At 45.3% G+C, this 261,910-nt stretch overlaps 2 protein-coding genes across 6 annotated transcripts; one reads left to right on the top strand and one right to left on the bottom strand.

Annotated features, from left to right (window-relative positions):
• Nucleotides 1-39,532: 39,532 nt before the first annotated feature.
• Nucleotides 39,533-232,070, bottom strand: LOC147619643 (alpha,alpha-trehalose-phosphate synthase [UDP-forming] 1-like). Of its 5 annotated transcripts, XM_086773323.1 has the most exons (18): nt 231,203-232,070; nt 203,424-203,521; nt 182,528-182,916; nt 179,365-179,485; nt 137,286-137,387; nt 136,932-137,082; nt 135,788-135,876; nt 124,705-124,753; nt 116,732-116,832; nt 116,370-116,557; nt 108,622-108,739; nt 108,351-108,530; nt 73,712-73,834; nt 49,817-49,904; nt 49,588-49,718; nt 40,436-40,534; nt 39,897-40,227; nt 39,533-39,725 (listed from the first exon to the last, which is right to left on the bottom strand). In XM_086773323.1, exons 1-18 carry the CDS (start codon nt 231,747-231,749, stop codon nt 39,664-39,666), a joined length of 2,967 nt encoding a protein of 988 aa, XP_086629449.1. In that variant the 5' UTR covers nt 231,750-232,070; the 3' UTR covers nt 39,533-39,663. The 5 variants fall into 5 exon arrangements, with proteins under 5 accessions (XP_086629449.1, XP_086629447.1, XP_086629446.1 ...); XM_086773321.1 differs by lacking the exon at nt 124,705-124,753 and adding an exon at nt 124,810-124,834 and having other exon boundaries at nt 39,533-40,227; XM_086773320.1 differs by having other exon boundaries at nt 39,533-40,227.
• On the top strand, nt 66,364-68,358 carry LOC147619644 (uncharacterized). The gene is made up of 2 exons (XM_086773326.1): nt 66,364-66,777; nt 67,950-68,358. The coding sequence occupies exons 1-2, from the start codon at nt 66,463-66,465 to the stop codon at nt 68,214-68,216; spliced, it is 582 nt and encodes a 193-aa protein (XP_086629452.1). The 5' UTR covers nt 66,364-66,462; the 3' UTR covers nt 68,217-68,358.
• Nucleotides 232,071-261,910: the final 29,840 nt, after the last annotated feature.

The raw sequence follows: 261,910 nt of genomic DNA, 5'->3' as shown, positions 1-261,910 counted from the left end.
CTTCTCCTTCCTCCGCCTCCTTGGGTGCTATTGCCGTTACTTTTCGTGTCCTAATAAGGCCCAGCTGTGCACTGCCTCCCAAATTTTGGTAGAGTTTTGGTTGTGGGACTATCCCCTTTTAGGAAGAAACAGTGCCCTACACAACACCTAGAGCTAAGTGGCACAATCTCCAACCATGCTATGAACGTGGGAGCTATGCCAATGGTTGGTTGTAACCTTGCTATTTGTGGGAGCTATGCCAATGGTTGTAACCATGCTATTCATGGGAGCTATATGCCAACGGTTGTAACCTTATAAAGTGGAGAGTTACCTCTTGAAGCGATTTGAAATCACAGCAATGCGGATCCGAGATTTTAGACGATCTACGATTCCAGAAATGACGATCTGGAAACTGGACGATTCCAAAAATGACGCAATCTGAGGTTTAAGATCGGTGATAAGAAGTTATGACATTTTCAAATGAGGTCGGTGATCCCACTTATCTGAAACGATGATCTAAATACTTGGGATCAGTAAATCAGAGTGATAAAAGTTTGGGATAGGTGATCGGAATAGTTGGCGATCTAAAAAAGCGACAATCTGAAAATCAGATGATCTGAAAATTGAAATTACCCAAATTTAGCATCTGGCGATCTGGAAGTTGGGATCGGTGATTTTGAGATCGATGAATGGAAGTTGATGACGATCCAAAATTTGGGATCGGTGATATGAATTCGGATCGGCGATCCGAAACATAATAGTACTTTTTTTTTTGGCATTTCTTCAGCCTTGACTAGGAGAGTGTCGGTGCAAGGTAACAACATTTTCAAGGTGCCTAATGCAAGTGTCTATGTAATTATAGGCAAATCTAGGGATGCATTTGCATGCATAAAATATGCAATGCAAGAACACTTAGTGAGAGTTAGTGAGGGTCTAGGTTTTTACCTTGGAAACTGTGTTACGGTGGAAGAAAGGATTTGATCAAGGAATTCTCAAGTGATGGGTCATACACTAGGCCAAGCAGAGAAATGTTTCCCTTCCATCCTCTCGCTAGTGTTCCCCAATCTAGGAATGCACCTGAGCGGCTCTTGGAGTAAAGGTTTTACTTAAGGTTTTTTGAGATTAGCACGTGAGTGGGACATACATCTTCACTCCGTCAATCCTTACTTGGAGTTGGCCTTTATGCCTATCACATCCCGCATAGGTGAATTGACCTAATAATTATGCTTGCCTCTCTAGCACAAGAGACTTGACTTTTAAAGATATTGTGAATGACATATCGTGATGTGCTTAGGATTCACACTTGAGTGCTTTTTAGCATTTCACAGCCTGACTCTTAAGTCTTATGCCCTTAGTAGGTTTTGGCCCCATCGATGGTGACGTTTCACAATGGGTTATCCATCAGTCTTTTGTTTCTAATTTGTGTCGCTATTGGGTAAGCAACAACTACTTATGTCTTGTGATTTGACATATTGTCGACACCATTCACTTTACCGCATGAGGTTTCTGCCCATGTAAGAATCCAAGACTTAAGGGACTTGGGGCTACTCAAAGATGAGGTTTACTTGTCAACCGACAATTTTGTCGGGATTGGAGGGATCTTCTTCAAGCTAGAAGTTGAAGGAAGGTCTCGAATTTATCTTTGGAGTTGCTTTCTCCCTTGATCTATAGTTCCTCTACCTTGGCCTTGCCTTTGTTGTTTCGTTTAGGTATCCATACTTGCTTTGGCACATGATGTTGGTGTATTTGCTTTGAGCATGATATGATTTTCGATGTACACTAGTTTCTGTGCTTTGTTGTTTTGTTTAGGTATCCATACTTGCTTTGGCATGGGATGTTGGTGTATTTGCTTTGAGCATAATGATGATTTTTAATGTACACTAGTTCCTGTGCTTTGTTGTTGGTGGTAATTTTGTGTTGCCTTCATCTTTGACACCCAAATTAAGCTTTGTTCTTGGTAGTATCCTTGGGCTTTTAAGGAGCCTTCATAGTTATCCACCCTTGTGTGGCTAGATCATTCTTCAGTTTGGTGTTTCTCCATCACTTTGGGATATGTACCAGCTTATCGCATGCCATTTGCTTGGTATACTGGATTTTGGGATGCACACCTATTTTGGTCTTTTAACCTCGGTTTTAGTAGACGTATATGGTTTTATAATTGGAATGAGTGAGACTTTTGGTATCCATACTGGTATTTACCTTTGGGGATTGGTGGGGAAGTGGAGGTAGAAGAGATTGGAGTGTCCTTGATTGTTTTATTGTTTCTTCATGGTTCCTTCTTGGTTTGTTTTGGCTTGGGCATTACCTCCTTAGGTTTGACTTTTAGCTTGTGGCCCTGCTCTAGATAACGTTGGGAAGAGTTGTTGGGTTGGAGAGCTTGTGAATATTTGAGCTTATTAGCTCGATTAGACTTGTTTGTAATAAGGTGAGTAGTTTGTGGATCTCTAAGGAGACTTATCATGTTTCTTCTTTTGCAAGAAGAATATTTATGGTTTTTTTGTTCAAATGTGATGGTCACGGTCCTTGTCCTCTAGTTAATACTGCAATCATGTTTGGCAATCCACCCTCTTGCAAGGATGATTTCTTCAGGCATAGTCCTTGTAGTCATGACAAAAGAGACTACCTTCCATGGGGTAAGAGTTTTTATGGAGATTAAGCTCTCCTTTACATTCATTATACAGTTTTGAAACAATTTACACTAATGCCTTTGTAGGCTCAAGGATCAGTTTACCTAATGAGATCCAAGTCTCATAGGACATTAAGTTCCTACTTACTCTTATATCTAACAAAGCAAGTTTGGCTATACTTTTTGCACTTGTTGTGAAGTCCAAGAAAACCTTGTATGCTTCTTCTTCTCTATCATCATTGTTTATTATAGCCATGTGGATGGGTAGGATGCCCTTCTGGCTATTTAGCTTTTTCCTCGCAAGCATTGGCTTCTTGTCGAGCTTGTTTCTTCTTTTTTATTTCCTTCAACTAGGTGGATGGCTTTGAGTTGCTAATACGAGAGGGGTCCATAGAACTTTCTTAGTTTCCTCAGCTAGGTGGATGGCTTCGAGTTGCTCATAGGAGAGAGATCCATAGAACTTTCTAAGTTTACTCCCATTGAGGAATCCTTTCATTTGGACTCTGTCCCATGTTTCTTAGCATAGTGCTCCTCCTCCCATTAGTCATTTCATATATCCCAAAAGGACCCATTCCTCTTAGTTTGAGATTTTTTTTTCTTGAGGTTATAGATCAAGACCAAGTCCCCTACCTTAAACCTCTTGGTTATTGAGAAAGACCAAGTCCCCTACCTTAAACCTCTTGGTTATTGAGAAAGACCGAGTCCCCTACCTTAAACCTCTTGGTTTTTATATTCTAATTGAACCATATTTTCCTTCTCTTCTTTTCAGCGTGCATGCCTAAACCAAAGAGTGTAACCTAGCTTCATCTAGTTTTTCGAGTTCAATGAGTCGTTCATTACAACTTAGGCCAGTCTATTCCATTTGTTTGGCTACACTCAGGGTTAGGATCATGAATTTCACAGGGATAATTGCACCCAATCCGAAGACCAAATTATAAGGTGTAGTCCTTTTGAAGGTAGTTTGGTATGACCATAGTGTTGATGAAAGATTATGTTCCTCCTCTGTTATGGAAGCTTCAGCTGTTTTCAAGAGCACTGCACATAAGACTTTGTTCGTGCTCTCTGTTTTTCAATTTGTTTGCAGATAGTATGGGAAAAACTTTTGGTGAGAACAACTATAAGTTCTTACAAACATTTATGAAATTAATCCCTCGATCACTTATGAGTTGAAAGAGACATCCAAACCTCGTGTGATGACGTTCTCATAAAGAGTATTTTGGCAATCATATTGGCATTAGCCTTGACTCTGGCCTTAGAATCAGCCCATTTGGTTACATAATTTGTTAGCCAACGATGATATATCATGCTTATGTGCTTTTAGGCACAGGGCTAAGGGCCCAACAAAATCCATTCCCCATTTATAAAAATCAGTCTAATGGACATGATTATTTGTAAGGGTATTATGAAGCATTGGCACTCATCACATCTTTTGACATATTTCATGGCATCTCCAAAGAGTGTCGGCCCACCACAACCCATAATAGAGGAATTTTAAGAGTTTTTGTGAGCAGTGATTTCACTTTGAAAGTGTTCTCTAGTAACTCTTACATATGCAGTGATTTCACTTTCAAAGTGTTCTCTAGTGAGACTGTTACATGAGCTTATTCAATAATATGAATGTACTCATCCTCACACACAAATTCTGAAGATATCATTCTTTTCCTTTTTATAATATGCCTTGAGATGAGTGTGTAAGGGGTTATTTCTTTCTCACAAGTTGTCTTTTTACTTTTAAGGACACTGTTCCTCCAAAATCCGTGGCTCAAGAATTGAGTGATTTCATAGCTCCATCTTGGTACTATTGATTTGGAATAAAGGAAGATCCACTCAAGATTCTTGAAAAATGGTCGGCTCTTACATGTGTGACTCTTTTTTCATTGAGATGGTAAAATCAAATGCAAGAATAAGTAATAGCCACCTTGTGATCCACCTCGTGGTATGCGGTTGTGTTCACTAGACAAAGCAAGGCTTGATAGTCAACGTAAAACACAAACTTCTTCATTGAAAGATAATGGAAAAAAATCTCCACAAAATAAACCATTGATAATCCTTCTCTATGTGTGGTCATATAGTTCTCTGGCTTGTTTGGATATCTACTAACGTAGAAAACTGGAAAGTCCATGTTCTTTTTTCTTAGTTGAGTTAATATGTATCCTATAGCCGAAGACGATGCATCAATGTGCATGTGGGAGACAATATTCCATCTTGGCACTCTCAAAATTGGAGCAAAGATTAGTGATTTATTTAGCTTGTGGAATGCTTCCTTGCATTCTTTTGTCCGTGTGAAACATACCAACAGGGTATATAGAGGTCTAGCCATTTGTATATACATGAATCTGAATCTTCTATACTATTCTATGTGTCCCCTAAACCTTTGGACTATCTTTTGGTTTTTAGGTCTCTCAAGTTCTAAAATAACTCGGATCTTTCCTTTGTTTTTTCCATTTTTGGACACCATATATCCTAAAATTCTACCATGCGTAGCCATGAATTTACACTTTTTTGGGTTCAAGCATAGGCTATAGTATCGGCATCTCTTGAGCACTTGCCCATCGATTTGGGATGTATGCTCTCTTCTCAACTTTGAGTTTACACAGAGGTCATCCATGTAAGAAATCATTGTAATAATAAGCAGTGAACATAAATCATTGAAACATAGGTGGTATGTTTGTGCGTCCAAACGATATAACTTTTTATGTGAATATCCCATCCTCTATAGAGCGAATGTGGTTTTATATTGGTCTTTGGGATCTATGGATACTTGGTTATATCTTGAAAATCCATCTAAGAAGCTATAAGCCTCTTTCCTTGTTGCTACCCTTTCAAGAACATGCTTAGTGTAAGGAAACGGGTAATGATATCTCATCATGGGGCCATATTAACTTTTTTTCACACACATATACGGATCTTACCATTATTTTTTGGTTATATGACCACTGGTGATACCCAATTAGTGTGCTTGATTTCATACGTGAAACCTACTAAAATAAGTATGTCAATTGAAAAGATGCAGGGGAGAAGAGAGCTTGAGCTCTTGCAAACACACACACACACACACACTCACACAAACCCTAGAAGAGAACACACACACACACACACACTCACACAAACCCTAGAAGAGAACACACAAGGTGAGAGGCTGAAAATTCTTCTTCTTCTTCTTCTTCTTCACACAACAAAAAGGTCTACAAGGAAGATAAAGCGACTAACTCACATAATAGAGTATATACAAGTGGTCCATAATGTGAACACACTAAGAGGAGTGGGTAGATGTGGACTAGTGGGTGTAGTCTAGCTGTAGAATCTCTGGCAAAGATATGTCGGTGCCAGCTACTAAACCCACCAGTGATGTAAATGTCGAACGGTCACGCAAGCGCCTTGTGAGTGTCAGCTCATGTTGAGCTTGACATCTCAACACTCCCCCTCAAGCTCAACTCCAAGCATATCTTGAAATCTGCGGAGCTTCTTAGCTCCCAAGGGCTTCGTGAAGATGTCAACGACCTGATCCTGTGTGCTGACGTAGGCCAAGTCGATGTCGCTTGCCAAGACTCTCTCCTTGATGAAGTGGTAATGTACGTTCGCGTATGAAAAACTAGGTTCCTGGCCAACTGTATACTGCTAATATTGTCACAATATATGACAACCTTTCTCTCCACATGCAACCCCAAATCAGCAAGTAGCTTGCGTAGCCAAGCTACCTCACATGGTGCCATCACAGCTCCTCTGTACTTGACAAGGCAATTGTGGGCTGCTTCTTGCTACTCCATGTCACAGTAGCACTCCCCAATGAAAACACAAATCCAATGGTAGATCTCCTATCTGAGATGCTACCTGCCCAATCTGTATCTGTGTACCCATATAGCTCCAATGGTACATCTGCTACATAAAACAATGCATAATCAACAGTGGCCCTCAAATACCAAAGCGTGCATCGCACACTATCAAGTTGTGGTTTGCGCGGAACCTACATAAACTGGCTCTCTAAGCCAACAATGTAACTAAAATCTGGCCTGCTCATCGTGAAATAGATCAAACTTGCCACAATCTTCTTGTACATAGTAGGATCTTCCAACACATAACCTGCATCTGCACTAAGCTTGCCATTTTGATCTAATGGCACCGAGATTGGCTTACAATCAGCCATCCCATACTTGGACAACATGTCCAGTACATACTCTCTGTTGACAGCCAAATACCCTCAGGTGTACGAATGACCTCGACTCCCAAAAAGTAGTGTAGATCTCCCAAATCCTTCATCTTAAACTTCCTTTTGAGAAGACTTTTCACATGCTCAATCTCATCCAAGTTGTCACCCCCAACACAATAAGATCATCTACATATATGGTGATGATCATCTACATATATGGTGATGATCATAATACCCTTATCACTCTTGCACACATACAAAGAGTGATCTGCATCTGCCATATGAAAACCAATAGTGACAAGATACTCAGCAATCTTGTCATGCCATGCTTGTGGAGTTTGCTTCAGTCCATACAAAGCATTACGAAGCTTACATACATACTCTAGGTGACTTGTATCCTCAAAACCTGGTGGCTGATCCATATACACCTCTTCTTGCAAGTCACCATGCAAAAACACATTTTTTACATCCATTTGATGTAAAAACCAGCCTTTATCTGCTGACCACAATCACAACTCTCACAATTGCTGTCTTTGCCAACACAACGAGGGCAAATGTCTCCCAATGCGTTTGCGCATATCCTTTGGCTACCAATCTAGCCTTGTATCTGCTTATGCTACTATCATTGTTATATGTTTCACCTTATACACCCACTTACAACTAATAGATTTCTTGCCTTTAGGCAATGGCACCAAATCCCAAGTCTCATTTCCATACAATGCATCCATCTCCTCATTCATAGCTTTCTCTCAACACACATTTCCAATAGCATCATCAAAACATGTGGGTTCTACAACAACCTGCACAACTTTTGACATATAAGCATAGTGATGTGCCACATAACCATCGTAAGTCAACCTCTGCACAGGGTTTTTGACTCTTCTAGAACTTTGTAACTTTGCATTCATGGCTTCCATAGCCTTCTTCACACTAGGTGTCCTCATTGCTGGAATCCCAAGCTCCTCATTTTAAGGCTCATCTTCGAACCACTAGAATCTCCATCAACAAGAGAATGCCTTGCAGAAATATCAAACATACCAAGGGGCTCAACCACTTTCTCTTTGCCTTTATGTAATGTACCAACTACATTTTCAGGACTGGTATTATGACGCAGCTTGCCACTCCATGGTTTATCAACAGAACCGTTGGATGAGGACTCTCCCGGTCCACTCAATGTGACTGTGATTACTGACTTGCATTCTGTGTAACCACATTTTCACTTACATCATCAGGCCCAATAGCATCTTTTTCAGCAGCATACCAGCTACTCATCTCATCAAATACAACATCCCTACTTACCCTCAATTCACGTGTACTAGGATTATAACATCTACATCCCTTTTGCTCAAGGGAATACCTAATAAACGCACATTTTTCTGCTTTTCGATCCAGCTTAATATGCAACTCATCTGGCACATGCACATATGCAATACATCCAAAAACTTTCAAGTGAGACAAATCAAGTTTCTTGCCCAGTAAACTTCTTCTCTGGCATTACATCATGTGTGGCTGCAGTAGGAGTCCTGTTCATGATATAAACTATTGTAGACACAGCCTCATCCCAATAGCTATGCGGCATATTCTTCTCTACCATCAATGCTCGTGCTACCTCTGCAATGTGCTTATTTTTTCGCTCAGTAACTCCATTTTGCTTGCAGAGTGTATCTACATGTAAATTGTCTCTAAATGCTATTCTTTCGCAAAAGAATTCAGAGAATTCATTGGAGAAGTATTCTCCCCCTCCATCTGACCTTAGACACTTCACATGCTTTCTTGTCTGTTTTTTTTAATAGTGAAGATGTATTTATATTAATAATATGAAAAGAGTACATATAAACTGTGGGTTGGTCTTCTCAAACAATCAAGAGAAGAACTGCCCACAGAAACTGCTCAATCTAATATCCTCTTAGTGAGTAGTTTCATTGGATCTGACTCCCATCTATTTACACTCACCAGACTAGCAATGTTAGCTTTCACTAAACAGATAACCTTCTTAGGATCTACACTTTGCATGCCATCATTAACAAAGACCAGAGTGTTCCTCGTAGACCAAATCTCCCACAGGCATGTAAATCTTGCAAATCCAAAAAGACTATTACTCTCGTCTGCTAGACCAATCTTTTTACCCAAAACCCAATGGGACAATGTACATTGCAGCCCAAAAATGTCCCCCCCCATTTAGAGAGCTATGTCCAAAAGGATCTTAATGTCGGGCAATCCCAAAAGGCATGCTTGAAATCCTCGATGGTTGGCTGCTTTTCATCTTGGGCATATCCCTGAGGCCATATTTCTGATCATCAGCTTACAGCCTAACGGAAGAGCCCCAACCATGATTCTCCACAAAAAAGTCTGAGCATGTGTTGGTAGTTTGGATCCCCAATTTCTTCTACATCTGGACTCCTAGCATTTGTCCGGCCAAGCTACTTTCCATATTGTATTGAAATGTTTAAAATCTCTCTTCTCTTGCATTAACATCTGATAAAACTTGGCAATTGATTCCCGACCAAGGGGAAGTCCATCTGTCCACCCCCAATCTTTGATCCACCTTTTCGTGAGCTGAGAAGTATTGATAATTAGCGTCTTGAGCTTACCATTAATTACCTGTAGATGATTCTTATCAAATCTTGAGAGACCATACATGACAGATAGCTGTTCATCATCTCTCCACCCCAGAAGAGGACCATCCCAGAAATCCTCAAATCTGCTTAACCCTCTATTGTTGAGTCTTTTGCTCACTTTGGGCTCAATGAGGGCTAACGGAGGGAAAAAAACTAGGGACCACCAAACATTAGACATGCATAGTGAATTTCCCGTGATTCTAGGAGATCCTTGCCATTGAATGAGGGAAATGAACCTCTTCCATTTCTTAATCAAAAATTCAGCAAAGGGCATATTTTTAAGGACAAGTGGAGCATGGGAAAAAATCTTATCAATCCAAGAGAGTCCCCTCCATTTGCCTTGCCAACTCACAGTCATATACAGAGAAAGCTCTTTAAGCATCCTAGTCCAAGGTTGACTCTATTGTAGAAAGGGAGTCAACAATTTTGGCATTCTTGCCATTGCATGTGTTTCCATGTCTAGGATGCCAATTCCCCCATCCTTCTTGGGTTTACACACCTTCTGCCATGCCAGGAAGGAACGTGGTCTCTTGCCCTGCTTATTCTTCCATAGAAAAGCTTTAGCATATCTTAGAGCTCTCTTCTAGAGGCAAGCTATAAAATCTATACAAGGAGTAAAGAAGTGAAAGCATGCCAACAACACCATGTTTACTATTACTACCCTTGAATGAAAGGGAAGATATATGTTATCCTAAGCTCTAAATTTGGCTATGAATTCGTCCATAAGCCAGTCCGCTATGAATTTGTCCATAAGCCAGTCCACTATGTCTTTACCTGAGACATCCACTCCCATGGGGCATCCCAAATGTCTAAAGATCTGGCCTTTGTTCACAACTTGGCAACCCCATCTGGTTACATCAAAGGATTCATCCTCGGTTAAACTGATTAACCTTGACTTGTGAATGTTACATTTGGAGCCAGATGCATTTGCAAAGACTTGTACAATTGCCAAAGCCTTTCTAACATTTTCATTGGATGCATCCAAGAAGAGAAGTGAGTCAACAGGAAAGCAATGAATCACCATCTGTAGTTCATCATTTACTTGTAGACCTTTTATTTGATTTTCAGTAGCAGCTGCTAACTCAAGAGCTAGAATGAAAGGATGAGAAATTATAGCAAATAACAATGGAGCAAGTGGGCAGCCCTGTCTGATCGATCTTTTAAGGTTGAATGAGCCAACCACAAAGCCATCGAACATAAGACTTGACTTAGCACCAAAGCTGAGCACATAAATAATGTTTGAGATTAAGGGTCCAAAACCCAACTTGGAAAGCACTCTGCTAAGAAATGACCAATGGACTCTGTCATAGGCTTTCTCTAGGTCAAGTTTAGCAACATGATGCATTTTTGCTTCTTCTGCTCTGCCAGCTCTTTCCCTAATAGGGCTGCATATATGTTGTCCATTATGGATCTCCCCTTAATAAAGCCATGTTGTCTGGGGGAAATCACCTTTTGCAATAAAGGAGTCATTCTCATTGCCACAAATTTAGCTATGATTTTATACAAGACTGTAAGCATGGTGATTGGTCTCCAATGTGAAAAACATTCGCAGGCCACCTATTTAGGAATTAGTTTTTGATTAGCTCTTCCTTCACACTTTTCTCCAATTGTTGATACTCGAAGGCCTTATTCACTATGTAGGTGACTGGAACCTTGAGATATGACCAAAACGCGAGGAAAAACTCCACAATAAGGCCATCCCAGCCAGGGGATTTATCATTTCCCATTACTTTCAAAGCATCCAAGCATTCATCTTCTTGGATATTCCTCTCAATCCATTTGGCTTGGTCCATCTCCACTGTCCAGAAGCAAAATCTTAGCAAAGAATCTTTCGGTGGACTCATCCTCCTTCAGGCTTAGAGTGTCCCCAAGGAATGTGGTCCAGGCGGTAGCCAATTCCTTGGGGTCTGAGATCATTTTACGATTGCTATCCCCCTGGCCTTGGATATGTATTCTCTATCCCTCTTATCTTTGCGAGCTTTGAAGAAGAATTTCGAGGGGGTTCGAGCTTGACCAAAGTACAACTTTCTTGACAATAATCTCCCTTTTTGAGCTCTCCTCTCCCACATATTTTTACATTTGATAAAATCTCTCAACTCGGCTTGTGAAAAGGGTCTGGACTGTCTAATCAAAATCAAAGCATCCCATTCCTTCTGCAGTGCCTCTTGTTCTTTTCTCCTCATTGCTGCCATGTCCTTTCCCACTTTTCTGATTAAGCATTGCATCTCTCCCACAAATTTATCCCATGCCTGGGCATTGTGATAAGCCCTTAAGTTCAACCTTGTAATTGCAGCTCTAGTTCCATCCACAAAGGCATCTTCCCTGATGAGAGAATTATTAACAATGAGTTTCCTCTTATAAAAAGGCAATCTTTCCTTAGCCCAACAATTATTGCTCTCCCAAACCCACCTCAGGGGAAAGTGATCTGAAGAGGTGGTTGCGTGGTCTACCCATGCCTTAAAGGTGTGAGGGATCCATTCTGCATCCTTGTTGGAATAAACTCTGTCAATCCTGGAAGAGCTAGGTATATACTGCAAGCTCAAATATGTATGTCTCTCGGTGAAGAACTCTAGTCCCCAATGTCCCAGGCATCCACCAGCCTCTTTTGCATAATATGCTCTTCCCATTTGTGGTTTTCTTCGAACCCATAACTACATTGTTGGAACCTAACCGATCCCTCTATCTGATCACCATGTTAAAGTCCCTAGCCATGATCCATACTTTCTGATTGTCAAGACCACAAATCCATTCCCACATCTCCTTTCTTTCTTTAGATGAGTGTGCTCCGTACACATTAATCAGCTAGAATTGTTCTTCTCCCTTGGACACTTCAATAACCAAGATTCTGCTCGAGGGATGGTTAGCTATCATTGTGGGGTTCCATGAGTTATGTACTATTGTCATCACCCCACTGTAACCATGCTCCAACCCCTCGTAAAAAATCTTCATTCTCTTGAATCTCTGCTTCCTCTTAGCTTTCTTACCATAGAGTTTATGCTCCTGCAACATACAAGCATCCAACCCCCATTCATTTATGTGATCCCAAAATGCATCCCGCTTATGTCTAGCATTCAATCCTTTAACATTCCAAGAGCATCCTGATAGTTCCATGCACTTTATTGTGGTTGAGAGTCCAATACTCTCTCATCTTCCTCTTCAGAATCTCTCAGGACCTCCGTGCTATGAAGTACCTTTCCTGACATCTGTACATCACGTTTTGAGGGCGTGTCTTGCATATCAACCTCCTCCTGACCAAGGATTTCAAATGCATTCCTCACATAGATAGGGGGGCTAAAATGGTTCTGTTTTTTATAATTCCTCTGTTGAAGATCTCATGCCATCTATCTTCTTGACTCTCCTGGACCATTTTCTCTAAGTGGGGCTGAGAATTATCCAACATCTTTGCTTTGCCTTTCCGTTCTCCTATCTTGCCAATATCCCTGCTGGATGATGGAACCTCAGAATTAAGCAAAGAGGTCTTTTTTCTCCGGTGCCAAAAAAAACCAAATTCTTTGTAATGTTCGGATCATGAAGTACATCTGCAAGGTGCTTCACCTTACCATCTAGCATGGACAATGGCACATCCCCAACATGGGAAATCGGATGAGCAGCGTCATCCTATGTTTCAACAAAACCTGGTCTTTCAAGACTCTTCATTTTCTTGAACCACTCACCATGACTTGTCATGTGGTTCGAAGCACCTACATCAACATACCATACATCCTTACATGCTGCTACATCATTTCTAGACACAACATTAACTACATGTTGCATAACAAACAACCTCTCATTATTTCTGCTAGAGGATGCATAGTTGTTTTGTTGCACTTTTCCATTTCGCATGTCACTATGCTTCTTATAGCAATCTGCCTGCACATGTCGAGGCTTACCATAGTAAAAACACCCTCCTGTATCATTATGCTGCCTTTGCCAACAATTACCACCATGACCTCTTTGACTCCCCCTACCTCTAAACTGGCCAATTCCACTTGTGTGTTGTTGTGAATCCTGGGACTGTTGCTGCTGCTGCTGACCAGAATTTTGATTACTTGTTTGTCCACCACCTTGGCCACGTCCACGACCTCTACCTCGTCCCTCTACCTGCACTTGTGTAGAAGGCCTGCTGCTCTGAATTGTTTTTGTTTTGTAGTGAAGACTGTTGTTCTTCACCCAATTTCTTGTCTTCAATGATCAGCATTGACACCAAATCTGTGAAGTTGGGAATGTTCTCCCGAGTCTGAATAGACATCTTGAATACCTTTTATTGTGGCCTAAGACCACGTAGACACACTTCCACCTTATTATCATCATCAACAGAAACACCAATTGATGCCAAGGGATTCCACAATGCCCTTGATCTTCAAGGCATAATCATTCAGAGACATATTCTTCTTCTTGATATAGTATGAAGCTCATTCTTCAACTGAATCTTGCGTGCCTTGGTGTTAGTTTCATATAGCTTCACCAAGGTGTCCCATGCCTTCTTAGGTGACTTGGCATTTTGTATATGCCCAATCATGGTGTCCTGTATACTAATAGAAAGCCAATACATAACTTCCTTGCTTTTTGATTCCAATCCTTTAACTCTTTTACATCTACAACAGTTGGATTAATCTCTGGTATCTCCAGTGCCTCCTCAATGTAGTTCCAGTGCCTCCTGAACTGTTGCAACACAAGGTGAGAGGTTGAAAATTCTTCCTCTGCTTCAAACAACAAAAAGGTCTACAAGGAAGATAAAGTGACTAACACACATAATAAAGTATATACAAGCAGTCCATAATGTGAACACGCTAAGAGGAGTGGGTAGATGTGGACTAGTTAGTGTAGTCCAGCTATGTAGAATCTCTGGCAAAGATATGTCAGTGCCAGCTACCAAATCTGCCAATGATGTAAATGTCAAACTGTCATGTAAAAGCCTCGTGAGTGTCAGCTTATGTTGAGCTTGACATCTCAACATCAACTTCTTCTAATAAATTTCATTGCAAGTATATAGCTTTTGTTTAATTTGACCACTGGTGATACCCAATTAGTGTTCTTGATTTCATTTATGAAACCTACTAAAATAAGTATGTCAACTTCTTTTAATAAGTTTCATTGCAGGTATGTAGCTTTTTTTAAATTGACCTTGCACCATCCACAAGTGAAATCATGTGCTGGTAGACTTTCGGAGGAAGTATCTTAAGATCTAAGTAACTTCAAACGAACACATCTCAATACTCCTTGAGTAACTCTGTTAATTTGGTCTTCTCCTAGAGATCAAGTCTACAGAGATCCATAACTTTTTAGGCTCTTTGTGCTAGATCAAAATTTCTAGCATCCTCAAGTCCATAATAGGACACCCCTGGTTCTTTTGGTCTCTTTTGTTTTGGTATCAGTGTGCACACACCTTGTTTTTTATCTTATAGCTCCTAAAATATGATGGGACTTATCTCCAGTCCTTTTCTCCGCCCCATAGTCATTATCTTTAGAACTAACCTCTTGGTGTTCTTCCTTGACTTGTCCCTCATGTAAAGCTTTGTTTTATCTTCTTCTTCTTGACTTAGATGTCTCCAATCCTCTTCTCACAATCAGTATCTTTAGAAGAGGACTTGTCTCCAGTCCTCTTCTCATGGAACTAACCTCTTGGGATTCTTCCTCGACTTATCTTTAACGCATAGCTTTGTTTCATCTTCTCCTTCTAGACTTGGAAGTCTTTTTAGAGTTGTGTGAGGTTAAATCCATGGGATTACCATCTACTAAGGTTTTAGTAATTTCAAGATCTATTTTCAAGACATCAAAGGATTGGCTTCTTTATTAGATCCTTCCAATTATAACATAACTCCTTGGTAGCTCTCAAGGCCTCAACATAATGCAAATAGTGCGTGTATTGGCTTTTTAGCTTTTTTAAGAAGCTTCTCTGCTTTCGAGGAGTCCTTGGTGTTCTTTTGACACCTCCTCACCCTCTTCATCTTTGTCTACTAGCCTCAAGACATAGCACATCTTGAAGCTTACACTAAAGCCTCTAGGTGGGATGACTAAAGATTCTCTTCTTTCAAGGAACTATGTGAGGAGTGCCTAGTGTTCTTTCGACACATCCTTATTCTCCTCATCTTTTTGTACTAGCCTCGAGAAATAACACGGCTCAAAGCTTACACTAAAGCCTCTAGGTGGTATGACTGTATTTCTTAGGATTTATACGATTTATTTCTTTTTCCTTTTATCCTATCATCACTCTCCGATTTTCTCCTTAGGAGTTATTTCTCCTTCCTTTTGTCCTATCATCACTCATTGGTGCAACCCCATTTGGTTATGAGAGTACAAAAGATATGGTTCTAATAGGGACAATGTTATTCCCTTATTCATCATAGACTTGAGTTATTGTGGTTCTAGGACATGTGCCCATTGTAGACAACCAATTTTTCACCATGTTAGGGTCCAACAATGAAAAGCAATGGAAGTTTCTTCATCATGCTTGTACCATTTACAACCATGCTCGTTCACATGACATAAATTTAAGCGCTCTAAACATGTCGTCGTATTTGACCCTAACTCATTGATAGGTAATGTAGTCACATCTTTGTACGAATCGTTCTTTAGATCACCTTGACTATCATCCTATTGAGGTAGATGTCATCCATTTCTCCCAATCATGGATTAACATCATGTGAACACCTTTTGGGATTTTCCCCTAAGTTCTTATGATCTATCCATGAGGATTTGTATATTAAAGTTTTCTACTCCTCATTCTTCTAAGGTAATTATAATGGATGAATCTAGAACATCCTCAATGTCAAAATAACCTAGTAGGTCCCTTGAGTCTTTCTTTTTGGTCTCATTCTCACCATGTTAGGAATTTGGGAAGTCCTTGGTCTACGTGGTTCTATTGTAGAATCATTTTTAGCAAATGATGTTTCCTTATCCTTGTTATTGTCTCTGTGCTTTCTTTTTTATTTTTTTCTCTTAGGGGGGGTATCAAAGCAGAAGATGTCGTACAGGGCTGCCTAATCTTGTAATTTCTTGGCTTGGGCCCTCGTCTCAACAACGATCTTCAATGGAGCTTCCTTTTTGTCATTGATTACACTGATAATCCCTAATGGTGTGGTGGAAGATGATTTTTCATGAGGGGATTTAGATTTGTTGGCTTAAGAGGACAGTCTCATTGATCAAATGATTGATGCCACACTTTGTACAATGGCAGTGTTATTGCTTTTGGGTTAGCTCTCATTAGGCAATTGGCTACTCTATGCTCAGGGCCTTGACATCTGAGGGATCTTACCTTGGTGCATTGATGTCCCTTGGTCAGTAAGATCATAATGCAATTTTCATTAATGTGGTCAGTTGGTGCATGTCTAATATCAAATGATCAGTAATTGCTTATGGGTTAGCTCTCATTAGGTAATTGGCTACTCTATACTCAATGGGGGCCTTGACATCTCAGGGATCTCGCCTTGGTGCATTGATGTCCCTTGATCAATAAGATCCTGATGCTATTTGCATTAATGTGGTCAGTTGGTGTGTGTCTAGCATCAAATGTCTTGGTTGGACCATATGGTGGGCTTCCAAAGAGTCATAGTATTCAACATAGAAATTAGGTGTGTTAGGAGGTTCATCAATAACTAGATCAATCTTAACTAGCCTTGTAGGAGTGGTTCCTGGTGGGGCTAATTGAGGTGATAACACTAGAGGTGGAATCTTTGTGCTCCTATAAGGATTCCTAATAATAATTGGGTTCTTGGAGGTGGAATCTCTATGTTCCTATAAGGATTTCTAATAATAATTGGGTTCCTGTTGGTGTAAGCCGCATCTGCACCATTGAGAGGTGGCACTAAAAAAGCTAATGGTTGAGGGGGAATTGGCAAAGCTGACACTCTAGTCATTCTCATCATTCTTTGGACATGTTAGCAGTTGGTTGATTCGTGATTTCCATATCTCCTACAATACCCACACCATTGATTTTATCTATCTCTTAGAACTAGGCATCATGAGCTTTCTACAAATGGTATACCATGCCATTTCACGTCATGTCTAGGAGCTAAATGAGGATGGACGGTCTCCCTTGGAGCAGCTTTGAATACTCCTTCTAGTAACATTTTCTTTGTCTTTAGCACTGTTAGGTGCTTCGGTGTGAGAATCCTACCCTTCTATCTATGGTAGTGGAATCACACTAAGGGTAGAGCAACTCATTGAGGGCCTCATATCACCGTGCCCTAATGCTTAGCTATTCCATCTTCCTCTTAGTTTGACTAGAATAACCCTTATGTAGGAAAGGTGAATGATTCCTCTAGGTGCATTCTCTTCATAACTCTCATAAGTAGGTCACATCGAGGGGCTCCTCTGAGCTCAACAAGATTTCCTAGCTCCTCGATTATGAAGGCAATACGTCTATCATTGTTTATGATTTTCCAGCCAAACTATACATCCCATATTGTTCTCGCTAAAAGACTCATATTTTTTTCATTTTGGAGAGTACCCGCTTCTCAAGTCCACCCGTCTATCCACTTTTCAATGTTTAATCCTTTTTCTACTTTGACTAGTTCTATAGGCCTAGCTTAGCCCCGTCCAATCTCCATCCAATCCCATGGGTCTAGCCTTTCACCCTCCTTGGCCTATAGAGTGAACTCACACACCCATAATTGAAATTTGCTGCTTTACTCACACACACCACTTAAAAACATGAGTGTACACACACTCTTATGTAAAATAACCCATACATCACACTATTCTTTTTAAACCATGCGTATATCATATATCTGCATAAAATAACAAATATCCAAGTAATACATTAGTGCCACCACACCTCATCAACATAAATCTTCTCGCACACCATGCTTGTGATCCTTAGACGAGGATAAAATACACCAATCAGCCCGAACACTACTGGACCTCTGTGATGATTAGAGACACCCTATAATGTCTTACATCCACCTTAACACAAGTGCTAAATAATCCTAAGAGTCACTTCTATCGATCATGGGCATATCCCGGAAGTAGGAACACTCTAGGTACTAGCATCAAGAGCCACGAATGTCTAGTACCAGCACGTATACTTAGCCACTAGGCACTACCTTGCTTGTTTCACTTCGGAGTCATTCCCTATCCTCACACCATAATTGTGCTAGGAGTACACCCATATTCGATTTGAGAAAGGTCAACGTCTCGAATGACTACCATCATGTGATGCACCATAATTGTGCTAGGAGTACACCCACATTCGACCGAGAAAGGTCAAGGTCTCGAACGACTGCCTTTATGTGATGCATCCTGTTGGATGACACCCATGCGATAACCTATAAGGTCAATGTCTCGGATGACTACCATCATGTGATGCACCATAATTGTGCTAGGAGTACACCCACATTCGACCGAGAAAGGTCAAGGTCTCGAACGACTGCCTTAATGTGATGCATCCTGTTGGATGACACCCATTCGACCGAGAAAGGTCAAGGTCTCGAACGATTGCCTTTATGTGATGCATCCTGTTGGATGACACCCATGCGATAACCTATAAACATATGTGGCACCTTCACAAGCTACACATAAATAACATATGCAACACATGAATACAATATTCTAACAAATAAGCAATATTTCAATCAAAATACACCATAATCACATCGAAGCAGTCTAAACGATAAGACATTGTAATTTTTTAAGTTGAAACTCCAAACAAGTAGAATTCCTCCAACCATAACATATCTTGATGAGGTTTTCTTAAGAATCTTCCCTTCTTGGGATTATTTTCAAGTCCAATTCAACCAACCTTGATGAAGGTCCTTCATATCTCCAAGGATGGTCTTTCTAACTCTTGGATTTAAGCTTCCAAAGTCAGTGGTCTAGCTCTTGAATTTACACTTTATTTTACATCGAGAATCTTCTTAGTCAATACTTGAGGGTCCTACAATTATCTTTCCTTGAGGGTCCCTTAATTTAAAATTCAACCTTGGTTTTTAAAGTCCCACCATTATCATACTTCTACTTTCTTAAGAGGTCATTTATCTTTATCTCTCTAGATTTTATTATTCTCTCTCTATAATTTTTCTTGTAGAATTCTTATCTCTCTAGAATTCTTTGAATTAATATTCGAAAAGAATTTTAAGCATTCCTCTAAATAATCTTAAATTAATCTAGGACCTTATTTTTCACGTATATCCATTTTCTCTCACTAAAACCCTAATCCCCATTTTATCTCTTTAGACCTAGGGTTTTTCCTAAAAAATAAATTTTATTCAAAAATCTTGATTTTCACTTGATTTATATACTCCTAAACTAATTTTTCTATGAAGGTAAATGTAATGTACCTCTTAATTCAACCCTAAATAATTTCTTGAAAAAATCATGTCATTTATCCCTATCCTACCTAAGACGCAACCTATAATTCTTGGATACTCAATCTTTTCAAATTTAGAGCTTTACCCTTTCATCTAGATCTTAAATTAAGATTAAACTAATAAATTAAAACTAGTACAGTTTCTATGGTCAATTAATATTCTATTTCTAAGGGTATGGACAGAGAATATTCCTTTCTCATAAATGAGTTTTATCATTCATCTATATCAATTTTGAGCCTTACAACTAATACAATGCACATCTTATTGAATTAATTGACCCTATGCGTGCATTCATGTGAAAAACTATAGTTTAGGATAAAATTCTAAGGTTTTTGGATAATCATTTATGTAGACAATACTTTATTCACAATAATTTACTTTAGACCAATCAAAAGCAAGATAAATTCTAGAAAAGGTCAAATTTGAACTATAAATATAAAAAGTGCACCTTTTTGGTCTTATTTAAATGCAAACTGTGATGAGAGAGACTTGCACATCTCCCTAGAATGCCACAAATTTTCATGCACCCTCCTGGTTAGCTATTGTAGTACTTAATTTATAAAGGTCTAGGTACTTTTGAAGGGTTAAAGTGCTAGAAAGTGATTGTACTAGCTTAGGATATGTACTAGGCATTGAAAACTATGAAATGGACTATTCAATTCTCTATAATGTACTAGAAAGTGATTGTACTAGCTTAGGATGTGAACTAGATACTATGAAATGAAGTTCTCAATTCTCTAGAAAAAACTTATTGATTTCTCATGAAGGGGAGTGTGTATTCATATTTAAAAATGGTGGCTGGAAGGAGCGTCCACATACACCTAGTCCACTTGAGTTAATGTTAAGTCATATCCATCCACATACACCTAGTCCACTTGAGTTAATGTTAAGCCATATCCACCATGCAATCCATGCACATGCCATAGAAATAGGAGGTTAAACTAAACCATAGACTAACAGAAATACACTTCATCTAAAGTTTATTTATTTATTTTTATTTTGGGCATAAACCACGTACCATAAACTATCAATAAAATACCATGAGCAGATAAACCATCACCTACTAACCCAATCCATCTTGTTTTTGACTAAACCATGGTTTTTTAAACCTTAGGAGAATTACCCTTAGTCCAACTAATTAAATCAATGTGCACAACATATACATGGGTGTGTATACTAATATAATTTTTCTAAGAGAAAATATTACAATAAAATACCCTAATATTTTAAATTAAATACTAGCATTTGATTTGATTATTTATTTTCTTTTTTCTAATGATCTTTTATCATTTACCATATTTACCTAAATTAATTGCAAATGTGCACACTAATATGCACATGTGCACCCAAGGGTCTTCCCTTTTATTTTTACACTTAGAACTTGATTTTAAATAAAATATATTTATTTACATATTTTTCTCAAAATAATTGAACATAAATATTTTTCATAATCAATCAAAATTTACTGTTTAGTAAGACGGACCTTGCATTTTCCTCCACTTGAAAATCCGAGATGTCCTTATCTCATGAACTAGGGATAATCTCTTGTTATATCCTCTTCCTTTTTCCAACTAGCATCTTCAACTGGATAAGAACTTCCATTTGATCTCAGATACTCTTTTAAGATTGTATTTATGAGGGGATTTTCTTTGATTCTCCACACCCCATTAGTGATGGAGCTCTATAATGTGACAACAGAGATGCAGTACAAACATAGAGCTAGCACACCCACAAGTGGGTAGCGGCTCTTAGGAGAAGTCCTTTATGACATTGTATATTAACAACATAAGACACTAGACTGAAAATATAGGGTGACGTTGTTGGGGATTAACCTTAGGTCTTAGATCTGAGTTTTTGCCAATCCTAAGCTATTAGGCATATTTCCCAATGCTATTAGAGTCTTGGATGTTTGTGTTTATTTCATCCAATGCTATTAGAGTCTTGGATGTTTGTGTTTATTTCATCCATGTTTTCTTAGGAAAGGTTTATTTCAATTGGAGAATAAAAACCCCAAGTTACATGCTTATTTACATGAGTTTTCTCACATTATGTTGGGGATTAGCAAGATTACTATGATTACGACTTCTAAGTGCTCAAAAAACACGAGTTATTTCTATAGGTTTTGCATTTTGCATTACATCAAAGTAGAAATGAAAAAACCCACAAAAATCAACATAAATTGAAACCATCAAGCATCTTTCTTTTAATCCACTCTTTTAGCAAGATTAGGTAGCTTAGATAAACCCTAAAAGTGTAAAAAGACTAGGAAAACCCTAAAAACAACCCAATTGCAAAAAGGCAAATTTTTCTCTTTAGAAAAAGTGATTTAAAAAAAACCTCCGAGTCATAAGGAGGTTCTTCATTCCTTCATTCTATGGAAAATTGTTTCTTAAAAACCTCTGAGTCTTAAGGAGTTTCACATAACTATGAGCTAAGGACTTTCACATAGAAATCTTTTGTCATGTGTTCACATTCAAGTAGCCCAAAAATAAGAATTCGTGTCCTAACTTTGACAATGCCTAACATGCCAAAGACCTTATTGCTATGCAACTCCGAAGTGAACATCCCTCATCTAATCTTTGAAAGATTCCCATGTAGTGATGGCATATCCATTCGAAACATGTTTTGGGCATATGACTTAAGATGAAGAGTAGCAAAGTAGACCTTGGCTTTATCACTCCTTGGGTTGCGTTCAAAGTACTTATCCATCTTGTCTACCCATTCCTTAAACTCTTCATTTGAATTGCCTTCACCTTTGAACTTGGTAGTACTACCTTATCCTTGACTCCCTTAAACTCATCTCGATCTTCATGGCTATGATGGAACCTTGGGAAGGTATCATCCTTGTTCCATGTGTCCTTGGTATATGCGGGAAGTCAAATGCCTACCATCACCCTTTGATGGTTGGCCATGCGTACCACCATGAGAGAAAAATGACGGGAAATTCTCTGTGTCTCCCAAATCCTCATTATCGAAATCATGCATCACCCATGAACTTTTTATCCTTTGTTGCTTACCTTTGCATGCGTCCACCTTTGGCATAGAAGCATGTGCACTGATCTTGGACATAAAGGCATCTGATTCCACATTAGCATCATGGGAATGAACTACTATGCATATGATGTTGCTTGCCTTTGTATGCATCAACCTTTGGCATAGAATCATGTGCATTGATCTTGGACATAAAGGCATTCGATTCCACATTAGCATGGACATGATGCATTAATGCAAGAAGACAAGCTTTTCTCCAATTGAGTGGAGTTCACCTTTGATCTCATGTACCAATTCTCTTTGATCATTTCTAAACTCTTGCACTAAGCCTTCCGTCATGTCCTGCACCATCATTACCATTGTTTGAATCTCATTATTAAGTTGTGTTTCTTGTATTCCCTTGAGCACTAGTATTGACACTATTTCCATGCATATGGTAATTTAAGATAACTTCTTTCTTATGCATGGTACCTTGGTCTTCAAGACCCAATTGCTCACTATTAAGATCCTCTAGTTCCCTTTGTTGCATTTATGCCTTCCTTGGACTACCACACTTATCCATGATAGTGATTTGCAAGTTGGCGAGGCTACCAAACTCTGAATGGAGCAGTCTTTAGCTCATTAGGAAGGTATTGGAGTATAGTATCCACACATAAGATCATTTTTGTCAATTTAAAAACCATTCTGAAAAGTTTGATTCAAGTATTTGTGAAGTAGTTAATTCTTCTTTGAAAAATTTATTAGCAGAACTTAAAGATGTTTTTCCAAAAACATTGCTAAAAGGTTTACCTCCAGATAGAGGGATAAATCATCCCATAGAAGTTTTAAAGGATTCAAAGCCAATTAGTAAGCCGCCTTATAGAGTAAGTTTGACTGAAAGACAAGAAGTTAAAAAACAATTGGCTTAATATTTAGAATAAGGCTTTATTAGGCCAAGTAAGTCTCCCTTGTCTTCACCAATATTATTGGTGAAGAAAAAAGATGGATCTATGTGCTTGTGTATAGATTATCGTGGATTGAATGCAATCACAATAAAAAATAACTTTCCTATTCCCAGGATAGATGAGTTATTTGATTACCTCAAAGGTGCTAAATATTTTCATAAGATAGATTTAAGCTATGGATTTCATCAAGGTAAGAATTAGAATTGATGATGTGCCAAAACTGGCATTTATAACATCTTTTGGGCACTATGAGTTTTTAATTATGCCTTTTGGTTTAACTAATGTTCCCACTACTTTTATGACCATGATGAACAATATACTTCATCCTTATTTAGGAAATTTATGGCGGTTTTTATTGATGATATACTAGTCTTTAGTCAAAATGAACAAGAACATAGTAAGCACCTTAGAAAAGTATTTCAATTATTGAGGAAAAAAAATTATTTGCTAAAAAGTTTAAATGTGATTTCTTCAAAAAAGAAGTGCTTTGAAGCTATATTGAGATGGAAGGCTCCATCTAATATAGATAAGTTATAAACCTTTTTAGGACTTGTAGGGTTCTATGAAAAGTGTATAAGGAATTATGCAAAGATAGCTATTCCAATGACAAATTAGCTTAAAGGAAAAGAAAAATAATTTAGTTGGACTTATGATCAATAAGCTAGTTTTAAAAAATTAAAAGTAGCAATAGCTATTGCTTCTATTTTGCAAATAGGGGATCCAAATAAACCACTTGTATTGGAAATGGATGCTAGTAATTTTGTTGTAGGAGCAGTATTATTGCAAAAGGGAAGGCCAGTTGCATTTAAAAGTAAAAAGTTAGAAAAGCTCAAAGTAACTATTCAACTTATGAAAAAGAATCATTTGCAATCATGCATGCTCTTAAAAAGTGGCGTCATTATCTGTATGGTGCCAATTTTGATGTATTGTTTGACCATGAAAGTCTTAAATGGTTAAGTACTCAAAGAACTTAAAAGGTAGGCAGGCTAAATGGGCTAAAATCCTACAAGAGTTTGATTTTCAAATCAGATATAGAAAAGAAAAATTTAATGTCAGCAGATGCTTTAATTCAAGCACCCATGATAAATGAGTTACGTTTTACTCAACTAGAAAGTGAGTTGTTGGCTCACTTTAAAGGAAAATGTGTTGATGACCCTACTTGATCAAAAAAGATAACTCTCAAATAGAGAGTAAAGAAAATGCAGAAGGGTAATACTTAAAAAAGATAGTGGTTCAAAGGAATCACTTAAAGAAGGGTCAATAAGTGAAAAAGATTGTTGGAAAATTTTTTCCATCGATAATGGGTATTTGTTATATAAAGATCGCATTCATGAGAATATTTTACTAGAATGTCATGTGCGGGGCACCCGGGAATTTCTAAGAACTATGCACTTATTAAAAGATAGTTTTATTGGGTAGCTTAAAGAAGGACGTCCATAATTATGTTATAAAATTTCCTAAATGTAATAAAGTTGAGCTCCTAAACGTAGGCAGAATATTATAACCACTATAAATACCTGAGGGGGTAAGTGAAAAACTATTTCTATGGATTTCATAGTAGGACTACCTCGAACAAGTAGAGGGCATGATTCAGTGGGGGTAGTAGTGGATAGGTTAACCAAGTTGGTACAATTTATACAAACTAAAAAAGAGACTAAAGAAAATGCAGAAGGGTGTCACTTAAAAAAGATAGTGGTTCAAAGGAATCACTTAAAGAAGGGTCAATAAGTGAAAAAGATCGTTGGAATTTTTTTTCCATCGATAATGGGTATTTGTCATAACCTCTTCAAGGTCCCCCACTCTAGACGCTTCTTTATGGGAGACCCTAGGTCAAGTTCTACTCCCTATATTGGTGGAGTTACGTTGAATAAAGGCAAGATCTAGTACTATAGTAGGTACTGCATCTAGGTAATCCCCATCTATCTACCCCAATTGAACCCCTGACTAACATAGGTTTATAAGCTCTTGGCCTTGTAGGCAAGGGACATTCACCTATAGAATCAAAGCAACCTTTTAAATTTTAACCTAGCTGGTGCAACCTAACCGTGAAGGGTATTTAAATTTTAACCCAGGTGGTGAAAATTTCAATGCATAGCCTCAATCATATGTCTTAAGAATATGCCAAAAGACATGTTAAGGATGGCAAGAGAAAGGGAAATTGGCCAAGTAAATAGCTCTCATGCATGTAGCCCAAGATCATGGACAAAAAATTCTAGTCCACATCTCAAAGCTAATGAGAATATTCCAAAACACATGTAAAGGATGGCAAGGGAAAGGGAAAGGGAGGTTAGCTAGATAAATAGCACTCATGCATGTAGCCCAAGATCATGGGGATGAACAATTCTACTCCACATCTCAAAGCTAATGACCGAATTCAACAAAAATGGTGGTCCTCTTCAATATGTGGACAAATTTGGTTAAGTTTGTGAAGCTTTTGGGAGAGTAGATAACCTTACAAAGGTCAATGCGTTTTGCTCAAATGGATAGTTGTAAGGGAAAAACCCCAAATTTTTGTCAATGTAGTGGTTTCAATTTGATGCATGAGGCTTAATTCTAAGGAAAAATATGAGGGTGTTGGATCTTTAATTGGAAGAAATTCTCCATACTTGAGAAAAATGCCAAATTACAAGTTCCAGAAGCTTCAAATTTTCAACCTCTGTAGAATCCCCAAATATTTGTGAAATTGTGATGAACGAAAAACATGTAATTAGTCAATTTTCACCTTGTGTGTTAAAGGACTCATTTCAATGGTGATGAGAGGCAGAAGTCATGGTTATAGGTGTAAGCAAAGCATGGCTCGTAGACTAGAGCTAGCTCTAGACTATCATGGGCTGAATCGGACCTCTGGTTTTTGGCCTCAATCTAGCTGCCCCTAAGGCTATGTTTGCTACCCCTATGTACTACCCTGATCTGCTCCTCTAGGTGTGTTTTAGCAGATATGGCTACCTTTGTTGTGTGTTACTGTGCTGGATGACCTGGAGCTGAGCGTTTTTCTCCATGAAGGCTGCCTACTAAAGATGATGACAGAGTTGCTGAGGTTAAGCTCTCTTTGATCACCCTTGCTTGGAAGTACTACTCCCTTGGCTGAGAACTTGATTGCTCTACTAGATGCTATGGTCAACTGAGAAGAACACATAGCTCATGAGAAAAACAAATCAAATATGATGGTGGAAACCTAAAAAATTTAGAGAGATCATGAGAAAAAAAAAATGTTTGATTTGAAAAAAACACAAGTAGGGGCAGTAGAGAACGCAAGTGTGATGGTCGGTTCACCCATGCTTTGATAACATGTTAGAATCCATAGGATTAGAGATCATGCTATGGTGGGTGAAAGATATCCATGATGTGAATGTGGAGTAGATCCTATGCAAAGAGAGAGATGTGAATGTAGGTGTTAGCTTAGGAAATAACCCATATCCTTAGGTTAGGGGTAGTTTAGGAACAGGATTCCAACAATCATATGTCCTTCTATTTCTTAAAAGCTGATAACTATATACCTACTCGTCGCAAAGTGCTAATTGTAATCATGAATCATCAAGAAGGAGAAGAGCATCGAGAAATACACAGTCTATTTTTCGTCTTCCTCTATTGTTTTGTGCAATGTCAATTGCAGTATGTATTAATCAATTATCTGTTGTTTAATTCTATCATCATATTTAATGTTAAATATTTCTTTAATATGTCAGTTTATCTGCCAACACTTTTGGCGATCCTATTGTGATCGATTCGCTACCCATGCTCTGGTTTTATGATCTAAGCATTATGCCATTACTGCATGCAGTTGGCATGGGCGGATTCTCTACCCTCGTCGATTAAGTGGCAGATCGTTTGTTGTTTCCGTCCGTGTTTATTCTCATTTAGATCAAGATAGAGATCATCGTTCAGTTCTACACGTTGATGTGTTTTCTTTGTGTGAAGAGGTTTCACCTAGTCTGCACACCGCTATTGTGTTAACTTGTTTGTGGCATTTGGTTGATCGCGTGGAAGCAACCACATTTTGTGGATCTTCAGCCTTAGGTCTTTTAGAATGTATTCCAATTTTCAAATTTAAGCATGTTTTAGCACTCCTCGATGTTTATCTGGTAGTATTTCCAATCCATGCTCAATCGGATGTGGAAAATCTTCTTTTGCTGGAATCTGAGCGTGGTAATGACTTTTATTAGTCACTTGCCAACTACCAGATCATCGGTTGATGAGACGGATTGGGAATGGTGTTATGATGAGGAAGAGTTGACTTGTTGGACCGACCACTATGTGTGCAAGACTCAATTGGCTGAAAGGAGTGAAAGATGATGAGGAAGAGAAAACTTTAAAGGAAAATCTGGGCTTAGTTTCCTTGTTTGAGGTGGATGTTGACCAGATAGTGTCACAATATGACCTGAAAGTTATGGCAATGTAACCAATCCTAGGGACAACCATGGAGGAAGTGATCCTGGCCAATTCAGAGCAAAAAATATAAGAAGTCTATCCAAAAGTAGAAAAGGATAAGGTTCTTAAAGAAATTAAGGCATTCATATCTGCCAAAGAAGTCAACGAGAGGAACATGCAGAAGAGTAGTCGGGTACAATAAGATGACTGAACTTAGGAGACGATCTGAACCCTCAAATGGTCCGGGTAAGTGCCGAACTTACATAGGAATGGAGACAATAATTGTAGGAACTGCTGCTGTCAGGATATAAAGATGTGTGTTCTTGGAGTTATATGGATATGCAGGGCATTGATACCAACTTTTATTAGCATAAAATTAATCTCAAGGAAGATGTAGTTCCTATCTGGCACAGTAGAAGGTACCGGATGAATCTGAATTATGCCCAGTAAGTAAAAGACGAAATTGACAAATTTCTCAAAGTAAGTTTCATTTATCCAATTGATAGAGCTAATTGGGTGTCTCCAATTGTCATTTTTCCTAAGAAGAATAGCAAGTTGAGGGTATGTGTAGATTATAGAAAGTTGAATGTGGCCATAGTCCCACAGATCCTTTTCCACTCTCATTTATAGACTCGCTATTAGATGCAGTTGATGGGCCATGAGATGTATTCATTCTTGGATGAATTTAGCAGGTACAATACAATAAGGATGGCACCAGAGGATAAAGAAAAGACAACCTTTATCATAGAGTGGGGAGAGTTCACCTCCAATGTAATGACTATTGAGCTGAAGAATGCATCGGCCACATTTCAAAGGATGGTCTAGGAAATCTTTTATGAGTACCTCACAACATTCATGAGGGTCTTCGTGGATGACTTTAGTATATTTGGGAGACATTTGCAGCATCTCCAACACTTGACATTGTGTCTGTAGAGGTGCTATGAAACTAGACTGAGCCTCAATCCAGCAAAACGTGCTTTTGCATTAACTAGTGGAGCTTTGCTTGGACACATTGTTTAAGAAGATGGGTTAGTAGGTGGATCCTTGAAAGGTGATCATTATCATTTGATTGCAAGCTCTGCGTCATACTTATGACATATTAAATGGCATAAAAGGTTTCTCCGGTATTTGGCACATGTGGCATGTTCTCTATACCTGCTTATAAAGAAAAATGTTCAATATATCTATAATGAGAAATGTGAACAAGAGTTCTGGCACTTGAAGATGATATTTGTAGCACCGATTGTGCAACCTCCAGATTGGGAGAGGTTGTTTCATGTCTTTGTGGATGCATCAGATGTTGTCATCGGTAGAATCTTAATGCCACAAACCAAAGGCCAAATAGTTTTGTTTGATTTACTATGCTAGTTGGATGCTGTCAATAGATGAGAAGAATTACTCCACGATAGAGAGAGAACCTCTGGGTATGGTTCATTCTGTCAACAAGTTTAGGCATTATCTTTTGGGTAATTGATTTGTTTTTCATGTCAATCACCATGTACTAATTTATTTGGTGAGAGCAAGCTTAATCTTATAAACAAATTAGCAAGATGGGAGTTTACCATTCATAGATCCGAAAATGAGCATGTAGTTGTTTGCTGATTTTTTTTTGTCCTGGATAGAATTCAAAGAATCGAGAATGGTGTTCCAGACCAGTTTCCAAATGCAGACTTGTTTATTCTAGATATTCCATCAAATACATGGTACGATGAGATGCTGTTGTTCTTGATAAATGGATCAATTCTAGAAGATACGAGTAGAGATCATAAAAAGAGGTTGGCACTACCAAGCATGACATTTGTAGTTGTGGCAGTACAGTTATACAAGATGGGAGTGGATCTAATCTTAAGGCTGTGCATTCCACACCACGAGAAGATAGTAGTAATCACAAAATCCCATCAAGGCATCAGTGGAGGGCACTTCTCCAGAGAAATCACAGGCTATAAAATATTCTAGGCTAGATTATGGTGGCCAACAATGTTGAAAGATGCATGGAAATTCACGAGAAGATAGTAGTAATCACAAAAGCCCATCAAGGCATCAGTGGAGGGAACTTCTATGGAGAAATCACAGGCTGAAAAATATTTTAGGTTGGATTATGGTAGCCAACAATGTTGAAAGATGCATGGAAATTCGCTAAAGCTTGCAATTTATGCCAGAGATTAGGGCAACCACATGTAGTAGATAAGATGCTGCACAACCAAGTGTTACCTTTGGAACCATTTTAAAAGTGGGGATTTGATTTTGTCGGTCCATTCTAACCACCTGATCAAGAGTTTGAAAGTCATTACCTTGGTCCACAACACTAAATGTGTATAAAGATACATATTGTTTACTCACTAAATGTGTATAAAGATACATATTGTTTACCCACTCCCATTGGTTGTGTTAACATTTATGTCTCACTTGCATGGATACTTTCAGTTTCATTTTTTTCTAGTAGCTTATCATTTGTAGCCACCAATGACATTGTTTTGCCTTCGTATGGCACATTAAGTTCTAGAGGTTGAGTCTTAGTTGAAAAATTTGGCTCATTTTGAAAGGAAATTTATAACCCTTGGGTTCGTCTTGTTTCTATTGCTTGAATATTTGTTTTTTCTAGATATTTTCTCTTTGGCAGAAGATGGGGCTAAAATTTTTTGAATAGCTAGTATTTTATAAGGTGGGATAAAGCTGAGTGGGGCATAGGAAATGGAGGTCCTTTGTTGTCGATAGCATGATAGAGGACTTTTATGAGCATGTGGCACACTGTACCTTGGTGCCAGATTCTTGCACACGAGCCTTGGAGTTAGAAGCTTGGCTAGAATGCCCTGTTGTGTTAGTCCATATCCTTTTGATGAGTGAGGAGAGTGAGCGTCCATTGGAGTTCAGGCCTTCTTTAGTGACTACATGCCAACGAAATTCGACCATGGCTCCTTTCTCACCGTGGAATTTAGTTGAGACGGAACATGAAGTGGAAGTTCTTTGTTGATGGCATGACATAACTTTTGTGTGCATGTGGGCATAGTGTATCTTGCTTGCCAGATTCTTGCATAAAGGCATCGACTCAATTTGCCACAATTGGCTTGTAAGTAGTTTGGCTAGAATGGTGTGCAATGCTCAATTGTGCCAATCTCTAGTCTCTTGGTAAGTGAGGAAAGTGAGCCAAGGGCACCAATTATGGGATAATAATGTCTTCAAACTTGCCCCCATTGGACTTGAGGCCTTCTTTGGTGAACAGATGTCAAACTTCAACCGTGGGTCCTTTCCCACTGTGGAATTTAGTTGAGAGATGACTTGGAGGTGTAGGGCTCTTTTCATAAAATGGATTAAGACGATCCAAAGGCCACTTTTTGGGTTCCCAACAAAGTGGGGATGAGGTGGAAGTGGCACTGTCAACTATGATTCTTGCTCTTGAGGTTCCTTGTGCAAGGATTCTGTTCTTAGTCTAGGTATATGCAATGTGCATAGGTGGCTTATAACAAAGTGCAATGTGGGGAGATAGACATAGGGAAAAAAAAGCCTCAATGAATAAGAGGGGGGCTATATCAGAAGAAGGAAATGCATACGAAGGGGTGGGTTATGCATATTCTTTAGTGTAGGATTTTTTCGACTAGATGCATTTGGACTTTTCGGGTGTATGTCCTTAGACTTTTTGGGTTACCTACAAGAAAACCCATCTATACCTACTTTATCCACTGAGTGGAAGCTAAACAGAGGGCCGAGAAAGTTATCTCATAAATTTATTTATCAAAATGAGGTTTAAATACCAACATTGCTTCCAAATATGGGGAGGGGATTTGGTGTTGGAGGTAGAGTTACACTTGCCGATGGTGTGAGTGTTAGCACTTTCATCCCCAGTTTCTGCTCTTTTATGGTGCCCATTTGGTCCCCTTCTATATGGCCCTTGCTTGTGGGCTGGCCACCCCTTTTTTACTAATTTTCTGGGATTTTTCCCAGCCATTCTGGCATTTTTCCAATCGGCCATGTCCAACACCTCCAGTCGGCCTGTTTATGAGCTCCAGTCAGCCAGCACTTCCCCACTATAAATAGTGGGTGCTGGCCTCTCTTTTTTCATTCAGTCTTGTACATATTTTGCTCCCTCACTTATGAGACTAACAGTGTCTCTTGCTTGGGACTGTTTTGGTTCAGTATATTCAGCATAGTTTGCTCCATATCTCTCTCTCTCTTGCACTCTCTGTTCAGCACATTCTAGTGCCACTCTGCTTCCGCTCTGTGCACTCTTTCATGGCATCATCGCTCCCGGTTTAGCAACCTTTCTGCTGCCCCAGATTCAGCCCTGTTTTCAGCACCTACTCCTCTGCGTTTTCTTCCAGATTCATAGCTTTTGCTGCTGCGTTTTCTGGACAGCACCCTGCTGGTCGCTTTTCCTTCAGATTGGCTTCACCAATTCAGCCATCTGGCTCTTGTTGATCAGCGTTTCATTGCCCACTCGGAGATTGGACTGCAGGCGGCCTGTTTTCTACAGGACAGCACCTTTTCACTGCTGCGTTTTCCTCTCTAGTGGCCCTTTCCCTTTGCAGAGGGGGCTTGTGGTGTTGCAGGCTTTGGTGGCACTCTTGGTACCTATGGAGGACACCTTTTCTTCAGAGTTTGTGCATTTCTTGAGATTGAGCCCAAGCTTTTGTGATGGCTGCTCCCAGCTCTCTTCATATGTTTGCTGAGTTTGCCAAGTTGGATGGTTCCAACTACACCCTATGGAAGGTGAAGGTGAAATCGGCCTTGCGTGGCGTGGATCTCTGGGATTGGCTTGTTACACCGGCTAATGCCACCCCTCCCACCCTTGCTTCCGGTGGTGTGACTCAGGCACAGATTGATATTTGGCAGTCGAATGATCGACGTGTTTTCTCCTTCTTGATGTTGAACTGTCAGGATGCTGTTCTCTCTCATGTGCGTACAGCAGATGCTGCACATGAACTTTTGCAGATCTCTATGAGATTAGTCTCCGGGTCGGATTTTGGCATTGGAAAAGCAACTTATGAACTTATCAGTTTCTGCGTTTCCATCTTTATCTGCTTTCATCTCGAAGATGAAAGATCTCCGGGACGAGCTTGCTATTTGTGGCAAGGATATCTCCACAGAGGATATGGCTATTCGGCTGCCCTCCAAACTTCCAGAGAGGTTTGATGCATACTTTTAGTCTCTGGTTTCTTCTCCTCGTCCTGTTCCAATTACTTGGGAGGAAGTTCTCCCCTCCTTTATGCAGATTGAGTCTCGCTTTGAGGAGCGGACCGGCACCTCTGGTGGCCCTGATGGAGCTTTGGTAGCACGAGATAAAGGGAAGACTCAACAAAAGAAAGGAAAAGGGGGTTCTGACAAGAACTCCAAGGATTCCGATAAGGATAAAGACAACAAATCTTCAAAGAATAAGGACATTGAATGTCATTATTGTGGCAAGAAGGGTCACAAGTCACCCCAATGTCACAAGAAGAAGCGTGATGAAGCAGCAAAGAACTCTTCCTCAATGGCGGTGTCTCAACCCAAGAAGGATGATGGCATTCTTCTCTTAGCAGGTACTCGGCGTATACTTGCTCTTGTGACTTCTCAGTGATGGTCTTGGATTGTTGATAGCGGTGCTACTACTCATATGACACCCCATCGAGACTGGTTCGAGGACTTCACTGCCAGATCAGGCGAGATCACTCTGGGTGATTCTTCTTCTGTGCCAGTGCATGGTCAGGGCACTATCCCCATCTTCCGTTCTGACTAGGACAAGAGGTACTTCTCTGACGTTCTGTATATTCCAGATTTGTCTTTTAACCTTTTTGTCAATGAGTGCTCTTACAGCTCAGGGTGTGGAGGTGATCTTTTCTCGTTATGAGATTACCATTCGTGATAAGGCGACTGGTAGCATCTTGGCTCAGGGAGTCCAAGATAGTGGCCTCTACAAATTGACCGCTCTGCTTTCTTCTGGTGCTTCTTCTGCTCTTTGGCATGCTCGGTTTGGCCATTTGAGCTATCAGCTTCTGCAACGAGCTTCGAAGGATGGGTTGGTTGATGGATTACCGACCATCAAGGCTCCGTCTTCTGCTTGTTCCTCTTGTTTACAGGGGAAGCAACACCGAGCCGCCTTTCCGAAGGAGGCGACACAGATCTTCGACATCACTTGCTCTCATTCATGCAGACTTATGTGGTCCTATGAGTACCGCGTCTTTGAGTAAGGCGTTGTACATGCTCGTGATGGTGGATGATTTTACCAGATATACTTGGGTTTTCTTTCTGAAGACCAAGGATGAGACTTTTCATCACTTCTGTGATTGGAAAGCCAAGGTGGAAAAAGAGACCGGTCACTCGGTCAAGGCTCTCAGGACCGATGGAGGGGGTGAGTTCACATCCCAGGAGTTTCAGCAATATTGCAAGACGCATGGCATTCGGAGACAGCTTACTACAGCATATACTCCATCACAGAATGGAGTTGCCGACGAGAGGAAGAATAGGACCATTATGGAGATGGCCCGTGCTATGCTTGAGCATTCTTCATTACCTCGACGTTTCTGGGTTGAGGCGGCTTCCACTGCTGTCTACATTCAGAATAGGTCTCTGACTGCTGCTCTTCCCGACAAAACTCCATATGAGGCTTTCCATGGTGAGAAGCCCTCCGTTGTTCATTTCCGGATATTTGGATGTATGGCGTATGCTCATGTGCCTAAGGAGCACCGCTCCAAGTTGGACTCGAAGTCTCAGCGCATGACTTTTCTCGGATACAGCACTGTGTCCAAGGCATATCGTCTTTATGATCCTCAGGCCGGTAAAGTTGTTGTGAGCTGTGATGTGGTGTTCGACGAGACTCCTACATCTTCAGAGGGGGGTGGTGAGCTTCTTCTTCCTGCACCTCCTCCTCCTCCTCCTCCTCCTCCTCCTCCTCCTGCTCCTGCTCCCGCTGTTACTGTTACACCTCCAGCTGAGGATTCTCAGTCAGATGATGATGACCCTGCTCCTCCTTTGGCGAGTTCAAGCAGATCTGTACCTGGTTGGTATTATCAGACAGTTCGTGACCCTGGGTTGCGTGAGCTCCCTTCTGCTCCTCCGCCTGGTTCTCTTCGGCGTTCTTCCAGAGTTACAGGGAAACAAATTAATGAGGGCAACATGTTTGTTAATTATGCTCTTATGTCTACAATCATTAATGGTCCTTCTGATCCCACTTCTGTAGACGAGGCTCTTTCACATGAGTCTTGGCGTCATGCTATGCAAACAGAGCTGGATGCTATCGAATGGAATGGCACTTGGATTTTGGTGCCTCGGCCTCTGCAGCGTAAGGTGATTGGTGTGCGTTGGATTTTCAAATCAAAGTTCCGAGCTGATGGCACCTTGGACAAGCACAAGGCGAGGTTGGTTGCCAAGGGTTATGCTCAGCACCCTGGTGTCGACTTCGATGAGACCTTCGCTTCGACGGCCCAGATGACTACCATTCGTCAAGTCGGCTTTCCTGAATGGAGAGCTTACACAGGAGGTTTATATTGATCAGCCACTAGGATTTGTTGTTCCGGGCAAACAGGATCATGTGTATCGGCTGAAGAAGGCTTTATATGGTCTAAAGCAGGCTTCGCGGGCTTGGTACCAGTGGATTGATGAGTTCTTTCAGAAGCTCGGCCTGCGCCGTTCTCATGCAGATTCGAACCTTTATATCCTCCTTGAGAGGGGGTTGATTGTTATCATTGTGGTCTATGTTGATGACCTCATCTTTACAGGTTCTTATTCTGTGCGGATCCGTTCTGTTATGGATGCTTTGGAGACAGAGTTTGAGATGACGGATCTTGGCCTCTTGCATTATTTTCTTGGCTTTGAGATTTGGCAGACCTCAAAGGGCATTTTCTTCTCTTAGCAGAAGTACACTCGGGAGATTCTCGACAGATTTCAGATGACTGGGTGCAAACCAGTATCTTCTCCTATGGATATTGGTGAGAAGCTATCTCCACTTGATGCTTTTCTAGGGACTGATCAGGGACAGTATCGGGTTCTCGTCGGTTGTTTGGTATGGTTGGCCTACTCCCGATTGGACATATGCTTCGCAGTTAGTTTATTGAGTTCCTTCTCATCCAACCCCCGTCAGCAGCATTGGTAGTGTGCTCTCAGAGTTCTTCGGTACTTGCGTGGCACTCTGGATTTTGGCATCTTTTATGGCCAAGGACGCACTCTTGGATGGTCTGACTCAGACTGGGTTGGAGATCCAGATACACGGCGTTCGACCACTGGTTGTGTTTTTTCACTTGGGTCTGGAGCCATTTCTTGGAGCAGTAAAAAGCAGCCTACTGTGGCGCTTTTCTCTACTGAGGTGGAGTACCGTGCACTTTGTTATGCTGCATGTGAGGCGATATGGTTGTGGAGATTATTGGAGGAGCTCGGCTGTCCTCCTACCGGATCTACTCTTCTTTGGTGTGACAATCAGAGTTGCATCGCCATCGCCAAGAACCTTGTGTTTCATGCTCGTACGAAACACATTGAGATTCAGTATCACTATGTTCGTGAATGGGTTCTTGCTGGAGATTTGCATTTGGAGTATTGTCCTTCCGTGGAGAATGCTGCAGATTTGTTCACCAAGCCGGTTTCTCACGCTTCCTTGGCTCCTCATCTTCGGATTCTCGAGGTTTGTTCAGCATCTGGTGCTGAGAGGGGGTGTTAGCACTTTCATCCCCAGTTTCTGCTCTTTTATGGTGCTGAGAGGGGGTGTTAGCACTTTCATCCCCAGTTTTTGCTCTTTTATGGTGCCCATTTGGTCCCCTTTTGTATGGCCCTTGCTTGTGGGCTGGCCACCCCTTTTTAACTATTTTTCTGGGATTTTTCGTAGCCATTCTGGCATTTTTCCAGTCGGCCATGTCCAACAGCTTCAGTCGGCCTGTTTATGAGCTCCAGTCAGCTAGCACTTCCCCACTATAAATAGTGGGTGCTGGCCTTTCTTTTTTCATTCAGTCTTGTACATATTTTGCTCCCTCACTTATGAGACTAACAGTGTCTCTTGCTTGGGACTGTTTTGGTTCAGTATATTTAGCATAGTTTGCTCCATATCTCTCTCTCTCTTGCACTCTCTGTTCAGCACATTCTAGTGCCACTCTGCTTTCGCTTTGTGCACTCTTTCAGTGAGGACCCTCCCCCTCTACATCTATTCAGAATATGGCTATAGCAAAGGACTCATTTGTAGAGGGGGGAGAGTATCGCCGGGGGGCTTCATACAACAATGGCAAAGCTTTCGATTATCTAGCAAGACGCTTTATGTAGTTGCATTAGAAACCCCTCACACTAGGAAAAGTGCATGACTCCTCTTGATGCATGTCTCCCTCATAATTCTCACAAGTAAGAGGTGATTAGTGGCTTCCTTGGGCTCACCCACGTCTTACTCTTGGATTATGAAGGTGACAACCTTGACACATTCTGGCTAACTTTTCTACATCCTAACAATCTAGTTTTCTAAATTTTCCCAAGTTTCTTAAGTTAAAACAACTTTGTCTTGTTCGGAAACCCACATGCTTGGGTCCACCCTGCCACCCGTTTTCCAATATTTTTTTTTATTTTTTGACTTTAACCAGATCCATAGGCTTAGCCTAGACCCCATCCAATCCTAATAGGCCTAGCTTGCTACACTACCTCTGGGTTTAAGGAGTAAGTGCGAGCTCACACACTCATAATTGACATTTCGTATTCATTACTCACACCCAACTGAAAGCAGTAAAAATAGTTCACACACACACTCCACGACATACTTTTCTTTTAAAAACCAAACATTTAATTAAACTTCTAATTATTTGCTATATCAAAATGCACTGAAAAACATGCATACTGAAACCATCTAGATAAAACAATATCACATGTGTCCATATATCTCCTAGCACCATGACTATTATCCTTAGACCATGAAGGTATGTACTATTGAGCCTGAACACTCTGGGACCACTATGCTATCCAACGTGACAAGGAGCCCACAAGTCTCACACTTGGATCTTGTAATCATGAAAAATCACACAGGGCTCATTAGCCACACCACTCCCAAGCCATGAATGCTCTGGCCAATGCCTAGGAGCTTACTACCTGACACACGATCCAAGTCGCCAGACACTCACTGCACCCAGTATAATGAGAGCCACCTCTTATCCATCACACCAATTGTGTCAAGAGCACACCTAGTATGATGAGAGCCATCTCTCATCCAAAACACCAATCGTGTTAAGAGCAGACCCATGTGTGAAAGGTTCTTAGATGAGCAATCAATAGCTCCAAAAGCATCACAATGCTATTTAAACACTTGTGTGAGAACTCATATGGATCTGTTGAACCATCAAATTTATTCATATATTTGGATATTTCACAAGCAACATGTTTACGGACATCCCTCGAGCTATGTACAACTCCTTCTTGGCTTAGGACATCTTTCAATCCATGTGCGACTCCCCTTTCTAAACTGTTCATAACATGGAAAGAGTTTGTTCACTAAAGGATAAAGGGAATTGAGAAGTGATTGGGTTGAAATTAGTGTTATACAAGGAACTAAAGATCGAAAAAATTAGGGTTACTATAGGTTTGGTGAAACACAGTGGAACATTCATGTGCATAGTGTTGGTCCAATGTGGGTATGAAGTCCCTAAGGAGTATGATGTGACATGGGTTTCAATGTGTAGCATAGGTCTCAATGGTGGTGTGGCCGCCTAAAGCTGGCTTCAAGGTCTAAATTAGACATATGTAGGGGTAATCATTGACTTTCTAGACTAGTCATTCTTTCCTCTTTTGATCTTGTTCTTATAAGTCTCTTGACTAAGGAGCTTTTCTTTCTCTTAGGTTTTTAGCATATGAGACCTCTCAACTTGTTTTCCTCATATTCAAAAACTACCTCAAAAAGGCCTTGCTCCTAAGGGTTTTGGTGACAATCACAAATGGCCATGGCTGTGTAGAGTCATGGCTAGAACAAACATCTTTAGCCTTAGCAAATAAGTTTTTAGTGTTTCTTCTAGTTATGTATTTAGATCTTTGGAATGTCCATACAATGTTTAATGATGGTATTGATGCTGTTATTAAAGGAGGTGGCAAGAAACCACATGGACTCACACCACCTTCAAGTTTGTGGTCTCACTATCATCTTTCTTGTTACATAACAGAGGATTAAAAGTGCCATCACCAATTCAATCCACACCACAGCTTGAATTTATTTTAAGCTCGGTGTTTTTGCTCTCCTTGCTTTTAGATCCTCCACTCCTCCCTCAACTGTTTCACGTTTCACTCCTCGCAAAATAAAACTAAAAGTGGAGCAGTAACTTCAATGTACACCATAGATTACAAATATTCAGGGTTTGTAGTGAGGCCTGCCACTTTCTCACTTTTCAATTCTCCTCAGTTCCCCTTTCTAATCCTCACAAATTCTTACTATATATAATACACGAATAAGAGAGTGACTAATAATTCAATCTAAAACCTAGATTTAAAGTGCAGAGTGAGGATTAAAGCTTGCTATTTATTTATTTATTTAAATTATTTGATTTGGGTTACAATGTGGTAACACAAAGAAAGGTGTGACTGCTCAGAACTTCCTTCCTTTCAAGGTATTGCTGATACAGAATCACACCATTAGATTGAGAGAATCACACCATTAGATTAGAGAGTTACATACTAGTTACTGACGGATGACCCTTTCCTGCCTTCCGAATTCATCTCATGAATCATGTGTGATATATATGTGTACAGCTGTTGTGAGAGTTTCATACTAATTACTGACACAACACTCTTGAGTTAGGGCTGGTTTTGACAGAAAGTGATTCCATTCATCTGATAACATGCATTATACCACAGTTTTGGGTAGTGCACGATCCTTGGACAAGGACGAAATGCAACTCTCAGCAATAGCTTTTAGAAAGGACACAACATCCTCAGAAGATGGTAGTGAATAGCGAGCATTTGAACGCTTACACCCAACAGCACAAGAGAAGTAATTATCACCTTTCAGATCTAGTACAGATGACCCTTCCTGCCTTCCGAATTCATCATGTAATGATCTATCTTTCTTGTTGGTACTTCTAGCTTGGCTCCCATTATCAATAGGTGCCGCTGAAGGGACACTCTTTGAACGGCCTCCACTCATTTTCCCTGTGCTTGTTGCCTTGCTTGTACCACCACTCGACTTACCTGAACCTTTGGTTGCAACCCTTTCCCCACCCTTTTGTCCCGTCCTCCGGTCAGCCGAGACCTTCCCTTCCAGCAGCTTGCCATTGCTGTTATATTCCCTCTCGAAGGGGAGCTCTGGTTCAAAAAATGTGTATATGTCTTCATCCTGCAGAACAAGAGATGCTTTTATTATTTGTGTAAATCTTGGGATGTAGTAGCTGCTGCTAATAACAACAAGAGAGATCAATTTTTTTACTATATGATTACATCTTAAACACTATCTGATAAGGCTGTTTGGAAAACACGAAACATGGTCTGTGAAATTGAGATCATGGAAACAGGATTCACTTCAAACTGCCAAGGAAGAGACATACTTTGCTCAAGAAGTGGCCAACACACAAAACATAATCAATGGGTGTAGTTATTCGTTTTCTGTGTACAATCTCTCCTAGAATGCGGTCAATTGCAGCACCCTGCACCACAAAGGAATTAACAGGTTAAATACAAGCCTATTTAATACTTGATATGAAATAATGTATGACCTACAAAAAGCCACAATCAAAGGGTACGTCATTTGATACAAACAAAGATTCTCCAACCAAATATTGCTGGACACTGTCAAGAAGGCTTCTGGACATGAGGGGAAGGAAGGAAACTTTAAGGAGCAAACTGGTTCTCCGGCCCAAACTTGTAGTGTATGCCATGGACGGATCAAGACTTGAAAAGTAGGAGCATCATTTATCTGAGAATTTTGATGTATAGGGGCCACTTGAGGTCTCGATGTTTTCTTTTAAGCTCATATAAAGTTAGGGATGACAATTAATTTCCTTTTTTGTAAATGCTATTAGTATCAAGGAGAACTGCAGAAGTGGGGTTGAACTTGCTCTGTGTGTCTCTGGATGAGAGAGAGAGAGAGAGAGAGAGAGAGAGATTATTAACGTCTGCCAAAGACCCAAAGGATCTATGAGACCAAAAAGATATTACATGTAATCCATGTGTAGACTGGATGTCAAGAAAACAAGAAAAGAGAAAAGCAAGGCCTATGTACTACCTAGGTCCTTGTGTATACAATGTGGTAAGCAGAAACAAAAAACCTCATGCCTCTTGGATGGAGTATAGGACTATGATATCCACCTCCTGTGGTGGTGCCTCCTTGTGGCATTGAAGATCTAAAACTGATGGGTGCAGGGCTTGGATCTGAGGGTGAGGGCGCATGGCTCTCTGGAGGGAGGCAGCCTGTTATCTGATAACTCCACGTGTGCGAGTGGCTAGTATGTCTCGGGATCGATTGGGTACTGGCGGCTGTCTGCTGGGGGCTAAAGAAATCTAGCAAGTACATCCCCAAGCATGTCTGATCACTGTAGTGCATCACTCGAGCAGGAGAGCCAAATCCATCTCTGAAGAGGCAATGAAACCTCCCCCATATCTCCTAGTATACTGGGCATCTGAACAAGTAGTGCTCCTTTGAGTCTCTCTCTACAGTTGAGTATGGTCTGCATATTTGAGCCTCTCCTGTGGGATACCCTCAGATCGTCCTAATGTTGGCATGAAGATAGCTTGATATGGCCAATAGCAATCCTCATGGCATGTGACATGTCTATGAAGGTATCGAGGCTTAATGAAGCTATCCTCGCATAGCTCAAATGCAAGGACAAATTTTGGGTTGCTAAGAAACTAGTGCACAAATTGTATAAGCAAGATGAATGGAGCCCACAACAATGAAATTTCCCCCACCCTATGTCTGGAAACCTGCTCCAACAAAAAAGAGAACTGCTAAAAATAGTAAATCTCAGAGTTCTCATGGAAGAGCAAAAAAGAAGAAGAAAAAAGCAACCCATTGGTGGGTGCCTTCAGATAAGTGTTTTCACATGGAAATAAAATGCCAAAATCAAGCTCAACCGGATGTGGGCCTGGAAACACTCCCTCTCTAACCAGGCCAGGGCTGCATATCCATGCCTCTGCCGACGGGCATAGGGTGAAAATAGGCTTTGTGAAGGTGGCTCCCAAGTATACATAAGAGATGACAATCTCAACTGCCTTGCCTCTGAATGAAAATGCATGTCTGCAGGCTGCCTGATGTGAGGTGTTAAAGAGCATGATCTGGCCTTCTTGCCGAGATTCAATGTGAGATCCTTTCCTCACAAATGTGCATCCATCTGCCTCTGTAACCTGTGGGCTGAATTTGATATGAGCACAATATCATCTGCATACAAGAGGATGGGTATCACTGCTTCAGAGAGCTGTGACCCCAAGCCTCCTGGCCAATCCATAAAATCTGAAATCTCATTGATATAAAACCCAAATAGATTGTGAAAGAGTGGGCAGCCCTGTTTGACCCGAATAGTGCTACATATCATGCCCTCTGAGTGCTCACATCCCCTGCACACACATGAGAGGGATGTCCTTTATAAGTTGGGCCCCGGGCAATTAAAAAATTTGGGCACCAAGCACTCTTATAAATTGGGCCTCTTGGTTTTAATGAAGTGTGAACTTATAAACTCATAAAACCTTATAATAAAATAAAACAAGAGTTTACGCAATACTTACCACTTGTTCACCTTCAAACCATGTCAAACGATGGGGCACATGCACGGTTCATGGATGGGCGTCCCCTTCCATGAACTGGACACGTATAGCAGGCAGCCACACGAAAACAGTTCACGTGAAAACAAATTCAAGCACGCAAACACGTGTGCACGTGCAATTTTGCCATGGAAACCTCCCTTTCATGGAACTTGTAAAGCATAGCCATTTTTGGGCACTAGCCTGGCCCATTGGAAAGCACAGGTCAAGGATCCCAAGCACTCTGGTCCACGCATTGGCCTCAATATGGGCGGCATGAGGATGCTTGGCCTCCTGTAAAGCAAAACGAGACTAGGGAGGAGCACTTGGGTGACCAAATGGTGACGTCCCCCCTCCCGCCTCCCGCCTCCCCCCCCCCCCAAAAAAAAAAAAAAGCTTCTAAACAATTGACCTCAAACTAAAAAGCCTCGCAATATGCCTGAAGAAGCTGCGAGCAGTTGGTAAAGTAATCCTCGTCAACCCACTTCACATCATCGATAGGTAGATATTTTTGAACTTCACAAGGTATCTAATCGAAAGCCTAGCTTTCTCTCCTTGTGAAAAACAATATGCTCACGTTGGAAAATCTCCTCTATCTCATCAACTTCTAGTGGATCTTCCGTACAGGCTTTGCCGGTTCTGGCCCTACGTACTTGAACAATAGATTCACAATAGGTTCTGGCCCTACGTACTTGAACAATAGATTCACATGAAAAGCATTGTGAATCTGCCACTGATTAGGTAATGCCAACCTCAAAGCAACCTCGATCACCTTAAATAGCCCATAGCACCTGGTAGAAAACTTACAACACCCTCCCTCCTTCCCTAGCCTCTTGCGGAGTCTTGCTTTCTCAAATTTCAGTAAAACCTAATCATTCTCCTTGATGTCCAGTTTCCTTCTATGCTTGTCGGCAACCTGTTTTATGCTTATATTGCGAATGTGCAATGGCTGTCCACACTTGTACCAAGGCAGCATCAAGGTCTCGAACATACCCATTGGCTACAGATATCTAATCGTTAGTGCTGAGGATGAGTGGCAAGATCACTTTGACATAAACAATCTCAAACAAGGCCTTTTCCAGGGATGCATGCACTGTGTTGTTGTGGGTGAACTCTACAAGCAGTAGATACTTCTCCCATACAATCTTTTGATCTACAACATAGCACTTGAGAAGATTCAACACGGCTGAATTTGTAGCCTCACTTTGGGCACCATTAGTTTGCAGGTGATAAGCTAATGAGAAATCCAATTTTGTGCCATATTTTTTTTTCTTCCAAAAAAGAGATCCTTCTATTAGTTAAAAACAGCAGCCATTGGCGAAGTGTAACTTTGATCTCATTAACTCCAAGTTATTTTCTAGCTCTTTGATTTTGCCTTGTCCCGTACTTGTGCTTCCAACACTTCTTGTAACATCTTCTAACGCTCTAGGATCAAGGCCTTTTCATGTTCTCGACGAAGGTATTGATTGTGATCCAATATGTAGTTGTTAAACATATGGCAATGTGCAATATCCTCTTCCATATCTTCATCCTCCATCTTTGGATTGATTGCAATCCAAAATGTAGTTGTTAAACATATGGCAATGTGCAATATCCTCTTCCATCACCTCTGGATTCTTGGCATAATGTTTTGTGTTCATGGAGCAATTGGAGAGGATATCTTCAAGGCATGACCTACAGCCAAGATCTCTTTCTCATAAATGTCTAGAGAAAGCTCAACATTATGTAATTCTTAGCTCTCAAAAGCCACAACATGTCCCTCTCGATTTAGCACCGCCCCTATGCAATTTCTACATGCATCACACTCCACACTGAAGGGATTTTGCAAGTCCGGTATGACCAACACCAGACCACTTATGATTGCATTCTTGAGATGATAAAAGGCATCTGTTTCTTCAGATATCCACTTAAACACTACCTTCTTCTAGGTTAACTCAAGTAATGGTGAGGAAATTCATGCAAAATGCCTTATGAACCGCCGATAATATTAGCATATAATCCAAGGAAGCTATGGACCTCATGCAGAGATGTCAACTTGGGCTAATTCCGGATTACATCTACCTTTGTTGGGCCCATCCGCACACTGTCCTTTGATACAACGTGCCCCTCGGAGAGGAAGAACTCACTCTTTTTGGCATTGATGTAGATCTTGTGCTTACAAAGCTCTTCAAAATATATGGTCAAATGCGCTCTATGTTCCTCTAAAATACCAGTATGTCGTCAAAGAAAACACCCATGAGTTTCCAATGCTCATGGAATATGCGATCCATCATATGATTAAAGGTAGCAAAGGAATTTGTGAGATTGAATGGCATCACTAAGTACTCATGGAGTCCAGAGGCCGTTTGGAATGCCGTCTTGAGTACACTCTAGGGAACCACACATACATGGTGATACCTACTCTTCATATCAATGTGGTTAAAGCAAGTCGACACATCCAATTTATGGAGGATGTCATCTATGCGCGGGATTGGAAACTCATTTTTGATTGTTAGCTTGTTTAAAGCCCGGTAATCCACTAGAACCACTAGAAATGAAATGATATATTAACGTCTCTAAGAGGCCTTAATGGCCTATGAGACCAAAACTGAGAGTACATCTGAAGTTGGTGTCTCATCAAAGAGAACAACTAAATGAGACTAAAAAGTACAATAAACTGATAGTCTTACAGTTACAAGAACAGAACTGTAAGACTCCAAAATGATACTGAGTAGAAAATAATGGAAAATGTATATGAGGTAGATCCATGTATTGCTGATCAGTGTTGCCCTCTCCTTAGATCAAATATCTCCGCCATGGGGCTGTCTAGAATGGAGAGGTCGTAGAAGCGAGGTAGGCACCTCCGATGCCGAGTAATAATGGCTCTGATCTGGCGATGGTGAGGATGCCATGGTCGGGATCCTGGTGGGTGTGGCTGATGAGCACGGCATAAGATGACTGCTCTCTCAGTGGGTGACACCCTCAAAGCATGGTTGGTGCCCTGATGGCCCAATGGAGGAGGTATCAAGAGAGGTGTGGGCTGGGTTGCTGGTGTTGGTGCCAAAGAAATCTGTTAGGGTCCTCTGTCTAGGTACATCATGGCTCGGTCTCCTATCTGCCAAGAGGGTCTCTCTGTGCCTCCTGAGCTCAAGTAGGAACAATCCCAGGCATCTCTGATCCTCAAAATCCATGACCCTACGTAACGGCCCAAAACCCTCTCGAAAGAGGCAGTGATATCTCCCTTGGATCTCATAATAGATTGTACATTGGCAAATGTAGCGTTCCTCTGTCTCTGCCTCCTGGTAGCATAGCTGACAAATGCAGTCATCCAAGATGTGATGCACATATCGCCCTGTCTCAATCCGTAGCTGGTGTGATGAGGTCCGGATCTGTCCAATGGCACAACGTATCCCATGTGATAGGTGTACATTCATGTACACAGGGCGGGTGATAAAATCATTTGGTGAGAGAGGTAGAAAATGGCTCTTGTAATGAGCCATTTTCGTGCCTAAGGGCTCAAGGGGACTGGTCCATGTCCACTCTGTGTCCACTCTGATGATATCCATCCTGATCACGCGGTTTTGCTCTGAGCGGGTGAGATCCAAAAATGGACAATCCAGACTGTACTGAAAGGGTGGTAGTGCCTCTATCTGCAAACCATGTAGGTCAAACCATGATCTTAAAAAATAAAAATAAAAAAATCTGAGCGTACCAGCAATGAGTATCTCCATCCTCTGCCAATTGTATGGATGAGGTCAATGCCAATCGGGAGTACCTCTGCTGAGGGAGCTCCCATAGCCGCTGTAAAAAGGTAACTGCTTGGAATAGGGCCTTGGTCACTACTGGTGCGGCACCCAACTCAGCCTGAACAATCTCATGTGGTACTGATGATTTGCTCTGAATCATGCGGGCATCATCATAATCACTGGTCTCTCCATTTGCCTCCATCCCTCATCCATCTCTCTCTGAGATCTGTGATGTATGCTGGGCCCCCAAATTGGAGCTCCGTACAGGAGGGTCGCTGTGACAAGCGTATCAAATAGCCACAATTTGGTGCGCGGCTCTTGAAACTGTATGTGTGCACACTGCCTCTCAAGTGCCCCCAAGGCTGCATGCCCTTGAGCTAATCTAGCTGCTGCTGCCTCCTTCAGGAAGAAACGTGGTCCTGTGAAAGTAACTCCCAAGTAGACATATGACCTGATGTACTCAACCGGCTCCCCTTGGAAAGTAAACTGAGGCTCTGATCTCGTCACCCATGCCTGTGTGGTGTTAAACACCATAACCTTGGTGTTCCCAAGGTTCACTGTCAGATCTCTGCCCGCAGCACAGAAAGCCTGTAATGCATCCATCCAGGTGTCCCTGTAATCCCTCCGGAGAGTCTGAGATTAGAACAATATCATTAGCATATAACAAGATGGGTATCAACACCCCTGCCAGGCATGCCCCTAGGCCTCCCAATCTGTCTACATAATCGGAGACCACATCAATCTAAAGTCCAAAGAGGGTGGGCGATAGCGGGCATCCCTACTTCACCCCTATCGTGCTGGTCACCATATCGGATAGTCCGCCTAGAGCTCGGACTCTGCGTGTCACAGACTCATTTATACAAAGCATATATCCCCCACTGCATATCCTTGGGTACCTCAATGTCATGCAATATGTGCATAAGCCTAGCACGTGGTACGGTATCGAAGGCTTTGCGGAAGTCCACAAAGCAGCAGTATATCCTTCTCTTATGTGTCCTGCCCTCTTCAATAAGTGCCCGAAGTGTCATTATGTGATCCAAGGTAGTAAATCCTCTCCTGAACTTGTCCATGTGCTCAATGACCATGCCTCTCTGCCCAAGCGGCTCAGCTCCGACTCCAATATAGAGCCATATAGTTTGGCCAAGTAATGACCAATCATGATCGTCCTGTAATTGCCTGGTACCATGGGGTCCCCACTCTTAAAGAGTGGTACAATGATATGCTCTGTCTAGCTTGCCAGGAAACCCTCACAAATGGCACGATTAAACACATGTACGATGAGCGGAGCGAAAGTGTCGCACGCATATGAGAAGTGCTCTCCAACTTGCCCACCATGATCCTGTGCCTTTCCATTCTGTAACCTATCTATCGCATCTAGCACCATCCGCATAGTAAAAAAGGTGCTGCTAGCCGGTCTAGCTCCCCTTGGAGGGGGGGTGGGGAGCTGTCCTGGTGCATCATATAGCTCTCCAGCATAAGTATGCCATGTCAAGTGCAGTAATCGGAGTACCAGGCTGTCTTTCCTGAAACATCTTCCATGCCCTCTTGGGTCCTTCCCCAGGAAGAGTTGGTAGATCTCCTCCTCTAGCTTAGCTAGGTAAGCTCGTTTCTTCCTCTGCACAAGGCACCGAAAGATCATCTTGGCATGTCTATGCGTGAGTCCCAATGGCAATCTCACGCTATAGCTGTGCTCGTGTCTCACGACACTCATAATCATACCAACCGTTCTGTGGGGCAGTGCTGTCGGGTGGTGGTGGAAGGGATCATAGTGCAGGGGAACGCATATGAGGCGGATGCATGTAGTACACCTGCCAATCCTCTCGTGATCTTGTCCAGAGGGCTATGCGGGTCTAAAGCAAACAAGCCATCAGATATTGCATCTCGGTAAACCCCAACTGTCTCACGTGTAAACTGATATCTCGTGTAATTCCAACCCTGATTGGTACACTGGATGTAGCTCAGATCCAAAATTTATCTTCTTCTCTTTGTCACTAATATGCATGAAAGGTGAGATCTCCAAGACAACCTTCCAAAACTGTGACATAGCATGCACAGTCTCATGTTCCTTTTACTCTATCTTGTCTCACTTCTTAAGATGATCTTCAAGACATTTGGAGGCAAGAATTCTGCATAGAACTGTTCTTTGAACTCATCCCAAGTGGCAACATGATGCTTTGAAAAATTTTCTGAAATCCACCAATGGGCAACCGTGCCCTTCAAGAACATACTCGCAAGCCGGGTTGTACACATGCTACAAGGACCAAACAAGTCGCACATAAACTCCATAGGGTTGGTCGACTTTCTGTATTGATTCTCTTTTGGCTGGCTGTACTGAATTACAGCAAATCTCAGCCATGCAGGGCACTATGGCACTTATGGGGTTTTCCCAAAACTGGATCCGAGGGGTGTCCTACCTATACAGGGAGGCTCATAGCACTGTCTTAGCTTGTGGGGGGCGTGGCGAGCATTTTCAGATTTCCCGTTTGGTGAGGCAGGGCTGTCCCCTCGCCCCTTTACTGTACCTCATTGTAGCTGAGGCTATGAGCAGGTTTCTTTGGGCTGCCCTTGGTGTTGTGGGTCTCAGGCTGCCTTTATGCACGGAGGAAGAGTTTTTGGACTCTGAGTTAGCAGATGATACGGCATTGTTCCGCATTGAACTGGAAACCCTTTTCTCATCTTTTAAGTGCATTTGAGATACAAAAATTCTTGCATCCTTGTGAACGTTTTTTTCCCATCAACCGTTTAGTTCTGTGGCTTTGTTAACTTGGTTTGTAATCCAAGTAAGCATTTACATTTTCCTAGGAACACCTGTTACAAGACATGCTTTTAGGGGCTTGTATGCAGTTTCATAGTTTTTCAAAGCACAAAGCTTCATGTGGTACATATGTTGATAGTGAAGAGGTTCAATGTTACTTTTGAATTGGTGCTGTAGCTCAGTGGAAAATTGTCCACCCTTGCAGCTCCTTTTTAACCCTCAAAGAAAAGATAAGGACGACTTATAAAATGGCAATGAAGAACATGCTTCATTCAAACCATGAATTTAGGTGGACAGAAAGCACAAAAAAAGGCTTAAGAAAAGGACACAGGTCAACGGCAGTGAATCTGAAGAAATAGCATGTGATGATGGAGAGCAAGTTCACATACTGAAAATTGGTCGAGGCAAGAGCTCCATAACAGGTGAAAAATAAGAATATGACTCTGTCCCTACCATTGCAAGTGTTTCAAGCAGGATGGCATACCTTTGAAACACCAACAGGTCGAACTTCTACAGATCTTCCACCTTGAACAACATCAACAGCAGCATTAGAGATGGGGCCAGTCCATAAATGTTGCAGCATGTCCCTGGCTTGTACTCTACCAAACTCTACATCTGTGCAAATCCAAGATCGTATATCCTTAGAACCAAGAGAATCATCATAAAGGTCACATTACAGAACTTTGCTAACAACTATGTTTAAAGACACATACCTGCATATTTGTAGTTCCAAACCAAAGATGTATCTCGAACTTCAACATAGGAACGCGGCGTCCTTTCACGAAAATAGTCAAAAACAAGCTGCACGAAAAAATCATGAATAGAACCAAAAGCTAGCCCAACAAAAAAAAAACAGACTACTTGATTTCTATTGCCATGGCTTTAATTCTTTACACACTGTATTTACTTAAATGATCAATATATGACTGAACAAAAGTATAAATTTCCCATGCCTTCTCAATCTCAATCTGATTCCAAACTTTCAATTTACCCGAAGTGTGTTGCCATTAAAAGACCAAAAAGAAAAAAAAATTTAAAAAAAACTAAAAAAAATCATACTGTTAAAATACTTTTTTCCGAGCTGAGAGAGTGTGCTTGCGCTGCTGATTCTGCCACCTTCTTCTCTGCACTCACCCTCTGCTGCCTGCACTCTTCTCTGCCCGTCTTCTTCAGCTGCCCCCACCTTCTGCTGCCTCTTCCCCCTCCTCTGTCTTTGCCCTGCCCCGCCCTTGCTTCCCCTGTCTCAGCCCCCCTTCTGCTCCTGCATCTGCTGCTCCCGCCTCTGCCCCTTCTGCTCCCGCCCTTGCTCCTCCCACCTCTTCCCCTTCTGCGCCCGCTGCTCCCCCCATCTGCTCCCACCCTTGCTGCCCCCTGCCTCCTTCTTTGCCCTCCACTTGTGCATTTGCCTCTGCTGCACCCGCCTTGTCCCCTGCCTCCATCCCCGCCTCCTCACCTGCCCCGTCACTTCCACTTCCTTGCTCTCACCCGCCCCTTTCCTTCAGCAGCATTCTTTCATTTGGAATTGAGTCGGCCGCCCATTGTCGATTAGCTCTATGGCTTCTGCCACAACCAATCTTTCTTTACCCCCACAAGCCGGGAGAATCATCAATTTTTTCGCAAGATGAGCTCACCTCTCTTCAGCACGACATTGACATTGAGGTCTAGACCACCCTTGTTGCGAGGGTTTATGGCTCCCACACCTCTCGTTCGCAAGCCCATGAATGGCTTCTAGCAGCTCTCCCTTCGGAGCTGATTGTGCACTTCCAGGATACTCGCTTGCTTGGTCGAGGCTTCTTCTAGGTGGACTTTCATTCTCTAGAAGCCACTTCTCAGGTTTTGGCTGGCAGCCCCTTCCCTCTTGTCCCTAGGAAGATTTTCTTCTTTCAATACCAGGTGGGCGTTGATCCAGTGGCGGAGGATCAATGCCTTACCTTGGTCTCAGGACGGTTCCCTGCTCTTCCTCGTTCTTATTGGAAGCTCTTAGCTTCCATAGGGGCATCCTTTGACCAGGTTTTAGAGGTACTGGCCCTTTTGGGCTCTCCCGCCTCAGCTTTTGTGGACTGTTACCGCCACCTTTTTTTTGTTTTTTTTCTCAACTGGTCCTTGGCCCAAGATTCTCCCATAGTGACCAAATTTCACCACCCGTAGGTGCTTATTTATCCACCCGTGATGCCGCCGAGGAAGCACCAAGGGGGATCTTAAACCCAAGACCTCTTGGTCCTAGGCAAACACCTTCACCACTTGAGCTATCACCTCATTGGCTATTATCACCACTTCTGATGGTGTACCCCGGGTCTTTGTGCTTGTTCTTGATCCATCGATGACCATATCATGCTTCAGGGACCTGACGGCTCTCATTTCTGCTAGAGGATGGAGATTGCAGGCAGACCTGACAAGTGTCGGATTTGTCGTCGACAGGGCCACATTGCTAGAGATTGTCCCAGATTGAGATGCCATGCTAGGAGGCGGCGTGGTCCTACCCATCAGATGCCTTCTGAAATTGCCAGACTATAGTTTCCCCTATGCCATTACAGTTATAGGATGATTGCACCCTCGAGGATGATGTTGCGCAGTCGCACTGTCATAGTACCTCTCCAATTTCTAGGACCAACCCTGGCTTTTGCCTGGTGTGGGAATGAGAGGTAAGGTTTTCATCATCAGATTTTTCCTCCCTCACATATGCGAGACGTACCTCCGTCTCTAAAGGGGATCCTTCGTCAACCACGAGATCTCGTCATTCCCACTCAAGTACTATGGATTGTCTCATGGAACATTTAGGGTCTTGGGGGCTTTTCTTCGCGTTGGCGGAAACAAATTGTCAAAAATCAGCTTCATTGTTGTGCAGTTATAGGTGGACCTATGGATGTATTGCTGTTGCAAGAGCATAAACTGGATGCTAGCCAGTGTAAGAGATCAGGAAAGCTTCTCTTGGCACACATGCAACTGCTCCCCATGGGAGCCAACCACAATTGGAAAACAAGTGCACAAGCTCAGATAACATAACCTTGACAATTAATGCACTGCATAATCATCCACAAATCTGAAAATAACAAAACACAACTTGACACCACCACTGGGGCTGGAAAGGGCAGACCCCCCCCCCCTCAATACAAGTATTTCTTGGAGTATTTGATGATTACAAGTTTCACGGAGATTCCTCCATACATGGAGTGAATACAACTGAATCGAATACCATAGATGTTGTTGGTGACAAAACCATTTGTTGATGAAGATCGTGTCAGAGGCAGTCTCCCACCTTCACTGGGGTAAGCACCTCCACTTTCGGGACCGTGCACCAGCAAGCACACCTGTACTAACACCTAGCAGGGTGATTCACCGCTGAGGGAGGAAAACCTAGTACTCCAAATGAAAGCTTGGCTCCCAAATTCCTAGGCCCACTGACCTTCGCTCGCTCTCAAAACTTGAGAGCACGGTCAGGGCAAGCACAAGAACATAGGATCTCACGGAATCCCATAGAGAGAGAGAGAAGAAACATTTGCAAAAGAAGCTCTGCAAAACATAGTGGAGAGATTTAATTTGCACCAAAAATCTTGCTAGAAAAGAGTAGAAAAACCTGTTTCTACGGTGTGAACTGTTGCCATCCCATGTGGAGTAGTACGGTGTAGCCTACAGGCTGGTACAAAACAAGTACTGTCAGATTCGGGGAGGTACATGTTGTACGGTGCAGTAAGCCTGTTGCACAAGGGTTGAGAGAGAGAAATGAAATGATATATTAACGTCTCTAAGAGGCCATAGTGGCCTATGAGACGAAAACTGAGAATACATCTGAAGTTGGTGTCTCATCAAAGAGAACAACTAAATGAGACTAAAAAGTACAATAAACTGATTGTCCTACAGTTATAAGAACAGAACTGTAAGACTCCGAGATGATACTGAGTAGAAAATACTGAAAAATGTATATCAGGTAGATCCATGTATGGTGATCAGTTGAAGTGTTGCCCTCTCCTTAGATCAAGTATCTCGGCCATGGGGCTGTCTAGAATGGAGAGGTCGTAGAAGCGAGGTAGGCGCCTTCGATGCCGAGCAATAATGGCTCTGATCTGGCGATGGTGAGGATGCCGTGGTCGGGATCTTGGTGGGCGTGGCCGATGAGCACGACATAAGATAACTGCTCTATCAGTGGTGACTCCCTGGGAGCGTAGTCGGTGACTTGATCGCCCAATGGAGGAGGTATCAGGAGGTGTGTGGGCTAGGTTACCGGTGCTGGTGCCGAAGAAATCTGTCAGGGTCCTCTGTCTAGGTACATCATGGCTCGGCCTCCTGTCTGCCAAGAGGGTCTCTCTGTGTCTCCTGAGCTCAAGTAGAAACAATCCCAGGCATCTCTGATCCTCAAACTCCATGACCCTGCGTAACGGCCCAAAACCCTCTCAAAAGAGGCAGTGATATCTCCCTCGGATCTCATAATAGACTGTACATCGGCAAATGTAGTGTTCCTCTGTCTCTACCTCCTGGTAGCATAGCTAACAAATGCGGTCATCCAAGTCTGATGCACATATCGCACATATCGCCCTGTCTCAATCCGCAGCTGATGTGATGAGGTCCGGATCTGTCCAATGGCACAACGTATCCCATGTGATAGGTGTACATCCATGTACGCTGCGGTTTTCCCAAGGTTCACTGTGAGCCCCCTCTGTGTGTAGAAGTCGTCGAAAGCATGGAGACGGTACTGTAGTCCCATCCGCGACTCAGAGACCAAAATAATATCATCTGCAGATAGCATAATGTGAACTGTGGTACCTGAGATGTCTACCCCCTCCCCACAACCGTGACCAATGAAGTCAACCACCTCATCGATGTATAGCCCAAATAGTGTAGGAGAGAGTGGGCATCCATTGGATGAAGAGGGAATTGGGTACCTTCCTTCAGTCGGCTGGAAGGAATCGGGTGCTTCAGTCCACCTTCCTTTAGCCGGCAGGAAGAGAGAGATAGTGTACGGGTTTTGTTTTAGCACGCCGACCACGAGGGAGAGCGTCGGGCTTTACTTCGGCATGTCGATAGTAGAGGGAGAGCATCGGGCTGGCCAAGGCTCTTGCCTCCACGTCTTCACCTTCCGCGGCCCCCATCCAACCTAATATGTGTGTGTTCTTTATGGCACATACACGACTTTCTTCAAATGGGTTTTGGGCACCCACATTTATTATTGCCCATGAATTTTAATGAATGTGAATACATAGCCTTATAAATACAAAGGTTAGAATTACACATTAAAATAAATGAATACACTATACTTACCACCTGTTCACATGCAACAAAACATGTCAGAAGACAGGGCAAGTTTCTCAGCTCATTGGCAAGCGTCCCCGCTCAGTAAGTGGCACATCATAGCAAGCAAATAAACAAATACAAGTCACATGAAAACATGTAATGGATAAAATATCCCTTTAATGAAACTTGTATAAAACATTCTAGTCGGGCACGAATCTGGCACGAAAGAATGTGAAAACATTGGCCTTCCTATGGAGTGACAATCCCATAGACAAGACGCGGTACAAACACAGGTCCTTCCATGGAGTGACAATCCCATGGATAGGATATCGTCCTGGTCATACACGGGTGGCACAATAGAGGCTCTAAACAATTGACCTCAACTGAAAAGCCTCAAGATAAGTCTTCAAAAGTTGTAGGTAATCAACAAAGTAATCCTCATCTACCCACTTTGCATCAATGGGTAAATAATTCTTAAACTTCACAAGGTATCTCCTGGAAAGCTTTCCATTTGGTAGCTTTCTCTCCTTGTGAGACACAATCTACTCTGGCTAGAGGATCTCCTCAAGCTGATCAACAACCTCTGGCGGATCTTCTGTGACAGGCTCGTCAGGATTTGGCCCCACATACTTCCACAAAAGACTCATGTGAAAGGCAGTGTGAATCTTTCAATAACTGGATAAAGCCAACCTGTAAGCCACTTCATTGATCTTCTCAATCACCTGGAAGGGTCCATAATAACGAGTAGAAAGCTTAGGGTATGATCCCTCGCGTCCTGGCCTATTCCGAAGCCCAGCTTTCTCAAATTTCAGCAATACCCAATCACCTTCCTTGACTTGCATGTCCCTTCTATGCTTGTCGGCAGCCCTCTTATGCTTGTCTTGAGACCGTGCAATGGCTGTCCGTACCTGAGTAAAGGCTACATCCAAATCACGCACATACTCATTAGCTGCAAAAATCTCATCCTGTGCAAAGGATGGGTGGCAAGATGACTCTGAAATAATCTCAAACAGGGCTTTTCTTGTGGAGGTATGTACCATGTTATTGTAGGCAAACTCTACAAGTGGAAGATACTTCTCCCATGCACTCTTTTGATCTGCCACATCACACTAACACAAATCCAAGACAGGTGAATTTGCAGCCTCACTCTGACCATCCGTTTGGGGGTGATAGGATGAGGAGAATTCAAGCTTAGTGCCCATTTGCCATTCTCATTTGTTTCTCCGAGAGTTTTGTTTGAGATAAAAAGTACTTCAAACTTTTGTCATCGGTTTTGACTAAAAATTCAATCCCAAGAAGATAATGCTTCCATATTTTCAAGGCATGAATTACAACCAAGAGCTCTTTTTCATAAATGTCCATATGGGTCTATGCATCATGCAATCTACGGCTTTCATAGGGGACTACATGACCCTCTTGATTTAGGACAGCCCCTATGCAATTCCCACAAGCATCACATTCCACCGTGAATGGTTTTTGCAAGTCCGAAATGATCAATACAGGCCCACATATGATAGCATCCTTGAGTTGGTAGAAGGCATCCTGCTCGTCATGGGTCCATTTGAAAGTGGCTTTCTTCTTTGTAAGCTCATGTAATGGCGAGGAAATCTTGGCAAAATGCCTTATGAACCTCTTGTCATATGAGCATAATCCAAGAAAGTTACGGATCTCATGCACAGTATGTAACTCTGGCCAATTCCGAATGGTTTCAACCTTAGCAAGATCCATTCTCACACCCTCTTTGGATACAACGTGTCCCAAATAGTGTATTTTTGAGAGAAAGAACTCACTTTTCTTGGCATTTATGAAGAGTTTAAGCTTTCGCAACTCTTTAAACACTGTGGCCAAGTGAATCCTATGCTCTTGCTCGTTCTTGGAGAAAACCAAGATGTCATCAAAGAATACACTTGTGAATTTATGATGGGCTTGAAAGATCCTGTCCATCATGCGGTTAAATGTTGCCGGGGCATTGATAAGGCCAAAAGGAATCACCAAAAACTCATACAATCCAAAAGCTGTCCTAAATGCGGTCTTATGGCCATCCTGGGGCACCACACGAATTTGGTGATAACCACTTTCAAATCGATGCAGCTAAAACACGCCGAACCATCAAGTTTAACCAAGATGTCATCTATACAGGATGGTGAGCTTGTTTAGAGCTTCGTAATCCACGCACATACGGAATGATCCATCTTTCTTTTGCACAAGAAGCACGGGAGAGCAAAAAGGTGAGGAGCTTGGCTGAACCAAACCCTTCTCCAAAATCTCATCAACCTACTTCATGATTTCCTCGTCGTGCAACACTCACACGGTATGTAGGTTTGTTAGGTGGGGAGCTTCCTGGCACAAGATCTATGTGATGATCCTCGGGCCTCTCAAGAGATAGTTCTCTTGCCAATGCATTGGCAAAACAATAACAATCTCTATATGCAGTAACAAAATTCAGCCTATCTTGAGTCAATACATCCACATTCACATTACTTTGTTCAATCTTATCACGAACAAAAACCAAGTATATGGAAAGACTCTTTTTCATTGCCTTATTAATTTGGATGTGTGATACAACTGGGATGGAATCCCCTTCTTTGCCAGCATCAATGACATGCATGCAGCCTTTATGCATAAAAGTGATCCTGTTTGTTTTGTACTCTTTTCGAGACTCAAGCCTATGATGCCAAGGCTTACAAGGGCAATACATCACATCCATTCAGAGGAGCAATCAAGAAGTGCTCATGATCCAGATAACCATGTATGTGTATGCGCAACTTCCTAATAAGAGGGGTACCCTGCAATTCTTTGCCCACAAAAGCGGCCTGTGCCTCAATCTGGGGTCCCATGTCCCCAATCTCTATGCCCAAGGTAGCCTCCATATGTATAGAGATGAAGTTATCCGTCGCACAATCATCAAACATAAACAAGGCGGGATGATCCTTGATGCCCCCAAGCTTTGTATGCAACCCTCTCTTTGCCATTAAGCTCAGTGCTACCTTGCACATCGAGAACGGCATGCACATTAACCTTAGGTTGCTTGTCCTCTTGCTTTTGCTTGCGGTTTGGGCATTGCCTAAATATATGCTCTTTACTACCACAAGAAAAGCATTTCCCGTCTTTTGCTCGAGAGTCAAGACAAACTTGTTCTTCTTTGGCCCATTGTTCTTAGATGAGGTATTTTTTGCTTTATCTCCCTTTCGGGCTTCTCGAAAGTTCTTTTTAGGTGGCTGTCCACCTTTTTGCAGGTTTGGGATAGCGCTCTCTTTGCTCTTAGAACCCCCATTATCTTGCTTAATTTTAAGCACCAATTGCTCTGTAGCAAGAGCAGATGCTATGAGCTACTGAAGGGTGTGTTCAGGTGCAATTTGATACCCGAACGGTAGGCTGGTCACAACCCGGAGCGAAACTTCCTTTTCTTCTCATCTTCGGAGAGATGCATAAAGGGAGTAATCTCAAGCAAGACCTTCCAGAACTTGTTCACATATTGTTGCACACTCTCATTGTCTTTCTGCTCGAGTCTATCCCACTTCTGTGTGAGAGTCTACTCTGCATTTGGAGTCAAAAACTAGGCATAAAACCTGTCCTTGAACTCTTTCCAAGTACAAATGGGATCTTTGGTGGTCTTTTTGGTGATCCACCAACGTGTGGCTGTCCCCTTCAAGAATATGCTTGCATGGCGGACTTTAGACTTGTCAGTGAAGTCCTTGTCAATGCCAAATTGTGCCACAAATGCTAGCACATTAGATGCATCATATTCTCCATAAAAGGCATCAAACTTGACAGACTTATCACCTGCCTTAAGCTCCTCGAGCTTTTTGGCATGTGACTCGTTTTCTTCCCTCTTCCTCTTTCCTTTATCCAACGGGACAGCCCTCTCTGCATGAGCTTCATAAGCAACCAAAGGTGTTTCACGAGACACGGTGGCATGTGCTCTATGAATTTGTGGCCCAGATGCATGTCACCTCCATGAATGATGTAATGTCTCACCACCACGAGACAACTCAATGGGCAAAATTTTTCGGCTTGCATGCTGACCACTCTCACCATGAAATACATGCTTTGAATCCACTTGACCATCATGTCTTACGGTGGCACCAACATGCACATACCTGTTTCCTCCTGTCCCATGCGGAGTAGATGCATGGCAAGAAGCGACTGACACCTCTTCCTTGTGCGCATAAGATCTCAACCGTTGAGATGCTGGGTCACCAGGCTTCAAACGAGGTGGATTCTTGAACATTAACTCCCCATCCTCTCTCTCTTTGAGATCACCCTTTCGCATGAGATAGGAGAGTGCCAATTCCCTTGGCTTCTTGCCCATTTCACAAACCACCATCGCATCAGCTTTCTTTGCTTCAATGACACTGCACATGAGGATCTTCATGCAAAAATTTCAGGTCTCACTCCTTTGCCTGCAAAAGCTTCTTCATATGTTCCAATTCAGTCCTCAATGCATCGGGCTCATCCTCATACATAAACTCTTTTCCACGGGATGGCTGTCCCACACTGTCATAAACCCTCTCAAGGGACTTGTGCCTTCCCTGCAATGCATCAAAATCTCGAGAGGCACTTGATTGACCCCTTGAATTTGGCACTTCCGGAGGATTGCCTTGGCTGTCTATTGAGTCAAGTGTCTATGTGATTGCTTCCGATTTCAAAACACCGTGTCCACGCTTGAAAAAGAGAGACAACCGGGCTTTGATACCAATGCAACTGCTCCCCATGGGAGACCAACCACAATCGGAAAACAAGTGCACAAGCTCAGATAACTTAACCTTGACAATTAATGTACAACCTAATCATCCACAAATCTGAAAATAACAAAACACAACTTGACACCACCATTGGGGCCGCAAAGGGCCGACCCCCTTCTAAATAGTAGTTGTATTTTTGGAGTATTCGATGATTACAAGTTTCATAGGCTTATGAGCCAGATTCCTCCATACATGGAGTGAATACAAATGAATCGAATACCATAGATGTTGTCGGTGACGAAACCATTTCTTGATAAAGATTGTGTCACAGGCAATCTCCCACCTTCACTCGGCTAAGCACCCGCACTAAACTGGTCTTCCGGGACTGTGCATCAACAGGCTCGCCCGTACTAACACTTGGCATGGTGATCACCGCCGAGGGAGGAAAACCTGGTACTCCAAATGAAAGTTTTGCTTCCAAATTCCTAGGCCCACTGACCTTCACTTGCTCTAAAAACTTGAGAGCACGGCCAGGGCAAGCACAGGGACATAGGATCTCATGGAATCCCACAGAAATGAAATGAAATGATATATTAACGTCTCTAAGAGGCCATAATGGCCTATGAGACCAAAACTGAGAGTACATTTAAAGTTTGTGTCTCATCAAAGAGAACAACTAAATGAGATTAAAAAGTACAATAAATTGATTGTCTTACAGTTATAAGAACAGAATTGTAAGACTCTGAGATGATGCTGAGTAGAAAATACAGGAAAATACTGAAAAATGTATATCAAGTAGATCCATGTATGTTGATTAGTTGAAGTGTTGCCCTCTCCTTAGATCAAATATCTCCGCCATGGGGCTCTCTAGAATGGAGAGGTCGTAGAAGCGAGGTAGGCGCCTCCGATGCCGAGTAATAATGGCTCTGATCTGGCGATGGTGAGGATGCCGTGGTCGCGATCCTGGTGGGTGTGGCCGACGAGCACGACATAAGATGACTTCTCTATTAGTGGTGACTCCCTGGGAGCATGGTTGATGCCCTGATGGCCCAATGGAGGAGGTATCAGGAGGTGTGTGGGCTGGGTTGCTGGTGTTGGTGCCGAAGAAATTTGTCAGGGTCCTCTGTCTAGGTACATCATGGCTCGGTCTCCTGTCTGCCAAGAGGGTCTCTTTGTGTCTCCTGAGCTCAAGTAGGAACAATCCCAGGCATCTATGATCCTCAAACTCCACGACCCTGCGTAACGGCCCAAAACCCTCTCAGAAGAGGCAGTGATATCTCCCTCGGATCTCATAATAGACTGTACATCGGTAAATGTAGTGCTCCTCTGTCTCTGCCTCCTGGTAGCATAGCTGACAAATGCGGTCATCCAAGATCTGATGCACATATCGCCCTGTCTCAATCCGCAGCTGGTGTGATGAGGTCCGGATTTGTCCAATGGCACAACGTATCCCATATGATAGGTATACATCCATGTACGCCAGGCTGGGGATAAAATCATCTAGTGAGAGGTGTAGAAAATGGCTCTTGTAATGAGCCATTTTCGTGCCTAAGGGCTCAAGGGGACTAGTCCATGTCCTCTTCGTGTCCACTCTGATGATATCCATCCTGATCACGCGGTTTTGCTTTGAGTGGGTGAGATCCAAAAATGGACAATCTAGACTGTACTGAAAGGGTGGTAGTGCCTCTATTCGCAAACCATGTAGGTCAAACCATGATCTCATCTGAGCGTACCAGCAATGAGTATCTCCATCCTCTACCAACTGTATGGATGAGGTCAATGCCAATCAGGAGTACCTCTGCTGAGGGACATGCTCCAGTAATGGGTACATTAGTGGCTCCAATTTTTGTTGCAAGAGCTTTTGCATCCTCTTGGGGATTTCCCTTATCTTCCCACCCAACTACGCGTACATGTAAGGCACGTGCCCGTCTCTTGGCTTCCTCTTCCAATGTAGCATTCATCACCCCTACTTTATTGACTGGTGTATCCTTGGGTTGACTTCCTCAATTTGTTTCTTTGTGGCACTGGCAATTTCAGCCCATGAATGCATTTCCTTCTCACCTGCAGCCACTTTTGCCTTACATGATTCCAAAGTGTTTTGCATTTCTTTGATGTCGTTTTTGCGGTCACCTTTACATGTCTTCAAAGTGCCTTCGTATGATGCAACTGTCGTGCCAATCTCCCGGAGCATGTCATCCTTCCATTTTTGCATCTCTTTTTTCATTTCCGTGTGCATCAAGGCTTGGGCTAATTCCATCTCAACCCGTACTTGGGCTTGCATTTCTCCCTTCAATTGGGCATATATCTCTTCCTTTAGCGGTTCGTATATCACTTTCCTTTGGGCATGCATCTGCTCGGTCCATTCCTTTTCAAGCTCCTGTCGCATGGTGTTCATCTCTCTCCTATGTGCAGCTGTATCTCCTCATAAAGGGCCTGATCTCGTCGGGCCATCTTTGCAAGCCTTCGTGAGCTAGGGGACATGATTGCTTCCCTCAGTCTTTTAGCGGTTCGTATATCACTTTCCTTTGGGCATGCATCTGCTCGGCCCATTCCTTTTCAAGCTCCTGTCGCATGGTGTTCATCTCTCTCCTATGTGCAGCTGTATCTCCTCATAAAGGGCCTGATCTCGTCGGGCCATCTTTGCAAGCCTTCGTGAGCTAGGGGACATGATCGCTTCCCTCAGTCTTTTGCGGTAAGCCGCTTCCCCTCTTTCTGCAGTCTGCAGGCTGCAGTGCTCGTGTGTGTGTTCGAGTCGAATTCCTACTGGAATGGGTGTCGATTAGTCCTCCTGGAGAGAAGACTATAGCTTGTTCTTGTAGAAATGGCAAGTTAGATCATGCCAAAAACCTCTTTTGGATAAGGGTTGCTCATCTAAAGATTTTTTCAAAAGCTTGCATGTTTCGAGACAAAAGCAATGTATATCTAGAGTGATGAAAGAGGATGGCAATTGGACATAGGACATTCACCACCTAGAGTATGAATGTGTCATGCATTTTCAACATGTTTTTGCAACACTGCCCCAGATGACTCCGGATATTCGTAGGGCTCAGCAAGAGCTTCTTTCTCATGTTTCTAGCATTGTAGATATGGATGAAGCCGTTGATTCGGAGTCCATGTTTTCAGCTATGGAATTGAACAGGGCAATAAAGGCACTGGGTAAATGGAAGACTCCAGAATGGGATGGATTGATTGACTGAGTGGAGCTATTTTTGCAGCTTTGGCCTATGCTTGAAGAGTGACTTTTGCTTATGATCTTGGAATTCGGGCATCATGCCTTCTGCTCGGTAGGAGGGACTGATAAGACCGGTGCCAAAAAAAGGAATTGTGTCAAAAACCTTCTGATTGGTGTCCTATTACCTTGATGCCAATGATTTATAAATGGATCACTAATCGCCTCAAGAAGATCTTGAATAGGGGTTTGCATCCAACACAATATGGTTTTGTGCCTCGTAGACAAATAATAGATAACATTGCGAATATCTACGTTGGCATAGAGTATGCAAAATATACCAAGCAGTGCCGAAAAATAAGCGGTGCTGAAAACCTGCGAGCTCCCCGAACCTCCGCCTCTGTTGTCTGTGTCGCCCCCCTTCCTTCCTCCACATGTGCAAGCTAGGTGTGACACCTAAATGTTTGAAATTAATGTTTCGAGAAGAATGCAGTGCAAGCAAATTTATGAGAGGAGGGCCTCAGGCTTTTGATGGTGAGGTACACTAAAAGTGTTTTATTGCACCTTTTCTGTATTTTAAGGACTTAGCTCTACGTGTCACTCCACTTCCTCCGCCTCCTCCTTCCTGTGCAGACTTGCTACGCTGACCTTCCCTAGCCCTTCCTCACTTGCCGCCCCCCCTCCTTCCTCTGCCTCCTCCATTCTGCGCAGCCTTTGCTGCGATGCCCTTCCCCCGCCCTTCTTCGCCCGGTTTTTTTTCTTTTTTCTTCTTTTTTCTTCTTTTTCTTTTCGCTTTTTTCTTTTCTTTTTCTTTTTCTTTCTTCTTTTCTTTTCTTCTTCTTCTTTTTCTTGTTTTTTCTTTTCTTTTCTTTTTCTTCTTTCTTCTTTTCTTCTTTTTTCTTCTTTTCTTTTCTTTTCTTTTTTCTTTTTTCTCCTCTCTCTCACATCGTGTCCACTTAGGAGAGCCTGCGAGATCTGGGACTATGCCCCAGTGGTATGATGACGAGTGCAGAGCCCTATACTCACGGCTCCGCATACAGAGAGCCTTGGGAGCCATCGCAGAGCATGAGTCGAGGAGAGAGATGAGGAGACTTACTCGCCGCAAAAAGCGGGCCTTTGCAGAGATACAGGAGCTAGAGATCTTTCATTTCTTCATGAGTAGAGAAAGCCTTATCTCATGGCAGCACTTCAGAGAGCCCCGGACACCGACACCCATTGCAGACCCACAGACATGGCACACATATGCAAAGGGCCTATACCACGCCCCACAGCAGCAGCCACCTATACCTCAGCCACAGGAGCCTCGACCTACCACAGCTAGCTTCTTTACCCACTCGATGGTAAAGGAAGCTATCCGCCGCCTATAGCATGGACGGGCCGCCGACCATATGGGCCTACAAGGTGAGCGTCTCATATATGCAGTAGATTCTTTGGCTCCTTCTCTTGCACACCTGTTTAACAGGGCACTAGCAGAGGGTTTGCCTGCGGAGTAGACACACCATTGTGCTGATCCACAAAATAGGGGATATGCTCGATCCGAGCAACTACAGGACAGTTATGGTTGGCCACGTGTTGGCCAAACTCTATGGTGCAGTGCTGGAGCAAGAGCTTAACTTATATGCTGAGCGAGCAGGTTTACGCGGCAGGCAGGCTTCAAGAGAGCTTTCTCTACCACTGATCATGTATTCACTTTGAGATGTACGATTGATCAGGCCAGAGTGAGGAAGAGAAAGCTCTATTGCTGCTTTGTGGATTTTCGCAAGGCATTTGACACAGTACCACGAGAGAGGCTCTTTCAGCGCCTGCAGTCTCTTGGCATACCAGCAGCAGATATGACATGGTGCATCTATGCATTATATGAGCAGGTTTTTGGGCGAGTCAGATGTCCAGGAGGTATGTTCGAGACTATTGCTAGCACCATTGGTGTGAAGCAAGGATGCCCACTTTCCCCCACGCTATTTGGGTTATACATTGATGAGGTGGCTGACTTCATTACACGGGGAGGCGGAGATGGAGTTGATTTAGCAGGTACCTCAGTACATCTTATGCTTTATGATGATGATATTGTATTAGTGTCTGAGTCTCCGGGTGGTCTACAGCAGCATCTACATGCACTCCATGATTTCTGCACACAGAGGGGTCTTACTGTGAACCTTGGGAAAACCAAGGTTATGGTCTTTCATACATCGAGACAGGGTAGGAGTCAGCTGACATTCACTCTCGCAGGATGCCAGGTGGAGGTGGTGACATCATACGTGTACCTAGGGGTTACCTTCTCTGCACAGCAGCCACACGCTTCACCATGGGTTTAGCAACCAGAGCTAGATTGACACGGGGATATGCAGAATTGGCTATGCTAGAGAGAGAGTGCCACCAGGCACATTTTCAGGAGCCCCGGACGAAGGGGTGGCTATTTGACACATTAGTCACACCGGCATTGATGTATGGAGCAGCGGTATGGGCGCCAGGCCTTGCTACCCATTGGTGGACACAGATAGAGAGACCACAGGCCCTCATGATGGCACGCATGATACGCAGCAGTAAACCGTCAGTACCTCATGACATTATCCGAGCAGAGTTTGCTGCGCCTCCTATGATGGTAGAGGCCATATTTCAGACTATATGCCTGCTAGACAGATTCAGAGAGATGCCACAGGACAGATTGTCATACAAAGCTTTTGAGGCATCGAGACAGCTGGCTGAGGCAGGAGACAGAGGATCATGGTATGCACAGGTCACACATTGGTTCTCACAGCATGGCCTAGACATGGATCATCTACCACCATTCCAGTATGACAGGGATGCACCACATATCCGTCTCTCTCATAGTGAGAGGAACAGAGTATTGAGATAGGACCTATGGCAGCTCTATACACGAGAGACATGGATATCGCCTACACAACGTCTTCCATCACTTCATGAGTATCACTGATGATGGATTTATAGAGAGGCCTAGATACATGGAGGGCTTTTTACCACACGGCTCCCGAGTGGCTATTGGTCAGCTTAGAGTTTCATCACACCGATTGGAGATTGAGACTGGCAGAGCAGCACGGGTCCCCCGAGAGGAGAGGGTATGCAGATTGTGCAGAGAGGAGGTGGAGAGTGAGGAGCATTATGTATGCAGATGCAGAGCATATACAGCCATCAGAGAGAGATATCCCATTTTATTCAGAGAGCCACATTCCCTACGCCAGATCTTTGAGGCAACAGACCAGCGCATACTGGGGAGATTAATTCTAGACATACAGCGCCACAGAGAGACATCATTACAGGCTCAAACAGCTCCAGAGGGGGACGACAGACACAGATTACGACATTTTTTCAGAGATCCATCCCACTCACAGCCCCTACACGGCAGGGAATTACTCTCCAGAGAGCAGAGACACTCAGAGCCCGCCGCAGGAGACAGAGGACACCTGGCTTTCGGACACCACGCCTATACCAAAGAGAGAGAGATGACAGAGATCAGAGCTCAGTCTCACAGAGGACACCTGGCTAGCTCCATCCTGTACCATACTGGGGGTAGCCAGGTGTCCTCTTCTTTTTTCTTCCTTTTATTTTATTTTCTTTCTTTTTGCCCTTTTCCACCCTCTCTTCCTTTCCTCCGCTTTCTTGCCTGCCTCTTCCCCTTGGTTCGGATTGCTCCTCATCCGGGTTCAAGTCAAGCTTTTTCTTCAATTAGCATCATGGCTAATCATTCTCCCTCTGCCGGGCGAACCATTGTTTTTTCCAAAGCCGAGCTTGCGGTCCTCTACGCCGAAATAGAGAAAGACTCCAAAACGACCCTCATTGCCAGAATCTTTGGATCTCACCCATCCCGTCTCCAGGCTCCGGAATGGGTCCTGGCGCCTCTGCCCTCCGACCTCGCTCCACACTTTCGAGATGTCAGGTTGCTTGGAAGAGGTTTCTTCCAAGTGGATTTTGCTTTTGAGGACGCAGCCTCAGAGGTTTTGAAGGTCAACCCTTTGCCATTGGGCCCAAGGAAGATATTCTTTCTTCCTTACTCCAGCTATTTTGACCCTCTTGAGGAAGACCGGAACCGTTTCCCAATTACTCTCAAATTCCCAGGTCTTCCTCGCGCATATTGGCCTATGTTAGAGGGCATCGGGTCTGCCTTTGGGCTGGCTCTTCAAGTGCCCCCCCTCCACGCCTTGCCGACATCTTCTCCCTAGCATCGGAGGATGCTGTCCCTGGGGTCAGGTTTTTTGCCCGTGACATTGAGCTCTTTGAGGACTATGTTTTGCTTCCGGTCCCTTGTGGCCCTTTGAAGCAACGTATGGAGATTCTAGGTAAACCCGATCAGTGCCGGGTTTGTCACCAACACGGTCACTTTGCTCGAGATTGCCCTCGGGCTCGAGGTCGCAGGAGGCCTCGTAAGCGTGCTTCTCAGGCGCCACCTCCCTTGGTTCCTTCCCGTCCTTCAGTCTGCCAGGTGTGGCGAGCTGTCTCTCACGCCCGCTCCCCTGGTGCGATTGATGGGAAGGCCTCCTCGGATCATGTACAGATAGATAATGTTTCTGGTCAGAGGGATGTGTCAGTTGATGCATCTTTGCAGAGAGATGATATCTCAGATCAGGATGATTTTGTTGATGTTGGAAATAAGTGCACACTAGGTGTACTATTTCTCTAGTCTAGTTTCAGTTCAGTCTTTGTGTCTTGAGTCTAGTGCCATGTGGCACCTCTACATTTATCCCATAAGTGAGTCTACTCAATCTTGTACTTCTCACCTATAAATTGTAGGTGTCACATCAATGAATGTATCAATCTTGTGTCTTGTCTACACTCATCTCAAGGTAACTCTTTGTCTTTCATTTGTTCTTGTTTCATTTCTAGTTTTGCTCTTGCTTTCATATTTTCTACATGGTATCAGAGCAGGCTGCTCCTGCCCTGTATTGCCCGCCATAGCTTCAGGCCACCATCTCCCTAGCTGCAGCATCTACATCAGCAGATCTTGCTGTTCATTCCTCACATGATGAGGAATGGGCTTTCTGATTACTTCACCTTTCTTGTCTACCACTTTGACCACCGATGATGTAGGTCAAGGGGTTCTAGTGTCTTACTCATTATGCTTTTTGACCTCTCTCTTGTCCCTACCCAAGAGGCAGAGATTGCCCTTGAGGAGGGGATGTCTTCAAGGTCCATCTGTTTGTCTACAGTCAGTCTTCTGTCTATCTAGTCTTGTCTGTCTGTCTATCTGTTGTTTGTCTATCTGTCTATCAATCTGACTGTGTCTTGTTTTAGATCCATCTTGTCCCTATCCTTGTGGACCCATATGAGGATATCACTTGAGGAGGGGTGTCTCAAGATCTTTTGTCTCTCATGTCTTGTCTCTCAGTCTATCAGTCTTTATGTCTGTCTTCTAGTCTTGTCCATCTTGTCTTCTAGCTTGTCTCTCAATCCTTGTCTAGTCTCTCTGTCTTGGTCTTATCTTTAGTCATGTTATAGTCTTGTCTTTTGTCTTCCTCCTAGTGTCCACTTAAGGAGGGTGTTGGAAATAAGTGCACACTAGGTGTACTATTTCTCTAGTCTAGTTTCAGTTCAGTCTTTGTGTCTTGAGTCTAGTGCCATGTGGCACCTCTACATTTATCCCATAAGTGAGTCTACTCAATCTTGTACTTCTCACCTATAAATTGTAGGTGTCACATCAATGAATGTATCAATCTTGTGTCTTGTCTACACTCATCTCAAGGTAACTCTTTGTCTTTCATTTGTTCTTGTTTCATTTCTAGTTTTGCTCTTGCTTTCATATTTTCTACAGTTGAGTCCTCTCTACTTGGAGGGGCCGATATGCAGGATGTTCAGCACAGTGGGGATCATGAATTGCAGGATTTTCAGCGCAATGCCATTGCCCTTGATGCCCCGCAGGGCGACCTTTCTTGTACATATGCAGGTACTGTGCAGGCCCTCGGACAAGGGCATGTCAGTGGACTTTGCCCCGTGGATTTTCCCGTCCTCCAGCATTATGAGAGTCGTCCTCAGGCTGCCCATCGTCTTCTTAGATCAGGGGTCAAACCCTCTTCTCTTCCATGAGAATCGTCTCATGGAATGTTCAGGGCCTTGGAGGGCTTCCCACCCGTGGTAGGAAGCGCCTTCTGAAGGACTAGCTTCACCCTGCTGTTACAGGAGGGTCTATGGATGTGCTTTTGTTGCAGGAACACAAATTGGATAGATCTCAGTGTGGCAAAACTGGTAAGATGCTTTCTGGCCACACCTTTTGGTCCTTGGCAGTTGAGACTAGAAAAGGTGTTTGTATTTCAGTGGCAGCATCGCTTATACCTCATGTTATTGGGCACGGTGTTATCATCCCTGCTAGAGTGCAGTGGACCTTGATCATGCATAAGGGTCAGAAATTGGGAATCGTGAATATCTATGCACCTAACGTGAGAGGTGAAAGGGTGGCCTTTTGGGACACCATTACAAATGTCATTCCCCAGGTTGATCATTGGATAGTAGGAGGAGATTTTAATATGGTTGAGCAACCTTCTGACAAGAAGGGTGGACGCGAAGGGGGTTTACACCCTTTGGAGCAAACCTCACGGGAGAGGTTCACGCTTTCCTTTTTTGACAGGGACTCCTGCACTGAGGATGACTTCTAGAGAAGGCCAAATTCCTTATCTTTCTCTTGGCATAACCGCAAGAGTGGGGATGAGACCATCTTTGCACGTCTAGACAGGTTTTATGTGGATGATTGGTCCTTGGACAGAGGAAGCACCATTGCTATTATGCCTGGCACCACCAAATCCGATCATTGCCCCGTCGTTTTGTGTCTCAGGGAGCATGGGGCTAGCTCGGCCTCTCCCGTGTCCGTATCCCTGACTCTCTTTATCTAGATGCTAACATCTCCCTTGAGATCATAGAGAGATGGAGATCTTGTGATGGTCCTGATCCTCCTCATAATATTGCGCTAGCTCTTGAGAGGACCAGCCATCATTATCATAGCACTGCCTTGTCCAAGAAGAAGGAGGCTTTGGACAAGGAGAGAGCTATTAGGCGTAGGATTGCTGCTCTTCAAAGGGAACATGAAAAGCATCCACATGCGTCTTGGATTACAAACCTCTCGACCACAGTTAGAGCAGAGCTGCAGTTGGCCATGGATAGGAGGGCTGAGTTCGCCTTTCATGCGAATGAGGCTTTTTGGACTCAGATGGGTGGCAGATGCAACAAAGAGTTTTTTTCAGCACACAGGCCTTCCCATAGCAGGGATTCTGTGAGGTACTTGCAGGATTCATAGGGTGAGGTTTAGATTGAGCCTGAGGGGTATTGCTTCAGATTTTTATCGGTCTTTGTTGACTGCAAAGGTGCCCTCTCCTCAGAGAGATGTGGCACGGCAGAAAGTTTGGGAGTGCATGCCCAGGCTCATTACAGATGCTATGCGTTCTTCCCTGGATGCCCCTTTCTTGAAGGATGAATTCCTTCACGCACTGCATACTCTTTCTAGTGGTTCATGCCGAGGGGATGATGGTCTTTCCCCCGCCTTCTTTATTCTTTTTTGGGATCATATTGGAGATGCTATCACTGTTGCCCTTCAGGAAATGTGGTTGTCGGGTATGATGCCTCCATACCTCACGGCGGGCTGATTCACCTTATCCCCAAGGGTCGGGACAAGACTGACATCAAGAAATGGAGGCACATTACCCTCCTTGGATCTTCATATAAAATCTTAGCTAAAGCCTTGAGTATAAGGTTGCAGCCAATTCTCCAAAACACCATTCATGATACCCAGAATGGGTTCCTCCAAGAAAGGAGTATATTTGATAACATCTTTTCTTTCTGGGAAGCTGTCGAGTGGGCAAAGTCTACTCAGTAGCCTCTTGCCATTCTTTTACTTGATTTTGAAAAAGCTTATGACAAAGTGGATTGGGATTTTTTGGAGGGCACTATGGCACACATGGGGTTTTCCCAAAACTAGATCAAAGGGGTGTCTTGCCTGTACAGGGAGGCTCATAGCATTGTTTTAGCCTGCGGGGGGCGCGGTGAGCATTTTCAGATTTCCCGTTCAGTGAGGCAGGGTTGTCCCCTCGCCCCTTTACTGTACGTCATTGTAGCTGAGGCTATGAGTAGGTTTCTTCGGGCTGCCCCTGGTGTTGTGGGTCTCAGGCTGCCTTTACGCATGGAGGAAGAGTTTTTGGACTCTGAGTTAGCAGATGATACGGCGTTGTTCCTTGAGGCTTCACATGCTTGTTTATGTGCTTTCCGGACAGCCTTGGAGGCCTTTTGTTTGGCAGCAGGAGCTACCATCAATTGGCATAAGTCAGTTGGTTTATGATTGAGATCTCCACCTTGCTTGGTGTGAAATTTCCATTTTGTAAAATTTTTTCATACTTAATAGAAGTCTCCTTTCTGAAAAAAAAAAAAAAAAACAAGCATCTTCTTGTAGGTTGATATTGCTAAGGCTTTAGATACAGTCCAATGGGACTAGATTGTGAAAATCATGGCGAAGTTAGGCTTCGGTTCAAAAATATAGCACATAATTTATTGGCTGTATCGAGATAGAACTCCGAGATGCACAAGGCTTACCTCTCTATGGGTTTTGGGTAGATCTGTTTGACAAGGCTACCTTCTCAATGCCTTGCTCTATGCTATTGCTACTCATCCCTTATTGGCATATATGGATAAGCTCATTGAGGCTGGTAGATTACATGGGCTTCGTTTGCTTGATGGCTAGCATTTGGTTGCTCAGGAGTCACGCATATGCTTCTTTCTTGAGAATACGCAATCAGATCTGCAATGTCTCATGAACACCTTGCATATGTTTGGAATGGTAGCATGTCTTTTTATCAATTTTAAAAAGTCAAAATTGTTGCCTCTTAGCGAAGTTCATTGGAATTGCATTCTATGTCTAGGGCAAATTATATCGTCTACACAACATGTCAAACATTTGGGATATCCTCTGGGATGGAATCTTTCACTTCGTGATGCTACAGATTGGGTGCTACAAAAACTTATTATGAAGTTGGAATATTGGAAATTCTCTAATTGGCCACTTCATGTCAAATTGAGAATAGTTTAATCAATTTTGATGGCTTACATTCAGTTTTTTCTCCCTATTCTGGCATGGTCTAAAAACCAAATCTCTTATTTTATGACAAAAAGCATTGAAATCTTTTGGTAAAATTCTCATTTTAAGGCGGCCTTGCATCTCGTTAAGTATGAGTTCATATGCTCGCCTCCGAAAATGCATGAAGGACTTAACATTTTGAATATTCATTATCATGTTCTGGTGCGCAAAGCTCCTCTGCTTCCAACTTTACTTGCACAAGAACAGCCCTGGACGCTTATGATTGCAGTTCTTTTCTTTAGTGTGAACACAGATGCATTTGCAAATGACAACTAACTCATCGTGAACTTTTATTGACACCGCATAGAGGCCAGAATGGGCGACCCCCCCCCCCCCCCCCCCCCCCTTGGAGTATTTTATTACCCAAGGAGAATAATATCAGGGACAAGCTTTGAGGGCCTTACTCTCCCCACGGGAGATGCTCGATTATCCATATACAAATGCCATAGCACAGCCCAACAAGAGGCAACCAAGCCGGAACATAGGCTGTAGAAATGCCGAGCCAACAACATAATCCATATACCTCCGTGTGGATACTGATTCTTTCCCAAAAACCACGGGTCTTCATGCAACAGAGCTGGTACAGCAAGTACAACTCTCCATTCAACTGCTACAGCAGGTACAATGGCTGGTACAACCGGTATAGTGGCTGTGGTACAGCAAGTACGGTGGCTGGTACAACCGGTACGGTGGTTGGTACAGTAGGTACAACAAGTACAAATGCTGGTGCAGCATGTACAGTGACTAGTACAGCAGGTACAGTGGCTGGTACAGCAAGTACAGAAGCTGCTACAATCGGTGCAATTGGTGGTACAGCAAGTACAACAAGTACAAGGACTGGAATAGCCCGTACAATGGCTGGTACAACAGGTACAGAGGCTGGTACAACAGGTACAATGGCTAGAAATCATAATAAATGATTAAATACCCTTGCCTTCAGTATTTCTTCGCGATGGAAGCCTCCAAAACAGTCCCCAACAGCCAATATTCTTCATGGGCAGCCTTCAAGAGAGAGAGAAAGAGAGTAGCCATCATTAGGGCAGCCTGTAACGGTGGTAGAGGCTAGTGTGCAGCAAGAGAGCCTTTTTTTATGAAGAGAGAGGGCTCCAATTTATAGATTTGGGCTTCCCATGAACTAAAATGGCAAGAGAAGGCTACAATGACAAGTGGAGAGCCACACAATAGCTAAAGTGACAACTGTGAGGCCACTTGTCTCACTTTGATCCACTTTCTAACAAGTGTCAGGCCACTTGTCTCACTTTGGTCCACTTTCTTGTCACATGTCCCAATCTAAGAGATGGGTCCTTCCATAAACTTTATCTCTAAAAATATCCCAACTGGTAGACATTCTGTCATAGGCACTTTGCCAACTCTTGGTATTTGCTCAATTCCAGATATAATGACGCGAACGGAATTTCCATCGGAGTCGGGCCAAAAATAGCAACTCTCCTAAATTTTAGGAGTGTGGTCCTTTGTATTCTAGGATAATCCCCCATTCCCAAAGCTTGTACTTTCCAAATATTTAGACATCCTAGAGTCCACCAGACCCCTTTCATACTGGGAAATGTCCAGGCTAGTGACACTTTCTCTTACGTTTCGGCTGCTTTGATCTACAGTTTGTCGATCGAGTTAATAAGATTTGGCTCCTCGCTAAGACAACTCGTTGGTGGGGGAAACAAAACCTGAATCTGGCATAGTAAATTGCCACTCAAATCTAGATTATTTTTATGGTGATGCTTGTTGGGAGTTCTTCCAGTTGGAAAATTTCTTGAAAAAAGACACATAGCTACTGTGAAATGCCCTTCTTGTGGTTGCTTAAAGGAAACAATGATGCATCTTCTTTGGTCTTGTCTAGAGACCAAAAGTTTCCTTTGGCAAATTTCACATTTTCTTAAACTCAAATTCCTAGAGTATGCCTTCTCTAGATTTTTTTGGCTTTTTGGCAGGTGGCCTTCTAGATTGGATCATGCATGTCCCTTTCTAATGTGGACTAGATATTGGGCTTTGTGGACAATATGGCATGCAAGAAATCAATTTGTTTCTCATTCCATAAAGGATTGCACGCTATCACTACTTTCGTCAATCCTTGCGTTAGTCTTTGTTTGACAACATTGCATCATCATATCAATGATGGCCAATTAGCTTTTGTTTTTCCACTTTTTTAAACTTGTGTGTGTGTTCTTCAAGAAGTTTGCCTCACTTTTGAAGGCTTCTTTTCTTTGTGCAGTGAAGCAATAGAACATAGCTTTTTACCCAGAAAAATAAGTGTGTACATATACATGAACACACACACACACGCATGTATATATATGTGTGTGTGACACACACACACACATATATATATGGGCCTAGGTGGTAGCCGCCATCCCCACCTTGAAATTTCACATTACATCCAATACTGTCTGCTGATGTGAAAAAAACATTTCCTAGAAGATAAGTTTGACAAGAAAGAAAGAAAGATCCAAACCTGGACACTTTCCATCCAATCCATGTTCAAATGTTCAGGCATGGTGGTTTTCCAATCTCCCCGAGTATGCTTAAGAAACATACCGTTCTCAGCAGCTAACCACAAATCAAAACTCCCGAAGGCCTGCCAAAATACAAAAAATTTGAAATGTGAAAATCTGATCATACCAGATTTTCAATAAAGAAGTGAATAAGAAGTTCAGAATTAGTAACAACACTGAAAATTTCCTTTGTTCTTACTTTTTTTGGTCAATTTCCATGCTTACAGAAAAGTACTCTTTGAGGCACTTACGCAATCTGCTCAGCTAGAGATCCTTCTATTGGTGAAGAAAAGGTACGTGTGATCTGTGGCATGTAAGAGAGCTGCTAAGTGATTAAACTCTTGAGTTGAGGATCTCGGGTTCAATCCCTAGTTGCCGCAGCCAATGGACACCAGGTCATATTTTAAGGATAATGTTCACTTATTAACACCTAGGACATTCTTAATTAGTTAAGATGTTGCATTGAATGGTTGATAGACAAATGTTCATTTATAAGGACTATGCAATGAGAAGGGATATGAAGAGGTGTGAGTGTTTTTTGTGGGTAGCCCAAGTGGTAAAACCTTTCACATAATGAGGATTATTTAAGCAAGCGGAAAAATGTTCTTCTCTATATTTGTGATGCAAGCTTGTGATTCAATGTTGTTATGTCATTTGTTCAATTTTTTATTATATTTTTCCTCGCTGGCCTTAGGCCTAGGATCCTTCCATAGTTACCGTTTTTCACCACCCGTAGGCGTTTTTTTATCCGCCCCTAGATGATGCTGCCGAGGAAGCACCGTGTGGGGTTTTGAACCCAGGGCCTTGTGGTCCTAGACAAACACCTTTACCACTTGAGCTATCACCGCATTGGAGCTATTTGTTCAATTAATAGCTTAATTTTTGAATTTATTCCACGAAATTGGTATCCGAGCAATTCAATTTTTGAAGTGAGTGGGAGAAAGAAAGAAAGTAATATGCAACTAACACATGATGAACCATCCAATTTATCTAAGATATCACAATCCTTGGTATGGGAAACCGATTCTTGATGGTTATCTTATTTAGTGTCCTGTAATCCACACACATACGAAATGAACCATCCTTCTTCTGCATGAGAACGGGTGAGTGAAATGGCAAAGAGCTTGGTTGCACTAAACCCTTCTTGAGGAGTTCACCAACCTGTTTCATAATCTCCTCTTGTTGGCAAGCACTAACACTATGCCGGCCTACTAGGAGGCGAACTACCTGGCACCAAATCAATGCGGTGATCCTGTGGCAGAGAAACGGGCATTTCATTTGGCAATGTATCTACAAAGCAATCTCTATACTCACTTAGAAAATTCAGCCTATCATGAGTGAGAGAATCAACATGCACATTGCTATGTTCCACATCATCACATACAAAAACCAAGTACGAAGAAACACTCTTTTTCATTGCTTTCTTGATTTGTACGTGAGATACAATGGGGATAGTATCACCCGATATGCCTGCATCTATATGATGCTCTCGGCCTTTGTAAGAAATCTTGTTTGTCGGGTTATCTGCCCCCTGCGAGCTCCGTCTCATCCCCCTCCCGTCTACCTTCCCCCTGCAGCTTCTCGCCGCCGCGCGCCCCCCTCTCCCCCCCCCCGCCTGTCCCCCGCCTTCTCCTCCGCCTCTCTCCCCTGCCTCCTTCCTCGTTTCCTCCCCCACCATCTCTCCCCCCCCCGCCTTCTCCTCCCCCGCCTCCTTCTTCGCTTCCTCCCCCGCCTCCTTCTTCGCTTCCTCCCCCGCCTTCTCTTCCCCGCCATCTCTCCCCCCCCGCCTTCTCCTCCGCTTCGCGGCTCTTCCCCCCGCCTTCTCCCTCACCTCCCCCTCCGTCTCGCCCCTCCTCCCACCGCTAGCTCCCCCGCCTCAGCTCCCCCCCCCCGCCCCCGCTATCCTCTCTCCTTCCGCCTCTCCGTTTCCTCGTAGGGCTGTGCCCCTCCCGTTGGTGACCCCGGTCTCTGGCCTTTTCCCTCTGGAGGACTCCATGGAAGCCGCTCCGACTACCCCTGCCGATTCCGGTCTCCGTCTGGAGTTCACAGATGCAGATCATCAGTTGTTTGTTTCCACAGTATCCGCTCTTGAGGCCTCCTCCTTGGTCTGCAAGATAGTGGGTAGCCGTCCGATGCGGAGAGAGCTTCGCGACCTTCTGCAAGGCAGCCTCGTTGGCGTGCCTGCCAAGATCGTCAGCGTCGATTTTTTTGGGACGTGGCTACTACCAGGTGGATTTCGAGTCCCCCCCAGGCAGCTCAGACGGTGCTGGCTCGGAGCCCCATTGCCCTCCGCTCATCCCGGGCATTCCTGGCGCAATGGACTCACGGTTTCGACCCCGTTTCTGACCCGCTAGCAGGCGCGACAGGTTTCCCCATCACTATCTGCTTTCCAGGACTCCGCAGGGAGTACTTGCCCCTCTTGTCATCCATTGGCAAGGCGTTTGGGCAGGTGGTGGAGACGCCTCAGACAGCGGCTTCAGTGATAGCTCGGGCAGCAGGACTCCCGGCCATTCGCGTTGTGGTTCTATCGCCGGAGTCCCTCCCGAAGACGATCCCTCCTCCCTTGTCTTTTTGGAGGACATCTGATACAGCGCGTGGAGTATTCGGGCCTCCCCAGCCAGTGCTACATCTGTCGGGAGATGGGCCACCTCGCACGCGCCTGTCCCCGCAAGGGGGTTCATCCTTCACGCTCTGCCGCCTCTGGACCCCCTTCAGGAGGCCCGAGGGGTGGCCATCCACCTCAGAGACCGGATATCCCTGGCTCGTCTCAGCAGGCGCCATCATCTGACGAGCAGGCCCCGGCGGAGGATGTCGCGCAGACGCCAGCAGGCAGCACAGGCTGGCGGATAGGCGACTCCGGCTGGCGTCCAGGCACCTACCCGCACTTATGCTCCAGTCAGGGATAGGCGGCCAGCAGGTCCCACCCCGATGGATGAGGATTCAGTCTCAGTGCCCGTTGAGGCCGCCGGTGGAGCCCCCCACGTGGAGACCCCGCTCCCGCCTCCCCCCGCGGGGGGCCCCGCCCCCTCCATGGAGCAGATTCCTGAGGATCCCGGGCTGCACTCTGCGACCCCTGGCCCCTCCTCCCCTCACTCAAAGAGCACTCCTTCCACCCCCCCCTCTCCCCCCCCAGCCCCCCCCCTCCCGCGTCCCCCAGCGGCCCCCCCTGACACCTCTCCTCGGGCAGATGCCTCTCCATCCTCTCCTCGCTCTCCCCCCTCCTCTCCGCGAGCTACCATCCCTCCCTCGGCCTCTCCAGGATACTCCTCCAGACCACCCACTGCCCCGGGGCAGTGCAGCTGGGTAGGCCAGAGTTCAGTTCAGCGGCTGTTCCACCGCCACTTCGGGCCGGTGGAGATGGCGATCCTAGCTTCGCCTCACAGAGTTCTCTCCACCCAGCCTCCCCTGGGGGGCCCCCGCGAGTGATGGGGCTCCCAGTGGGTTACGGCTTTTTCAAGTGTCTCCAGCTGGATGTTGGCCCGTTCGAGACACTGGTCGCGCCCCTGCGAGTTTGCGTGGTGTGCCATCCCTCTCGTTCTCCTTCAGTGGTGAGCAGCATGGTGGCCTTCTCCTTTCCTCTCAGTGTTGCCCCAGGCACAGCATGGGATTGCAACTCTGTAGAGGAAGTTTTGCGTGATCAGATACTGGAGTTCTCTCACCACTTCAGCGACTTGGGGCTCACGGACCTATTGCAGACCAGATTACACTCAGCCCGCATGAGCTTGTTTGGTATAGGAGATTGGCGGGCGGATCCGGTCCACACCTCAGTTGAGGCGGTGCTACTGATTCTCCTCCACGCCGCCCCAAGGATGCAGCCTACCTTTAGATACATATATGCCGAGGATTGGTCTCACGCCTATGCCCTGGACAGGGCGAAGGTGGAGTGGGGCTGGACACAGAGACAGGTCACCCTCTTTTTGGAGAGACTCCGCACCCGGATAGACAGCGACTATTCTCCCTCCAAGCCGGCGCCCAAGACTCATAGAGTGGAGGGCAGCTCATCCGGGCCGGCTGAGAGGGGTGAGCCAGTGGCGGCTGCTTCACTTGCCATCGCTCATGCATGAGGATCCTCTCATGGAACATCCAGGGTCTTGGTGGACCTCGCTGCTACATTGGTCGGGGCAGACTTCGCCAGGAGATCCAGAGGGCTCTCGTTGGAGGACCCATAGATATCCTTTTCATCCAGGAGCACCACCTTTTTTGCCGGGCGTACCCGCACCTGCGGGAAGATCTTGCCAGGCAGGAGTCACACTTTTTGGTCACCGGCATATGGCTCCCAGGGGAACCAGGGTGGAGTATGCATCTCAGTCAGCGAGCAGCTTCTATCCGAGGTTGTGGATTCTGGCACTCTGGTCCAGGGTCGAGCGCAGTGGATCATCCTTCGGGTTGGGGAAGACCGCATTGGCTTCCTCAACTTCTACGCCCCTAATGGGGCGACCGGGAGAGCTGAGTTCTGGAGCACCATTAGGCATTCCCTCCCCATGGCAGACCATTGGTGCCTAGGGGGGGATTGCAACATGCTGGAGGATGCAGCGGACAGGATGGGGGGGAGCCAGGAGACCATTCATGGGCCGGAGCTCGCTGCCTGGGAGGAACTAGTGCTGCAGGTGAGAGGCCAGGATCCGTGGACTCTCTCGGAGTTTGGCAGGTTGCAGGGGAGTTTATCTTTCTCGCGCTCGGATAGACGGGCCACAGGAGTTAACCTTTCCCGCATCGACAGGTTTTACATTGATGAGTGGGCTTGCGATAGAGGTGGCACTGTGGGTATACTTGCAGGCTCCTCGTTTTCAGACCACTTTCCAGTGCTTCTCTAGATCGAGGACCCTACGAGAGGAGAGGGAGGCCAGAGCGTCCGGATTCCAGATTGTCTCATAGAGGAGCCCGAGATTGCGACCAGAGTTGAGCAGGTCTGGCAGGAGCTTCAGTTCAGGAGAGGATCGGCAGCCAGCGATCTTGACAGGGGTTTGTAGGAGATCAGTAGGATGCTCAGACAGGCTGCCCTGGACCGTCTGGAGGCTTTCAGAGAGTAGGAGAGGAGCCTGCGGAGGAGTCTAGCCTCCCTCCAGAGACTTCACGAGAGGGATCCTACGAGCCCTTGGATTACAGAGCAGATGGAGTCGGCTCGCACAGAGATCAGATCCATCGAGGAGAGGAGGGTGGAGTTCCGATTCCATGCTCGGGCTTCTTTTTGGACACAGGCTGGAGACCGAGTGACTCGAGATTTCTTTGAGGCGACAGGGCCTCGCTTCAGACGAGAGGGTCTCAGGCGTCTTCGGCAGGCTGATGGCCAGGTAGTGGTGGATCCCCCCAGGGTTCGGGCGATCGCCACAGATTTTTACAGGGATCTGCTCTCTGCTGAGCCAGCAGATGACAGGGTGAGAGAGGCTCGGGAGGCAGTCTGGAGCTTCACGAGACCGGTTGTGCCGGCCTATTTGCAGCACTCCCTTCTCTCCCCCTTCTCGGATACGGAACTGGAGGAGGCTCTTCAGGCACTCCCTCGGGGCAAATGCCCAGGAGAGGACGGTCTCTCAGTGGCTTTCTTCCAGAGGTACTGGGGTCTCTTGCATAGGGGTTTCAGATTGGCATTCCAGGAGATCATGGAGTCGGGAGACATGCCGGACAGCATGGCAGAGGGGTTGATCCACTTGATCCCCAAAGAGGGAGGAGACAGGCTGGAGATTAGACAGTGGAGACCGATCACCTTGCTAGGCACGGCCTACAAGGTCCTAGCTAAGGCGATCAGCAGGCGGCTTCAGCCTCACCTTCCGGACATCATCCACTCCACGCAGACAGGCTTCATCCAGGATAGGAGCATCCTGGATAACATCTTCTCTTTCTGGGAGGCTACGGCTTTGGCTAGATTTCGGCAGGAGGATCTGGCAGTGCTACTCGACTTCGAGAAGGCATATGATCGGGTGGACTGGGCCTTCTTGGAAGGCACTATGGAGAGGATGGGCTTCCCCCCTCAGTGGATCCGTGGGGTCTCTGCACTCTGTACACATCGGCTCATAGCCAGGTGCTGATACAGGGTGTGCGCGGAGAGAGGTTCCAGCTCTCGCGCTCGGTGCGGCAGGGGTGCCCCTTGGCGCCCTTTCTTTTTCTTTTTGTGGCGGAGGCCATGAGCACTTTCTTGACGGCACAGGATACACGTTTGCGGGGCCTCCAGCTCCCCATCCGCACCTCGGAGGAGCTCCTAGACTCGGAGTTTGCGGCAATGGACAGGTTTTGCAGAGCCTCGGGCGCTTTGATCAACTGGCACAAGTCGTGTGGGTTGTGGGTCAGTTCTGTGCCCCCCCCGACTTGGAGGCCAGTTGATGGGTTTCAGTGGCCGCCCCCCGGCACTACAGTGCGCTATTTGGGATGCTATGTGGGCATCGACATATCTCCGGAGCAGCAGATAGCCCCCCTTCTTCTGAGCATTCGGAAGAAGCTTCAGTACTGGAGTACCGCTTGTTTATCTCTGGCTGGCCGAGTAGTTGTGCCAACCAGGTTTTGCTTGCTACCATGTGGTACATCACTTCTTGCTGGGCCTTGTCTCAGGCGTGCATTGGCCAGGTGCAGAGGCTCATCAGGAACTTTCTTTGGTCCGGTGGCGACGGGCGGCCCGCCAGGGCCAAGGTGGCATGGGCTGTGATCACTCAGCCGAGGGAGAGAGGCGGCGTGGGCATAGTTGATCCTATTTGTCAGAGCCGGGCTTTGCTTGGCAAGTTGGTGGTTCGTGGCCTCCTACCAGGCGCTGAGCCGTGGAAGGAGTTTCTTGTTTCCAGGATTCTCAGCCGCACTCCTTCTCTTAGCGGCCCCTGGACCCCCAGCATCAGGTGGATCTTTACAGAGCAGCGATCCAGAGGAGTGGGCATTGGCTTCGAGGAGCGTTTTGCAGCTAGCCTTCTGAGGGCCTGGGAGCATCTGAGGCCGTCACTCTTCCAGACTCCCCCGGGCACCGATGAGGAGCGCCTGAGGCAGCCATTGATCTGGAACCCCTTGATCCGACTTCCCAGTGGTCATATGGTTGGATCATGATCCCACGTGTCGTGGGGCCTGTTGAGTTCCGGCCCAACCCAGTCCCTAGACGACTGGATATGTTTTCAGCAGCTGTCTCTAGAGGTTCAGGAGAGGAGACTCAGCGGGATGAGGGGCAGAGAGCTGATGAGGCAGGACATTGAGGCGACCATCCCCCGGGAGTGGCGGACTCCAGTACAAGACCCTCCACCTCCACAGTGGATGGGTGTCTTTACTCGGCATGAGATCCTTCTAGCGGTCTGCAGCTCAGCAGAGAGAGTCGCCCCACTCACCTTCGAGGTGGGAGAGGGAGGCTAGCTTCAGAGGACCCGACTAGATTTGGATGAGTTCCAGGGTTGTATCTTTCAGAGGGTGCGGGTGGTCGGCTTTCATCAGAGACAGTGGCATGTAGACCCCTCACCGGCCTCGATAGGGGAGGACTATTCTTGGAGATTATGGGCTTGGGACAGCAGGCCTCTTATTCGCCTTCAGTGGGATCCAGGCGAGTGGCTTTGGCGAGATCCCTACTCGGCCCCCACCAGCCCAGGCACCCCCTTTTTTCAGTACACAGCGAGGCTGGGGCGGCGGATCCAGAGGCACAGGATAGCGGCCACCCCGGCGGCAGCCGAACATTGGCGGCGACAGGGGCTCTCCCCTGCCTTCCTTAGGGACTTCTGGCAGCGCCTTTGGGCCAGCTTCCGGCCCCGGAAGGTGACGCTCTTTCTCTGGCTTACAGCGCATAGAGGACTGGCTGTGGGGGCTTGGCTAGCTTTTGGCAGACACCCAACGTCCTGCCCCCGATGCGGCCGTGCACAGGAGTCGCAGCGGCACTGCTTATGGGATTGCCCACCACAGGCACAGCAGGTCTGGCAGCGCGCTCTCGGGATGGTTTTTGTAGGCTCGCCAGGTGAGATGATGGTGACGTGGGGCGCGGTGGCTTGGGCCACGGACAGCGGCCCGGCCCTTGGATACAAGGACGTCCCTGGCAGTGTGACCATCCAGGTCTCTGACAGGGTGATGGCGGTGGTTCCGACGCCAGACTTCTCTTCGGCAGTCTCCGAGGAGGGGGACGGGCACAGATGGGAGATGATCAGCAGCATGACGGCTTGGCACATATGGAGAGCCCGATGCAGGGAGGCCATAGACCGCTAGGCGACTCCACCGGCGGAGGTCATACAGGCCCTCTTGGTGGACATCATTCACACCTTGAGAGGACACTGGGGGAAACTTCAGGGCGACTCGGATCGCATGAGAGATCGCCGCAAGGCGTTCCTCCGCACTTGGCAGCCTGGCCCTTTCCTCATCGCGAGGGGTGAGGATGTCACTTGGCACTACAGGCCTCCAGTTTGGCTCTTCTCACCTCCCGCATGTATTACTAGGTAGCCCCCCCCAGAGAGCGGCCAGCCACGGGGGTGGAGCTCCGGTGTTCACTGTGTTTATTATCCCTCCTTGTGAGGTGAGCTTTGTAGCCTTATGGTGTTTTCTCATTAACTAATAGAAGGATCGTTCTTCCCAAAAAAAAAAAGAAAAAAAAGAAGAAGAAGAAATCTTGTTTGTCTTGTAGTTCTTGCTGCGGGGCTCTAGGCGAGCATGCCACAGTTTGCCAAGCAATATATCACATCCATTGAGAGGCACAATAAGAAAGTTCTCGTGGTTGAGGTAGACTTGGATGTGAATTGGCAATTTTCCAATGAGTGGAGTGACCTTCCCATCCTTCTCAACAAAAGCTGAAGCTGCATGTATTTCGGGTCCCATGTTTCCCACTTCAATCCCTATGGCAATAGCCATTTGAGTGGAGATGCAGATGTCAGCAAAGCAATCATCAAATATAAATAGGGTGGGCTGATCTTTGAGTTTCCTCCACACTTTACATACCACTCTATTCTTATTTGCACGACCCTTATTACCCTACACATCAGGTACCATATTAACATGCACTTTGGGTGGTGCTTCTTTCTTGTCTGTGTTAGTACATTGAGGAGATATGTGGTCGTTGCTACCACACTTAAACCATTTAGCTTCTCTTATGTACTGCGCTCGTTGTTGTTGACACAACCCATATGTGCTCCTCTTGTTTCATGGCTTCTTCTCTTGTACATTTTCAGCTTTCGGAGAACCTTTGGCATCTTTGAAGTCCCTTTTAGGTGGCCGTCCACCCTTATGCATATTAAAACCAGCTTTGTTCTTGCCTTTTCCCATGCTAATATCAATTTTGGATTACACCCATTCGATATTGAATTGCGGCCAAAGCTGAATTTATTAGCTGCTACTGCAAAGTTTGATTCGGATAGATTTCTGCCAATGTTGAGAGTGCAAGCTCCTTCCTTCCAGCTGCTGTTGTTGACAGCTAGCCTCATCATCGCATCCAATGGCTCCGGTGATTACAAAAGAGTAAAGGATGCCCTTGTAGTGATCGCTTTGTAATCTACATCAAAGCCTGCATCTATAACAAAGGTCCTCTAAACATCAGCAAATCTCTTGTCAACCACACTGATGGGACAACGGATCAATAGACGCCTCAAGGTTAAAGGCCTGACTCAAACTTTCTTTTCTTCTTCTCTTCATCTATCTTTATAAAGGGGATTACCTCCAATAGCAATTTCCAAAAGTGATTGATTCCCCCTCTTTTGATCCAGCCAATCCCACTTTTTGCACATGTAAGTTGGAAGGCAAAAACTGTGCATAAAACTTACTCTTAAATTCAGCCCATGCAGCAAAGGTGTTGCCGCATATCTTCTCGGCCAACCATCGATGTGCTAGTACTCTTCATAAACATTTCCACATGCCTGAGTTTTGACTTTTCAAAAAACTCCCTCATGAAATGCGATCTCAAACAGGGAGATAAAGGCCAAAGCCTTGCTGATTCAAAATCTCCGTGATAGTTCTCAAACTTCACGGATTTGTCTCTTGTTGTAAATCTTTAGGCTTCTTTTTTTTTCTGGGAAAAAGATGATCCTTCTATTAGTTAATGAAAAACATCCACGATGGGCTAAACACAACAACAAAGGGCGAGATACAACCTTGCCTCATGTACATGGCAGAGATAAAATAATCAAAAGGTGAAGAAAGATGCACTTCTCCTCTACCTGGCCGCTCTATGAGGAGAAGGCTATATCATACAAGGGGAGGGGGGGGGGATAACCACACAGGTGGTCTGTAATGCCAACTGGGATCACCACCTCTATCAGTGAGAAAAGGGCCAGGCATCCAAAGCCTCAAGAAAGCTACCTGCCGCTTCCACGTGCGATCAAAGCCACCCTGCAACTCCCCCCACCACTCACCGTGGAGGGTATGGATGATGTCAAGCGAAATGCTCTTGATGGACTCCGCATGTGGAGTGTGGGTACCCTTGATGGCTTTGTTGCATCTAGCTCGCCATATGTGCCAGGCTGCAATGATACTACAAATCTCCCATCTCCGACATGAGCTTGGTCTCCAGTGGTTAGTAGATGGGGCTATGACTGGTACTGCCGAAATGCAGATGTGAGAAACCTGAAGGGCTAGTCCCCTACCATCCTCCTCATAGGCCTTGACAACCTTAGCCTTTGTGGCCCTAGCGACCGTACAGCATGAAATGATCCGGGTCTAGGTCCTGTCCATTGTGAAGATGCGGAAAATCCGCTACCAAACCCGTTGAGCCTTCCGGAAATCCCAAAGACAATGTTTCTGAGACTCTTGAGGGTGGCCACACCTCGTGCAAGCTGTTGGTCGACCTCCAATGGCCAACCACGTGCCAACCGCCAAGCTCATGTGTGCTGTCAGCCAAAGAAAGAGGGTGATCTTTCAAGGCCGAAACTGCCCTAGAGCCTCTTCCAAAAATAAACACTGGGAGAGGCCCTGTGACCGCCAATGTACTACTGCTACCGAGGTGCCATCGATCTTTGGCAGTTGAATCCTGTCGTCGCAGTTAACCCCGAGTGTTTAAGAGCGAGGCTTGGCAGGGATTTGGGGTAGAGCAGGCGCAGCATGAACATCGACTCTGCTATTCCTCAGGAGTGGCTGACACCTCTCCTAGACCCGACCCCCACACTGTGACTAGGCGTGTTTACTAGGCACGATATTCTTTCGGCAATCCATGGAGCGGATGAGGGCAGTGGTTTGCTCACTTTTTCTATTGGTCCCCATGGTAGATTAGAGAGATTCGAGCCCCCTTGGAGAATTTCAATGGTTGCACCTTACAGCGGGTGAGGGTGATTGGGTTTCAATCATGTGAGTGGCACATAGACCCCCCGCTGGCTAGGGAAAGATTATGGTGGCTATGGACATGGGAGAGCCAACCTCTCAAGTTCTTCCAATGGAACTCGGGAGAGTGGACTTGCCATGATCCCCCCCCCTCGTGCCATGCCCTTGCACCCTGCAGCCCCCTCTCCCCCCCTCGTGCCGTGCTGTCACACCCCTCAGCCCCCCGCTTTCTAGCTCTTCAAATACATTTGTGCGCACCAGAAGGGCACAAGACTAGGGTGCAGCTTCCGCTTTTCTTTCTATTTTGCTGAGAGTGATGGAGGTACCACATCAAGAAGCTAGCCATGGCGGGAGGAAGCCCATGGCCATCCGGCGCATCGAGAACCCCGCCGACGACTGGCAGGTGACCTTCTACAAGCGTCGTGCCGGCCTCCTCAAGAAGGCTTACGAGCTTTCGGCACTATGTGACGTCCAGTTGGCGGCAATAGTCTTTTCCCCTACCGGCCGGCTCTCCTCTGCTAGCTCCTCTGCAGTGAAGGGAGTCAATAAGGACCAAAGAGCGGGGGGGGGGGGGGGGGGGGGGGGGGGGGGTTGGGGGAACCACCTCTCTCATGTGCTACCAGACCCTCTCCCGCGCATCCATCACCTATGGAGATAATGGGGCACCCGTGAGGAGAGACCGGATAAAATCAATGGCGATAGCTCTCACATGAGGGGGATCAGAAACCACATCTCCATCCTTGCCACCCAACCTGCGAATATCATCTCGTCTCCTATGGGGGCCGACTATCTCAAAGAAGTCCCCCGTGACTCTATCGCCGGCCTAGGTCCAAAAGGAAGCTTTGGCATGGTACCTGTACTTCACCCTCCTCTCCTCGATGGATTTGATCTCCGTGCGGGTAGCAACAAGCTGACTCTCAATCCAAGGGCTATCGGGGAACTCTCCTGAAACCACTGAAGAGAAGCAAGACCCCTCCTCAGACTCCTCTCCTGCTCACGGAATTATATATACACATATATGTATGTGTATGTATACACCTCCCATGGAGAGTACCCTGCTTCTCAATGGCTCCACCCAATGGCACCACCTATCACCGAGAGAAGAGGAAGGCATTCCTTCTTGAGGCCTGGGAAGCAAACTATCAATGGGAAGTCCGACACGCCAGCCAGAGGGTCGGACGTGGGGTCGAAGCTGTGCAGCCACCGTGCAAAGAAGCCCTGGGGTGTACGCAGTGCAATGGGGCTTAGCTACATGACTCGATCTGATGCCGCTGGCGAGTCGAACTCAACCTAATAGTAGCTACGCCGTAGAGGATGAATGTCTATGATCTTTGCACACCCACCAATGAGGCTTGTCTGCAAAAGATCTCTAAGTTGACCGCGGCTAGCGACAATCTTGCAAACCAGAGTGGAGGGCTCTAATGATACCACAGTCGTAGCGAGGAGCTGAAGGTCTGCTTCCAAGAAGGCACGTAGGCCGGGGGGGCAAAGAGGACGGTAAGGAGGAGACGGTAGGGCACTAAGAGAGAACGCAAGCAGAGGCGGGAAGGGGGGGTGGGGGGGGGGGGGTTTGCGAAGCTGAAGGCGAAGGGAAGGGAGGGAGCATAGTACACGGACACGACTCATAGCTCTAGGCGACGATTAGTCCTCAATGCAAGTAGATATTTAGGCTTCTTCACCTATTTCAACCCTTCTCTTTCCTTTATCTGGACGCAGAACATAGCGCTCCAGTTCCATTCTCGTAGATGCCAAAACATAAGAAAAAGCACGAGAAACATCCTCATGCGCAATGGGTTGCAGATTCTTTATGTGCTGTTAGAGCAGAACTTCATCACTCTCTTGAGTAGCGCGCGGAGTACCGTTTCCATGCCCAGGAATCCTTTTAGACATAGATGGGTGGCAGATGCAACAAACATTTCTTTGCTTCTCACGGCCCATCTCATGCCAGAGATAGTGTCAGGCAGTTGTAGGATTCACATGGCACTCTTCACTCAGATCCTCTTATGGTTAGACAGATTGCCACCGATTTCTATTGCCAGCTTCTTAGTGCTGAGCTGCATTCTGATTTGAGACACATGGCACAGAGGAAGGTTTGGAATGCATTGCCACATTTGATCATCACTGAGGAGACGTGTGACGCTCTGGATGCCCCTTTTTCTATGCAAAAGTTCAGTCATGCTCTTCATGCCTTACCTCATGGTAAGTGTCCAAGGGAGAATGGCCTCTCCCCTGTTTTTTTCATTACTTTTTGGGATGAGATTGGGGCTGAGATCACATCGGCTTTGCAGGAGATGTGGGACACATGTTCTATGCCTTCTTCTCTCACTGAGGGGCTTATTTATCTTATTCCTAAGAGCGAGGATAAGACATTGATTGGCCAGTGGAGACCTATCACCTTACTTGGGACTGCCTATAAGATTCTTGCTAAGGCAGTGAGCATCAGGTTGCAGCCAATTTTGCAGGATGTTATTCATGATACCCAGAATGGATTCTTACACGGCAGGAGCATCTTTGATAACATTTTCTCATTTTGGGAGGCCGTCGAATGGGCTAAAGCGAGCAATCAGCCCTTAGCCATTCTGCTCTTGGATTTTGAGAAGGCCTATGATAGAGTGGATTGGGACTTCCTTGAGGGTACTCTTAGTCATATGGGCTTCTCTCTAAGATGGATCAAGGGAGTTTCATGCATGTATCGTGATGCCCACAATAGAGTTCTTGCTTGCGGTGATAGAGGAGAGCGGTTTCAGATTTCTCGCTCGGTACAACACGGCTGCCCATTAGCCCCTTTATTATATATCCTAGTTTTGCAGAGGCCATGAGCATCTTTCTACGCTCCACTGCTGGTATTTCAAGATTGAGGTTGCCTCTTCGTGGTCATGAGCAGTTGGTTGACATTGAGTTAGCTGATGACACAGCCCTGTTTTTAGAGGCTTCACATATATGCTTATGTTCCTTCTAGGTAGCACTAGAGGAGTTCTATTTTTATTTTTTTTTCAGAAAGGAGACTTCTATTAAGTATGAAATTCTTTTACAAAATGGAGATTTCACACCAAGTAAGGTGGAGATCTCAACCAATTAGGAGCCCTGTGCTGCCAATAGGGTCCTGAATGAGAGGATGTGAAAAAAATAACAATGTCCCACTCTCTCATAAACTGGCCGCGCTTCCTCTCCGCACCCCTCGAAGATCCCTGGATTCTGGCCCAGGTAGCCATGATGGGGTAAATAATATCACTCCAAATCCTGCAAAGACACTGAGAAACAAGAACGGGAGTACCCTCAATGGCCTCGGTGCATCTAGCCTTCCAGATATTCCAAGCTGAGATGCTAGCAATAATCTCCCAAGAGCTGTCTAACCTCTGTGCCGGAGGGACAAAGTGTGAAAGTGGCAAATCGTGAAGACAACACTGCCGAGCAACTCCTTGCCTAACCATAATGGCCAAGCTCCTGTCAGTCCCCTCGAATCTCAGCTGAGGCCCAGACTGTGTAAACCAAATGATAGAACCAAAAGAAATGATAGCATCCCTTTTAATCCTACCAAAGAGGTGTGCAATTGCAGACCAAACCCTCTGTGCTTCCCTGCATTCCCATAAACAATGGTAAACTGACTCCGGAACTCCTGCACATCTAGGGCATGCTGGGCAAGCACCAGTAATAGACCTCCATTGATTGGTGGACAGACCACCATGAAGAGAAACCCAGATTAAGGAGGAAATCTGTGGCTTCCTATAAGAATGCCACAATCTCTGCCAAAAAACCCTTTGAATGTCAGTCGATATGCCGTAAGATTCCCAATGGGGTCTAAGAGTAGGGACACTCTGAATGTGTCCCAAGATAAGATGTCTGGCATTCCGCAACCTGTACAGAAAAAAAGACCGGTACATCATCCTCCCTAGGCAAGGGGAGACCCATAACCTGAAGAGGTCCCATAAAAAATCCCAAACCAAGAATGATGACGGCCTTTTAAGAAAGATCGAGTAATCCAGTGGTTGGGAATGGCTGCATCAATCTGTGCAATCCTCTAGCTAGAGCCTCTCAAATGCTGCGTCAAATCCAATCTCTGTACCTCGGTGAGGCTTTGACACCTCTTCCAAGCCAGCACTGTGGGGCATAGGGTCTCCCAGCTAGCCCAAAGAATATGCATAGTTGCCCCAAGAGGCCTACCATGCACATCTAAGATCAAATCATTCAACAGAATGGGCTGCCGGTTAGCTTCCTCGGGGGGGTGTGTACCAAAAAACTCCTCAGGCAGTCCCAGGCCCGTAGGAGGGACCTAACTAGGGGGGATGAAGGGGAGCAGTGAACTGCATCCAAAAAAATAAAGCATGACCTGAGAGTCCAGTCACCTCCGCGAACAGGGACACACTTCGTGATCTGCTGCATGAGAAAGTCCTTCCACGGCTCAGTGCCCGGAAGACAGTCCCTAACAACCAGCTTACAAAGCAGAGCCTTACATTGCACCTCAGGGTCAATGATATTCAATCCCCCTTCCTGCTTAGGCCTGATAATGGTTTCCCAAGCAACTCTAGCCCTGGTGTGTGCATTTCCATCAAGCCCTGACCAAAGAAAGTTCCAAATAAGGCGACGAAGCTGGCCAATGCAGCCCTTATGAAAAATCCAGCATGAAGTGATAAACCAAGTCGTGGCTAGCAAAACTTGGTTAACCACCAAAGCTCTAGAGGCCAAGTCGAGCTTCCTCCTACTCCAGTGATGAAGTTTGCTTTTAATGCTTAAGAGCATTGGAGCAAACTGTTGTGCAGGGGAGATGTCAACGCCCACCTGCCAACCAAGATATCTGGCAGAGCATCCTCCCTCAATCCAAGTAAAACCAACATCTGTATCCCAATCTGCAAGAGGAGAATCACTGATCCAAAAACCAACTAACTTATGCCAATTGATAGTAGCTCTTGCTGCCAAACAAAAGGCCTCCAAGGCTGTCCGGAAAGAACATAAACAAGTATGTGAAGCCTCAAGGAACAACGCTGTATCATCTGCTAACTCAGAGTCCGAAAACTCTTCCTCCGTGCATAAAGGCAGCCTGAGACCCACAACACCAGGGGCAGCCTGAAGAAACCTGCTCATAGCCTCAGCTACAATGAGGTATAGTAAGGGGGCGAGGGGACAGCCCTGCCTCACTGAACAGGAAATCTGAAAACGCTCACTGTGCCTCCCACAGGCTAAAACAGTGCTATGAACCTCCCTGTATAGGCAAGACAAGGTAGGGGCGAATGGCGATGGAGGAAGGATGGGAGGCGGAGTGTGGATGGGGGCGAAGCAGGCACAGAGGCGGAGGGGCGCAGCGATGGAGGAAGGATGGGAGGCGGAGGAAGGAGGGTAGAGGCAAGGGCGAATGGTGATGGAGGAAGGAAGGGAGGCGGAGGGAGGGGGCGAAGTTGCCACAGAGGCGGAGGGGCGCAGCGATGGAGGTTCGGGGAGCTAGGTGGTCCGCTACATGGTCTGTAGTGTGCACTTTGGATAGAGGAGTTCTATTTGGTAGCAGGGGCACTCATTAATTGGCACAAATCTGTTGGTTTTTGGGTTAGTGATTCACCGAGAGTTGATTGGGGTGCAGAGCTTGGTTTTACTTGGATCAGCAGAGGATGCACTGCTAGATATTTGGGATGCCAAGTTGGGATTGATATTTCTCCTACACAGCAGTTTGCTCCGGTACTTATGAGTAGCCGGTAGAAGCTCCTCCATTGGAGCTCCAGGAGATTAGATTTAGCCTCCAGAGCTTTGGTGGCTAATCAGGTTTTTCTTGCCTCAGCTTGGTTTATTGCCTCTTGTTGGTGCTTCGCTCGTGCGTGCATTGGCCAATTACGGAGATTGATTCGCAATTTTCTATGGTCAGGCTTGGATGGCACCGCAGACACTCGTGCTAGGGTAGCTTGGCTCACAATTATTCAGCCCAAACGAGAGGGGGGCTTGAATATTATCGATCCGGGTGTTCAGTGTAGGGCGTTGCTTTGCAAACTTGTGGTCACAGGTCCCTACTAGGCACTGAGCCTTGGAAGGATTTTTTCTTGTCTCAGATTTCGAGATGTACACCCAAGGTCGGGAGAGACTGGATGCCCAGCACACGTTTTTTGTTCACAGAGGCTGATATTAGGGCACCATCTTCCCCTCTTATTGCAGCCATTGTTAGAGCATGGAGAAGCATGATATATTTTTTGCGACAAATGCTTCCTAGGTCTTTGGACGAGGTTGACCGACAACCTATTATGTGGAACGAGTTCATTAGGGATGAGGCTGGTCATCCACTTGGTGCATCTCATTATATGCAATGGTCAGGATGGGATAGATGCACATACACAGTACTTGCTTGGAAGGCCTTTAAGAGTCTTCTAGAGGATCGGAGAGTTGCATCCACTCAGCATCTTAGGGGCTCTTGCATTCGTATTGATCAGATTGATGCAGCTATTCCGCATGAGTGGCTTTCTGGGACCTTTCACGGAGACTATCATCCGAGTTGGCTGGGAGTTTTTTTGAGGATAGGCATACCTCTGCAGGTCATTGCTCTCCCGGGCCAGGAGGATACAGATTGCCTCATTTATTCTATCATGCCTGGTGGGAGATTGAGGAGATGTAGTATGGAGGAGATCATCCCAAATACTAGGGTTAGTCCAGTGAGGATTGTTGGTCACTCCGGGAAGCACTGGTTCATTGACCCTTCTCCTCAGATAGTGACTCATGGCTCTTGGTGTTTGTGGCTATATGGTGGTTGTCCTATCAGATATCTGCAGTGGGATCCAGGAGAGTGGGAGTGGATTGATGTCGTCGATCCTTTGAAAAGCCTTCCTTTTCACTGTTCGGAATGCCAGGCTTCTCCTCACTCGACATATGCATAGGATCCCTACTCTTAGGCCTCATTGGGAGAGCTATGATATTTCTCCAGTGATACAACACAAATTTTGGCATAGACTTTGGCACTCATACAGGAGGAGCCAGATCTCTCATTTCTTTTGGTTATTCTTACATGGTGGTCTCCCCACCAATCAGTGGAGATCAGTTTTCGGTGTAGCACCTTCCTGTCCTAGATGTGCGGCAGATTCCGAGTCCGTACAACATTGTCTATGGGGATGCAGCATTGCATAACAGATTTGGGGTCCTGTAGCCCAACTTATGGGCAAATTGAGTGGCCGAGCTATGCATGTGACTTGGGGAGCAGTTAATTGGCTCTCCCAGTCCGATCCGCAGCGTTTTTATGAGGGCAGTGGTACAGATTTTGCTTTTTTCATTCGTAGAGGTATTGCCCAGCATGGTTTATTGCAGGATGTTCCTCACTCTAATTATACACCCCCTAGACAGAGGATTGACACCAGTTGGGAGATTACTGCCAGTATTACAGCATGGTAGATCTGGAGAGCTAGATGCACAGAGGCTATTGAGGGTGTCCAGATTTTTGGGTCTTAGTGCATTAGTACTATATGGGGTGATATCATCCACGCTCTTATGGCTACTTGGGCTCGCATTCAGGGGCCCTCTCGTTCTGCGCAGGCGAAGCGTGTGTGATATTTATGCGGGAATGGGACCATGGCATCTTCTTTTCCTCTAGTACCACAGGTCTTACATGGCATCATGATGCTCCTCAGTGGTTGAAATCACCTTACATATTGGGGTGATTCTATTCTTTTCCGCTTATAGCTGTGATTAGTGTATGTTTTTCTCATACTTAATAGAAGTCTCTTTCTGAAAAAAAAACTTTAAAAAAAATGGCTCTCTGTGATGTGCACTTGGAAGTGAAGAAGCATACATATAAGATGGTGTACCATATATGGAAGAGGCATGGCAAAAACTAGCTGACACCTCATCTCTTTCTTGGTGTACAAGAGTTCTGCTACATCTATGTGTCTCTTGAGATTCTAAATTTCAGCATGCATTCTCTCTTGCTCATTAGTGTCATGCACTCTCTTTTCCGCGGGGCTGCTGTCCCTCATGTACATAGACACCATAGTCTTGTCCTTTACCACGGGATGGCTGTCCCTCTTGTGCATAACCACCAGGGAGTACATGGATTACATAAAAAAATTTCCCGGGAAAGAGATCCTTCTATTAGTTACCAAGAAAAATAGCCATAATGGCCAAGTACAAACTCAGCTCAACACAGGGGAGTGAGGGTCAAGAAACAAAAAAAAGAGGAAGGATGCTCTTCTCCTCCGACTGGCCGATTTGGGAGGAGGAGGCTATCAATTACAATGGGGGCAGGGGAAAACAACCACACAAGTGGTCTATAGTGCCAAGTGGGCACACCATTACCATTAGTGAGGGTATGAATGATATCAGGCCGGATGCTCTGGATGGACTCCGTTGGTGGGGTGAGGTGCCCTCAATGGCCTCGCTACATCGAGCTCTCCAAATGTGCCATGCAACAATACTCTTGCAAATCTCCCATCTTTGGCTAGAACCTAGAGTCCAATGATTAGTGAATGGAGCTGGGACTCGCATTGCAGAAATATAGAGATGAGAGACTTAAAGGGCAAGTCTCCCACCCTCCTCATATGTCATGACGGTCTCGGCCTCAATGACCCAAGCAATTGTGCCCCAAGTAACTGTGCCAGAGGGGGCACACCGATCCAAAAATGCAGAGAATCTGTTGCCAAACTTGCTGAGCCTTCGGGCAATCCCAAAGACAATGACGCTAGGCCTCCTAGAGATGAAGACTTTTGGCCTACCTCCTATGGCCAGCCAAGTACCAACCGCCAGGCCCCGTTGTGCTAGCTGTCATAGAGAGAGAGAGTGATCGTTTGTGGCCGAAAACTGTCCCACAACCTCCTCTAGAAATCTGAGAGAAACTGAGGAAGGCCTTGAGACCGCTAGCGCCCTGTAGTTGCTTGGAGTGCCCTCGATCTCCGGCATCTGAATCGTGCAGCCCAACCGTGTGGTGTAAGCAACGAAGGGGGTGCCACGAGCCTCCTCATTGTCATCATAGGGATCATGCCATGTCCACTCTCCCAGGTCCCATTGGAGTCATGTGAGAGGACGACCCTCCCAAATCCACAAACACCAGAATCTCTCTTTGGCCAACCTCCACCTTGGCCGGTGGAGGGTCTATATGCCACTCATGCGCATGGAAACCCCTTACCCTTAGAACCAAGATTACAAACCTCTCCTAGAGCCTGACAACTCTGCGGATTGGGTCCATGGCTTCGCAACCATGGACACTCTTCCACAAAATCCTGGAACAAGATTTGCACAATTGGACGAGACGGAAATCACCTCCTTGTTCATGCTTAGTGCAACATCCCTCTTGCGAGCCAACAACGAGTTCGAGCCAGGAGTAGCTAGTGATTCATCTAGCGAGACTCCTTCACAAAAGGATTAGTTTCTGTGCAAAAACCACATAGAAAGCCTAAGAAGTATCTTCTCCCATGGAGATGGATCTTCACTGGCTTCGCTATCTTGAGGTCATGGATTCACATGAAACCTACACTTGACATTGGAAAATCGGAAATCCTCTAAAGGGACTCCTCTCTCTCAAGTATACCATGTGGTCTGATAGAGAAGGTGAGTAAGGTGGAGCTCTTATCAGCGCCATGGACGGCCAAAGGTATGTCATGCTTGGTGAACACTCCCAACCACTGCTGGAGGGGAGGTTCCGGGATCAGGGCCAACCACTCCGGGGGGGATGGAAGTCTATCCCTACCATGTATCCCAATGAGGCTCCTCTCCTCGACCTTCTGGGGTAGCTGTCTGAAAATAAGCCACTCTTTGAGTAATCGAGTGGGACCCATCCTAGCGGCAAACTTTGAATCAAGAAACTCCTCTTGTGTGTGGATGTGAAGACACATCCCCTTAAACCTTCTCTCTTAAATGGAGAGAAAACTACTCATGGCCTCCACAACAAATAAAAATAGTAAGGTGCCAGTGGACAGTCCTGTCAAACCGAGCAAGAAAGCGAGAATCTGTCACCTCTAGCTCCCTGAATGAGAATTTGGCTGTGTGAAGCTGAACCCAAAAACACCTCGCACCCACTCCTTGGGAAATCCCATCCGGCACATATTTCCCATCCGGCACATATTTCCCATCCGGCACATTGTTCCCTCCAGAAAATCCTAGTCTACTGTGTCAAATGCTTTCTCAAAATCCATAAGGAGAACAATAAGATCCTGCTGCCTCAACCTTGTTAAAGCGGTCACCTTCCAAGAAGTGAAGATGTTGTCCAGAATACTCCGATCCTGGATGAAACCCGTCTGTGTGCCATGAATCAAATCAAGAGGAAAGGCTACAGCCGCCGACGACGGCCTTGGCTAGAATTTTATAGGCACTCCCTAGGAGGGTGATGGGCCTTCACTACCGAATCTCCAATTTCTTACCACCCTCCTTGGGAATCAAATGGATCAACCCCTCTGATAGCCTCTCCAGCATGGATCCCGTGGTCATAATCTCATAGAAGGCAGCTTTGAAGCCGTCTTCCATGAGATCCCAATGCCAAAGAAATAAGGAAACTGGAAGCCTATCTTCTCAAGGCATTTGTCCACCCTAGGGAGTGCTGTCAGAGCCTCTGCAAGCTCCTCTATAGGAAAGGGTGTCAATAGGAAAGTGCAGAGAGCGTGAGGGACCACTTCTCTCGTGTAACGCACGTCTAGGACCTAAGACGATAGGGGAGCACCCGTGAGGAGAGCGAAAGAAATCTGTCGCAACGGCTCGCACCGGGGGCGGGGGGGGGGGGGGGGGGGGGGGGGGTCATGAGTCCATCCTAGCCTCGCAACCTGCAGATACCATTCCTCCGCCTGTGTAGGCCCGAAATCTCAAATAAAACTCTAGTGATCCTGTCTCCCGGCTAGGTCCAAAAGGAGGCTCTAGCATGGTATCTATTCTCCACCCTCTGCTCCTTGATGGAACTAAGCTCTGTACAAGCTGCAGCCAACTAAGCCTCAATCCACATGATCTCTAGGGTAGGCTAGACTCTGACGGATGCTCGTCTCTTGCTCTCCAAAGCCAGCCAATCTACTTTGTGCGGCCTCCTATAATAAATTGTTGATCTCTCCAAGGCTTGCGTCCAAAGCTCCCATGGCTAAACCAGAGTGAAACTGTAACCATGCCACCTTTGAGTCTATCCTCTGCCGACTGTAGCATGTTGAAATCACCACCCATGCAGGGAATGACGAATCGTACTCCAGAAAGTGGCTCTGCGTATGAGGGTGGGGTATGCATTTCTGTTAGCATGTAGCTCTTACTTGCAGTGGGTCAACTCAGGCACCATTGTCACAGGGAGAGCTCAATGGGTGATCATCAGGATTGGAAAAGATAGAGTGGTCTTTCTGAACATATACGTGCTGAACGCCATAATAGGCCAAAAGCATGGGACCAAAACGTGTGACTCCTTCCCTGAAGAATCTTCGCATAGCGTTGGGTACTACACTCAAAAAGATGATGCTCTTGGAGGAAAAGAATGTCAATAAGCCTGCCAACTACAGCTCTGTAAAGCTCCTCTCTGAGGACTGGGTGCCTCTGCAAGCACTACGATCATCCCAAACCCAAAATGTTCCATGAGAAAATCCGCATAACTAAAAGTGATGGGAGGCGGAACTGTCAGAATTGCCCTCCACTCGAAGAGTCTTGGGCGTGGGTTGGGACAGAGAGTAATCACTATCTATCTTGGTGCGAAGTCACACCTGATGGGCACGAATCCTGCCCTCCATGTGAAGCCATTCTGTCCGGGCCTTGGAATATGCATACTCTAGGCTCCATTTGTCACAATGAAGGTTTGTAGAAGGGAGGAAGAGGTACTGCCACCACTGAAACATGAAGAAACACAAATAGGAGCACCTCGAGACTAGAGGACACCAGCTCCCCTCCCACGTTCCTGTGGCCAAAACCACCGACCTCCATCCGTGCCAATGGCCAGAAGTGAGTGAGCACGTTGGTGATATGTAGATGCACAGATGATGTTAGAGCTCCATGGTTAGCTCATGGATAGCGGCACACCGACTCCGTGCTCCAATCCGTTCCTGGCATTGCACTCAAAGCGAAGGAGAAGATCATCACGCCACTCTCTAGGGTGGAAGGCCTGGAGCGATGCAAAACCACAAAGATACGAATGCGGCCACCGTCTCCTCAAAAATACCGGCTCCCTCAACGGGGAGGCATCGGAAGAAGCTGTATGAATTGGTTGCCCTAGAACCCGGAGGGGCCACTAGGCGATTCTAGAGGGAGGGCACGCACCGGAGAGGCAGCAATGGTCTTCACTACCGGATCCATGAAACGGTAGATCAATACTCATAATGGTTCTCTGACAAAACCGTATCCTCATGTGGCTTGCCACATTGGCGCGCTTGGCGGTGCCGGAAGTTCGACGGCGGTGGTTCCGCCTCGGGCCAGCGGGTTGCGACTCTCCTGTACCAGGATCCTCAGAGGCCGAACGTTGGTGCGGGGCCGGGACCCCCCTTCCCCCCTGACGAGGATCTGAGCTGGGACAAGGGAGGGGACTGCTCGAGGTGTCCTCCTGGACTGATGGGGGGGACAAGCTCTAGCGAGGGGTCCCATCTGCCGGCAAATGAAGCATTGGCCGGGGAGGTTTGAGTACTCAACTCTCTGCAAAACAGAAGCTCCCCAGAGGCAAGAAAGCGGCTATGCAGATACAAAAAGATGGAATCCCAACCGTCTAATCTAGAACCCAAGCAACAGGTGGGGGCGGGGGGGATTCTAGCACTCTCCCGAGATAACACCACCTACCGTCTAATCTAGAACTGAAGCAACAGGTGGGGCAGGGGGGATTCTAGCACTCTCCCCAGATAACACCACCTATCACCGGGAGGAGGGGAAGGTATTCCTTCCTGAGAGCAAGAAAGCAAACTATCACGGGAAAGCTTGAGAGGCCAGCTAGAGAGTCGGACGCTGGGTTGAAACCCTGCTGCCACCTTGCAAAGAAGACCTGGGCCGTACGCAATGCAATGGGGCTTGGTTGCATGACTCTGTCCAGCGCTGCAGGTGAATCACAATCGACCTGGTAGTATCCATGCCGCAGAGGATAAATATCAGTGATCTTTCCAGGCTCGTCTATAAGGCTTTCCTGCAAAAGATCCTTGAGCGGTCACGGCGTGGCTCCTTCAAGAAGGCCAGATGCTTAGAGGCCTTCCACGGTATTCACGTTTATAACACCCATTATATTTGCAGTGATAGCAATCCGACACTAACCGAGCTTGCGAGCCTGCCCCTCTCCCCTGCTGCTGCTTGCGCCCGCAACCCCCTCGCCCCCCCCCCCCCCCCCCCGCCCCCCGCCCCCCCCGCGGGGGTGTTAGAGCATTTTTGGCCCACTCCTCCGTCTTCTCCGCTCTCCTGCGACGGTTTGCTTCTCGTAGGAGAAGAGGCAGTTTGTTGCTTCATTCGTCAGCTTTCTTTGCAGGGTTCTTCTCAGACTTTTGGTGTGACTCTGGACCTTCCCTCAAGAGGACTACATGGAAGCCGCTTCACCATCCCCGTCCGTCTCCTCCATTCGCCTTTGCTTATCTGATGAGGAGAGACAGGTTCTCGCGAGTTCAGTTGCTGTTTTGGAGGCCTCTTCCCTGGTCTGCAAGATAGTGGGTAGTCGACCAATGTGTGGCACTCTTCGGGATCACCTCCAAGGCAACCTCATTGGCGAGACCAGGAAGATCACCGACATCCAGCCACTCAGTCACAGTTCTTACCAGTTGGAGTTCGACTCCCCTGAGGTGGCCTAGCACGTCCTGGCCCGTAGCACCCCTGGCCTTACGCTCAACTCAGGTGTTTCTGGTGAGGTGGACTCATGGCTTCGACCCGGCATCGGATCCTCTTGCTGGAGCCAATGGATTCCCGGTCACTATCTGCTTTCCTAGCCTTCGTCGAGAGTTTCGAGCCATCCTTGCGCTCGGGTGGCTCATTGGGTAGGTGGTAGAGACTCCACCCTCAACAGCTTCCGTGGTGGCATGTGCAGTCGGCCTCCCCTCGCTCTGAGTGATTGTTACTTCGTCGGACGCCCTCCCACCCCAAATCGAGCTCCCTTTACTCAGTGGTGGCTCCGTCTTCCAGAGGGTGGAGTCCTCTCGCCTCCCAGGCCAGTAGTTCATTTGTCGGGCGATGGGACATCTTGCGCGTGCATGCCCCAAAAGGTGTGCCCATCCGGAGCAGCCTCGCACTCCGCCGGATTCTTAGAATACTAGTAGCGGCAGGTGTCATTGCTCCCATGCGTTGGTGCCTCTTCGCCCACCTCCCCAGGGGATGGATTGCCTGACGAGCCCTCGTGTCAACAGCATGCCCCCGGCTCCAGGGAATGGCAAGAGGTACGACAACGCAGATGGCCATCGGCCGCCGTCGTATGGCGGTGATGCCAGGTAGCACAGGCCCTCCGCGTGGGCCCCAAGGATCCCGTTTCTAGCCGTTTCGTCTCCACTGGACAGTAGGCAGCCAGCGGGGCCCACATCGATGGACGAGGACCCCCCCACAGTAGCTGCTTCGCAGCTTGGTTCTTGCAGGACCCTCCGTCTCTGCTTTGCCCTCGACTCAGCTTCAGACTCTGATGGAGGCCCCTCCCGCCTCACCTCAGAGGGACTCTTCCGCAGCCCCCTCGCTCGCCCCTGAGGATACCCCCATCAGGCTTTCTCTTTCGCCAGAAGAGGAAGCGAGCCTCGCCGCAGAGGTGGAACGCCTTCAGGTACATTCCACCATCTGCCGTATAGTTGGCACCCACCCCAGCAGAGGGGAGATCCGGGATCTTCTCCAGGCCCGCCTTCTTGCACATGTGGGCAAAATCCTGGACGTTTAGTTACTGGGCCGCGGACACTACCAGATTGAGTTCGAGACAGCCCAGAGCGTGGCCCAGGTCCTAGCCATGAGTCCCCATGACATGAGGGGCGCTCGGGCCTTCTTTAGACATTGGCAGCATGGTTTTGACCCAGCACAGCGGCCGAGCAGGGAGAGCGCCTATTCCATGTCACAGTTTGCTTTCCTGGATTTCGCCCCGCGAGTACCTTCCACTCCTTTCCAGGATAGGATCATTGGTGGGCTCGGTGCTTGAGACTGGCCCCACAGCAGTTTCAGTGGTGGCTAGAGCAGTTGGCCTTCCTTCGGTCAAAGTTTTGGTTCCTGACATCTCCTTCCTTTCGAAGGTAATTCAGTTACCTAGGATAGGGGGGGGATGGATCGATCAGAGAGTGAAGTTTTTGGGGCTCCTGAACCAGTGTTTTATATGCAGGCAGGTCGGCCAAGGCCTGCCCTCGCAAGAGACCCCGACCTTCACCGCAACAGCAGACCTTCGATGGCCCGTCCACAGATGCGGCTCGGCAGGCAGCCTCCGGGACACCTGCTCAGCCCACAGAGACCTCTGATTGGCAGCCTGGACAGGGGCGCCGTAGAGGGAGAAAGCCACAACAGCATGCCTAGAGACCGACGCAACAGCAGACACAGCCTCAACATCATTGGGTTCCAGTGAGGAACAGCTTTGCTCCCCTCCAGGAGGAAACCCCAACGCAGACTGAGGATCAGGAGATGCCAGCGCCCCCCCCCCTTCACCTTCACCTCCACCCCCCTCTCCCCCGTCCCCCACTCCCGCCTCGCTTCCACCCTTGCCTCCTCCCGTTCCCGCTCCCACTTTTTCAGCGTCTCCTTCCCCACCCCCTTCTCTCCCCCCTCCTCCCCCTCCGCTTGTCTCAGCTCCCCGGGAGGCACTGGCAGTGCCCTGGCGCTCACCTGCAGTCCGGCGGGCACTGAGCACCGACCTTACTCGTGTACCGCAGAGGAGACCTACCATGCCGATTTGTGCTTCACGGATATCCTCTATCCGCAGTCGGCTGAGTAGTCTCGCGCTCGGAGGCTTTCGACTACCCCTTTACATGCCTATTTGGAGCGGAGGGCCCCCATAGCCAGCACCTATTAGAGTTCATGTGGTGATACTTCCGGCCCGATGGGAGGAGGCACTTGATTCAGCGGTGGCCTTCTCCTTCCCTCTTTGCGGCACTCGCGACCAGGAGTGGACTCTGGATCTTGCTCTTAGTATTTTGCAGACACACGCAGTTGAGTTTTCTCACCATGTGAGCGACTTGGAGATTACAGACAGGGTAGGCCGCCTCTGGGAGTTGGCACATTTCTTTGACACCGGGAGTGCGGATGCCTCCGGGAATCGACACTTGGTGGTTCGCATAGTGGCAGACCTAGCGCGAGACCCTGGCTATGTATGCATACATGAGGATTCTTTCTCCGAGCGGGAGGCAGTCGCTATGGGACAACCACTGGCGCCTGGTCCGAGACACTTGTAGCACACCGGGTGGGCAGATTCGTAGTCGCTCGGATGGGGATTACTCTCCATCCAAGCCGCTTGCGAAGGCCCGCCGTATGGCTGAGACAGCCTCCACCTTAGCAGGTCATCCATGAGGATCATCTCATGGAATGTACAGGGCCTTGGCGGTGCACACTATGTACGTTATCGTGGTTGCTTGAGACAGGAGCTTCAGAGATGCCTGGTTGGGGGCAGTATTGATATTCTGATGATGCAAGAGCACCATTTGAGTGAGAGCAAGATTCGGAGATATGGTTTGGTGATGCCTGGTAGATGGGACACTTTTTGGTCTGTAGGTTTTGGCCCCTTGGGTGGGCAGGGAGGAGTATGTATGGTCATTGCGGATGCATGGCGGTAGGCCATTGTGGATCGCGGGGTCACTGTGCCTGGTAGAGCGCAGTATGTTATTCTGAGGATGCACGATGAGCACATTGGTGTGCTCAATGTCTATGCGCCCAATCATGCTAGTGCCAAAGCAGAGTTTTGGACCCTTGTTACAGATGCATTGCCCGAGGCCGCACATTGGTGTGTTGGGAGAGACTTCAACATGCTTGAGGACCCGGCCGATAGGGTGGGAGGCAGTCATGTTACAGTGCACGGCACGGAGCTTGCAGCTTGGGAGCGATTTTGTATGACACTGCAGATCACTGATGCATGGCAGCATGAGGCTTTCTCCCATTCTTAGGACAGTCTTAGTTTTTCTCGATCGGATCGCCGGTAGGGAGGGACTAATCTATCACGGATTGATCGCTTCTATGTGGGCGACAGGTTTGGGGAGCATGGTGGCTCCGTTGGCATTCTCGCTGGCACCTCTTTCTCAGACCATGCGCCAGTTATTTTGACTCTTGAGGAGAGGACACGGGAGACCAGCTTGCAGTTGAGGATCTCAGAGAGGATACTTACAGAACCCAGTCTTTTTGAGGACATTGAGAGGATATGGCAGGATAGCCAGAGCTCTGACCTGGATGCAGCGGGCCAGTGTGCCCAGGGGCTCATCGAGCTCAGCTCTTTTTTGCACGCTACAGCCTTGACACGACTGGGAGAGACACGAGAGCGGGAGCGTCGCTTGAGACGTAGCCTTGCTTCGCTCCAGCGCCTTCAGGAGCAGCAGTCTACATGTGAGTGGGTGGCGTCCCAACTGAGCCAGGCACGCCAGGAGGTTAGAGAGGCAGAGGAGCAGAGACACGAGTTTTACTATCATCGCCAAGCCTCTCAGTGGACTCAGCTTGGTGATAGAGTGACTGGGGGGTTTTTTGAGATCACCGGACCCCGCCATGCTCGAGCAGGAGTACGCCAGCTCAGGAGGCAGGACGGATCGTTAGCCAACCACTGAGCCCGAGGAGATTAGAGCTATTGCCACTGAGTTCTACAGAGACCTGCTTTCAGCGGAGCCAGCCACGGAGGCACGTGATGCTTGCAGACAGACTGTGTGGACCCATGTGCAGAGGAGGGTCACAGATCGTATGCGCACAGCTTTGGGTGAGTCCCTTTCAGAGGATGAGCTGGGTGAGGCTTTGAGGGCCCTCCCGCGTCATAGTTGCCCTGGGGAGGATGGATTGACGCCTGCCTTTTTAATGTGCTATTGGGAACTTTTGGGGCTAGGCCTCCGCAGGGGTTTTCAGCATGTTTTGGACACTGGGGTGATGCCACAGAGTTTTTCAGAGGGCCTCTGGGCTAGCAGACAGGCACGCAGGATTTCAGCTTTCCAGTGGGCTGGTTGCCCACAGGGGCTCTGCAGTTGGCACCTGGCTTGTCAACAGTGGCCTTCCGCCGGCCTGCGTCCGATGCGGCCACCCATTGGAGACACAGCGACATTGCCTATGGGACTGTCCAGCAGATTTGGCTGAGGATTTTGCGCATTTTGGCCCCCCTCTCCGGAGGGAATGTATACGTGGGGAGCCGCTGCTTGGTCGACTTCGTCAGGGCTAGCTCTGGGATACGAGACGGAGCAGGCCCGCCAGGCCATCAGATTCATTGGGGGCCAGCCTCGCCTTGTTCCTTCACCGGATTTCTCGACAACCGGCTGGACACAGGAGAGGGATTTACGATGGGAGCTCCTCAGTAGCCTCACCATATGGTTCACCTGGAGAGCCCGTTGTTTCAGGGCCTTTGAGGGGAGACTGGAGCCACCAGCAGAGACTGTTCGGGCTATCTGGCAGGAGTTGATTCACACCCTGCGAGGCCAGTATGACCGCATCCGGGGCGACTCGGATTGAGCGATCTTGCGACGCCAGGCCTTCCACACCACTTGGCGCAGCGGCCCTTTCTATACTCTACACACAGGTACCCCCCGCTGGCACTTCATGCCACCTGTTTGGATTTCCCCCCCTCCTATTTTATGATAGTCTTTCAGTTATTTGTACTTCTCTGCACCTAGGGAGAGTCTCCCTAGCTGCCTTGATTGGATCTCTGCTTTGCCTTCTTATGAGCAGGAGAGGGTTTGTAGCCCATTGGGCTTTTTTCTTTTTATAACTAATGAAAGGATCTTTTCATGGAAAAAAATAAAAAAATAAATAAAAATCTCTCTAGTATGCCATGGGATCCAATAGAAAAAGTGAGCAGACCACTGTCCTCATCTACTCTGTGGACCGCCTCTAGGATATTGTGTCTGATACACATGCCTAGCCACATTGGGGGGGTTGCGTCTAGGGGAGTCAGCCACTCCTGAGAGATAGCTGAGTCAATGTCGATGCTGAGCCTATCTCTACCCCGGATACCTGTCAGGCCTCACTCTTGCACCTCCGCGGGTAACTGCCTATGGACGATCCGATCTCCAAGAGCCCTGATTGGTCTCATGCTCAAGGCGACAGATTGCCCCTCTCCCTCGGTTAGACAAGGTTGTCCTTTGGCACCTTACCTCTTCCTAGTCGCCGAGGCCGCGAGTAGTTTTCTCTCTACCCAAGAGACCGGGCTTTAGGGATTGCATCTTCCCCTCCGCACGCAGGAGGAGTAGCTGGACTTAGAGTTTGCAGACGACACAACAGCTTTCCTTGGAGGAGATGTGGGGAATCTCCAGAGATTTGCAGAGGCGATCGAGATTTTCTGCCATGCATCAAGAGCACAGATCAACTGCCACAAGTTGTGTGGTTTTTGGGTAGGCTTAGCACCCACCCCGACTTGGCAATCAGTTGAGGCTTTCCAGTGGATCCCAAAGGGCACCCCAGTTGCTAATCTCGGTTGCCAAGATGGCATTGATCTCTCTCCCGAGCAGCAGCTTGCCTTGCTTCTTCTGAGTATTCGGAAGAAGCTTCTATATTGGAGCTCAGCGAGCCCCTCTCTACAGGCAGAGTGGTGGTGGAGAACAGGTACTTCTTGCCACCATGCAGTACATCACTTCGTGCTGGGCCTTTTCTCGGGCATGTCTTGCCAGAGCCGTGCTCAGTTGGGCAAGTTGATTGTTAGAGGCCTCCTTCTTGGTGCGTTGATCCCTGGAAGGATTTCCTATTGGCCCGGATTTAAGCCTGCACTTCGAGTCTTGGGGGGCCCTTGGCCGCATAGTACCAGATGGATCTTCATAGAGATGCGAGCTTGTGGCTTTAGCCCGGCTTTTGAGGACAGATTCTCAGCCAGTTTACTTCGTGCTTGGGATCATCTTTGGCCAGCCTCAAATAAATAGCTCCAGTTGCCTCAGAAAAGCGGCTTAGGTAACCTTTGGTCTAGAACCCCCTAATCCATTTACCTAGTGGCCACATGTTAGAGGCCCGATCGCATGTATCTTGGGGTGCCTTGAGATGGGACCTGCCAGTCCTCTTGGAGATTGGATCGCCTAAGGCAGTTACCCCCGGAGGTGCAAGAGAGAGGCCTGGCAAGGATCCGGGGTAGAGATAGGATCAGCATCAACATCGACTCCGCTATCCCTCAAGAGTGGCTGACTCCTCCAAACCTAAAACATCCCCCCCCCCCCCCCCCCCCAGTGTGGCTAGGCGTGTTTACGAGACACGATATCCTTGTGGCGGTCCATGGAGTAGATGAGGACAGTGGTCTGCTCACTTTTTCTATTGGACCCCATGGCAGACTAGAGAGATCTGAGCTTCCTTTGGAGGCTTTCAGTGGCAGCACCTTGCAAAGGGTGAGGGTGATTGGTTCTTGAGCACGGGAATGGCACATTGATCCAGCACCGGCCAAGGTAGAGGACAGTGGTCTGCTCACTTTTTCTATTGGACCCCATGTGGCAGACTAGAGAGATCTGAGCTTCCTTTGGAGGCTTTCAGTGGCGGCACCTTGCAAAGGGTGAGGGTGATTGGTTCTTGAGCACGGGAATGGCACATTGATCCAGCACCGGCCAAGGTAGCCAGTTAGAGACTATGGCGGCTATGGATATGGGAGTGCCAACCTCTCACGCGCCTTCAGTGGGACCTAGGAGAGTGGACTTGGCATGATCCACCGGATCGGGAGGAGACTTTGGATGCCCCTTGTTTGCGTTTACTGCGCCGCTAGACCGCAAGATCCAGATGCCTGAGAGATAGATGGCACACCAACAGCAGGAGCACATTGGCAATCTCAGGGCCTCTCACAGCGTTTCCTTTCAGATTTCTGGAGAGACTGTGGGACAGCTTTCGGCCTAGAAAGATCACCCTCTTTCTTTGGTTGATAGCACAATGGAGTTTGCCAGTCGGTACTTGGCTGGCAGTTGGAGGTCGACCAGCAGCTTGCCTGCGGTGTGGCCACCCCCAAGAGTCTCAGAGACATTGCCTTTGGGATTTCCCAAAGGCTCAACAGATTTGGTAATGGATTCTCCGCAACTGCGCTATGGATAGCGCACTGTCGCTTGGGCCACTGGTCAAGGCTTATGAGGAGGATGGGGAGGGCTAGGCCTTTAGGTCTCTCACCATCATATTGCAGCAGTACCAGTCACAACCCCACCCCACAGGCGATTGGCAGCTAGGCTCATGCCAAAGATGGGAGGTTTGTAGTAGCATAGCAACCTGGCACATTTGGCCTGCTAGATGTAGCAAGGACATCGAGGGTACCCACTTTGCCGGTTGAGACCATCACGAGCATATGGCTTGATATCATTCACACCCTCCGCGGTCACTGGGGAAGTTACAGGGAGGGTCTGACCACATGCGGAAGCGGCAGAAAGCTAGGCGGTGACCCCATTTGGCATTACAGACCACATATGTTGTTGTTACCCCCCTCCTCCCCCTGTATGAGATAGCCTTCTCCTCACAAAGCGGCCAACCGGAGGAGAAGCGTCTCTTCCCCTTAAGGCTTATGATCATTTGATTCCCACCCTTAAATGAGGCGAGTTTGTATTTAGCCCTTCGTGGTTATATCTAGCCCTTTGTGGCTGTTTTTCTTTAACCAGTTGAAGGATCGTTTCTTGGAAAAAAAAAAATTTCTCTGCCATTGTCAGACCATGGAGAAGCATGACACCTTTCTTGCAACACACGCTTCCTAGGTCTTTGGATGAATCTTTTCTAGGATAGGCCTACCTTTGCAGGTCATTGCTCTCCCGAGCCAGGAGGCTATAAACTGCATCATCTATTCTAACATGCTTGGATGAAGATTGAGGAGATGTAGCATGGAGGAGATCATCCCAGACACCAGGCTTAGTCCAATGAGAATCGTTGGTCGTTCAGGGAAGCACTAGTTCATTGGTCCTTCTCCTCAGATAGTGACTCATGGCTCTTGGTGTTTGTGGCTGTATGGATAAATTTAGTGGCATGGAGGTGAGTGGGAGTGGATTGATTAAGCCTGGAATGCCAGGCTTCTCATCACTCAACAGATGCATAGGATCACTATTCTCGGCCCTCATTGGGAGAGTTATGACATCACTCCGGTGATACAACGTAGATATTGGCATAGGCTTTGGCATTCATACAGAAGGAGCCAGATCTCTCATTTCTTTTGGTTATTTTTACATGGTGGTCTCCCCGCCAATCAATGGAGATCGGTTTTTGGTGTAGCACCTACCTGCCCGAGATGTGCAGCAAAGTCTGAGACTGTACAACATTGTTTATGGGGATGCAACACTATACAACATATTTGAGGTTCTATAGCCCAACTTATGGGAAAACTGAGTGGCTGCACCATGTATGTTACTTGGGGAGCAATTGCTTAGCCTTCCCAGTCTGGTCCGTAGCTTTCCTACGAGGGCAATGATACCTGACATTGTTCTTTTCATTCGTAGAGGTATTTCCCAGCATGGTTTGTTGCAGGATGTCCCTCACTCACATTATACAACCTCTAGACAGAGGATTGACACCAGTTGGAGATTGTTGCCAGTATTATAGCATGGCAGATTTGGAGAGCTAGATGCATGGAGGCAATTGAGGGTGTCCAGATTTTTGTGTCTCAGTGCATCAGCACTATATGGGGTGATATCATCCATACTCTCATGGCTACTTGGGTTCGTGTTCAGGGGTCCTCTCGTTCTGCATAGGCAAAGCGTGTTGTATTTATGTGGGAGTGGGACCATGGCATTTTCTTTTCCTCTAGTCCCACAGGTCTTTCATGGCACCATGATGCTCCTCACTGGCTGAGATCACCTTACATATTGGGGTGCTTCTATTCTATTCCAGCTTATAGCCGTGATACTTAATAGAAGTCTCTTCTTTGAAAAAAAAGAGTCTTGTCCATACTGCAACCCTTGTGCCACTCTCCCTTGACACCCCAATGTTTTGTAGTAGATTCAGCTTTGGACATCATTGTCTGTTTCACGGCACACAGATTAAGAGAGCTAGATTTATAGAGACCATAAAAGGAATCTATGTTCAGTCACTCTCTATTGTTTGGCTTCATGCTCACAATAACCTACTAAAGCTCACAGGATTTAACGTAATATCGGCTCAAAAGAGCTCACAGTCCCTTTCTTTCATTTCCCCTGCTAGAATTACAAGGCATTATGAGCTTTGACTGAATTTGCCAGCAGTACACCCCCCCCCCTCTTCCCGCCACCCCCTCCCCTCTTCCGCCCCCCCCTGCCCATAGGCCCTTTTTATCTGCCCGTAGGCAATACCACCGAGGAAGCACCATGTGGGGTTTTGAACCCAAGACCTCCTGGTGCTAGACAAACACCTCTACCACTTAAACTATCACCTCACTGGTAGGAAACCCTTTTATCGATGAATCCATAGGATGATTTTGGAACCTAAAAGTATCTTTTAAAAGATGGATACATCATTTAATTGGCAAGCACAAACTTCAAAAATACTGCACAAATCAATAAAAACAAGCTCTCAAACCACCTCATCGAGAACATTTCTTTCACTGCCACTAAGAATGACTATTGTGGTGTTGAGATCCTTGCAAAGTTCTGTAAACACATCCTGCAGGTGAGGGTGCAATCGTAGTTTCATTTCTCGTATTTGATCTGGACCTCTCCTACCAGGTCCTTCCACTCGTGCAGTCATGGCTGAATTGAATCCCTAAATCATACAAACAGTAACACACAAATAATGCCATGAGTGATAGGTTAACACATAATCTTCTAGTTTTATAGAGCTTGGAGGTACCAACCAGAATCAACAATCGATTTCTAGCTTGATGATATTTTGTGACAGCTTCTTCAATAGGAAGATGAGGAGGTACGCGCATAATCCGCAACTGTGCCTCGACAATTGTATCATTCAACTCACTGCCAATCAAAACTTAACATTTTGAATTTTAATGACTGGCTAGAGAACACAGAATAATTGTGTAGTACAAAGCAGCTTTTTAGTGCGCGAGTTTGAATGCTTCTCTCAGGCATTGACATTTCACTTTTGACAAGCTCAAAAAGAAAGACCTACTTTGCAAGAGCATAACCATCAACATTGGTTTGGATTGAAAGCCTCCTAATGCCTCCGTGGAATAACAAAGCATTGTTTAGTAGTACACATCTTACTTGTATCCAGAACCACAACTAAAAATGGCTATAAATCTATAAAACATTATCCCTTGATTTCATGCATTATCCACTTGTGGTTTTTGGAATGAGAAAGAGGCAATACTTTCACATACATAATAGGGGTACCTCGATGGTAAAAATTATTGGTGCCTCTGTTACGTGCCTAATGTGAACCGCACGGTTAGTTGGCCCAATCTTGGGTTAGGAGACCCTAAGGATTAATGCAGCAGGCTGATTACATGGGCTAGGGTGTTGTGTTATCCCATAAGTTACAACTATTTATAGGTCTATGGTAGCTATAAGCCTAGTGAGTGGACTATTGTATTCTATTGTGATGTCGATGGCTTGTGCCTAGGCTTGGAACATGGTCCACTCCGAGCCCTAGCCCTTGTGCTCCAGGGAGGTCTGCCAATGCAGACCTACGGTTGGGAGGTGAGCTAGCCTGCACGGTCCCTAATTGGGATACTAATCTTGTTTGTCATGTGTTTAGGAGATCTATGAGCGTAACATTTGGTATCAGAGCCTAAACCACAAGAGGACAATGTTGGCCTGTTTGTCCAATGTTTAGGAGATCCATGGGTGTAACAACTAGTACTATAAGAACCATGAAGATTTCTATATGCAAAACGAAATGTACCTTTTATGGGTTCCATTAAAAAAAAAACTACGTATACCTCTACACCTATGTTGTTTTTTGATTCATACTCTGATTTGAAGGTATTCGTACGTGCTTTTTTCTTTTATGCAAGTGGACTTGAGGAGAAGAGTAGGTTCATCAATGTAGAGGAAGGAAGAAGAGTGTTTGATGAAGCATGTTTTTGAGAAAGACGCATGAGTGTATGCTGAATTCTGTATGTACAGAAGGGAGGAGTGTACCCATGAGTGTAAGCTGAATAATGCACGTACAGAAGGGACGAGGAGAGAAAGAGACAGATGTATACTATGGAAGCATTAGCATGCTTTTTTTGATGCAGTGATTTCTGTGCTCTCTCATGAAGCCATTGAAGGGCCTGGATACCTACTGCTTGTACAGCCTACGAAGGCCGTACAGTAGACACAGCCACCTACTGGGCTATAGGCCATACAGAGGGGGGCCGTTAGTGCGTGTAGGGAGCAAGCGTAGCCTGTAGGGATTTCTCTACACAGCTGTACAAGAGCTGTATAACTCGGGACTGCTGCGCATGGGTGCTAGGGGCAGTACAGAAGGATGTGCTGGCCTGAAAGGGCCATCATACACACACCGTACAAACTACAGCGCTGACACGTGGCAGTCTAGGGTTGGTATAGAATCCATCAGATGAGAGGCATGGAGATGGTGCAGGTTGGCTGAGAGAAAAAAAAAGTGCATGATTGTCAGAAAGGCCTAGTGCTTTTTCGAGGGGCGCTTGAAATAAAGCAAGGCACTGTACAAGCTACAGCACTGACACGTGGCAGCCTAGAGTCAGTATAGAACAGACGGGCAGCCATCAGATGAGAGGCATGGAGATGGTGCAGGTTGGCTGAGAGAACACAAAACACGTGATTGTCAAAAAGACCTAGCGCTGGAAGGCTATAGAGGGCCCATTTGGAAGGCTAGATGCACTGAGGCCATAGAGCGCACTATTGTCTTGGACACAGTGCCTCTACAAGATTCGGAGTGATATTATCCATACTCTTATGACAACCTCGGCCAGAATCCAGGGAATTTCGAGGGCCGCAGAGAGAAAGCGTGGCCAGTTTATGAGAGTGGGATCACGGTCTATTCTTCATTTCCACTCATATAGGACCTTGTTGGCAACACAAGGCACCCAATTGGTTGAGATCTCCACCTAGTTTGGTTCGAAATCTCCCTTTTGTATATTTTCTCATACTTAATAGAAGTCTCTTCTCTGGGAAAAAAAAAAGACCTAGTGCTTTTTCGAGGGGTGCTTGAAATAAGGGAAGACAATGTGATTTTTCATAAGGCACTTATGTCAAGAAAAGCATGCATTTGATTTTTAAAAATCTCTCTTTTCTAAAAAATCTATCCGGAATGCATGAGAAAAGAAAGATTTAAAAAAGCATGCTTTTAGGCGGGTTTTTTTAATCTTCACCAAGAGTAGCTGCGAGGTACACATATGATGGGACAATCTCCACCGGGGCCTGAAGCTCAATCTAGATGCGAAGGGGCGAGAGGGGTTGAAAACCATGACCTTGATTTTACCAAGATTATTAGTGAAATCTCACTGTATGCAGAAAACCTGTAGAGCATCCAGGTGTCTCTAAAGCCCCTCAGCTGAATCTGATATGAGAGAGAGAAGAAGAAGAAGAAGAAGAATATATATTAACGTCTTGCAAAAGACCCTACGGGTCTATGAGAAAAAAACTGTACAATGTGTCCATGGAATCTCATCATGGAAAAAAAGACAACGTAACCAAAAAAAAAAAAAAACTGACAGTAATCCCTAGGTAGATGTAGATATGTATGGATCATCATCGTCTACTAAAGACCCAATGGGCCTGTGAGACCAAAGTGATACAATAATGTCCATGGAATATCTCTATCATGGAATGGAAAATAAAATAAAAACAAAACAAAGCTATCTCACTAGGGTGATACAAAACTGTCCATGGAATCCCATCATGGAATACCAGAACATGGAACATGAGAGGAGCATCAGCCCCCAATAGATGGTATACCACTCTCCAAAATATCAAGCATGGGGCTAATGAGTATGACCGAGAGGTCTCCCTCAACTACGTCACATGGAAAGGTAGCTCGACGGCGGTGGAGCATGTCCTGGATCTGAGGCTGATGAGGGGATTGTGGCCGACGTCCGGGGGGACGGGGGCATCTGGCATGCTGGAATGCGGAGGACCGGTCCAAGGTAACTCCTCTTGGGTGAGGTCCACAGCCACTACCCCTCCTTCCTCGCTAGCTGACCGACCATCACTCGTTTCTTCCGGGCTGCATTGAACTCTGGATCACACCTTCGGGGCTCCCAACGAGGTAGGTGAGTGTCCGAAAAAGTGTCTACCACCATCAGGGCTGCATTGAACTCTGTCTGAATGATCGCATGTGGGACCGATGGTTTGCTGTTGCGAATCATGCAGGAGAACATCATGACCTAGGGCCTCTCCACACACTGCTAATCCCAGTCTAAAAGATCTGGTCCCAAGAAAGGTGCTCCATACATCGAGGCTGGTGTGATGAGGGTGTCCAAGAGCCAACCCTTCATCGTGGGCTCCTAGAAATGGGCCCGGAAGCACTTTTGCTTAAGTAGGGCCAAAGCTGCATATCCCTGTGTCACTCTAGTGCGTGGTGCTGTTGCCATGGTAAAGCGAGGGCCACTAAAAGTAACTCTGACGTACACATGATGGGGCAATTTTCACTGGGGCTCCCAATCTGGATGTGTAGGGGCGGGAGGAGTTGAAAACCATGACCTTGGTTTTACCAGGGTTATTAGAGAGATCTCGCTGTGTACAGAGAACTTGTAGAGCATCCAGTGTCTTTGAAGCCCCTCGGCTGAATTTGATACAAGCACAATGTCATCTGCATAGAGTAGGAAGGGAATCAGTATGCCTGCAAGTGGGAGTGCTTGGCCTGCCTAATCTGTCAATGAAGCTACAGATCTCATCAATGTAAAGGCCAAAGACTGGGTGATAAAGGGCAGCCCTGTTTCACCCCAATGGTACAAGAGATCTCATGTGACATCCCTGCTGGGGCTCTCACCCGTCCTGTGATTGACTCAAAGAGGGACGATGCTCCAAATCATGTCAGATGGATCCCGAATCTCCTGTAGGTGCTAGAGTTGTCAGTCCTAAGGAATAGTATCAAAAGCTTTGCGGAAGTTCACGAAGCAGCAATAGATCCTCTAATGGCGTGCTTTGCCCTCCTTGATGATGGTTCAAAGGGTGAAGATGTGGTCAAGGGTAGAGTAGCTCCTCCCGAAGCCCTCCTGTCTTGGGGCCCTACATTTGTGTCTCTTGTTGGGTTGTAGGCCTTTGAAATGCTTGCTTTGCAAGTGGCTAGCACGCCTGCACACACATAGGTAGAGCAGAACTTGACGATACACAAACAAGGAGAGTTGGCCATTGAAACCTCACATCAGTGCAAAAAGTGAGGAGTTATTTTACTAGCTAAAGTAAAAGCCCCTAAATCAAAGGCCCAAAGGGGTCCAAACATAATGTGCCAAGTGTCCGTATAAAAGTATAAGTGACTCTAAGGTTTAAAAAACCATTCAAACTAAATGCTATAAGGCCTTGCTGGCAATACAAAGCACCAGATTGGTTGAGAATTCCCCCTTGCTTGGTCCGTAATCTTCTTGTAAATTTTTTTCATATTTTTCCGGGGAAAAAAATGCTGTAAGGCCTAGTGTGTCTAACACTAATGCCTCCTAACTCCTACATACAATTCCACTACAAATGTGCATCTCCCCTTGGGCAATCATAAGCCAAGTGCTAAAAGTGGTCACTGACAGGTGTCGTTGGAGTCGGTGAAAGACACCAAGCACAAGTGGGTGAGCACCGCTTCCAAGTGGTCAAGTGGTTAGCCAATGTGGTCCCTAAGTTTGGGGAGTGGAACAACCACAGATTCCCTCCTTGCGTGAGTGGCGGTCACCCTTTGGGGTGCCCACACTTGAGGTTCACGAACTTGGGGGTGCCCGGACCTAGGGCAGTGAGGGTGGCTACAAGGATCTTTTTCGCATTAAAAAAAAACTATTGGTGGCTGAAATGCCTATAAACTATGTGTAGAGGAAATGTTTATGAAGCACTAGGATATCTATGGTTGTGAGCGATTCTTAACTTATCCCACCTCTCCTCCAAGGTGTGCGGTCACAGTACCAACACAAAGTGCAAGTGGTAAGAGTGGACATGATGCTGGTTTGTAGGGGACGTATGTCTGTGCCAAGGGTCATGTGGACTGACACCTCGTTAATAGGGAACTTATGTTTATGCCAAGGGTCATATGGACTAACACCTTGTTGGCAGGGGACTATGTCTACGCCAAGTGTCAGTAGAGTGGAATTTGGAATTTGGTATCCTTGGGACTTGATGTCTGCACTCAGATCCAGTGGGCGTTCTACATCCACGTGCACGGTCATCTATTTCTCCTGGTGTTCACATGTGTAAGCATGGAAGCCAACACCTTTATGGGCTTATCATTCAGCTGGGTTCCTGAACAGGTTTATGGGCTTATGATTCAGCCATATGGGTACATGGACAGGTTTATGGGCATATGATTTAGCCATATGGGTTTATGGACAGCTATGTGGGCTATTGAACAAGCAATATTGGCTTGGTATCCACACGGAATATACATATTCCTGGAATTTTCATGACAGCCCGCGTATATGAATTATTCATGGTTGTATAAGGGTAAATCTAGAGCGTGTGCTCCCCCAAAGCTTGTACATTAAATTTTTTTCTCCTTGAGTAATAAAATACTGGGTGTCGGCCCATTCCGGCCTCCATGTGGTGTCAGGTGGCATGTTTAAGGTTGTGGATAATTTAAGTGTTTAATTGCAATGAAACGCAAAGTGTGATCCACTAACGTACTGTCCGAGTTCATCTTGATGACTATGCTCAAGGAAAAGAGAAGAAAGACACTCCAACATCTGCGGGGGTCAGGCTGGCGTGGTGGAGGACAACATTGACTTGGTGAAGCGCATCCACTGCCACAAGGGAACTAAAGTCAAAGAGGAGGCAGCAGCAGAAGGAAAAATCCAATGGGTGGTGGGGTGGAGCGTTCCCTAGCTCATGGGCAAGAATGGAAACAGCAGAGAAACAAACGATGGTCTAAACCAGCTCTCAGTACTGTTGCCAACTCTGATACCGGGTGTGTGAGGTGTCCGATGCCGTGGGTGGACAATCCCCACTCGTGGTTTTTTTTTTTTGGGGGGGGGGGGGGGGGGGGGGCTGCCGGGGCAGAGCGAACTGAAGGAGGGGGGTGCGGGCGCCGGGGGTCACCAGAGGAGTGGCAGTGAGGTCCACCAATGGAGAGCCTCATGAGGGGCCCATAAATCTGCTGGCAAAACTGGCTCAGTGATCTGTTGGTGGCGAGCCAGATGGCCAGGGACCCTTCACCCATGCTCCCAGGGCACCTCCTATTGCTGGTGCAAATGGCGCTCTCCAAGGTGGCTACCAAAGGAGCAACAAGGAGACCAATAGGCGGCCGGGGGGGTGATCTACGAGTTGGCATTGCTGGGGGCGCACAGGGGGGTCCCTCACCAGTGCAGCAGCGAGGGAAAACTCTCACAAAGTGACCCATCTATTGGTGGATTAAGCACTGGCTTGGCAAGCTCAAAAACTCGCGCCTCTGAAGAAGGATGTTGCCATCTAGCTGGGAAATTGCCAAGTGACAGAGAAGGTTCTCCCGTGAGGCAAGTAACACAGAATGGAGGGAATCCCAGCGACGCTCGCTGCCGTGGCAGCACTGAGACAGTCCAGGACCTTTCCCAAAGAGCGCTCTAACGTCAGAATGAGCACATGGTAGTCTTCAGGAAGCCCTGGAAAGCATACTGTGGTAGGGAAGCCGGTAGTGCGTGCCAGTGGGTCCGAATCCAGGGAGAACCCATGTTTCCACAGTGCAAAGTAGACCTCGGAACTCCGCACTGAAAGCGAGCTCATCGACAATGTTTTCTTCAAGATGGTGGGGCAGTTGAACTCCACCTGATGTACCCATGGCCTTGGAACTGCATGTCTGTGATGCCACTAGGCTCTCCAACGAGAGCCATATTACCTTGGAACTGGATGTCCATGATGCCACTAGGCTCTCCCATGAGAACCATCTGGAGATCACAGATCTGGATTCGAGCTGGACAGCTTCCCATGAACTTGCACACCAAGGTGCATACTTCCAGTAAAGCAATTGAAGAAGCCAACAGCTGAAGTTCCACATCTGAGAGAGGACAGTTGAGGGTGGCCTCAGACGGGGATGACAAAGCAGCTGCCATAGAGTCCTGAAGGGTGGAGCCAAAGAGGACCCGCAATTGTAAACAACACAACCTGTGGCGATGCAGCGGGAGTGGAACTGAGCAGATTAACGGGCAAGGTGCAAAGGTGAGGGAAAACAGGAGCGAGGACAGGACGGAAAGGGGCAAAGAATGGGCACTGAGAAGCCAATGGGAGCAGGCAGGGAGGATGTGAAGGGAAAAGAACAATCCTTTCAGACAAAAAAAAAACTGAAGTTGTTTTTTATATAAAGAAGATATAATTCTGAGTACAAAACCTTGTTCTAATTCATTGGATACTTCTTTTCCTATCAGCAGCAACAGCAATGATTGTCTGTTTTACGCCGGAGGTGTCATGAAAGTTATTTGATACTGAAAAATTAAGAGAAAACTTACACTCACTAAAGGCATACTTCAAATTGTTTACCTTAAACATGATTTTCATTGATCCCTTTATTGTTTCTTACCTGACAAAAGTATCAGCCCAAACTTGGGCAGTGTGTGTGGTCACATGTTCAAAGTTGTGACAATGGCATTCCTTTCTATCAGTTTCTCGCATATTCAATGCATCCTTTATTGCAACAGCAACATCACTTATGTTCCAGGGATTGACTAATATAGCACCAGCACCTAGTGATTGAGCTGCACCAGCTAGCTGTCACACAAAATAATGCCAAAGGCCTGCAGTAACTTAGTACCCACATATGTCTGCATCCTATCTTTTGCCATCATCTGAAATTTTTCTTGTTACACATGTGAAAATAGATGCTGTTAGAACAAGCCAGCATCTGGAAGTTTCAATCTACTATATTATCTGTTATACATTTACCTCACTCAGAATGAGAACACCCTTTTTCGTGTTTTGGCACGCAACGAATTCATAGCTTACAAGATTCATTCCATCTCGCAAAGAGGTAACAAGTGCCACATCTGTAAAACCACCACATACAATTTTGGGAAACTATGTATGGTTCGACTTCTAATACCTGTAATAGCATGTGATTCGAATACGGATCAACAAATACTTAGAATTATTAGGATATCACATCAATAAATGTAAAGTCTCCAGTAAGAAAATACTTAGACAACTAGACAAAAACCTGAAAATGCATATGTTTCTAAAACGACAAAAAAAAAACGGGTAGAAAAGTTTATAATCTCATACTTTCGTAAATAAAATCATTAATTAGCTTTCTCAGCTAGAACTTCCAGGTATCCTGCTTTAATAACTTATTCATATGAAGAGCAGATAAAGTTTTCTACCACTGCCTCCTATAGAAAGAAAATGAAACTGTGAAACCCTATAACTCGAGAGGGAGACAAAAAAGCATAGCCTCATATAGCTAGTATGACCACGGTCATGAGAATCCTTCTATAAGTAAACAAAACTATGTACAATCACATAAATGCAGATACCAACTACCAACCCTCTAGAGAGAAGAGAAAACGCATGAAAAGGAGGAGATCTCACTCCATGGCTGACCATTCTCCAAGGAAGACTACAGTGGAGGTGGGGGAACAATGGCGGCTTGTTCTGCCATCAGCACTAAGAGAGAGAGTCCCAGGATTGAGAGTGAAGAAAAGATATGCGTCGCCCCTACATGACCTTTGAGACTTGATGAAGGCATCTCCAGTGGCCACGGAGAGTATGTCAGAGGTCTGTCCATAAGAATCAGATGGTCTCCACCTGGGGCTGGCTGTGCCCTCTCTGGCCCTGCTCCTCCAGGCAAGCCGAATGTGCCATATGCCAATGCTGCTGATAAGCTCCCACCTCTGGTCAGTTTAGGTCATAGGAGTGCACGCTAGATGCTTGAGTGTGACTGTAGGGTTTCTCTGATTCAACGTCCTAGGTCCCACTGCAAATGGACGCAGAGGCAATTCTCTACAGCCAAAGTCATCAAACATCCTCAACAACTTTGACACAAGAGGCTGTTAGGATCACATACCTCCAAACCCTATTAAGGTTAGAAAAACCCGCATCAAATCTGAAGTCGATGTCTGCGATAAAATTTGACTAGTGAATTTACTCCTTACCATACGCCCCGTTCTCGAGCCACCCTGGAGCTGAAGTACCTATTGTTGTGAGGCAACAAGGCTTGGGGAAAACACACTCTAGCATCCCATGCAACAAGACTGCCTACCCACCTACAACTACCCTTGGCCGCCATAAGGTCTTTTGCCTTGATAGACCTCTCCGTTGCCAGATTTCCTCTTAATAATTATCAGTGAGTCTAAGACACGGATATAATCATAACCAAGCTATTATTGGAATTTTACTTTCATTATTAAGCTTTTAGCCATTATTAGCCTCTAGTTAGCTTTTGATTGACCCAAGGCCAATCTAGACCTCATCCTTGCTAGCTCTTAGTCTCCAACATAGTTGTTACGAGGCGCGTCTCTAACCGTTAGAAGCGTTCGAGGTGTAGGAGTCTTCCGAGGCGTTCGAGATTCGTTCAAGGCGTCTGAGCATAGTTGATGTTTTTTTACCGTTTCTGGATTCTGCCCATTTCTGACCATTTGGGATTTTCCCATTTCTGCCCGTTTGAATCCGTTTGAGTCTCTAGACGGGGGGCTATAAGGGCCCCTGTAAGCTCTAAAGACTCACACACATGCTCTCTCGAGTCTCTCCTTCTCTCATACACACTCTCTCCCCCTTGCTTAAAGCTTAAACCTTGCTCAAGGCAGCTCCTCTCACACACACTCTCACTCTCTCTCACACACACTCTGCATCAAGTGACACCCTCTCTCTCTCTAGAACAAACTAGAGAGAGGATGTACTCGCAAGTTCAGTTTCAGGAACCTTGAACAACAAAGCTCTGGCTCTTTGACACTTTGGTCACTTCAGCCATGAAGTATGGAGCGGAGATATGGGGACCCTCAGTGGATCACCACAGCCGAGCTGGTAGTATTGATGGATGGAGATGTATGGAGAGGCCCTTGGTTTCTATGATTTCCCGGATGATTAGGGCCAAGGCCTCCGTACCACATGATATTATCCGTGCAGAGATGGCTGCCCCCCCATTGGTAGTAGAGGCACTCACTCGATCAGTCTCCTTTATACATAGCACTTGGGCTCTCCCTAGAGACAGATATGCTCGCTTAGCCCTGGAGTCTTCACGACAGTTGGCATCACAGGGAGACCGATCATGTTGGTATGCACAGATGACAACTTGGTTCCAGCTGCGTGGCTTTAGTATGGACATGCTACCTCCATTTCAGTACTCCCTGGATGCACCCTCCCTCACTCTCACACGGGCAAAGATTACCAGACTTATCAGGCAGGACTTGACTCAGCTGGACACTAGGAGGACATGGATGCAGCCGACACACGAGCTTGGTACGAAGATGGCTTTCTATAGAGATCATCTTCTCCAGCTCACGGAGGATGGGTTTGTGATTAGACCCAGCTACATGGATACTCATCTTTCTCATGGGGTACGGTGTGCTATTGGTCAGATGCGCACATCCTCACACCAGCTAGAGATTGAGACTGGCAGATTCAGAGGAGTACCAGTAGTTGAGGCCACGATTTGTCACTTGTGCTAGGTGGAGCCAGAGACAGAGTTACATTACATATGTCACTGTCCAGTATATTATGAGATACGAGGCCGTTTTTACTGCCTGTTCAGAGAGGGTTTCGGACCACTTTCCAGAGTCATGAGATACCAAGATCAGAGATGCCTCGGATTATACTTGCTGGAGCTGCGTAGACATAGAGAGGGTCTCTTGAGAGGGAGGGGATCAGAGAGGGAGAGACACCTACAGAGGCAGATTACAGACTTCTTTCGACCAGAGATTGAGAAGTCAGGCCAGCAGGCATTGCAGCTAGCCCCAGAGTATAGCCACACCAGAGGTACACTGATTGATCGGGCTATAGAGCTGGGGCGGTCCAGGCGCCCCAAGATGAGAGGCCCATCTTGACACCGGCGGAGATTACAACAGAGGATCAGGACCATACTAGCACAGCATGGGAGACGTCCAGTCAGAGTACTCACCATGGAGGACATTGAGGATATCCGCCATCGACCGATGAGAGACATCTTTGGATAGTGATGTATATGATGCTTACCTTTGTTGCTGGAGTTTTCCTTCCCAAATGCTATCCATTAGGAGCTCCTAGTACTTTACTTTTCCTCATAGTTGTTGTTTCAGTTTCAGTTAGTCGTTTAGTTGTTTTAGCTTTTCTTACACAGACATTGTATCAAATCCACCAATTGTTGTAACCTTTTTGGTCCCATAGGTCATTTTGGCCTTTTCAGGACTTAATATATCATTTCATTTCTCTCTCTCTCTCTCTCTTTTTTTTTTCGTGAAATGGTGTTTTATATTATATGTAAAAAATGTACATCAGCCACATGGCTCACACAGAACCTATGGCCCCAAAAACCCCCACAAAAGATCCTCTAAAGGATCATGACCATGCAAACCTGTACACTGATAAGAAAGCCTCCTAGCCAAATAAGCATCCAAAATAAAAGCATCAAAGATGAGCCAGCCAAGCCGCCGTAGACCATAACGAAATAACATCTGCATCCCGTAGTTGGGCTGAGAGAAGAGAAGAAAACTGCCAAAGCAGCAAACCGCGGATACGTAATTTATGCAACATGAGGACAGATATTCAGTTTGGGGTCTCTCAAGTTGAGCAGGTTTATGCATAGTCCAAGCTTCAAGCATTGACAGGCCGTAAAGCGGGTTTTCCGCTACTTACACAGGGCACTGAGTACCTTGGATTGTTCTATCCCGAGGAAGGTGATTCACAGCTACATGCCTTTACAGATTCAGATTGGGCTGGATGGTACAACGCTACGGTGTCCACTAGTGTCTTTTGCTTCTGTCTTGGTGATTCATGTATATCATGGCTGAACAAGCAGCAGCCAACAATGGCCACTTCAAGCTATCAAGCTCGTATAGGGCAGCTTTTACAGCAATATAAAAGTGTGTTTGGCTCGGATGCCTTATAGCTGATTTGGGTGTTTAACAATCGTCCTCCACTACCATTTTTCTTGATAGTCAAAGTAGTGCACCATCAGTTGCGAGGAACCCAAGGGAGATCATCTTGGCATATGTGCCTACACATGATAACCTGGCAAATTTGTTCACGAAGGCACTTCCTCACCTCAAAGTTCAAACCTTTTCGCAAAGCTTTGGGCTTACTGCCTTTTGGAGATTGATCCACCATCTCCCTGTACATGTTCACATCATCACTCCACAAGGGTTTGTAGACATGTAGGTCAGGTCAGCGTTGACATCTCCCCTGCACAACAGTTTGCTCCAGTGCTCTTAAGCATTAAAAAAGAAAACTTCATCACTGGAGTAGGAAGAAGCTCGACTTGGCCTCTAGAGCTTTGGTGGTTAACCAAGTTTTGCTAGCCACGGCTTGGTTTATGGCTTCGTGCTGGATTTTTCATAAGCGCTGCATTGGCCAGCTTCGTCGCCTTATTCGGAACTTTCTTTGGTCAGGGCTTGATGGAAATGCACACACCAGGGCTAGAGTTGCTTGGGAAACCATTATCACGCCTAAGCCTAAGCAGGAAGGGGGATTGAATTTCATCAACCCTGAGGTGCAATGTAAGGCTTTGCTCTGTAAGCTTGTTGTTAGGGGCTTTCTTCCAGGCACTGAGCCCTGGAAGGACTTTCTCATGCAGCTGATCACGAAGTGTGTCCTTGTTCGCGGAGGTGACTGGACTCTCAGCTCACACTTTATTTTTTCGAATGCAATTCACCGCTCCCCTTCGTCCCCCCTAGTTAGGTCCCTCCTATAGGCCTGAGACGGCCTGAGGAGTTTTTTGGTACACATCCCCCCGTGTTCAACGGAGGAAGCTAACCGGCAGCCCATTCTGTGGAATGATTTGATCTTAGATGTGCATGGTAGGCCTCTTGGCGCAGCTATGCATATTCTTTGGGCTGGCTGGGAGACCCTATGCCCTACAGTGCTGGCTTGGAAGACGCTTCAGAGCCTCACCGAGGTCCAGAGATTGGATCTTACGCAGCATTTGAGAGGCTCTAGTCAGAGGATTGCACAGATTGATGCAGCCATTCCCAACCATTGGATACTGGATCTTTCTTGGAAGCCCGTCATCATTCTTGGTTTGGGGTTCTAATAGAAAACTAGACATGTTCTGAAAGGGCTCCTATCTCCATCCGGCTGCAGTAGTACGATGGATTCAAAAGCATGACGTGATCCCTTAACTGGGAAGAATCCCAAAGAACAGTACAGTATTTCTCTCAGCCACAAACACTGACCATGGTACATCCGAAATATGCAGGGTCTCCCATCACCCCTCCATGAGCCACTGGTGGTAGGGGCATGAAATATAACAGTTGTGATCCCGAAGAGGAAACAAGGATCTAAAAGGTAAATTTATCTTCTGTTTCAGAACGTAATCATGATGGCATGGAGAAAGCCCATCTTCATCCCCTGCACAGAGGGCTGCAAGAGGCTTACAACCAGTAGACTCAAGATTCTTGATATAATAGTCTTTGTTAGAAGATAATAGGCAGTAAGGTTTTTGAGTTCTTTGATTTTAAAAATAAAAATACAGATGAGCTACAGCTCTGTCCTATCTTCTTAAAATGCAGGTCAAACATGTTCCCTACACAAAATCTGCACCAAAAATTCAAAAAATTAATCTGCAGTCAATAAATGCAGAGAATTAATGTTGGGGTGAGTCCTCAGATTGCATATTTCCTCCATGTAATGTTTCTGAGTATTTTATGTGGCATTGTCATCCTATGATTCTCCTCTTGCAGATTGGGGTACAGATGTTGGTTTTACTTGGATTGAGAGAGGATGCTCTGCCAGATAACTTGGTTGTCAGGTGGGCGTTGACATCTCCCCTGCACAACAGTTTGCTCCAGTGCTCTTAAGCATTAAAAGCAAACTTCATCATTGGAGTAGGAAGAAGCTCGACTTGCCCTCTAGAGCTTTGGTGGTTAACCAAGTTTTGCTAGCCACGGCTTGGTTTATCGCTTCATGCTGGATTTTTCATAAGGGCTGCATTGACCAGCTTCGTCGCCTTATTCGGAACTTTCTTTGGTCAGGGCTTGATGGAAATGCACACACCAGGGCTAGAGTTGCTTGGGAAACCATTATCAGGCATAAACAGGAAGGGGGATTGAATATCATCGACCCTGAGGTGCAATGTAAGGCTTTGCTGTGTAAGCTGGTTAGGGGCATTCTTCCAGGCACTGAGCCGTGGAAGGACTTTCTCATGCAGCAGATCACGAAGTGTGTCCCTGTTCGCGGAGGTGACTAGACTCTCAGCTCACGCTTTATTTTTTCAGATGCAGTTCACCGCTCCCCTTCGTCCCCCCTAGTTAGGTCCCTCCTACGGGCCTAGGATTGCCTGAGGAGTTTTCTGGTACACGTCCCCCCGTGTTCAGCGGAGGAAGTTAAGCGGCGGCCCATTCTATGGGATGATTTGATCTTAGATATGCATGGTAGGCCTCTTGGGGCAGCTATGCATATTCTTTGGGTTGTCTGGAAGACCCTTTGCCCTACAGTGTTGGCTTGGAAGAGGTTTCAAAGCGTCACCGAGGTACAGAGATTGGATCTCACGCAGCATTTGAGAGGCTCTAGTCGGAGGATTGCACAGATTGATGCAGCCATTCCCAACCACTGGGTTACTAGATCTTTCTTGGAAGCCCGTCATCATTCTTGGTTTGGGGTTTTTTCTGGGACAGGTGTTCATCTTCAGGTTATGGGTCTCCCTTTGCCTAGGGAGAATCATGTACCGGTCTTTTTTTCCGTACAGGATGGATGGCAGTTGGAGAGATGTCCTTATTGAGGGTCCCCCAGTTTCGTCCAATCAGAGTTGTTGGCAGGTTAGGGACGCACGTCTTTGTTGACCCCCCCTCCCCCAGGGATCATCACAGAGAGTGTTAGCCTTTGGTTGTATGGTGGCTGCCCTATCAGACATTTGCATTGGGACCTCGGTGAGTGGGTGTGGAAGGATGCTTGTAACCCCTTGAAAAGCATGCCTTTTTTCAGTTATACGGTGCGGAATGCCAGACATCTTATCTTGGGACACATTCAAAGTGTCCCTACTCTTAGACCCCATTGGAAATCCTACGGCATTTCGACTGACATTCAGAGGGTATTTTGGCAGAGATTGTGGCGTTCTTATAGGAAGCCACAAATTTCCTCCTTTATCTGGGTTTCCCTCATGGTGGTCTAGCCACCAATCAGTGGAGGTCAGTTACTAGTGCTTGCCCAGCATACCCTAGATGTGCAGGAGTTTCGGAGTCAGTTTACCATTGTTTATGGGAATGCAGGGAAGCACGAAGGGTTTGGTCTGCGATTGCACACCTCTTTGGTAGGATTAAGAGGGATGCTATCATTTCTTTTTGTTCTATCATTGCTCGGCAGTGTTGTCTTCAAGATTTGCCACTTTCACACTTTGTCTCTCCGGCACAGAGGTTAGACAGTTCTTGGGAGATTATTGCTAGCATCTCAGTCTGGAATATCTGGAAGGCTACATACACTGAGGCCATTGAGGGTACTCCCGTTCTTGTTTCTCAATGTCTTTGCAGGATTTGGAGTGATATTATTCACACCATCATGGCTACCTGGGCCAGAATCGAGGGATCTTTGAGGGCTGCGGAGAGGAAGCACGGCCAGTTTATGAGAGAGTGGAACATTGGTATCTTTTTCACGTCCTCTCATTCGGGACCCAATTGGCAGCACAGGGCTCCTGATTGGTTGAGATCTCCACCTTTCTTGGTGTGAAATCTCCATTTTGTAAAATTTTTTCATACTTAATGTAAGTCTCCTTTCTGAAAAAAAATTAAGTAGAGAGGTACCTGTGATAGCATAAAGTGCACAAAGTCTATGAAAGTCAAGTGAACGATCCTGCATCCCCACATGCAACATTGATTAGATAAGGACCTTTTGAAAAAAGCTGATACCTGATAATGAATCCATGTTCGCCATCTGTTACATCAAGCATTTCTAAAGTTATCATGAATACTTTTTTGCAAAGCACTAAGAAACGTTATTAAACAAGAATATAAGATTTTTCACGCTTGCGTTTTACTCTGCATGATGACTATGTACATCGAAGTTACCACATCCACATGATAATTGTGTACTTCAAAGTTGCTACATGCACATTCATTTTGGGTGTATAATCATTCTGTTCTTTTTCTATTACCACTTTTAGAAGAATAGAGCTTCAGGCTTTTGAGCAAAGACTTCAAGGCAAAAAACTCGTGTTCATGTTTAGCATATGTAAATGCTGCAAAAATATTGGAAGATTCTGCTCTTCATAAATGCAGCTAACACTGCTGGCATGGTAAAGGCACCACTACGTGTATAGAAAAGGTGAAAAAATAGGCAAAGTGGACTATCTAACCTAAAAATCAGCCCAGACCTGCTCAGACAAACATGAGTCTCCCTCATTCTTCTTGTGCAAACACCTGAGAGTGTGTTTGGCCTCAAGTTCCTTTAAAGGTAATCGGGAGCTCAGATAGAGACACAGCGTTACTTTCTGTTAAGACTGAGGAGACAGGACTTACAGAAGCCCATAATTGATGGAGAGCTCTTACCAGGATCCATAGAGCCTGCTCCCCATATAATGACTGGTTTGCATTGAACACTTTAACTATTTGATGGCTGCACTCTTAGAGCTTCTCAGTGGAACCCAGGAGAGCAGATCGATAGGTGCTCATAGGACCTCCCGTATTTTTCCTTTTTTTCCATACAGTTGGTAGAGGATGGAGATACTCATTGTTGGTACGCTCAGATGAGATCATGGTTTGACCTACATGGTTTGCGGATAGAGGCACTACCACCCTTTCAGTACAGTCTGGATTGTCCATTTTTGGATCTCACCCGCTCAGAACAAAACCGCGTGATCAGGATGGATATCATCAGAGTGGACACAGAAAGGACATGGACTAGCCCCCTTCAGCCCTTGGGCACGAAAATGACTCATTACAAGAGCCATTTTCTACACCTCTCACCGGATGATTTTATCACCCGCCCGGCGTACATGGATGTACACCTATCACATGGGATACGTTGTGACATTGGACAGATCCGAACCTCATCACACCATCTGCGGATTTGAGACAGGGCAATATGTGCATCAGATCGTGGATGACCACATTTGTCAGCTATGCTATAACATTTCATTTCATTTCCTCCAAATGGATTTTGATTCTGAGGACACAGCCTTACATGTTTTGAAGGGCAGCCCTTTGCCATTGGGCCCAAGGAAGATATTCTTTCTTCGCTACTCTAGCTATTTTGACCCTGTTGAGGAAGACCGGAACCATTGCCCAATTACTCTCAGATTCCCAGGTCTTCCTCGCGCATATTGGTCTATGTTAGAGGCCATCAGGTCCGCCTTTGGGCTGGTTCTTCAAGTGCCCCCCCCCCCCCCCCCCCCCCCCCCCCTCCACGCTTTGCCAACATCTTGTGCCCAAGTGGTCACTACCTCGGCGGATGCTGTCCCCAGGGTCATGGTTCTTGCTATTGACATTGAGCTCTTTGAGGACTATGTTTTGCTTCCGGGCCCTTGTCGCCCTTCGAAGCAACGTATGGAGATTGCACGTAAACCCGAGCAGTGTCGGGTTTGTCACCAACAGGGTCACTTTGCTCGAGATTGCCCTCGGGCTTGGGGTCGCAGGAGGCCTCGCAAGCGTGCTTCTGAAGCGTCACCTCCCTTAGTTCCTTCCCGTTCTTCAGTCCGCAAGGTGTCGTGAGCTGTCTCCCACGCCCGCTCCCCTGGTGCGATGATGGGAAGGCCTCCTCGGATCACGTACAGATAGATGATGTTTCTAGTCAGAGGGATGTGTCAGCCGATGCATCTTTGCAGAGAGATGATATCTCAGATCAAGATGATCTTGTTGAGTCGTATCTACTTGGAGGGGGCGATATGCAGGATGTTCAACACAGTGGGGATCATGTATTGCAGGATTTTCAGCATGATGCCATTGCTCTTGATGCCCCGCAGGGAGAACAGGTTTCTCCTACATATGCAAGTACTGTGCAGGGCCTTAGACAAGGGCTTGTCAGTGGACTTTGTCCCGTGGATTATCCCATGCTCCAGCATTATGAGAGGCGTCCTCAAGCTGCCCATCGTCTTCTTACATCGGGGGTCAAACCCTCTTCTCTCCTTGTTCGCCTCCCCTACTCTCTCCACATCCCCTCCTCTCTCCACATCCCTGCCTGCTCTCCTTGTTTGCCTCCCCTCCTCTCTCCACATCCCACCCTGCTCTCCTTTGTTCGCCTCCCCTCCTCTCTCCACATCCCCTCCTTCCACCGCCTCCTCCATTCTGCTGCGTTGCCATTCCCCTGCCCTTCTTCGCCTGTGTGTCTCTTCCTTTTTTTTTTGGCCCTTTTCCACCTCCCTTCCTTTCCTCTGCCTCCTTGCCTGCCTCTTCCCCTTGGTTCGGATTGCTCCTCATCCAGGTTCAAGTCAGCCTTTTTCTTCAATTAGCATCATGGCTAATCAATCTCCCTCGGCCGGATGAACCATTGTTTTTCCAAAGCCAAGCTCGCGGTCCTCTACGCTAAAATCGAGAAAGACTCCAAAACGACTCTCATTGCCAGAATCTTTGGATCTTACCCTTCCCGTCTCCAAGCTCGAGATTGTTTCTTGGCAGCTCTGCCCTCCGACCTCGCCTCACACTTTCGAGATGTCAAGTTGCTTGGAAGAAGTTTCTTCCAAGTGGATTTTGATTATGAGGACGCAGCCTCTGAGGTTTTGAAAGGCAGCCCTTTGCCATTGGGCCCGAGGAAGATATTCTTTCTTCCCTACTCTAGCTATTTTGACCCTGTTGAGGAAGACCGGAACCGTTTCCTGATTACTCTCAGATTCCCAGGTCTTCCTCGCGCATATTGGCCTATGTTGGAGGCCATCGGGTCCACCTTTGGGCTGGTTCTTCAAGTGCCCCCCCTCCATGCCTTGCTGACATCTTCTGCCCAGGTGGTCACTGCCTCGCCAGACGCAGTGGGGATCATGTATTGCAGGATTCTCAGGATGATGCCATTGCCCTTGATGCCCGGCAGGGCAAACAGGTTTCTCGTACATATGCAGGTACTGTGCAGGGCCTCGGACAAGGGCATGTCAGTGGACTTTGTCCCGTGGATTAACCCGTGCTCCAGCATTATGAGAGGCGTCCTCAGGCTGCCCATCGTCTTCTTAGATCGGGGGTCAAACTCTCTTATCTTCCATGAGAATCGTCTCATGGAATGTTCAGGGCCTTGGAGGGCTTCCCACCCGTGGTAGGAAGCGCCTTCTGAAGGACCAGCGTCACCTTGCTATTACAGGAGGGTCTATGGATGTACTTTTGTTGCAGGAACACAAATTGGATAGATCTCAGTGTGGCAAAACTGGTAAGATGCTTTCTGGCCACACCTCGTCCTCGGCAATTGGGACTAGAGGGGGTGTTTGCATTTAAGTGGGCAGCATCTGTTATGCCTCATGTTATTGGGCACGGTGTTATCATCCCTTCTAGAGCGCAGTGGATCTTGATCATGCATGAGGGTCAGAAATTGGAAATCTTGAATATCTATGCACCTAAAGTGAGGTGTGAAAGGGCGGCCTTCTGGGACACCATTACAAATGTCATTCCCCACGTTGATCATTGGATAGTGGGAGGAGATTTTAATATGGTTGAGCAACCTTCTGACAAGAAGGGTGGACGCGAAGGGGGTTTCTACCCTTTGGAGTGAACCTCATGGGCGTTGACATCTCCCCTACACAATAGTTTGCTCTAGTGCTCTTAAGCATTAAAAGCAAACTTCATCATTGGGCTAGGAGGAAGCTCGACTTGGCCTCTAGAGCTTTGGTGGTTAACCAAGTTTTGCTAGCCACGGCTTGGTTTATCGCTTCATGCTGGGTTTTTCATAAGGGCTGCATTGGCCAGCTTCGCCGCCTTATTCGGAACTTTCTTTGGTCAAGGCTTGATGGAAATGCACACACCAAGGCAAGAGTTGCTTGGGAAACCATTATCAGGCCTAAGCAGGAAGGGGGATTGAATATCATTGACCCTGAGGTGCAATGTAAGGCTTTGCTTTGTAAGCTTGTTGTTAGGGGCATTCTTCCGGGCACTGAGCCGTGGAAGGACTTTCTCATGCAACAAATCACGAAATGTGTCCCTCTTCGCGGAGGTGACTGGGCTCTCAGCTCACGCTTTATTTTTTCGGATGCAGTTCACCGTTCTCCTTTATCCCCCCTGGTTAGGTCCCTCCTACGGGCCTGGGACTTCCTGAGGAGTTTTTTGGAACACATCCCCCCGCGTTCAGTGGAGGAAGCTAACCGGCAGCCCATTCTGTGGAATTATTTGATCTTAGATGTGCATGGTAGACCTCTTGGGGTAGCTATGCATATTCTTTGGGCTGGTTGGGAGACCCTATGTCCCATAGTGTTGGCTTGGAAGAGGTTTCAGAGCCTCACCGAGGTGCAAAGATTGGATTTCACGCAGCATTTGAGAGGCTCTAGCCGGAGGATTGCACAGATTGATGCAGCCATTCCCAACCACTCGATTACTGGATCTTTCTTGGATGGCCATCATCATTCTTGGTTTGGGGTTTTTTCTAGGACAGGTGTTCCTCTTCAGGTTATGGGTGTCTCCTTGCCTAGGGAGGATGATGTACCGGTCTTTTTTTCTATACAGGATGGATGGCAGCTGGAGAGATGTGACGTGGAGGACCTTATTGAGGCCCCCCACCCCCCCCCCCAAGGGATGATCACAAAGACTGTTAGCCTTTGGTTGTATGGTGGCCGCCCTATCAGACATTTGCATTGGGACCCCGGTGAGTGGGAGTGGAAGGATGCTTGTAACCCTTTGAAAAGCATGCCTTTTTTCAGTTATACGATGTGGAATGGCAGACATCTTATCTTGGGACACATTCAGAGTGTCCCTACCCTTAGACCCCATTGGGAATCCTACGACATTTTGGCTGACATTCAAAGGGTATTTTGGCGGAGATTGTGGCATTCTTATAGGAAGCTACAGATTTCCTCCTTTATTTGGGTTTCTCTTCATGGTGGTCTATCCACCAATCAACGGAGGTCTATTACTGGTGCTTGCCCAGCATGCCCTAGATGTGCAGGAGTTTCGGAGTCAGTCTACCATTGTTTATGGGAATGCAGGGAAGCACAAAGGGTTTGGTCTACGATTGCACACCTCTTTGGTAGGATTAAGAGGGATATTATCATTTCTTTTGGTTCTATCATTTGGTTGACACACTTTGGGCCTCTTTGGTAGGATTAAGAGGAATATTATCATTTCTTTTGGTTCTATCATTTGGTTGACACACTCTGGGCCTCAGCTGAGGTTCGAGGGGACTGACAGGAGCTTGGCCATCATGGTTACGCAAGGAGTTTGTCTTCAGGATTTGCCACTTTCACACTTTGTCCCTCCGGCTCAGAGGTTAGACAGCTCTTGGGAGATTATTGCTAGCATCTCATCCTGGAATATCTAGAAGGCTAGATGCACTAAGGCCATTGAGGGTACTCCCGTTCTTGTTTCTCAATGTCTTTGCCGGATTTGGAGTGATATTATTCACACCATTATGGCTACCTGGGCCAGAATCCAGGGATCTTCGAGGGCTGCGGAGAGGAAGCGCGGTCAGTTTATGAGAGAGTGGGACATTGGTATCTTTTTCACATCCTCTCATTCGGAACCCTATTGGCAGCACAGGGCTCCTGATTGGTTGAGATCTCCACCTTGGTTGGTGTGAAATCTCCATTTTGTAAATTTTTTCATACTTAATATAGGTCTCCTTTTCATTAAAAAAAAAATCAGAATATGTATGCTGGTTGACAGCAGAGAAAGGAGAGACTCCATATGCACCATTATTTGCAGACATTGTAGAGTTCTCCCAACAAGGAGAGGCACTCCTATTAGGGGACTTTAATGCACGGACAAAAGGGGAACAAGTGCAGACATATGACTTCTAGGAAGATGCCATTATGTTGTCAAAAATTGACTTGGCTGAGATGGGCCTCCAGAGGGCCAACCAGGATATGGGGAATGCAACACCATATGATAGACACTTCTTGGAGATGGGGGCAATGCATGAGCTGGTTATATATAATGGGCTCTCCGGATGCCCGCAGTCGGACAGCCTTATATCTTTTCCGCATGGGGGAGGCACTAGTACGGTGGATTACCTCATGGGGTCTCCTGCTCTTACTGCATAATGGGAGAGCAAAAGATCACGAGGATCTACGTGCGGAACATTTTGCCCATGGGCACCACGTATTGGCTCCCATTCTTGCCAGTATTTTTAACAGAGCACTCTGTAAAGGCTTCCCACCCTCCTGGACTACCAACACCACTGTCCCCATCTAGAGAGTAGGAGACCCCACGGACCCAAACTACAGGACTATCATGATTGGTCACACAATGGCCAAAATCTATGGGCCAATACTAGAGGACATGATGAGCTCTATGCAAGAGAGGATGGGAAACAGAGCATCAGGCTAGGCACGCTCCAAGAGAAACTTCTTCATGCTGGACCATATCTTTACATTATGGGCTATCATAGAGGAGGCAAGGTCTTCAAAGAAACATGTGTAATGCTGCTTTGTGGATTTCCGCAAAGCCTTTGACTCTGTCCCTCGATCCCGTCTCGTAGGACGCTTGCAAGAGCTCTAGTTCTCACATGAGATGATATGGGGTGTGATGGCACTATATGAGGCAGTATTTGTCTGAGTACGTGCACCCAGTGGGACCTCAGGAGATATATGTAGCACTATCGGGGTTAAGCAAGGCTGCCCACTCTCACCTACACTCTTTGGCCTATACATTCATGAGATTGCAGTATTTGTGGATAGTTTCGGAGGAAGAGGTTCAACATTGGCTTAGACAGTAGTGCCCATATTGCTATATGCTGACGACATTGTCTTGATCTCAGATTCAACCACGGGTTTACAGAAACACTTAAATGCATTGGACAGATTTTGCAAGGAGAGAGACCTTACAGTCAATTTGGGCAAAACCAAGGTTATGGTCTTCAACACATCTTATGCAGTCGCCTCCTGATTTTCTTTCATATATAGAGATGCCCCAGTGGAGATTGTGCAGAAGTATGTGTACCTAGGAGTCACTTTTACACGCCCTTTGTTTTGTATGGCCACAGCTGCCACTGACCAACTTGCGAGGGGGCATGCCTCCCTAGCCCGTATGGAGAGAGAGTGTTTCCAGGCACATTTCCAAGAACCTCGCACTAAGTGCTGGCTCTTCGATACTCGTAGTACGACCAGCGGCCATGTATGGTGCAGCCTTTTCGGGGCCAGGCCTAGGGAAGGATCACTGGGGAGGAGCATAGAGAGGCTACAAGTGATGATGTTGTCACGCATGATCAGGAGTAAGCCATCTGTACCACATGACATTGTACATGTAGAGTGTGGGGTGGCCCCACTAGTTATAGATGCCCTTTTTTAGATTGTCACTTATACTCAGCATGTATACACGCTTGACAAAGATCGCCTCCCATGACTACCACTAGAGTCCTGTATCCAATTATTCTGCGAGAGGGAGAGGGAGCGATTGAGACGAACTGGACTGCCCTCCTCATTTCTTGAGACTCTCCAAGGATGGATTCTTTGAGATACCGGGATACATACAGATACACATGTCACATGCTATGCGTATCACGATCGGCCAGCTCAGGGTATCCTCCCACTGCCTCAAAGTAGAGATTGGCATAGCTGAGGATATCCCACATGAGGAGAGGACATGCACAGTATGCATCACAGGAGCAGTAGAGGATGAGGCCCATTATATGTTCAGTTGCCCGGCTTACTATGAGATACGGGGGAGATTCCACTGCCTCTTCCGAGAGGGATTCAGACCACTCACAGAGGTGATACATTTTGAGGATCAGAGGTGCTTGGGCATGTACTTGATGGAGCTCAGACAACACAGGGATGTAGTGTTGAGGCAGCATGCTGAGAGACAGTCCCGGCTCTGACAGGACACCTCACAGAGAGCCATCCCACATTTCTTTGTGGTACACACATCCACATGGGAATCCACTGCCCACAACAGCTCTCTACTACGACATCAAAGCCCACGACCCGTACCCACGCTCCAGCTCCACGCCCCAGAGGAGTTCTTAGCAAGAGAGCTCAATCCATTCTGCGAGCCAGACGTCCCCGACCCAGAGCATCAAGACCCTCCACCACAAAGAGAGAGATTCGTGAGGTTCTCCGCCGCCGACATGACACGCTCCATCACAGAGGTCTGACATTCACTCCACCATCAGATTGGTTCTGGCCGAAGCGGGTATCGTTATTAGCTGATCACAACATACCTTGCTCTACACAGGATCATCTGTTGATCACATGTACTGTCAACTGATTTCATTTTACTTTTTCTTTCAGTTTTCCATGGCTTACTATATCCATGGTACCATCGTATTACTTTTGGTCTCATAGGCCCTTGGAGTCTTCCGTAGATGTTAATATAACTTTCTTTCTTTCTTTCTCTCTCTCCCCCCATCAGTGTCATAGTCATGACGATTGTAGCATAGAAGCCTCCATAGCCGCTAATCCAATATTGGTATCAGAGCCTCGCTCTATTATTACCTCTAACTGCTCTTTGTGGCTTCATCTCCCATTTTCTAATGCATCTGTTGCTTCTTTTGTGCAACACCTGACATGTGCTATGTGTCACATCCCTGGTGGAAGTAGCTGCCCTGCTGCACTTCTACAGCTCTGCCCAATAATTCGTCGTTGAGTGGCAGCTTGTCAACATCGCTGTTGTTCGCCTGCCGAGGATCAGTCCTGAGTTAACACTGCCTGTTGAGCCTTCACCACGTCATCGCCTCATTAAGGTTTAATAAATTTTATTAAAAAAGGCCACGTCAGCTTAGCGCCTTTTGTCTCACTGTTGTTCGTGTTGCCACATGCACTTCCCATCATCGACTACCAGCTGCTTCTCCACCTATACATACTATTGCTACGCAGCCTGCACCATCATCTCCTCTTCAACACTGACTGCACCCAATGCTTCTTCAACTGCTCATACATCATTTTGGGGCTTTCCTAATTTTTCTCCAAAATTGTCGAATTAGATGCTCCAACTGTCATAATATTTGGGGGTTTGTGAGAACTTGTATCATTAACCCCTAATTAAGGGCCGTGCAATTACCTAATTTGGGGGTTTTCAAAATTGAAGCCAAAATTGGCTAATTAAGGGTACCTACATACTCTCACATTTGGGGCTTTCTGACAAATTGAGGTATTGGCACTCAATTGAAGCCACTGCAGTTGACAGATTTTAGGGCTTCTTTAATCTAACGCCTCTTTTATCAATTGAAGCCTCCACGGACACATTGAGAGTCCCTCGGGTGCTCTGCCCTAGCCCTCAAGCCAAAAATAACGAGCCAAGCGTCCACTGCATGGCATCGCCACAGGAAGAGGATCTACACTGGCAAACATCATGCATAGGAAGTCCCTCCAACTTCCACATTTGTATGTTTTAGCTGTGCGTGTTTGAGTCGATAAGGGTCCTATGCCTAGGTCCTCCCCAAAAAGGGGTATTTTTTCTTTATTTTGTATGTTCCAAACTCTGAGATTTCATAAACCCTAGCCAAGAGTAAGGGATGGTGATAAAGATTAGTTGCTTTACTCTGCCTAGGTTTACTTGAGATTCTCTTACCACAAGACGGGAGGTGTTGAGTGGTGAATCAGTCGAGGGGGGACTGGAAAGCAGAGTAGGTAATGAAACTTTTTTGCGTAAGGGTCTCACCACTCCTTCACTCTTGTTGGGAAATTGGAGTTAAGTGTGGGAATAGTCTCTTAGCCTAGGAATCTTCCCTTGAGGTAAGCTGTGACGTCACACCTCATTTAATAAGGTCAAAGAAGAGGTGGTACTTTCAGCCCATAAAAGGGGGACCAATGTACTCACAAATCAATTAATCAGGAGTGTACTTTGTGCCCAATCATAGTCGTGTATACTCTCTTCTCACTCACTCACTCTCTCTCTCTCTCTTGCGAAACATGCGGGACACCCAGTCAGGGTGCTAACCACACACAGAGGATATTGAGGAGATCCGCCAGCGTCCGATGCGGCACATATTATGAGATGGAGGCACCTCCATAGTGTACCCCCCCGTCCCACATGATATTGTATCCCCTCACTGTACTCCACTCACCTCCATAGCGTACCCCCCCCCCCCCCCCCCCCCCTTCACTATATTCACACCCTATAAGGGTTTCTATTTACCTTCCAGTTCCAGTTTCATTTTCTAGGTGCCAATAGTATCATCTTTATTTTTCATTTTCTGGTTTTTTTATCCAGACATTGTATCAGATCCACCATGATGTAACTTTTTGGTCTCATAGGTCATTATGGCCTTTTGAAGACGTTAATATAACATTTCATTTCTCTCCATATCTCCATTAGTGTCATACTCATGATGACTGTAGCTGATCCAACATTTTATACTCAATAAAAGTTTCGTCTTTGCAAAAAGAGAAGAGAGAGTGCATTTATATGCATGCATATGTATCAACTTGTGTATTCTGTATGTAATTCAGGCTTCAGCACATGCCCTCCCACCCACCCGTGCACACGTGCACCCACAAAAAATTTCATAAAAGCGTACACAAAATGTTACTATATCAACTCATGTATATAGGTTCATGAATATATCTATATGTAAGTGACAAATAAAATTAAAAAGCATGCAATTTCCTCTGTTTGTACATAGCATGTGATTGAATCTGTATGTACCTACCAGGCAAGTGCATTTGTATGTACATAGCGTGCAAGTGCGTGCAAGTGTGGTTGTGCCTACACAGGCATGTGAATGTGAAATTGAGACCACCACCAGATGCTAAAATACTAAATATGAAGAAACCATGAAAGTGTTGACAGAAACTGATAAAGTGAAACACCAAAGGCATGTAGCATTTACAAGATGATGTATGGGAACCGTTGTCAGGGTTCCAAAACGACCATTGATTCGACCCACGATCTCATGGACCTGACTTGTAAGTCGTTGATCTGTGTCCACAAAGAAAGCGAAGCAAGAATCTGTCAGTTAGAACTTCATAAAAAATTACCTTCTGTTTTTTTTGAAAAGAGACCATGCCCACATGGGCAGTGCAAAGAAAAAGAAACAAGACACCAGATCTTGTTGGTGGCCAGAAAGAGAGTTGGTGGCCGAAAAGGAAACAAAACACCACATTTTGTTCTTCTTAGTAAACAAGAAATCAGCTTCATCAGAGCACGGCAAGTAACAAGCCCTTGAACAACATTTTCTTTAGTTGAACAGTCCTTTGTCCAAAGACACAGACTACACAAATGAGGGACTCCCACAGTACCAATGAAGTAAAGCATGGCTTCCCACTCTCCTCTTCGGGACTTAGATGAGCTAGCTCATATAAATAGCCACTTTTCAGGGCAGGATATAAAACTGGAGAGATGGGGATCTAGATGCTTGTCTATGCCGATATGCAATCAGTTTCTGTAACACTCTTTGAATATCAACTTCGGAGGTGTGATACATCGCATCCCCAAGGACATTGTGCCCTAGCATGCCAGGTAATAGAGGAAATCTGACAGCAACGTGGGAAATTGTGCAGCCCTGAATCCCACTTTAACGGTCTATCATCATCTATCCAAAGCCTCCAAACGTTTTTAATAGAAGCATGAGAAAGACCCATGACCTACCATGCTGTCCCAAAACTCTGACAGCATTTAACTCATGAACACCTGCTGAGGTAGTCATTGTCGGCATATGCCTCTTTCTGTTAATAATTTATTTAAATTAAGATATCCATAGGAAAACTGGAATGATATCTTCGCAGTAACACTATTTACTAATCCATCCCCTAAGACTTATTCATAATGCAAAATCTCAACACTTGATTGTGGAGAAAAACTTACATATTTTGTCTTTTCATCAGTTTTTGATAGAGAAACTGCACTTTTTTATAGTGTTGGAAAGGAAAGTGTATTTAAAAATTTCATTATACATCATGTTGTTTCCCTTGAGGTTATTTGCAAGAAATGAATGATTTAGGAAAAGGTTAAGAACAAGGGATGTACAAGCATACAATCATGGACATCTGTCCGGGTTGGTACTGCTATTTGCACCAACAGCACCTTATCTCTCCATTCAGCATTCTCATCAAGAAACTTCTCAAAAGCAAGAAGCTTTTGGGGAATCCCTTTGATCATATCCAGACGATCCACACCGAGCATTACCTGCATGGGAAAACCCTGGCATATTGACTTTTATGCTAGCTTTATGATTCCTATTTGTGTGGAGAAGTGATAATTTTGTAATGAAAATCTTACATAATCGGGTAGACTCTTAAAATCTCAAAACTCATCTCTGATTAGCTAGATCTCGTCAGAAATGGATTGCATCAAGTAGACAAGCCTCTATCTCTTAACAAGAGTAATACCTTTCGACCAGCAAACTTGTCTTGTAGTTCCTGGATATACATTTGCACTTCAGGTGTGTCAAGAGCCTTGATGAACCTTTGAGGGTCAATGCCAATTGGGAACTGTAAACAGAAATATAATTCATGAGTACTTACTTAAAATGTGTGTTTTGACGAATCCATAAAATTTTACTGCATTATGCTGGCTGGGGCATCTTGTTTTTATCCAGTCAATTGCATTGAAAACACCTGCAAGTGTTTTCAACACTGGAGAGGAGAGTTAACTAGTATATTAAACCTTGCCAATGATGCATTAAACACAGGAACACTAGTAGAACGCTCGTAAAGTGGTCGTATCATGGGTTCAATAAGTAGCAACCAAAGTGTTCATCAGGAATTGCCTCATAGTTGTTGGGTGGAGTGGACAACAGAAGCAACAGGAGAGGAAGACAAGAAGCAAAGCGTGCAGCTGTAGATGTATTGCTGAAGAGATAAAAAGTACAAAAGATACACCTAATATGATGAACCCCTAACTGGGTGTCATACATGTACTAGGTGTCCCAATCGGAACTAGTACTAACTGTACCATAGGTCCTAACTGATAATATCTAGGCCTACAAGGCACATACCAAGGAATGAGTGACACCTATGGATAGCCCATAGAGTGGCCTACAAACCCCCCTCAACGGTATGGGCTGAAGTATCCTGGAAACGTCTCAAGATACCTGAAGACTAAAGGTTATGGTTGCACAAATTCGTCCAATATGGATATAGCAACCTATGACTGTACAGAGTAGCAGATCAAGTAACAAATGGTACCAAGTGTAAAGCTTCTCGAAAAGCCTCAAACTTTGGTCGCAGGAGAGCCTTCGTGAAGAGATCTGCCAAGTTGTCTTCAGTGGGAATGTAAGACAACTGAATGTCACCATCTGACCATCGCTCTCTGACATAGTGGTAATGAACCTCAATGTGTTTCGTGCGAGCATGAAACACAGGAATTCGTGCAATAGCCAAAGCACTCAGACTGTCAGTATGAATGACTGTAGGAGTAGTCTGACCAACTAGAAGATCTACAAGTAGTTTCCGTAGCCAAACACACTCTACTGTAGCTGTGAAAGCAGCCCTGTACTCAGCCTCACAACTAGATGTGGCAACTGTCGCTTGCTTCTTGCTGAACCAAGAGATGCATGAAGAGCCAAGCATGAAACAATTGCCACTATGGGATCGGTGTGTATCATAGCAACCAGCCCAATCACTATCAGTGAACCCATGAATGATAAGTGAAGAATTAGCCTTGTAAAAAAGGCCCAAGTGTTGTGTGCTTTTGATATATCTAAAGACACGTTTCACTGCATGCCAATGGTGATCAGTGGGACTGTGCATAAACCTGCTCAACTGGGAGACCACGTACTGCAAGTCTGGCCGAGTATGACACAAGTAAAGTAAACAACCAACTGCCTACTGATAAGAGGTAGCATCACAAGGTTCGCTGGTATCTTCAACAAAGAAACAAAAACCAGTCTCTAATGGGGTGGAGACGGGTTTGCAGTCCTCAAACTGAAATCTCTGTAAGAGCTGTCCAATGTACTTGGATTGTGACATAATAATTCCCCCCTCAGTCCGAGCAAATTGTATGCCCAAATAATACTACAACTGGCCAAGATCAGTAAGAGCAAATGATTGCTGTAATTCCCGTTTTAAATCTGCAAAATCTGCAATTTTCTTGGGATGTGGCCCAGTGAGAATCATGTCATCCACATAGAGGATCAAAATCAGCAAATCTGCCCCCCTCTTGCGGATATATAAAGTCACCTCTGTGGGACTATTCTGAAAACCAAGGCTGAGCAAATGAGTGTGAATCCTATCATACCAAGCCCGAGGTGCCTGCTTCAATCCATACAAGGCTTTCTTAAGCCGGCATACCTTGTTTTCAGAACCTACAACCTCAAAGCCAGGAGATTGTGTAACATAGACTTCCTCTGCCAATACACCATTGAGAAATACTGTCTTGATATCCAACTGATGCACTTCCCAATTATTGTGGGCAGCCACGGCAATAACACATCTAATGGTGGTGATACGTGAAGTGGGAGCAAAGGTTTCTTCATAATCAATGCCCTCTTTCTGAGCATAGCCTTAGGCCACAAGACGGGCTTTGTACCTGTCAACTGAACCATCAGCTTTCCTCTTCACTTTATAAACCCACTTAGTCCCCACGGCATGTTTACCTGCAGGCAAGTCACATAACTCCCATGTTTGATTGGCATGAATGGAGTTCAATTCATCTTGCATGGCTTGCATCCACAACTTATTTGAAAAGGCATCTCTGTGACAAAAAGGCTCCTCATCACATGCTGTAGCAATCAAAGCATGAGCAACCGAGTTTGCCAAATCTCTTTTGGCTACAGCTCTCGTACGGGCTGGCAAAGGAGCATCTAACTTGTTGTCCTTCAAAGTGTCAAAGAACCAACGAGGAGCTCTTTTAGGCTGTCTTATGTCAGCCAATTCCTGCTCTACTGCCTCTTTCACAACATCCTCAAGAGCATGTGGCATCTGTGTCACAACAGGTGGCTGTCCGGACTGCGTGATAGGCTGTAAATGAGCAATATGTGGAGGAGTGTGATCCTGTGGTGCATCATCGGAGGCATCGAAACCAAGCAATGGCACAAGACTGTCAAAAATGTCCGAGACACCAAGTGTGGACTGCATTTTGCAATCCCGCAAAGGCATAGAGGATGTCTCATCAAAGATAACATCACTACTGACAACCACCCTACGTGATGAGGGCTCATAAAGTCTATAACCTTTGCTCTCTGCACTGTATCCCAAAAATATGCATTTGATAGCCTTATCATCCAACTTTGTCCGTCTCTGTGAAGGCACATGTGCGTAGGCCAAACACCCGAAAGTACGCATATGGGAAATGGATGGCTTGAGACCTTTCCAAGCCTGATAGGGTGTGACTGTTCTCAATGCTTTAGTTGGGCATCTGTTCAAGACATAATTTCCACACATCACTGCATCCAACCAAAACATATTAGGCAAATTCTTGCCCTTAAGCATACACCTAGCCATCTCCATAATGGTCCTGTTTTTCCGCTCAGCCACTCCATTCTGTTGAGGAGTGTAAGGCACTGTGCACTCATGATGAATACCACGGGCTGCCAAGTAATCATTGAATTCTTTAGACATGTATTCCCCCCCTCTATCAAATTTCATATTAGCAATCTTCAAGCCTGCATCATTTTCAGCCAAGGCAATGAAGTGCTTGAAGCATGTGAACACCTCCGACTTGGACTTCAATGCAAATATCCAAGTGTACCTGGTAAAGTCATCAACGAAGGTGACAAAGTAGTAGAAGCCACCAATAGATGCGGTCTTCATGGGACCACACACATCACTGTGAACAAGAAATAGCTTGCGAGATGCCCAAACTCTGCCATCTTTGGGGAGAGCAAAGCGGTGCATCTTGCCAAGTAAGCAAGCTTCACATATATGTTTCTTAGTAGGCATGCGCATATGTGGCATATCTTCAACTATTTGTGGCAACCGTACCAAGGCATTAAGATTGAGGTGACCAAACCTCTCATGCCATAAATATGTGGTAGGGAGTACATCTGCATCCACAGCATGGGCATCATGGGCTCAACTGTCACTGCATCTATCATATGCATCCAGGCTATACAAGCCCCCCTGAAGAGTACCAATCAAAACAATAGCATCGGCATGACTCAAGTCATAGAATGCACACCTATGCCCATCAAAAACAATCTTATGTCCACATGTAGCAAAAGCTGAAATGGAAATAAGATTTCTGCGTATGCCTGGCACATATAAAACATTCTCCAAAGTGACAACATTGCCTGCAGCTGAAGTGACTGCAACCTGCCCAACACCCTTAACCATATAGGATGCATTGTTGGCACACGTCACAGAACCCCCCTTTGGGGCATCAGCAAGGGAAGTGAACAATGTCCTGCAGGAAGTGATGTGCTTAGAAGCACCACTATCAAAGAACCACGTGGAAGCTGAAACTGACATGCAAGCATCACCTACATCATGTACAGAAGGATCATAATGGCATTGGACTATGAAACTCCAAGACTGTCCCGTGGCAAAATGAGCATGCTCATTAGGAGTGGCATCATTGCCAGAGGCAGTGGAGACCACAAGTCCCTTTTCTTTCTTCTTCTTTTCAGAAGCAATTCTTTTCCTGCATTCAGCTATATCATGGCTTGCAACCCTACAGTAATTACACCTCTTCTTCTTCTTTTGATCACCCTGGGATGATGAAGAAGAAGACTGATTTGCTGTATTTTTAGGGGCAGATTTCTGAAATTTTCCCTTATTCCTATCATTAGCTGCAAATATCAGAACGCATACTGCCATTTCTGTTAGAGCGACTCTGCTCCTCCTGCAATAAAAGTGCAACCAACCGATCAAAGGAATAGTAGTTGGCATTGCCCATGGCAACCAACCTCAAGGTAGTAGCAAAACCTTGGTAAGAGTCAGGCAATCCATCCAATGTGCCGGATACAAGCTGAGAATCAGGAATATCCTCATCAATGTTGGCCAATTGCTCTTTCAAATCTTTGATAGCTGTCAAATAGGCATCCATGCTATCACCCTCATTCATATGTTGATCCTTTAACTGCTTGCGGAGATAGGCAACACGGGCCTCGTTGCGCACCTAATACAAAGAGGCAAGCTTATCCCAAGACTCTCTAGCAGTAACGCATGATTTGATATGAGGTACAATACTCTTCTTAACAAAAAGAGCAATCAATGCCTGTGCCTTAGCATCACGGCCATCCCACTGAATCATCTCCTGAGTAGGAGGTACAAAAGCAGCACGGGAAGAACCACTGGATGTGACATCACTAGTGGAAGATGTAGCTTGCCTGACAGGCCTAGGCTCATTGCCATTCACAATATTCCACAAATTCTTGGCCACCAAGACATGCTTCATCATAAATGACCACATAGGATAATTCACCCCATCAAGCTTGTTGTTAGCACCACCGAAAGCCCCAAAAAGATCATCCTTGCCACTGGCCATTAAGCAGACAAATGCACAAATCCAAATGTGACAAAGGCAAGATTAGGAGCCTCAAGCTCTCAACTGCAAATAAAGTGATCAAATGAGCCTCAAGGCTTTCAACTGCAAATATGGTGCTTGTTGTCCACAAAATGACTGCAATGTGCAACTGTCACAAAGTATAGACCTGCAATAAAAAAAAATTCCCAACGCAGCACAAGACCTTCCCAAGGCAGCACGGGGCCTTATCCAATGCCAAAGAAGCTGCAAATGAAAGGAAGAAATTTGCAGAAATGAAATACCTCACTAAACGAGCTTCTTGAACTGTTGAAAATGCTCGAGGGAGCTTCTAACAGCAAGAGGAAGTGAAGGACAGCAAATGCCCTCAAAAGCCCTTTGATTTGCCAACTTCCAAATGCTCCAAAGCAGCAGTAAAAACTTTCCGAAAATGTGTCCTCAAACTGGTCGCCCTACTAAGAAATCAAGAAGCGACTAATTTTGAGGTGTATGTGCCACGTGGCTGGATCTGACTGGAGGCAAGCTGAAAGTGCCACGAAATGACACAAATCTGCTTCGAAATGGCTGGAAACGGTCGCGACAGCATGCTGCAGATGACTATGGAGAGGTCACGGGAGCTGGGCGCCTGGATCTGAGTCTGGCTGAGGTTGTAGGAGCTGGGCGCCTAGATCTGCAGTACAAAAAGTGGCGACAGATGACCACAGGTGCTGTAGAAGACCTCAAAAATGCTGTAGCAGGGCCTAGAAGCAGTCGCCTCAACGCTGGAAGCAGCAACAATAAGCAAGTTATCAGCGATGGAATTCCTCTGAACAGCTGTAGGAGCTCACACGTGTGGATTCGGGCAGTAGAGACCAGTCGACCAGCAAGAAATCAGCGCCAATGAGCAAGGGGGAGGCTCGGGAAGGCTGAAACTGGCGAGGACTGAAGGGCAAGACCTGCTCTGATACTACTGTTGGGTGGAGTGGACAACAGAAGCATTAGGAGAGGAAGACAAGAAGCAAAGCATGCAGCTGTAGATGTATTGCTGAAGAGATAAAAAGTACAAAAGATACACCTAATACGATGAACCCCTAACTGGGTGTCATACATGTACTAGGTGTCCCAATCGGAACTAGTACTAACTGTACCATAGGTCCTAACTGATAATATCTAGGCCTACAAGGCACATACCAAGGAATGAGTGACACCTATGGATAGCCCATAGAGTGGCCTAAAATAGTTTCCATAAGACAGTGAAATGCCTTGGCCTGGACTCAAAGCTTGAGGAGGGCCCCCCCTCCACCCACCTCCCCTCTCACCTTGCGCATTCCTGCACCAGCCCCATCCTCTGCCCCTTAGCCCAACCTTTGCACCCCCGCCTCTGTCTGTCCCTTTCCTGTACAGCCACCCTGCTTCCTTCACCAGCCCCCTTCAGTGCCCACCTCCCTCCTGATCTTATCCCGCTTCAGCCCTTGCCTGCCTGTCGGACCTCCAGCTCCTAGCCTCAACAGTAGCCGCCCTCGAGGCCTCTACTTTGGTTTGCAAGATTGTGGGTAGCCAGCTACGTTACTTGCTCCAGGCCAGCCTCCTTGACGAGCCAGGCAAAATCATTGACATCCATAGCCTCGGGCAAAGCTACTACTAGGTGGAGTTCGACACTGCAACAGCTTCAGACCACGGGCTTCAACTGAGCCCCGTCGCGTTACGCACGGCTCAGGCGTTCTTCGCATGTCAACAACACGGTTTTGATCCCGCCTCCGACCCTCTTGCTGGAGTATCAGCATTCGTCACAGTCTGTTTTCCCAGGCCTCGTGAAGGAGTACCTTCCACTTCTCCTTGTCATTGCGAGAATGATAGGGCAAGTGTTGGAATCCCCAGTCGCCACGTTATCGACGCGGGTGGCTGGGATTCCCTCTCCACATCAAGATTTCCTCTCCAGAGATAGTGGCACACGTCATCGCTCTTTGATGCTTCCACGGGGGTCTCATTCTTCAACGGGCTGAGATACAGAGGGCTCCCAGGCCAATGCCTTCATTTGCCGATAGTTGAGTCACCTCTGCAGAGCCTGCCCTTGTCCGCCAGGATAGGCGAGCTCCACATGCCCGCCCCCAACCCCCCCCCCACCCCCAACAATCATCAGACAACCGATGGACTCAGCCAGTGGACTACAGGTTCCTCAAATGTCTTTTAGTGGATGCCAATGCTCTTGTTGATACTTTGGTCCTCTCCGAGTCTCTGTCATTTTTCACCGATCCAAACCACCCACTCCGAATAGTAGCGCAGTGATCCCCCCCCCCCCCCCCCCCCCCCCCCCCCCGAGTGTTGCGGCAAAGCGAGAGTGGAGTGTGGAGACTGTCTCCTTAGGTGATTAGAGCTCTCTCACCACCTGGGAGATCCACACCTCACATACATTGTTTCCCACTTTTGGCCCTTGGCCTGAATGGAGCTCGACAGATCAAGCCATGGCAACCACGATGGCGAGCTCGTGAGGTCGAGCTTGGAGGTGATCCTCTTCATTTACTTACATGTATCATTGGCCGTACCCCTCCCCCCCTCCTATAGATACCTAGGATCAGGGAACACCTTGCACTAGGACAGACTGTGACTACTCGCCATCTGAACCCCTTCCCTAAAAGCTTCTATGTGAATAAAGAAGTTCCTACGGGGGGCCGGCTGTTTCTGGCTCAATGCGGTGTTATTGTATTATTTATGGTTCTTCCGCTATGTTATCATGATATGTCTAGTATTTGAAGTGTTGGTCTATTCTATCACTTCCGGGTCCCCTTGTAGTTGCAGTGGTATCAAAGCAAAGGCTTTCTCAGATGCAAGAGGCTTTCTTCCAACAATGAGAAAGAGAAAAGATCAAAGTGGGGACTACACTAATCCCGACAGTTTTGCTATTGCGCTTGTGGAAGCAGTCATGAGCAGTAGACAGCTTGGTATAAGGATTTATGGATTCACAGATTTGATCCTCGGGATATGGAGTGGCTTTATGTACCCATGTTCAACACTTTTTCCATATGGATTATTGTGGATTATAAATTCAAGCTTATGACCAAGCTATATGGAGCTATATCTCAAGATATCTTATTAGGAGATATTCTTTTTGGTTTCATGATGAACCTAGCAGGAAAAGCTATGTATACTTTGAGTTTTGCAAAGTTGCTGCTTTTTGAAATTTATATTGCAAGTGTTTTTGGACACTTCACCTTGGTATGCCCGTACAAGCAGAATTATGTGTTATTTGTTTGCCTTGAATTGTTTCAGGTAAACATTATGGTTGAAAAGCCTAGTTTGTATGGTTTTTTGTTATGGATATGTCCAAGAACTATGGACTAAGTTTTTGGCACCTTTTGCTTGGATGGAGTATGTTTTTGGCTCCCTTTATGTCATGGATCGAGGATTTTTCTATGGACTTCTTTAATCGGCCGAAATGCTTGTAAAATTATATGCATTAGAAAATGTTTTATGGAGAACCAAGATATTTATGCCTGTGACTCCTCCTCATCTATGTTCTACACTTGAGCCCAACGCTCCCTCTAGGTCTTTCATCAAAATACCACCATGGAGTACACGTGGTAGACTGAACTTGACCCACCTCTCTCCAAGGTGTGTGGTCGGAGTACCAACACGGAGTGCATGTGGTGGAGTGAACTTGAGCCCATCTCACCGCGAGCTCCCCGAACCCTGAAACCATCCCCTCTACCTCTGATCCTTCCTCCGCCCCTTTGTTCCTCTGCCATTCCTTCCTCTCCTCCATCGCTGCACCCCTCCTTCCTCCTTCGCTGCCTGAATCACTCCCTCCGCCTCTGATCCTTCCTCCGCCTCTGTTCCTCTGCTTTCGCTTCCATCCTCCATCGTTGCGCCCCTCCTTCCTCCTTCGGTGCGCCCATCCACCTCTCTTCCTGCTTCGCCTCCCATTCTCCTCCGCCTCCCCTCCTTGCCTCTACCCGCCCTAATTAGCCTCTTCCTTCCCCTCTGTTCGCCCCTACCCCTGCCCGCCCCTTCTTCGCCCTCCTATTGATCATTTCGCCTCCCCTCCTCTAAACGCCTCCCCTCCTTCCTTCGCCTCTTCCTCTGCGCAGCCCTGTTGTGCTGCCCTTCCCCCGCCCCTCTTCACATGTCCCCCTTGCCTCCCTTCCTTTTTGCTTTTCCCTTTTCCACCCTCCTTTCCTTTCCTCCGCCTCAACGCCTTCCTCTTCCCCTTGGATCGGATTGCTCCTCATCCAGGTTCAGACGGCCTTTTTCTTCGATTAGCATCATGGCTAATCATTCTCCCTCGGCCGGGCGAACCATTGTATTTTCCAAAGCCGAGCTCGCGGTCCTCTACGCCGAAATCGAGAAAGACTCCAAAACGACCCTCATTGCCAGAATCTTTGGATCTCACCCGTCCCGTCTCCAAGCTCGGGATTGGGTCTGGCGGCTTCTGCCCTCCGACCTTGCTCTACACTTTTGAGATGTCAGGTTGCTTGGAAGAGGTTTCTTCCAAGTGGATTTTGAGTTCTGAGGACGCAACCTCAGAGGTTTGAAGGGCAGCCCTTTGCCATTGGGCCCGAGGAAGATAGTCTTTCTTCCCTACTCCAGCTATTTTGACCCTATTTAGGAAGACCGAAACCGTTTCCCGATTACTCTCAGATTCCCAGGTCTTCCTCGCGCATATTGGCCTATGTTAGAGGCCATCGGGTCTGCCTTTGGGCTGGTTCTTCAAGTGCCCCCCTTCCGCCTTGCCGACATCTTCTGCCCAGGTGGTCACTACCTCGGCAGATGCTGTCCACAGGGTCATGGTCCTTGCCCGTGACATTGAGCACTTTGAGGACTATGTTTTGCTTCCGGGCCCTTGTGGCCCTTTGAAGCAATGTAGGGAGATTGCACGTAAACCCGATCAGTGCCGGATTTGTCACCCAACAGGGTCACTTTGCTCGCGATTGTCCTCGGGCTCGAGGTCACAGGATGCCTCGTAAGCGTGCCTCTCAGGCGCCACCTCCCTTGGTTCCTTCCCGTCCTTCAGTCCACCAGGTATGGCGAGCTGTTTCTCACGCCCGCCCCAATGGTGCGATTGATGGGAAGGCTTCCTCGGATCATGTACACATAGATGATGTTTCTCGTCAGAGGGATGTGTTAGCAGATGCATCTTTAAAGACACATGATATCTAAGATCACGATGACTTTGTGGAGTCCTCTATACTTGGAGGGGGCAATATGCAGGATGTTGAGCACAGTGGGATCATGTATTGCAGGATTTTCAGCATGATGCCATTGCCCTTGATGCCCCGCAGGGCGAACAGGTTCCTCGTACATATGCAGGCACGGTGCAGGGCCTTGGACAAGGGCATGTCAGTGGACTTTGCCCCGTGGATTTTCCCGTCTCCAACATTATGAGAGGCGTCCTCAAGCTACCCATCGTCTTCTTAGATCAGGTTCAAACCCTCTTCTCTACCATGAGAATCGTCTCATGGAATGTTCAGGGCCTTGCAGGGCTTCCCACCCGTGGTAGGAAGCACCTTCTGAAGGACCAGCTTCACCCTGCTGTTACAGAAGGGTCTATGGATGTGCTTTTGTTGCACGAACACAAATTGGATAGATCTCAGTGTGGAAAAACTGGTAAGATGCTTTCTGGCCACACCTTCTAGTCCTCAGCAGTTGGGAGTAGAGGGGGTGTTCGTATTTGCGTGGCACCATCTATTATACCTCATGGGAGGAGAATTTAATATGGCTGAGCAACCTTCTAAACAAGAAGGGTGGACGCGAAGGGCTTTTACACCCTTTGGAGCGACTCTCATGGGGAGAGGTTCACGCTTTCCTTTTTGGCAAGATTGCTGGACTGAGGATGACCTTCAGAGAAGGCCAAATTCCTTATCTTTCTCTTGGCATAACCGCAGCAGCGGGGATGAGAGCATCTTTGCACGTCTGGACAGGTTTTATGTGGATGATTGGTCCTTGGACAGAGGAGGCACCATTGCTATTATGCCTGGCACCACCAAATCCGATCATTGCCCCGTCGTTTTGTGTCTCAAGGAGCCTGGGCTCGCTCGGCCTCTCCCGTATCCGTATCCCTGACTCTCTTTATCTAGATGCTGACATTTCCCTTGAGATCATAGAAATATGGAGATCTTGTGACGGTCCTCATCCTCATCATAATATTGCGCTAGCTCTTGAGAGGAACAGCCATCATTATCATAGCACTGCCTTGTCTAAGAAGGAGGAGGCTCTGGACAAGGAGAGAGCTATTAGGCGTAGGATTGCTGCTCTTCAGAGGGAACATGAAAAGCATCCACATGCGACTTGGATTACAGACCTCTTGACCACAGTTAGAGCAAAGCTGCAGTTGGCCATGGACAGAAGGGTTGAGTTCGCCTTTCATGCGAACGAGGCCTTTTAGACTAAGATGGGTGGCAGATGCAACAAAGAGTTTTTTTCAGCACACGGGCCTTCCCATAGCAGGGATTCTGTGAGGTACTTGCAGGATTCACAGGGTGAGGTTCAGAATGAGCCTGATAAGGTGAGGGGTATTGCTTCCGAATTTTATCAATCTTTGTTGACTGCAGAGGTGCCCTCCCCTCAGAGAGATGTGGCACGGCAGAAAGTTTGGGAGTGCATGACCAGGCTCATTACAGATGCTGTGTGTTTCTTCCCTGGATGCCCCTTTCTCGAAGGATGAATTCCTTCACACACTGCATGCTCTTTCCAGTGGTTCATGCCCAGGGGATGATGGTCTTTCTCCCGCCTTCTTTATTCTTTTTTGGGATCATATTGGAGATGCTATCACTTTTGCCCTTCAGGAAATGTGGTTGTCGGGTATGATGCCGCCATACCTCACGGAGGGGCTGATTCACCTTATCCCCAAGAGTGGGGACAAGACTGATATCAAGCAATGGAGGCCCTTCACTCTCCTTGGATCTGCATATAAGATCTTAGCTACAGCCTTGAGTATAAGCTTGCAACCGATTCTCCAAAGGACTATCCATGATACCCAGAATGGGTTCCTCCAAGGAAGGAGTATATTTGATAACATCTTTTCTTTCTGGGAAGCTGTCGAGTGGGCAAAGTCTAGTTAGCAGCCCCTTGCCATTCTTTTGCTTGATTTTGAAAAAGCTTATGGCAGAGTGGATTGGGATTTTTTGGAGGGCACTATGGCACACATAGGGTTTTCCCAAAATTGGATCCGAGGGGTGTCCTACCTATACGGGGAGGCTCATAGCACTGTTTTAGCTTGTGGGAGGCACGGCGAGCGTTTCAGATTTCCCGTTCAGTGAGGCACGGCTGTCCCCTAGCCCCTTTACTGTACCTCATTGTAGCTGAGGCTATGAGTAGGTTTCTTCGGACTACCCCTGGTGTTGTGGGTCTCAGGCTACCTTCATGCACGAAGGAAGAGTTTTTGGACTCTGAGTTAGCAGATGATACGGCGTTGTTCCTTCAGGCTTCACATGCTTGTTTATGTGCTTTCCAGCCAGCCTTGGAGGCCTTTTGTTTGGCAGCAGGAGCTACTAACGATTGGCATAAATCAGTTGGTTTTTCGATCAGTGATTCTCCTCTTGCAGATTGGGGTACAAATGCTGGTTTTACTTGGATTGAGAGAGGATGCTCTGCCAGATACCTTGGTTTGTGAGGTGGGCGTTGACATCTCCCGTGCACAACAGTTTGCTCCAGTGCTCTTAAGCATTAAAAGAAAATTTCATCACTCGAGTACGAGGAAGCTCGACTTGGCCTCTAGAGCTTTGGTGGTTAACCAAGTTTTGCTAGCCACGACTTGGTTTATCGCTTCGTGCTCGATTTTTCATAAGGGCTGCATTGGCCAACTTCGTCACCTTATTCGGAACTTTCTTTGGTCAGGGCTTGATGGAAATGCACACACCAGGGGTAGAGTTGCTTGGGAAACCATTATCAGGCCTACGCAGGAAGGGGGATTGAATATCATTGACCCTCAGGTGCAATGTAAGGCTTTGCTGTGTAAGCTGGTTGTTAGGGGCTTTCTTCCAAGCACTGAGCCGTGGAAGAACTTTCTCATGCAGCAGATCACGAAGTGTGTCCCTGTTCGCGGAGGTGACTGGACTGTTAGCTCACGCTTTATTTTTTCAGATGCAGTTCACCGCTCCCCTTCATCCGCCCTGGTTAGGTCCCTCCTACGGGCTTGGGACTGCCTGAGGCGTTTTTTGGTACACAACCCCCCGCGTTCACCGGAGGAAGTTAACCGGCAGCCCATTCTGTTGATAGTTTGATCTTAGATGTGCATGGTAGGCCTCTCGGGGCAGCTATGCATATACTTTGGACTGGTTGGGAGACCCTTTGCCCCACAGTGTTGGCTTGGAAGAGATTTCAGAGCCTCACCAAGGTACAGAGATTGGATCTCACACAGCATTTGAGAGGCTCTAGTCGGAGGATTGCACATATTAATGCAGCCATTCCCAACCACTGGATTACGGGATCTTTTTTGGAAGACCGTCATCATTCTTGGTTTGGGGTTTTTTTTGGGAGGTGTTCCTCTTCAGGTTATGGGTCTCCCCTTGCCTAGGGAGGATGATGTACTGGTCTTTTTTTCTGTACAGGATAGATGGCAATTGAAGAGATGTGACGTACAGGACCTTATTGAGGACCCCCAGATTCGTCCAGTCAGAGTTGTTGGCAAGTTAGGGAAGCACGTCTTTGTTGACCCCAACCACCCCACCCCCCCCCCCCAAGGATGATCATAGAGAGTGTTAGCCTTTGGTTGTAGGGTGGCTGCCCTATCAAACATTTGCATTGGGACCCCGGTGCGTGGGTGTGGAAGGATGCTTGTAACCCCTTGAAACGCATGCCTTTTTTCAGTTATACGGTGCAGAATGCCAGACATCTTATCTTCAGACACATTCAGAGTGTCCCTACTCTTAGACCCCACTGGGAATCTTACGGCATTTCGACTGACATTCAAAAGGTATTTTGGCGGAGATTGTGGCATTCTTATAGAAAGCCACAGATTTCTTCCTTTATCTGGGTTTCTCTTCATGGTGGTCTAGCCACCAATCAGTGGAGGTCTGTTACTGGTGCTTGCCCAACATGCCCTAGATGTGCAAGAGTTTCGGAGTCAGTTTACCATTGTTTATGGGAATGCAAGGAAGCACAGAGGGTTTGATCGGCGATTGCGCACCTTTTTGGTAGGATTAAGAGGGATGCTATCATTTCTTTTGGTTCTATCATTTGGTTGACAGAGTCTGGGCCTCAGCTGAGATTCGAGGGGGCTGACAAGAGCTTGGCCATTATGGTTAGGCAAGGAGTTGCTCGGCAGTGTTGTCTTCAAGATTTGCCACTCACACTTTGTCCCTCCGGCATAGAGGTTAGACAGCTCTTGGGAGATTATTGCTAGTATCTCAGCCTAGAATATCTGGAAGGCTAGATGCACCGAGGCCATTGAGGGTACTCCCGTTCTTGTTTCTTAGTGTCTTTGCAGGATTTGGAGTGATATTATTCACACCATCATGGCTACCCGAGCCAGAATCCAGGGATCTTCGAGGGCTGCGGAGAGGAAGCGCGGCCAGGGACATTGGTATCTTTTTCACGTCCTCTCACTCGCGGCCCTATTGGCAGCACAGGGCTCCTGATTGGTTGAGATCTCCACCTTTCTTGGTGTGAAATCTCCATTTTGTAAAATTTTTTCATACTTAATAGAAGTCTCCTTTCTGGAAAAAAAAAAAAAATTGAGCCCATCTCTCCTCCAATCTCTCCTCCAAAGTGTATATTATGAGTACCGACATGGAGTGCATGTGGTAGAGTGGACATCACGCCTTCTTGGCTGGGGAGTTATGTCTGCACCGAGGGTCATGTGATCTAACATCTCATTGGCAAGGGATTGTGTCTACGCCACCTGTGGATGGATTCATTCATGAAAGGATGGTAAACCTGGTGAGTGAATTCTGTGAACTCATGGAAGAGTGGTAATCCTAGTGAGTGTCGCATGAACTCATGGAAGGGCAATTTCCCTGGTGCGTGACGCCCCGTGGAAGAGAAAACCTTGGCGAGCCTCCTGGAAGGGGAAACCCTGGCGAGCATGTATGGCTTCATGGAAGTGTTGTTGCCCTAGTGAACCATATGGACATGTGAAGCATGTATGGCTTGGGCATGCATATGGATCATAGGGGTGGTGCCTTTATGCAGTCCAATGGTATGGCAAGATATTTTGTGGCTATGTATTCTGCTTACTTTTGTTTTGCAGGTTCTTAAAGCTACTTATGGATTAATGGATTTATGGATATTTGGGACACAATTGGCTCTTGTGCTCATGTCTAGTTATTATCAGAGTTATTGACTCACGATATGGATACGATTTGTTTTTGATACGGTTAGCTCTTGTGCCCGTATCTGAGTTTGGACCGTGGATCTGGATTTATGGCTGAAATATTATGGATTGGCAATGCATATGCTATTCTTGAAGGATATCTCAGTGATATCAGGTTTATACAGTTGCGGACAACTGCTTTATAAGATGGAGGGGATGTCACCATTTGATAACTTCACCTGTCTTGACCAATGTTTCACACACTAAGCAGAACCAAGGTGTGAACGGGGATTTTCCACAAAAGAAAGCTGAAGCATCTATCGACAAAGATTAGCCTAAGAGATGGCCACACAAAAAGAGTAGCATGGGATTTTATTCATCAAAGTGACTTATAATATTTACAAGTCGGTGTTTTCACACATCATTAATGAAGAGCTGGACATATTATTATTTAAGGCATGGAAAGGTGGACAAAAGGAGGCGCCTAGATCAAACTTGCGCATCAAGCCAAGAAAAAGCATAAAAGTTGATATTTTTGGGCTAAAACTTGGAGTACAAGCCAAGGAAAGCATAAAGTTGATATTTTTGGGCTAAAACTTTGAGTACAAACCAAGGAAAGCATAAAGTTGATATTTTTGGGCAAGTTCACCTATTTTGGGCAAAAAGGGAAAAGTGTTGCAAATATAGCTACTCGACTCTATTAAAGTAAGATAGAGGACTGTTTTTGGCAAGTCGACTTCCTTCATAGCTCCCACATGGCTGGTCGACTTCCTCCATGGCTTCTACAGGGCTGGCCAACTTGCTCCATACCCTCTATTGGGCTGGTCGACTTCTTCCAAACCTCCCACAAAGCTGGTCGACTTCTTCCAAAGCAGCCACATGACTGGTCACTTTCTCCCAGAGCCTGATAGGGCTGATCCACTCCTATCTGGGATTGTTTTTGGGAGGAATCTAGGATAGTTCTAAGAGCTCTTCTAGGGCTGATTTATGGAGAGTTTTACCGGGCTGTTTTATGGACAGTTTATGAGCTGATTTTGAGACAATTTTTCGGATGGCTTTTGATGCTATGTTTGTATCTTGGCTCTAGATTGTGATCTGGGCAAGAGTTGTGCTGATGCTTTGTGGAAAATCCGGTGCTATATGCACCCGCAGCTTGGTATCTTGTAAAAGCTTCTGTGTGAATAAAGAAGTTCCTACGGGGGGCCGGCCGTTCCGGCTCAGTGCGGTGTTATTGTATTATTTATGGTTCTTCTGCTGTGTTATCATGCTCTGTCTTGTATTTGAGGTGTTGATCTATTCTATCCCTCCGGATCCCCTTTTAGTTACAGCATCTAAATCAGAAGATGAAATTGATCAAGATTCTACTGTTTGTCAACAGATCAAGATTTGGACTTCTATGCCTCTCTTTGCAACATAGATTTAGTATTAGCATTCGCAACTCAACCGGCTTCTTGTCTATAGTAGATCAAGAGTGATTTTTGCCACTAGAAAGGAGAAAGCACATGCGAGGTTAAAGAAAGCATAATAATCCTGTTTTGGGCAAAAACGTTTTTTAGGATGTGTGTGTGTGTGTGCGCGCGCGCGCGCGCGTAGAGTGTGTGTGTGTGTGTGTGTGAGAGAGAGACGCTGGACCTGTTCGACCTGCTCGCCTTGCTCGCCTGCTCGCCTGCTGCTCTGCTCGACCTGTGTGTGGTACGCGTGTCCTGTCGTCTCCTGTTCCTGCTGCCGTTGCACTTCCGCCTTCTCCTTCTGTCGTTTCTGTCCTGTATGTAATCAGCGTACTGAGTGTCCCTTGTTTTTTCTGTCATTACTGTCTGCCTGCTCAACTGCTCGTTTGATCCTGCTGTTGCGTGTTTCCTTCCGTTCCTCCTTCGCTTCCCCTCTTTCTTCAGTCTGCAAGCTGCAGCGCCTGCGTGCGTGCATAGCTGCGTCTGTGTGTGTGTCAGCCTGTTCCTTTTCACAGCCTTTCCCTTTTCGTGGTTCTATCAATGGCTTTAGCTTTAGATGTTTGTACATATGCCCGAAAAGAAAGATCTGCAAATGCTAAGCGACGCCTATCAGAGCCGGCTTTACAAGATGATGCATTTACGTTGGAAGCTCAGTATGTGTTTGATACCCTTAAGGATGACTTTCAACAGTCACGACACGAATGGGGCAAACCGATTCCAGAGGTCACCTACAAATTGAAGTTGCCGTCCCTGGTAAACCCTCTCAGAAAGTTGTCTCAAACTGTGGTTATAATATTCTTTCCAGGAAGAATCCCTGCGGCCAGCGATGTCGCGCAGTGGATTAAGTCCATCCTTGGAGGATGCTTTGTAGAGGGAGTGTATTTTGCTTCCAGAGGCTTTTATGAGGTGCATTTATCAGATGCTTCATGCAAGCAGACGCTTCTTGAGTTCTCTCCCCTGTTTTATGGAAGGCAAATGGTACATGCTATGCCCTGGTCCCCAAACAAGGACTATCAAAGTCTTATACGGCATCACTGCCCTGTATGGGTTGAGGTTGCAAACTTCCCGGACTATATGCGTGAAGAGTTGCCTGGCCTAGCTGCTTCCTTGGGACAGGTCATTTGTCCACCACGCCCCATGGGAAACTCTAACAGGTTCTGCATTCTCTGGGACACTGACATACCTACCCCTCCTTCTATTGCGGTGGAAGCTGAGGGAGTGCAATTGGGCAAAAAGTATTTTGAATTGAAGTGGGGTGTGTTTGCAGGTGCTTGTTTTGCCTGTCTCACAAGTTTGGGCATCTAGCCTCTGAATGCCCAATGGTCCTGCATCAGCCCCCCCCAAATGCTTTGCCACCCCAGACACGGGAAAAGAATGATAATTTGCAAGTCAAGACAGCAAATACAAATGAAGTAAAGAATGCAAAATCAGTCAATCAGGTGCCCGCACTTGCAAGAAAAGGAAAAGATAAAGGGAAAGAGAAGATGAAGGAGACTGTGGGAATTGATAACAATCCAAGAAGGTGGTTGTATTGAAGCAACGCCCCCTTCAATCTCGTCAATGGGATGCTTCTTCTCCCTCACCAGGACAAACTTCTACTTCAGCCTCTGCTCCTATCCTTCAAAATTGGGTGGGCGTACTGAAGAAGGGCATCCCCATATGTGATTCAGAAGAAGAGGAAAATGCTATGTCTTTCATGGGCAATGAAGGCATGCAACCTATGCAGGCAGAGGCCTAGCCTCTCTGATGTCTGGTTCTTATCCTCACACTCTGCTGTACATACCTTTTCATGTTTCAAACACTTAAGTGCTTTACATACAATGTACAGAGCCTCTGCAATGTCTCAAAGTGGAGGCTATTATGGATATATGTACATAAAATGCAGCCAGATATTGTTTGTTTGCAAGAGCATAATCAACACTCCATGGCTGGACAACATGGTTTTTTGCACGGCTATGATATATATTATGCTGGTACTGCTACCTATTCAGGTGTATGCATACTGGTTAGACATGAGTTGCAGCCTCAGTTGGCCTTCAATGACAATAGTGGCAGATGGATAGTAATACAATGCAATGTTAATGGTGATATTTTTAAGCTTGCATCAGTCTATGCCTCCCAGACCTCTGCCATGAGGGCTTCTTTGTGGGATTCTTTATGCAGATATCCATGGAGATCCAATGCATTCATCTGTGGGGATTTTAATAATTCCCCTCTGCCTAGAGATAATACCACTTCACGATCTCACGATCTCATATGCTATCATTGGAAAGGCACAAATGGGATGACATGCTTCTTTCTGTGCAGGCTGAAGATTTATGGGTACTTCTCCAAGGCTCAGTCCCTGGATATACTTTTCATCATAATGCACTTACTACGTATTGGGCAAGGCTTGACAGATGGTATTTGTTTTATCCACAACAATTCGCAGATTTTAGCCCTCGTCTCCTTATAGATTTCTCATTGGGCTTGTCAGATCATGCTCCGTTGTGGATGAATTTGCAGCTTGGCATGCCTCTTGATGATTTGCCATTTCTCTCTGGTAGATTATTGCATGTTAATCGGGCTTATTTCCAACATCACAACTTTCAACAAATGATCAGATTTGCCATTCATCCTTTGCCAGTTCATGCCCAGGAGGACATGAATTATGCTTGGGACAGCTTCGTCTCTCGCATTCAGAATGTCATTAGGGAGTATGGCAAATGGCACATGACAAAATGGAGGAATGAGGTTAAATGGGCAAAAAGGACAGCACAACATTTGACTGAATTTTCTCAGTCGAGGCCACTCTCTGATTCAGAAAAGGATTCCCTTTCACATGCACAATTTAAACTTACTGTTAATGATCAGAGGAAATTGCACAAATGGCAGATTAGGGAAAGAATGAAGCCCCTCATGGATAAGGGCTGCTCTTCAAAATCCTTTTTCCAAGGCTTGCATGATACTCGAAATAAAAATTCATGTCTAAGGGTTAGGAAACTGGATGGCTCTTGGACTCACTCTTTCTCTGAACTCCAAGACGAATGCCACAATTATTTCCAGAAATTGTTTTCTGCTCCTGGTTCCCCATCAAATCAAGTGACTGATGCCAGGACTGAATTTCTTCAATATGTTTCTGGAATAGTTGAAATGGATGATGCTCTTACCTTGGAGAGAGGCTTTTACTGACACAGAACTTGATAATGCCTTGTTCCACCTCAGCAAATACAAGTCCCCTGGCTGGGATGGCCTTACAGTGGAATTTTATATTTCTTTTTGGGATGATTTGAAAGAGGTCCTTTTGCGAATGATCAATGTGGCCTGGCAAGAAAATCAGTTGCCACACTCTTGGAAACATGGTATAGTCAAGCTTGTCCCCAAAAAACATCTGTGTGATCATATATCAGATTGGAGGCCTATTACTTTGATGCCTGTACTTTATAAACTTATTGCCAAAATGATTGTACATAGGCTTCACAGGATACTGCATGCAGGACTTCATCCTCATCAGTATGGTTTTGTGCCACGAAGACAAATCCATGACAATATATCCAATGCCTTGACTGCAATTGAATATGCTAAGTATTCGCATCAAGATGTGCTTATATTGCAAGTGGATATTGCTAAGGCATTTGACAATGTTCAATGGGATTTCATCTCTCAGATCATGACAAAGTTGGCTTTGGTCCCAAGATGGCAAATGCTGTTTACTAGCTTTATTCTGGCTCTACTGCTCAGTGCATTCTTGGGCGCCATCTGTCTCGGTCATGGATATTGGGTCGATCAGTTAGTCAGGGCTGCCCTCTAAGTGCCCTCTTCTATGCCATTGCGACCCATCTCTTTTGATGTATCTTGATCATCTTACAAACACAGGACAGATGACTGGTCTCAAAATCCCAGGGGCTACATCTTTTTTGGCACAAGCATATGCTGATGATTCCTTCTTCATGCCACAGAATTCTCCTCAGGAACTTCGCATGCTTATGGCCACTCTTTCTTTATATGGGTTAGCAGCGGGATTGCATGTCAATTTTGACAAATCTAAATTACTCCCCCTGAAACAATGTGACTGGCATTCTATTCTTTGGCCGGGTCAGGGGGTGCATTCCAGAGATATTGTCAGGCATTTGGGATATCCCATAGGATGGCATATCACCAGAAAGCAGCAGTTAAAATGGATTTTCCAGAGACTTCAACATAAACTGGAATACTGGAAGATTTCTACTTGGCCTCTTCATGTCAGGCTCAGAATAGTACAATCCATTGTGATGTCCTATGTCCAGTTCTATTTGCCCTTGCTGCATTGGTCCTCCAGGGATATTTCAGCTTTTATGTCTCAAGCTATGGAGATATTATGGAAGACAAAAACTGCTGTAAAAGCATTGAGACTGATGAAGATGGAAATGGTGTGCTCCCCAAGGATGCATGGTGGACTTAATGTCCTCAATATAAAATATCATGTACTTGCAAGGAAGGCTACAATGTTGCATACTTTCTTCCGTCAACAGCAGCCATGGACTTGTATGTTAGCATCCATGTGTGTCAACATGAGGACTTGTGCTTATGGTCATTGGATTACGGATCATTGGGAGGTTGTGACTGGGAGATTTGTAGGGAGGATACCTGGTTGTCCTTTCTCTACTGCCCTCATACTTGACTGGAAACAAGTTCTCTCTAAGGTCAAATGGGCTCCTGATAATTGCTTGGAGACAAACTCGATGAGGAAAGAAAGTATTCATTGGAGTGCCATCTTTGACACTCCACTTGCTTTACAGGAACCTATTCGGGCATACAATCTTATGAAATTGGGAATTAGGTACATACATGATGTGGTAGATGATCGGGGATATGTCTTATCCTTTCCCCGGGCCACTGCTACCTATGCATTGGGAATGCATCATAGGTTGATATGGAAGAAAATTGCTGATTTATTGCATCCCTTTTTACCTATTCCACCCGTGGCTGACACAGACAGGCTTATGGATTGGCAATTGCAGCCATCTACTACATGCATTCATCCTGTTCCCCTTCCTGCCTTAACCTCTATCAAAGCCTACAGACTTCTTCAGCCTGCCCCATGGATTCATCAACATGCTAATTCTTTGTGGCATATAAGGAAGCCCCTCTCATGGTGGCGGAAGAATCTCTGGATGTTGTGGAAGTGTAAAATGTCATTGAAACAAAGACTTTTTCTTTGGAGATGTTTGACAGGCACATTGTCAGTGGGGGTCATACTTGCTAAACGTCACATTGCACCTTCCACATGTCTAAGATGTCAGGCTCCCTCAGAGACTGTTCTTCATCTGCTTTGGCACTGCCCTTGTTCCAGGATCCTCCTCAGGAGAATTTCAGATTTTCTTCGGCTCCGTTTCCCTAGTCACATTTTTGGGAAACATTTCTGGCTTTTTGGCAGATATATGCGGTCCTTGTCCCAATACTCACTATTTCTCTCTTGGGTGAGATATTGGGCTCTTTGGACAATTTGGAGTGAGCATAATTTGGCATACTTGGGTCGGCAGAATCACCAGTCATATGAATCCTTCAGAGCCTCATTGCGGCAATCATTATATGATGCCTGCCATGAGGGTGATATGGATGCTTCTTGTTTAGAGCTTTTCTCTTTATGTTTCTGACATTTGGGATACTCTCCGCTTCGGAGACTTCCCATCTTGTAAATTTATGAGCATATAAATATACTGCACTGGATATTACCAAAAAAAAAAGTGTGCGCGCGCGTGCGTGTGTGTTTTTAAGGAAAGCATGTGCAATCCTTCTACAAGAAAACGTGGCAAAAGGAAAGCTTGGGGGGGGGGTTGTTCAGTTTTGCTTTTTATGGGAGCACATATCTCAAGGATTTGAAAAAAGGCTTACACTATTTTTTTGGGACAAAACACAGCCTTTTTGAAGCCTCAAGTGGGCATCTCTTTTGGTTACTACGATGCATACACCAGGGAAGATTGCAACCTATAGTATTTCTCCTTCCGTCGCCAAGCTTTTGCTAGTGGGCAAGCCAAACAGCACATGCTTTCTTAAGACTTGTGGGACGGTATTTCTCCTTACTTTTCTTATACCCTCATGGAGACCCCAGTTGGATTGAGCTTCATGTATGATCTGGATCATCATGAGGAGCTCCAAGTGGAGGATCGCAATGTAGACATGCCTGAGCTTGAGGAGACCAAGGAGGTAGGAGCGGTAGTAAAAGCATACTTTGATACTGAGATGGTAGAACTTTGGGGGAAGATGCATAAAGGAGTAGTTAACTCTCTTTTAGCAAGTGGTTTTGAGCCTGTCTCCTTCCATGATACCTGGTTGGGTGCCCCTTCTTCCACGCCAGAGCTTTCTGCGGGTGAGAAGAGGGAGGAGATGCAGGTGTTAACAACTCCTAGCTGAACCAATGGAATACTCACCTGGAATTCCACCCTCTCCCAGATAATGGGACATACAGATGATAGATGATACGAGGGTTCCTCAAGAGAAATGCCGTGACCTGCTGGAGAGAATCGGGGGATATGTCCATTACATAAACTGAGTCAAGGCTCAATTTCGGGCTGAATTTTCATCAGGCAGAAGATGAGTTCAATGTGACAACCATGATAGCCAGACTTGCAGATGACCACACTTGCATACTTCAGCATGTAGATTTCTTTTGAAATTACTTACATGAACTAAGAAAGTTGCAGTCCAGTGGGATGTCCCGAGATCCTAAGCTCGAGGTCCAATTTGCGAGAAATTATGGAGAGACAGTAAGTGCCCCACAGTAACAAGGTCTCTCAAAGACCTCAAACCACAAGTACCTCGAGAGGGCTTCCTAGAGGACATGCAAGTTCAAGATCAGGCTTCAATAAACAAAAATCAAACCCAAACTTCAGGTAAACCCAATTTGAAAAAGGGCTAGATGAACCAATGGAACCTCTAGAACATGTGGGAGGACAGGTGTTTCACTCGCCTTCACATGTCAATTGTCCATCGGCAAAGAACAAGCCCAAGGTAGCTCATGTGACTAAGGTGAAAGATAACCCTAAAAACTTCACTAAATACTACACTTTTAGATCATAGTGCCTCCATGGAATGCAACTTCAACATGGCAGTTTTTGGTCCCAGCGATCTAATACAAATGTCTGGATCGGTGTTGGGAAAGACTGTGAACATCTTTCTTGACCCCGGTAGTACTCACAACTTCCTTAATGCCAGATTTGTGCAGAAATTAGGAGTGGAGACACAGCCAAGTGATCATGTATCCTATGTGAATCTCGCAGCCGGACATGGGCAAATCTGGGACCGGCATGTGTCTTAGTTACCAATAGTTATACCAAGATTATACAGTCCTTATATTTTATTATTATTATTATTATTAATCTGGGACCGGCATGTGTCTTAGTTACCAATAGTTATCCAAGATTATACAGTCCTTATATCCAAGATTATACATTCCTTATATTTTATTATTATTATACAGTCCTTATATTAATTACACTTGTAAATTCAGCATAAATTTTGGGTATGAAGTGTTTCAATGTATTCTTGATGCCTTCTTAATTTAAGCACAGTTACATTAGATGCTTGGGAGACATTGGCTTTAGAAAGCATCACGATAGATTTTGTCAATGATTTTCCTTGTTGAATTGTCTTGTAGTCAGTTGGTAGATCATAAGAGAATTTGATTCCAGGATTTCAACCTGTGAGCATTTTGCCTTACAGGATGAGCCAGCTAGAGGAGAAGGAGAAGACAAATGTTAGAATATCTCAAGATAGGAAAATTTCGCAAAAGCAAATCTTTCAGGGGACCTCCTATGCTTTTGAAGCACAAGGAGGACGAGAGTTTGTGGATGTGCGCGAATTTAAAAAGTTGAATAAAGTTACGGTAAAGAACAGAAGGTCATATTATGTGGATTGCACACAGTTATTAAAGAACCCAGATATTCTACAAGGGCACCCCTACGGATCAGGCTCTCTATACTGCTGCCTGCAGCAGTAGACGTGCTGAATGAAAAATGGGCCCTTAGCCATCTGAATCATTGATGAGTTTGAAGTCAAGAACCCGTTTGCTCCAACCGACGGTGAGGACCGCCTAGCTCCCCGAACTCTGACCTGCGCCCCTCGGCCTCTATGGCTGCTTCGCCCCCTCCTTCCTCCGCCTCCCTTCCTTCCTCCATCGCTGCGCCCCTCCGCCTCTGTGCCTGCTTCGCCCCCATCCACACTCCACCTCCCATCCTTCCTCCATCACCATTCGCCCCTGCCTCTGCCCGCCCTTCTTCGCCCTCCAGTTTGCGCTGTTTCGCCTCCCCTCTTCTCCCCGCCTCCCCTCCTTCCTCTGCCTCTTCCCTCTGCGCAACCCTGTTCCCCCGCCCTTCCCCCGCCCTTCCTCGCCTTTAAGTCCAGCCATCTCCCCCTTGCTTCCCTTTCCTTTTTGCTTTTCCCTTTTCCTCCCTCCCTTCCTTTCCTCCGCCTCCTTGCCTACCTCTTCCCCTTGGTTCGGATTGCTCCTCATCCGGGTTCAAGTCGGCCTTTTTCTTCGATTAGCATCATGGCTAATCATTCTCCCTCGGCCGGGCGAACCATTGTTTTTTCCGAAGCCGAACTTGTGGTCCTCTACACCGAAATAGAGAAAGACTCCAAAATGACCCTCATTGCCAGAATCTTTGGATCTCACCCGTCCCGTCTCCAGGCTCGGGATTGGGTCCTGACGGCTCTGCCCTCCGTTTGAGGAAGACAGGAACCATTTCCCGATTACTCTCAGATTCCCAGGTCTTCCTCGCGCATATTGGCCTATGTTAGAGGCCATTAGGTTTGCCTTTGGGCTGGTTCTTCAAGTGCCCCCACTTCACGCCTTGCCGACATCCTCTACCCAGGTGGTCATTGCCTCGGCGGATGCTGTCCCCAGGGTCATGGTTCTTGCACGTGACATTGAGCTCTTTGAGGACTATGTTTTGCTTCCGGGCCCTTGTGGCCCTTTGAAGCAACGTATGAAGATTGCAGGTAAACCCGATCAGTGCCGGGTTTGTCACCAACAGGCTCACTTTGCTCGAGATTGTCATCGGGCTCAGGAGGCCTCGTAAGCGTGCTTCTCAGGCGCTCCCTTGGTTCCTCCCCGTCCTTCAGTCCGCCAGCTGTGGCCTCAGAGGGATGTGTCAGCTGATGCATCTTTGCAAAGAGATGATATCTCAGATCAGGATGATTTTGGTGAGTCCTCTCTACTTGGAGGGGACGATATGCAGGATGGTGAGAGCACAGTGGGGATCATGTATTGCAGGATTTTCAGCATGATGCCATTGCCCTTCATGCCCCGCAGGGCGAACAGGTTTCTCGTTCATATGTAGGTACTGTGCAGGGCCTCGGACAAGGGCATGTCAGTGGACTTTGCCCCGTGGATTTTCCCGTGCTCCAGCACTATGAGAGGCCTCCTCAGGCTGCCCATCGTCTTTTTAGATCGGGGGTCAAACCCTCTTGTCTTCCATGAGAATCGTCTCATGGAATGTTCAAGGCCTTGGAGGGCTTCCCACCCGTGGTAGGAAGCGCCTTCTGAAGGACCAGCTTCACCCTGCTGTTACAGGAGGGTCTATGGATGTGCTTTTGTTGCAGGAACACAAATTGGATAAATCTCAGTGTGGCAAAACTGGTAAGATGCTTTTTGGCCACACCTTCTGGTCCTCGGCAGTTGGGACTAGAGGGGGTGTTTGTATTTCAGTGGCAACATCTATTATACCTCATGTTATTGGGCACGGTGTTATCATCCCTGCTAGAGCACAGTGGATCTTGATCATGCATAAGGGTCAAAAATTGGGAATCTTGAATATCTATGCACCTAACGTGAGAGGTGAAAGGGTGGCCTTTTGGGACACCATTACAAATGTCACCCAGGTTGATCATTGGATAGTGGGAGGAGATTTTAATATGGTTGAGCAACCTTCTGACAAGAAGGGTGGACACGAAGGGGGCTTACACCCTTTGGAGCGAGCCTCATGGGAGAGGTTCACGCTTTCCTTTTTTGGCAGGGATTGCTGGACTGAGGATGATTTCCAGAGAAGGCCAAATTCCTTATCTTTCTCTTGGCATAACCGCAAGAGTGGGGATGAGAATATCTTTGCACGTCTCGACAGGTTTTATGTGGATGATTGGTCCTTGGACAGAGGAGGCACCATTGCTATTATGCCTGGCACCACCAAATCCGATCATTGTCCCATCTTTTTGTGTCTCAGGGAGCCTCGGACTTGCTCGGCCTCTCCCCGTGTCCGTATCCCTGACTCTCTTTATCTTGATGCTGACATTTCCCTTGAGATCATAGAGATATGGAGATCGCACTGCCTTGTCTAAGAAGAAGGAGGCTCTGGACAAGGAGAGAGCTATTAGGCATAGGATTGCTGCTCTTCAGAGGGAACATGAAAAGCATCCACATGCGACTTGGATTACAGACCTCTTGACCACAACAGAGCTGCAGAGCAGAGCTGGAGTTAGCCATGGACAGGAGGGCTGAGTTCGCCTTTCATGCGAAGGAGGCCTTTTGGACTCTGATGGTGGCTGGCAGATGCAACAAAGAGTTTTTTTCAGCACACAGGCCTTCCCATAGCAGGGATTCTGTAAGGTACTTGCAGGACTCACAGGGTGAGGTTCGGATTGAGCCTGATAAGGTGAGGGGTATTGCTTCAGAATTTTATCGGTCTTTGTTGACTGCAGAGTTGCCCTCTCCTAAGAGAGATGTGGCACGGCAGAAAGTTTGGGAGTGCATGCCCAGGCTCATTACAGATGCTAAGTGTTCTTCCATGGATGCCCCTTTCTTGAAGGATGAATTCCTTCACGCACTGCATGCTCTTTCCAGTGGTTCATGCCCAGGGGATGATGGTCTTTCTCCCGCCTTCTTTATTCTTTTTGGGATCATATTGGAGATGCTATCACTATTGCCCTTCAGGAAATGTGGTTGTCGGGTATAATGCCGCCATACCTCACAGAGGGGCTGATTCACCTTATCCCCAAGAGTGGGGACAAGACTGACATCAAGCAATGGAGGCCCATCACCCTCCTTGGATCTGCATATAAAATCTTAGCTAAAACCTTGAGTATAAGGTTGCAGCCGATTCTCCAAAGGACTATCCATGATAACCAGAATGGTTTCCTCCAAGGAAGGAGTATATTTGATAACATTTTTTCTTCCTGGGAAGCTGTCAAGTGGGCAAAGTCTAGTCATCAGCCTCTTGCCATTCTTTTGCTTGATTTTGAAAAAGCTTATGACAAAGTGGATTGGGATTTTTTGGAGGGAACTATGGCACACATGGGGTTTTCCCAAAACTGGATTAGAGGGGTGTCTTGCCTGTACAGGGAGGCTCATAGCATTGTTTTAGCCTGTGGGGGGCGGGGTGAGCGTTTTCAGATTTCCCGTTCAATGAGGCAGGGCTATCCCCTCGCCCCTTTACTGTACCTCATTGTAGCTGAGGCTATCAGCAGGTTTCTTCAGGCTGCTCCTGGTGTTGTGGGTCTCAGGCTGCCTTTATGCACGGAGGAAGAGTTTTTGGACTCTGAGTTAGCAGATGATACGGCGTTGTTCCTTGAGGCTTCACATGCTTGTTTATGTTCTTTCCAGACACCTTGGAGGCCTTTTGTTTGGCAGCAAGAGCTACTATCCATTGGCATAAGTCAGTTGGTTTTTGTATCAATGATTCTCCTCTTGCAGATTGGGGTACAGATGTTGGTTTTACTTGGATTGAGAGAGGATGCTCTACCAGATACCTTGGTTGTCAGGTGGGCGTTGACATCTCCCCTGCACAACAGTTTGCTCCAGTGCTCTTAAGCATTAAAAGCAAACTTCATCACTGGAGTAGGAGGAAGCTCAACTTGGCCTCTAGAGCTTTGGTGGTTAACCAAGTTTTGCTAGCCACGACTTGGTTTATCACTTCCTGCTAGATTTTTCATGCTGGATTTTTCATAAGGGCTGCATTGGCCAGCTTTGTCGCCTTATTAGGAACTTTCTTTGGTTAGGGCTTGATGGAAATGCACACATCAGGGCTAGAGTTGCTTGGGAAACCATTATCAGGCCGATGCAGGAAGGGGGATTGAATATCATTGACCCTGAGGTGCAATGTAAGGCTTTGCTTTGTAAGCTGGTTGTTGGGGGCTTTCTTCTAGGCACTGAGCCGTGGAAGGACTTTCTCATGCAGCAGATCACGAAGTGTGTCCCTGTTCGCGGAGGTCACTGGACTCTGAGCTTACGCTTTATTTTTTCGGATGCAGTTCACCGCTCCCCTTCATCCCCCTTAGTAAGGTCCCTCCTACGGGCCTGGGACTGCCTAAGGAGTTTTTTGGTACACATCCCCCCCCCCGCGTTAAGCGGAGGAAGTTAACCGGCAGCCCATTCTGTTGAATGATTTGATCTTAGATGTGCATGGTAGGCCTCTTGGAGCAGCTATGCACATTCTTTGGGCTGGCTGAGAGACCCTATGCCCCACAGTGCTAGCTTGGAAGTCGTTTCAGAGCCTCACCGAGGTACAGAGATTGGATTTCACGCAGCATTTGAGAGGCTCTAGCCGGAGGATTGCACAGATTGATGGAGCCATTCCCAACCACTAGATTACTGGATCTTTCTTGGAAGGCCGTCATCATTCTTGGTTTGGGGGTTTTTCTGGGACAGGTGTTCCTCTTCAGGTTATGGGTCTCCCCTTGCCTAGGGAGGATGATGTACCGGTCTTTTTTTCTGTACAGGATGGATGGCAGTTGGAGAGATGTGATGTGCAAGACCTTATTGAGGGCCCCCAGATTCGTCCAGCCAGAGTTGTTGGCAAGTTAGGGAAGCACGTCTTTGTTGACCCCCCCCCCCCCCCCCCCCCCCCCCCCCCCCCAGGGATGATCACAGAGAGTGTTAGCCTTTGGTTGTATGGTGGCTGCCCTATCAAACATTTGCATTGGGACCCCGGTGAGTGGGAGTGGAAGGATGCTTGTAACCCTTTGAAAAGCATGCCTTTTTTCAGTTATCAGGTGTTATCAGGTGCGGAATGCCAGACATCTTATCTTGGGACACATTCAGAGTGACCCTACTCTTAGACCCCATTGGGAATCTTACGGCATTTCGACTGACATTCACAGGGTTTTTTGGCGGCGATTGTGGCATTCTTATAGGAAGCCACAAATTTCCTCCTTTATCTGGGTTTCTCTTCATTGTGGTCTGGCCACCAATCAGTGGAGGTCTGTTACTAGTGTTTGCCCAGCATGCCCTAGATGTGCAGGAGTTTCGGAGTCAGTTTACCATTGTTTATGGGAATGCAGGGAAGCACAGAGGGTTTGGTCTATGATTGCACACCTCTTTGGTAGGATTAAGAGGGATGCTTTCATTTCTTTTGGTTCTATCATTTGGTTGACACGGTCTGGGCCTCAGCTGAGATTCGAGGGGGCTGACAGGAGCTTGGCCATTATGGTTAGGCAAGGAGTTGCTCGGCAGTGTTGTCTTCAGGATTTGCCACTTTCACACTTTGTCCCTCCGGCACAAAGGTTCGACAGCTCTTGGGAGATTATTGCTAGCATCTCAACCTGGAATATCAAGAAGGCTAGATGCATCGAGGCCATTGAGGGTACTCCCGTTCTTGTTTCTCAGTGTCTTTGCAGGATTTGGAGTGATATTATTCACACCATCATGGCTACCTGGGCCAGAATCCAGGGATCTTCGAGGGCTGCGGAGAGGAAGCGCGGCCAGTTTATGAGAGAGTGGGACATTGGTATCTTTTTCACGTCCTCTCATTCGGGACCGTATTGGCAGCACAAGGCTCCTGATTGGTTGAGATCTCCACCTTACTTGGTGTGAAATCTCCATTTTGTAACATTTTTTCATACTTAATAGAAGTCTCCTTTCTGGAAAAAAAAAAGGGCCCTTGCCCAAACCTCCACCAAATTATTTTTTTGTAAAGGGGGGGGAGGGGGGCTCTCTATACTACTGATGACATATTACATTCAATGACCTTGGAGTTCAACATCGTAGGCAGATAGGGACAGCTAAATGAAAAGAACCCATCAAGGACTGACGGCACACATATCCTTTCAGCTATTTGGAGGATGATTGAGGGTGATTCCAAGGCAGCGACGGTAGCAAAATTTCCTTTTCTTTGTCATCAGAGATAGCATTCACTTTTTATATTGCTATAAAAGCCATTTGGATTTTTCAGCTTTTTACTTGGCCTCACCAAAGTATCCGTAGGTGCTGTCTTTTTTTTAAAAAAAACTCTTGATTCTTGCGTGTTTTGTTTCATTTAATAGAAGCTTCTTTTCAGAAAAAAAGAGACAATGTGATTCTGGCCAAGCAATGAGGTGGTTAAACAAATGGTCAAGTTAGAAGTCCTAAATTATGCAAAGGTCTCTTTATCTTGTTGACCTTAACAAAAATTCAAGTGATCAAATATGATGACTTGAATAATACATAAATAAACGATCTTGTGGGAATCCCATCTTGCCTCAGTGCAGACAAGTAGGTAGATGTTCAGAGAGACATGATCACTTTTAAAAAAGAAAGCAGGTTGAGCTGCCAATTGCAAATGGAACTGTTGAGGTTTCTAAGCTACTGATTTAGGGTTTACAGCTGCTGAATTAGGGTTTGCAGGTGCTGAATTAGGGTTTGAGAGAACGGGTTTTCTTTGCTTTTGTACATGGATTTGGATGACCCGGCTGCTGCTGTTGGTGGCATGGCTGCCAATAGCCTTAACATGGATCTCTTTGAGAAGATGATCGAGAAGGATGTGGGTTATGCTTCAGATGCCTCGGAGTAACAAAAACGTCAAAGGCTTGATGTTGATGCAAGCTACACTCCGATGAATGTTGGAGAGAATGCAGAGGAAAGTTCTCAGGTACCTTCTCCAGAGTTTGCACGTTTGCTGCAGATCACTGGTGAGCTTATGCAAGAATATGTGAAGGCAAATAGCGTGCAAATGGCTGCAGTAGATAATGGTGGTGTGGCTGATGTATGCATGGAGACTCCTTTGTTGCTACAACAGCTAGCAGATTTTCATGATCGTGCTGCTATCTTCTTCTTTACTGGGCGTATTCCGTTGTTGCCTCGTCTTAGAGCATGGTTGGGCCGCTTGGTGTTGCCTAAGGCACTTGAGGAGATTTATGATGGTCCGAGAGGCTCAGTCTTGGGGCACGTGCCACTCTTTTTGGATGGGCAGTTGGTTCATGTGGTTCCGTGGAAGCCTATGGCAGAGTACCAAGATATGTTGCGCCAGGCTTGCCCAGTTTGGGTTGAAGTGAAACAATTCCCACCAATGTTTTGGCGTGTTTTACCAGGTCTCATGCGAGGTATCGGTGATGTCTTGGTGGTGCCTCGAATGACATCTAGAAACCGAAATCGTCTATGCATGTTGTGGGATACTGGGAGACCTAGGCCGACACATTTGCGTGTCAATATGGCTGGGCTGCAACCTTTAATGTATGAATTGAGGTGGGATACATTTGCTGGCCACTGTTTCAAATGTGGTGAGATGGGCCACTTTGTCTCCAAATGTCCTAAGAAAGAACAAGTTGTTGCTACCAAGGATATCGTTGATGGGCAGTTGCCCGTGGAAGATGAGCATGATGCTCCTTTACATGATGCCCAGCACATGGATGTACATGTGGATGTTCAGAATGAGGTTGAGCAGCCATGGGTGGAAGTACGTGGTAAAAAGACACGATTTGTTGCCCTGCGGGGGGGTTTCTCAGATGCTGTTTGGCGGGGGCCTTTGCGTACTCATCAGGGGCCCTTACATACATATGCTCGTCGCCCTTTGGGTTCAGGTGCCCAGCCAACAGACCAGCATTGAGAAGCCGGGAGGCCAACTCTCTCAGGGTACAGGGGCTCTTGGGGTGGATAGAGTAGAACGCTATCCTATTAGAAGTCGCCTAACAAAAGAAGCACAACAACAATTGCCTCTTGTGTTTAGTTCAAAGGGTGAGGTCATCTCGCCATGGGATGGTCATTACCCTTCGGCACGTGCTCGGGAACTCCAAGGGCAGTCTGAGATCACAAATACCATGTCTAAAAATGCAATGCTTCAAAAGGTTCGTGATTTGGCAGATTGTCCTGGGCCTAGTACACGGCCTTGTTGATTCCTTTTCTGGGAAGGCTTATCAAAATTGTACAATGGAATGTAAAGGGTATTTCTTCGCGCCAAAAGCAGTTCAGGCTTTGGCGTACAACTTTTTGTCATGGTTGGGATGTTTTGTGTGCAGTTGAACATAAGCAGCATAAGTTGGATGGCAAAGCCTATGTATATAAGGGGTTTCATGTTTTCTACAGCGGACATCCTGCTTCGCAATCAGGTGTTATGTTTGCTGTTCGTTCGCAGTTTCAGCCTTCTCTTGTGATTCAAGATGTTCATGGAAGATTTCTAGTGATACAGATTGTTTGGGATGATACGCCTTTATGGTTGTTAGGGGTGTATGCTCCAAATAATGCTCGTGCACGCCGTTTGCTGTGGAATGACTTGTGTGCTCTTTCAATCTCTCATCCTGGCTTTGTGATGGGAGACTTTAATATGTGTGTCTCCTGGGAGCAAGCCACGTCGCCTCATTCTGTAATGGATGGCCCGGAGAGAATGGCGTGGGAAGCTTTTGCAGCAAGGTCACTAAAACAAGACATGTGGTCTTGGTTGCATCCAGATGAAAGGGGTTACACTTATGCCTCACAACAGTTTCGGGGCACTTATGCTAGATTGGATAGGATGTATATTTTACATCAAGATCTCTTTTTGCCAGAGGTTCTTACTATGATGGTTGATCAGCAACATGTTTTGTCGGATCATTGGCCGCTTGTGTTTGAAATGGTCTATCATCCTGTGGATGCATATAAAGGCTTGTTGGGACGCTTGCCTTTGCGCTTAAATCACACTTTTTTGGAGCATGAAGTTTTTGATGTTTATATGCGTCAGTTGATACGACATTTCTCCACAAGGGTGTCCATGGCTGATTATCATGCTTGGCCAGTGTTCCTTACCGACACTCGGAAATTAGCGCGGCATTATGGTCTTGCTAATGTCTCTATACAAAAACAGCATGTGGCTTTTCTTGAGTCGCTTTTAAAGGGCTTGCAGGCGTTCATGTTTACTGACTCTATGGATGCTGAAGTTGTGGATGTCATAGAATGGCTAAAAAAGGAGCTATCTAGGGTGCAAGAAGCACAATATGTTCGCTTTACACTACTTACACGTCTTGATGCTTTGCGGGATGCTAACTGTCAATCTCATCGCTTCTATGATAAGTTGCATAAAAAACATATGCGTGAGAATATTGTTAGGCTGATGGATGCCCAAGGCAACCTTGTTACTCAACCTTCTGAGGTTATTCAGCATTGCATCAGGTTTTATGAAGATTTGCTTGCCCCTCGAGAGGATGTCTCGCCGGCTGTCCTGGCTGCAAGGGAGTCATTGTTTGCTGAAGTACGATATCAAGTTGGCTCATTTTGTCTTGGATCCCGGGGGTGTGGATACATCCGGGATTCGGCATTTGGTCGTGCGCATAGTTGCAGATTTGGCACGCGACCCAGGATATGTGAGTATTCACGAGGTCACTATGTCAGAGCAGGAGGCAGTCGCCATGGGTCACAGCCACTGGCGCCTGATCCGGGATTCTTGCAGTACACCGGGTGGGCAGACTCGCAGCCGTTCGGATGGGGACTACTCTCCATCCAAGCCGCTTGCGAAGGCCCGCCGTACGGCTGAGACAGCATCCACCTCAGCAGGACATCCATGAGGATCATCTCATGGAATGTACAGGGCCTTGGCGGAGCACACTTTATACGCTATCGAGGCTGCTTGAGGCAGGAGCTACAGAGATGCCTGGTTGGTGGCAGCATTGACATTCTGATGATGCAGGAGCACCACTTGGGTGAGAGCAGGATCCGGAGATATGGTTCGGTGATGCCTGGTAGATGGGACACTTTCTGGTCTGCAGGGTTTGGTCCTTTGGGTGGACAGGGAGGAGTATGCATGGTTATTGCAGATGCATGGCGGCAGGCCATTGTGGATCGAGGGATCATTGTGCCTGGTAGAGCACAGTATGTCATTCTGAGGATGCATGATGAGCTATTGGGTGTGCTCAACATCTATGCGCCCAATCATGCTAGTGCCAGAGCAGAGTTCTGGACTCAGGTTACAGATGCATTGCCAGAGGCCGCACATTGGTGTGTTGGGGGAGACTTCAACATGCTTGAGGACCCGGCAGATAGGGTGGGAGGCAGTCATGTTACAGTGCACGGCACGGAGCTTGCAGCTTGGGACCGGTTTTGTATGACACTGAGGATCACTGATGCATGGCAGCATGGGGCTTTCTCCCGGTCTCAGGACAGTCTTCGTTTCTCTCGGTCGGATCGCCGGCAGGGAGGGACTAATCTATCTCGGATTGATCGCTTTTATGTGGGCGATTGGTTGGGGGAGCGAGGGGGCTCCGTCGGCATTCTTGCTGGCACCTCATTTTCAGATCATGCGCCAGTTATACTGACTTTGGAGGAGGGGACACGGGAGCCCAGCTTGCAGTTGAGGATCCCAGAGAGGGTACTTGCAGACCCCAGTCTCGCTGAGGACATTGAGAGGATCTGGCATGATAGTCAGTGCTCTGACCAGGATGCAGCGGGCCAGTGTGCCCAGGGACTCATTGATCTTAGCTCTTTTCTACACGCTGCAGCTTTGACACGACTGGGAGAGATTCGCGAGCGGGAGCAACGGCTGAGACGCAGCCTTGCTTCGCTACAGCGCCTTCAGGAGCAGCAGCCTGCATGTGAGTGGGTGGCGTCCCAGCTGAGCCAGGCACGCCAGGAGGTTAGAGAGGCAGAGGAGCAGAGACATGAGTTTTACTATCGTCGTCAGGCCTCTCAGTGGACGCAGCTTGGTGATAGAGTGACTGGGGAGTTTTTTGAGATCACTGGACCCCGTCATGCGCGAGCAGGGGTTCGCCAGCTTGGTAGACCGGATGGATCGATAGCTACTGAGCTCGGGGAGATCACAGCCATTGCCACTGCTTTTTATCGTGACTTGCTTTCAGCGGAGCCAGCCACTGAGGATCGAGATGTATGCAGACAGACAGTGTGGGCCCATGTGCAGAGGAGGGTCACAGACCATATGCGCACAGTTCTAGGTGCGCCTCTGTCAGAGATTGAGCTTGCCGAGGCCTTGAGGGTCCTGCCGCGACATAGTTGCCCAGGGGAGGACGGACTGACGCCGGCCTTTTTTATGCGCTATTGGGACCTTTTGGGGCCAGGCCTCCGCAGGGGCTTTCAGCATGTTTTGGACACTGGGGTGATGCCGCAGAGCTTTTCAGAGGGCTTGATCTATCTTATCCCCAAGGGGGAGGGAGTATCGGATGACATTCGGCATTGGAGGCCTATTACGATCCTCAATACTGTATACAAGGTCTTGGCAAAGGCCTTGAGTTTGAGGATCCAGCCCTTCCTGGGGGAGTTGATTCATGCTACTCAGACAGGATTTGTCAAGGAGCGCAGTATCCTTGACAACATCTTTACTTTCTGGGAGGCGACGGCCCGAGCTAGGTTTCTTGGCGAGGACTTGGTCGTGATGCTTCTCGATTTTGAGAAGGCATACGATAGAGTTGATTGGGGATTCTTAGAGGGCACTATGCTACGCCTGGGCTTTGAGCCAGGATGGATCAGAGGGGTGGCAGCTTTGTATTCCACAGCTCGCAGCCAGGTGCTGATTGCAGGAGGTCGGGGGCCGAGTTTTGAGCTGACCAGATCAGTCCGTCAGGGGTGTCCTCTCGCCCCTTTCCTTTTTCTCTTCTTTGCGGAGGCTATGAGTATGTATTTGACGGCAGAGGAGGTTGGTTTGAGAGGACTTCAGCTCCCAGTCCGGGGGGAGGATTTGCTTGATGCTGAGTTTGCAGACGACACGGGCTTATTTTTGCATGGCCAAGAGGCCAATCTTATTCGGGCAGAGCAGTCGCTCCAGGTTTTTAGTGCAGCTTCGGGAGCATTGATCAATTGGCGCAAGACAGTGGCCTTTTGGATCAGTAGTGCTCCCACTCCGGCATGGAGTCCGGACCCCGGTTTTAGATGGATTCCTCCCGGCACAGCAGTGCGGTATTTGGGATGCCAGATTGGCCTCGATTTGTCACCTGAGCAGCAGATTGCCCCGCTTCTTCTGAGCATTCGGAAGAAGCTATTGTATTGGAGTACAGCTCGACTATCCTTGGCTGGGAGGGTGGTGGTGGCAAATCAGGTGCTGTTAGCGACTATGTGGTACATTACGTCTTGCTAGATTTTCTCGAGCTCTTGCATCAGCCAGGTACAGAGGCTGATCAGGAACTTTCTGTGGTCTGGGCGGGACGGTCAGCCAGCTCGGGCAAAGGTTGCATGGGCAGTTATTACACTTCCGCTGGCTCAGGGCGGTTTGGGCATTATAGATCCAGTCGATCAGAGTAGAGCCTTATTGGGGAAGCTTATTGTTCGGGGGTTGCTTCCAGGCGCTGAGCCTTGGAAAGAGCTCCTCTTGCAGCGACTGCAGGCCCGGGCGCCTCCTGCAGGGGGTACTTGGGCACCAGAGATTCGCTGGATATTCATAGAGATGAGGAGGACAGGCCTCAGTAGAGGATGGGAGGACAGATTTGCTTTGAGTATCCTGAGAGCTTGGGAGCTGCTGAGACCGGGGCTCTCTCAGCGGCCTCCGTCTTGTGTTGAGGAGCGGGCCAGGCAGCCGCTCATCTGGAGCCCAGCGGTTCGTACAGAGCAGGGTCATATGCTGGGTTCTCGGCCTCGTCTAGCCTGGGGACCTTTAGCGGCAGGCCCAGCTCGTAGTTTTGGAGACTGGCAGGCTTTCTGCAGTCTACCAGAGGAGACCCAGGTGGAGAGGCTGAGTCACTTCAGAGGGGGGTTGATTATGAGGGATGATATTCAGGAGGCACTTACAGAGGAGTGGTTCACACCTCTCGAGCCAGTGGCCCCACGGTGGATGGGTGCCTTCACACAGTTGGAGATCCTGATTGCTGTCAGAGCTAGCACTGAGGATGGCAGATGCCTCTATTATGAGATTCAGGATGAGGGCCGACTCCAGAGAGTGGAGGTGGAGTCGCCTTTGGTTGCAGAGTGCACCTTTCAGAGGATTCGGGTAGTGGCTGCCGCTTCTCGGAAGTGGCATATTGACCCCGACCCTGCTGACGTGCTCCCGGATTGGCGTATATGGGCATATGCAGCGCGCCCCTTGGCCCGGCTACAGTGGGACCCCGGAGAGTACGAGTGGCATGATCCTTATGCATCCCTTGAGGCCACAGAGATCACATTTTTCCAGTATACTGTTCGGCTGGGACGGCATATTTTGACGGCGAGGAGGACGGTTTCTCCAGCGGCAGCGGGGCATTGGCGATTGCAGGGACTATCACAGGAGTTCCTGGAGGATTTCTGGGCTCGGCTCTGGGCTAGTCGACAGGCCCGCAGGATCTCGGCTTTTCAGTGGCTGGTCGCCCACAGGGGCTCAGCAGTTGGCACTTGGCTTGTTTACAGCGGTCTTCCGGCGGCCTGCGTCCGATGCGGCCACCCTATGGAGACACAGAGACATTGCCTTTGGGACTGCCCTCAGGCACAGCAGATTTGGCTGCGGATGCTGCGTATTCTAGCCCCCCTCTCTCCAGAGGGTATGTTTACGTGGGGTGCCGCTGCTTGGTCGACTTCGTCAGGGCCTGCTATGGGCTATGAGATGGAGCAGGGCAGTCAGGCCATCAGATTTATTAGGGGCCAGCCTCGCCTGGTTCCGGCACCGGATTTCTCGTCCGCCAGCTGGACACAGGAGAGGGATTTACGATGGGAGCTCCTCAGCAGCCTCACCATCTGGTTCACCTGGAGGGCCCGGTGCTTCACGGCCTTTGAGGGGAGATTAGAGCCACCAGCAGAGACTGTTCGGGGGATTTGGCAGGAGTTGATCCACACCCTGCGAGGACAGTACGACCGCATCCGGGGAGACTCGGATGAGGCGATTTTACGGCGCCAGGCCTTTCATACCACTTGGCGCTGCGGCCCGTTCTACACCCTACACACGGGATCCCCCCGTTGGCACTACAGGCCACCTGTTTGGCTCTTTCCCCCCCCCATTGTATGATTTAGCCGCTCAGTCCTTTAGACTGATGCTTGTATTTTGCAGCACCTAGGGAGAGTCTCCCGGGCTGCCATGATGTATTCACTGCTCTTCTCTCTGTTAGGAGCAGGAGAGATCTCTTTTGTAGCCCTACGGGCGTTTTTTACATAACTAATGAAAGGATCTTTTCTCGGAAAAAAAAAAAAAGTTGACCCTGATGTGGCGGTTCAGCTTGATGCTCCTCTTACTCAAGGGGAAGTGGAAGCTGTTCTCTCCAAACTTCCCATGGGAAAGAGACCTGGTTGGGATGGTTTGACAAATGAGTTTTTCCGAAAATATGCTGATCAGCTTGCAAAGCCTTTGACGCTTATTTGTCAAAGGGTTTGGGATGAGGGATATATGCCTGCCAATTGGAAGTTGGGCATACTTCGTTTGTTGCCCAAAGTCCCTTCGCCTACTTCTTTGGCTCAATGGCGCCCGATCTCACTTATGGGTATTATGTATAAAATCTTTACAGAGATTTTTGCCAATCGCTTGCAGAAGGTGCTTCCTACTCTTATTCATCCATATCAATATGGATTTGTGCATGGCAAGAATATTTTGCATAATATTCTTAATGTTCAAATTGGAGTGGATTATGCCAAGGCAAAGAAGCAAGAGATTGTGATGGTGCAGCTGGATCTTGAAAAAGCTTTTGATCATGTCAGCTGGTCTTTCCTTTCTCAGTTAATGACAGCCATGGGCTTTGGTCCCAAAATGGCTAATTTGGTGCATTTACTTGGCTCTGGCTCTATCACGCGGATTATGCTCAATGGAGGACTTTCGGATGGTAATTCTCTCACCCGTTCTCTCCGGCAAGGCTGTCCTCTTAGCCCTCTTTTCTTTGCCATTGCCACTCATCCTATGTTATCTCGCCTAGATGCTATGGCATCGCATGGTGAAGTGATTGGTTTGCATCTCCCTCATGGCAAGCAATTGGTTGCTCAAGCCCTTGCGGATGACACTTTTATGTTTCTCAGGGCCGAAAAAGACAATATAGATCGAGCAATGGAAGCTTGGAATAATTTTGCATTGGCTTCTGGGCTGAAAATAAATTCAACAAAATCAGCCCTCACTGTATGCACGGAATTTGATCTTGAGACATTAGGGTGGCAAGGCCGTGTGGTGCATACAGGAGACATTGTTCGTCATCTTGGGTATCCGGTGGGTGTGGATGTGGACCCCCAAGCGCTTCTTGCTTGGATTTCTGCTCGGATCTCGGCGAATAAATTTGTGTATTGGAAAGCTCAAGGGTGGCCTATGCACATGAGGGTTAAGGTAGCTCGAGTTATTATGCTTAGCATGATTTCCTATTTTTTGCCTTTGCTACCTTGGACGCATAAATCTCTTCTCCATTTGGTTGCTCCCATTCGGTTTATGCGATGGAAGAGGCAAGGAAATATTATGGGTCAAACATGGATAGCTTGGAATCATATTACGACGCCCAAAAGAATGGGTGGGGCTGCTTTACTGGATGTCCGCTTGCATATGGTGGCGTGTAGGTGGGCGCTTTTTCAGGATATGTGTTTGTAGGAGCAGCCTTGGGTATTCATGGCTCGTGACTTGATTGAGTTGGAGGGATTGTCACATGGACGGACACGTGTGCAGGCTTCATGGTGGGACATTGTGAATGCGCCTCATCCTGTCCGTTTTCGCTCATCTCACATTTTATCGCATATTCTCCTTTCTTGACATGAAGTTCTACTATTGGCTTGGTGGGATCCTGGTCATGAAAAACTACTTTTGAACTCTTTGCAGTTCGAAACATTTGTGGAGTCGCGTGTCATTGTTTGGCCAGACAAAGATGCTTCACGCATACGACTCAACCGCATGGTCAGGTTAGGCTTGGTTAGAATCCGAGATGCTGTGATACCTGGTCGTGACAGGCCATATTCGTTTCGTCGTATTCGGCAGCACTTTAGGGTTCCTCGGACATTTCAGCCACTATGGGTTGACATCATGCATGCAGTTGAGCCTCTTACTCCATTGCCTCGGCCATCTGCAGATCAGCCTTGGCTTGATTGGGCACTATGTAAATCTGGTGACTTGATATCACTTTCAGCTAACCAGGTCTATCATAAGCTCGTATCAGAGAAAGATTGGGTTTCAGCCAAGGCCAATAAGGTGTGGGGATTGCACAAGTCTAAATCATGGTGGCAGAAAACTCTTATGCGTGGTTGGCAGTCTAAACTCCCTTACCAAGGTAAGGTTTTCATTTGGAGGAAGCTGGTGGGAGGGTTACCTACACGGGATCAGCTCAGCCGTCGTAAAATTACATTGGCCTCTTGCTTCTTCTGCACGACATGCACTGAAACAGTTATGCATCTGTTCATGAGTTGTCCAGTGGCCCGTCAGATTTGGTCTTTTGTCTCTCGTGTTTGGGAGGCAGTAGAGAGGTCTACTATTTCGGCTCATCAGTGGATATTTGGGATTTGTCCTCAAGTCATTACTTCGGACAGTCACCTTGTGATATTCCATTTCCTTAGATGGATAGGACTTTGGCATATTTGGACTACACGGAATGGGTTCATCTTTGATTCCTTGTCTAGAATCGTATCCGCGGTTTGCTGCTTTGGCAGTTTTCTTCTCTTCTCTCAGCTCAGCTACTGGATGTAGATGTTATTTCGTTATGGTCTACGGCGGCTCGGCTGGCTAATCTTTGATGCTTTTATCTGGGATGCTTATTTGGCTAGGAGACTTTCTTATTAGTGTACAGGTTTGCATGGTCATGATCCTTTAGAGGATCTTTTGTGGGGGTTTTTTTTTGGGGGGGGGGGCATAGGTTCTGTGTGAGCCATGTGGCTGATGTACATTTTTACATATAATATAAAACACCATTTCACGAAAAAAAAAAAAAAAAAAAAAAAAAGAAGACATGATCACTTTTGTCGTAAAAACTGAATCACTCACCCACACACAATTTGTTGCTTTTTCAAAAAGATGTTTTGTAACAGAGAAAGATGTAATAATCATGACAAAGACAAATCCATACCATGTTCGCGCATTACATATACCCTGACAATCAAATTTGAGATTTCTAGAAATAAATAGGAAAACATAAATAATTACAGAATTGTTGAATCCTTTATGGGCAACAAGGGTGGAAAAATTCACCCATGAAAATAAAAGAAGAAACTAACAAATTCAACCTAGATAGAAAACAAACATGAAATTTGTGTGTAAAAATGGCATCAACAAAACACTCCATCTTGTCACAAACTAAAGTACAGACATATTTCCATGTTACAGATTCACCACAAACTGCCTTCTCACAACTAACATGGGCATGAAACTGTCAAGAATTGTCACATCCAAATAAATGTTCATCAGATACCGCGGCAACTCGGGTAAGCTTGCCCAGAGGATGATCCTCTACTCCTGACGGTGTGCCCTCTAGGCCTAGTATGCGCGTGCAGGCACTCACAAAATGTCTAGCATAGTCATACGTATGAAATCTGCAGAACACAAAAAAAATGAGATACTTAGATGAGTTTTATAAAGTCAATTTTAAAATCCTACCTAGATGAGGTTTATGAAGCCAATTTTAAAATCCAACTACGTTAACAGAAACTTGCTAACCTTTTTTTTTCCAAGAAAAGATCCTTGCATTAGTTACGAAAAATGCACCCGAATCAGCTAAGTACATGACCAGTCTCAATCATGGAAGACAAGAAAAAACAACACAAGACAGAGGCCTATGTCATAGTAGCAGGGGAACGCCATTTTCCCCCCTGGGAGACGGTGGAACGCATTCCCCCATGGCCAGGTTGCCCAAAACAAGCGGAACGTTGGAGGGGAACGTAGTGCAGTCAGAACAGCCAGAGGAACGCAAGGAACGATGGGGGAACGCCAATATGGAACCCCGGGCTGCCGTTCCCCCCACGTGGAACGACAATGACGTTTGATCAATTTAAAAAAAGGGAAAATCCTACCTGTTGTCGCCCATCGTACCTACTGTTGCCCGCCGCCCACGTACTGCTGTCGCCTCATGCCTCATGTACCAGCTCGCCTCATGCCTCATATACCAGCGTACCTGGTCCAGCATGTCGCCTCAGGCCTGCCCATGACACATGTACCAGGGCCCAAGGACCAGCGTACCTGCTGTGCTTGACTGTTGACAGTTCGTGTCACGACTCTTCAAACTTTCCAAGGCAAGGCAACAAGCGTGGGCACTTTTCCCTCTCTCTTCTCTCTCTCTCTTTCTCAGTTTGAAACTTTTACACATGTCAACAGTCACAGTCTACAACTTTTACACAATTTGCAACAAATACTAAAATTTAAAACTCCTATTGTTCTCTCTCGAGTCTCTTCCCCTTGTACAGTAGACCAAAAAGAACTCATTTCTCTCTCGAGTCTCTCCCCCTTGTACAGTAGACCAAAAAGGACTCATTTCTCTCACGCTCTCTCTCTCATGGATAGCTTTGAAAGGCTGATCAATTTGTTGCCCGAATTTGCTTCCTCGGGCTCAAAGCCATCGGCTTCGAATGCTACTGGTGGGACGAGGTTGAAAGCCTAGAATGCTATTCATCTAAGGGAAGTGCAACACGATGGAAATGTAAGCAATGTAACAAAGACAAGCCAGGAGGAGCAAACCGTGTGAGAGCACATCTATGCTAATTTGCGCTTGCTTGGTGATATGGCTTCTCCCAAACCAAAGAAGTTTATATTGCTTGATGAGGAGTCCTCGGATGATGAGAAGACACATGGACTCGCAGATCCTAGTCAAGATGGTATTGAAGCTTTGGATGCTGCAGATGTTGGTCTTGATGATATGGCTTTTTTAGATGACATAGATAATAGTCTCCTTGAAGGCATCACTCGCAGTAGCCATGCATGATATCTCCTTACTATTTGCATGTCACCTTGAGGCTTGGACTCTCGACTTGGGTTGTTTCTTCTATCTAGGTCGTGGGCCACATTTTGTGTCTTTTGTCACTTATGTCATGTATGATGTGAGCTATCTATTCACAAATTGTGTGGTGCACTAGACTTTAGTGTCTTTGATTTGGTTATAAACTTTTGCAAATTCTATGTCTTTTTGTTTTAAGGTTACGTAATACGAGTTTTAAAATGAGCAATGTATGTTAAGATTTACTGTCATTTTACTAGGAATTATCTAGGTCATTCCCCTTTTCCGTTCCCCCTCATTCCCATTCCCCCTTTGGCCTGTTCCCATTCCCCTAATGGGGCTTTCATTCCATTCCTGAGCATGAAGATGAGTTTCAGCAGGAGGATGAGGCTATTTCTATAGCATAGAAGAGCCTTGAGGAGTCAGAACTCTAGAGTCTAGACTCTAGAGAGTAGCTTCCTTTATATTTTGGCATTTGATTTTGCACTTTTTTGTAATGACTTGGTCTTGAGGCTTGACTCATTGATGATTGAGTGATGGCTTTAGATTATTTTGTGATTATGGCAAGTTCTAAATGGTTTGATTTCTCATGCGACTTTAAAGTTTTAAACTGTGAAGTTTCAAATCATAAATGTAGAGTGTACACTATAGACTCTAGATTTTACTTCTTTGGCACATGTCTTACATTATACATGTGGCCTCTCAAGTTAGTGACTTTCCCCATCCCCCCTCCTAGAATAACCTAGGATGACGTGGCATTTCCGTTTCCTCGTTTCTCGTAACTATGCACTATGCTAATGACACGTGGCACACTTATCCTACTTTCTCATAGGAGGGTGTCTACCAGTGCGTGTTGCCAGCATCCCACGGGCTTGGGGTGTACTCACACTGTAGGGTTGCCCTAGTCCATCTCTCTCGGCGGATCTCATGTGTGCTCAGTTTTGGACGGGGCCCTCTGATGAGGTCCAAAGAAGTTGGTAATGGAATACTGTGCAGTATCTCGCCTCCCCCAAGCAGTCTATCTCTGTGATGTCCCAGCTGTACTAAGTATAGTCCCAGGCATCTGTGATTTCTGTAATGCATCACCTATGAAAAAGGCCCAAACCCCTCCCTCAAGAGGAGACAAAGCATCACCAAATGTCGTAATGGCAATCCTCAAGGCACGGACATATGTCCCTGGAGATAGCTAGGCCCCTTGATGAAACCTCCCTACTGACCCTTAGACAATGCTCTCTGGAGAATTGTTGCGTCAGGGAAAGCTCAGTCAGAGGTATCCCATACCAAATTTCTCTAACTTCTCAAAAAGACTTAGGACAAGGTAAATCTTGTGTGCAATGGGGTGATGGGTTTAGCACCTAGTAGCTTCAGTGAGGCATCATTAGATGGGGTGCATAAGCTTGTCTAGCCCTTGTTGAAGGAAAATGCACACCAAGATTGTCTAGTCCTTGTTGAAGAAGAGTGCCCACCAAGATGTGTGTGCCATAGCCCCTTTTGAGTTTTCAGGAAAGGATCCTGCATGTGCAATCATCTTTTGCTTGCAAAAAGTTAAGCTATCAAGGAGATACCTTGAGGGAAAAAAAGGAAGAACAAGTCTGTCAGATAAAATATATCAATTATGTAGCATCAAAATAATGGCATAATAACTTACCCGATCAAGTCAGCTGAAAGCACAGCCTTCAGCAACTCTGAACGTGAAGGTAAAGTTCGGTATATTTCTGATGATGGAAATGGTGTGTGAAGGAACCAGCCTACTTTCATGTTATTGTTGAGATCCTTTAAGCATTTTGGAAGAAACATCAGGTGGTAATCATGGCACCAGATAACATCCCCTTCTTTATAAATTCTATGTACAACCTCTGCAAACATGCTGTTGGCCTTCTTGTAAGCCACAAACTGGTCTTCCAAACCTCGAGTGGCAGAAAGCCTGTCTTCTTGTGGCAGACCAAGGTAATGAAAAAGTGGCCAAAGGACATTATTGCAATATCCATTGTAATATTGATGCACTGTTTCCTCATCAAGAAACACTGGTACACACCGCTGATAAAGACAAACAATGATATCAGAAACACAACGTACTTCAGGGGTGCAAAAAGAATTCTTTGTATTTATGTTATAAGGAGCAATTCTCACTTGGCCTAAAAATTACAAGCATAAGAGTCTAGAGCCAGAGTTGCCAGACGTTTTTTTGGCCACTAGCATAGTATTGCTGCTTTACGACACACACATATTGTACATAAATTTTCCATTGTATGTGTGTAAAAACCATAAAAACTGGCATCACATGCTATAGAGCTAGAGAGTCTCCAATCTAGATACTGGAAATATAAGAGTCTAAAGTCACCCAAGACTATCTAGCAATGGCATAGTCTTGAGCCTTGTCTAGCATATCTTGTACAAAAAGCATCTCAATATTCATAATATCATAAAAATCATCCTTGCTTTGGCTTCTACATGAATGCACCATGCACGACTCTTTCTAGAATAGAAGCCTCTGACATCAGCACATCTGTGAACATTAAAGTGTCAAAAAAACCAAAGAAGCATGTGTTTCCCCTAAAAGCATTTGGTCTTACCTGTGATAGGAATAAGTATACAAGTTACGAAAAGAAATTGCATGCCCAACTCATTTCAATAGGGATATTTTGTTTTTAGATTTCATGCTGTTAGCAGCAAGCCCTCCCGAAAAACCCATTCAAGACTTCCATACTTTCTCCAAAACTAACTTCCACAAGTTTCTGGAGGATATCAATAGCCATCAGCATTGAAATTCCAACATTCTTGACTCCCAAGTCCATCATACAATGTGTCTGGTCTATTGGTTGGAACCTTTGTTACTCCTTCGAACTTTTTGCTGTTTACTGTTAAGTTTTTATTTATAAGCCGGAGCCTTTGTTTGTTCAAGAATGCATTGGTTCTCTCTATTCTCATATCACCTTTTCAAAGAGATATTGACAGGAGATTCACTGAACAAACTAAGAAGGATGTAGCTCCTTTTTCTATCCATGACATTGTAAGCAGACTGCAGTTCACTATCAACGTGTAGGCCATGCTTGTAAGGGGGGTCCAGTTGCTTATGTTGAGATGTAACTAGAGTCAACAAAGCTATAGTACTTGAGATACATATCATCATACACCCTGCACTGTAGAAGGGTGGCAGGCTATTGTGATCCAAAAAACTTATATTTTTAGTGCCATGCTCATATGGAAATTGACTCCACAGTAGACCACCGCTTTTAAGATGTTTTGTGACAAACCCTCGTCCACCAAAAACAAAATGATGGACAACACTCAACGCGTTTTGATACACATTAGATCTTGTAGATTAAGGTTTTGGGTATTTAAAGGATAGCACAAAGAGCCCAATGGATGCTTATGCAGCCAAACAGGGAGATATGGATTGCACATATGTTTGGCTGACACACATTGGAAAGCTTACCCTCTAGATCCCAAAAAGCTGATATTTTCAAATGCCTTTTTGATTCCATTGCTTTGCCAGAGTGGACATAGCCTCAGTATGCGAGCACCTAACAAGAGCTCACCAGTGCTTTGCAAAATCTTTAAGACATCTGCTTAGCTGTATGTTTATTTTGTTGTGGTGTTATCGTGGCTTGGATGGTGGTTTTGTTTTTCCTTTTCAATGAAACCTTTAATGACAACTGCAAAGAAAAACCAAAAAGTGGGCAAGAGATCTACTGGGCTAATTTCAACAGTTCTCAAACCTTGAATCTCTCGCCCTCACACCTTGAATCTCATAGTACATTTACCCATATATATCCCTTGGAGTTCCTTGTTTTTTTTCCCCGACTGGCCTTAGGCCCAAGATCCTACCGTAGGTATCGTTTTTCACCGCCCGCAAGTGCTTTTTTATCTGCCTGTAGGCGATGCTGCCGAGGAAGCACCTTGTGGGGTTTTGAACCCAGGAAACCTCCTAGTCCTAGACAAACACCTTTACCAACACTTGAATGATCACCTCATTGGCCTGGGTTCCCTATTTTATATGTATTGTGCACACTTAATCTCTCTAAACACCTTTCTTTTCACGTCCAGCAGGTATAGCTAGCAAGGTTGGAACCCGTCCTCATTTGTCGAACGCCTTCACAGCTACCCTGCACACCGGTGACCACAATGGGACACAGTCCTGACCATATAGATATCATCAATTTATGTAAAAGTAAACCCCAAGTATTGTAAAATCTGGATGAGCCCCTCCTTTGTCAACATAACAAAGTGGTCTCTATATAAATTCATTTTCGATGGGAGTGTATCAGGTTGAATCCATAGCTGCAACATGCTAAGGTCCCTCCTTTGTCAACATAATAAAGTGGTCGCTATTCTCGATGGGAGTGTATCCGCTTGAATCCATAGCTGAAACATGCTAAGTTGCCAACATGAGTTATCTTTGATACCTTTGTTCCACTGCTTGGTAGATATTACTGCCTCTATCCCCATGCACTACTCCACAAGAAGTGCACTGCAGGTCTTGGTAAATATTACTGCCTCCATCCCCATGCATTTCACTTGCCAAAGAGTGGCCTAAGCATACTAACATAAGTAGCACCCTAAGCATCCAATTCCACAAAGAAGATAAGGCAACCCATAGTTTTGTTATTGTCGTCTGTACTTGTCCAACTTAAGAAGGAGAAGATGTCACGCGCACCATCTATCCTAGGCTGCTGCATGAACATTCTCCTTCATCTAGGACCATCTAGGACAGAGGATACCTTTTCTTCTGGGCCAAGAGCATGTTACCACACGGGATAGGTGCCATCTAGGCTAGTACGTTTTAGTCTTGTCATCCTCATGGCACAAGTCTTTTGTCATCCTCTGAAATAATGTTGTACGGGCCTACTGGACACTTATTAGACCTATGGTCTAGAGTCTGGGATAGCCAAGTCCAATGTCAAGTCTTTGTGCAAGTCCCAAGCAAATGTGCCATGCCACATTTAGATCCGGCTAGGAGGATACTCAGGTACATAAAGTCCACTGTACATTATGGACTCTTCTTAAGGCTCGGATACACGTGCAGGTACATGAGTACACATGCAGATTGGGCTGGTAGTGTCTCAGACACGAGATCTACCAACGACTTATTCTCGGTCTCACAAACTAAAAGTAGGTTGGTATGGAGCTTTGCATGTGTTATAGCTTATTCTCAGCCTCACAAGAACTCTACCATTCTAGCAAATGTGGAATAAGCAACAACCATCGTGGAGCACTTACCTTGCTTCCAGCTCAGGATTCTTAACCTCTAAGCACTACCAATGGTTGCTAGTTGTACAGACTGTACGGATCCGTACAGTCACACGGAAAGATCGTGACGTGGCACTGCAGTTGCTGGAGGCGCTCTGAAATCAGCGGGTAGCGATGAAAAACTCCATGATTTGGTTCATAGATGATGATGAAGAAGATAATCTCCATGCTTGAACGAAGATGGCAACGCGATGAAGAGCATCTTCTTCAACTTGATGCTCAAGAGAGGCTCATGCTTCCTTTATACTTGGGGAAGCCTTCCTTTTTGCCAAAAAGCCTTCATGCTTTGCTTTTCTCTTTTTTTTTAGCTTTTATTAATAAAATATTACTCAACCTTTGGTGCTTTGCTTTTCTGGCTTTAAGGCCTTGCTTTTTGAGAAAGCGGCTTTTAGCTTTCTGGTCCACCTCAATCTCCTCTTTCCAATGGTGCCCTTGGGAGGAAGCTCGACTTGGCCTCTAGAGCTTTGGTGGTTAACCAAGTTTTACTAGCCACGACTTGGTTTATCGCTTCGTGCTCGATTTTTCATAAGGGCTGCATTGACCAGCTTCGTCGCCTTATTCGGAACTTTCTTTGGTCAGGGCTTGATGGAAATGCACACACCAGGGCCAGAGTTGCTTGGGAAACCATTATCAGGCCTAAGCAAGAAGGGGGATTGAACATCATTGACCCTGAGATGCAATGTAACGCTTTGCTTTGTAAGCTTGTTGTTAGGGGAATTCTTCCAGGCACTGAGCCGTGGAAGGACTTTCTCATGCAGCAACAGATCATGAAGTGTGTCCCTGTTCACGGAGGTGAAACTGAACTCTCAGCTCACGCTTTATTTTTTCGGATGCCGTTCACCGCTCCCCTACATCCCCCTGGCTAGGTCCCTCCTACGGGCCTGGGACTGCCTGAGGAGTTTTTTGGTACACATCCCCCCGCGTTCAGTGGAGGAAGCTAACCAACAGCCCATTCTGTGGAATGATTTGATCTTAGATGTGCATGGTAGGCCTCTGGGGGCAGCTATGCATATTCTTTGGGCTGGCTGGGAGACCCTATGCCCCACAGTGCTGGCTTGGAAGAGGCTTCAAAGCCTCACTGAGGTGCAAAGATTGGATTTCACGCAGCATTTGAGAGGCTCTAGTCGGAGGATTGCACAGATTGATGCAGCCATTCCCAACCACTAGATTACTGGATCTTTCTTGGAAGGCCGTCATCATTCTTGGTTTGGGGCTTTTTCTAGGATAGGTGTTCCTCTTCAGGTTATGGGTCTCCCCTTGCCTAGGGAGGATGATCTACCGGTCTTTTTTTCTGTACAGGATGCATGGCAGCTGGAGAGATGTGACATGCAGGACCTTATTGAGGGCCCGCAAATTCGTCCAGCCAGAGTTGTTGGCAGGTTGGGGAAGCACGTCTTTGTTGACCCCCCCCCCCCCCCCCCCCCCCCCCCCGCGCCCCCCCCCCCAAGGCATGATCACAGACAGTGTTAGCCTTTGGTTGTATGGTGGCTGCCCTATCAACATAGTCACAAGGGACGGGGGACGGGGGACGGGGGACAGGGGACGGGGACGGGACGGGGGACGGCCATATGTAGGGAACGGGACGGGGGTAGGAACGGCACTTAAAAATTACTTTGTCAGTACCACCCACTCTGCACAGAGGATTCACACACAGATCTGTGTCCCACAAAAGCAACACACTGTGCTTCCCTCTAATCAACCAAGACAATTAGACAGGGCAGCCTTGAGCATACATCTGGCTGTTCCATGAACATGGTTTCAAACTCAGTTCAAATACACATCCACTGTCCAATCTCTGTTTCCACCCTTCACTCTGCCATACCCCTCCTCTCACAAGGGGCCAGATGACACAACTCTGCAACACAGACATAAGCCAGTGGAAAGAGAGAAAGATTGATATGTTCAGTGCTTACCAATTTTTATGCGTGGTTCTGCACCAGAGGGACTGACCGTACCAGTCTGTACTTGCAACAGCCTGTCCGTACTTTTCTCCCTACAGATGCCTAATTGATGCACCGACTATACTCTGATAAAACGCCACCGCAGCTGAAGATGCGCCGCCTGCAACTGTTTAGGACTGAACAGGTCTGTACCTGCTTGTACCTATCCGTACAGGTCTGCAGTACCTGACTATACCTGTCCGTACAGGACTGTACTTGCAGTCGCCTGAACCTGCAGCCGCCTGCTGTCCATACCCTGGTCGCCAGCGCCGCCTGAACCAATCGGTGTGCAACAGCCTGTACCTGCTGTCGTACAGCAGCCGCCGCCTGCACTAGCTGTACGGAATTGCAGCCACCTGCTCTGTCCGTACAGTACTATCTGTACTGTTTCCGCCGCCTGTACCTGCTGGACAGGGTTGTCCTTGTCAGCCTGCTCTGTACGGCCTGCAACCATCAGCTCTATACGGCCTACAGCCACGTGGTCTGTACGGCCAGTTCTGCACGGCCTGTTCTGTACGCAGCAAAACCAGCAGCCACTCTCCTCAACGCAGCTAGCTTCCACGATTCCTCCAAAAGCAAGAGAGAGAGAGAAAAGAGAGAGACGTGTAACTCCCAAAGTGGAGTTGCCCCTTTTCTCCAAAAATATCCTAGTGGCCCCTTTCTAAAGTTTATCAAACTTACTAAGGGTCACTTATGCCTAGGGGCCACCCAAGGTTAAAACATTAAAAATATTAAAGTCCTTGGTCCCCCTTCACATTTGAGGATGTCCACACATCATACCATTTGTCCGGGCACCCCAAATATGAATCATGTAATATTTATCTTGCTCACCAACCACCATTCCCACACTTGTGCTGTTCCACTTTCACAGGGTCATGACATACCCCCCTCTTGAAAAATGGCAAGCATCCTCGATTGCACATACAGCAAAATATCCAAAGTGAAATGTACAGTATGGCAAGTTCAGCGTCCCAATCTCTCTAAGCCATGCATATGTAACAACATTCACTCTGCAAACCAATGGTGTAGTAGTAGTCCAAGTTGTATACCACTGTGAACCATACACAACCACAACATCCAAAGTGACTAGTACACATATATCATAGAAGTCCCATAAACAGATGTACTGTCAGCCATCAGTACCTTCAAGTGAGACAAAAGCTACACCAAGCGACCTCTAGATGTCATGTGAGCCGGTCTGTATCAAGGGAGTGGAGGTGCTACCCCCCTCTTGAGCATCAGGCAATGCTCCAGACCCATGCTCTGCTGAACCTGAATGAGCCGTAACAAGAGTCGGCTCCAACTCAAAGGCATCGAGATAAAGCTGCAAAACCTGAGGTGAATCTGTTAAGTCACCTTCCTCCATCCACTTCACATCCATCGGTGAATAGTCCTTGAACTTCACAAGATAGCGAACGGGAAACTTTACCTCGTACCTTTCTTTCCTTATGTGCCAGTATCTGCTCTGGAATAAGAACCTCATCAAGTTCCTCAACTTCCGGCTGAGCCTCATCTCATACATCCTCAGGCACATCCCCATGGAAAGGTCTAAGTAGACTCACATGAAATGCATTGTGAATCCGCCAGTGACCTGGTAGCTTCAAGCGATAGGTTACCTCACCAATCTTTTCCAATACCTGAAAAGGTCCATAATAGCGCATGCTCAATTTAGGGAATAAGCGCTCTTTACCCTTCATCTTCTTGAGTCTAGCTTTTTCAAATCGCAAAAGAACCCAATCACCCGATGCAAACTCTAATGCACGTTTGTGACGGTCTACTGCTTTCTTTGGCTTGCGTGACAAAGCATCTGCCACAACATTCTTTTTGCCTTCCACATGCACAATCTGGAAGTGGAACATAGACAAAAAGTTGGCCCATCGCATATGCTTCTCAGAAAGTTTAGTTTGCGTGAGGAAATAACGCAAGGTCTGATGATCTGTCTGCACAATGAAATCAGCCCCAAGCAAATAGTGTTTCCATGTAGAAAGAGCATGAATTACAGCCAACATCTCTTTCTCATAAACCTGTAAATGCTTCTCGGCATTCTGCAATATTCGACTCTCATAGGCTATCACATGTCCTTCTTGCATGAGAACTGCCCCAATGTTGTTTCCACGTGCATCACACTGGACAATAAAAGCCTTTCGGAGATCCGGTAATATCAATACTGGATCCGAAGTAAGCTTTTCTTTAAGCTTTTTAAAGGCTGTAATTTCGTGATCAGCCCATCTAAACGGAGTTGCCTTCTTTGTTAAGGCATGAAGGGGCGAAGCAATCTCAGCAAAATATTGTATGTACCGCCTGTAGTAGTAGGAACACAATCCCAAAAAGCTGCGTACATCATGCACGGTCCTCAAATCTGGCCAATTAAGAATTGCTTCCACCTTCGATGGATCCATACGGACTCCATGCTTAGACACAATATGCCCCAAGAAGTGTATCTCTTCCAAGAAGAACTCACTCTTCTTGCCATTAATGACCGGCCTATGCTTCCAGAGTTCTTCAAACACAATGGCCAAATGCCTCCTATGCTCCTCCTCAGTGTGTGAATAAACAATCATATCATCAAAGAATGTGCCCGCAAACGCTCTATGGGGCCGGAAAATCCTGTCCATCATTCTGTTAAATGTGGCAGGTGCATTTGTCAAACCAAAGGGCATAACCAAGAACTCATATAACCCAAAAGTGGTTCGAAATGCTGTCTTATGCACATCCTCGGGTCTAATACGTATCTGATGATACCCGCTTTTCAAGTCTATCCGACTAAAGACTGTTGAGCCCTATAAGCGGTCCAAAATGTCATCGATCCTCGGAATAGAGAATCGATTCTTGATGGTATTCTTGTTTAGCGCCCTGTAATCAATACACGTGCACCAAGAACCATCTTTCTTTTGCACTAAGAGTACAGGTGAGCAAAAGGGTGATGAGCTAGGCTGTATCAACCCTTTATTCAACAACTCTTGTACCTGACTCATAATTTCTTCTTGTTGGGCTGCACTAACACGGTACGGCGGTCTATTTGGTGGAGTACTACCCGGAATTAGATCAATAGCATGATCTTCTGGCCTTTCCGGAGGAAGTTCTCCTGGCAATGACTCGGAAAAACAATTGTGGAACTCACGCAAGAAATCACTCCTGCCTTTATCTAACATAGACAAATTAGATTTAGACTCATCATCTTTTGCATCCTTTACAAAAATCAAGTACACGAAAAGATGCTTTTTCATTACTGATGAAATTGCCGAAGCTAATACAATAGAAACAGATTCCCCTTTAAGCTTTACATCCAAAACATCTCTTTCCCTCTATGAGTCAAAATAATCTTCTTGTTGTATGTATCCACCACCGCATATACTCTATGGCACCATGGCATACCCAACAAAACATCACATCCATCAAGTGGCATGATGAAAAACTCCTCGCTGTCCACATAACCCTGCACATGAAGCCTGAGCTTCCCAATAATAGGAGTGACGGGTTCTTCATACCCAGGACAAGCCATATTAGCCTCATACAAAGGCCCCATCTCCTCTGCACGAATCCCCAATCGGCCAGCCAAATCTGGTGAAATAAAGTTGGCTCTAGCACCTGTGTCAAAGAAAATCAAGGCATTTTGATCTCTCACTTTGCCCCATGCACAACTCACTCTCTTCACCACCTGGTTGTTCCCCAACAAGATCAGGAACTAACCCTGTAGAAGGTTTTGGTTTCTTAGACTTGGACTCCCCTTTAGTGTCAGAGTTCTTTTGGGACTTACGCTTGGGACAATTAAAAGAGACATGTCCCTCCTCTGTATAGTAAAAACATTTCCGAGCATCCATCAAAGCCTATCTCTCCTAAGGAGTTCTCTTGGGCATTGGTAACTTATTATACCGCGTCTCTGTAGACCTTTTGCATCACGCACCGCCTGAACCAATCGGTGTGCAACAGCCTGTACCTGCTGTCGTACAGCAGCCGCCGCCTACACTAGCTGTACGGAACTGCAGCCACCTGCTCTGTCCGTACAGTACTGTCTGTACGTTTCCGCCGCCTGTACCTGCTAGACAGGGTTCTCCTTGTCAGCCTGCTCTGTACGGCCTGCAGCCACCAGCTCTGTACGGCCTACAGCCACGTGGTCTGCACGGCCTGTTCTGTACGCAGCAAAACCAACAGCCACTCTCCTCAACGCAGCTAGCTTCCACGATTCCTCCAAAAGCAAGAGAGAGAGAGAAGAGAGAGACGTGTAACTCCCAAAGTGTAGTTGCCCCTTTTCCCCAAAAATATCCTAGTGGCCCCTTTCTAAAGTTTATCAAACTTACTAAGGGTCACTTATGCCTAGGGGCCACCCAAGGTTAAAACATTAAAAATATTAAAGTCCTTGGTCCTCCTTCACATTTGAGGATGTCCACACATCATACCATTTGTCCGGGCACCCCAAATATGAATCATGTAATATTTATCTTGCTCACCAACCACCATGCCCACACTTGTGCTGTTCCACTTTCACAAGGTCATGAGAGAGAGAGAGAGAGAGAGAGTGTGTGTGTGTAAGAAGCTAAAGCTTGAAGTGTGAGAGGGAGTGTGTGTGTGTGTGTGTGTGTGTGTGTGTCTTCTTATAGGGAGGGAGGCAAGAGAGAGGCCAAGGCCCAAAGCCTCACAGGCTCAAGGCCTATGGGCCAAGGCTAAAGGCCCATGAACAGCCCCTCCCAAATGGCCAAAAAAAAAGGTCAAAAATGTGACCATTGCCCAAACAGTAACCTGCAGGCGTTCCCATGCAGCCGTCCCCTCCTGGATCCGTCCCCGGAACGCCGTCCCTTGTGAGGGACGCCCAGCTGGGGACGTCCGTCCGTCCCCGTCCCACAGTGTTCCCGGGAGAGTGTCCCCCCGTTCCAAGGGTCCGTCCCCTCCGTGCCCTGTGACTATGCCTATCAAACATTTGCATTGGAACCCTGGTGAGTGGGAGTGGAAGGATGCTTGTAACCCTTTGAAACACATGCCTTTTTTCAGTTTTACGGTGCAGAATGCCAGACATCTTATCTTGGGACACATTCAGAGTGTCCCTACTCTTAGACCCCATTGGGAATCTTACGGCATTTCAACTGACATTCAAAGGGTATTTTGGCGGAGATTGTGGCATTCTTATAGGAAGCCACAGATTTCTTCCTTTATCTGGGTTTCTCTTCATGGTGGTCTAGCCACCAATCAGTGGAGGTCTGTTACTAGTGCTTGCCCAGCATGCCCTAGATGTGCAGGAGTTTCGGAGTCAGTTTACCATTGTTTATGGGAATGCAGGGAAGCACAGAGGGTTTGGTCTGCGATTGCACACCTCTTTGGTAGGATTAAGAGGGATGCTATCATTTCTTTTGGTTCTATCATTTGGTTGACACAGTCTGGGCCTCAGCTGAGATTCGAGGGGACTGACAGGAGCTTGGCCATTATGGTTAGGCAAGGAGTTGCTCGGCAGTGTTGTCTTCAGGATTTGCCACTTTCACACTGTCCCTACGACACAGAGGTTAGACAACTCTTGGGAGATTATTGCTAGCATCTCAACCTGGAATACCTGGAAGGCTAGATGCACTAAAGCCATTGAGGGAACTCCCGTTCTTGTTTCTCAGTGTCTTTGCAGGATTTGGAGTGATATTATTCACTCTATTATGGCTACCAGAGCCAGAATCCATGGATCTTCAAGGGCTGTGGAGAGGAAGCGCCGCCAGTTTATGAGAGAGTGGGACATTGGTATCTTTTTCACGTCCTCTCATTCAGGACCCTATTGGCAGCACAGGGCTCCTGATTGGTTGAGATCTCCACCTTGCTTGGTGTGAAATCTCCATTTCGTAAAAAATTTTCATACTTTATAGAAGTCTCCTTTCTGCAAATAAAAAATAAAAAAATGGTGCCCTTGGCTCGCGGTCAACCCTATTTGACTTTTTGCTTTTTTGCTTTCTGACAAAGAATCATGCTTTTTCTTAGTCAAACCTTATGGACCCTGTCTCCATGTCTTCTTCCACCTGTCTGGTGTCCGGGCATGGGTTTCAGCATGTGAAATAGAGCTAGAAGGGCCTGTACGGACAGAAATTTCAAAAATCCTAAAAATTCCAAAATCCCTAAAATCTGCTTTTTTGAGGTTTTTATCACCCGAAAACCATTAAAACGGGTTTTATATCAGTTTTCTTGCTAGAAAGGGCTTTTCTAGGGTTTTCATCATCGACAAGCCTATAGGAGTTGTGGAGATTATTCATGGGATGAGCGAGTGGATTTAGAGCTTGGACATGAAGCTTGGGCATAGAGCTTGGACATGGAACATGAGGCTTGGACATGGAAGCTTGAACTTGAGCAGAGACATGAAGAACTTGGGCATAGAGCTTGGACATGAACATGGAACACAGAGCTTAGACATGGAGCTTGGATTTGGACTTGGACTTGCATCCGGACTTGGACTTGGATTTGGATTTGGACTTGGACTTGGACTTGGACTTGGATTTGCATTCATTGGACTTGGGATCCATTGGATTTGGATATTGGATCTGGTACTAGCCCGGTGAGAGATACTTGTGGGTCATCCCCGTGGTGTGCTCGACATTAGAGATCTGGTGCGTCGACATCGACATCGACATCAACTTGGATATCCTACATCGGCATACTTGTTTGTTTTGTATTCATTGATTGTATTGATCCTGGCCAGCATGCCCGTGGATTGTTCCTGAGTAAATTCCTGAAAGGGGGCGGGGCCTGTTCCCCGCTCAATGTGGTGTACTGTGCAAGATCCCCATCCCCTTTTCTCTCTCCCCTCTCTCTTTCTATATCTTTTTCTCTTCGACACATGGTTGAGTCTGTCACGGCACGCGCCGCTGGGCTTACATCTTCTTCTGTCTACTTTATAGTAAACACATGGTCTATGTAGTACATTGACCTTGTCTATCCTTTCGGCAGCTAGTTTTTTACTTTTTTTATGTTGTCTTGACATCAGTGCAAAACTTTTTGGTCTCATAGACCGTTCGGGTCTTTCATAGACAGTTTTGTATCACCCCAGTGAGATAGCTATATTTATGTTTTCATTCTGTTTTATTTTCCATTCCATGATGACATATGCCATGGACATTATTGTACCACTTTGGTTTCATAGGCCTATTGGGTCTTTAGTAGACGCTTAATCTCTCTCTAGAGAGCAGAGACACTCAGAGCCCGCAGGAGATAGAGGACACCTGGCTTTCGGACACCACACCTATACCAGAGAGAGATGACAAAGATCAGACCTCAGTTTCACAGAGAGGGTGCGGAGCGACTGGCTCGCTTCAAAGCAGACCCAGGCATGTTCTTCAGGGAGCTGTGCACACCCCCTTCCTTGATGTATACCATTTTATACCCCCAGTATGGTACAGGATGGAGCTAGCTAGGTTGCATATCATGATTGTATACTCCATGCATATAGCTTTGCATTCTCCCAGTAGTAGAGCTCCATCCCCTCCCCCACTCATTGTACTTATTGCACACCCAGATTCAGCTTTTTAGTTCAGTACTTTTTCATTTTGTTGGGATGACAGAGGATACCCCACACACGTACACTGATTTGTCTCATAGGCCGAGTTCGGTCTTTTGGAAGACTGGACACAGAGCACCCCGACTCCGTCACCGAGAGATAGCAGCTATCCGGATGAGACACCAGATGGGGACACAGGAGATGCTAGCTCGCTTTCATTCAGACTCAGGGTACATGTTCACGCCACTCACAGCCTCAGCATCGGCGATGTATGATATCTTATATCCCTCTTATGGCACTGGATGGAGTTAGACATAGATCTGCATAGCATGCTTGTACTACCCCTTCTGGACCTGGGAGCTAGACACCATCTCGTTATTTATAACCGGATGTCACAATGGCCAGAATCGGGAAGACTCACATGTTTCCCATCATCAGGAGGCAGCAGCACTGTGGACTACATATTGGGCTCGCGGGAGAGCACAGACCTGATAGACTCTTTCACTATCCCTACATGCCCCATTGGTGCGGACCATACTTATTTGGCTTTTTCTCTTAAGAGCTCTCTTGATCTGCCACCCCCGACCACTCAGGCATCTCGTACGATCTTCCACTTTACTCGGGAGCTTGCAGACGTTTATGATTCAAAAGTACATGATGGCCTCTTTGGTATGGACCCTACAGCACCCATTGATGTACTGACGGCCCAACTTTCACACATACTGCACACAGCAGCTAGCCACAGCTTTCCACACCATCTCCAGACAGGGAAGCCACCTAGATCCGGGGACATGCCCCAGAATAGATGGTATGATAATGAGTGCAGAGCTTCATCGACATCTCCGAGCCCAGATAGCGAAAGGGGAAATAACACAGCAGCAAGCCAGTGGACAAATGCGGTCTCTTACACGCCGTAAGCGACGCACATATGAGGAGACTCAATACTAGGACATCTACCACATGCTCATGAGCAAAGATGCAACCACTGCTTGGCGACGACTAAGAGAGCCACGCCCCCCCACCCCGATTACTAATCCTCAACGCTGGCAGAGTTATGCAGAAGATGTTCCGCACCAGCCACTCATCCCTCGCCCCACCGAGACTCCACCGACCTCATCGGTTTTCTTTACTACCGATATGGTATCTCAAGCTATACATAGATTCCAACATGGGAGAGCTGAGGATCACACCGGCTTACAGGGTGAGCATTTCATTTATGCAGCTGACACACTCTCTCCTTTTATTGCTTACCTCTTTAACAAGGCCCTGGCAGAAGGTTTCCCGGCTGACTGGACGATGCACACTATTGTACCGATCCACAAAGCTGGGGACATGTTGGACCCCGGTAATTACAAGACTATCATGATTGGTCATACCTTGGCCAAACTCTATGGGGCTATCCTGGAGGAAGAATTGAGCACACACGCTGAGAGGGAGGGGCTTCGTGCCCTTGGTCAGCCAGGTTTTCGGCGTGCCCCTGGCTGACCAGGTTTTCGGCGAGCCTTCTCTACTATTGATCACATTTTCACCCTGAGATGCCTGATTGACCAAACGCGGGCATGGAGACCGAGACTCTATTGCTGTTTTGTGGACTTCTGCAAAGCCTTCGACACAGTCCCGAGAGAGCGCCTCTTCCACCGCTTACAAACACTGGGCATACCCCCCGACATGATGTGGGGGATTTACAGATTATATGAGCAAGTGTTTGGACGAGTTAGATGCCCAGGGGGACTATCAGATATGATTGCCAGCACCATTGGTGTGAAGCAGGGTTGCCCTCTCTCCCCGACACTCTTTGGCTTATACATCGACGAGGTAGCAGACTACATCATACACGGAGGAGGCTCTGGGATTGACATCTCAGGTACCACTGTACACATTCTATTATATGCTGATGATATCATTCTTGTGTCGGATACTCAAACAGGGCTACAAAGGCATCTACAGGCCCTGGATACTTTCTGTGCAGAGCCAAGACTCACAGTGAACCTTGGGAAAACCAAGGTTATGGTCTTTCATACATCAGCAGCAGTCAGATGCCAGACTATGCTTACACTAGCCCGGGGACAGGTAGAGGTGGTGGGCTCATATGTATACCTTGGGGTCACATTTACCAGCTCATCAAGGAGATTCTCTATGGCACAGGCAGCCAGAGACAGAGTGACACGAGGGTATGCAACACTAGCAATTTTGGAACGCTAGTGTCACCAGGCACACTTCCAGGAGCCCCGTACTAAGGGGTGGCTATTTGATACACTAGTTACTCCAGCATTGATGTATGCAGCAGCAGTATGGGCACCAGGTTTGGCTACATCCTCATGGACACAGATAGAGCGCCCTCAGATTTTGATGCTCTCACGGATGATCCGCAGAAAACCTTCAGTACCACATGATATCCTTCGAGCGGAGTTTGCTGTGCCACCTATGTTAGTAGAGGCCATGTTCCAGACTATATCTTTTATACACAGGATGCGGGAGCTCCCGAGCTGCTTTTGAGGCATCCAGACAGCTTGCTGAGGAGGGACATACCTGGTCATGGTACTCCCAGGTGGTACAGTGGATATCATCACACAAGATTGATATTGACAGATTACCACCCTTACAGTATGACCTAGCTGCACCGCACAGACGCCTCTCTCAGACAGAGAGGAACAGAGTCATGAGACATGACATTTGGCAGGGCCACATACAGGAGACTTGGCTATCTCCCAGTCAGCCACTCCCGACGAAGATGCTCTACTACAGAGACCACTTCTTGAGACCTCCATAGACGGCTTCATCCAGCGACCACGATCCTTGGAGGTCCACTTATCACATGGAGCCAGAGTAGCCATTGGGCGACTAAGGGTCTCATCACACCAACTAGAGATCGAGACTGGGAGTGCAACACGCATCCCTCGAGCAGAGCGCATTTGCAGATTATGCCAGACGGGGGTAGAGACAGAGGAGCATTTTGTTTGCCAGTGTGATGCTTTGCAAGAGATCAGGGCATGCTATCCTGAGGTTTTTAGAGGGACCACATCACTTAGACAGATCTGGGCAAGATCGGACCAGAGACAACTAGGCAGACTACTACTAGCACTACAGAGACACAGGGAGATCTTACTTCAGACACCCGCACATCATAGCGAAGGAAGACAGTCCCAGTTGACTGACTTCTTCCAGAGATTGGCACCAGTAGCCCAGCCACACACATTGGGAGTGACATCACAGCGAGCGGAGGAGATTCGAGCTAGGCGACGACCCAAACTAGCCGGCTACCAGACACCACGGCTACACCACAGAGAGATCGTGGCCATCCAGTCTCGACACCAGCAGGAGGTCCAGGAGCAGCTGGCACATTTTCGCTCTAATCCAGGACGCATGTTCCAGACATTTACGGCATCCTCAGATCAGATGTATGACATATTGTACCCAGACCATGGGACTGGATGGAGTTAGGAGTAGATAACATTCATACTCGTATCACCCCTTCAGCATATAGAGATGCATTAGTAGCCCTAGTACTCCATCCACACCCTCTCGTTTGTACACCACCATTGAGTCCCCCCTATGGTCGTGTTGTCATACTTGTACATTTTATTCTCACTCCGCATTTTCCTCTTGATGACTGGAGAAACATCATTGTACTACTTGTTTGTCTCATACGCCAATTTTGGCCTTTTGCAGACGTTAATCTCTCTCTCTCTCTCTCTCTCTCTCTCTCTCTCTCTCTCTCTCTACAACTCAAGAACAGATCGGCAGAGCTGAATAAAGTTAAAGAAGCAAGAAAGAATGGCAAATGGACAATATACAGAGGAGGACAAGCAATCATTAAAGAATTCCGTACCCCACCCCCCTCAAGAGCAAATCCATCCATGGATGAAATATAGCTATTTTTATTTTGAACCTCAATTTCGAACTAGATGCAATAGAACCCATTGTAATTTAAACTCTTAAGAGTCTTAAGAGTTCATTTTGAGTTATTTTTTTTCAGTTTTATGCCTCTTTGGCATCGATACCCAGAGTGGAATGTAAATGGATGTACCTGATCTGTCCCATAGGTCGGATTCGGCCTCCCGTGGACGTTAATATAACTTTCTCTCTCTCTCTCTCTCTCTCTCTCTCTCTCTCTCTCTCTCTCTCTCTCTCTCTCTCTACTACCCATTACTGGAGCATGGCGAGTAGGCAGAGATGAAACCAGGGCGAAGATATTGATCATCAGGTTTTTGGTGACTTGGAGAAGAAGAAGGCCTTCCTCTCCAAAAGGATGGCCCTTAAGGGGGAAAAGATTTATTTGGATGAGGACCTTACACCGGCACAGATAGCACGCCGGAAGGAACACGTGCCGCGCGTGCTTGAGGCAAGGAAAGAGGGGAAATGGGTGGTATACAGAGATGGCCGAGTCGTCATTACGGAGAGGAGGCCCGCTTGACGGTGCGCAGCCTATGAGACCTTGCGATTCACGGTGTGGAATTGCAACGGAACCCTTGGAACAGATGCAGGATACTTTGAGGATACTTTCACACACAGTGATATTGCTATGTATACGGAGACCCATCAATGCACAAACAAGAGGCTTCCTGACGTACGGGGTTATAGATGGGAATCAGTTTTCCACCCTCAGCCACGCACAGTGGGCGGTACCAGAGGATCTGGAGGAGTGGCAATACTTTACAGGGAGGAGCTTCGTGACAAAATACATGTGGTACATAGAGATGCAGATGCGAGGTACATGTGGGTCCGAATATGCAGAGAGGGGCTCCGCGAGCTATATGTGGCCGTATGCTACTTTCCCCCAGCCCACTCCAGGTTTGCAGCATCAGCAAAGTCGCCCTATATAACACTATATGATGATATCATGAGGTTTGCCAACATGGGAGACATATTACTATTGGGAGACTTTAATGCACGTACAGGCACAGAGGAGACAGAGCTGTATGATACTCAAGAGGCTATGTACCGGGAGATCACGGCAGAGGATGTAGGGTTGCAGAGATCAGCACAGGATGAGGGGGAGATTACAGATTATGGCATTTTCTCACACTCGGGAGTGCACATGGGTTGGTCATATACAATGGCTTATGGAGATAGCAAGGATCAGATGCTCTCACACACTGGAACTCTAAAGGGCAAGCGAGCACAGTGGACTACTTGATGGGATCTCCTTCATTGATACCTGATGTGCGGGGTTTCACGATTTCCAGTAGGCCCATTGGCATAGCAGCCAATCACGCATACCTGAGTTTCACACTAGCAGGTAGATCCCCGAGAGATGGGCCAGCCACTCATCTACCTAGGTACCCGAGATATCAGTTTACACGTGAGACAACTGGGGTTTACCGAGATGCAGTATCTGATGGCTTGTTTGCTTTAGACCCACATAGCCCTCTGGACGAGATCACGAGAGGATTGGCAAGTGTACTACATGCATCCGCCTCATATGCGTTTCCCTGCACTATGATCCCTTCCACCCACCCCCGTAGCACTGCCCCACAGAACAGTTGGTATGATGATGAGTGTCGTTAGACACAAGCACAGCTACAGCGTGAGATTGCCATTGGGTCTCACACGCATAGACAAGCCAGGATGATCTTTCGGCGCCTTGTGCAGAGGAAGAAATGAGCCTATCTGGCTAAGCTTGAGGAGGAGATCTACCAACTCTTCCTGGGGAAGGACAGCAAGAGGGCATGGAAGATGTTATAGGAGAGACAGCCTGGTACTCCAATTATTGCACCTGAGGCATGGCATACTTATGCTAGAGAGCTATATGATGCACCAGGACAGCCCCCCACCCCCCCTCCACTGGGAGCTAGACCGGCTAGCAGCACCTTTTTTACTATCCGGATGGTGCTAGATGCGATAGGCACGTTACATAATGGAAAGGCACAGGATCATGACGGGCTAGTTGGAGAGCACTTCTCATATGCACGAGACACTTTGGCTCCGCTCATCGTACATGTGTTTAATCGTGCCATTTGTGAGGGTTTCCTGACAAGTTGGACAAAGCATATCATTGTACCACTCTTTAAGAGTGGGGACCCCATGGTACCAGGCAACTACAGGACGATCATGATTGGTCATTACTTGGCCAAACTATATGGCTCTATATTGGAGTCAGAGCTCAGCCGATGGTGGGCAGAGAGGCATGGTCATCAAGCACATGGACAGGCTGGCTTCAGGAGAGGATTTACTACCTTTGAGGATCACATACTGACACTTTGGGCACTTATCGAAGAGGGCAAGGCACAGAAGAGAAGGATATACTGTTGCTTTGTGGACTTCCACAAAGCCTTCGATACCGTACCACGTGCCAGGCTTATGCACAAATTGCATGACATTGAGGTACCCAAGGATATGCAGTGGGGGATATATGCTTTGTATGAGTCTGTGAGACAGGCAGAGTCTGAGCTCCAAGCGGACTATCTGATAGGGTGACCAACACGATAGGGGTGAAGCAGGGATGCCCGCTATCGCCCACCCTCTTTGGACTGTACATTGATGTGGTCTCTGATTATGTAGACAGATTGGGAGGACCAGGGGCATGCCTGGCAGGTGTTGATACCCATCTTGTTATATGCTGATGATATTGTTCTAATCTCAGACTCTCCGGAGGGATTACAGAGACACCTGGATGCATTACATGCTTTCTGTGTGGATAGAGATCTGACAATGAACCTTGGGAAAACCAAGGTTATGGTGTTTAACACCACACAGGCATGGGTGATGAGATCGGAGCCTCAGTTCACTTTCCGAGGGGAGCCAGTAGAGTACGTCAGGTCATATGTCTACTTGGGAGTTACTTTCGCGTTTCTCCCTAAAGGAGGCAGCAACAGCTAGATTAGCTCGAGGGCATGCAGCCTTGGGGGCACTTGAGAGGCAATGTGCACACATACAGTTTCGGGAGCCACGCACCAAATTGTGGCTATTTGATGCGCTTGTCACACCGACCCTCCTGTACGGAGCTCCGATTTGGGGGGCCAGTATACATCACAGATCTCAGAGAGGGACAAATGAGGGATGGAGGCAAATGGAGAGAGCACTGATTATGATGATTGCCCGCATGATTCGGAGCAAATGAGCAGTACCACATGAGATTGTTCGGGCTGAGTTGGGTGTCCCACCAGTAGCAACCGAGGCCCTATTCCAGGCAGTTACCTTAGCGGCTATGGAAGCTCCCTCAGCAGAGGTACTCCCAATTGGCATTGACCTCATCCATACAGTTGGCAGAGGATCGAGATACTCATTGCTGGATCGAGATAGTAGGGAGATAGCACGTCAGTAAATAACAGCATGCTATCTCCCTACTATCATCGCTTATCTTTAGTCTCAATCATACGATTTAAGCGTGCTGCCAAACAGGCTCTACATGCCCCACCCGAGGTTCACGAGCAAGCGGTCCTGGTACAAGGGTCCTCACTCCTAACATAAAAAGGGAAGGGTTTGTTCGTTTCCATAACCCACATGCTTTTACCTCAATGCTGTTGGCAGAGAATATTGCATGTGATTGAGAAAGAGGAAACAATGTGATAAGAAAAACAAAACCAAAAAACCCTCCGCTGTTCAAAATAAACCAAATGGTTACCCAGACAGGAAGAGGACAGTGTGATGGGCATTTTCAAAGCTGAGAACAATGGTTCATTTTAAAACTTTGTTACAGACCACATGCAGAGAGGCGCACTGAAGGACATCAGATTTGTGTCTTGCTAAAAAGGAAAGGAAAATATTGCGGCTTTATGGACTGAAAGAAGGCATTTTCACAGTACATCAAATACGAGTCTTGCTGGAAAGGAAAAGGAAATATTGCAGCTTATCCAAACAAAAATGGAGATTAGTGGTAATTTGGTGGCATCCCTTGCAAATCACAGAAAAAAAAAGAAGGCATCTTAGACAAGAGTATCACTCTAGTATCAACAGACCTGCTCCTCCAACGCCTTGCTCAATGCAGCTTGATCAGCTTCATCAGTTACATTCACACCTGCCCAGCCAATCCACCTTGTCTCAAATTGCCTCACTCCTGCAAACACAATGCAGACGTCATTTGCCCTGCCATAAGAAGGGTGACCTCCAAAATCAAACAAAATAGAAAATGAACCAATATTTATAGAAACTATGTAAAAATCAAGAACAAAATAAACTTGACTGTAGTTCATGTAGTTTTTTAAATTGAAAGAGGTAGAAGATTTGCAGTTAACGAAACTCATCAAAACTCAATCAGTGTGTATCATTGCAGATTTCCACCGTCTTTTGCACTGTTAATCACATCTATAAGTAGGAAAACCATCATGAGAGAGAAAAGCTCTGAAAAAGCATGTTAATAATGAAGCCAAAACAAATAAACAGGAGCTCATGAACACGTTACACAAAGATGTTCCTCATATAAAAAATAATGAAGAGTAGGCTTAAGTTTGCATTGATCCATAATCCTGGACACCTCCATTAGAAAAAAATCACACACATGCACGCACGCACGCACGTACACACACACACACACACATGCACACGCACACACGTGTGTGTGTGTGTGTGTGTGTGTGTGTGTGTAGTATATGTGTGTGCGTGGTGTGTAACCCATGGTGTGGGTTACACACCATGGTGTGGTAGTATATGTGTGTGCGTGGTGTGTAACCCATGGTGTGGGAGAGAGAGAGTTGCTGCTCGTGGGTGCGTGCGTTGAGAGAACTCCCTCTGCTGCCGCTGCCACTGCCCTCTAGGGCTTCTAGCCCTACGTCACCCTCGCCTCAGGCCTGCGACCTCCTTCGTCTTCTTCCTGGACTGCGTGTCGGCCCTGCAGCCCTCTCCTCTCCTCATCGCTGATCTGCCCCTCCTACTCCTCTTCTCTTCCGCGACCTGTGTGGGTGTGGGTGTGTGTGCCGGGGGAGGGGGGGGGGGTACAGCCAGCCTGTGAACAGCTGTGTGTGTGTGTTTGCTGGTCAGGGCTTTCTTCATGGAGCCTGTGAAGACTTTTCAAAGAGGCGATCTTAAGCATCTCCAGGTTTTGGTTGATGATGCGCCTACTCGCTGCATGAGTCGAATTACAGCCTTTTTCTGACACCTTGCAAGAAGGCTTTTCTGAAATTCAGCTAGCTTGGGATGAGCCAGACCCGGCTTTTCGTGTTTCTATCCCGGGACAGGTCTTGTATGCTCCAGTAATGAATTTGGCACAAAAAGCGGTGGTGCTGTTCTTTCCAGGCCGCATGCTTGATGTGGGGGATGTTGCGCAGTGGATTAAGTCTTTGCTTAAAGGATGCTTTGTTGCAGGCTGTTACAAAGCTGCTCGTGGTATTTATGAGGTTAGTTTTACTAAGCCACAGTATAAGCAAATGCTTTTGGAGAAATCTCCCTTGTTTTATGGTCGCCAGTTGGTGCATGTTTTTCCTTGGATGCCAACCAAGGACTATCAAAATCTTATCAAGCACAAATGCCCAGTTTGGGTGGAGGTGTTGGACTTGCCTTTGTACTGCAGACCTGCATTACCGTTCTTAGCTGAGGCACTGGCGAAAGTTGTATGTCCACCTCGTTCGAATGGCAATGTCAATCGTTTCTGTGTGTTGTGGGACATAGATAAACCCACTCCTCCCCATGTGGCGTTTTAGATTGATATGCCTGGTATGCCATCTCAGGAGGCCTTTTTTTAACTCAAATGGGGAAAGTTTGCAGGCTCCTGATTTGAATGTGGGAAGTTTGGTCACATGCAATCTGACTGTCCCCAAGTTTTGTTAAAGCCTCCACCTGCTGTTGTCCAGCCGACAAACCCTCCTCTCTCCAGGCCCTCTCCTGCACCTAAGTCTCGTCCCTTGGGTGCCTCGCCACCCACAGCAACTGAGAAAGGGAAAGCTGAAATGTCTACCCTGCCAATCAAGACTTGAGACAAGGGGAATGGTGCCGTTAAGGCTGCCGCCTCGTCCGATTGGCAACTGCCAAAGAAACCACTTAGAGCCAAGCTAGTGGTCAATAGGAATTGGACTGACACTCCTCCTACTTCCTCAGAGTCTTGATATTGGATTTGGGGTGGGACGACTTTGGACAGCACTGGTTCGAGGAGCTGATTCATTGCATCCATTATCGGGTACTCATGTTCTTGCTGATGCCCCTACTTCTAACCTTCCGGAGCTTGCTAATGTTGATGAGCAGTCAGTCATGGCCCAGCTAGTGCAGCCATGCAGGTTGAGAGTTGAGTGGTGGGACTTTCTTGTAGTTTGTACATGTAACTCGCAGTGCCCAGGGGACTAGGGCCTTTGACACGCTTGTTGATACCATCAATGCATATTAAAACATTTGTACATGTAACTCGCAGTGCCCAGGGGACTAGGGCCTTTGACACGCTTGTTGATACCATCAATGCATATTAAAACATTTAAACATGGCCAAAGCCCTAACGCATATCCATCATCACTTTGCATAAAACATAAAAGTTGGACAAAACATCCACAAATGCTAAAAAATGGAGCTTGCACATGTGACACCGCATAGAGGCCGGAATGGGCTGACCCCCCCCCCCCCCCTCTGCCCCCCTGGAGTATTTTATTACCCAAGGAGGATAATATCATGTACAAGCTTTGAGGGCCTTACTCTCCCCATAGGAGATGCCGGATTATCCATATATAAATGCCATAACACAGCCCAACACGAGGCTACCAAGCCGGAACACAGGCTCTAGAAATGCCGAGCCAACAATATAATCCATATACCTCCGTGTGGGTAGTGATTCTTCCCCAAAAACCACGGGTCTTCATGCAATAGAGCTTGTACAACAAGAACAACTCTCCATTCAACCGATGTACAACAAGTACAATGTACAATGGTTGGTACACAAGTACAGTGGTTGGTACAACAAGTACAAATGCTAGTACAATAGGTACAATGGAGGTACAATTGGTACAGTGGCTGGTACAACAAGTACAAGGACTGTACAACAAGTATAGTAGCTAGAAATCATAATAGAATGATTAGATACCCTTGCCTTCAGTATTTCTTTGCGATGGAAGCCTCCAAAACAATCCCCAACAGCCGGTATTCTTCATGAGCAGCCTTCAAGAAATGAAATGAAATGAAATGAAATGTTATATTAACGTCTTCAAAAGGCCATAATGACCTATGAGACCAAAAGTTACATCATGGTGGATCTGATACAATGTCTGGATAAAAAGACCCAGAAAATGAAAAATAAAGATGATACTACTGGCACCTAGAAAATGAAACTGGAACTGGAAGGTACACTATGGAGGTACCTCCATCTCATAATATGTGCCGCATCGGACACTGGCGGATCTCCTCAATATCCTCTGTGGTCAGCACCCTGACTGGGTGTCCAGCATGCCTCGCAAGAATAATCCGAATCTGCCGCTGCAACCTCCGTCTATGCTGGGATGCCCTCCTCCGTAGTCGTGGGCGTCTGGACCACCCAAGCTCAATCGCACGATCAATCAGTGTACCCCTGGTGTGGGCGGTATCCATGTCCTGCTGCTGCTGTGGTCCATCTGGCGCAGTGATGGCTGGACAAGAGAGAGAAAGAGAGTAGCCATCATTAGGGCAGCCTGTAGTGGTGGTAGAGGCTAGTGTGCAGCAAGAGAGCCTCCTTTAATGAAGAGAGAGAGCTCCAATTTATAGATTTGGGGCTCCCATGAGTTAAAAAAGAAAAGAGAAGGCTATGATGACAAGTGGAGAGCCACACAAAAGCTGAAGTGACAAGTGTGAGGCCACTTGTCTCACTTTCATCCAGTTTCTAACAAGTGTCAGGCCTCTTGTCTCACTTTGGTCCACTTTCTTGCCACATGTCCCAATCTAAGAGATGGGTCCTTCCATAAACTCTCTCTCTAAAAATATCCCAACTGGTAGCCCATTTGTTATAGGTACTTTGGCAACTCTTGGTATTTGCTCAATTCCAAACGTAATGACACGAGCAGAATTTCCATCGAAGTCGGGCCAAAAATAGCAACTCTCCTAAATTTTAGGAGTGTGATTCTTTGTATTGTAGGATAATCCCCCATTCCCAAAGCTTGTACTTTCCAAATACTTAGCCATCTTGGAGTCCACCAGACCCATTTCATACTAGGAAATGCCCTAGCTGGTGACAGTACATGTGTATACCGCTCAAATCCATTACGTACAATGTTCAGGGCCTCTGCCATGTAAATAATGGAGACTAGTGTGGGACTACATTAATAGCAGTGAGCCACATAGTGTGTGTTTGCAGGAGCACAATCAACACTCCTTGGTGGGCCATGAAGGATATTTTGCTGGGTTTCGGATTTTCTATGCTAGTTCTTCTACTTTCTCAAGTGTTGCTGTGCTTGTACGTCATGAGTTGCAGCCACGTGTTGCGTACAATGATCCGCAGGGCCGTTTCCTTGTCGCTCAATGTATGCTTAATGGGAAGATTTATGAGTTTGCCTCGGTTTATGCCTCACAAACTTTTTCTACGCGAGCTGAAATGTGGCACCGTTTGACAGCCTACCCCCTTGGATGGGACATGCTTTTCTTTGCGGGGATTTTAATAATGCACCTGATCCATGGGACAATAGTACGCATCGGTCTCATATGCTCTTAAGGGAACGTCACGCTTGGCGTCATATGCTTGATTCCTTGCACGCTTGTGATTTATGGTTGCATCGTATGCCGGGTTGCACTGGCTATACTTTCCATCACAATGGTCTCACTAGCTATTGGGCTCGATTGGACTGATGCTATATGTTGAATTTTGATGCTTAAGGCTTGTTTCAAAAGCCTCAACACTTCCCGACGTATGCATTCCCTTCATAGGGTGCAACGGCATGATGAGACTTGGACTGACAACAGTATTTTTCTGATTTGTTTGCTGCTCCTAGACCCTCCACCTCAGCTAAAATTGCAGCACGTGATGTGTTCTTACGCCGAGTGCATCCTATTCTCTCCGCGGATGAGGAAAATTTGTTAGAGATGCCATTTATTGATGAGGAGTTAACAACTACCTTGGCCCGATTGGGTCGCTTGAAATCCCCAGGATGGGATGGGCTTACAATCGAGTTCTTTGCTGAGTTTTGGGATGATTTGAGCCCTGTTTTACTGCACATTATTAATGATGCCTGGCTTTCTAGTGTGATGCCTCTCATCGAAAAAGGGTTTGCTGCGTTTGCTCCCTAAAAAACCGTTGTGTGAACGTCTGTCCGATTGGCGTCCGATTACTCTGATGTCACTGGTTTATAAATTAGTTTCTAAGATGCTAGTTCTCCGGCTGTCCCACATTTGGTATGCTGGTTTGCACCCTGCACAGTATGGTTTTGTGCCCCGCTGGCAAATTCTTGATAATATTGCTAATACTTACATCAGGATAGAGTATGCCAAATACACTGGTCACGATGTTCCCATCATGTAGGTAGACATTGAGAAAGCTTTTAATACCGTTCCATGGGATTTCATTGCAGCCGTTCTTGCCCAGTTGGGCTTTGGTCATCGCATGCAACATGTGGTGCATTGGCTCTATGCGGATGGCTCTACCCACTGCCTCTTGGCTGATGCTCTCTCTTCCTCCTCGGCATTGGGCTGCTCCGTCTGGAGTGCCTTGCTATATGCTATCGTCACTCATCCATTATTGCTATACATGGATGCTTTGGTTTGGCAGCAGCGCTTGCATGGCATTGCTATTCCTGGGGAGACGCCTTTTGTTAGCCAGGCTTATGCTGATGATTCCTTTTTCTTCTTGTGCAATTCTCAATTAGATCTTCAACAGCTTATGCAAGCCCTTGATCAGTATGGTTTGGCGGCAGGGTTAAAAGTTAACTATGCAAAATCAAAACTCTTGCCTTTCCATGAGCGTGACTACTAGAAACTTTCCACTTGGCCACTTCATGTTCGCCTTCGGATTGTCCAGTCCAACATTATTATGTGCAATTTCATGTGCCGCTCATTCCTTGGTCCTCTTCGGACATTCAGCAGTTTATGTCCAGAGCAATAGAATGTCTTTGACGTACCAAAACTGACCGTAAAGCGGTGCGTCTTCTCAAATTCAATTATGTTTGCATCCAAAGATGCATGGGGGCTTGATCATCCTCAACATACATGTTCATGTGCTTGCTCGCAAGGCCATGCTCTTGCCTACTTTCTTGGAACAGCGTCAGCCCAGGACACTCACGCTTTCTCACTTGTTTGCCTCTCTCAAAACAGTAGCATTTGGACACTGGACACCAGCTATCCCGGACTTTATTTTCGGGCATTTTCAAGGCCACATTCTTGGTTGTCCTTTTTCTACCCGTTTGATTTCTCATTGGCGGCAGCTTTTGGCACATTTATCTTGGTCTGGCTGCCCTCTGGATCCGAGCAACTCGCTTCGTCCAGTAGAGTCTACACTCGAGTCGGGTCTTTGATTCCCCTTTGGCACTTTTTCAACCTCGTAAGGCTTATTTTCTGCATCACTTGGGCATTTCTCTGGTGGATGATGTAGTGGATGATAGTGGCTGCACTCTCCTTTCCACAGGCCTGAACACGATTTCATCTGGGGATGCATCACCGGCCTATATGGCATGCTATCACTGAGTTGCTACAGCCTTTCCAGCCACTGCCTCGCCTATTTTCGCCTCTTCCACTGCTTGACTGGACGTTTGATCGGAGACTACCAGGTTATTCCACTTTATCTTTTGCCAATCTATTTGCCAAAAAAGCCTACCGTCTTCTTCTTCCGCAACCATGGATTCAGGATCATGGCAATCATTTCTGGCGGTTGGATAGGCCGCTTGGGTGGTGGAAAATATGTGTTCGTCGTATATGGAAAAGTAAGCTTCCCCTCAAGAAACGGGTCTTTCTATGGCGATGTCTGGTGGGGGTGCTTCCAATGGGTGCTCTTCTCGCTGCCCAACGTAGTCTCCTTAGTTTGCCCTACTTGTTTGCATCCACGCGAGACGGTCCTGCATCTTCTCCAGGCTTGTCTTACCGCTCGAGATTTCCTGGCTCGTTTGACAACTCTTCTCCGTGCCCGGTTTCCCGATCTTTCCTTTCGCAAGCACTTTTGGTTGTTTGGTAGATACCCTTCTACCCCCGATTATGCTCTCTTTCTTTCGTGGTGACATTATTGGGCCTTATGGAGTTTATACCATGCCCGCAACACTCAATTGGTTGGGCACACTTCGGTGGATGTGTTCACCTTTTTGAGATTCTCCTTGCTCTAGTCTCTCTAAGATGCCCACTTTCTTGGAGACCTTTCCATGGCCCAGTTGGACGTGTTTTATCACTGTTTTTAGTTTTCTGCTCCACGTTGGGACAGCTATCGATGTACATGGGGCATTTATAATGAAACAGTTGTTTTCACATACAAAAAAAGTGTCTCTATAGTGTGTGTAAGCCTAGTGTGCTGCAAGAGAGAGAGAGCAACTTTGTGCCTATTGTGTCGCGTGTGGACTCTACCCTATTTAGTTAGGATTCGCTCTGCCTTCCCAGGCCTCATTGGCCCCCTTCGCTGTCACAGGCAAGCACATGAATACGGAAACTAATGGCCAAAACACATCACATATTCAGCATCCATCACATCAAGTGTGTATCAATACATCATACATCTATCACACGCATCATAAACATATACATCCTGAAACCACATAAGATAATCTTGCACATGACACAACACTAGGGGCTGAAGCCAGAGTACTCTCTTATACAAGATGCGGGTGCCCGAGAGATCCACTCATCTGCCAACACCAGATTTATCCAAATCAGTGAAAACAAAGAAATACAAGCCCTTGGTCACCAACCAGAGCAAAGCAGTCACCAACTGCTCTCCAAAGAAAACAAGCCCTCGGTCACCAACCAGGGCAAAGCAATCACCAACTACATTCCAGTGAAACCAAAACCTCGGTTACCAACCAAGGCAAAACAGTCACCAACTGTTTTCTTGGTTTCACGGCTGTCCACACAATTGTGCAATCCAACAGCCCGAAACAAGCCCAAAACAGCACTTTGGCCAAATTGTTTAGTAACCACACAGCACAGTTGAAGCCAGGCACAAACTATATCTGTTTTGACCCAAGAAACCCGTGATATCTATGCTGTAAAACAGCACAGCCAGCCTGTAAATAAGCAAGAGAAGGTGCCGACCAGCCCTAGAGAGCCTGTATGCAACTCGACCACCTTCCTGTGGCCTGTATACAGCTCGGCCAGCATAGAAAAGAGAGAAAGCCCTGCCGACCAGCCCTACAGCACATGCTTATGCAGTCGACCAGCCATACAACACATGTTCTTGAAGTCAACCAGCTATTTGGCACCATTAGGAGCAGTCAGCCAGCTTCAAGTGTCTTCTCACTGCTGTCCAACAGCCCTATGCTCTCTCAAGAAGCAGTCAACTTGCTCTTTTTGGCTGCCCTGGCTTGTTCAGCACACTTACCTCCCAGAAAAGCAACTCGTGTACCTCAAAAATAGCTCCTCAACTTCTTTTAGCAACTCGTGGGACTTCGACCCAGTGCCCGGGTGCCCATCACTTATAACTGGTCCCAGTACATCAAAATAAAGTCCAGCCCGATGTGAACTGTGTTATAATTTATAAGTTTTGTCCACCCAAACTTTAATGAGTTTGAACCTGCAACCATAAACTTTAGTAGACAAAGGGATAATAATTAAATAACGTTTGAGTGTGCACACTTACCACCTGCAAAACACATAAAATCACCGCCTTAGTCCCAAACAGGTGTGCACACACGCGTCCACGGGGTGTCCAAGCATGTCCCCGATGCCCGTGGACATTCACAATCAATGTCAAGGCAAACAAAACAAGTCACACATGCAAGTGCATTTCACAAACAAACGCTTGTGCACAATGATTTGGATTAAATCACCCAAATTGCCATCTTGTACATCAAAACAGTTGCGACCATGGGCACCACCCATGCAAGATCCAAGTACTGTACTCACGAGAGCAACTACCCTTTTCATGAGTTCAAATAACTCACTAGGGTCACCAACCCTTCCGTGAGCTCACATACTTACTAGGGTCACCAACCCTTCCATGAGTTCACATACTCACTGAACAGAGTCACCAACTCTTTCATGAGTTCCACACACTCACTAGGGTCACCAGCCCTTGCATGAGTGTACAGACTCGGTAAACAAAGTCACCTACTCTTCTTACTGGCTTAGAGTCACCAACTCTAGTCACTCATCAGAGTCACCAACTCTTTCATGACTGAATCCATCATGCTCCTGAATTCTTCCAAGACAACATCCTAGATATCCTTCCGCATTTCACAGATCTCTTTAAGGCATCTTACAGATTAGTAGTGCTATGTGTGAACATGGGCTTACCAGGGGCACTTTTTCCCATTGGGTTTTTCCCCCTGGAAATTTAAGGTGAGAGGATACTACACTTTATATCTTGTACTTGTACTTCATTTGCTTATCACTTAATATACATGCAAGTACTTCTCCTAGTCGGCTTCCTGGAAGTCTGTGTGTGCTTCATTGCTATGCATAGCCTAACTCTAGCATTCAAGAGGGCTAACATTTGGTATCAAAGCTTCTGAATCTGTTCATTTAAGGATTTCAGCAATTTAGGGTTTTTCAGCCTGTTTTAGGGTTTTTTCTCTTAATCTAACCAAACCCTTCATACAGGAGACTCATCAGACCATCCCGAATTTGATTCTACAGGCGTTTTCAAAAAACCCTAATTTTTCAATTGTATGAACAATTGGTACAGTTGTACAACCAACCCTAAAATCAGATTTGACTTCAAATGTGTGTTCGCCTCGCTTTGCCACATCTGTCCGTACAACTCTGAACTGATTTGGACCAGTCCGTACAGTACCCATTGTAACTGATGCGGCACCTGTTGTACCAACTGTACCTGAATATACATCATTTGTACCTGCTGTGCATAGGTAATTTATAAAATTTGGGGCTTTTTGACAATTTTTGCTTAATTGCAAAATTGAAGCTGCAAGATACACAAAAATTTGGGGTTTTTGGATTTTTGTGCAATTAGCGCACATTACAAGCCAATTGCATACAGAAACTTGGGGCTTTTCTGTTTAAGAGCACCATTGCTGCCCCTTTATAGTTTTTTGGCACAAATTAGTTGTATACAGTCAATTTGCAAGCATTTTGTGGGTAATTCATTTGCACAAGATCAGCTGAGTTGCCTGGCATAGCACATTGCTGCTTTTGGGATTTCCCTACGGAAGTGTTTGCTCTTTCAAGAGAAGTATTTTGCAAGTTGTCACTTTGTGCATTCAATTATTATGGCACAAAATGCAATGAATGATTTGGTGTACTCACACAAGAGGATAAGTTAAGAACAGGCAAATGCATTATGCATGAGTAGTATTTGTGATGTGGATGAGCCATATTCATTTGAAGAGGCTCAAGAGAATGAGCATTGGATGTGAGATGGATGCTATCCATAAGAACAACACTTGGGATTTGGTTGACTTGCCTCCAGGCAAGAAACCCATTCGCACAAAATGGATGCACAAAGTCAAACGGAAAACTATTGACATTTACAAGGCCCATCTTGTGGCCAAAGGTTATGCCCAACAAAAAGGCATAGACTATGATGAGACGTTTGCACCTACTTCTCGGCTTACGACTATTAGATGTGTTGTTGCATGGAGTCCCGACATCAGTTTTTAGAGGGGGCAGTTGAGTTCTTACATCTGGTGGAGCCGACCTTCGAGGAGAGTGTTTTTGTACAACACTGGACTCCTCTTGGTACTAGCTGCCCATCATGGATGGAAAGTGCATCAATTGGATATAAAAACAGCTTTTCTTAATGGGGACTTGCAAGAAGAAGTTTATGTAAGTCAACCTATTGGATTTGTGATGCATGGTCAAGAAGGCAAACTGTGCAAGCTCCACAAAGCACTTTATGGTCTCAAAAAACCTCCAAGAGCTTGGTATGAGAAAATTATGCATACTTGACCAGCCAAGGATTCAACAATAGTCCAACAGAGAGCACCCTCTATGTCAAAGAGGATCATGATATTTTGATTATGCTCATACTCTACGTTTGATTGGGAATAATGAGGATGCAATTTCAGCTTTCAAAGCTACATTAAAGACCTTATTTGAAATGTCAGATTTGGGTTTATTGCACTATTACTTAGGCATACAATTTGTGCAGATGGATGAAGGCATTTTTTATGCTTCAATCCAAACACATACAAAAACTCCTGCATAAGTTTGGCTTCCAAGATTGTAAGCCTATTTCTACACTTGTAGAACCCAGGCACAAATTAAGTATGTATGATGCAGGAGAGCCTTATGACATGAGCCTGTATAGCCAAGCAATGGACTGCCTCATATACTTGTGCAATACACACCCAGACATTCAGTTTGGTGTGTCCTAGTCGAGCAAATTCAGGCACAGCCCAGGGACAGCATTGGCAAGCTATGAAACACATTTTTCGTTATCTTCACGGCACCCTGGATCTTGGATTGTTCTATCACAAGGGGGAAGTTTGCAGATTCATGCATACAGTGATTCAGACTAGACTGGTAATTATGACACTCGGTACTAGTGGGAATTTTATTTTTATGGACAATTCATGCATATCATGGTTAAGTAAAAATCAACCCACTATTGCCACATCTACCTGTGAAGCTGAGTACATGGCAACCTTCACTACTACGGTAGATTGTGTATGGCTAAGAAGGTTTCTTTGCAGATCTTCGCGACGAGTGTCAATAGCAAACACCCACCACCATACTTGCTGACAATCAAAGTGCTATGGCCGTGGCACAGAATCCAGTTTTCCATGCGCATACCAAGCACATAGAGATACATTATCACTATGTCAAGGAGAGGCTTCATGCAGGGGAGATCACTTTGACCTACTGCCCTACACAGGACAATGTTGCAAATCAATTTACCAAGGCGTTGCCTCAAGAGAAGTTTGAAGCTTTCCGCAAAGCTTTAGGCTTACTCTTCTATAGGGAGTGATCTGCTACCTTGTACAGGTTACAACATCACTACAAGGGGGATTTCAAGGCATCTTATAGATCTTAGAGATTAATAGTGCTATGTATGAACATGGGCTTACCAAGGGCACTTTTTCCCATTGGTTTTTTTCCCTGGACATCTAGTGTGAAAGGACACTACACTTTATATCTTGTAGTTGTACTTCAGAGTTTGATTTGGATGCACTTCAAAGACTCTCATGAATGATCAGATGCAATCTGGACTCAAACTTTCTTTTCTTCTCTCCATCAGAGAGTGTCATGAAAGGAGTAACTTTCAACAGTACCTTCCAATATTTGGCTATGTAAGTCTGCACCAACTCCCCTTCTTCCTCTTTCAGCCAATTCCATTCTTTATGCACATTTGTAGCAAGGTTTGGCGGTAAGAATTGAGCATAAAACTGAGTTTCAAATTCAGCCCATGTGCGGGCAGCACTATGATCCAAAAGTTCGGCCATCTACCAATCACTAGCTGTTTCTCCTAGATGCATACCCACATGCCTCAATTTAGACTTCTCCGAGAAGTCTTCGTTGCAAAAAGCAATCTCAAATTGCCCAATAAAAGCAAGAGCTTTGGTAATTTCCATCTTTCCAAAGAAATTTTCAAACTTGATGTCCTTATCCCCTAACTTGAACTCTTTGGCTTTCTTCTTTGAGTGAGATCTGCCACGCTCATCAGTTTTAGCATTAGGGGATTCATGTCGAGCCCTCTTTCCACTATCCCAAGCGGTACTCGTAGATCGAGTGGAATCAGCATGATGAGAACGCTCTCGGTGTGGAATAGTATGATGAGGATGAGATATGGCCTCTTCTCAATTACCTGAATCTGCATGTACTTCCAGGCGAGAAGCCCTTCTTCCACTGAAGTCCTTGGATACATCCTTTCATCCTCTCAGATAAGACATGGCCAATTCACGAGGATTCTTATATCCCATCTCTGCTGCTATAGCCCTCAAAGGCTGAACCTCTTCATCGCGTTGCCATCTGGAGATCATCTTCTCCATCATCATCTATGAGCCAAATCATAGAGTTTTTTATTGTTGCTCGCAGCTGATTTCAGAACGCCTCCATCAACTGCAATGACATGTCATCGTCTGTCCGTACGATTGTATGGATCCATACAGCTGTACAGGCATGTACGGACAGAAATTTCAAAAACCCTAAGACTGCTCCAAAAACCCTAAAAAGTGCTTTTTTGAGGTTTTTATCGCCCGAAAACCATTAAAACAGGTTTAATATTAGTTTTTTTGCAAGAAAAAGCTTTTCCATGGTTTCTTCATCGACAAGGCTATAGGAGTTGTGGAGATTACTCATGGGATGAGCGAGTGTTTCTTGGACTTGGACTTGGACTTGGATTGGAACTAGAACTTGGAACTTGATCTTTGGACTTGGACTTGGATTTGGATCTAAACTTGGATTTGGATTGGATCTAGACTTGGATTTGAGTATTGGATCTGGTACTAGCCCGATGAGAGATACTTGTGGGTCATCCCCGTGGTGTGCTCAGCATCAAAGATCTTGTGCCTAGACATCGACATCAACATTGACTTGGATATCCTACATCGGCATATCTGTTTGTTTTGTATTCATTGATTGTATTGATCCTAGCCAGCATGCTCATGGATTGTTCCTAAATAAATTCAGGAAAGGAGGCAAGGCCTATTCCCTGCTCAATGTGGTGTACTGTGCAAGATCCCTATTCCCTTCTCTCTCGCCTCTCTCTTTATCTTGATTTCTTGGACACGTGGTTGAGTCTATCACTGCACGCCCCACTGGGCTTACAATGTTATCAGAGCAAGATTTCTCTTGAAGGAACTTTCTTAGGGTGATAGAGCCATGTCGAGAGAAAAGCAAAACCAAGGACCTAATGAAGGGAACAACTATGAGGCCGATCAAGGACTTCAGGATGGGAATCAAGGCCATCGATCCATTATTCATGAGGCCGTGGCCATGACATCAGCAAAATACCCAAGACTTTCAACAGTTTAGACAATTTCTCAAAGACGAAGAATTTCTTGCTTGGAGAACCAGGTTGGAACAGAACCAAAGAAGGGCTCGAATGTTTGAAGATTTCATCAAGGATCGAGCCACTGAAGCGGAAGGAGTTGAAGTTGCTAAAGCTTATCTTCATGCCAAAGGAGCCGCCTTTGCAAAAGGATCTATAGCAACCCGTTCCATTTCTCGTGAAGGAAACAAGGAGGCCATTCCTAGGCCTGCTACCTCAGATGCAGCTTCCTCGGGACAAGTAAAGGAAATGAGGCAAAGAAGCCAGAGAGATCGGAAGATCATCAAATTGACATTATGGCAAGAAGTTCGACGAGTGGTTTGCAATGGTGTTTAGTCCATTTCATGTTTCGACAAAGAAAGGCGTCAAATCTTTGTGGACCAAAGCTAAAACAAAACCCTTTTTAAGCATTGAGACTTTATGCTAGCAAAGGACCAGTGATGGTTATTCTATACCTTTTTTGTGGTTGAACATGATGACATCGCATTGGAGAAATCTTGAACCAAGCAAGCCATGTTGTGGCCCATGAATGTCAAAAACAAGAAGGAAGCACATGCATTATCTCGGAGATCCCTGAGCTATGCAGTTTCTATGGGTTACCATATGGATTTCACTTTGATGAAGAATCCTTATGCTACCAAAGAGGATTTCAAAGATGTTTTGGAACAAATTGCAAATTAGAGATTTGGCGACTTTTTATGTCATCAAGTAGGGTTTTCTTATGATGCAAACCCGGGTTATGTGTGACACAAGGAATTGAGGCCAAGGTAATGGAAGAGTGCCATGCTCCTTCCTACATGGGGCTTAGAGACAACTTGACTACACTTCAAGCGGCTTAGAGACACCTTGACTACACTTCAAGCTTTGGAGAGCTACTTCTATTGGCCTACTATGAGAAAGGACATTGAACTTCATGATTCAATAATGTTTGGTTTGTCAGAAAGTCAAGTTTGATCGACAAACACCAGCAGGATTATTGCACCCATTGAATGTTCTATGGGAGAGGGAGAGTATTACTATGGATTTTATCTTTGGATTACCAAAGTCAGGGAATGATGGTATATAGACCTTTCAGATTAACAAGAAGATCAACCATGTATGTCATCGGTTGGACCTTTCAGATCATTAGAGGATATATAATGCCTTCCATGACAATTTATGGAAACCATGTACAGGAGGAGCCTATATTGAAGGATCCACTAGGAGGAAGACCCAAAACAAATTGAGTTTCATTCTGTGAGAAAAAGTGAAAAGACAGTGGTCAGAAAGCTCCTCTTGGAATTCGAGAATTTTTCGCTATTAAATGCCAGAGAAGTACTTCAAGGACTATCTAGATATACTTCGAGTTTATGAGGAAGTGGTTGGTTTAGATATACTTGACGTCCAGGTATATCGACGTCTTGCGATCAAGATAGATTTCAAGAGGGAGGGATTGTACCTCTAGCCCTCTTCATTGTATATATATTGGATTGGAATCGATCATTATTTTGCTTATATAATGATTATTTGGGCATGCTCTAGTTTGGGTGGCAACGATGCCCAATAGCCCAAGGAGCGAGATTTGTATATGGGAGGCAATGATGCCAGATGACCCATTGGACGGCAATGATGCCAGAATGAGATTTGTATATGGGAGGCAACGATGCCAGATGACCCATTGGACGGCAACAATGCCAGATATATTGGACTTCGTAGCAGATGGCCCATATGACTGTACTGGATTTTGCAGGCGGGCGGTCATTGCGACCAAATGGCCCATATGACTGTATTGGATTTCGTAGTCGGGCGGTCATTGCAACCAGCTGGCCCAGATGACTGTATTGGATTTCGCAGTCAGTCGGTCATTACGACCAGATGGCCTAGATGACTATATTGGATCTCATAGTCAGGCACTCAATGCGACCAGATGGCCCAGATGACTATGGAAGAATGCTCGGGCGGTCCTAGTGACCAGATGGCCTTGAGGATACTTTGAACGGTCCTAGTGGCCAGATGGCTCAGCACGGTTTCGATGAAACCAGACAGGACAATCCACGAACAGGAGGATCATTACTTGTGCACTGCATATTGATGTATGTTTGAATTTCTTTGACTTTGTGTGCTGTTTTTGATGTGTGGACAATGCTTGGATTTATGGCATGTGATAGTCCACTGGGCTCCAAACTACCTGGCCAGTACTTGGAATACCCAGTAGACGCGAATGATGCATACTTGTTTGTTGACTAGCTTGTGTCTAGTTTTTGCCAAGGTTGTTAGAGGCGTCAGAGGCGTTTGGTACGAGGCGGGTATGGTACGCGCCTTGAAAGACTCGTATTTTTTAGAGACGTTAGAGACGTGTTAGAGGCGTTTGTTATATATATATATATATATATATATATATATATATATATATAGTGATAGATAGATATAATATATATAGTGAAAGTTGAGAGAGAGAGAGAGAGAGAGAGACTAGAGTGTGTATGTATGAGCCTTGAGGGAGGGTGTGTATGAGAGAGGGAGAGAGAGTGTGTCTGTGAAAGAAAGAAAGTTGTATTAAACGTCTGCAAAAGGCCAAAATGACCTATGAGACCAAAATAGTCCATCCTCATCATCTGGATACATCATCAAGATTCAAGGGTACAAAGTAAAATGAAATGAACTGAAATGAACCAGTAGAGTATAGAGAGAGCTCCAAAAGTGGGTATAAAAAACATCATCATCCTAGTGTGTTTGAACTTTGAACTTTGAACTTTGGGTCTTGAGAAAGGCTTAAGGGAGGGAGGGAGAGAATGAGGGAGAGATAGTGTGTGTGAGAGGGGCTGCCTTGGGCCCTTAAAGCCCCTGTCTAAAGACTCAACCAGCAAAAAACATAAATAAATAAATAAAAATAAAAAATAAATTAATTAATTTTTTTTATTTTTATTTTTTTGTGGACGCCTCGATCAGGCAGTCATACGCCTCGAACGCCTCAAACTGTTAGAGGCGCGCCTCATAACAACTATGGTTTTTGCAGAAGATGAGTATGCATTTATATCTAACACATGCGACAGGCCATGAAGATGTACCATCAAGAACAAGGACATCGGTCAAAGAAAAGGCATAGAGATATTGCCAGACGAGAAAAAGGCACCACAGATATAGGAAAGACCAGATGCACAAGCTCACCAGATGAGGCTAGTACCTTGAAAACATATGGCAGTACTTGATGTACTTGGAACACATGGATATACATGGAACATATGGATATGCTTGGAACACTTGCAGTCCACAGTTGAGGACAACTGCGATATAAAAGGGAGGGGATGTAACTATTTGGCCCTCCTAGCTCTATTTTACATGTTGAAACCCATGCCCGGACACTAGACAAGGAAGAAGACATGGGGACAAGATCCATAAGGTTTGATTAAGAAAAAGCACCATTCTTGTCAAAAAACAGGAAAAAAGGTCAAACAGGGTTGATTGCAAGCCAAGGGTACCATTGGAAAGCGGACGCTAAGCTCGACCAAAAGGCTAAAAGCTGCTTTTTCAAAAAACAACCCCATGGCCAAAAAAGCAGGGCCCTAAAGCTAGAAAAGCAAAACAAGAACTTTTGACTAAGGTTGAGTAATATTTTACTATTAAAAAGACCAAAAGCAAAGTAAAAGGCAAAAGCATCACTTTTTGGCAAAAAGCAAGGCTTTCCCAAGTATAAAAGAAGCATGAGCCGCTCTTGAGCATCAAGTTGAAGAAGAATCTCTTCATCGCGTTGCCATCTTCGTTGAAGCGTGGAGATCATCTTCTCCATCACCATCTATGAACCAAATCATGGAGTTTTTCATCGATGCGCGTTGATTTCAAAGTGCCTCCGTCAACTGCAATGCCACATCATCAATTGTCCGTACGATTGTACGGATCTGTACAGCTGTACAGACTATACAGATAGAAAATTTCAAAAACCCTGAAACTACTCCAAAAACCCTAAAAAGTGCTTTTTGGAGGTTTTTTTGCCCGAAAACCATTAAAACAACTTTTATATCAGTTTTCTTCCGAGAAAGAGCTTTCCCATGGTTTTCTTCGTCGACAAGGCTATAGGAGTTGCGGATATTACTCGTGGGATGAGCGAGTGTGGACTTGGACTTGGACTTGGACTTGGATTTGGATTGGAACTTGATCTTTGGACCCGGACTTGGATTTGGATCTAGACTTGGATTTGAGTATTGGATCTGGTACTAGCCTGGTGAGAGATACTTGTGGGTCATCCCGATGGTGTGCTCGGCATCAGAGATCTTGTGCCTAGACATCAACATCGACATCGACTTGGATATCCTGCATTGGCATATCTGTTTGTTTTGTATTCATTGATTGTATTGAACCTAACCAGCGTGCTCGTGGATTGTTCTTGAATAAATTCCTGAAAGGGAGCGGGGCCTGTTCCCCGCTCAGTGTGGTATACTATGCAAGATCCCTATTCCCTTCTCTCTCTCCCCCCTCTCTCTATATCTTTATCTCTTGGACACGCGGTTGAGTCTCTGTCACGGCACGGCCTGCTGGGCTTACACCAAGAGATCGCTTGTCCCCTGCCTGGAGCTACCCTTTGCCTTGAGGTATATGGGCTGATTTGATGGCTGGTCATGAACATGTCTCATGAAAGATAATTGCCTATGTGAACATGAGACAGAAAGTTTTGGATGAATGTCATGTTTCACCCTATGTCGGCGGACATAAGAGCAATATTGTCTACCATTCAAATGATTGAGAGGTATTTCTTTTGGCAAGGCATGAGAAGAAGCATAGAGGCTTATGTACATGCATGTATCGCTTGTCAAAAGGTGAAATTCGAATGGCAAAAGGCTCCTGGTTTACTTTCAACCTTTGCCAGCTCTAAACCAGCCCCATGGGAAAGCATTGCCATGAATTTTATCATGGATTTGCCTCGTACACACAGTATGGCAATGATGCAATATGGACAATAATGGACAAGTTTAGCAAGCAAGCTCACTTCTTGCCTATCAAAAAGACCATAAAACCTGAGCACATGGCCAGAATTTTTATGTAGGTGTTTGCATCATGGAATACCCAAATCAATTGTGGGGAACAGAGATCCCTCGACAATGAGTCTCTTTTGGAGAGCTGTTTTTGACAATATGAGCACGAAACTAAATTTTTCATCAGCTTATCATCCTCAAACGGATGGACAAAGTGAAGTTGCAAATTCAGTCACATTGGATTTGCTTGAACGCTATGATTGGGTGTTGCTGAAGTTTGAGAAAGCTAGACTTCAAAAGAGGCATGGGGAATGTCTCCCAAGCTCTCTACCAGGCATTATGGACCGTTCAAGGTCATTGAGAAAATCAATTCAATGGCTTTTTAGGTGGCTTTGCCAAATCATTGGGGACAATACAGAATGCATTTCATGTAAGCCTCTTGCAAAAATATGTGGGACCGGAACCTAAAGAGCCGGTTATGAAGTGGCTTTTCACTTGACTTCAAGGTAGGATCAAAACGTACGTACGGATCCAATCCGTACGTACGGGGATCCGTACGTTTTTTTTTTTTTGGGGGGGGGGGGGGCGCCTGCGATAAACGTTTCGCCGTTTTGTTGTGTTTTGTTCTAAACTTTGTGCCTTCTGTGCGGCGCGTCTGCGTCTTGCGTCTGGACTTTGCAGGCCGTACGACCTCAACCTTCCGTATTTATTTTTACCAATGGTATGTATTTTTACGTACCTTAAAATTTTTTTCCGTACCAAACAACGTACAGTACGTACGGATCCGTACAGTACATAACGTTTGGTACCACCTTGCTTGACTTTGCTGAATCATTGGAGGATACACAATGCATTTCATGTAAGCCTCTTGCGCAAATATGTGGGACGGGAGCCTAAAGAGCCGATTATGGAAGATCCACCTAAAGTGGAGGAGCTGGAAGAGGTGTTACAGAGCTCGAGCAGATTGTGTTTCACAAGGGGCGTAAGCTTGCAGGTGACAAACTTCAAAGACGCTACCTTGTGAAGTCCAAGAATTACTCACCCATGGATGCTAAATCGATGGATGAGGTATACTTCCAGGAGCATCCACAACTTCTAAAAGTATACTTGGAAGCTTTTCACTTGCGGTCAATTGTTTATAACTCGGGGCGGGGGGGGGGGCATTATCTACGCTTCCGGACCTATGAATGAACTCCATAGTGTCGACATGACACCTCATGCTTCTCTAACTTACGTCTACGCCAAGGGTCATGTGGACAGGCACCTCATGGTAGGGGACTAATGTCTACACCAAGAGCCAATATGCTAGTTGTGAGAGGCTAGGGATTTTAGTCTATGCACATAATGTCTACACCAAGGGCCAATATGCTAGTTGTGAGAGGCTAGGGATTTTAGTCTATGCACATAATGTCTATACCCGGAATGACCGCCTGCTCTACAAGCTAAATGAAAGGGAGATTGTCCAACGCATTCTTATGCATGGCATACTATCACCATTTGGCCACCCAATTGGTCCACCCGTGCTTTCTCATCATGTACGTACATTGGACTGGTGTCCATGGCACTTGTATATGCCGGGGATTGATGCCACTCATGTAATACTGTGCACTTGGCTTTCGGTTGGGACTTGTGCCTCTGTGTACATGCCCGGAAATGCCTGGTGGATTGGTGTTCCATTGGGTCTGGTACTTCATGTACTTGCCTGGAGCACGTCTATTTTGGTATAGTCTCATGAACGGGGATTGTCCATACCAATGCTGCATTGCATAGCATCTTTATGTGCTTGCTTGCAATTGAAATTGCATGCTATTTTCATGCTTGCTTGACCAATGTGTAATTCCGAGTAAGAGGACGCCCGCCCGCGAACCGTGCATGTGAAACTGTCTAGCTCTGACATGGTTATGTGGCATGTGACAGGTGGTAAGTATTGGTCATAAACCTAGCCTTAGGAGTTAACACTAATTTATAAGTGAGTGTGTATACACTTCATTAAGTTTTGGGAGACCAAAACTCACTTATAAATTATGACCAGCTCGGTGTTCACACACACTGATGTCCCGAGGTGGACAAAACCCAATGTCCACCGCCCAGACCTTATCCCCTGTCGACAATCCGTCTGAACGGTGAGACATACGACAAAGGCCTCCGGATGATCCTCAACGGCTATGAAGGCACAGAACACATCCGGCAGAATGATCACCCTACTATGTAATCATATGAGTAGTTGTAATTGTACTGTCTGGTAATGCAATCTTGTAATAGCCTAAAGGCATCTTGTAATTGGAGACTGAAAGGGATAAAAGGGGGAAAAGAAAAGAGACAGCGGGAGGCATCTTCTTGTAACTTTTGATATCTGAATTAAGAGAGAAGAACATTGTCTCCTTCTGTGTCTCATTCACACTTATATTGTCTGAGAGAGAGAGTGAGAGAGAGTGTGTATTGTCCACATCATCTTTAGTATAGAACTGTAGTGTGAGGCACAGAGCGAACCTATGGGCATAAGGCATTGACGGATTCTCAGCCGGACTGATTCCGTCTTGCCAGCCGGATTGACCCTCGACACTTGGGCGATCCGCTAGGGAAAAGGGAGTGCCCAGAGAAACACAGGAGGTTCTCTGTTCATCCCTCAGTGTGGCATTCTGGCGCAAGCTTTGGGCAACCAAGAAGAAGTACTTGCACAAATCCTTGCGAGGCAACTCCTAATCAACAACCTGCAGCAACAACTACCCAGACAGCTTCTCCTCTCGGGCTAGGCAACATGCAACCTCTGCGTCCAATGGCCAATCAGGGAGGCAACCACAAGTATCCACTATACAAGGGTAAAAAGTATGAGGACCCTGACACACACGTCACAAAGTTTGAAGCAGTGTGGAGGGTGAACCATCCTCGGGGGAATGTGGCTGATGAAGGAAGAGGGATCAGTTCCAAGCCACATTCGGGGACATTCCTACAGAATGGTTGTCCCAGTATGTACACGACCATTTCACCACATTCCAAGAACTGAAGGAAGCATTCCTCAGAAGGTTCCGAACAGTCAAAACACCTTCTGAGCTGCAAGAGAAGCTTAGGAGCCTGAGGCAGAAGTCCTTGCCAGTGGATGATTATGCCACAAAGTTCCACACATTATGTGCGAGACTGACCCAGGAAGATAAGCCATCTGAGGCCATCCTGGCGGATTGGTTTCTGCATGGCCTACACAAGAGAATCAAACCAACCGTGGCTGCAACACAGACATTGCATTACAAGGGTTTGATGGACTAGTCGAGGCAACCAAAAGGGCAGAAAGGAACGGCTTGGAAAAGAAGTCCAAGAAGAAAAAGAACAAAAACAACAATTCATCAGACAGCAATTCAGCAGTGAGTCAAACATAGAGGAATCAGATAATGAGTCAGGGGCTGAGGAGGAAGCAAAGCGCAGCAAGAAAAGTAAGCAAAAAGGCAAAAGGGACGAGGTGGATGTCCTGGCCAAGAGGGTTGCTGAAAAGTTGGCTACAGGCTCGAACAAACACTCCAACGTGACAGACTACAGACCGGGTGTGTTCTGCCCAATCTGCAAAAATGAGGGGCATCTGAAAGAAGAATGCAAGATGCAGCAACATGTCATAACAAGGGATTAAGGAATGGATGGAAGCCTTACGATGCAAGGACACGGAACAACAAAAATGCATCAGAGTACAGGAGGATGAACTGACAGAGCTCAACCTGGGCAATGCAGAGTAACCCAAAACTGTCAAGGTCAGCGCTAAGCTGGAGGGACAAATGAAGACCGAGCTCCAAGAGTGTTATGCAGATACAAGGATGTCTTTGCATGGAGCTACACAGACATGCCAGGCATAGACCCAAGCTTCTATCAGCATAAGATAAACCTAAGGGAGGATGCCGTTCCAATCAGACAAAAGAGATACAGAATGAACCCCAATTATGCCAAACAAGTAAAGGAAGAAATAGATAAGCTATTGGCAGTGGGATCATATATCCAATTGAAAAGGCTCACTGGCTGAGTCCGATTGTAATTGTGCCCAAGAAAAATGGGAAGCTGAGAGTCTGTGTAGACTACAGGAAACTGAACGCTGCAACTATATCGGATCCTTTTCCGCTGCCCTTCACAGACTCAATGTTAGATGCAGTGGCCGGACATGAAATGTACTCCTTCTTAGACGGCTTCAGCGGGTATAACCAGGTCAGAATGGCACCAGAGGACAAGGAAAAAACAGCATTCATCACAAAATGGGGAGCCTTCGCTTCAAATGTAATTCGGACTCCGCAATGCACCCGCTACCTTTCAATGCATGGTCCAAGAAATCTTTTATGATTACCTCACTGACTTCATGCGAGTGTTTGTGGATGACTTCAATGTTTTTGGCAAAAAGATGGAACACTTGTTATGCTTAGAAAGGTGCCGGCACACACAGCTGAAACTGAATCCCACCAAGTGTGCCTTTGCAGTTACAAGTGGAGTCCTCCTAGGACACGTTGTGTCCAAAGATGGCATTGCCGTAGATCCCTCCAAGGTCAACATGATCCAGAAGCTACAACCACCTCAGAATCTGAAAGAGCTCAGTAGATTCTTGGGTCATATCAAATGGCACAACAAATTCCTCCGCTACCTGGCAGACATTGCACACCCACTATATGGTCTCACCAAAAAGGGGGCAGAATACAGATGGACTTAAGGACACCAAAAGGCATTCTAGGACCTAAGAAGAATGCTTGCAAGCGCTCCGATGATCCAGCCACCGGAGTGGGATAAGGCCTTCCACGTGTTTGTGGATGCATCCGACACTGCAATAGGAAGTGTGTCGATGTAGCAGATGGAGAAAGGATGGTACAGACCCATCTACTATGCTAGCAAGAGGCTATCTCGAGCAGAAAAAAATTACAGCACAAGACAAAGAGAAGCCCTAGCACTAAATTACTCTGTCAGCAAGTTCAGACACTACTTGTTGGGCAACCAGTTTGCATTTCACATTGATCATCAAGGCCTACTATACCTGGTTAAGAAGCCAGACCTCATGGGGAAGCTGGCAAGGTGGATGCTACTGCTGCAAGAGTTTGATTTCACAATCATGCACACACCAGGCAATCAAAATGCAGTCGCTGACTTTCTTAGCCGCAAAGATATAGGAGAAGAGACAACACGAGTACCCGACCAGTTCCTGGATGCAGACCTGTTTGGAGTACAGATCATAGACACCTGGAGGAATCGGTACTATGACATGCTGCAATTTGTTTCAGAAGGTACCTTCCCAACTGGCATGACCAGAGATCAGCGGAAGCAGATTGCCCTCCGAAGCAAGAGCTTCCTGGAAATAGCAGGAGCCCTATACAAAGTTGGAATAGATCAGGTAATCAGAAGATGTGTGCATGATCATGGACAATCCGCTATGCTAACAGAAGCACACCAGGGAGTATCAGGCGGACATTATTTTGGAGACACAACAGGCAAAAAGATCATGCAGGCGGGCCTATGGTGGCCGACAGTGATAAAAGATGCATGGAATCATGCAAAACAACATCTTTAGTATAGAACTGTAGTGTGAGGTACAGAGCGAACCTATGGCATAAGGCATTGACAGATTCTCAGCCGGATTGATTCCGTCTTGCTAGTCGGATTGACCCTCAACATCCCCTTTGTACAAAGGGAGCAACCAGCCATGTGTCCACTCTAGCTTGCTCCACAAAGCACCTTCCTGCCACCTACATTGGACAACTCACCACCTCACTCCTCCTCCTCTCTCTAGAGATTGGCACCTCCTTCATGAGGGCATTTGGGCTGTATTTCCTGCACTTTCTCCTTCCCAACTCCATATCCAAGCTTGCTAAGGTGTTTCTCAAGCTTCCAAGAGTGTTTCCGGGTGCTAATAACTCTCCTACACACTCCCAATGACTGAAATTCAGCAAAACAGCTCTCTTTATTGCTGTAATTTCTGGTCTTTTTGTTGAAAACCCTAATTTCAGCCCTCCTTTCTCAAGTTGAACCATAGGGGAAGCTTTCCCAAGGTTCCCTTCATCCCCTTGAAGACTTTTGTCGTGAAGAAATGCAACAAATCGAAGATCTCATCACTCCAAGGACTTCCATCGTCGCGAAGACTTCCGCTGTCATCAACTCTAATTGCAATTGGTAAGCTTTTATGCTTAAATATGGAAGCAAGTAGCAGGAGGGAGGAACCGGATTACAAGGTCACATACCTTGTGTAGTGTTCTCTTGTCCTACGTGCTCTCTTGCAGATTGTTGCTACCATGTGTTGGTGGAACAATAGATAGCAAATGGTAGGGAACATGGGCACTTGAGAGGGTAGTGTGAGTTGCAAGTCTACATCGACAACCACTAGTTTACAATATTGTATTCATATGCATTAGTATGGAAATCTGGTCAGAAATGCCCATGACACTATGTACTTAACTCTCCCAAGATCAATATACTTTATGTGAGGGAGGAGTCCGCCGTTTTGGCTCATTGTGTGTCTCTTGTCAATTCAGCAAATTACTTCTTGTATTGAGCATGTGTCCATCAAACCTTGATGTATTTAAGTGTATTGATTAGCACAAAGTTACACAAACTTGCATGCCTAGAACCGTTTTCGCGTGAAATGTTTTGTTGCATGCAAGATTTGTCTATCTAGTTTACAAGCAGGGGACGCCCTCTCGTGAAACGTGCGTGTAAATTTGTATTCTACCCTCGCTTGTGGGTTGTAGATAGATGGCAGAGATGTGACTCTAAACTCTTTGTTCAAGCTTGCTAGAGTTATAGCTCACTTTACTATAAAAAAATTCACCCGAGAAAAAAATCCTTCTATTAGTTTCTGAGAAAACCACCAAAATGGCTAAGTACAATCTCGTCGTCAAATGGGAAACCAACGTCAAGAAAACAGCCAAAATGGCTAGGTACAAACTTGTCCTCAAATGGGATACCAAAGTCGAGATGTACAACAAGGGAGGATGCTTTTCTCCTCCGACTAGCTGCTCTAGGAGGAGAAGGCTATCTCATACAATGAGGAGGGGGAAACAACCACGCATGTGGTCTATAATACCAAGTGGGCTCACCACCACTATCTATAAGAAAGGGACCGTGCCACCAGATCCTCAGGAAGGCCTCCCGGCGCTTCCACATGCGGTCTGAGCCACCCTACAGCTGCCCCCACTAACCACAAAGGGCATGAATGATATTGGTCAAATGCTCCGGATAGACTACGCCGACGGGGTGAGGATGCCCTCGACAGCTTCGTTGCATCGAGCTCCACGTAGCTATACTACTGCAAATCTCCCATCTCTGGCTAGAACCTGGCATCCAGCGACTTGCAAGAGGAGGTGGAACTAGCACTGTAGAAATACTAAGGTGAAAGGGCTAGTCCCCCACCTTCCTCCTCATATGGCATGATGATCAAGGCTCAATGGCCCAAGCAATTGTGCCCCACTTAACAATATAGGCAGGGGCCGACCCATGGTGAAAATGTGTAGGATCCGCTACCAAACCTGTTGCCCCTTCGAGCAATCCCAAAGACAATGATGCTAAGACTCCTTGGGATGGCCACACCTCTGACATACTGCTAGTCTACCCCCAATGGCCAACCAAGTGTCAACTGCCAAGCTCCTATTTGCCAGTTGCCACATGAAAAGAGTGATTTTCCGTGGACGAAAACTATCCCAGGGCTGCTTCCAGAAATCTATGAGAAAGTGCGGTGGAAGGCCTTGGGACTGCCAATGTCCTACTGCTCTGCTGGAGTGCCCTCCACCTCTAACATTGGGATCCTACAGCCCATCCATGCAATGTAAGCGAAAAAGGGGGTGCCACCCGTCTCCTCATTGTCCTTTGGATCCTGCCATGTCCACTCTCCCAGGTTCCACTGGAGACTCATGCCCTCCCAAATCCATAATAGCCAAAGTCTCTCTCTAGCCACTTTGGCCAATGGAGAGTCAATGTGCCACTCATGTGCATGAAAACCAATCACCCTCACCCTCTGCGCAAGGTGCATCCCCTGAAGTCCTCCAAGGGAGTCTCTGCTCTCTCCAATCGGCCATGAAGCCCAATGGTGAAGGTGAGTAAGGCGGAGCTCTCATCCGCACCATGAACTACCAGGGATATATCGTGCCTGGTGAACACTTCCATCCACTGGGGGGGAGGAGGGTCCGGTAACGCGGCCATCCAATCCAGAGGGATGGAGGAGTCAATGTCGAGGCTAACTCTGTCTCTGCCCCGGATCCCGTTGAGGCCTCTCTCTTCGGCCTCAAGGGACAGCTGCCTGACTGTAAGCCAATCTCGAAGTGACCTAGCGAGGCCCGAGCTCAAAGCTCCCCAAGACATGTGCGGGCAATCCCTGAGCATGTGACTACTAGGTAGGTGGACCATGGGGTTCCAAATCAAAGGCTCTCGAAGCTGCTCCTCGGAGGCTACTGGAGCTGACTGCTGTAGGGCTGGACGCGTGTGTGCACACCTATTTGGGACTGAGGCAGTGGTCTTATGTGTTTTGCAGGTGGTAAGTGACCCCAAACTCAATTTACAGCTTATATTTTATTATACTAAGATTTATGAGTGTAGGTGTTCACATACACTTAAATTTGGGCGGACTGTACATAGGGTAGAAGTTATAAGACCGCCCGTGCGTGCGCATATATCAAGAAAATTATATGTGGTTTCGCAATTGTGCCGCATGCACAATAGAAATGAGCTGCAAAAGTAGAAAGAATCTCACATCTAAGGAAGTTTAGCTGAACAAATTAGCAAAATGAAAGCAGGTCCTAATGATCCAATCTTGCATCTATTTGCCTAGCCTACTTCTTTTTATGGGTTGTTTTGTTGAGGAGTGTTAAGCTGATAAGTAAAAGAGGAGAAAGAACCTCACCCAGTAGAGCACTAACTAAGCCACCTGCACTGACTTCGAGCGACCAGGTATGCCCTTGCCTTGTAGCCCAGACTGGGAGGCGATTTGCGACAACCAGGAGACGCTGCCTGCTGCTTCCCCTCACATCATCAGGGTCTTCTGGAAGGAGCTTATTTGTGGTATCGGTTGTGTGGTTGTCCCACAGACATCCTCCATTGTAGCTCCCATGGTTGGACACCTCCTCCTTGTCCTGTCTGCGGAGCTGTTTTTCGAGAAGCAGTCTCTCTATTCTTGTGGAAGACTGCCCATTTCGGGCCGTGTGGCTGCTGGACGAAAGGTGCTGTAAGTGATCAGGCTCCTCATCGGAGAGAGAGGCCGTCAGGGAGAAATTAGCTGCCGCCCGGCCATTAGCTAGCTCCCCAGGTGTGGACAGGGAGAAGCGACGGGGGGGTTCATCCGTACATCCCCCTGACCCCTTGCTGCGGCTTTGCTGCTCCGGGCCGCTCTTCTGCAAGGACAGAGAGTAAGACATGCGCTCCCTCCCTGGGGTAAGCTTCTGTCGATTCATACATGGAACTCAGGCTCTGCACAACCCCCACACATTCGCCGCGTGGGCATCAATCTGAATTGTATGATTCGGAAGAGATCGGGCCACTAAAACGGCCGCGGCTGGCGTTGCGGTGGCGCTGTACAACGCCGCCCACGATATCGGCAGCACTTTATATGGGAGGTGGTGGCCGACAGACGTAGTGGTGTACGCCTCCGTGGGATACACGGCAATGCAAAGGACATGAGCAATAGTAGGATCGCCTTGGCCATGGCCACCTTCCATAGTGGCCCACCCACATGACCAAAAATAGGACTACCTAGGCCCATGGCGGCCTCCATGGAACCGACCCTCGTATATGAGGTGTCACTAGGGAGCATGCAATCCCATCTCTGTCTGTTCGAGATCTCAGAGGCCTCATCATCCCTCCACTCCTCCATCTATCACTTCATAAATACTGTAAAAGCACTTATCATTATGCTTAATCCACCATGTTAATCCTCTTTCGAGATCCCAGATGATTCCTTCCTCTCCCAATTCACTGATTCCTTTCCTGATGAACTACCACCTCGCCTTCTTAAATCTAGACCCGAAGACCACAGGATCAACATATAAAATTTGTCTGTGCGTCTAAAGGAAAGAACGTTTCTTGTTACATCTTTACATGATTTTGGGTATGTTGTGGTGTCATACGTACAATCAACACACATTCTTTGGACTTCATGCATAACGATCAAAAGATTTGTGAGATAGTGGGAATTATGCGCTCCTTAGCCACACACGGGCAAAAAGGGAAATGAGAAAGAGGGAAAAGACGTGCCTTGTCTCGGTTAATAAGCTGATAGCTCATGAACCTATTCCTATAGCGGAATAAGTAATACATTTTGCAATTTGCTCACAACAACACTCCTCCACACACATTGCTACTATTGGTAGTTCACGTTCTGAGGTAACGTAAAGCAGCTTTTCCCGTGAGGGTACTGATCTTTCCCATCACCATGGGTCTTCAAGATGCCATATCTGAGAAAAACTCAGCTGAAGCAAATAATATACCATATACATCACCATGAACAAGTTGGGTTGCACCATGGGCAACCAAAACAGGTCAAGGCAGCACCAATAGATGTGCAGGAGTTTTGGAGTCAGTTTACCATTGTTTATGGGAATGCAAGGAAGCACAGAGGGTTTGGTCTGCAATTGCACACCTCTTTGGTAGGATTAAGAGGGATGCTATTATTTCTTTTGGTTCTTCCTACACCCATTACTTATCTTCCACATATAGTGGAGGTTGTATATTAGTTTACTAGAGATTCCAAAGCATTCATCCTCTTAGCTATCTAAAAAACTCAACAAGAATACACTCACCAAGCAAATAAAAAATGTAAACATGTCATATTTAATGAGGGAGTGTGTGCATAAGTAGTTATGTGTATATGCCCATTAGTATTTATCTTTGGGCAAAGATTGTCATGTATAAACGTTAGAAACTTTTGACAAGATTATTCATATGTAAAACAAAATCCCAAAAGTGAAAAGGTGCTATTATTAGCTCCAAGGACTAAAAGTATGAATATGACATACATACAGCGTGTAGAAGAAGAAGAAGCCACACATGTTGGGGGGGGGGGAGATTGTACCCAATGCTTGTGTTTTGTATGGTGAAGTATTTTTCAAGTATTTACGTTCATCTTCTCTATGCTTGTATTATTTTTCTCTATTCAATCATTATGAGGATATGGTTTAAAAATACTTGGAGCAAGATTCTTGTTTCAGTGGTATCAGAGAGCTAAGGCAAGTATAAGGATATCTTAAAGGTTTAAATCCAAAAACATAATATTGAAGCAATTCGAAATTCCAAGGTATGTCTAAATAATCTCTTGTAGATTTGATTTAAATTATTTATCAGATTATGAAAATAGTTTTTCTTTTAAAAGCCTGCAAGCCTCTTTGTCAAGTTGAACCGTGAAGTGTAAAAATAACTCAAAAGGTTGGGGGGTAATAGCATGTGCTTTCTTGAGTCTTTTGGACAAAAAAATAGTGAATGGAGAGACCTTTGGGTGAAGGGGTTCAATGGTTTATGTGAATTCTTTGGATCATTGGATCTAACACTAGCTTAAGGGCTCCTAATTTATGTCACCTTCTTATCCAAAATCACTTTGTATAACCAAAAACCACAGTCTTTCATGAAAAATAGCTTTCCTTAATGAAAAATAGCTTTCCTTATCTCTTAACCTCTTGTTGATCCATCTATACTAATGAAATCGTAATACAAGAGAGGATTGGGCTCTATTCTATGACATAAATCTATAATGGATGGTGAAATTTGCCCATAAATTAAGTTGGGAAGAAATCGCTTATTAGCTTTTTACAGTATCTAAATTCTTAGATTAAAGCATAATCACGAGGAAAACTTAAGGCTATTAAAGCTTTGAATTTGTTTGTTCTTCTCTTCTCTCTCCATTCGAGCATAAAAAATTCTAGGCGCACAGGCTACTATGTGCATTCGGGCAGCAAAAATTCCAAGCGCACAAGCAACTATTTCCTCTTCTCCTCTACGTAGCGCTACAAGCTGTTTTACTACATACGTGGGGAAGCTTTGCTTAAAAAAGCTTAAACTTATAAAGTTATTAAAAAAAAGGCTTCATATTTCAGTTATGCATCTGGCCTATTATTTATTTTTTCTTTTCTCTCAGCTTTGGCTGCCCCCCACCGATGGGTTCTTTTTGCTAAAACAAGCTATAATAGCTAATAGTATAGCTATTTTAGATATAAAGTCTAGCTAATAAAGTTATAAGGCTTAAAAGCCTTGTTATTTAAGCTCTCTTAAAGCCTTCAATCATGCCAAAGTTTAAAGTTCATGGACCAAAATTTAAGTCTCCCAAAGCCTCAAGCATAATTTTTATGCAAGGGTTTTAAGTAGTTTATTTACTTATTATTTTACTACACTTATGTTAAGACCTTCTAAAGCCAAGAGATGGTGGACAACTAGGAAATAATTCACATTGTGCAACTCATAGAAAAATTTTAGAGACTTTCTCTTAGACTTATGTGTTAATTGAAAAATTATGACCATAGGGTTGTATGTTCAAGTTTAAGAGACGGATGCCTTATATACCTTTTGAAGGTACTTATACAAGGCTTAATGAAACTATCCCATGTATTTAGCCCATTGTTAAAAAGAAAAATACTCAATTCGACCTCAGTCCAATTTATGGCAAGTTAAGTTATAGGGGAACAATTCAAGGATGAACTGGTGATGTTGACATGTACAAGTTTATCTCCCTTTGACCTTGTATTGGAGATAATAGAAGACGTGCTAGAAATTATTATTCTACCATTTTTGTGTACATGTGAGTTCGCATGGAACCCTCCTAACACAAGTACATGATCATAACTCATTCTTTGAAAGGTTGTTCAAATCCCAAAGTCCTACCTAGTTTAGAGATCTTCCTTATGGCCATAAGAAACCACTTCTGACCTTTCCCCAATAATGTCATTTGACATTAACTCACCTATGTCTTGGATTTTAAAATCTTGATACTAAAAGAACAAGTTTCAATGAAATAGTTAAACTCATGTTTTCATTTTATCATCTTAATCAAGGCTACTGGATTGATACTGGGCATTCATTATTTTTATGTTTATATCATGTTTAAATTTTGGATGTATTGAAAGTTATTCAGTCTATTTTCCACTCACATAATACAATCTAACATCAAATCAAAGAGCTCCCAATTGAGACAAAAATAGATCTAAGAGACTACACCAACAAAAGTGAAAATCCTAATGGATTCTTTATTCTAAAAATTGGGATGTTCTGATTACCAAATTCTTTTGTCTGTAGCATTATGACCCGGATATCTTCACCCTCGAAACTTCTACAAGTCATGTGAGAGTGTAGCCGATTAGCCTGTTTATCCAACGGAATGGCACTCTATTTTAGCAATTATCACTAATTTTCAATAATAAACAAGGTGACGAATGGTCGAAGATTTGGACGCGTGACCATAAGGAATGCTTTGTCGTGATACCTATTCGCAACACTAGAGTTTTCACTCCAAACATCCACTTTTATTAGATCATGGAACACATAAATATCATTCAGGGATATTATTATATATAGCATAGAAGATGACCCAACAGTATATGATGAGAAATTTCTTACTCGTTTAAACTACCTTAAATCTAAGTTACCACCCAAGAAAGTAATAGTATCTAATCACAAATGCAACGTACCCTACTTGGTCACATAATCTCTGCACAAGGCCTTGCACAGAATTGAGAGAGCTTTGGGTGAAGGGGTTCAATGGTTTATGTGAATTCTTTGGATCATTGGATCTAACACTAAATTAAGGAATCCTAATTTATGTCACCTTCTTATCCAAAATCACTTTATATAACCAAAAACCACCGTCTTTCATGAAAAATAGTTTTCCTCATCTCTTAACCTCTTGTTGATCCATCTATACGAATGAAATCGTCATACAAGAGAGGATTGGACTCCATTCTACAATTGCTAAATCCTTGCCTATGACAGAAATCTATAATGGATGGTGGAAATTTGCCCATAAATCAAATTGGGAAAAAATCTCTTATTAGCTTTTTACAATATATAAATTCTTGGATTAAAGCATAATCAAGAGGAAAATTCAAGGCTATCAAAACTTTGAATTTGTTTGTTCTTCTCTCTCCATTCAAGCAGTAAAAATTCCAGGCGCACATGCGACTATTTCCATTCAGGTAGCAAAAATTCCAGGAGCACAAGCGACTATTTTCTTTTCTCCTCTACGTAGCGCTACAGGCTGTTTTACTACATACATGGGGAAGCTTTGCTTAAAAAGCTATAGTTAAAGCTTTAAAAAGCTTATAGTTATAAAGTTATCAAAAAATGGCTTCATATTTTGGTTATGTGTCGGTCGCCATCTGGCCTATTATTTATTTTTTCTTTTCTCTCAGCTTTGGCTGCCCCCCACCAATGGGTTCTTTTTTCTAAAACAAGCTATAACAGCTAATAGTATAGCTATTCTAGATATAAAGTCTAGCTACTAAAGTTATAAGGCTTAAAAGCCTTGTTATTTAAGCTCTCCACCAAAAGCCTTAAATCATGCCAAAGTTTAAAGTTCATGAAGCAAAATTTAAGTCTCCCAAAGCCTCAAGCATAATTTTTATGCGAGGGTTTTAAGTAGTTATTTATTTATTATTTTTCTTCACTTGTTTTTTTTGGGAAAATTTTTCAAGGCATGAACCTTTGTGATTTGTTCACGGCGCGTGAACGTTTTTGGATTTGTTCATGGCATGAATGTTTGTGGAATTTTTCATGGCGTGAACGTTTGTGAATTTTTTCACAGTGTGAACCTTTTCTAAGCATAAGATCGATACCTTCTCATTTTTTTCTTCATGCTCAAGCAGTCAAACATGCACATGATGAGTGATTGATACCTTGTTTACCTCGTACCCATTGTGGACACCCTTCTGTTTTATTGCCACGAGAACCAAGGGGTCACCTGGGCACTTTTGGGCATTTGTTGATGTAGTCGTTTTAGCTCTATGTGGGAGTTTTTAATTGTTCCTTCCACCCAACTGACAATGTTGTCACGGTGCCTTGTGGTGGAGGGCTTCTATCTGTGTCTCTTTGCTGAACTTCTTTGTTTCTACCTCTAGGTTCCTTGTTCAGTTCTATAACTGGAGTGGGTACTTTTGTTGCTTTGGCAATTCCCAACCCATTTGGTTGAGTTGTTTTTTTCCTCCACACAAGGGTTGGCGAGGTTCTTTCTTGAGTTGGGAGTTGATGTTGTATGCTCTCACTACCTTCTTTTTTATGACTTGAAGTGCTTGTGGTATTGGCCACTGAGGGGGGTTTGGGTACCCATATTTTTGTATTGCCTTGGTAGTATCCTTGTGCTTCGCAGCAGTAAGTCCTTTCGGACCCTTTACTTATGGAACCTTTGAGGTCCCCTTGGGATGCTTGGAGTCCTGCTAATTTGTTTGTGTCAGCACGGTCTGACTTTTGAATTTTTTGCAGATTCTTCTTGTGGTCTTCATATCATTCATGGTGTCCCTTTTTTTGGGTTGATTTTTAAGTTGAATCGGGCACCCAGTTCTGTGTACCCTTGGATGTTGGGTATTGTGTGTGTAACAGACGGATGCTGGTTCTGTTTTCTAAGGTGTTGCCACTGCACTCATTGTTCCTTGTTCATCAGTTATGATGTGTTTCCCTCTGTTTGTCAAGGTCCATAAGGGTATAGACATGACCTCATCGCCCGTGCTTAACAATGCTATCCTTTCTTCCCATTGGATATTGTATTTACTTGCACAGATCCAGGATCGTCCTAGAATCATTTCTTCTTTCATGGAACCTGCAGGCATGACAAACACCTTTCGGACCAAGGAATTTTTGATGAAGATGTTAACATTTAAAAATCCCTCATCTCTCGTAGTTATCAAGTGAACACTACGTACTTACACATCAGTGGGCTCGAGTTGTAGTCTATCTAATGCTACCCAGATTTCATACAAGATCAAGTTATGACTTGACCCCGTATCTATTAATGCAATGCTTGTTGCATGGTCTTTAGCTGTAGTAAGTCCCACCTTGAGTAGTGCTCGCTCAATGTTTAGTTCCTCTTCATTCAAGAGAGTTACAGAAGCCATGTTGACATGTATCAGTCTATTGTCTAGTAATCATTTGGCTTTCGCCTCCCTAGCCTTAGCCTCTTCTTGAGCCTACTCGATTTTTTCCTTTGCAAGCTGTTTCTGTTATGTTCTTGCACGAGCATCTCTTGTGTCAGTGGCACAAAATATTTTTTTAATTTACTTCAATTGACGTAACCCTCCATTTGTATGTCGTCAATTGTCTCAAATGCAAACAAACCTCTGAGGTGTGATCTCCGATACTCCGAATGGTCCTAGGCCTCGGTATTTGAGTTTCTTTTTCTTGGTGTTTTCGACACCATTCATGAGGTCCATGGACTCTTCGCTACTAGTTTCAGCCGTGGTCAGGTTTCTTAAGGCACTTAGGTGTGTGCTTGCAGAATGTCATGATCCCACACTTCTTTGATAGTTAGGAAGATCCTGGGTGATTCGATGCACTATCTTCAGATGTAAGATCGTCTTCGATGAGTTTTCCAGATCTTAAGTGCATGTATGAATGATTTGATAAGCTACTATCTTCAGATGTAAGATCGTCTTCGATGAGTTTTCCAGATCTTAAGTGCATGTATGAATGATTTGATAAGCTACTTTGTCGACCCAATTTGATTTTGCTTCCAATTATATCTTCAGATGTAAGATCGTCTTCGATGAGTTTTCCAGATCTTAAGTGCATGTATGAATGATTTGATAAGCTACTATCTTCAGATGTAAGATCGTCTTCGATGAGTTTTCCAGATCTTAAGTGCATGTATGAATGATTTGATAAGCTACTTTGTCGACCCAATTTGATTTTGCTTCCAATTATATCGCTCTATTTCTAAAGCCCGTAAAACTGCAGAGAATGGTTCATGGCGTGAAGTGTCAAAAAAAGGTTCACGGCATGAACGTTATTCTGCAATTTCACGTGCTGAAGGATTTTTGCTTTTAGGGTCACATCCCCTCTCTTTGCTATAGGGGTTCACACCGTGAAGATTTTCAAAGGGGTTCATGGCGTGAATATTTTCTAAGGGGTTCACACCGTGAAGATTTTCTAAAGGGTTCACGTCATGAAGATTTTTTGAAAACGTTCATGGCGTGAACGTTTTTCTGAACTTTCACATGATCAAAACTTTTGGCAGACTTCATGGCGTCAGAGGTGTAAGGATAAGGTTGCCTATTTTTGGCAAGGCAATCTCGTGAATTGCGGCGTTGATTTTGGGAACGATTCGCGGCGTGAAGTTACAGAAAAAGTTCACGACGTGAATGTTTTTCTGCAGTTTCACGTGGAACTTCCCACGTCAAAAGTTATGTTTTTGGGTGCGAAATACTTATCCAATTGATCCCAAATTGATTGTGCCACGCCTAAGGAATGGAATGCAAGTTCTTGGCATAGTCAATGGCTCCTTATGTTTTTTATTTTTGTAAATTTTTAAAAAGGAAGAAAAACAGAACACCAACTTGTTCGTTCGCATTGGTGCTTCCAATGATGCAAATATTAAAATTAACAATAAAAAACAGTGAAGCTCTATCCTAAGACCACTCCACCACACACATACACAACATTTTCTCACAATTTCTTCCTACCACACAAATCTTATCCATTCATTTTCTACACAACGCACTACCAGAATGCAAGGACAATCATGAAACTTATGCAATGGGAGCTGAAACTCCAAGAGGATGGAAGAAACAAAGGTGTTTTCTCGGTCGACAGTGGTGCCAAAAAATGTTATGGGCTACCACACCTCCAAGAGGGAACTCGACACATTCACCTAAAGGATGAGCAATAGATCATAACTATCATAGGGCACTTACAAATGCTTCGTTGAGTCCCTTGAGGCCTCCAATCTTGCTTGTTAAGCTCCAACCTCCAAGATCGACCTCCATGCGGTCACAGTAAAGTTGCTCACACCATCACATAAGGCAATCACTCTCTCTCTCACTCTTCCACACAAGCATGAATCACACAAGCATAGAAGAGCAACAATGCTAGTATGGTCTCTCTCTCTCAATCTCTCTCAAGACATAAGGAAGAGCTCTCTATAGCATAAAGGAGATTGTGTCTTTTCATTATGAGAAAATGCCTTATATATATTTGACCCCTATTCACACTTGGGCACCCAAAACTTACTTACTAGGCCTTGGGTGGCCAATATCTCATAATGTACAACTTTTATAGTGCCGTTTCAAGACACTTATTAATGTCCTCAATTGGAGGATCATGTTTGTTAATCCAAAATGGGATTAACAGAAGGCCTCCACCTATGGGATTGAGGGAATCTCCCTTGTTCATGTGATTCATTAAGGGGAAGTGATTAGAGTGCAATTAGTAGTTGAATTCCTCGAGCCGATACCACATTGCCACAACCAACATCATTTCTTCCTCAGCTACATGGCACCTGTCCAAATTGAGTTGTCCCCTATAGTGATGCAATCTTCTAATGCCTTCCTCCACCTTTTGGCAATGAAGGATGCGTCTGCTATACATGCAAAAATCATCCAAGAAGACTCTAATTGATTTATCAAAGAAGGGCTAAAACACAAAACTTGTAAGCATGGTGAAGGTGCTTTAGGGCATTGGTGAGGCCAAAGGGCATCACCACTCAATATGCAAAGCATCACTTTTGGGTATTAATTCATAAGGCCTCTACCTCTAGGATTGAGTGAATCTTCCTTGTTCATGTGATTCATATCACAAGTAGTTTTCACTATAGTCATTCGTGTTCAATCTTGTTTTCAATCTTAATTATCTAGTGGGGTCCTAGAATTGAATCAATTATGTGTGTATTTCTCTATGTGACTTGATTTGTGATTACGTATACAAGAACTCCTTGCACCCCTCATTCTTGAACAAGTTTCTTATGCTCTATCTATCTCTATGAGTTTATTTGTGATTACATATACAAGAACTCGTTGTTGTAGCCCTTATCCCCAAACAAGTTTCTTATGCTCTCTTACATCCTAGTTCTCGGATCTATTAAAAGATTCTTCACGAGTTTCTTCTTAAGTTAGTTTGGCTATCAAAACTTCTAGGCATTCTAGCTCAAGAATTGTCTCCTCCTTATGGTTTAGGTGGTATCCTAGAGGATTCGACACTAATATTGGAGGTTGGGGATTAAAGGATGTGCTGATATGCAAAGTATGCCTTTGGGTTTCTTCAAGGTCATGCCCTCATGGAAGATCATAGCCACTAGAGGTTGTGTGTATTATGTTGTGTGATTGTAAAATCTCGATTTTTTTTTGTTTGTGTGAGAACCCTACCTTATACACACACACACACACACACACACACACAAACACACACACACACACACACACACACACACACATATTTAAAGATAAGGTGGCGACCAACACTCTCGACCACCCCCTTTAATAAATCAACTTTTTTAGTGGCAGCCAGATCACTTGGACCCCCATCCTTTCATCGCATTCTTCTCTACAAGCTACTACGTAGACTTTTTAACCTTTATGTTCTCCTCTACCGGCCAGCCTCATCACATTAGACCCTCCTCCTTTACAGGTCAGCACTACACTAACCATGTTGTGTAGATCTCTTGTCGTCTTCTTCCATCGGCCACCACAGCCCATGCTACTGCGTAGTTGGTCTCACTTTGTCTTGTCCTCTAGTAGCCTGCCCACGATGGTACTTTGTTCACTAGCTATCACAACCGTGTCTTCTCCCTCTGTCTCGTTCGTGTTGAACCCTTCTCTTCCTCTCACGGGTACGATCTCCCCCCCCCTCTTGCTCCTATAAAGCGACCCCCCTCGCCTCTCAACTAGGACATCCCCTCTCTCTCGCTCCTGCCTCTCTTTGCCAACTTGCAACCTCTCCCTCTCTTTGTTATATGCACATTATGTGTGCATATACTAGGAGGCTAACCCACATTAGGCTTGTGAGCATGGGAACAAGCTCTAGTAGAGCATGGGTTAGGACTAACCTGAAGGGTTAAGGTTAGGGTCAGGCATCCAAGGGTCACACATGGGAGATGGAGAGTCAAGAGTCACTTGAGGGCCCTCCTATATAATAGGGGCATGGGGCACACTCAAGGGGGGCTTAGGCTATGGTCTCTTGATGTTATCTTAAGGCTAGGTTATGTTATGTTCTCTTGTGTAGAGGATCATAACTACTCACCTACCATAATTTGGGCTCAAGATTGTTGCTTTGCTTACATCACTTAGCATGTTGACCTCAACATTCAAAGACAATCTCATTTTCTGAATTCATTTAAAGTTGTAGTGTAGGCATTCTGTAGATAAACTTCTTTTATCTATAGCCTCCTGCATGTATTGATGAGTGTAATCTCGTTGGCATATTCATTTGTTGAAATCTCTTTCTTTAGAGTTCAATGAGTTTATCTTGTTGTGTTCGGATTAAGGAAATTTGGATTATTCCTTTGTTGTCATTTTTTTCTCTAGTTCCGTACTTTAGGTGATTTATACAATCAACTTGATGGTTTAAGGATGGACATATGTGACTCATCGAGACGTTGATGACTCTCTATGTTGATATAGGTAACTTAGGATGCCGATAATTCCATGAGCAGATGTGGGTACGTCGGGTCACCGATGGATACCTGGTTCCTGTTGTTATAATGCCATCCACCCGACCATCCCTAAGCCCAAGGGATGCACACATGAATTATAATGAAGTACATCATACCTTTACCTTAATGTCCCATACCATCAAGAGGTAAAGCTGCAATCCAGTAGCATGTAGCTATAGTGTGAAATGGAAGGTGAGTAGTTATGATCCTCTACATAAGAGAACATAACATAACCTAGCCTCAAGATAACATCAAGAGACCATACCCTTTAAAAAAGCTTTATTTCAAGATTTTTATTTTTTTAGGGTTTTTCTTTTAAAAGAAAGCTTTTGAAAGCCTTTCAAAAAAGCTTGAAAAAAAGCCAGAAAAGAAAAAGAGAAAATATGAATTTTGAGAAAAACATTTCTTTGAAAATTTCTAAAATTATTTTCTTGAAACCCTTTGGCTTTTCGCATTCCCATGAAACCTTTTGGCTTTTTGAATTACGGAAAATCTTTTGACCTTTCGGATTCCGAAAACTTTTGACCTTTCACATTCTGATTTTTTTTGTCTTTTCATTTTCCCGAGACTGTTGGCTCTCTGTATTCTGGGAAGACCATTGGGATTCCAAAATTTTTGACCATTCGTATTCTAAATGCGTTTGGGGTAAATTAAAAATTTTTAAAATTTCTATAAATTAGTGGAAAATTAGACAAAGGTTATTTTAAATTTTGAGAAAATGTGGGGTTGGTGTTTGGCATGTGGTGTGTCCATTCAGATGCCCGTGACCATTCAAAATCCTTTAAAAAAATATTGTTTGACCCAAAAAATTGAAAAATCCATTAAAATTATAAATTTTCATTGGATTTGAGAATTGTCGAGCAGAATTGGAAATTTCGTGAACGATGGGATTCTCAGGAAAAATTAAGAATATTCTAGAAATTATTTTTAGAAATCTTAGAAATTGGTATTTTTTAAAATATCAATGGTATTTTAGCAAATCTATTTGCTAAAAGTTTTCTAGAAAAATATAGGTTTGGAATGCCATAAGATAGGGTTGGTGGAATTCAAAATTATCATATTTTGAGGCCCTATAAAATTAGAAAAAATTAGAAAAAAATCATGATAATTCTTTTTTCTCAAGAATTTAATACTTTCGAGGGTTATTTAATGTTGAAGTGCGTTTTCTCGTGCTGACATTAGATAGATGCTGGTTATTCGCATATTATTAATACGATTGTATCTCGTATTAGTAGTTAATTCTGTTTGGGTTAATTCTAAACGATGTTTTCATGATTTTTTACCATTGTTTAGCCATTCTTTTTGGACATGTTCCTTACTTTCTTCAATGATGGCTAGAATTTACGTTCAAAGTGTGTTTCACCTTTGACACTTTTCCATGATAATTTATTTTGCACTTGTTTAAGTGTGGTCTGTGCTTAATTTCTTAAGCCTAAGCAAATTCTATCATGGGTTAGTTGATCTGTTTGTTTTGGTGGATTTGATCGGATGTTTTTCAAGTTTTATTTGGACTCATCAGGTTCTGCCTAGATCACTTGTGTCTAGGGGTTTTTAAATGAGTGTTACACACGTGTTTCACTTGCTTACTTTGGAGTTTTGCTTGAACGACACCACGTTCATGTACTCCGGATTGATGAGTTGGCCACCAATTTTAAATGCTTCTTTTGGCATGATTAATGATCATTAGATGGCATGCATTGATTTTTATGATCAACTATGGTTTTAATGGATTTGAGGAGCTTCTATGCTTTTATCCATGGTTTTATTAGGATCTTTTGATCTTTTGGATAATTTCATGTGCTTTGAAAGGTAGCATTTGCCTTCATTTTTTTGCACGTAATTTTGGACTACATTCCTCGTACTTTTTTAAATATTCCAACTTGGATACCTAGTTGCTTATATATCTAGGTGAGTTATTTTTCTACCCTAACTTTATTGTATTTTGGGTAGTTATCATTAGAAAGGTGCCAATAATTCAAAATTCTTTTCTAATGATGTACTCAGAAAGAGTTATTCCTTGATGTAGTCTCAGGAATATAGAGACAGGTTTTAGTATGTGAAAGTCTAGGATAAGGCCATGTTATTCCTCTTCTACAGGATTTTATTCATTTTTCCTAAACGGCATACTAGGGAGTTTCAAATTGATAACGTATGTATGGGTGGTATCATGGTGGTATGGGACGCTAGCGATCCCTCACATATATTATCTTATGGGATAATTTGGGCTCAAGATTATTACTTTGCTTACATCACTTAGCATGTTGACCTCAACATTCAAAGACAATCTCATTTTTTGAATTCATTTAAAGTTGTTTTGTGGACATTCTCTAGATAAACTTCTTTTATCTATAGCTTACATCATGTATTGATGAGTGTAATCTTGTCGGCATTTTCACTTGTTGAAATCTTTTTCTTTAAACTCGTTGAAGTCGAAGAATTATCCTATGTTCCACATGAACCTGATAAGGTACTTGAATTCAAGGAAAGGAAACTTTGAAGTTGACTAATCCCTGAGGTTAAAATTAGGTGGAAAGATAGGGAAATAGAGGATTCGACTAGGGAGTCGGTTGAGATTGTTCAGCGTAGTTCTCCTTCTTTTCATGTTGCAAGAGTGCAATGTTTTGAGAGAGGGGAAGTATGTTATATGCATATTATGTGTGCATATACTAGGAGGCTAACCCACATTAGGCTTGTGAGCATGGGAGTATGGGAACAAGCTCTAGTGGAGCATGGGTTAGGACTAACCTTAAGGGTTAAGGTTAGGGTCAAGCATCCAAGGGTCACACATGGGAGATGGAGAGTCAAGAGTCACTTGAGGGCCCTCCTATATAATAGGGGCATGGGGCACACTCAAGGGGGGCTTAGGCTATGGTCTCTTGATGTTATCTTGAGGTTAAGTTATGTTATGTTCTCTTGTGTAGAGGATCATAACTACTCACCTACCATTTCACACTACAGCTACATGCTACTGGATTGGAGTTATACCTCTTGATGGTATGGGACATCAAGGTAAAGGTATGATGTACTTCATTATAATTCATGTGTGCATCCCTTGGGCTCGGGGTTGGTCAGGTGGATGAGATGATGCCTGATTTATGCATGTTTATGCATAACAATTATCTAGCGAGTTCTTAGGGTTTTAACACTCTCTCACTCACCTTCCAAAATAGCAGTAATGCCTCACTCCCTTTTTCACCTTCACTCATTCCCCTCTCTTGTCAGTGAGACAGACACAATCCCATCTCTCTATAGCTTCTTGCTAGCCAACCCTCTGACAATAACCACTTGATCCCCCTCCTCTAGCAAACCTCTTGCCAACCACTCACTCCTCCCCTCTGGTGGCCTCACCACCCCACATGCTATATCTCACCTTGTCTCTCTCTAAGGCTTCCCTCATCTCCTTTGCCAACTCTCACCCCTTTTCTCTACGGCTTATCTCATTTCCTCCCCTAGACACCCTCCCCCTCGTGCTCTCCTCTTTTCTTAACCCTTGCAGCCTCTGCCCCCCCTTAGCAAACCCCTTGCCAGCCTTACCCCTTTGTGACTCCCTCATGCACCCTCTCATCACTTCCTCTTCTCTCAGTAGGTTAAACACACACATGCCACCTTGGGTGTGGTTTTGGGTACTCTTTGCTTGTTCTTATTTGGCCTTTCTTGAGAGAGAGAGAGAGAGAGAGAGAGAGAGAGAGAGAGAGAGAGAGAGATGCCATCTTAGTTTCTATATGTTTGGGTGTGGTTCTTCTTCAGCCCTTCTACTAGCTTGGTAATAGGTAACCCTAAATAACAATGGCTTCATCATTTGTTTGCTTTTGCAAAAGACTGCCCACCTCCGCTATAGTACACTGGCCCCCGAGTACCAAGGTAACCATACGGGTGGGCTTCTTTGGGTTGGATGAGAGCCAAGACGGTTGGATCTCTCTTCTAGAGTTCATCTAAGGAGCTGATAATTATGATGCAGTCAAATAGGTCTTATTCCCAAGCTATTTAGATTCTTAGATGTGGACTCTAGTGACTTCTTAGAGTTTGATGAGTACATCACCCTCCACTACTTGCTTGATGCCCGGCAGCATCCATGTGTGTGACTCTTGAAATGCCCGCATCATGATGTTGGGCTACACTTGTAAGATTTGCTGGGAGGAGCACACATCCATCCATAATGCTGGTGGTGACATCTTTGACCTCTACTATAATTGCTATGCATCTAGAACCTTCGAACACCACCATGATGCCCTCATTGACAACAGAAACACATATACAACTCGCTCTTGTCCCAGACCAATGAGACCGAAGTATACGACTAGGCCAAAGGTATGTTATGAAAATCCAAGGATCAACAAATGAATTTATATTGCAAGTATAAGGTGGGATGATGTGAAAAGACATGGAAAAAGATAGACCACACCAAGGCAACATATAAAGAAAAATGTGCTACTACTATTTGCTTCCAAGTTAGCCATCTTCATTTCTATTCGGAACACCAAGTAAGTCAATCTTAACTCAAAACATTTTTATTCCATTGCTTGAAGTCATAGTAAATTGATGTAGGGACTTAAGTTGATTGATATAAAATGAGATTTTTTCCCTCGTTAATCATCTTGGATTGTGACTAATTATCCCTAGTTGGCTTGACCATCATAAGATAGAATTTGATTGATTGAATGATATAAAATGAAATTTTTTCCCTCGTTAATCGTCTTGGATTGTGACTAATTATCCCTAGTTGGCTTGACCATCATAAGATAGAATTTGATTCCATCTACTGGGTGGCGAATAGTTAATTTGTACCAAGGCCTGTGTGATTTCCCAAGGCCTAAGATTTGGTTTGAGAATGCAATTGTTCTCTTGAGTACTAGGACATGATCTTAATTGTTAGCCCATTGGTTAAAAATTAGGATTGTTTATTATAGGGAAGTGATTATTCTTCTTATATAAAGGTGTTTTCTGTATATAGAGTTATTTATTTTCATGGTGACAAGCATGGTCTCAAAGTGTGAATAATGATGATGATGATGAATTTGTGAACTAGGGAACTTCCCCTAGGGTAACCACTCCGACGAGATCGGTTTGGGGCAACCATTTCGATGTGATCTGTTCAGTTTGAGGCAACCAGGTACTCCCCACCTAGGGCAACCGACTCTAGAAATATGTAGAGATCTAGGCAACTGCCTTCGTTGGGTAACCCACCATGGGGCAGAGCGAGGATTCTTTCTAGTAGTTACAAGCCTGAGCTGGAAATGTCTTCCATAACAAGAAGAGGGTGAAGGGGACACTTCTCATTCTACTATGCGAGTGATTTTTTGCCCGACGGTTGTAAGCTCTAGATTGTTTTATAACTCGGTGAGTCGAGGGATTGGAGATGGATGTAACTTGGGACGCCGATGTTTGAAATTATGGTTCTTATGATGAATTCCTTTGTGTGTGTGTGGAATGACTTGATTGGTAGAGAATGTATTCATTAAGGAATAAAGGAATCTGTGCGCACAAGACTAAATCAATAAATCATGTTGTAACTTGCATTAGTGAAAATAATGTGCTTAGTAATTTAGATAAACCTCATAGATGCATGGTTCTAGTCACTGGGAAGCGGGTGGTTGGGTGGACCTAATGAGCCAGGTGTTTCCTTGCAAGAGACTAGAAATCGAAAAGAGATCCTTGACATTTTTGGTAGGACCCCCAATCTTGTGGAGATTGCTTATAAATCGGATCGTCCAAGAGAGGCACCAATGAGATAGCTCTCACAATGGGCTGGGATTGATCTTACCGAGTGAGGTGCCTCCTTACCCTAGTGATGGGATGGGCGGTATCTTACAGTAATTGATGATACATTGAAAGTGATCAGTGTGGTGAGTGGCTTTGTGAAATTAATATGATTTTGTAGGATAGAGAGTGTTACTGTTGAATAAGAAAGAGTATAGGAGTGTATCCCAATGAAACCCAAGTGTCTATTGTCATGATGTTATGACTAGCTTGAGGGCTAATCAATGCGTGTTTGTGCTTAACATCATTACTCGTAGGGAAATATAATCATACCATGATAGAATCTTCAAGAGGAACCATGGATGTTTCAATTTTTATTTCAACTTCAAATCCCATTTCGGTTTCATATTCCCATTCACTTTCATCCTCTTCTTGGGTTTCAGCTTTTTCAAGAGTCCCTAATGTGTACAATGGCACATTCGGTCCTCTGACAACTTTAACTGAGGTATGTTTGGAAACTTGTGAATCCTTACAGTCCTATTCTATGTAGCTCTTTATGTCTTGGTATAACTCATGTTTAGCCTTTAATGGTGCAAGTGTTGGCACTATGCTGGCTTCACCATGAGAGGAGCACTCCTCCAAATGAGGATTTAAGAGACTACTTTAATTTCATAAGGGATTCATCAAATTCCTCACATGCTTTTTCAACCACATCATTCATGCAATCTGCCTCTAATGACTCTTCTGTGGAGAGTACATCTTCCTCTTGAAGAGGTAAGCGATACTCCAACTTTTGTATTTTGGTTGCTTTTGTAGGGTTGACATTATGAGGTTCAATCATAACCGGTGATCCTGTATGACGCTCAACAATGCTAAGCATGCTCTCCTGAGCTTGCCTTTTGCGTTCCACATATGTCATGTGATCATGATTTTTAATTTGGGGTGGTTGAACAAGTTCTAGTTTCTTAATTGGTCTATAAGGTGCACCTAGAGAAAAATCAAAACTTGGTTCATCCACACTAAGTGACGTACTAGAACTTGTATCATCTTCTGACTTTCCTTGGATCGTTAGGTTTTCATTATGTTTGCCCATGCAATGAGACCGAACTTTCCTTTTTGTTTTTTTGTTTTTTGTCTTACCCGTGGGTTTTGTGGTTTAAGTGGTAGCCTTTAAGGTGGATGCTTCTGCATCATGTGTAGCTTTTTGCTTTATTGGGGTTAGGTCCTCTACAAGCTCCATTCCCTTGTCCTTTATTTCAACCTTGGTTTTGACAGTTTAGTTACCCTTGTTTTTTGTGTATTTAGAAGGTTTTGTTTTTGTTTTTGGCTTCTGTTTTAAAACATGTTCTTCTACTCATTTTGAAGTGTTTTCTTTTGCATTCTTTTTAATTGTATCCCATGCCTTGGCTTGTAAGCGTGTAAGCACATTCAAGGGTACTGTGGACAATTGCCCGTTTTGTACACTTAAGATGTTGAGTTATATTCTGTGAGACAGGTTGCAGTGAAGCAACTCGCCTTGGGCAATCTTGGAATATGTGATTGATGCCACATCATTCACATAAGGATTGTAAGGTGTCAGTGATTATGGACATGAAAGTATTCCAAATTGTGCCTTCTGCCACCTTGTGTGGTCCATGATAATAGAAACTGAAGTGTTTGCTTAACTGCTTCCTCAGCAATCTCTACCCTTTGGATTGTATTTGCTTTTGGGGCATGGGAGATGGAGGTTTTGAGTTAATTGTAGATGAATTGTAGATGAACTGGGACATTGCGGTGTGTCATGACCAAAGGTTTTATAATATATGAAGTACATAAAAATAGGTGCCTTGTACGCACAATGGGGATCGGGATGGATGTAGTGATTGCACTGAACACAAGGCATCTCGCCCATCACTTGGAGAGGCATTAAGGATGATTGGTTTCGAGGGGGCCCTCATCTTCACTTGGAGAGGCATTAAGGATGATTGGTTTCGAGGGGGCTCATCTTCTCTTGGAGATTCTGGTTCAAAACGTTTAAGCAAGGCTGCGTAAAATTTAGGGAATGACAATTCCGAAATCAATTTTTCTTTAGCCATTACTTCACATGGTTTAGATGAGGGATATCTCATATCATTATCATCCTCCATCATGTTGTCATCTAAACATATTGCTTCTTTACAACATTGATCGAATGTTTCTAGATTGGATACAATGATCAAGTTATGTAAGCTGTTATTCTTTAAATCCATCATGAAACATCTCTTCAATTAAGCATCATTTAGTTTCTCCCATGGCTCACATCGTAAGTCCAACATTTTTATCCGAAGGATAAAATCTCTAGTGGTTTCATTTTGTTTCTGCTCAATTGAATAGAGTTGTTTCGCTGCACTCCACTAAGAATTAACTAGCCTTTTCCACTAAGTATAGGTTCAACGCATGTACCTTGGTGGGCAGTTTGGATTTCCAAAGGCTTCACATCTCTGTTCAAACATTTGTATGAATTAAACAGGATCAATCATTCCATCATATTTGCCCATGATTTTGGAAATCTGTACGGTCGTGTTTTCTGAGCCACTGAGACTGCGTGTGAGTGCTAATGTGGGTAGGGACTCACTTAGTTCTTGGGCAACCCCCCTTTATAGATTGGTCAATACGTCCAAGGTGTGGGTATCTAGGGGTTGCAAAGGGTTGGTACCTAGCATGTCTAAAGGCTTAGGACTTGTGATAGTGCTAGGCAAGGGACCGAATCTCGGAGGGATTGATGTGACAAGGGATGGAAAACCCAATGACACGCTTGTTGTCGTCATGGAAAATGGAATGGAGAGATGCATTTGGAGCATGGAATGGAGAGATGCATTTGGAGCATGGATCTCAATGGCTTTAAGATATCAGCCCATTGGGTTTAGTCTGGTGGGTGTGAGCCCACATAATCTCTCTATCGTGGTCATATCTTGACGTTGTCAATTACTCCTTTAATGAGCAAACTTAGTTTTTTTTTTACTTTTTAGGTTTTCTTAGAGCCCGTTTACAGCCTCAAGAGGCCTAGCATACCCTTCGCTGGGTCAAACGAGTGTCCGTACCCTAATTAGCTTAGGCACTATATGCACGTGAACGACCTCTGAGATATTTTTCTAAAAAAAGTACATGTCAGTAGCATTCGAGATGGAAGAGGAGGTCTTAAAACCTGTTTTCCATCACCGTCTCTCAAGATGAAAAAATTTTCCAGAAAGATTTTCCCTATTTCACAACCCGTTTTTGAATGTGTTCTAAAAGAAATTTGGAAAACTCTGTATGAGAGAGTTGTAGTATTTTTGGAGTACTACAACTTAGTTTTTTATGATTTTATCATTTAGGCACTCAAAAGTAGTCCGAATATAGTTACGGGCTGTTTTGGGTGATTTTTGGTGCTTTAAGGGCTGTTTTTTGCCTCAATTTCTGGGTCAAATTTTGAGGCTGTTAGTTAGAGGCCAAAATGATGGTTTTCTTAAAGCCCGTTTACAACCTCAAGAGGCCTAGCATACCCTTTGCTGGGTCAAACAAGTGTCCGTACCCTAATTAGCTTAGGCACTACACGCACGTGAACGACCTCTAAGATATTTTTCTAGAAAAAGTACATGCCAGTAGCATCCCAGATGGAAGAGGAGGTCTTAAAACTTGTTTTCCATCACCATCTCTCAAGATGAAAAAAAATTCCAGAAACCCGTTTTTGAATGTGTTCCAAAAGAAATTTGGAAAATTTCTGTATGAGAGAGTACTAGTATTTTTGGAGTACTACAACTTTGTCTCTCTAAGTTTTTCATGATTTTATCATTTAGGCACTCAAAAGTAGTCCGAATATAGTTCGTAATCGTTTACGGGCTGTTTTGGGTGATTTTTAGTGCTTTAAAGGTCATTTTTTGCCTCGATTTCTGGGTCAAATTTTGAGGCTATTCGTCAGAGGCCAAAATGATGGATTTTGCCCTCGGACACATAAGACCAATTTCAAAGAGCTCAATGCCGGCTTTTTGGTGGCACTAGGGTGCGTTTATCAGATTCATGGTTTAGGAGATATGAGCCTCCAAACAGGACTGTTTTCCAACAGGATACAGTTCACGATGGACCCCCTTTCACGAGACGTGAACCAGCAGGATGTGGTTCATGACATGAATTGGACTTCATGGATTTTATTAAATTTAATTATTTTTTTGGGTGTGAAACGCCTAATGCATGAGGCCTAAATGCGTGAAATGTCTGATTTTTTAATTTTTAATTTTTTTGGCCATGGGGGGACTGTTTCACGACGTGAAACAGATACAGTTCACGGATTTTTTTATTTTTATTTTTGGACGTGAGGCCGTAAGGCGTGAACCGCTTAAGGCGTGAGACCTTAACGTGTGAAACATCTTTGCTTAAGGCGTGAGACCTTAACGTGTGAAACATCTATTTTTTTTTGCCGCGCAGGGATTGTTTCACGACGTGAAATAAGTATGGTTCACGGCGTAAACATGGTGGCTCATGGATTTATTTATTTATTTATTTTGGGCATGAACCACTTAAGGCTTGAGACCTTAATGCGTGAAACATCTGATTTTTTCTTTTTCTTTTTCTTTTTCTTTTTGGCGTGAGGCCTTAAGGCGTGAGACCTTAACGCATGAAAGAGCTGATTTTTTCTTTTTGGCATGAACCACTGAAGGCATGAGACCTTAATGTGTGACTGTTTCACGACGTGAAACAAGTACAGTTCACCACGCGACGTGAACAGGATGGTTCACGGTTTCCTTTTTTTTTAAAGCCTTAAGTTGTGAACCGCTTAAGGCATGAGACCTTAACGTGTGAAATGTTCAAAAAAAAATTCTTCTTTTTGGCATAGGGCCTTAAGGCATGAGACCTTAAGAAGTGAACCGCTTAAGGCGTGAGACCTTAATGCATGAAACGTCCTTTATTTTTTTGCCACACGAACGATTCACGGCGTGAAAACAAGGTGGTTCACGGATTTTTTTTTTAGTCTAGAGGGAAATTCGAATTTCCTTGTTTGGGGAAAATATTTTTTGAATGTTAAATTAGAGAGATATGGGTATTTTCCAAAAAAAGATAAGTGAGAATTAAAAAAGTCAACACTTTTATGACACCCCCTTACACCCTTCGGACAATTTGACAACTCATTGGCATCTTTTCATTCAATACTCATTAGCCTTAATGAGTTATATATAAAAGTGTTTAGAAATTAATCAAAGATTAATCCTACCACTAATCTTTTTTTCTTTTAGACTAATCAAGGACTCTACTTAATCACTAATTCACTAATTAATTCACACCATTGAGCACATCATTGAATAGAGCATGAAATTGCTAAGCTATGTGCCTCAACTAATGTGTAAATTAATCTATAATTGGAGATTAATTAAACTCTTAATTTTAGTCTCTTCTCTTTATGCAAAATTAAGTAAAAGTAAGGAAATTTCATCCAATTGAGGAAAAATTTGATGTAATTAGGCATTTTGATGCATCTAGATGCTCTTAAAACACTCAAACACACTAATTTTGACCTCTTACATGATCAATTTTGACCCCAAAAAACACATTTTCTAATGTTTTGTCTCTTGAACTAGATTAATCATGCCTTAATGACAAAAACTAGTCAATTAAGGAAGATTAGTTAATTTAAAGAGTTTTCAAAGTTTTTGAGAAAAATTTTAAATGATTAAGCTACTCCTAATGCTTGCTAACACTTTGATGCATACAATTCAAACAAAAAACACACAAATCAACCAAAAATTAATGATTCTAGTTCTATGTTTAACTCTAAAGAAAGCTAAAATTCACTAAAAATTACATTCTATTATATTTTTTGATACAATAGTGGATGCAAACTAAACCTAACACGCACTATGTGTACACTTAACAAACACTAAAAACTAAATTTAAACTAACAAAACAACACATTTAAGCTAAAAATTTATTCTTTCAAAAATAAAAAAGAGAGCTATTTCTCACTAAATCACACACAAATCTCCATAAGAACCACATCTTTTTCATGGGAAACCACTAATCAAGATAATGGGCAATGGGTAATGTGTAGATTAGAGAAAAACAATGGAAAAAGCCAAGGTATGATTCCTCGACAGAGCGGTGCCAAAAATGTTATGGCTCACCCTAACCCCCCTTGAAACACATCCAACAAGAGATTACCTGATGAACCGCAAACTATCATGAGGATCTTTCCAATGATGGAGCTCGTAACCCTTGAGGTCTCCAAGCTCTACAACTCCTTGAGAAGCAATTCCACTGCATCTCCCGCGAACATTGTCACATCGCCGTGTTGCACTACATGTATGCGTCCCTCCTCTCACCTCTTCACTCACACACACTCACTAGCATACATTAGAGAGAGAGATTAGCAAGAGCAAGACTCTATTGCAAAATGGAAGAGTTCTTTGTGTATTATGAGAGATATTCACTTATATACATGGCCATAAGTGTTCACACTCACTTAAACTGTGGGCTGTGGGCCGGCCTGGCACTTTAGGCTCATAAGAGGCCTACTGCTATTACAATGATTGCTCTCATAATATATCCATGAAGTATATCACTTGGGAATTCATCCTAACTTCCTACCTCACTCGCTTGAAGCAAAAATCACCATAAGCACACTTTTTAAGGGAGTTATCATGGAAGCTTTTTGTATTGTTTCTTCTTTGTGTGGTACTGTTAAGTTGCCTATGGTATTGTTACTTTGGACTTTGTCTCTTGTGGTTACGGCTCTCCTTTAATGAGTAAAAGTGTTATGATGTGCAATTTAATGAACAACTTTATTAGTGTCCAACTTTGGTCCTTCATCTCCCACTATTATTGTAGCTTCACTAGAGCAACATCATTGGCTTTGGCATGAGCCATCCAAAGGCATGGTAGAGAACCTTAGTGGCCCTTTTTGAATCTAATGGACCATGTTGGAATTATATCTATTATACTGGTCCACCAACTTAATAGTCATTAACTAATGGCACTTTGTGAATCTAATGGACCATGTTGGCATTACATCTATTGTAATGGTCCACCAACCTAATAGTTATAATGAGTTGGAGTGCTCTCACCAAGACCTTTTTCTTGTGCTATTGTGCCTTTTTTTATTACATGTCCTTATGTTTCTATAAATAGGCTCTTTACCCTTCTTAGAGCAGGTGTTTTTTTACCTATTTTACTCCATGGCTGAGAGATTCTTGTATTAACTTACCATTTTTATTCATGTGGATTTGAAATAGGCTCTCTTCTTATCTTTTGATTTAGCAATTGAATTTCTTTATGCTACCTCATTGATAGTTTGTTGAGATTTCTTTTGTACTCCTCTTATACCCAAATGTCATAGTTTTTTGAGATTTCTTTCTTACTCCTCCTATACCCAAATGTCATAGTCACCTTAATAAAACCCTTGATCTTGAAGCATGTGTTTATAGGGACACATTTTTATGGCTACTATTGGTATATTTTACATCAACTACCAGTGCAACCAAGTGCTGCAGGTATATCTAAAGTAGAATCTAATACATATGTGGCTCCTCCACATGCACCACCAGTACCTCCCACTGTTGCTCAAATAAGATGGGATGGAAGAGATGCACATACACATGCATTGCTTACACTTTCTGTGAAGCAAAGCATTATTCCTCATATTCAATCATGTAAGACTTCAAAATACGCATTATCCCAAGTGCGCAATGAAGCATGTGTTGTATGTCTTGGAGTCTAAGCACATGAATGAGGGAGATTCAATGGACAGCTTCTTCACCCAAGAATAAAGATTTTAAGAAGCAGCTCGTTTTAGTGTGGATGAGATATATCCAAATAGTACATTGGTGCTCACAGTTCTCAATGCATTGTTGAATTTTTATCATTGTTTTGCCTCTACCCTTAGACTCATGAGATGAAGGGAAATCCAAATGCCCTTACATTTGATGAGCTGGTTTCAGTGCTCTTACAAGAAGATCAGTTTACGCAAAATAGATCTATTATGCGAGTTGGTGACCAAGCTTTTGTTGCCAGTTAGAAAGGCAAAGGTAAAGCTTCTTAACATGGTGGCTATAAGCCAAAATCAGAATCCTCAGGTAAGGATGCATAGAAAGAAGGTGATAAACCTAAAAAGAAGGGTAAGTGTCACTATTGTAGGAAACGAGAGCACTACATAAATGCATGCAAGAAAAGGCTAGAGAAGGAGAAGAATCGGGCATGGCTGGCTGATGCATCTACACCAAGTGTGTAGAGAAGAAGGAATCTGCAAGTTTTGCTCAAGATGATTGGGCATGGACTGTACATTGCAGTTATGACCCTTCTGTTCATGATGTATGTATGTCAGTGGGGCAGAATTAGATGCTTGGTACTTTGACAATGGTGCTAGGAAGCACATTTCACAAAAAAAAAATTTCTCATCTCTGGAATCTATCCCAAGTGCAAGAACTGTCACATGTGCAAATGGTTCCTCATATCTTGTCAAAGGAGTTGGTAGAGTTGTGCTCTCACTGCTGCAAATGGGGGCGTATTTACTCTTTCTAAAGTTTTATATGTGCCAGGCATTAAGAAGAACTTGCTGTCAGTTTTAACCTTAGCTTTGTCAGGCTTGATGGTGAAATTTGTTGATGATAGATGTACAGTTCATGATAGAAATGATGGTTATTCTATCATTACCTCAGGTACCTTGTTTCAAGACCTATACAAGATGGATGTATTTAAGAAGTTGCAACATGATATTTGCTCAGTCTCTAACGACTCGTGCTATGAGTGATGTAGAATTATAGCATACACGATTTGGTAATCTGAATTATGGCAGTTTGTTACACCTTCAAAGGTATGATATGGTGTCTGATTTGCTAACTCTTAAGACCCCCACTAGACATGTATGTGAGGGGTGTATTCTTGGTAAAATGCATCGGGCATCATTTCCAAAGGATGGATCTATGAGAGCTGTTAAGAAATTACAGCTTATACATAGTGATGTATGTGGTCCTATGAGAGGACACCATCTATTGGGGGATATCTTTACTTCATCACTTTTATTGATGATTACTCCAGATATAGTTGGGTGTATCCATTAAAGCATAAGTTAGAGGTTTTTATGTGCTTTAGGCACTTTGTATCCATGGCTGAAAATGCATGTGAGTGTAAAGTTGGCACCTTTCGTTCAGATCGAGGGGGGGGGGAGGGGGGGAGTATATGTCCAAGGAATTTCATGCATATATTGCTGAAAAAGGCATAAGGCATCAATGTACAATGCCATACACACCTCAGTAGCAAAATGGTGTGGTTGAGAGAAAGAACATTTCTCTCATGGAGATGGCACAATGTATGGTGAAAGCCCAACCTCATGGTTTTTGGTTAGAGAAAACTATGTGGGTAAACTATGTGTTGAACAAATGCCCTACCAAAGCCTTGCAGTCTAAAAATCCTTATGAAGCTTGGCATGGCACGAAGCCTTCTATGGCTCATTTGCGTGTTTTTGGTTGTTTTGCTTATGCTCTTGTGCTTGAGCAACAATGCAATAAGCTTGATGATAAGGTAGTTAAATGCATATTTGTGGGATACAATTCAGAAAGCAAGTGATATAGACTCTACCATCCGGCCTCAAAGCGAATTTTGGTAAGTAGAGATGTTGTTTTTGTCGAAAACTGAGTTCAGCCCATGCTTTCATGCAAAAAACAACAGAATATATACTCACAGGACATGTTTGATTTGCTCCTACTTTTTGTTTAATGGAGGGCAGCCATATGTAGAGCAATTGAATGCTCAACCAAGTGCTGAAATTCAGCCTTTGCAGGTGTAAAATCAGCCTACAAATCAACCGCCAAAATGGCTTGTGTAGACATTGAGGGATAGCAAGTTGGCAACTTCTTTACCTAGCAAAACTCATGCAAGTTCTCATCATGTAGATTATTCTCATGTGGATCATCTTCTCATTTCTACTTTATGTAATGATGAGGAGGAACTTGTTTCCTTTGAGGAAGCATAGGATGATGATCATTGGATGCATGCTATGCAAGATAACTCTATACTCAAAGAATGACACCTGGTATTTGACAGATCTACCTCATGGCAAGAAGGCCATTGGTACTAAGTGGGTTTACAAGTTAAAACGCAAAGCAGATGGTAGCATTGATCGCTCTACAATGCCAAACTTGTTGCAAAGGGGTATGCCCAGCAAAAGGGCATTGATTTATGATGAGACCTTTGCACCCACATCTTGTATGACTACCATTAGGTGTCTCATTGCTTTGGCAGCACATCATGGGTGGAATGTACATTAGTTGGACATTAACAATGCATTCTTGAATGGTGATTTACATGAGGAGGTGTGTGTATTGCAGCCTCTTGGTTTTGCTGTGAAAGGAGAAGAGTCTAAAGTATGCAGGCTGAAAAAGGCTCTTTATGGCCTTAAGCAGGCTCCTAGAGCATGGTATGAGAAGATTCATGCATACTTGGTTACAAATAATTTTTGCAATAGTCCAACAGAGAGTACCCTCTATGTGAAGAGGAGTAAGGACACATTTTTAGTCATTATTCTATATGTTGATGACATGCTGCTCACGAGACCCAATATAGATCAGATTTCAGTCTTTAAGGCTGATTTGTAGTCATCGTTTGAGATGTCAGATTTGGGGTCCTTGCATTACTATTTGGGGATTCAGTTCATGTAGCGCAATGATGGCATCGTTATGTTGCAATCTAAATATATATAGAAGCTATTGAAGAGGTTTAATCTTGAAGACTGTAAACTTGTGGCTACACCTATGGAGACAGATACTTGACTTAGTCTTCAAGATGCAGGAGACTCTTTTGATGCTAGTTTGTATCAAGAGGCTGTTGGATCCCTTATTTATGTGTGTAACACACGAGGCCAAATATACAGTATGCGATCTCACAATTGAGCAGATTTATGCATAGCCCAGGTACAAAAAGCATTGGCAGGTTGTTAAGTGGGTTTTCCACTATTTACAGGGCACTCAGTATTTTGGATTATTTTATCCAAAGGGGGGTGAGTCACAGCTGCATGCTTTCAGTGATTCACATTGGGCTGGATGTTATGACACACAAGTGTCCACTAGTGGGTTTTGCTTTCGCCTTGGTGATTCATGTATATCATGGCTCAACACAAAGCAGCCTTCAGTGGCCACTTCCCAGCTGTGTAAAGCTAAGTACATGGCATTTTTTACAGCTACAATTGAGTGTGTATGGCTCAGACGTCTTGTGGGCTGATTTGGGTATTGGATAGTCATCTAGCACTACAATTTTCACTGATATAGCCAGAGCGCATTAGCAGTTAGTTACGAGGAACCCAGTGTTTCATGCTCGCACTAAGCACACTGAGTTGCATTACCACTATGTCAAGGAAAGACTCTCTGCAGGCAGCAAAGATCAGTTGGTCTATGTGCCTACACATGACAACATGGCAGATTTATTCATGAGCAAAGGCTCTTCCTCATGAAAAGTTTGAAGCTTTTCGTAAAGCTTTGGGCTTATTGTCTCCTCACAGGATTGATCGGCCATACCTTGTACATGTTCACATCATCACTCCAGGGAGGATTTGTAGTAGCTATATATGGTAGTGATATGTGTGAACACACTTAGGATCGCCGAGGCACTTTTTCCCTCACTAGGATGTTTTTTCCCCCCATGCGTATGTACACCCTCTTATCTACTCATTTTAGGGTGTGTACTTATCTTTTGTATTTGGCACACATTTGTTGATTCTTATCTAGTGAGTTTGTGTGCTCTCAAGCTTCTCTATCTTGTGTGTGTGCATTGTTGCAACCCTAACCCTAATTCCAACAGTTCCTTGTGTGGTACATGGAGTTAAAGGCTTTTTATCGTGCATAGATTCAAAGAGGAAATAATGTAAATGCAACAATTTTTTATCAAATGGTGTGAAAGTGGCGGTGTGATTTGTATCCCACGATGTGAAACTCTGATCATATCATACTTTCAAACTTTTCAACACGGTCTCAATCAATGGGATGATTTCAAACTTGAATGTGAGCAAACTTTGAACATGACACTGTCTAGGTCTTAGAACAAGGCGTATTTAAACTAGTTATAGACATTGTCAAAGTTTGGACATGAATTCTTATTTTTGGGAAAATTGAATGTGAACATGCGAGGAAAGATTTCTCACTTTGGTGTTAAAATCTTAGACACCAGTAATGTCTAAGGCATCATTTCAAATGTGCAATGTGAAAGTCCTTAGCTCATAGTTGTGTGAAACTCCTTAGGGTCCAGAGATTTTTAAGACATAATTTTCCAGAATGAAGGAATATCCAAAATCGATGTTGGCAAGGTTCCGCCTCGTTTTTCAAGCACAATGATTACATTTTCTGTCTTGTATCTTCCAAGACAAGAGAAGGCATGGGGAGTAAAGACTGTGGAAAAATTAGGTGAGATTATACACATGAGGAAATTTCCCGACGATGATGTGAACTCCTTAGCTTATGGAGAGAAAAAAACGTCTTTTGCAACTAGGTTGTTTTAGGGTTTTCCTAGTCTTTAGACCTTTAGGGTTTATCTAAGCTACCTAATCTTACTGAAAGAGTGGATTGAAAGAAAAGATGCTTGATGGTTTTAATTTATGTGAATTTTTTCATTTCTATTGTGATGTAATGCAAAATGCAAAAAAGTATAGAAATCAAATTGTTTTTTGAGCACCTAGAAGTCCTAATCACATTAATCTTGCTAATCCCTAGCATAACGTGAGAAAGCTCATGTAAATACACATGGAACTTGGGGTTTTTACTGTCCAATTTAATGAGCCTTTCCTAAGAAAATATGTATGAAATTTAAAAAAACATCCAAGACTCCAATAGCACAGGGCAATATGCCTAATAGCTTATTATTAACAAAAACTTAGATCTAAGGCCTAAGGCTAATCCCCAACAACATTATCATATATTTTTAATCAGGTGTCTTCTGTTGTCGATAGATAATGCTATAAGGACTTTACCTAAGAGCCACAACCTGCTTGTGTGGGTGTGCTAGCTCTTTGTTCATACTGCGTCTTTATTGCCACATTATAAAGCTCCATCACTAATGGGATGTGGAGAGGGAGATTGATGGAAGCAAGATGTGATCACCTTAGTGAATATAGCTTGAACCTAGAGGTGGAAGGGGAAATGTGTAATCATGAAGAAAGCCCAATCCAACCCTAATATATGAAGCATCCATCAAGCTATGTAAGATTTAGCACAAGGAATGCAAGAGAATGAGAGAGGAGAAGAAGGAGAGCTCACACAACTTTTTAATTGTAAGAGAATGAGACAGGAGAAGATAGAATGACTTATTGTTGTAACCAAAATTGCTTATGTATAATAAGCTATG

The sequence above is a fragment of the Cibotium barometz genome, chromosome 33, assembly GCF_041138505.1.
Source record: "Cibotium barometz isolate CiBa-2024 chromosome 33, ASM4113850v1, whole genome shotgun sequence".
Taxonomy (NCBI): domain Eukaryota; kingdom Viridiplantae; phylum Streptophyta; class Polypodiopsida; order Cyatheales; family Cibotiaceae; genus Cibotium; species Cibotium barometz.
Note: the sequence above shows the minus strand (reverse complement) of the source record. Positions and strands in the feature narration are given on the sequence as shown.

What these genes read in the sequence shown, in the direction of transcription:
- LOC147619644 (XM_086773326.1), top strand. Translation starts at nt 66,463, where the DNA reads ATGGAGATTCTAGGTAAACCCGATCAGTGCCGGGTTTGTCACCAACAC. An exon ending in ATCAGGATGATTTTGTTGAT is followed by an intron (nt 66,778 to 67,949) that starts GTTGGAAATAAG and finishes TCTACAGTTGAG; the next exon opens with TCCTCTCTACTTGGAGGGGC.
- LOC147619643 (XM_086773320.1), bottom strand. Translation starts at nt 231,749, where the DNA reads ATGAATCGACAGAAGCTTACCCCAGGGAGGGAGCGCATGTCTTACTCT. An exon ending in AGCTTACCCGAGTTGCCGCG is followed by an intron (nt 137,388 to 179,364) that starts GTATCTGATGAA and finishes TTCTGTTTACAG; the next exon opens with TTCCCAATTGGCATTGACCC. An exon ending in AAAGAAATGTTCTCGATGAG is followed by an intron (nt 73,835 to 108,350) that starts GTGGTTTGAGAG and finishes GTATTTTGGCAG; the next exon opens with GCCTTCGGGAGTTTTGATTT.